The sequence below is a fragment of the Anopheles coustani genome, chromosome 2 (assembly GCF_943734705.1).
Source record: "Anopheles coustani chromosome 2, idAnoCousDA_361_x.2, whole genome shotgun sequence".
Classification (NCBI taxonomy): Eukaryota; Metazoa; Arthropoda; class Insecta; order Diptera; family Culicidae; genus Anopheles; species Anopheles coustani.
In genome coordinates, this window is record NC_071289.1 from 64,416,766 (window position 1) to 64,641,306 (window position 224,541).

The window sequence follows — 224,541 nt, forward strand, 5'->3', positions numbered from 1 at the left end:
ATGGCAATGCCTTGGCTTCAACGAATCGATAGATGGATAGGATCCCGAAAAGGAAGATGCTCTTGAATGGGTCACATTTTAACTGAACATAGCACTCGAATTTTCCACCAGTGAAAGCAAACTGAACGCATGGCTCGGGCAAGCCATGATTGCGGTATCGGAAAAACAGAGCGACATACTGACAATTCGCTTCCACTCGGTTGGTATTGGTTCCGTGCAATCGCGTCTAGTGGGGTTCCTTCGCACACTTGTGAAAAACTTCGCGGAAAACTACTGGAAATGTTTTACCGGCATGGCCGGTTTCCACACACGACCAGGGCTGCGATTGTCGGCGGCTCTCTGTTTGAATCTGCCAGGCTCTCTTGACACTCGGCATTATTGCTCTCCCCCACTTGGCGGGCGACGACTACTCGCAATACTCCCACAGGACATCAAGGATACCGGAGAGCGCTTGCGGTTAAACATGAGCAAACCGACCAACACAACGATAGACAGGGAGAAAAAGAAAGTAACCGGAATACCAAAGGGATAAGTGAATTTGGAGCGATTTTTACAACCAACACGAAAGAGAACCGTAGCTAAGCTACGGGGACTACTAAGGATCTCCACCCTTACACCCAGTTCGGGTCGTAGTTGTGTTAGTTTTGCTTTCATAGCTGCACACTCGCAGGATTTCGGGTGTGTTTTGATAACAACACCACTCTCGCAGAGAGAAGCAACGTCGGAAGGGTTCATCACAACAACAAGTGAAGCTTTCCGTGCGTTCTGTCTTGGTTCTGATGCATTGGAAAATCCGTATGGAATTGCTGACTTCAAATGACATGAACCATGTGGCCAAACAAATGGCAAACGAATGCAATTGTAGAGAAGAATTGCATGAAATTATTCGTGAATGTGCCGAATAGGGGAATAGTTGTAACAATGGTTATATCTGAACGTTTTTGGTACTCGATTGGTTTTGTCCATCGACTAAATTGAAATGTTGCGTAAAATTTTCGAAGCCGTGATGAATCATACACTTACTTCAATTGCGAAATAGAATTTCGACGCGGTTAGTTGAATACAACAGTTCATCATTTACCTGCAACGAGAAAACAAAGAAAGATTTGTTAACATTTCAGCTTGAGATTTAACTGTAAATATGTTTTCAATACTATTTTAGAACACTCGTCTTCATAACCCAGCGTTTGATAACAGTGCCTTTCGTGTCTTTTTAGTTTTTTAAATCTAAGACATCACTATCTCTTGATATCTACCGACGAACAAGTTAATACTTTGACCGTTTCGTAGTCGATATGTTTGCACGACCGCTTTCCTAGCCACTCCTTGACTCCAAAGAAGTGCAAGGAAAATGGAACTATGCAGGAAAAATGTAGCCTCTCGCTTTACGATCGAACCCAACATGACGCTCCACAGCAAGACACAAATGGAAAAAGCAGCGACTTTTTGAATTATAGACATCTAATTGACACAACCCATTGTCACTGCACTTTGTCTTGTATGCGCTTCTGCGTGCCTTGTCCGCCCTCGTCCCCACCTCCCACTCGTCGAATGGAATGGAGTTTTCTTTATTTTTTGGTGTGAATCTTTCATACCGCGCGTTGGCGATGGTGGTGAGAGGATGATGACGGGAAGATGCTGAATGTGGCTGAAAATGCAACTACGACGAGTCGCCGCACGAGGCACGCGGAGTGGAAGGAATAGAAAACTGGAAACAATCTTTTATTTTTATTTATATTTCATCTTTCTTTCCCGAGAAATTCCATCCGATCCGGCAGACGCATTCCAGCGACAAGAGGAGCGTCGTTGCATGTGCAGTGGAGTTTCAGGTCGTCAACGTTTTCTTTGGTTTGCCAGCGTTGGGACTCCAGCGAAGTAACGGAGAGAAACAGAGAGAAAGAGAGAGAGAGAAGTCTTGCGTGCGTTTTCTCACTCAGCCGGCTGCGTTTTCCCGCTCCTAGCCTAGATTGCAGCCGGGGCGGACACCGACCACACCGTGTCTTCGGCGAGAGGACCACAGCGAAGCGATGAACTTCCTTCTTCGGTGTTCTATTTGATCGCCACAACACCATTCTCCATTCTTCGCTTCCTTCTCCGTCCGCCACGATCGTACGTTTGAAATCCACTGCACCCAAAGCAGGATAGATCAGGGTGAAGGGACTAGCCACTGGAATGCCTTGATGCCCGACAGAAAGGGTGAGATAGAGAGGATTGTTCTAGCTGATGGCGGGATGTCTGCGGGGAAAACGCATACACACACACACACCGGAAGACAACATGCATCGCAGCAGGTCCCTCTTCTAAGGGTAAAGGGTGGTGAAAGTTTACCGAAAAGAAGGAAAAAAGAGCTCACAGCCGAAGATCAGTAGCGTACTAAGCGCCACCATGCAAGTGGCTACCTCCGAAGGAACATCCGTCAAAGGAGGTAGTTGGTGGTTGGTAAGTCAAAGTTTAGAAATACCAAACGCAAGGAAAAAGTCAATATCCAAGCCAACGCAGGGCGGTGTCATCCGGCAGGCTGCGTCCGGAGGGTTTGGCTTGGCTTTCTTCAGCAGAACATGCTCTGAATTTTGATCCACCGCATTCCGGTTCGTGCCGGTGCAGTGCCTAGAGGGTTCGGTTCAGCGTCGGAGGAGATCGATGGAGAGGTGGTCGGCGATTGGAATGCGTTTCAGTGTACGCAAGAGTGGTGGTGTTCAAGTGCAAGGTGCTGCAAAGTTCGCGTGCGATGGAGTGGTGCATAATCTTTCATGAACAAGTTAATCGGCCTACAAACGCTGGTGTAGTTAGGTTACAACTGCTGGTTACTATTCAAAACGCTTCAGAATTGTGTTTTAGGTAGGCACAAGCCACAATCAAGTGTTAAACGGATTAAAAATGAAAATAAGTATCTCCAAAGTACACATTATCCGTTTCTTCATTGAAACAACGAAACGATCGTATATGTTGGCACGGAAAAGGCAAAATTAAGTAGAGGAACAAAATAAGCATAGCATTATCAAAAGTCGTACTTTGAAAAGAACACATTGAAAACAAAAACAAAGCCACGATTGCGAGTTTGCTTTTGCTGATAGAATTACCCTTTTGCTTGCCTATTTTCGACTAATAGGTTTTTTTGTCATTGCTCTGATGTACATCTCAGTAAATGAAGATACAAGCAGAAAATCGAAGTTACAGGATAATATCAAGTGTTTAATGAAATGTATCGAAAGTGCTTAACAATCCAGATAATGAGAATCGACTGTTATCGATGGCATTTCAAACATGCAACAAAAATCAAGTGAAAACAATATTTTGGATAAAAATATCATAAGAACGCTCAAGATGGGGCTGAAAGTCTTAACAATTGTGAATGACAAACTGAGTATGCCGTAAAAGATAGTAAATACAATTTTGCTACAGATTCTAGAATCACACTCTAAAATTTATAGATTAGAATTTTAAATATCAAATTATACTTTTTTGCAATTTCAAGACAACATATAACATATTTAAAACAAAAATATATGATTATTGAAGCAGAACAAATCCATGAAAGATAGATGATGCGTTGCAACAAAATAGGCACCTCAAAAGAAGTAATCAAACAATTGCCTCCGCAGGGTAGCGGAATGCGTTCAATTTATTATGAAATCAAAAATGACACAATCTTCGTTCGATTAGATTTATTTTAATTGTTCCTTTTCCAGGAATTACGGTTGAACTTTAGCTACGTGTGATGAAGGAATGGGCTCGCCAAAGGGACAAAACGTTCCGCTGTAGATGATTCTTCTGGGAAGTTTGATAGTTTCGCGGAAGCTGCTTTCGTGTCCTTCGTGACAGCTTAAGAAGCTGTCCGATGCGGGGAAAATACAAACAGGACATGCGCTGTGCGGTACTGTGTTTGAAGATCCCGCCGTTTGCTACCTGCGTCCGGTGGCATTCTAGAGAACTCGTTTCTCACTCGTTCAGGATGCTTTCCTTGGAAGCTTTGAAGAAGAGTGTGGACTAGGAATTCGGGAAAAGGAAATGGAAGGATAAGACTGCATAGTGGGACATTGGACACCAGGTAATGCCTCGGAAAGCTGTGTCTAAAAAGGTTTCTGCTGCCAACGCATGGAATTTTGCATTTTTATAGCAATCTCATTCGGGTGGCCGTTGCTTCTGCAGACGCTTATCACGCATCTAGGAAATACAATGCGCCGGAGGTTGGCATCGAAAAAGGCCTGATTATCAACCACCTCAAGTCAAGGCCCGGTCGCCGGCAGCGTGCCCGCCTCAGCTTCATTGTCGCGGGTCGCAGAAATGGCGTCGTTGGAAGATGCCCGCCCGGCCGCGCAAAAGGCTGTGAAAAGATTAGACGACGAAGACGGTACACACACACGCAGTGGCGGAAGAAAAAGAAGCGGCTCGGAATAGGAGGAGGGGGAGGAAAATAGCACCCGTTCGCGAAACATCCCCCAAACGCTACACCCATACACTGGCGCAGGGACCGGTGTGTGGCGCTCTTTTTTGTCTATCTCGCAAAGTCGGAGAATTCGCTTCTCGCGAGAAGCCGCGCGGCACTACGCCGTTTTCGGTTCGGTTCTCCACCGTTTGAGGATTCTCTTGGGGCGTTTTTCCTCCCTTCATTTTTTGCTTCTACCACCCCCCTATCCCACCCAGGGTGTCTTGGTTGTCCCAGGCGTATACAACTTTTATCAATGTCACTGTTACGCGCTACTAGTAGTGAGCCTCACCACTTTGCTGTCGGCAATGATGTGCCTACAACTACTACTACTACTACTACTACTACTACCATCCAACCACCGTAGAATCAGAACCATCCCTATGTCACCCTCCTCACCCCGCTAGGGAGGCCTTTTCGCCCCACGACGACGACAACGATGGCGACACTATGGCCAAAACAGATCGATACTACTAGAGAGTAGTAGCTGCACACATGAAAATAACATGGTGGATCCCGCTGCAATGAAGAACCAACATAAAAAAACGAAGAAACAAACCCACACACACACACACACACCCATATACCAGTGAATGGGTGCTGGAATGGGGTCGGCTGATGATAAGACGGTCGTCGGGTGTCCGAACGATGACACACAAATTGTGAGCTTCTTCGGCGCATTCGAGCAATCGTGGGGTTCGAGTGAGAAAGAAGTGTTAAAATTTTTAAGATTAACACGCCACACACATTTCGGCATGTGCTTCGAATTAGATTTTCGAAGAAGACAAAATTACACTAAGTCTTTGAGCCCGATTTTTAGCACCTTTTATCACTATGGATCCCTACATGTTTGGGTTAAAATATAATTCTTCAAAACGAACGAAGGTGGTGTTCGCGAATTCTTATTCACCGAAAATTCCATCACATGATGATGAATTAAACCTTCCCGCTTCCTCTACCGTCGCCTCCGCAACATATCCATATCTACTCCTGCAATTCATTTTTTCTCTTCCCGTATACTACATTGTACTAACACACACACATGCGTGTCCATTTGCTTGGTGTCGCGTCTAGAAAGGGTGTCGCAGTTTTTCTTGCAAAAACCAAAGAAAAAACCAACATTACCATTATCGATAACACTTGCGCATGGTCCACGTACGGGCTATAATTTCTTCGCCTCCCAAAAAGATCTCCCGAATGGCGGGTTTCCTTCTTTTTTTTGTTTGTTTGTTGGATGTTCCCTACTATCATCCGGGAGCCGTCGCTTCACCGTTACGCTACATCTTTGCACAATGTCGCGCGGGATCCGCGAGTGTCGCGATTCGCAAAATTTCGTTGCGTATCAAAGCCACCCTTTTTTCTTTCGACTTCGAACGCGAATATCTCGCGAGAGTCTACCCTCGCGGACAACGTGTGTGTATGTGTGTATTTCGCTCGAAACGTTGTTCCCAACCGATCTGATCAGGATTGCAAATGGCGGGGTTGGCGGGGGTGAAGTGAGGCATGAAATCCTGAAGCACACGCTGGTGATCAACGTGAGCGTACACGCCAATAATATGCACAAAACACAAAACAAAATGAAAGCCAAAGGCACACGCACGCGGCGATCCACCGGTCGGATACGGATGTTGGCGCTTGGGAGCCGTTGGTGATATGGGTACCAAAAGCGATTCCCCGGGATCCAATGCTCCTTCGTCTCATATTAAACATCCATCTCCACCGGACCCGCCACCCTCAAGCCTCCTCCACTGATTTTTCGGTAGGTATTTGCAAACAGTTGTGAATACCTTGTGGTATGCGTAGGCAATCTTCTCTTTTTCGCTCTGCTCATCCCCACCCTGGTCTCTCCCCTGCTCATTCCACGCATCCAATCACTTGATGATAAGCAGCGCCGGCCAACGCACGAAACAGCGCAAGAAAGATAGCGGGCGCGAACGCGACAGAATGAAACAGAGAGGTACCAACAGTGAGTACACGACTACGCGTGCACGAAGGAAAAAGAGAGAGCGCATGGTCCCCCCCTCAATGGTAGAATGATTCGTGTGTGTTTCTTTTCTGCAAGCTACGTACGTAGACGAAGAAGACGACGCACCGCGGCAAATGGCGCACGCGTTGATGGCGAAAACAAAATGGGAGCCGCCGGTCGCCATCGTGTATATATGGAGCTTGCAGTGCTGGTGGAGCTTTTTTGCGTCGCTTCAAGGCTGCCCAGGATCGTGACCACATCCGGGTGGGAAACGAAAGTGCGGCGGGCTCGATTGCTAACTGTTGAGCGTATCCTTGCGAAAACAATTTGCCAGAGCATTGAAAAAAAATTCTGAGCAACAAACCAATAAAACTTTTACAATGTTTTAGTTTTAAATTGGTACAATGAAACTATTGCGTTAGTTATACGTTTTGATTTTTATCACTTTAAAAACATAAGGTGCAAATCAAGCGAAAATTATCTTAATTATACGATTAGAGGGATTTAAAATGCAATTCATATCAATGCAATGAAGTCATTTTCATACTAATCAATGCATACTTGAAAGGAGAATTCACTATTTGAATATCAGTGTAGTGCTGCTTTTTGTTGGCGTAGCGATCGCCTTTGGTTATGCCTGCCCGTTTGAGGGCTTACTACGTCAGACGTCTCGTACAGGGTCTCGGTTGAGATTCGAACCCACGCCCCCGAGTTGGTGAGCCTCAGCACTTATGGACCGATTTTCTAAATAGCAGTTGCAGATCAGTTTAGTAGCAGTTGCAAATGAAATTGAACAGACAAATGTAGAATGATATTTTAATTTCGGCAGTGACTGAAAACGAATTGGCCTCATTTACGTTTATGTTTGTTAATCGAAATGTTTCATATGTTATCAAGATGAAAAGTAAGCCTCTTTAATAATGTCGATTTAAATATTCAAAATGATGCAATATGCATCGATAATAAGACAACCTACTTTTGAAAGCACTACTAAACACTAAATACTTTACTAAATATTTAAAACTCAAAATAACCTAGACAAACAATTAACCGATGTACGATGTTGTATTTAGAATCTAATGCAACATTTTCTTCTCTAAAAACGTTGTAAAATAATTGGGTGTTGGAAATGGACAAAAGTCAATTACAAATGAGACGAAATTGAAAAGTTGGTAGTATCGCCATTGTACGGTTTGTGAGTGTTTAAGAAATTCAACACCGAATCTTTCCCTTCTGACTTGCGGAACTATGCGGAAATGAAAGATTGTTAGCGTCCAATAACGTTTGGTATCGTTTTCCCGTGCCTGGCAGGTCGACAGGAGGGTCTTTTCGTTTTCCACAAGTTTGTCAGCCAGGCAAATGGAGGGAGAAGGAGTTGAATTCCAATAAACTTCAAAGTTGAAAAGTAATCTCCTTGAGAAAGGAAAAACGGGAATGCCGGCAGCGATTGCAATATAAAAGGGCTAGCTGACTGGACAGCTGGATAGCAGGAAGATGCGTTCCGCAACAAAATGGCTGAGTACGAGTTGATAAATTACCAGAAGGGAAAGACTATGGATAATTCTGAGCTTTACTGCGATAGACGAGTAGGAACGATATGAAATGCCGATAAGAAGATACGTTAATACAATAAGAACACTCAGCGCAGGTTAATTGTGAAGCAATGGAAATCGAAAATTGAAATGAAAATTGGAAACACAAATTATCACAGATATAAAGGAGTAGTTTCATGAAATGAAAGAACTTACGTAGAGCTTAATTAAGGGGAAACGTAGAAAAAAGTTGAGGAATATGATTGGTTGAATTAAAGTGAATTGAGCTAATTATATAAACAAATCATATAAAGTATGTAACTACAAATCAAATCAAAGAACAAATTATAATAGGATAATTTGCTTAATTCCTACAAAAAAAAAAAAAAAAAATAAAGAATGTTAAACGTTGATCGACAAATCGTGCAATAAAATATGCGATTCCTTGTATATGCAAGAAAATGTGACAAAAGGCTTAGCAACTGATCCAATATGAACTGTTTTACGTGAACAATTTGCGATGGAATTTTCCGGGATCATCATTTTCTTGATCGTGGATGTCATTGACCTCTTCCGCCATGGGTTGGGGAATTGTATTATTTAGCTTGAGCAAAATGAAAGAAATACAAGAAACGTTTTCCCAACCCACGACTGGAGTCTCCAGAGGGTTTAAGAAGGGAAAATAAAAGATAGATTGTCTTAATGTTGTTGCATCCAAACGCTACCATCTATATTGCATCCATCCAGTTTTCCCCCGATTGACGAGATGATCAGCCGGGGTTTTCCCCCATCGCTCAAGCCGGCGTGTCACAGACGAATTGCACGCTATTAGTTGAACGTTGCGAGCTACGCAAGATTAAGCGATGAGGCGGGAAAATGCATATCTGGCCGGGCCGGAAACCCCGCGAGAAAAGTGCGGCAATGCACATCTCCAACGAATGCAATCAGTATTCTTTCGACTAATCGCGTTCCTGCGGCACGCATATTGCCTCTCCCTGATCGCCGATCGTAGCCCGAGGGGTGAAAATGAGTGTTTATTTCGTACGTGTTATTTTGGTGGACTGCTTTTCCATTGGGCGCCCCAGTGCCTTAGATGCGATCGCGCTCGCTGGCGACCCCAAACGAAAGGTTTCCCTTCCTTTCCCGGAGCTGGGGAGGACAGATCGGTGCGAAGGAAGTGAAACCGTTAACACGAGTCGTCGTTGAAACGAGGGGAAGAAACTTTATCCATCGTAAGAAAATTCGAGAAAAATATTAGGAATACCACCAGCAGAATGACAGCCAGAATTCGAGGGGGATCCTTTTCTCGGTCTTTTCTATTTTCCATTTGTCACCCCACCGCTTTTCGGCTCGCTTTCCATCCCGGACACGGTGGCGTTTTGTCGCGGGGATCTATTTTTGTCGCCATCAGTTTCCTGCCAGCGATTCCCGAAGAAGTTTTCCCCCTATCGGTACACAAAGCGGATCGGGTGTTGGGCCGTGCCATGGCGGCGTCGTGCTGCGTTTTCCGAGCGTTTCCGCTGCTCGCTCGGAGACCACCCGACGACGGTGCGGTGGAAGGCGCGGTGATGGTGCATCGGAATGTCTTGTTTCCGCCGAGTCGTGCGTGCGTGCGTGCAAGCGTGCCTTGCCCCACTGCTGTAGTCCATGTGGGGTGCCCGCGTTTGGAAATGCCGAAATGAAGAGACCGCGAGCAGAGGACGCTTGGGGTAGGGGGAGGAAACGCAACCAAAAGACGATTGACTTTTCCTCCCGCTAGCACAAGGGCGATGGAAGAAAAATTCCATCCGGAGAGGTGTGTGTGTGCATGTGTGCTGGAGCGTTGGGAAGACGGAGGACGGAAACTGCAGCGGCTGTGGCAAAGCCCTCGGAAGCTGTGCACGTCGCGGCGAGGTGATGATGAGTTGAAGCCAGACCCGAAGACGAATGGGAAAATGAAAATGTGACTCTCGGCCGAAAAGGGGAGAACCGGCATCGAGCACGGAACGTTTATGGTGATCTGCGGTTTTGGGGGGCAGCACGTTGGAAAATCCCTCGTCGACGGGACGTGCTTCCGTTGCCGCGGCAGGCTGAGGGAGGTTTTCCCATCGGGGGCCGCGGGGCAGGAGGGAAGAACAGCGAAAGGGAGCGGTTAAGCCTTCGGGAAATATTTCACCCACATGGCGCGCGGCGGGTTGTGATGCAACGAGCTTCCCTCCAGCGAACAAGAAAGATCAAACACAACATTGTCTTAGGGAGCGAAGATGCGGTGAATTTTTTCTCGGGTTTGTCGAAAATAGGTTCCGGCGACGACAATAAACGCAACAACAGCTGCAGTTACCACTTTTCACAAGTTTTTTTTTTCCGAAACGAAATTGGAAGTCCGATACAAGTTATTTGATAGCTAAGAAGCACTACAGACGTATTTGGGCGATCCCCTTTTTCCATAAAGTTTAAACGTATCATGTTTTGTGTATGTGTCTTAATGAATTTATCATTTAGCATAATAAAACTTTTTATTTATGCTAAATTCTGAAAATTTACACATGATAGATTAATACAAAGATGTGCAAGTTATAATCATATTCCCCAATTTAAGTTATTTTTATGGAATTTGTTCCGAAACGAAAATACGATGATAATGCCCATAAAAAATAGAAATTCAAACTGAGTCATATTAATGGAGTGAATTCGATCTTCCAAATGAGTGAGAAATGAATCAATTCTCCAAGATTTTTAAATTGTTTCACTATTTATTATTAACAAACTACTTTGATTAATGTGCGATTTAACTCAATCAGAAGAATTTAACTTGTTTGTGTGTTGAAAATTCTTCAAAAATTTTTACGATTCTTTGACGTGCGAGAATTAAGTAACCATAAAAGAAGAAGGCCTTCTCTTGGAGGTCTAGCTAAATCATTTGACCCATTAGTATTCTACCTGGGATTGAACCTGAACCAAATCATTTATAGTGAATTGAATAATTGCCTTTTGATTCCAACTCTGAATTGACCCATGTTACTAAATCGTTATTATCGTCATTTATACAAACTCAACATGAAATCGAGATGCCTTACTACAATTGCTAAATAAACAAACATGGTACGATAAAAATGAAAATTGTTCATAAATATTGGGAAAATTAATTTGATATTATCCAAACTTTGATTTTAGTTAAAGCCAAATCGATTTTGTTATGAACCGATACTGAAAATCCACCAGAATATTCGAAATATCTGGAAGTAACCAGAGTTCGTTATGCCATTCGAAACTACTACAAAAAAAAATTATTAAACGAGAAAAAATTGAATAGAAAATAAAATTTGAATAGTGAAACTGTTCAAAGTTGGTTAAGAAACGTACACGGGTCACAATAACTACAAATTTCGAAAGTAAAAGTGTTAATTTAAGTAAGTGTAATCGATCGATGATTGGGATCGATCATTGTTTTTCGGACCAAACGTAATCTGGATGTCAATTGACAATTTAAAACTGGACGCCTTTCCTTTCGGGTGTTTTTTTAACCAAAATTGGATAAAGTATGAAGTATTTTTCTGTAGCTACGGTTATTATTTCGTTGTTCATTGTTGAACATATTCAAAGTACGCTAAATAACCACAGAATTTCAAACCATATTTGATAATGGCATGATCGTATGAAGTACTGTTTCGTTTGTTTGAAGATTACACATGCCATTACAGGATATGAAAGCCAAAATTGGTTTTGACAGATCGAGTACCGTAATACGTGATTACACAAGCGCATACTCTTCATTATCTCACAAGCGCCGTATAAGTTTACCTCATATAAAAAAATGTAAATTTTGTGTATTTTAGTATGACGTTCACTTTGAGTATTAAAGTATTCAGTTAAGTTCAGTTTGCAAACACTAATTATATATTTAAATGTTGTTTTTTTGCTTTGGTATGTTGGTAATATTTTTAAGGCTGAAAAGCGGAAATATTTATAATGTTATGCTTGAAAAAAATTAATGTTAAATCGCATGTTGAAACATTGTGCAAGAACTCATCAACTAATGTACAATGATTATTCTTTGCAGATGCTTAGCTAAACATTAGTTGTTTGCTTTAAGTTTTAAGAATTTTAAGGAGATTGCAATCATAGCTGTATTCGATAACAAGGCAAAAGTAAAAGAAACCTAAAAGTACCATCGTCCGAACAGCATTGCTACCCCGGGTAGCATTATCACAAGATGGCCGAATTCAATTTAATTCAAGAACAACCTTGGAGCGGCACAACCGGGGTGGCCAGGCGAGTAAATTGCGCATTTAGCCCGGTTGCTTCGCGTCCGTCGCAGCGCAGGTCCGTTTTTCGCGCGTCCGTCGTGTCGCGACGTCACCGCGACGAACGCACGCAGCGTGTAGCGGCGCGATGTCACACCGTTACAGAACCCCCCCTCCCCTCAAACCCGCGGGGGGATGGCACGCATACATCCTCGGGCCAACCCCGCGAAACACACCATAATCTCGCGAGCGAGTGGTCGCGTGGTCGATAAGCGAAGCGACGAAGCCGAATAAAGCTCCACACGCTTTTTCGCGCGATCGTGCACAACATCTCCGCCAAAACCAGCGTGAATCTGCCAGGAAGGGAAAGATTTTGCGGTGATAGCGAGCGTCGCGCGGTACGCTATATGTATTGACAATACCAGCGCGCTCGCCAACTCGACCACCGAGAGCATGTGGTAGATAGCGGAAAAATAAATAATCCAAACGGCGGTTTCCGGAGCGCCCCAATTCTATCTCTCGCGGAGAGTGAAGCTGTGCTATTGAGATTGATCAAAGGTGGAAAAGCGGAAGGGAGGTGGGTCGGAGGGGGGGGGGGGGGGGGGGCAATGTTGTAGGGATGAAATTTTAGTTCGAAGTTTTAACTGGGTACTCGATGGATGAGTCTGAACTTTGATCAAGTTTTGAATACGTTAAATTTTAAGCAAACAAAAGAAAACAAGACTGGACTAAAGAAACTTCCTACAGCGGCTTACGGTGAGAAGCAGTTTTATTTGAAAAATAAAAAAAAGGCAAAAGATTTCATCAAAAGATTCACAAAATCAACATGTGCAAACATTTAGGGATGGGAGGGGCGGAAATGCGCATCGAAGTGATATTTGGCGAGTTACAACCACGGTCACCACGCGACGGTTTGGTGGGATCAGTGTGGTGGTCAAACAGAGTACCGAAGAGCGGCGAGACTCTGTTGACCTAGCAGAGCGCTGTTTTTTGGGAAGTGAATAAAAATATAAGTAATACAATCCACACAATTATATCTTACCACAACGGTGGGCAGGGGAGTGAAGAAGAGTACTAAATAAAGAAACTCCGAAATCGAGACAAGCGTTCGTTCGGAGCACATGCGTCGCGTGAGGTGCAAAGGATCAGGTAGATGACCAAAATCGTCTCCGGCGAGTGGTCAAGAACAACGGTTAAAATGAGTTACTACGCAGCTTCTAATTTTTCGACCTCGATTTAACGCCCAATGCCATCGCCTGTGCCACACACCGTTAGCACATCCAGCCACTTGCCTCTCATAGCTTTATTTGCACCCCTAGCACCTTCCACCCCCTCCACCGTAGAGCTGCACTCTTGTGGGAGGGGAGGAACGTGAAGGAGTGCGGAGTCGGCTCTGACCTTGCAGTTTGTTCCACAATTTTGGTTTCGGTTCCGTTCGGCTAGTTCCGTCCCCCTACTACCGCTTTTCCTTCTCACCCTTAGGTTCTAACCCTAATCCTACGACCTAAAACAAACTGAGGCAAAGTATTATTCATTTTCCTTTTTAAACTTACTTGGTTCTACTACCCGAACACAAATACTACTTACTAGATTTAATAGTTTATAGCATGCCTGCCATTAATGACAAGTTCATATGGAATTATAATGTTTTTGGAACATTTTGAGGCAAATAAATTAAAAAAAAAATCAACAGGGCTCTTTTCCGGGCGTCACTGTAAAAACGGCCCCCTGTACGCAGACACGAAGACATCTAACGCGCGCTACCTCCCTTGAATCGTGGGGGGGTTGGTTGAGTTCAAAGTGAAATGAAATCGAAAGTTACCCCCTCCCTCCCGTTGGCGACCCGTTCCTTCCGCACCGTCCTCGACCCAACGGGGGCACGCACATGCGCCCACCGAGATGCCCTAAGCGCACTACCACCACCGTCAGTGCGATGTGGAGTTCTTCTCTCTGCTCTGCATGGCGACGGAGTCTCTCGCTCTCCCTTATAGTGCCTCTATTTATTATTTAACCGTTGTAGCATCATAGCGCATCAATATTGCATCGAGATGCTTACTACAATCGAGGCCCAATCAGTTGACCAGAGTGGTTATGAGGCGGAGGAAAAACGACCCCAGTCCTTTCAAGCGCCACAAATCGCATGCACAACGGTAATGAAAGCTCCAACAAACACGTCTGGGAGTAGAGCCTCAACCTTTGCAGCAGGCGTAAGTTGAGGGCAACGAGAAGCATAGAGAGACAGGATATAAAGGGGACAGGAAGGAGATGCTCCTCGTGGTTTGAAAGGGAGTTTCACTTTCATATCACTCATGCTCACGAAAGTCGGCCCTCGAGAGCGAGCACAAATTTCCGCACAAACACGCAAACTCGCCCAAAGTAAGGTCGAGCTTGTGGCGTGTTTTTCCGCCGCCGGTCAATATGTGCCGTTCGAGTGTGTTTATGGGCGCCTGGGAGATGGAAAGCTGCGGGACTAAATGGGACACTTGATGAGATTGTCGGGTCTCGCCCTATGTTTGCAGAACAAACCAATTACAGAAATCAAAAACCGGGAGAGAGAGCGCCGCTGAACTTGATCTTGAATTTCAAGAACTGTGCTTTCATTTATGGCTCGTATGTTTTGGCCTACGGTATGTAACAACACACACAGCCCTGGTGCTGAGCCACAGTGGTTTGTAATTTTATTTCCAACCCTTTAATTCATGAGGTCATGATTCACCGACGAAATGTCCTAGAGTTACAACTTACCTCGACTGGTTGCATCGAATTGACCAACGTCACCTTTACCAACGTGGTGACGAACCTTGCTAATTGTTTATTGTTTATTCTACTCCACAAACAACCCATTTTCCTCCTTCCAGCAAATGGCATTCGGTCCGGTTGCCAATACGTTGGGTGAGTCACACAAAACGATCGTAAATGTAAAACAGATTCCTGTGAGTCATGGATTAACTGTACTCAAGAAACTTACATTAGCACCTGTTGTAATGACCCTTTGGGAGCGGAGCGTTGGGCATTTTTCTGACTCACGAAATACAACGAACGAAATGTGTGAGTAATACAATTGATCAAGCAATTGCTAACTATAAAGTGCTTTAGAAGGCTTCAGTATTTTATTTCGATTATGTTTAAAATCTTGGAACTGAATTAATTCTAATTATGCACATATTGAAAATATCACTAATCAAATAAAAGGAGGCATAAAACCATTCAAAGATTGCAATCCTGTCCATGAAGGAGCATGGAAAAACATTTAAATAAAAGAAATTCAAGATATGTTTCGTCAAATTTAGTTCGGGTTAGTTCCTCTTATAAATTCTGGCCCAAAAATAGTCCGAGATGCTAAAGTTCTCCAAGTCGAAAACTCGAACCGTACTGTTACCACAAAGGCCTAAAGTCCTCGACAAGAGTACGGCCTGTAACTCAACTCAGAACGATAGTTTGCATAATAATTCCTATTCGTCGGACCGAAAATCCTCGACTGTTTCGCCAAATCGTATCGGTCCCACCGGAGAAGGCTGGTGCTCCCAGCGAACCAACAACTTGTCTTTTCATCTGCAAATAGAACTCCGTTTTTCCGCCACCCCAACATTCCCACACCGGGGAAAAAGGGCCAAACTCGCGGCGACACGACTCGTACAACTACACAGCGACGAGCAAGGAGAGGATGGCCAAGATGGGACTAATATGATTAGTTCTACTATCATAACTCCCATTTTCACCATAAACGCGCGCAAGTGTGCGCGATTCTAATGAATAAATTACGATTCTGTGGCCTCGCAAAGAGAACGGAGAAGGGGACGAAAGGGCACATTTGAGGGAGGCCTCACTCGAGAAACCCCGGGCAGCCTGTGGATGCAGTGCGAACCCGAAACAGACTTGTTAGAATTCGTGATGCGTTTTCACCGCCACCGCGATGATGATGCCCATAAATTTCCATCAGCAAAAGCTTCGTGGTGAACAATTTCATCAAAATTTTGCCAGAGTTCATACGGAAAAAAGGAAGGGGGAAAAATTTGCTAGATGGAAGTAGGTCTCGGTACGGTTGCAAAAATTCTTTTACAGAGCTAGGATTTTGCATTCCGCTGCTTTTAAGGAGCTGTAAATGGGAGAACATTTTTCTTAATAATTTCCTCGCATACGTTGGCCTAGCAACATTAATTTTGTTTACTACCTTCCCGGCGGGCTCACATGCAAATCTCGCTATCTAATGAACTATAGCAAGGGCAACATTATATTGCACACTTTAAAAAAGACAATTCTTCATACAAAAACCTGACTCGGTCTCGCTCTCCCGTGCAGCAGACAAAAATGGTGCGGAATGCTACTCCGGAGAAAATCAGCACGCACCACACGCTGGACGTATACACATTTTATTCGACACTAAAGATATAAAAAAGCCTCATTCAAAGGGATGTGTGAAAAGAATGCACACGCGAAACCGGGCAGCGAAGGCGGATGGTAGGTGAGTGAGCGGGCGCTTGTGTCTGCATTGGAAGATTGCAGGTTACAATCTCGGCACGATAGAATGCAGTAAAATTTCAAAAAACAAAAAATGCACACGCACACACACCAAATGATCAATCTTGCAACCAACAAGGAGCAAAGCCGAGGAAAACTGATCGCCAGCGCCGGACGATCGTTGAACCTTGCTCAGGGACAACCCGCTGATGATGATGATGATGATGACGTTGAGGATGGTGGCAGTGTTTACCGAATGCAGCATAACTGCAACCGCATCCGACAACTGACGGTGCCAAAAAGAAAAAAATACGAAATGGAAATGAAAAGACCGACCAAAAGACGCACAACACGAATGAAGTAACTTGTTGTGACTGTTTTTTCTAAAGCCTCGTTTCGGCCGCTAGCGGCACACAAACATACGTACATCGTGAATTCTCGGAAGTTGGATATCGAAAACCAAATTTCCCAAATAACCAGTCTGCGTTTCGCTCGGAGTTGCATCTCGATCAAGACAGTGTGTCGGAGGTTTCGTTACAGAAAAAAATTATATGAGATGAGAGAGATGAGATAAAAGAGATTAAAAGGAACACTCTAAAATCTTCTGTTCGAGATAGTTTCGTATTAGCGATTTTTTTTAATATCGTTACTAAACATACTGAAAAGAACATTACCAATAACCAAATTAACTAGTCGCATCGACAATTAATGCACACTATAAAAAACCAAAAAACCGTAGAATTTTGATACGAAAGCAAAACAGCAAATGGCTTGTAACAAACGATCGGTAAAAATTAACAATCTTAGACAGTTTTCAAATGTGGTTGGGGAAACAACCAAAACTTTAGTTTTCAAACAAACAGATTCCGATTTGTTTGTAACTGGAAAAGAGCGTGTTCTATTTTCCACACTAATTTATAAATTTTTCTATCTGATTGTTCCATTTTCCTCTGACAGGTGCTTGTTAGAGCAAATCCGTCCTGTCTCTAACAGGTAAATATCTTTTATCTTTATCTTTAAGGAATGTAACTTGCTGAACTGCAATAGTGAATTTACTACGGTTCATCGAAAATTAATCCATCCTGATGAAAATCAAAAAGTCTATCTTCATTTTACGTATTTTCAAAACTTTTCCATAAAAATATTGATTTGCCTCCATAAGCATTTCATTATATTTCTTGACAACATAATTCGATAAATCCGTTAACGAAAAAGGACATGCTGAAATTGATCTTATTCCATCTAAGTCTGGCTGACACGAACTTGCTGTTCGGCCACAAATTACACACCAGAAACTGCAGACGGGTGGGACGACCAGGGGACGTCGGGCCACGGGGGAAAGCTGCAAACCACCCGCGCGCCATCAATCATAAGCTCGATCACAATGGAAATGGGCCTCCCGGCAATGCAGCTTGCATTCAAAAATGCAACCGCACATGTTGACCGGCCAGAGGGTGGTGGGATCCCGGGCTGTCGCCCTCAATTTCTTCATGTCACAGTCAACCAATGCACCCGAAAACGGGTGCACGAAAGGGGAAAGGGGGTGGAGGGAAAAACCCACCCAAGGGAAGACACACGAAGAGGAAAAGAAAAACAATCAACACAAATAATGCCAGACTGAAAGGAATGCGGCATTTGTGGCGGGAATCAAAAACCCCCGCTGGCCACACTCAATTCCCACCCGGAACCCGCCCGGCCGCTCCCGCGTCCTCACACACACCCGGCGGGACGCAGACACATTCCTTGGCGGAATCACCTTACGCTTACGGGCTTGGCTGACTCGTTAAAGCCACGGGTCTTTTGAGGCGAGAGTGGCGTATTTCGCTCGAGAGATCGGCCCTCGGTTCCAGGAAAAGCCAACTGAGCAGAAGCCAACATCAAGAACGAATAAGAAAAAAGTTCATCCCCTCCCTCCCTCTCACTCTCACACACCGGCCATCCCGGGCAGCGATCCCGTGGTGTTTCCACGCTAAGCCACCGACAACAAGCCGCGGTCAAAGGCATTTGGCGGGAAAAGGCACAAAGCGAACGACGCAGAACCCGTGAATGGAGTTGGGCCGGCAGGACGAGAACAGACACGGAAGCAGAAATCCAAAACTGCACTCACCGCCCCCCTGCCGATGGCCGGTTGGATCGCCGTTGCTGTTGCCGGTGCAACGATGCAGTGTTCCAAAAAACGGGCGTCCGAAAGGAAAACGAAAACTGGCCAAACCAATTCGCCGCCGGCAGTAGAAGAAGCCGCCGTAGCTCGACGGTTATTTTTCTCACCGTGCACCAATGTGTAGTGTAGTAAAAAAATTACAACCCATCCAGCGAAAGGCACAACGAAATCGTAACAAATCGTAAAACTAATGGCCAGCGCCAACCGGAAGAGCAAACGAAGAAGCCGAAGGTAAGGAGTTGTGGGGAAAGCGACACAATAATTCGGTCGCTGCATTTCAGGCTAACAATGCACGAGAAGGTGCCATGCAAAACGGCCAAACCACCGTGAGACTTTAAATGCCAAACTTTTGCGAACGTGACAGTCTTCTTTTGGTGGATTTTCTAGATGTATTGGAAACTTTTACGAAAAGCGCAACGAGCCAGGCAATGCTAAACAAAACTCTTTAAAACCACGTCTAATATTCTGAATAGCGAATACATTTGCTGTTTTCTAGTATTTGACATTAGTTAACATATCACGCAAAAGCCTTCTGGTAAACTTTTTTTCAACTAATTGATTTTTTTAAATTGCAAAAATTCATTAAAAAGAAAATTTCCTACAGATTTTATCAAATTCGGAAACAATAAAACCACAAAGCAAGACTTACTTCTTACTATTTTCGAAACATTCTATTAGAGTTGAATTTTATATGGAATGCAACAATATTTTCCGATTGCCCCCACCGTAACGAAGCAAGATTCTTGCTCAATTCCGATGCATCGTTGGTCGTGGATTTCGCGCCGCATGCATTTCATTTACTGTTCAATGAACTGCGCGCGTCTCCAGAAAGCGCGACTCGCTGTAGCGTTCCGGAGGAATGCACCCCGAAGAGCCCAACAAGTTGCTCCTTCCGAGGAACCTGCCGATCGCAACAAACGGCACCGAAGGGATGATGCAGGCGGGCGACTGGACGAAAAGAAGGCCCAAAAGCGAAAAAAGACCGTGCGCGAACGTGATTGCAGCTTGTCTGGAATCCGAGAAGGCCATCTCGGCCATGCTGCCGAATCCTCCTCGTCGTCGGCGAACTTGTTGTTCGCAACAAAACAAACCACCCAAAAATTGATCTCAAAAACAAAAGGTGGAGAGTCGTAATAAAAAAAAGGATACGCGCTCGTCGTTACGAAGCATGGTGTTTGTTTGTTGTTCCGTTCTATGCTTTGTTGTTTTTTTCGCGGCCCCGATTACTGACCTTCCGCTTTCTTCCTTCCCGCTTCGGGGTGACTTGAGTCTCGCCCCGCTTGGAGCTGAGTTGTTGCTCGCGAAGAGGACGCATTATTACGCAGCGAGTATTGATAAATCTTCAACAAAGTCGTAAATATTGGCCCACCGTGGATCAACAGCAGTAGTAAGGTGAAAAAAGGTGGTGAAAAATATATTTTATTATTTGAATTGGGAGCCACGAAACAACGACTGACGTTCATGATGAAACAAGAAGTTTTTCAAACCAATTTATTTGGAAAAACTAAACTAATACTTATAATAGGGTTCGGAAGGTTAAGTGTCAACATAAAAAAAAGAAGGAAAACTTTTAATTCTTGGTTGGGAAATATGGGATACAAAAAATTAAGAAAATGCCTTTTTTAAATAAATCCTTCTGCCTTAATACAAAATCCCTTTAAAGAAATCAGGAGTAACGTCCGCGTGGATTGTGACGGTTTATGACTCTTGCGGACACTTCTGCATCGCACCAGAGATGGAAGTCTACAGAGCAAGCCACATTCTTAAAAGCAATTGTCAATTCACACCACAAAATGCAGCTTGAAAAAGAACATTCGTAACGTCGAAGCGTAGTCCGGGTTAGAGGAGTTTCTCGAGACGACCAAAGGTTCGGTGGAAGACGTTCGTGGCCACCGCAACTAGAACCCCCCCTTACACCCCAAACTCCGCGTGGACATTATTCATAAAGCGAATGGGCATGAGGAGCCGCAAATGCACTCAACAATATCACAGACTCACAACGAGACAGGAAAAAACAAGAGACGGAAAAAATAAAAACAAACCCAAATGCGACCACACAAACACGGTCAACCGGTGTTCGTAGACCTGCATCGTACGTGCTCTACTGCATCATGCAGCTAGCACACATGCACACGCAGTAGGGGGGAAACAAGAACATAGCGACTGGTGTGTGTTGGTGTGAGCGTGGATGAAGACATGCACGAGATTTATGAATGAAAATCCGCGTCATATTTGAACTAATCTTTTATGATCACGTCGACGTCAACGACGACGACGGCAACGATGGTGACGACGATGATGATGATGATGATGTTTACTACACGAGAACATCCGCCCGTTCGTTCCGCCTTGCGTTGCGCCTCTCTCGTCGCACACAAAGCAAATGCATCACTGCAGTGGCATCATCAGCGTCGTCAGCGTTGCTGGGGCTTGCTTTTAAACTCTGTTGGGCGACTCCGCCGATGCGCTTGTTTGCGCACCAAACGACCCTAATAATACGAAAAAAAAAAAATAAATAAAGCGTCTTTTGGCAGAGTGCTGGGCGAGGGGAGGGTGAGACAACCGGGACACTTCCGAGGGGCATTTCCGGCGATCATCCTGCCGATGAACCGCATGGGTACAATATTTTCGTATGGCGTGGAACAACGGCGGTGTGATTGACCTGCGGAAAAAAGGCGATAGTGAGGGTTGCCCTGGTTAACCCTTCGGTGATTAACGGAGCTCAAAAACAATAAAAATGTATATTAATGGAAAATGCGGCTTAGCGCTAGGATGGATTTTGGAGTGGGGTGCATTAAATCGACGGATTTACTGATATTAAATCGCGTCATCTGAAAAAGAACTCAACAGGATTGTTTGCACACAAGGGAGATGGTGGTGGGCAGTGAGTCCAGCGAAACGTTGCCCTGCCGTCTCCATATTGCGAACCTTTTTTCGGATTTGGACAAATAAAAAGCGGTCCGAAATTGTACACTTTGCCGATAGGAGTGCACTCGCCAAAAATAGAATGCAGGCTCGTGATTCATATGCGTTTCGTCAAAAGTGCAGCGATATGAGAGATGACGGCACCGACGATAATCGATCCACGGTCGGAGGAGTTGGGGCATCCTCTTATCGATATTGTTTTTTTTTTTTTGCTGGTTTTGCATGTGCACGTTGCGGTGATGCATGTTTGTGAAGTTAAGCTCACGTAATGAGTCCATATTTTTGATTAAAAAACGAAACACAAAACTAGTTGATCGATGGGCAACGGGATGCGCTTATTGCTTATATTTTACGAAAGTATGAAGTCTTTGAAAAAACCAAACAATATCATAAAGAAGTCGAAAAAGCTAAAAATTGTAAATGAACAATACAACTAAATGAAAAAAAAAGAAGCTATCGTTGATGTTAACTTTAAAACTGCGAAAACAGTGACAATAAAAATAAATTGTATTCTATCATTACGTGTCCCACATTGAGACAAAGAAGTGGAAAGTTCTTATGCACATACGTTTTGGAATATTGAAGATGTTAATTTCAGGATCAGTTCACAAATAATCATCATTAGTGCTATAAATCAATGTATTTAAAACTTGGCTTTTGATTTGTATTAAGAGAAATAGTTCAATACGTATTCGCTCAATTATTAATAGATTTTTTAAACAATATTTAGCAACTGAGGTTAGATACATAGAAATACAATTACTTAACACTGGCATACATTAAATAATTTTGATAAATTTACAAGAAAAGAAGAATTTGGAAAACAGTTTGTTTTCTACCTGATCGTGAGCCAGTTTTTTGACGAACGCGACATGTGACAGTTAACTAGTTAGATTAAAAAAATCGCTAATGACCGAGCCAAAGGCGATTTTCTGTTGGAAAATTGTTAGAAAGGGGAATCATTTTTGTTAGAAAAGATACTGCAATGCCGGGTGTTACTTAAATGCATGGAATAAAACATTTCCAACATCTATTCGTTAGTTTGAAGCACTTAAAAAAAGTATATTTAGCGATTTCAACGTAAAAGTATATTTAGCAAATACACCATTGTCCAGGCATTGGCTGGAGTTCACTGGAGTCTGTACATTGTAGACTGTACGACAAGCCAAGGATTCAATCAAGACGAAACACATTTTAAACATCTTGAAATGAAAAGTAATACGATTAGGCTGTTCTAGATGAGAATATGAAATAAACTGCACACTGACAGGTATTTAAAAAAAATGTACACACATATTTTCACAAATATTCTAAAGAGACTTTGGATGTTAAAGATCAATATGTTAACTGAATCGTTGGTTATTCTAATGATTTGTCTCGTTCGCTGTGGTACGATCACATTCCGATGGTTTCATTGTCAGGTCGGTTTACTACCGGAAACGGTGCACCACCCACTCGTCGCGGGCCATATGCCCACCTTTGCCGCGCCGCACGCAACCGTTGCGCCATACAAGTGACTAACGTACGGATTAGTATGATTCTACCGACCGTGGGACGACGGTTCGATCGTGCGGCCGAGTATGAGGCGAGGTAGTAGTAGCTCTAGCCAGCCAACCGACCAAGCATTCGACACACGGCATACCACTAGGCCTGACCGAAATATGCACAGGCCGAGGGCGGCAGCGGATAGCAGAGGTTGTAATAGTAGCAGCGACGATGACAACGGATGTATCGTATGCTCGGCCGTACTACTGCAACGCTGCCGCCACTCGGTGGCTGCTCTTAAGGGCCCTGGGGGAGGGAAAAGGTGTGCTGCTGTAAGGGAGGGAGGGAAAAAGTATGAATGAAATTGCTTCATTCATGTGTAGTTCTCGCCTTCGTTCATCCGGGGGATTGAGCGCGCTGGCTGGCTGGCGGTGTTTCCCATTCAGAAAAAAGGGATTCCCCACCAGCTCACTCCGCTCCTTCTCCGGGCGGGGGCCCTTGGGCCACTGATGGGCGGTATGCCTCCCATCACACACCCTTCACGCTCCTTCGCTTGGGGGGGGGAGGAAAACGGGTTGACCTCAATAACGGGACAGGCCTTTGGCCGCGCGCAACTCAACCACCAACACTGCCGCGTCCGAACTACGGCGGAAGGTGTAGAGGCGGAAGGGTGCACGAATTTATCTGTATGTGTGTGAGTGTGTAAATGGCTGTGTAAAGAGCTCGACCAACAATCATATATTACACTGCTCTTTGCTAGTGAATATGATTGCTTTTCGTCAACATTAATTTGTTCTCTGGTCGGTCGCCGAGAAGATCGGAGATGTTGCGACAACGGGGGGGTGGGTTTGGTGGGGCGACTGTACAAATAAAGTAAACAACCCGCAGCGCAATAAACACACATACACACGCACACAAACCGGGTGCTAGCTACAACGAACGGTAAGAAGGTTTCGCAAATAGTGAATGATTTGTAGTTTTATTTTATTTTTCCAACTCTTGCTCTTTCATGAACGGGACATCACTTCCTCATTCAAGAAGTTTGTGGCAGCGCTGCTCATACTTCATCCTTGTAACGCCTCCCCCCCAACCTTACCGAGGTAGTGGAAGGGGTAACATGTGTGCCCAAAGAAATGTCCTATAAGCAGCAAATGTCTCCGTACCTGCACCGAGACGCGTTAAAGAAAGGGTTTGTTTGTTTGTTCTCCAACTGGAAAAATGAGGGAAAAACCCCAAGCAAACGCTTCCGAGAGAAAGCACGAGGCTTCGTCGAGGGAAGGAGAGGGGGAGGAGGGGGGGAGGACACACAACAACATCCCGAGCCCACGGAACGAAATGTGAATGGCCGTAAAGGGTTTTATCATACCTCCTCTTTCCACGATCACCACCCATATCTCGACACCTTCTTATTTCTTATTCCTTTTCAAAGCGGATGTTTGGTAAATAATCGATTTCGGGAATCGTCTCTTCCGGCCGGCGGAAGTGTGATAAGCTGCAGGAAATGTGTTTCGTAACGGCGGCCTGATGCCGCTGTCTAACAAGAAGCTAGAAATAAACTTCTATTCGATAGATTAGAGTTTTCCTGTGCCTGAAAACCGAAGGCAATGGCTTGACAAACACTGCTATTTGTTTTGAGCGGAGGGGCCTTGTCTGCTGAAGTCTTCGTAAAAAGAAAGGTGTATCGTTACACGCGCATCCACAATCCAGACTGCAAGTGCATTCTTACAGGAAAGATAAAGTCATCGAAAGTGTTGAGAAATACGACTAATGCACACACAAATACCAAAGTTCATTTTGGAAGAGTATTAAGCCTCTCCGAAGCAAGAAAAACATAAAATAGTCAAAATCAGACATAAACGTCAGTACGTGATATAAGTTGGAACACATTTTATCTTTCTTTAGGAATTCATGCATGCTGCCAAACGAAACAGAATACATTATACAGAGAAAGTTAACATAACTTACGAACTTCGTGTTGCTTCAAAAGCAACGATGAAACCTTTTCTAACTCACCATAGGAAATACATTTTAGTGACGTTCGTTGCTACAAACATTTGAATCCTTAATGATTCTAATCATTAATGAGTCTATGAGTAAATGCATGCTTGAGATTATCTCGTCGTGGAGACTAGGAGCCTTTTTGTTTCCTAATTTGATCATATACGTTTTTGAAATCACCAGCAGTTCGGAAAGAAGCTTTATTCTGATTCAAATCCCACCAAGAGATTATTATTATTGAAATGAATGAAATGGTTCTGCATCGTTTAATCATTTTTCAATTCAAAGTCTTTATGTAATACCAAATACAGTCTGGATGTTTGGAAAGCTTGATTTGCTTTCCAGAGAATGTTTGTTTTTAGTTTGCACTTCCTAACTAGTGTCAGAGTCGAACCATCGCGGCGTACTTAGCGCCATTGGAGGTCAGTGCATTCCGATGGTAGTGGAAAGCGGTCTGCCATCGACGGACGGTACCAGTGGCAGAATGTTTATCATACGGCGCCCCGGGAGTAAAAGGCTTCCCGCCTTCTGCCACGTAGTTCAGGGTGAAGACCTCCAGCGGCAAAGAAGCAACTGTCTGCTCTAGGGGAGTGGAGAAAGGAGACGCGGGAAAACGCAGCATGTATCGCTGCGTTGATGGAAAACCTGCGTCCCTGCGTAAACACATCGGATGATAATGAACCATCGGTCACGATTGGCATATGCCGACGAGCGGGCGCTCCACCGAAACCCCTGAAAAGCCGCTCCCCAGTCCAGAGTGCGGCGGTGTTCCCGGGAACGGGATGATGGGCGAGAAACGGGTCGACGAAATTCCAGCGCATCCCAAGCCAGACGGGGAGAAACGATGCCCATTTACCATATACATTGTAGGCACGGTCGGGAAAGGGGACATACACACGGCGGCGCTCATAACGGCAGGTTCCCTCCTTCTGGCTGGAACGCCAACCGGATCAACCGAGTCCAACCAACTCCCGGAATAGAGACTGGACGCGGTTGTGCTGTGTGGCGGGGGCAAAGCACGCCGAAGTGCAGCAAAACTAGGTTACTTGTCGAAGACGGCGTCGCCGACGACGACGACGATGGATGGATGGATAGATGGATGGATCGTCTGATCGTCCGACGCTTGCGTGAAGGTATGCACGCGGTCGGTGAATTCGGTTCCGTGCGACGACTTGGACGACGACTCCTTCGAGACGGTGCCTTTGGTATGATGCGTCCCATCCCCAAAAGGTAATTTCACATTTCTCTGACCCACTGCCAAGCTTTCCTAGCCGTTCTGAGCTGAGCCGTTACGCCAAAACAATTGAACTTGTTATCTAAGTAACGATTTTTATGTCAGCACTTATAACATTCGCTAAATAGCTATTCTTGATACCTTAAAATTGTAATCAAATACCTGAACTTTCATGGAATATATAAGAAAGATTTATTGACATCTTTTTCGTTATCCAACAGTGAATTTAATCTCGCAATCATATTCAGAAGGCTCATGAAAATCCAATTCCATGCGCACAAAGAGAAACAATATCAACCTTGTATAGCCACCTTGGCTTCGAACAAGTTTGGAATAACCAAAACACGCAAACGCACGGCTGAACATGGACAACAACCTAAACAAGTTTTGTTTGATTTTTGGCGGCTATTTTACATTTACAACCCAACGAATGGAATGTTAGGAATGTTCCGTACATTTCCTGTTCAGCCCCGGGAGGGGGCAGCCGAGCTGGTGGCGGGAAAATAGGGCGTTCATTTTGTTTACCTTTCTGACGGAGAGAAGCTCGTCGCCTTCCCGGAGGTCCAGGCGTAGTCGAGGTTGGAACGTGGACGTTGTGGCCAAATGGAACGAGTATGCTGAGAGAAAACAAGAAGTCCTAAGCAGGGCGCGATTCATAAAGCCAAGACAGTACCATGAACAGTACAGGAGACTCCTGACGTGCTCGCCGCTGCTCACGCACCATCACGCGCTGCAGGCATATTGATGTACTCGGCTGTACAGCTCCACGTTGGGGATAACAAAATAAAAAGAAACTAGACCCGCTCCGCTTGTGACACTCGCGGTGTAGACCCGGACACGGATAGAGTACCACCATTGGTACTAGGCACACGCATGTCTCCCGCCACCCCAAAACGCTGGAGGAGCCATCAGCGCCGCTATGTTTGCTTTCTCCTTCACCGTTTTATGGCCCTCGACGATCGTCTGCGCCATAAGGCCCCAACAACAACACAGCAGCGGAGGCGCGACCGCTGGTGCTCCTCTCCATTCACAAACAAAAAAGAAAGACACATCATAGTGTCAATCCACGGCGGCTGAGTGTGCGGCTGTGGAATGTTGTGAATGAAATCCGTCTCGACATCGACCTCGACGACGACGACGCCGGGCGGGAAAAGTGGTGCCATCTAACCTAAATATCTTGCCATAGACAAACACTGGCGTCGGAGGCCACTGGAGAGTCGATGTCCGTGCACAACAGCGGGCGCACGTACATTACAGGATTTGCACAGAGCTAGAAAGCTGGACTTCAAAGCCACAGGAACAGGTCGGTCGGGCAGCTTCCGATTGATAAGCCTCTAACCAAAGTACGCCAAAGGCCGGGTCTCGCGCACAACAACAACGAAGCATCCCAACATGCATGCACGTGTGTGATGGCGCGGAGCTGTGTTTGACGCACTTTGGACTTACTACCTTACCCGCGGACCAACAACTCCACCGCGAGTCGTCCATCACCCAACGAGCTCCACGGAGCTGATACTAGCCGCTGATAGCCTTTGACTAGGGTAACCTAGGAAGTGGCAGGTCATCACCATCCTCCATTCAAAAACTCCGCAACAGCTGGCCGTCGGGTGGCTGACGCATTCCTCGTTCGCAGGCAGCAGGTCATCATCATCGGCAGCAGCAGCACCAGCAGTAGGGTGCTCTCCACTATCCCCCCCTCACAAACACCAGCAAGGAGCTGCTACTTTCAATCGCTGATACCGTGTGCTGCTCGAGAGCCTGGTCATCGGGCCACGAGGTCGGAATGTAGAACGCTTCCGCCGGCGTCCGTGCGTCAATCATTCCTGGCGTCACTGCCGCCGGATCGAAAGATGACGCCTCGATTCGAAGTCACCGAAGTCTAATCCATTCGAGGAATAGACACAAAATAAGCGCTACTTGCGGTTGTTTTTCTGCGATTTGGAGTATTTATTACCGACACGAGCGAAATATGCGTCACTCGTTCAGTCTTGCAGGCCCGTTGTATTTGTTCTAGGCTGTCAAACCTTTTCCGGATGCAGCCGACTGTCCGGGGGGTTTGCATATGGTAGTTTTATCCAGAACTTACTGGTTATACCACGACAATAGCTAATCCAGAACGTCACAAAAAAGACGTCACTTGTTCATGGTGGCATCACCATCTACGTCGGTTGCTTGTATCTAGGCGCCAAAGCTGTATGACACAACGCTACAACACCAATGACTAATAGACGAATGAATTCCACTTGATGACGAGTGTACGAAAATGGTTTTATGAAACATTCATCCCTCCCATCGTCGGGATTAAGTCATAACATGCATTCCTCGCATACTCTACGAAACGCCACACCGTAAGTGCTCAGTACCTCTGACTGCGAGCACGACCGGTGACTCATTCTAGAGATTCACCGTATAAGTAGACGATGCATAGTTGAGGTTTCAATCTTTTCCGAGAATCGAATGCGATCATTCCGATGGCCAAGGAAGCACGTGATGTGTGATCAAATATATGCCAAATCGGTTGATCTTGTAAAGCCAGGATCGGCTCAAACAAGATTTAATTAAAATTCCTACGCGTGCATAATGATTCGAATGGGGCGCGCGATCTTCGGTGAAGAAAGACGAAGCAAAGAGAACTATCGCAAAGCAGACAGGATGATTCTGGTCGAACACGAGCCCAAGTGTGTAACCGAGCGAGCAGTGGACGCCCCCGTGTCCTCGGAAGGTGCCCCCATTGGCGCTTCTGGGCGCACCATCAACACGTTGCGGCCCAAATGAGAGCACCAACGAATGGAGCCCACAACGTGCGCAGCGGAGGGAAAGAAAATTCGACGAAAAATGTCGGCAACGCAGACGATTCTGAAAGAGATTGCTTCACCCCTCCGCTTGCGCTCAATAGGCGCTCTGCAGCCTCCAGCAGGCTCCGCTGGTAGGAGGCAGTGAATACGTTGGTGGATCGAACATAAAACCTTCCTCCCGAACGACCTCCGTATACGTATCTGATTTTGAGAGCATCTTTCAGGCTGCGGCGTTGCGGCGTCTTTAAAGCCGTCTCCAAAAGTGGCGTTGCAGCGATGGCAAGCCAGGCCGGGGTCCGTCCGTCTGCATGTGCCCTTGTTATCATCGACGTTATTAATGTTCTCACTCTCCCGGGGTGTCGGGCTGCGGTCACCGCCGGAACAGGGTGCCCCAAGCCATCCGTCCACACTTTTAACGAGGTGGAACAACAACACGAAGCGCCGAGCTCGAAAAGGAATGCATCGTAAGGCGGCGTTCGTTGTAAGCGGTCTCTCTGTTCGGGATCTCCGGGACGTACCATTCGCATCTCGGTGTCGTGCAGGGTAAGGAACCCGATCAGAAGCCCGACCAAACTTAACACCCATTCGCTACGGTGAGCTGAAAGTTTTTAGCAACATGTTAGAGAACCTCCATTTGGATCCAGATATTCACATGATCAACTTCCTAAATGCAAAAGAGTCACAGGTTTTTAAAAACCTGTGTAGGTAACACATTTATAGGTATTTCTCACACTGCCCGCTGAGATGATTCCAGCATCTTCTCAGACGAAAAGACTAGTGTTGTGCTTAATGAATCTTTTGGCGAGAATCATTCATATGAATCTTTCACCTAAGATTCATTCAGGTAGATTCATGAATCTTTATGGATTCGAATCTTCAAACCTTAATAAATCTTTCTTAATGAATCTTCATGAATCTTTCATGGATCTTTCACGGATCTCCACGAGTCTCCCGCGATCAAAAAATAAAAAAGGGGTCTCTATACACATACTTTGATCATCACTTTTCATCAGTTGATTAATGTTTGAGATTCAAGAATCTCTCATTTAAAGATTCATGAATCTCTGAAACAGGAAGAATCAGTTTGACTCATGAATCTGAATCTGAATTACACAACTCTAGAAAACATGCAACCCACTGTATATTAGCTTCCGATCGGTGGGAACCAAACGAAACGAGACGAGATCGATTACTTGCGAGCAAAGAATGTTCTCACTTGTGAAAGGCAGTGTGCACGCACCACTGGTTCCAGGCTCGATCGACGCATCGTTCCCGTTGCGGCCTTCCACAGCCGAAATGCAACAGGAAGAATCGAGAAAAGACACGAGAGAAAGATAAGATGCGGGATCGGAAACGAAATTCAAAATAAAAATGAAATATCCACAGGAGACTTCAACTCGACAGTTACGAGAGAAAATTACTATCTTTCTTCTTTCGCTGTATTTTATGTGTTGGTTGGTTGCTTCTATTCTTACTGCCTTGCCTGAAAGGCAATTCCGGGCGCCCACTTTTCTTTATCAAAGCAAATGGAATTGAAGGCGCCCAGAAGGGAAACAAAAATCCCTGCACCAACTTGTTGCTGGCAGTCTCACGAGAACAAGGAGATAGAAGCCCGATGATCACATACAGGCATCCCCTTTCCCATCCCCCCGGGGTGGACATATGCAGCTCCTCGGGCATGCAGCAACCGGACAGAACCGTCCCAAAACAGTGAACGAAGAGAAAAGGAGATAGTGGTAGCAGAACTAAAAAAAAAAACACAAAAAACGCCGAGAGGAAACCGAGAAAGAATCCCAAGCGGACCCGGTAAAGAGATCTCTTCGGGCTGGAATGCAACGCTGGTGCTTTGGTGGCGCCAACATTAACACGAAAACCATGGGAAAAAATGGGGAGCACGCGGATCGGCCGACGTGGCCCGCACTCCTTTACCTCCGCCGCCCCATCGTGGGTTCCATTCAAGCATCAGCATTGAAAAAAAATACAACCAAAGGCAAAATCAAAGACGGCAGGAAAATTAGTACCGTCGTCGGCGTGGCTTGATTTGAATTTCGCAGGAAACAAGACAAATGCCGTCTTTAACGAGAATCTCGTCTCGGGCCACGCTGGGGCAATATTTTTCGCCTAATGGAGGTGTTGAGACCTGAGTGTGGCGAGTGGCCGAAACAACACCACCACCACCACCAACACCGCTACACACCGCCAGTGTTGCTGGGGCGTGAGACAACACGTGAGAAGGGCGAACCCGATCCCGGGCGATAAGCGGACATGGCGGGGAATAGGAGGATGTGAGACAGGGAACACGGCAGACCTCATCATCGGTCGGACGTTTTATGGTGCGTTTGATGTCAATCCTTTTGTTTAACAAATGACACAGCAAAACGAAGGCGAAGGAAGACCTTTAAGAGAAACGTTTCCCTCGTTTGTTTAGCGATCAGATTTTTGGGGTCGATCATGATGGTAGCGCAAAAAATTTGGAAAAAGAAGGAAAAGAAGGAAAAAAAGGAGAAAAAGAAAGGCAGGAAAGGACCAAGCCAAGCTCATTTGCGGCAAACGATTATGGATGGACATGAGATAACCGAACTGGGAAGAGATGATTTCAGAATAAAGACACATAACATTCTATTGCTACAAAATATAAACTAAAACAAGAATAAAACACAGCTCCGTGTTTGATCTCTAAAGAAATTAAATTAAAAAAGAGTATTGAAAGGGACTTTTATTTTTGTAATTGTCAAGGAGTGAAACAATAAAATCTTTCACTCCAATCAAGTGCAATTTGAAGGAAATGTTTTCCATTTTCCAACCGATGGAACCCGATCGACCAATGAGAAACAACCGAAGGGACAGCAAAAAATCGGGCCAACCATGTGTAACATAAAGTGTCAGTTAATCAATTTGGCAATGGACACTTTATCGAACCAAGCTTTACCCTAATTAATTTCTATCCCATTTTCGCAAAACATGTTGTGCGAAAAAAAAATCGTAACTATTTTTTGTCAGCCATCTGTTTAAAATTAAAAACCTCGCCAGCGGGAAGAAACGCCTAAGGGGGTTGTCGCGTCTAAAAAGGATCACAGTTTGTGCGAAAATGACAACAACAAAAACAAAAACGATACAAGAAGGGGCAAGTACCAAGTAGAAGGAGAAAAAGTGGGCACTTCCGCAAAAATATCCTTCCGGATGTTGTCCTTCAATTAGCCGGCCTTTGTGTATTGACGGGATAAGACGGTTTTTGACGGTTGAGGCAAACGGTATCACAACTAGTGTTGGGTAAAGCACCAAAATTTAGTGTGCTGTGCGCACGCGCACTTTAACCAAGGTGTGCTGTGCGCACAGTGCGTACTTCTCGCACATTGCGCACTTCTCGCACAGTGCGCACTTCTCGCACAGTGCGCACTTCTCGCACAGTGCGCACTTCTCGCACAGTGCGCACTTCTCGCACAGTGCGCACTTCGCGCATAGTACGTACTTCAAGCAGAGTGCGCACGGTGCGCACTTTAGGCGCACTTTAAGCACTGGGCTATTACAGTTTTTTTGGAATAAGTAAAACAGTAGAGATGGACCAACATGATGTTGTGCAGGGTTGTTGCAGCGGCGAGCCTGGTGACGCAGAGAGTGATAGCAAGCAAGAGAGAGAAAGAGAAATATAGCCAGTAAAATAATTACGCAGTATTTCATACATAACACTATGCAGCGAACAACCCTGCACAACATCATGTTGGTCCATCTCCTCTACTGTTTTACTTATTCTAAAAAAAACTATAATAGCTCAGAGCTTAAAGTGCGCCTCAAGTGCGAGAAGTGCGCACTATGCGAGAAGTGCGCACTATGCGAAAAGTGCGCACTGTGCGAAAAGTGCGCACTGTGCGAAAAGTGCGCACTGTGCGAAAAGTGCGCACTGTGCGAAAAGTGCGCACTGTGCGAAAAGTGCGCACTGTGCGAAAAGTGCGCACTGTGCGAAAAGTGCGCACTGTGCGAAAAGTGCGCACTGTGCGAGAAGTGCGCGCACTTCAAGCACTGTGCTGTGCGGTGCGCACAGTAAGGTGTGCGGTGCGCACTGTGCGCACAATCGCACTTTACCCAACACTAATCACAACGACTCAACTAGAGAAGAGAAAAACCTTTCGAAAAACCCCTTTTTAAGACCGATCCCGGCTCTGCGGCAGACAGCTTCCCCATCCATACCGTATGAAGATTACCCGGCATATGGTTTGGGAAATGGTGTAATATGGCGAGGGGAAAAACCAAATACTAGACGTAAAAACTTATCGCCTCCATTATCGCCGTGCTTAGATCTGGTCCTTTGCCCAGTTCCTTCGGGTCGCCCGTAGCCAGGAAGAAAAGTTCCCACGGGTCGCGTCGTCTCGACACTCCAGCGGCAAGAAAACCGCCGACACCAGAAATCTTAACGCATGTGCGACAAAAAAGTAAGCCGCTGCGACGGAGGACGACGGAACGGAAACGAGCGGAGTGTAAAGCACACAGCCTAAGACAAGCTCCGTAGGCAACAGTAGAGTACAAAACACAAGATATGCCATCGACGTGGTATTGATGGTGTTTCCGTCTGTTCGCTCGCACTCGCAAGATACGATGGAAGAGATACCTTCCACAGGATCAAACCCGTGTTCCGCAGCCACAGGAAGGGACGGCGGTACTCGAGGAGCATAAAGCAGAAAAACAAAACACTCTGCTGATGAAGTTCATTCATGGATGAAGTATGCGAAAGTGCGAAAAATTACGGCGGCCAGGAAAACGAAACCCGGATTGTGCCGCGAAACCATAAGCAGAGGAGTCGTGCTTGTTGCCGGCTCCGACAGGATTGCTTGCAGATCATGAGAAAGTCGCATGATCCTAGAAGCATTCCCGATCGCCTAATACGATGAGAAGATATGAGAAAGAGAGATAAATCTGTGGCACTTTTTGTTTGTAAACACATTTCGCCCGTTCGGTGGCGGTGCTAGGACAGTCCCGTACAATTGACTATCACTTTCGATCTTTCTTCTCAAGTACTCCGTAGCCCTTCGTTTTCAAACCATGTAAGAGTTTTCGGTGGCTTAGAAGAGGTTACGTTCGGGGAAGCTGCTGGCAAGAATATCAGAATACAATTCACATCCGCACAGTGAGTGATGCGGCTACTTTGGTGACATCCGGTCATTCACGACCTGAGCGGTGGGTAAAGATATGCCAGATATTCCAGCATTTAGTTCTACGGTTGACAATTCCCCCGGAAAATTGGCGTAATTGAAGGGATCATTTCGCATCGAGTATCATCTTCTTGAAATTGGGAAGAAATTAGCAGACGGCGCCGTGGGACTTTTCTTACCCATGCGGGATGCATGATGGGATATTCCTCTCCCTTGGGATACTAGATGATCGGCAAACAGTAGATTCGAGAACGAGGAGCGCTTACCTGCGGAATGAAAAACAGATCGGAACAGATATTGAAACATCATTAGTTTGTATTGTTGCAACGATGGATTGATAATGTAGCTATGAATATTCCTGGGAAACTATGCTAGAGACAGTACGAAAGAAGCAGCCGATGCTGCTAAATTTTATCTCAAAAACAGGTGATGATGTCTCTAAGGCACAATGTTTTAAAATAGCTCGTTTCTAGCTCTAACCCAGTTTGTCTCTTATTCATCAGCTTTTGTCTCTTGTCGAACACATGAAAATAACAAGAATAATTGTGGATTTCCAGCATAATTATACTGTAAATACGATAAACATTAATCAATTTGTGGTCTAAAACTAGCTTGTGTCCATTAGCATAATTTTTAGCGATTTTTCTTATTTTGACTGCGCATTTTGAAATCGGTACAGAGGCGGTAAATTTGGGATATCAACTTCTAATCATACCTTCTAAACATCACTTGTTTTGTTTGTTCACAATGGCTGTTGCATGTTTCTTTACATTTTGGTCAGTCCAACTTTTTAATTTGCTAAAAATTTGGGTATTTTTCTTTTTGTAAGCAGCTTTAAAAAAAAAAATTGTTAGTACAACCAATAATCTTCATATTTACATTTATTCTAAATAACCACATTTTTTAGAAGAGACAAAATTTAAATCCGGAGACAAGATGAACAAGAGACAAATGCTGATGAATTAGAGACAAGCCAAGATGCGTTAGAGACAGAAGTTGATGCGTTATTTCTATCATAGAGGATAGGTGCCTATAACTATAAGCATATTCGTGTCGAATTCTGTCAATGACCACCGACCTCACTGGCTTAGACAATTCAAAATTAATCAATAAAGCAGAAGATTTTTAAATACAATTTAACATTTATCAGCCCAGAGTAAACCGGAGTAGAGTAAATTTAGGACAAACAAAATATCAAACAACGGTTCCGATTTACATAACATTCTATTGTTTGCACCATACGAAGGACCGACAAATCAATCTCGATGTTGCGCGCTTGTATGGTGAAATTTTGACTGACAGTTCGATCGTTGAACCTAAATCAATGCGACAAAACACTTCCATTTCGAAACCCCAAAACGGAACCCTCCACCGGAGGTTTAATGTGGTTCTTGTTTTAACCAAACACGAATGAAACACAAAAACTGTCACCCAGAAGCCGACAATCTGTCAAACATTCGGCCTACGATTGATGTGTGTGTGTGTTTGGCTCAAAACTCAAACGTCTACCCTGTGTGTGATTGCTGTTGACAACAATTGGACCAATCGAAGTGTCGAAGGCAAAGGTACAGAGGCTGGGATTGGAAGGCGGTTAATGATTTGCGTTTGCGGAAAATGGACGATTTTGGCACACCATTCCCCTCCTCCTTCTCACCCTCCGAGCGAAGAGTGACATTTGAGAAGACATCCGGTAGCGAAACGTTGGGCGGGAACCGACACCGAAACACACATTAACGCGGCAATGTGTGTAATCGGATATCGATACTTTTACGCCCAACGCCGGAGGCGGAAGTGCATATGCAAGAGTTGTGGCGTATGGGGAGGAGTGCGAGGACGAGACGAAGGACGATAGACCTTCCATCCAACACGCAACACTTTGTGATGGCACTTTGATGAGTCTGACAGACAATCGAACATGGCGCTGGTGCACACACACTCTGTCAGTCTTTGTTGGGTAAATGAACAACAAAGAAATCGTTCCTTCCGCTACGTGCTATTTCTTATTTACCATTTTTGGTATCCCTTCGATCGGTTTGCTACAGGAAGCCCTCTATTCACCAATTGCCTTCCGTGGGTCTTTTGCAGAAACCCACATGTATGTAGCTCACCATTTCCTTCCGGTTCCGGTTGTTTCCTACTTTTGTACATCGCTTGTTTATTCTCATGGAAATATTTTAATTGCGGGTGTATAGAATAAGATTTATTTTTGTAAAATCCTTAATTTACCAAAGATCTGTCAGCTTTAACCTTTCTTTGATTATTGTAGCACAAAGAGCATATATATAATTTAAAATTTTACTTCATTTAGCCCATCTGTCTAATGAAACCAAATGCCCGGAAACCCATTTGCACAACTAAATTGATATCAATGCTCATGATCCAATTTCGGGTCACTTTACTCGCCGTACCGCGCAAGAAAGGGAAAGGCATGAAAAATTGCAGTGCTCTTCCACTCGGCTACAATTAATGTTGCAATAATACATCTTAAAATGGGGCCTGGCATTCTATTTTCTCTAATTTCCACTTTCCACAACCAAGGGTAAATACTTCTTTTGGTTTCGATTTTTTTATTTTTGCGTCCAAGGTAGTAAGTATTGTCGCCCATAAATCTCGCCATGCTTTCGTCCATCGATCGGATGCTCGTACCCATTGTTGTTACCTCGCCAAACGCGGGCACGAAAAGAAAACCCCGTCTCGGGTGTGCTGGGAAATCACTCCCCTCGTAAATCACATTACCGTTCGATTCTTGTGCATTAGGAAATTTATCTTCATAATCGAATCACCGTGACACATTCGCGAGCACACACATACAGAGAGAGAAAGAGCAGCCACTACTTGCCACCGGGTAACCGCATGCACCCTCGTGCCTCCACAGGACCCACCCGGAATGACCGAAAGGAGGCCAAAAAAAGGGACCATGTGTTCCTTCATTTCGGTAGGAAGTAATTTATCTTAACTCCTAGCGTTGCGAAAACGCAAAATGCAGCACACTTTCACGTCACCTCGAAGAAGGAGCGCGGGGCAAAGAAAGTTTGGCAAAAACGGTACATGTAGAAAACACGCCGCCAGTGGCACGTAACACCTTTTTCCGAGCAGTTGCTACGCTTCATCGGTCTTCCCGGGGTTGCAAGGGACGACTCGCACCTTCAGCCAGCGAAGAAGAGCCACTAAGACATGGGTAATGTTTGCAGCAGCAATCTGCATTGCACGACGGAGAAAATCGATCCGAATCGCATCCTGGGGGTCCGAAAGGAAGATCGAAACGATGCTAACAGCTTTCCATGCAGCCGCCCGGTGCAGGACTGATGGACGCAGGTGAGAAAATTCGGAACACCGAATTCAATACAAGCGGTCCCAAATCGAGGAGCGAAGGATATGCGCAAGTAACGCACGGAGGATGGATTGCGAAAATTTTTCGCAAAAGAAAGGAGAGTGAACAAGCATCAGCAAACCATCTTTGAGTCGTACAAGGGATTAGGAGAATGAGGTAAAAAAAGGTTACTTGAATGAGTGTAATGAAAAGGAGATGAATATAACGAGGAATACCTTTATAAATCGTATTCCATGCATTAACAAAACGTTGCCACATGGAAAATTAATAGAACGTTACAAGACAATCAGTAAAATGTTTATGTAATCTGTAATTAAACATTGCTAAACTGTAAAATGTAAGGTGGAAAATTTGTAGAAAGAAATTAATTTCGTATGTTTTCATTTAGTGCCATAAACAGGAGTTTTGAATCAAAACATGTTCCATGTATTTCCCACACACTTTTAACGTGCTTTTCATCTACTTAACAATCAATTATATTAAGGTTTTGCCTAAAAGGAACTAATTTGTTGTGTAGTGTTCATCAATTTAATCTTTCAGGCACCAAATTATGTTTCTTAAGCAACCTATTTACCGATTACACATCAATTCTATCCCGAAGAAACCAAGTTTAGCCTCTAAAGAAACATGCTTGCCCTGTAGACAACGCTTTTTTGGCTAAAAGTTACGAATATTCGGACCAGTTTGATCCGTTATGTACATTTTTTCATTTAGAGTGTAAGAAAAATTACAAAAATAATTAACATAAATTGAAAAAAATAAACGAAATAAAGAAGATTTAATACAATACAAAATTTAACAATATACGTCCGAGATATCAACAAACGACTCAAGTAACGCTAGGTAGCTCAAAAATGTGATTACAGCCCGAATTGACCGATATTATGAAGATAAGTTAAAACTTAAATACTTTAGGTTAATAATTTGTCCATTTATTACTCTTACCTAAAATAGGCAAACATTTATGGTAAGTTGACACAATTATAGACACAACACAAAAACAACGCAATAGACACAATTATAGTGGAAACATTCATGCCTGAAAAGACTAAAACTTTGTGCCATTGTTGAAAACCCCAACTACAAAGGCTGTTAGCATCAGTTACAACCTAGTACCTACAATACAATTTTTATAACACAATTCTTGTGTCCTACAACTGCTTCGAGGGCAGGAGAAACGTCACTAACTTCTGGTTAACGTCCACCGAATATCAAACCACAAAGCTATACACCCTTACTGGGGGAGCATTTTTCCACATACGATTGGTACGATTTATCCTTGATCTTGACCGAGGCTCCAGCCTCAGACAAACACGACAGCGATGACACGTTGCCACCATGTGCTGGCCGTGAAGCTCGTACAACAGCGAAACAAAATTAAAAAAAAAACGCTGAACCGAAAGAAAAACGACCAAATCGTCTAACCACCTTGACGAGGGCTGAAAGGCTGGTTTTTCTTTCGTATTTCTTACGAGACGCCACGCCAAACACCTGGCGCTCACAATTTTTATTGAATTTCAATGTCAAGGCGGATGCGCGCAGGGCAATGCTTTTTGCCGGAGGTTTTCGGGATTCCCACACCCGGCCGCCACCGCCACTTTTCTTTTGCGAGCTAGGTTTGGGATTTTCGAGAACAGAGAACCGAGACCGGCCGAGTCCTGCGGCGTGGAAAGAAAAGCAAACGGAAAGGATGCAATGCCAAACGGCCGGCTGCAAACGTTCGTGTCGAGAAGGCGACAAGGCGAGGGCCACGTGCGCACGAGCCATGTCGTTTGCGAGGGTTCGGGCTCTTTCCTCGAGCCTTGACGCAGGAGGCGGGGTGTTTTCTTGAGCATACCTCCTCCACATACACACCACACACACACACCCGCACTCGCACGTCAGACCGAGGATCTCTCGATCCGGAGGATATTCGTTCCGGCATCACCTGGCGTTTTTTACATTTCCCGGGATTTTTTTCCCCCGCATTCGTCTCTGCTCTTCGTTTTCGCCAGCCTCCCCCCCGTCCACCCTGCAGCAACCTCAACCGTGCTTTGTTGTTGCATATGCAGCGGCAACCGACCGGTGGTGTTTGGTTTTTGCTGATTACATTATGAAGCTGACGACGAGGCCTTAAGCAGGGGAATTTAATGCTATTGTTTGGCGCCTTTGGCAGGCCCTCGGAAAGGAAACGTCTTCCGAGAAATGAACGCGCGAAGCTCACTCCTCCAACCAACCGGAGGGACGTCAATCATCACTTACTATCGTGCCTTTCAGGCGAAGAAACCATACACCAATTCCACAGCAATGTCACCAACCGGCAGAGACAAATTCGTCCAAGGACAGGCCAGAAGGCACGGGAAAGTCGGGCACGCGCGCACCAACAACTCCGCTCGCAGATGCGACTTCACACGCCAGCTGCATTCGACAATCTCCAGAAAACACTCACAACCGTCTTGCACACCTCGCGCCTTCCCCTTTCCATGCAGTTTGCACCCAGGGGGAATGCTGCGGGGAAAAAGGACCACCGTTTTCCAAGTTCTCGATCCCGAAAGGAGCACTTTTGGAGGAAAGGATCTTCATATTCGAGGTGCTATCAATCAGCGCACCAGTCGTTTTCAAGGTGAGATTTAGTGCACGATGCGGAAGGCACACACATTTAACAAGCTACATTGAATGCTTGGTGGTAAGATTGCTCCCGGTATGCGTTAACAGATTTATCATTGTCAGTTGACAACAAGCATTAAATTAAAAATAAAAGTTGAAAAACGTAACATTAATGTTTGTCATTGTTTTAACGAGAACGCATTCGCTTCGGAAGATATCTTTGGGTAGAAAGTAATAGTTATTGATGCTGATTGCACCTTTTTCTCTCCACTATTTTACTGTCAACGAATGCAAATGGGTCTTTAGAATGAAAGAGAGAACCGGGAATGGGCGGAGGACCCACGGACGGTGAAAATCACGAGCTCGCAGTGTGCGCAATAAATACATCCGCACCGGAAATGCATGCGTTGTCCCGCGGCGAGGAGGTGGAGAAGGGGCCCACGCCGGGCGCGGTGGTGCTACGTCGGGGGCCGGGCGTCAATGATGTTTCCGGTGTGTAAACGGTGCGTGCTTCGGTACGCCTCCACGGCGGACACCCCCGCGGGACCGCTCGATTGGTTCCAGCTGTTCGCGGCCCATTTCCGACGGCGAGGGAGAAGGTGGAACAAGCCGCTAGGGAGGGTGGGGTCGAGCGGGAGTGGTGTGGGGGAAGGAATGCACATTTACCATGCGTGGCACACGCTTGCGTCTGCACGATGTACCGTTAATTGCAGCGGCGGGCGAATGTACCGACGAAGAGACAGCAACATCTCCGCGGCGCATTGCAACGCAGCGCACGCACTTACGGTGTTGGAGCGAAGGGAGTGTGGAATTTTTGGCGCGAGCCAACGGCAACCATAAACCCCCTACGGTGGTGGGAAGCGATAGTAGCAGTAGTGGGCTCGTAAAACCACTTACGAACGAACAAGCCGGGGTAGGAACGGACCGCTGCAACAAGTTTTATGGCGCTAAAGGGAATCCACCGAAGGCTGCCGATGGATGGGATGCGTTCTGTCACATCCGATTGTGCCCCGGATTACAGGGATGTGACACACCGATACGGGGAAGAACCAAAACTCACCCGGGACACGCCGGCTGTGCGCTTGTTGCTCGATGTTTTATGGTAATGACGACCCATCGATCGTTGAAGGGTAATCTCGAGCTACATATCGTACAGCAAGCAAACAGGGTCGGGTTTTAAAACGTGCCTTAGAATAGGCATACAGTTGTCTTCCAGGAAGAAGAAACTTGAATTGGCCTTCGATATTAGCGCGTTTAAAAAATACAACAATCATAATGCAATAAAATAGATTATTTCGTAGTTTTTCTTAGTTTAAAGCTATGCATTAGTTGCCATCCAAATCATCACAATTTGAACAAAGAAATCTCAACTCATCAAAAATACATAAGCAAACAGAATAAAAGTAAACAGAAGATCTCAAAACATTGAAAATCTTAGTAGAATAAACCTCAAAACAAATTAAATTAATAAAATTAAATGAAAAAGATAAGCATAGGAAAGCTTAAAAAAATCTCTAAATTTTCATCAATGACAGAAACATAGAGAGCCTATCAGTCAGCAGTCCAAGTGTATATAGAAAAAAATGTTTCATGTTCTAAGTTCGAACCCTTAATAAAAAAAAAATAAAATAAAAACATAAAGAAACTAAGTAATTGAAATAAGAAATTATAACTAACAACAAGAATTATACAAATAAATAAATATAGGAACATATAAGGAAAAAGAACATCAAGCCTACCACGAAAGGAATGAGAAAACAGAAGGTATAAAAATATGCTGTATGATAACTGCAGATAACCAAAATGAATCAAAACCATTGCAATAATAACACAAAAATTTAAACATTAATCTGGAAAAATTAATCAACATTGTTTGACAGCCTTTGACAAAAGTAAATCTGGGGCTAGTTATAGCCATTGAAAGTGGTCCGTATGGGTTATATCGATAAAAAATAAAGGAAACAAACACATTACAACTAAAGGGATAAGGAATAAGAAAAGTAATAAAGTATGATAAATTATGATAAAATATATTCAATCAAAAGAAACGTGAAAAACAGTTAATGCAAATTGAAACCAACTGGATGATAAAATCATCGCAGATGAGAAAACAAATAACAACCGAAAATCGACGCCAATGGTTCGCAAATTGGACGTTATTAAATGGCTGACCCGGCAAGAGTTCTGCACCTGTCCTTTCGATTCATTAAACGAATTGATCTCGACGGACGGTGGTGGACACTCGGCGCGCGTGTGAGGCAGCCTGTTGCGCGATTTTTCCCTCATTTCCGAGGATTTTACACCGGTCCCGAGCAGATGGTCGGATCCGCGGAACAGTTTCCGTCCTCTCCGTCTGCGGTCCCCCGGTGGAATGAAAACGGCAAAAAGCACAACACGCAAAACAAAACAGAGCTGCAGCGAGGAGCGAAAAAAAGGAACAAACAAGACAACATCCGCACGTGCTGCGATGGCACACTTTCGACCATCATTTCCGCTCCGATCGATGATGGCACGAGCCGATATCAATGTTGTGTACATACAGATGCGCTGCTGCTCTGGGCGACAACGTCGTGGCCAGGACACAGACTCGAGCTCCAGAGAGAGGGAGAGAGTGAGAGATGGAAGGAAACGCTCTGTTCGGCGGCCCCAACACCCGGTTGCACAGAACGGGGAGACCGCGGGGGACACACGAGCCGTGCAAGAAGAACGTTGTTTTGAAGATGCCGGTGAAATCGAGAAGATGAGTTCCAGATACCTGCCCTATAGGTTTTGCCCCGTGCGCCCGGTGGAGTGAAGTTTTTTGGGATTTCGTAAAAACATCTGCTTCCAGCTCGGAAGCGGCTCGATGCCACTTCCTTCGGATGGTAAACAACGAACGCATTCAAGCAGCACACGTGCTCTCGATATACTGTGACTGCTCATCATGATTCTATTTGGTTTGTTGAACGTGTTTAAACGGTTCGAAAATTATCATTTTACTGTTTATCAATGTAAAATAGAGTCACATAATAATTATTAAATTAAATTGAATAATTTAAAACAGTAAAATATATTCACGATGTAAATAAAACATACCAGTTGGTAAAGGTTAAATTTTATAATCGCAACAATATATAAAGCAAATTACAAAATGACACAGGCCAATCCAGACAGGCAGTTTCAATAGATGACGACGATGAACAGAATCGCGATAGGAACAAGCAAGCAAAACATAAAGTAAAAGAAGAAGGAAAATCCGTAAGAACTGCAATAAATGAATAATTTCGGCAGGATTCTATAAAGATTATAATTTATTTCTTCGAACCAAAAGAAACGGTCGGGAAAAGGTGCGGGTATCCTTAGCGCACACACACACACACGCTGGCTGCACACGGCCTAAGGCTTACACCACGTGCCAAAGGGCGCCCCGAATGGCATCATGTGTGTTTCGAACGCCACGAGTTGCAGCTGCCGACCGGACTTTCGGCGTTCTAGAGGCTGCTCCTCGCACCACAGAGCTTACCACAAAAGGAGTGAAAAGAAATTGTGAAGTATAATGCTTCAAGTTGAAGAAGAAGGCATCGCAAACGAAAAATTTCGATTGCTCGTATTTAATGGCAAATAATGTTGATGGTTTGTAAAACCGAACAAAGTGAAGAAATTATATTTGAAAATTTATTTCTCATTCGTACTTATTCGATGATACTCTACTTTGGTTCGAAAGTTCGAACGAACCGATATCATCCTTCATGCGTCTTAAGCAATTTTCTAAATGCAAATTCAAGACTTTCTATCGGACAAGAGTGTACCTACCAGCCTGAAAAGCGATACCCCTTTTTCCTATCTAGAATTCAGTCAGCACCAGCCAGAAGATGCATCATAGTACACCGTCTTGACGGTGTTCCTCGTTCTTCTTCTTTTGCTTTGTTTTGCAGCTTTCGCCTTTCCCTCCCCCCCTGAACGAGATTTCGGGGCGAGCTGCACGAGCTGCGAATGGCAGCTGCTGCAAGTGAAATGTGGACTGTGTGTGTGTGTGTGTTTTCTTTTGCCTCCTGTTCCAGCAAAAGACGGCTGCAATCAAACGACGCCGGGGTGGAATCTTGCCGTGCGATCGTCATCCTCCGTTTGCATCCTCACTTGCGAAAAACAGCGAAAAAAAAACAAAAAAGCCGGACAAGCAAAATGCAATAATAAAAGCTCTTTATTCGGGATCAATTTTCATCCCTCGAGTGCATTGTTTGCACGCGCGTTCCAAATTTCGAGCGGACGGAGCGCGGGGAAACATTTAAATAGAGCTGTCTCGTGCCGACGCTACACCCGGGGCCTCCTCCCTCGATGGGTGCGCGCTAAGATGAAACACGGATCCTGACCTTAAGGAAAGCGTGCCCGAGACGGTCAGCACAGCTTTAGCAAAAAAAGGGGGGAAAAAGCAAGATCCACCATCGGGTCTCGGTTGGGTGTCCAAAATTGGGATCCCTGCGAGGAGTTTTTGAATATTGTTTGACAGTCTCGGTTGCTTCGAGATTGCAGTTGCCTTTTACAACCGAAACCAGACGGATGATTAAAAGCAATTATTCTCTTCCAGCATCGGACAGAAGCAGCAGCCAAACCCTTTGTGTTTAAGTCGACCATCGTGTCGTGATTGCAATTTGTTTGCGCAATATTGCTTTCGATTAAAGGCAGCATGAAAGACGACGAATTGTGGCTCGTAAAACAATACCAGGTGCCACCACCAGCAGCAACTTGGGGCATTGTTTTGTGCTGGTTTGAAAATTACTGATAAATAATTTTGATTAAAAAAAAAACACCATCGCAAAATTGCAGAAAATTTAACACCCATACTCGATACAACCACTTAATAAATTTAGGAAAATTTTGAACGTTAAAAAGATATGAAACATTTTAGTTGGATTCATCTACGGTCACAAGTAGAACCCTAGCTTGGCTGAGGATAACATAACTGAGCAAACTATGCCGTGCATGAAGTATGCAAAATTATGTTGCAAAATATTTCCCTTTCATCCAATTATGAAGAACTATCCACCCCCCTTTCCTCCCCTGGGGTTCGTCATGGAATATTCGTGCGGCATTTAGTGAAACACAGCACAGCACGGTCCCGGTATGTTTTCACCCTCAAGGCAGGACCCACACACTGATCCCACACACACACACACACACACACACGCACACAAGCGCAAGAAAGGGAAGAAGCGTCTTGGAATAGCTATAAATTATACTTCAGCGCTTAAACGGCACCCCGGCGGTAGATAAATTTTATTTAATAATTTCATAATGTATGCAAATTTGTCCCGGTTCGCACACGATGATGCCGCGTGGAAAGGGGAGGATGTGAGTGTGTGTTGTACCGCTAGTTCCGCCGGAAGAACGCACCGGTTTTCCGGAGGGCGAGGGTACGCACATGTGATGTTGTGATATATATTTTTGTTTTCCTCCGCAACCGTGGTGTTTTTGCAAAAGCGTTTTGCGGAACGCTGGAAAAGGAGATGGCTTTTACGGGTGGGATGTATGTGTGTGTGTGTGTGTTGTGAAATCTATTTCTAATTTATGCAACGCAAACACACATCCGGGCGATAGTAGTGCCACTTTCACCAATCATTCGCTTAGGGATCACCCCTTCCCTTCCCGGGGGGGTTGAAAAGTATGACATTAAATTAAAAGAAGGATATCAAATTGAAACCCACCATAGTCGACGAACCCAATCGTACTGTCATTTGTTCCTTCGGCGAAGCGATCCTAAAACGGTCGACCTTTATTAATGCGATTATTATCGATCGCTCTCAGCTGCTAATTTATGCAATGCATTTATAAAACACACACACACAAGCGCGCACACCTATAGTACCTCGTATTTAATAACCGATTAATTGGATATAAATGAAATCGAATAAACGACCAACCCGAAACCGATAAATAATGACTAATGCTGCACTGCAAATTGGAAAACGCAATATAGATTGTTCGTACCGGGTTTTGTTTGCTTTTTAATAATTAGCCATGAAAAATGCACCGGAAGTGTAAACATAAAACCGAAATATTTGAGGATGATTTTGTACTTCGATACAATAAAATACGAAAGTAGTTTTTTGTAATGTATGTAAGTCTCGTTTCTAGAACGGTTGAAAATCGGAAACAAAAATGGCATCCTGCAGCAGGCGAAAGCAAACGCTTCCGAAATTACAACGACGCTAATCGGCCGCTTCGTAAAAGCCTCATTTTGGTTAATCGCAACAGTTTTGCTGCAAAACTGGGCGCGCAATTAAATGGCATCCCGCAAGGTGTGCCGATAAGAGGCAACATAAAGCATAAAACATAAAACAGAAGTAGAACGGTGGCGAAAAGCAATGCTACACCTTCATCATTGCTGCCAACACCGCGCCACACCACCGTTTATCCCTTTAAATCGGCCGCAAGTGGCCGCGGGAAGAGGCGGGGTGGCAAAACCCGAGAGGGCAAGCCTCACATTTGCATTGACAATAAATGAGCCATCATTACCGGGTGTGGAGCGCAAATATGCGTGTGCGCCTCTCAATTACGCCTTGTCGGAGTCCTTTTACGGCGCGAAAAACGGGAGGACATGAAGAAAAACCCACCGTTTATTAAAAAAAGGAAAGGAAATAAAAGTGTACGACTAAATTTGAAGAAGATTTGAAACAAGTTAGACTCCAACTAAATGTTGTCCGAAAGTGCACAAGTCCACACGGCCAGAATGCATCGCGACTGCACCGGAATCGAGCGGCAGCTGGATCGGAACGGGATCGAGCAGAGAGCGATGGAGGGGCAATGGCGGGAACGAGGGCATCCAATAAAAACACGAAACGATGTGTTGTAATCCATCCATCCATCCATCCATCCATCCATCCGTCCGTCCGTCCGTCCGTCCGTCCGCACAACAACATCTGCGTGCCGGCTTGTTTCGGCGTCCCTTTGCACGTCGTCCTTCGTCGGTTCCAGCAGGATTCCTCTGTCTTCCCCTTACCTCACCAGTCTGCACTACGCCACTATGCCTCGAACCCGACCCCGTGTCCTCACCACCATCACCACTGCGAGTCTCTACCCCCTCCTCCTAGGACTCGACGACGAGCAAGCTGTTTTAAAACCTCAAGTAAATATCTCCAGAGTAGAGGGGTGCAGAGTGAAAGGGATCGAGGAAGAAGTCGTACAACGTTCAATCTCCATGCTCGAATCCCAACTTCGCCCAAAGTACATATATCAACAAGCCGACTGGATTGGTTACCAAAAGGAAATAGACTTTTGCACAACTTATCAACAAAACTGGACAGCAGAACAATTTACAAACCTTATTCAACAAACAGCAAATAGATTCATTCCCCAAAGTTCCAACAAACCAAGAAAACGACGCAACCCCTGGTGGAACGCGGACGTAGCCCAAGCCATAAAATCCCGTAGAAAAGCCCTAAGGATGCTCCGCCGAGCAACCAAAAACAACCCTCCAACAACCCCTCAAATCCTTGCTTTAGCAGAAACATATCGGACAGCCAACAAACATGCAAAAATAATCACAGAAAAGGCAAAAGAAGACTCTAGAGGACGTTTCGTTGAAGAAATAAACCCAGACATGACCTGTCAAGAAATGTGGCAACGGGTTTCTCTCCTCAACGGAACTTACAAAAAACCCAAACCAATCCTTTACCTGAATAACACGTACACCACAGACCCAGCAGTAATAGCAGAAACTTTCAACGAACATTTTTACAATACCTCGTCTACCCAACAATACTCAATCCCATTCCAAAGGACCAAACAGACAGCAGAACTCCACGAAATCAATTTTCCTACCCAAACGAACGCTCCCTACAACAAACCTTTCGACGCTGCAGAACTTACCTGGGCACTCTACAAGTGCAAAGGGAAGTCTGCAGGACCGGATGACATCGGCTACCCACTGCTTCAAAATCTACCCCATTCAGGAAAACTGACCCTCTTATCCATATACAACGACATCTGGCACACTGGCAATATACCCTCGAACTGGAAAAATAGCTTAATAGTCCCCATACCCAAACCAGACAAAAACCCACACGAAGCAACAAACTATCGCCCCATATCACTCTTAAACTGCGTAGGAAAAGTGCTAGAGAGAATGGTAAATCGTCGTTTGGTTTACATTCTCGAAAGCCAAAACCTGCTCAGCGACGCTCAGCACGCTTATCGTGCAGGGCGCGGTACAGAATCCTATTTCGCCTCATTAGAAACAATAATCCAGAAATCTTTTTCTAAAAACGAACAAATCTCCTGTGCAACAATAGACATCTCCAAGGCTTTTGATCGAGCATGGAGATACCCGATCTTAGATCAGTTATCGCGCTGGGGCATCGGAGGAAACCTTGCTTCCTTCATCTCCAGCTTTCTCTCAGACCGAACCTTTCAGACAATAATAGGAAACACCCGATCATCAGTAAGACAGTTAGAAAATGGTGTCCCTCAAGGCGCCATTCTCTCCCCTACACTATTCAACATCACAACACAGACACTTATAAACTCACTCCCAGAAAACATCACGCCACTCATATACGCCGATGATATCCTTCTGATAGCTACCGGCTCAACACCGAAACAAACACAACAATCTCTTCAGAAAGGACTCGACAAATTACAACAGTGGTCCCGCTTCACGGGCTACGACATTTCCCCTGAGAAAAGCAAAATCATCTGTTTTTCCCAATTTTCTGCCCGCCGCTCAAAACCACTATACATCAATAACTCCAGAATTCCTAACGTAACAAAAACCAAAATTCTAGGAGTAGTCATTGACTCAACTCTTAGCTTCATACCACACACTCAATATCTCCAATCTTCCACCAAAAACAAACTACAGCTGTTCAAGTATCTTGGCTGCGGTAAAAAGCGAGCTTCTCGCGAAACCCTGCTGAAGGTCATGAACGGCTGGCTTGTTCCGAAAATACTATTTGGCGCCGAACTCTACTCTAGAGGCGGCCCTAACATCCAAACCAAAGTAGAGAAAATTTACAACCAGGCCCTGAGACAAATCTCAGGAGCTTTCCGCACCAGTCCCATATCTTCATTAATCTGCGAATCCGGACAGCTCCCTTTCAGTCACACCTTACTCAATAGACTAGTATCAGCACAAGCACGACTCAACGAGAAAAATTTCCCAGCTCATCCCCTCACCAACAGAACCAAAACCCTCTTCAAACAAATTACCACCAAAGAACTCTTAGAAATAGAAAAACTAAACAGACTCAAAGACAGACCCTGGAACGCAACAAAACCCAACATAGACTGGACAATGAAAGACATTAAAAAGGACAACTACAACCCCACCATTGCTCAACAACTCTTCCAGCAGCTCATCAATGGCAAGTACAAAACACATCACCACATCTACACAGACGGTTCCGTTCAAGCGAATGAAACCGGATGTGGAATATACTCGGAAACCACATCCAGCAGTCTTAAACTCAATAATAATCTATCAATTTTTTCCGCAGAAGCTTTAGCCCTCCTAATAGCGGCCGATGAGGCCACAATAGACAACAAACCTAACGTTATATTTACAGATTCCGCAAGCGCACTTCAAGCAATAGAAAAAGGAACATCAAGACATCCCTACATACAATCCATTGACGAACACCTAGACACTCGGAACATCACCCTTTGCTGGATACCGAGTCACATGGGAATCGCTGGAAACGAAGCCGCCGACCGATTGGCGAACGAAGGTCGAGCGAAACCGGTCACCATCGAGACACCCTTCCCAAAGAGAGACCTCCTTCGCTGGGCCCAAGACGAAGTACGCTCATCTTGGGAACGCAAATGGAGATCGCTCATCGACGCCAAACTTCACAGCATCAAACCAACCACACTACCATGGAATGACACACCGAAACCACGCGACCAACGGATCCTCACCCGCATCAGAATAGGACACACCCGACTGACTCATAGCTACCTTTTCACGAAGAACAGCCCACCACCAATGTGCATCACCTGTGGATGCCAGCTCACCGTCAATCATATCATAGTTGAATGCAGAGCCCATACTACAGCCAGACAGCAATTCAACATCCCACTAAACCTAGAATCCGCTCTCAGCAACGACCCCACAAGCGAAGACAACATCATAAAATTTTTGAAAGAAATTAAAATATATAAAGAAATTTAACAGAAAGGAAAGAATAAATAAAAATGAAAAACAAACCTAGTCTTAAATTTAAATTAAGGCAATATTGTTCCCCTCCCCACCCATTCCTTTCCTTAAACTATCCCATGATTCCAAACATTTCCCTAATATGTAACTTTAATTTAAGATAGAGATGAATGTCGCCGTTAAGGCGCAAAATCTCTTAAATAAAAAAAAAAAAAAAAAAAAAAAAAAAAAAAAATCTCCATGCTATATACGTGTGTGTGTGTGTGTGTATGCGTGCGAGGTTTCTAGAATGACTGTATGCGTGCCCGTGTCCTGGCGAGCCTTGGTGAGATCCTTCCAGCCGGTTCAAAACCGCAGTTTGCTTTTCCGATCGAGCCTCGAGCTCTGGAAAGCTCATCAATCGGCTCATTGGCTTGGCTTGGGCTTGGTTTTGTTCCCCTTTCCCCTAGCCCTCACACTCTAGGCCATATTGCCGGGTAGTTGTACGCGAGTTCGAACTGGTTTGAAAAACGTGTTCCTTTTTCCATCGAAACGTTACGAGTTCACAGAAGAAAAAAAAGGTGACACACGCATTTTATCCCGCGACATTGCCCAGGATGCCACCATCCGGTTGGTGAGTGGCTCTGACACTCTGCCCCGTTCTTAACAGAGCTACGGCGGGACACTTCCATCGGCCTTTACTGGGACAGATGGTTGGTGGAGGTGACATTTTACGGAAACAAATCGACATCCGGAAGCGCGATGACACACGGAATAGATTAGCAGTGGCTGACAACTGACGCACACGTCACACAAACACTCAGCTACAGGTTCTGTCGCACTGTATCACTCTGTTTTAAAACAGAAGACGCGAGTATGACACCGGTGGTTGGTACATTTTTAAACATGTACAACACAAGGATCAGTAGACTATTTTAATTGAAACTTCAGTGGATAGTTTCAGGGAAAAAAGAACAAATCAAAAACAAAAACAATAGGAAATCCAATGTATCAAACAAGCACGAACGAAGATCATTTGGAGAAAATAATAGCGATAACCAAAGTACAAAACATCACATCGTAAATCAAAAAACCTTTTTTTTGCCGTCCGGAGACTCCATACTGGGTCAAAAGCCGTATCGGTTTTCATCCGATCACATCATTTTGGTGTGCTGTCAACGCTGTCACCCACCACATTATACGGGATGTAAACAAACATCAAATTTAATTTAATAAATTTCACAGGGCGTTTTGCTGTACGTAAATTCTAATATAGAAAAAAAGAGAGAGCATAAACAGGGCGGCCAGATAAAGGGGTAAAGCGTTATGACACCAAGAATTGTGCGGACGTCAATGTGTTAATCAGAAACCTACATGGACACCTTTAGTTTCAATTGTATTACTACTTATAAGAAAAACAAAAAATAGCGAAAGAAAATATTGCAAATTAAGCAAAAAGAAGAAAGACAAATGTAAGCAAACGAAAAAGAAAAATTAGTTCAAACAGAAATTCAAGATAAAGCAAAGTTTACGCGAAGCGACTACCTGAAAAATGAGGGAAGTCTATGCAATAAAATGCATCCACATAATTAAAAGAAAAAAGAAAACACTGTCAGTGTGTAACTACAGAGTAATCGAAAAATTGCTTCTCCAAGAGCTAAAAAATTCTTCTTACATGCTTTTCTCTGCGAATGTGGAGCGTCTAAAGGATTCAATCCTAAATTCAATCATATTCTCTAATAAGGGGTACCATTAACCGGGAGGTAAGGGAAGGGAGAAAATTGACATCTTGGAAAACACACCACCCCCAAACTACCATCAATTTCTCCGAGGGGGAAATTCCCCGGTACCCGACAGGAAAGCGCTTTTCAATTGAGGCTAATTTTTTATCCAATTACGTCGGTATCAAGATATTTAACCGATGAAACACAGGGAGGATGGTGGGGTAATTTAAAAATATCAATCTTGCAACACGCTCGTCCATGGGATAGACATACGGGATGAGCTTCTCGGGTGGCTTTCGTAATCAACACGTACACGCTTCGTTGTCCTTGGCGTATGAAGCCATGGGGAGCCGGCTGGGTAGCAGGGAAGCTCATCAAAATAGCAGCTGATGGAATTGATACCCTATATGAGGTCCTTATTTCCAGGGATAACGTTAACTTGGCTGGCCAGGTAAATTGTACATGGCATAAGACATTTTCGATTTGCATAGAAAGCTGCTTGCAAGTCGCCAAAGTAGCATTTCGGTCGATTCTTCTCTATCCTGGATGCTACTAGTCTTTACTTTGAAGAATAGATTATATGTAAAAGTCGAATTTTATATCAGTTTCATGAATGATATTTGAAATTGTATTATTTAAAAAATGGCTCTACTTCCTTCTCGCAGGGAAAAGGCGCTGCGTGGCCTCTGATTATTCTAGCATTCAGGGAAAATTAATGAGCCCGTGTCGTGCATCTTGAGACGCGCGTATGTATCAACAAGAACGTTCGAGGCCCTTTGCGGTGCAGCAGCAATTTGCAAGCCATCCCAACGCGCTCTCCTCCGCCACGCTCCACGTTCCAACCATCACATCCGAGCGACATCGGAAGCGTGTTGGATGTGCAGTTTTCATCGAGAAGGACGAGCCTTTTTCCCCCTACAGTACGGACGGTGACAAAGGACCAACCCTCAACCCCTGTCACCCCTTCTGAGACATGCGCGCGCCCCACCAGCAACACCATCCAGACCGATGATGCACCTATGCAACCCCGCATGTGTGCGTGTTTGTGCCTGCATCCAGCGCACATCTGTTACCCATGAAAAGATGATCAATTTCTCATTTTTGCCGGCTGATTGGTGGTTGAAAGTGGCTCTCTCTCTCCCCATGCTAGGCTGAAGTGAATCAAGAAAAAAAGGGAAGAAAAATCACCGAAGCAGGGACAACGGTGGGGTGTCAATGTGGGCGTGGGACGTGGTGCATACGACGTGGTGTGGTGTGCAAAAAGGGGAAAAAAGACAGCAGGGAAAATGGGAAACGACCACCGACAGGAGAAAATCTGTTCAGCAACGACACTACCAGCATATCACACACCGTCCTTTTGCTGGCCGAGACGAGGCACGTCCTCCGGCTGATGGATGATGGATGAGCCTTTCGATGCACCGTATTTTCCTACACCCGGGTTTGCGGCCGGCTCCTTCCACCAAAAGGACGAATCCTGCGCGAGCGTCCGATGGCTTGCTTCCGGGCCGGCGCGGTGTGGTTGCGGTGGGCATCATTAATTTTCGTTTTCAACCATTAATTGGCAGAAACGGCCCATTTGCCGTGAAATACGTTGACATTACTCATGTCGTAAGGCTCAAGGTTGTGCAGCCATTGCAAATAGTAGTGTGGTGTTTGCGATAAAAGGATAGTTTTGACCGGATGGCTTAATTTAATGTTTTGTTTGTGAAAGCTATTGCGCTAAGTAGTACAAAACACACCACATTCGTTCCTGCTTAATCGTGACACAAGAAGTCCAAAGAAATATTAAAATTAGTGTTGTGCCTAATGAACCTTTAGGCGAGATTCATTCGTATGAATCTTTCACTTTTAATCTTGGGATTCGAATCTTTAAATGTTGATTAATCTTACGAAACCTTAATACATCTTCATGAATTTTTCATGGATCTTACACGAATTTTGATGATTTTTTGGGATTCTTGAATCTTCCATTTAAATATTTATGGATCTCTAAAATGATGTAAAGAATCTTTCAGATTCATAACTCTGAGTCAGAATTACACATCTCTAACTATCAATTAAATAATAAGGTATTCCGAAAATTAAAACTGTAACACCCAACAATGACATGCGAAACTCGAAAAAATAGATAAACAACACATTAGTAATCAAAAAGCAGGCATGTTTAGTAGTATCTATTTACAAACATAATTACACCCTAAGAAAGTGCCCAATTATTGTTATTATAAAATTGAAACAGCTGTAAAACTTTGATGAACAAAATTAGGCTAGCAAGATACCAAAAAAACCCTTGGAAACTGCAAAAAAAAATATCCCATACTAAAAACCATAAAATGGAAACAACATACGAAGAAGTTATTAACAACCAATCAAAAGATCGAGTTAATGACATTTCGAATAGCAAGTGAACACAGTGAAGAAAAACAAATGAAAGGGTGAGATAAAAAAAAACAGTACAATGAGTTTATCGATGAAACGAACGAGTTCAATTACCACCCATTTTCATATGCCATAAACAACATTTTGATGATAAGAAACCAACCACAAGTGGTGCTACCGTATTAAAACCTACTTAAAGGATAAAAACTGTTGATTTGACTTAAAGGATGTTTTCAATTGATAAGCATCGAGCAGTGCAAATAAACAAGACACGCGAACCAAGTCGATCGATTAATGTTGCATCGACAGACGCACGCAGGAAAGCCATGCCATGTCAAACCATCGTACGGCAGCAGGTGGCTGCGTACCGAACCGAGGCAAAGTTATCAGGTACGGCTGGCAGCTGTGAAGATATGTGCTGCCTTGGAATCTTTTGATTAATTAAAAGCCACCCTTTGGCCTGCTCGAGGAGCCTCTGGTTGCAAGAGGATTCGCTCTCGAAATTCGAAAAGTTTGAACAAGTGAAAGCATTCACCTCAATTGGTGCACGGGAGGGGGAGGGGGGCACGTGCTCATCATGGCCATCTGTGGACCGTAAATCGAAAGGAACCGCACATTTTTACCGATCAAGGATAACGCCATTCGTCCTGGCCGTCTGCTGCTGACAGGCTCGAAATGATCGCGATATCGATCTAACACCCGGTTGGAGGGGGGGAGAGGGAAGAGAGCTGGATTGGCCGAAAAGGTTATTCCAACCCGACACAAACGACTTTGAAGACCAGAACCAGGGGTGAACTGAACGTATGTCTGGGGCGCGAAACATTCCGAGTGTGTTTCGGGGCTTGTTGCATCGTCTAATCGATCCCCATTTTCTTCGCCGTTGACATTTCTTTCTCTAATTGTTTGCTTCTACCGGCTTCCATCCGCCTTCCGTCGAGGGGGCCTGCTTGCTTCGCCGGCCGGGACAGTTGTCTCCATCGTTCATCCAATTTAACTCCCAAAACTACGGCTAATGACCGTTACAATTTGTTAAACTTGACAACTGTCAGCACCACAACGGGCTCCCTCTCTGCGGCGCTGCGTTTGGAAACGCGAATGGATATGCCTGGATGTGCATTTCAAACGCCATCAAACACAGTGTGGCTTAGTGTAATGAAGACACCGAAAAGCAGGGCGGAAGGCATCGTTCGAGGACACACCTTTTCGGCCATTCGCGATCAACAGATCGCGTTCGACGGCGGCGGCAGTAAAGAGCAAATAAACAACACATAAAAATGAAAATGCCCCTCCCGTACATCCGCGGGGAAAAAGCCCGATCCGTCCCGGGCCACATATGCCCGGAACCCGATTGGGAAAGGGGGGTTGACGGTCGGACAGTTCCTTCGAACTCTGGCGCACCTTCAAAATGCACGCGTCGGAATGCACCCATTAGAAAGGGAAACAACAGCGGATCCATCGCTCCCGAGCGGTGGTGGTGGAGGGGGGAGGATAAAATTCCACTTTTATGATGCCTTTTTATGCTTGTAATGCCACAATTATACACACATAATTTTCGACCAATTTCTCTCCACCCCAGTCCTTTGGATGTTCAGGGTTTGACTCGCTGATAAACACACACAAAAACGGGTCGCTAGCTCTCGATCGTTCCGAGTGCGGTTTACAACTTCGAATGTTGTGTTTTATTTTATGTTATTCCATTTCGTCCCCCAACCCGCGTACCAAGTCCGCCTCGTCCTTTCGCCCTGCACAACACACACACACACACAGTTGGCGCAAATGCATTTCCACCGATCGTTTGCGTCCGTTAACGGTGAGAGCAAGAGCCCCGGGGACAGCATTTTTAATTTTATTATTCAAAATAAATTAAACCCAATAATTGGGTATCGGCTCGGTTGGGTGGGAGAACGGGCGCGGGAAATGGGCGAGGTACCTGCACTGTCACTGCGAACCGCCTGCCGATTCCCGTTTGAGTTGCATCGGCACGAACGAAACACAGATCATCCAAATGGCTCCGAAAGTCACACACCATCGTTTTCGGTTGGTTTTGCTGCAAAACAACCACTCTTTTTTGTCGGAAAAGTTACACTTAATGTCGCTTAACCTTTCAGCGAAACGTGCTTCAAAAGTGGGTGAAAGTAATTCGTGTATCGTTCGCACTATGTTTGGTGATTTAAAAAAAATGTCAAACTGTTGCCCTTAAAAAATAACGGTTACTGATTATTGTTTACTGACAAAACGATATTTTCCAAAAGTGATACAAACCAAAACCCTATCTTTGTCAAATAAGAAATGTCCATTTCAACCATTTACACCACCAATTTAATGTTTCATTTGAAGTTTCATAACTTCTTCGATCACGATAGAAAATTCCAGTTTTAGAGCTAAGGATTGAAACAAACGCATTTATTAAATACCGCATTGGCGCGTTCATAACTCCGTCTTTGCAAAAACTAAAGCTATACCCAACCATAAGCATTAAAACAATTGTTTAAATTGTACTTTTTAGATACTGTTTTTAATGCGTGTATATAACAGGTGGGTAGATATGCTATTGTCCTTATGTATAGAACGCCAAAAATTAAATTTAAAATTTCTACCAGTTTTGTCCGGCCTTGAAAACATGTATTTCAAAGTTTGACAGCTATCAGATGATTAGATTACGAGATATATCGTTTTGCGTGGAGCCATATCCGCTATATTGCAAAACATGGATAATAACGGATTTCGTGTGCTGATCTGATCCCCGCTTTTTGTTGGGAAAAACACTGTTAAAACCAAAAAATGGCTTGATAAGTGTTACCCGGATTCTTCTTCATTACCTTCAACAATAAAGTATTGGTTTTGTTCAACAATTAAGTATTGGTTGTTTCGCAAGAAAATGTTAAAAAGGTCCTTAAAATGGTTTTAGATAACCGTTTGATCGAGATAGCAGATGCTCTTGTGATATTTAAGGAAAGTGTGCATCATATGATTCATGAAATTTTGCACATGCGAAAACTGTGTGCAAAGTGCCGCGTGAGCTCACATTCGATCAGCAGCACTATGTCACAAATCATTGAAAACGATGGCGAAACGCCACGAATTGGGATTCGAATTGCTACCCCATCCACTGTATTCGCCAGATCTGGCCCCCAGAGACTATTTTCTGTTTGCAGACCTGAAAAGAATGCTTGCTGCGAAGAAATTTTTCTCCAATCGCTCAAACAGAGGCTTATTTTGAAGCTAAAAAAAAATATTTTTAAAATGACCGTTAACCCTTTCACAACCGTAAGCTATTCAAGCCTAAAATTGGCAATACAACACAATATTTTGGCTATTTGGGGTGTAAAATAAGATAATATCACCAGAAAACCCTAGCAGTATGTGTAGGTTTTTTATAATTTCATGGAAAATATTTTACCCTATAAACCATAAAAGTAAATAAATGACCAGTATGATATCGGAATTTCTTTTATTTGCTTTCCGCTACAAATTACATGATAAAAATTCTGAAAAACAGATCTTAGCCGTTTCTATGAAAAAAATAATAAATTCATCAACTTGCCAAATCTAAGTTTTTGTTGTTGGTTGAACGCACGAATGGTTTGGTTTTTGGGTAATTAATTTTAATAGTTCTTTTTTGTTTATTCGTTCAGAAAGTCATTTGAGCCCTTTTGACATAATGTTTTCTTTGATGTTTCGTTTCAAAAGTATCGTTTTGATAATAGTTGAACAAACAGTAACGAGTTTTGTAGATGGGAAAAATATTTCCCTCAAAAGAGACAAAAAAAATGTGTTCATGGTTAGGACAACAATCTATGTACCCACCTGTTACTCAACAAGACAAATTAAAAAAATAGTTTGATCTAACAAAACGGATACGTCTGTTCCCTCACGCAAATAATATGATGTTAGCTTTATTATTATTATTTTTTTAAATCTAATAGCATCTTACAACTTTTCAATAGTGTTTCGTTTTTATAATGCTTTTCGTCAACTCAATTATTGTAATCCAAACTAAAGCATAATATTAGTAACTGTTTGTAATTGCATTTCGTAAAAATTGAACGACACAATCGTTCCGTGCAATTCAGATTGTGTTTTAAAACATAATCAAACATGTTCTTAGACACAAAATAAGTCGAGAATTGCTGTTCTTAGTCGAAAAACAAATACAGTTTAAAATCAAATATAATTGTACGTTATTCAATAACCTACAGATATATCTAAAATTTCTCTAACGTGACATGAAATCGATCAGTTATTCTTGTTTTGTATAGTTTAAATGAGACTAATTACTGAAATGGAACAAACATTTCTCTAGATACCATAGTCATTCGCTAGAAAATGGAAATTACCACAAGCCTTTTGCCTCGCGTTACGATGCGGTGCGCATAAGTGCAGCGACCCTCAATATTTAATTGCCAAAGTCCACTGACCGAGGCCGGCGGGAAAAAATGCCACCGCGTGCCGTGATAGGAAAGGAATGAGCGATCAGCATCAGCAAAACCTTTTCCCGACCAGTTTCCAACCCTTCCAGGATCGGCGGGATCAGCAGTAACACGTAAACATTAACGTAGCCGTCTGGCCGCAAGGACTCGTCGTCTCGCCGCCTATCAACGCAAAAAAAGGGGTTAAGGACAAAAACACACACACACGCATGCACGCACGGGCGAAGGTTGACGGTGCAGCAGCAAATTAAAAAACAGGCCCGAGGAAAAACCCGTAGGTAGGCTTTACAATTTTCCCGCCGACATGCAAAACGAGGTGAGAGCGACCGGGCAGGGAACAGGGGACGCGGAGGGCGCACTGCTAAGCCCAAATAAATTTGATTATAATTGTGCTCGACCCCAGACGACACACACCCTTCTACAGCCGGTCGAAGCCACCTCTCTCGCTCTCTCTCTCTTTCTCCCCACACCCCGCGCAGCAGCAGGGCAGCACATTTTGTTACACTCGAAATCCCAACCTAGTGCCCGTCGTAGGGGATAAGGTGATGCACACACACACACACCCTTGCTTCCATTTTCCGGATGGATGCGCCCGGAAGTGGTGTTCCCCCAGTGGCGAGAAGGTCTATCGGTATCAGCTGGATTTGCCGGAATAGAAATGAAACCAGCATTCCCGCTTTCCAACGATTTCTCCAGCCTTTAGAAGCAGGTTTGATGCTCTCCTCTTCGGGTGGATGCAGAAAAATGACATCTCCGACGATGCAATATTAAGGTACCCCTTTAGCCTTTGGCAGCCGGAAGAAGGAGGGGGGGACAAAGGCAGGGAGCATTCCCACTCCGGCTTTCCTACCCTTCCCCCTACAAGTGTCCTTTGCGAACGGTCTGCGGAACGGGAAGTACAATAGTGCCATTTTTGCAAATATTCATTCGTCCCCTTCCAAACCTCAATACGTGCTTCTTTTACGCGGGAATTTCCACCGCTGGCGAGGCCAAGGAAAAACGAGTTTACCACCAGGGCCAGGCCGCCGGGAGAGCGAATGGAAAAATAGGAAACATCTTTAGCCGGCGTTCCCTGCAATCGGACGTTTGGGAACTCCCGTGTTCTCACATTTGCAATTTTAGCGGTTTCCAATATGTCGCCCGCTTTTCCAACGCTTGTGTTGGTGCGCCGTGGTGCCGCCGGTGCCTGTGCATAAATGTGCGCTCATTAGGGCGAGCAGGAGGCACACGGCTCGAGAAAAAAAAAACGCGGCCGAAGCCGTCATTGTCATTGTGTGTTGTGACATCCCCCCGTCCTGGTCTCGCGTTTAGGGCAAGAGTTGTGGGAAACGGGAAAATGCGTGCCCTTCCCAGTAGCTGCATGCATGTGTGAGTACGTGTGTTTGTGTGTGTGTGTGTATGAATGCGGGTGAAGCCGAGCCAATTTAGCAACCCGGAGGAGACGGCGTGCGGCAGTTTAGGGGAGGCTGGCGAAAAAAAAACCGGGAATTGCCAGACACATTGAAGTAGGTCGGGAGCGCGTCGTCGAAAGCGGCCATCGTCCGTCGACCTCGTCTGGTTTCCTTTCGTCCTGCCTTTCCCTCCCTTCCCTCTTTGTAACCATTTTTCACTCTCGTTCTCTCTCTCTCTCTCTTGTTCTATCTAGCGAAATCATCCGTCGCCGTTTTGGTCGTTCGCCATCACCGACTGTCGCGGGGCAGCACCCGTGTATGAACATTTTCCATGGTTTTTCCTTCCGACACTGCACTGGACCACTATCTTCCCGAGCAAAACGTCCAAGGAACTGAACACAGGATTGCCACCTTTCATTGAGTCGTCCAAAGGTAAGTGTTCTAGAGCACGACCTTCTCCTTTTCATTTGCCTTTCGTTTTGTATGTCAAAATTCGCATGACATTGTTTGCGACCCGGAAAACTGTCGCTAAATAAAACTGACATCATGACGGGTGACTGACGATGCATGGTTTTTGTTTCATCCAAATTTCATACTGCTGCAACTTTGTAACGTTGTTCAATACAACAACAGCTCATGATCATACTGCTAGTATAACAACTCCGGTATGCAGAAGAGTTTATAAAACCAAGACGGTTGCGACACGCTTACCAAGAAACAAAAAAGAGAACCAAACTATTACAACAAAAGAATGAACAAAAGCATAAAACAGTACAAAAAGAAACCATATAATGTTACAGTTAGGCCGCAAAAGTCATTCGAAGGAAAAGGACAAAAACCTAAAGCCAAGTTGATTTTGGAAGTTTAAATGAAATCTAATTGCCTGGCAAAATGTATAAGCTTACAATTTAACGAAAAATGCACCCTACGAGGCCGAATAATGCAACAAATGAAAAAACAAACCTACTATCGTAAATGAATTTGAGATTCACTCATTTCAACAAAGTAACAAAACTAACTAACAAAACGATCAGCTCTTTCTCTGCTTTGGTGACATTTTACTCGATCGTGGCAGGCTCTCCACCTCTTTCTAAATAATTTGTTCCCATCTCGCAAAACCTCGACCCCCATGCTTCACCCTCCCCCCACCTCTACGGTTCGTCACTTCGTCCTTTGCAGCAGACGCGAGACGCCGCGCACCGCGCATACCGAAAATAGACTGCAAAACAAATGCGAAAAATGAACGTTCGTCTAGACAGTGTGCTAAAATTATATTCGAATTTGTGCCTATATATATATATATATATGTATGTATGTGCGGTGAGGTTGTATCGAGGCTGGCGGATGCTGCTACCCCCCTAACCTTCTTCTCTGGAGGAAGGGGCGCGCGGCAAGAGCAGATCGCGTACAAAATCGAAAGTTAAAACCAAACAAAAACCACCAAACGTCTGAGCATTCATACACACACACACACACGCCACGAGCGAGCAGCCATTGCACTCGATCGCATAACCAGAATTTGTATCCATCCTCACCGAGGGCCAGGGAGGGGTTTAAGGGGAGGAGGGGGAACACCTCGATGCGCAAGGCGAGTCCTCGCCGGACGCATCCGTTGGTGATTTGAGATGAAATGCGCAAACTGTAGACCGAACCCCGCACACCTCCGGACCGGATCGGAACAGACCAGACCAGACCAGATTCGTCGTAAACATTCGCATCCCCCCTCCTCCCCCCTCCCTCAGACGAACGAACGGACGGGTTGGTTTTTTGTTATCAAATAAGCGAACCGCGAGCGCGCGCTCGCACACGATTTTGGTGGTATTCGCGGCCATCGGCTCTGTGCATGTGCGATGAATAATGCGTCCGTGCGATTTTACGATGCGGCCACTTAAGGGTCCCTGCGTTCAGCCGCCACGAACGCTGGACAGGAGCAGAAGTCGGAGGGACGCATACCAGACCAAACGCCGACCAAACCTTCGCTCCGGCACCGTTCTTCCATCGAGCAACCAAAGATTTTCATTCTCCTTCTTCTTGGATGCAACGCGATACTCGAACGAGCGCCAGCGATTGGAAACATACTGAGCTTTGATGTCTAAGATTATTGAAAGGTTGATTTATTCAATTTTATTTAGTTAAATTCATAGCAAAAATAAGAAAATATAAAAGATCCAAGTGCGTTGCATTCCGCTAGCACAGTGTGCACATATGCGCACACTTCAAGTCTAGACGTCGAGAAGATTGTCTCCTCCGGTCGCGGTAAATTGGGAATCGCTTCCGGTCTGGCAACGTCTCGTCCGCCCGCCCGCCATGCCACCCAGTGTCCTCCACCAACCCGAGAGATACATTCAAATAAAGTCGCAGAAGGCCTGCTTCTCGCCTGGAGCCGGTGCAACGGCGCTTCAGCGTATATGTCTCACTTGGGCATGCACCAGCTAATATATCTCTATCTCGGTCTCTTCACGCGACTCCACTCGGCGGGCTGCCAAGATAAACACGTGCCGTGCAGAAATGGAGACGCACGGCGAACGTGGAAGAGATGCGATGCGCGAATCGAGACGCTGGACCCATATGCAACCGTAGCTGCTTTAATTGAACGCCGTAGCGGAGGCTGGTCGACGACGGTGGCCGTATCTTCTTGTGAGTGAGCTTCTTCACTCGAGCGCATTATCTGACGGCGACAAACTCTGGTCCATCTTTAAAATGCTCCTTGTTGTGGGGCAGTCCTGTTTCGCCGCGCACGACGTGGGCAGGGGGTGGGTTTTTGGAAGTAATACGACAGTACGACTATTCGAAACTATACGACATTGTTGCACCGTGGAGGGTCAAGCCTAGTTCGCAGCTGACAATGCTAAAACTTATTTTCGTAACATCCCAGGAATGGTGTTGTCGAGACTGATGACTTCGTATTAGAATTTTATGTCCCTCAATTGGATGTAACGAAACTGACATATGTTGTTTGAAGATTCGTCATTTACATTTGCTTTAAATTGAAAGCTGTTCAATGAAAATCAAAACTAAAAACTCACCTTGCATGCTTTTCCTTGGCAGTGGCGATCTTCTTCAGCGAATTGACAGGATCATTCTCGTTGAACAATTCTCCGAAATTAGGAGCTGTGGATCGATATACAAACGTACAATGTTATGTGTTGGTCCAGAATAGGCTAGGAAAGGCATAGAAAATAAAATCAGCTATGTGCTAGTACTGAAATGATTAATGAATTTCCTTGAAGACCCTACGATATTAAAAAAATTCGAACTGATAAATTCTGAAAACATGTTCAGGCTGTGCAAAACTGTGGTAGAAAACCACACTAAAGTACGCAGCCATCGGCTGTGTCTTGGCTAGACACAGCAACACTAGCGCCACTATGCGGTAATTTGCGATGAACTTCTAGAAGATAGTACTTGAGCTAACTGACAGGTGGCGCTGTGCGTGTCCTAGAAATTAGTACAAATAATCAAAAGATAATGCAAAATGTAAATACTCAAACTTATTTAGCACCTTGTGTGCACGATCCCCAGCGAACCAGATTTCTGCAACGCAACAAAGCCATACCATCACTCTTTCCGATAACTTGTACGATAACACCCACATTCGAACAACGCTTACGCGAATTTCGGTTTGGGGAAACGGTACCACCCGCGCACCGTCGATAATGTAAGATTGGTGCGTCACGTACTGTTTTCTCTTATCAACCTCCACCTTTCTAGCTAATAAACTCCAGCATACAGCCGTCAACTAAACTAAACGCCTCCCCCATAAACATCGGAGGATTGAACCCATGCCCACGCATTGAGTCTCGGCGACCTGGGGAGATGAACGTCCTTGCGTCTTCTCTAAATCAACCGTTTCATATTTCTACAAACAACTTGGGCAAATCCTAGCTGCCTCCGTTAGTTGGAGCTAGGTAGAAATATTTGGCGAATAACTTAAAGCTGCGGCTTCTGTTATGTACGCGAAATATGCGCAGTGTTAAATGCTGGTCCTATCTCTCGTTATCATTTTCCTCTACCACCTTCTTGGCCTATCGCCCGACGAACCGACGGGTGAACTTTATCAAGCATCTTTTCTCCTTCTCCCTCATTCGCTCCGTGTAAGACCGACCAACCATTTGGATCGTTTTCTTGTCCATCAAAACATCTAACACCCAAGAGGTTCTTCACAAACGCGAACTAAAATACAGAAAAGAAATTGTTAAATTTAAATTAGGAAATTTAACCAAGCACCAAAATCAAACCATTATTTCCAATAGCGGGTTCTGGCAGAGGTATGCTTCATCACAAAATACTCTCAACTTGTAAGTCTCATAGCCTGCTTTAAAACACGTCAACTGTGCATCGCCAAACATTGCCTACTGATGGGGGGACAGATTTGCAAATTTACGACGATTGACTTACCGAAAAACATGTTTCCAAACTTGATGTTACGGAAGTTTTCCGCCGTTTGCCTTCGACAATTGATAGATTGCTAGCGTACGAGAAACCGTTAGTAAACCACCGTTGGTGCATTCAGGTGACGGATACGCTGTTCACTGCGCCAACGACCCAAGCGGGGACCGCACGAACCTTTTTCTTCCGGTTAGCCTAGGGGTTGCCTTTTTCTTTAGCCGGATAGATTGAACGATTGTTTGACCGGGTGTTCTTCGGATGTTTCGATTACACACAATGGGAACACTATTTTTCACGAACACTCATCCACACAGACACAAAAAAAAACACTAACCGATCCTGCGGCAACTACAGTAATACTTGTCAAAGGAAAGGAACGGTACCCAACTGTTTAGACCTAGAATGGCGCGACGCTAGCGACCGATGTACTCGTCGAATGTATCCAGAGTCGACACCCACTGGGTTCAAGCGCTGTTGGCACTAAAACGGCAAGTGCCTAAAATAACAATGAAAGAACAAATTAGAAGCAATCTGCAAAAGACAAAAATTGGTAAGGAAGTTGCAAATGCAATCAAATGGTTGCGTTTTCTCAAGGTGAACTAAGATGGCCGAAAAGGATATGTTCCTTTGTAAGATTTCTTCCAAACCCCGGTAACGCACAAGGTTTTCGTTGTTTGGGCGGTATACGGGGAGCACACACATAAAAAACGCAGAAAGAGCGAAGGCCATTAGGGCTGCACGGAAGGAAGGGAAAATTAGAGATAGCGCAACAAATCTAAGCTCGCTCAAGAAATAGATAAGATCGCGACTAGAAGAAAGTGTACGAGCCGTATTTTTCTGCTTCTTCACGTTATCGGACGCGACAGAAACGGGTACTGCCTCAGGGTTTTTCTTTGTCCCTCGCGAGTCGGTTTTTCACCACCACCAGGTTTCCCGTGTCCCCGTGAAACCCGAGGGAAAGTCCATCTAGGACAACGGACGACAGGATGTTGTTCACCGGAGCACTGATTTATTCTGAAGTATATCCTGTCACTTCGCTTGTGCGTGTTTGTGCGTGGCCTACAGTGACGTAGTGTGTATGTTTGTTCACGATCGTTTTGTTGCTTGTTTGTTCCCTCGTCGCGGCCCCGCTCTCCTCGCTTTGACGAGGTGCGTAGAGCGTCAACGACGGTAGCGTGAGAAAGAAAGAAAGAAACCTTCGAAGATAGTGGGAATAATGACAGAAAGCAAAATGGCTATCATGCTGATCAGCAGCAGCGTCAACGAGGGCCCCGAAATTCACACCATTCCTTAGTACCAACGGGTAGATTTGCTCACACACACGCTACACGCACACGGGTTAGTCGATTGTGGATTGGGAAAAACGCATGCTACATTCGACCACGGTGGTAGAAACACAACACGAAACAGTGCAAATTCATACAGCCCACGACAACGCATCAAGGTACGGGGGAAACAGTCTCTCGAGGCAACAACCGCACTATTCGACTGCAGCACTCCGCAAAGCCCTGGTAGGCGAAACAGTGGACGCGAGATGGCGACACGGATGCACGATTACGTACGGAACAGCCATCGTCGATGGCGGATCAGTTTGCGCGAGCTCTGGGGTTGTTTGTTTGTTTGTTTGCCTTCTACCCTACCGTTTCACCGTGGGTCGTGAACGAGCACATGCACGATCGAACCAGGAAGTGCAAGGACAATAATATAGCGCGTAATTTTACCTCTCTTGAAACGAGGAGCGATGCAGATGCGTATCTTTTCTTCTCGTTTGTCAAACGCAAGACGGTATACAGTGGCAGGTAGGTGGGTCGACATCGGGTTGACGTTTCATTCGATGACAGATTTGACAAGTCTATCGAACATCCGAGCGAAACCGTATGAAATATTTCGTTTGCTTTTTAAAAATGCTGCGTTTAATTCGTGAAATTCTAATGAAAATATAGGCGGAAAAAGTAAGTGCTTGGAACTAGAATCATCTGTTTGTTCAGTTCATACTTTTTCAGTTCAAATGTTTGTTGTTTTCTATAGATCTTGGAATTCAAAAATGCCAAACTGTCAAAACGTCACTCCTTCCTACGCTGCCTCACCTCGCATTGCGCTCCATCATCTTTGGCACATTGATTTTCCAAAACGCACATCAATGGCGGCGCTGCGCTTGGACGATTCAGTGATTGTTGCTAGATAAATGCGAACGGAAATAAACCATCTTCGGTGTTCTTTGCAATGTTCTAAGACTGTGAAAACGGACGTGAGTGAAAGTGTGAAACAACGAGTGTAGTTAAACCCTGAACAGAGCGGTAAAAACCGGTCACCATGACGCAGTATTTACCACCGAATTTGCTGGCCCTGTTCGCCCCACGCGATCCCATTCCGTACCTACCACCTCCGGACAAGCTGCCGCACGAGAAGAAATCTCAAGGGTACTTGGGAGTGGGAGCCTTTCTCGATTGTTTCGAGGTGAGTAACACGATCAAAATTTCGGTATCGACAGTTTGTCTGAAGTTGGTGTTTCAACTTTACAGGATCCGAAGGATACGCCTCCACCTACTCGTGTGGAAACGCGTGAAGAACGATTGGAACGGCGCCGTCGGGAGCGCGCCGAACAAGTGGCCTACAAGCTAGAACGTGAAATAGCTACATGGGATCCGAACCAGCTCCTAGAAGCGACGGAGGATCCGTTCAAAACTTTGTTTATCGCACGAATTGTAAGTAGCACCACAAAAACTTCCAGCTAGAAAAGATCATCACTAACTTGCTTTCAATTGTTTTTCTTTTTTGTTTGCAGAACTATGACACATCGGAATCGAAGCTTCGGCGAGAGTTCGAAATTTTTGGTAATATTAAGAAGATTGTTATGATCAACGATAAGGAAACGGGCAAACCGCGCGGTTACGCGTTTATTGAGTATGAACATGAACGGGACATGCATGGTGAGTATTGATGATGGAGATAATCAAAGTGTAAGCCGTGAAACTACCCTTCACAATCGTACTCGCGTTTCCATCCGTCCAAACGACCTCCCCTATTCTAGGATGTACGCATTATTAGTTAACACTTAACAAAAACTTCGCCGAAAGAGAAATCAATGCCAACTATGTTTGCCTGTCCCGCAAGTTGGTCGATTTCACGTTTGAAACAAACATCCTTCGGAATGTTTCTGTTCCTCTGCTTGATGTAAAGACTTTCGTTACGATTGGGGATAAGCGTTAAGCGCCAGGTAAAAGTCGGTCTCGCCGGATCGCCCTTTAAGCTGCCTGAGGAAGAAGGGTTCGGCCAGGTAAATGTGAATTTGGTAAAGTAAGGTGGGAAAACGCGAAGCGAACGTTCCAGGACCACTGAGGGGACAGCACTGGCGTGTGTAAGAGGTTTCTTTATCATATGAGTAATCCGTTTTTTCAATTGTAGATTTCGCTGTGCGGAACTTACAACTTAAGATTCAATCACATTCTGTTTGAGATGAGAAGCAAACGCTTGCGTAGGTTTGTATGTTTAGTTTAGCTGTGGTGCCACCCAGCGCGCTACTCGGTAAGCGATAACGGGACAAACACATATTCAATTCATTTCACAAAGCCTTCTATGTTTCCTTCCAAAAGTTTCCTCCCAACAGCAGCAGAAGACGGAAAGAGCATGAATATTCCTGCGTGTTGCGTGTGCGCGTTTGTAGCGTTTGCTTGGAATGTTGGAGAGTTTTGGAAGTTGTTTTTTCTGGTAACTTTCTTACACTTTTTAGAAAGATGTTTCGGAAATTATTAATCCGCAATGTCCATTATTTTACACAATCCTATTGCTCTAGGAAGTTAAGTGAATTAGTTCACCCTAATTATTTCAAAATGTATTTAACCAAAAAGCTAATGCTGGAGTATTCAGGTGTACATCTTTTGCTAATTACTTACGAACGTGATCGTACCATACTGTTTTACACGTTTGACTCTGGATGTCTTGTACTTGCTTTTCCTTGGGTATTCGTAAAATCAAATAAACCATGAAAAGATTCAGAATAGATGGCACTTTACATCTGTGTCTGAATGTCATTCATAAATATAAGCCATCTCGCCAGTCTCTTGGTGTATGAAGATTTTTGTTATTTTCATGTTTTATTTACGTTTCATTGGTAAAGCAATGTTATTTTTTTAATCCTTCCTCCCCTACTGCTAGAACTTATTTTTGGAGATAATCAAAATAATGGGATTCAAACTGTGTCACTTCGAAAACCAATTTGAAGATACTTTGAATCATTTTGAAAAAACCTCACCAAACGCTACAACGCTGCGACACATATCCTTATCCAATACGAAACGGAAGCGCTACTTTGTCAAACCGGGCGTGTGTGAGTGTGTATGTCTGTGTAAGTGACTCACCAAATTGTATGTGGGTAAGCATGCAATGCGGTGGCAATTTTTGGGTTTAAAACTGTCCCACATATGTAAGTGAACGAAACGAAAGTAAGTCCTTCATATTTCGAAATATCTTTTGATCGTGGTAAAGCTCGCTGCTAGGGAGTGTCCTGTCGATGCCAAACTCTAAGGCGCTGCTGCTGTTGTCACAGTTGGGGTTTGGTATACCGAGGATCTCAAACGGAAGCCGCCACGCTAACGACTCTATCACGTGCTTTTCCACGTCTCGGTGGTCAGTAGGTACACCAGCGTGGTGTGTTATGCTGGAATGACCTTCGTATGTGTTGCACGGTGAACACAAAATAACCAGCTTCGAAAACTCGGTAGAACACTTGAAGAGAAAGTGTGGTGTAATTAGGGAGATTGGTTGAGTTCTTCCGAGCTTCACCAGGTTTGTGTTATCAAATACATTTTTTTTAAATCCATCCATTACGTAAGTATGGTGCTCAACGGGAGATGAGAACGTCTCATGCCGTCAAGTGTTCGACCAGCAGTATATTTATCGAATCAACGGAAAACCCAATCCTCTTTGAAACCAACACCATCGGTGGTTCGAGGAGTTTAAAAAGGAACGCGACTCGTGAAGGAGGTTCGAAGCAATTTAACCAAGTGCTATTTACCAACGTCTGGTGCACATTTTGCTTTTGTTTCTACGCCCTCCCGATCGTTTCTTTTGAGTTGTACTGTAAGTAACTGTTCCAGGCTCCACAGACACATTCTATCGTCGTGGTAGGTATCAGGTAAAATGGTACGGAATGAAAATTGGTAATATTTCGATCAAGTAGTCAACCTCTCAAAGGATACAGCGTGGTTTGTTTACCGGATAGAACAAGCGGAGTCTAGTTAAACTCAGTAGGTCGTGCAGGGATAGCTTTCTTTTGTGTCACTGATAATTGCTTCCTTACTATCCTTCTCTACTGAAATTTAAACGTTTTTCAGTGTAGAAATATCGTTTAGTTCGTTCAAAATTTACTTTCTCCTAAAGAAAGTTGTGTGCCTCTCTACGTGGAATATTTTGCTATCGTTCGGAAAATGCAACGCACACGCAAGTGTGTACACCTTCCATGGTCTCCATGCAGCATCTTTTACTCTCTCCTCTTTCTCTTGATCTCATCCAACGTGGTCACGACACAATGTGCCCACCGGCCGATGCTTTCCGATGCTGTGGCGCACAAGCCGTCCAGCGAGCCGTCATCTTCGTTCGGCCCGATTTGTACTATTTTCTTCTTTCTCTCGACTCTTTTTTTCCCACCATGGCGCAATGTTTGTGTATCCCCTTCTTTCGTGTATGATCTCATGATGATGATGATGATGGTGTGATGTGAATTTGGTGTCGACAACAATGGGGGCATCCACTATGCAGCGGCCTACAAGCATGCGGATGGTAAGAAAATTGACGGTAAGCGCGTACTGGTGGACGTCGAGCGGGCCCGCACGGTCAAGGGATGGCTGCCCCGACGGCTTGGTGGTGGACTGGGTGGAACGCGTCGCGGTGGCCCGGACGTAAACATCAAGCATTCGGGTCGCGAGGACAACGAGCGCGAACGGGAGCGCTATCGACTCGAGCGCGAGCGTGAGGATCGCGATCGTCGGGAGCGGGATCGGCCGGAGAATCGTAAGTGAACTGAAATTTCGTATGAATTTTCAAGTTTCAAACTAACTCCACCTTTCTTATTTCAGGGTTCGAACGTCGTAGATCTCGTTCCCGTGATCGCGAGCGGCGCCACCGAAGCCGATCGAAGGATCGTAGCAGGCGACGTCGTAGCCGCGACCGTGACGTGGAGGAGCGGGAACGATGGGACAAGGATCGGGAACGTGATCGCGATCGTAGTCGTGATCGCGACAAGGAACGCAAGCGGAAGCGGAGTCGCTCGCGTGATCGTGATCGTAGCGAGAAAAGCCGACGGGACAAGCGTAGCGATCGGGGTGGTGATCGAGGCGATCGAGGCGACCGTGGAGAGCGCGGTGGTCCACCCGGCGGAAGCGTTGGCGATCGGAAGGAACGGAAGCCAGACTTCCGCGAAGGCGAGATCAAGATCAAGGAGGAACCGATCGATGGTAAGTGAATATGATGGGGATGTGTTTGGAAGGGTTTGCAACAGAGGATCTGTGGTGGTTCTGCGTTCGATGAAGTTCCCCTGCGTTGATCCCTAGAAACGTTGCTAAAGCAAGTTTAACTTAATCGAAGTTCCAGGGCTATCAGTTGTGAAGCTGTTAACTGTTTGGTAGTATCTAAATTTCGTACAGACTGTATTTTTAAGGTTTTTTGTTGTATCAAATGTTGTTTACGTTTTTCTTAAGATTACATTTAACTTCAATATTCTTTCTCTTCTCCATCTCTTCCCAGACTATCCCGATTACAGCACCCAGTACGCACAGTACCAGACGCAGGTTAAGTATGAGGACGGCGAGGAGGAAAAGTACCGTCCGCACGATCACGAAGAACATCTTCTCCGCGGGGACAACGGACGAACCGGCTACGGTGGTAATAATGGCGACGACGATGGTGAATATGACGACGGACAGGGCTATTAGGTTGGGTGCGGAATTGATGATATTGATGCTGGTGTGGCGATCGTGGGACAGAAAGCCAATCACGGTACGGTCGCCATCATGATGCCTTCCAACTGCATTCATTCTTCCGGTGTGTAGTGTTTAAATAATTCTGTAACGTAGCTTCAATACTCTTACACAATCATGGTTTACTCCACCGGATTCCGCTGTGCTAATGTAACGCAAATCATAATCTAACCATGTTCTCAACGAAACCATACACTTTGATTGAACCGACACACTGGTGGGGATAAAGAGCGAAATCGATTGCTTTTATTTGAGGTAAGAAATGAACATTTATCCTCCTTCTGTTTGTGTCGGTGGTTGGACTTATCATTCGTTCGTAAGATCACCTGAAGGTAAAGGTGAAAATCTTTGAAAATTATGCGACGATTTCTTTTTCTTCGCACCGAAACAGTCCGTGTGAGACAGCATAAATCGGTAAGACTTATAGCGACAAAAAGTAATGTTTTAAAAAATACTAAAAATTCACAGTGCAACAATTAAATTAATAGCTAAACAACACAAACCACCACTGGTTGACCGTTGAGTTAAATTATGATTTTTACCTCCCCTCCAACTATCACCTCTTGTAATTCTAATTAATGCAATTAGCAGCAGCGTCCAAACGGCAGGTGGAGGAGAAACCTCGGTAACATTCTCAATTTTTTCCTTCGACATTTTGTAGCGCAGTGTAGTAGGTGAATAAGATAAATAAATGAGATTTGAAGTTACTAAAATTATCTTCCGTGGCCAAGGGTTTTCTCATGTATCTGTTACATTTCCGAATAATCTGGTGGAATATCCTATCGTAAACACTCTTTTTTTGTCGTTTTAATTAAATTTATTCTCTTTCTAAAGGATAAGAAGATGTTACGTACAGTTAAACTTGTGGTGTGTGAATTCCCTAGGAATGGCGACACGTTTAGTAATGCTATGCGCGAAGCGTTTACGTGGAGCAAATTTTTCGTGAGACTGGTGCGTTACACAAACACATAATACTGACTATATGCACAGCGGGCTTTCGGGCAAGTGTTTATTTTTTTTCATTTTCTCGATTGCAAGCAGTGGCCATCATTATCATCATTCGATGAGATTCTCCTTCGAAAGGAACTTTAGTAGCGTGGAATGTTCGTTGTGCTGCTCTTGGCGTTGGTCGCCCTTAGTCGTGTCGCTTGACAAGGACACCTTTTCGTTGTTTGCTGCAAGTTTGCTGTCCTGAACGGTGGAAGCGGATGGTTCGTCTGGTTTCAGCAAGGGTTTGTTTTCCTCATCGGAGGTCGTCGTTGTTTCGCTCGGTTTAACGGCATTTTCCTCCGGCTTGGTGTTCAATTTTTCTGCACTACTATGCTTCGATGTGCTGTTAACCAAGACCAGGTGTGGTTTGTTCAGCACCTTCATAAGCAGCGCATCGGAACTGTTGCGGTGCTCCAGCACCTTCCGTTTGGCTTGTTGCGGTGAAATGACTATACAACCGGCCACCGGAGGCACACCATCGGTGGCGGTGTCCTTGTGTTGCTCCTGAAGTTTGGTAATGTCCTCGAACATTTCTGCCGACTGCGATTCGGAGCGGTTCCGAGCCTGCCCGAAAGGATACTGTCGGTGCTGGTCATACCCGAGGAAGCTATCGGAACCACGTCGCAGACGACGACTAGGTTCCTCGAACTCTTCCCCAAACGACGGCCTTAGGATGTTGTGGTTGGAGAACCACTGCCCGACGTCCTCGATGCTTTCCCTCCGCCCACCGTTTGGAGGATGACGAGGAGGATGAGGATGAGCAGGAGGGCCCTTTCGGCTTACCGCTTCGTGGATTCTTCCGCTGCTACCCCGATCCTCACCGGCAACCGAAAGCATCGAGTTCGACCCGTCAGAATCGCCACCGAACCAATCGCTCATGTATTCGATACTGTCCCGCCTTCGGCCGGCGTAACCGGCGTGCTTCGGGTTGTGATTATCGATCTTTGGCAGCTCGCCAACGATCTCCGACTTTTCGATCTTCTCGAACTCCGGATCGAAGCAGTCGTCCACATCGGATGACTTACCCTGCGACGATGTGGACCCGTCACTCAGCGAACTACCGACCAGCTCGATCTTCACATTTTCCAGTGTCTCATCTTCGATTTCCTTTCCGTTCGATGCCGGAGTGTTGTCCGCGCGGGACAGTTTTTCCAGCAGCTTGGCGATGTTCGGGTTAGCCGGGTTCGGTTCGTCCAACTCGGCGTTTAGCTGATCCTCCAGGTACGCCTGGAACTGTTCAACGATGTTCTCCTTGTTGTCTGACGCCGTGTAGACGCGATCGAGCACGTTCACCACATCGTGGTGTTGCAGCACATTGCTCGACTCAATGAATGACCCGAGGCAGAACTTCCGCAAGCTATTGTCCTCCGGTTTGCTGTGTAGCTGCTGGTACAGTTTTGCCTGGGACATCTTCCTCGTCGCCGTACCTTCCTCCGTGGGTTCCACCTCACGCTCCCGCTCACCGATCGAGCCCATCTCGGTCGAAGTGTCGGAGCGTTTTCTTCTCGGCGGTTCCGGTGGGCAGAGTGTGTTACCGTCCACCGTGGTGACCACTTCCGATCCACCGATGGTAAAGCTGGGATTCGTGGGACGTTCTTGGGTCGGTGTAGGGGTGCGACAGCTGGGTGGTTCGGTCGACTTCCAGGAAATCTTGCGTGTGGTCAGCTTCGACTTGGGCTTTACCAGCTCGTCCACTCCGGTGTGATGGGCGTAGTCTTCCGGGGTGAACCGCTCGACGCTGATGCGCGTCCGGTGCAGATCGACGGCCGCAAACGAACCCGAGCTGGAGCTCTTGGTAAGCGGTGGTCGCTGGGGAGTGTCCGGCCGGGCGGACGGCTCCTTACCGAGGTGCTCCGTGGCGGGCATCGAGATGATGCGCTTCAGCATACGCGGTGTGTGCGCTTTCGGTGGGGAATCTTCACCGTCCACGGGTGGGGGTTTCAACGGAGAAGCGGTGCTCGTGGCATCGCTTGTCGATAACTGTCGATCGAATTGCGACTCGGAGCGACTCTTCTGGAACTTCGGCGGAGCAGGTGGTGCGGGAAGTTCTTCACGTTGCTTCCCGGGCGATGCCTTCTGCTTCATACGGATGGGTGGAGCGATCGGTGGTTCATCTTCCGAATCAAACAACCCATCCGGTTCTGGCTCGATCGGTTTGTATTTGGAAAAATCACGGCTCGGTTTACGCGGTGCCAGCTCGATCGAGGCTTCGGTGCGAATAACGTTCAGGTTGTTCGGTGCTGGTGCCCCACCGGATGCCTCCTTTTCGTGCTCGTGCAGTTTAGCGTGCAGGTGATCGTGATCGTCACAAATGTGGCGACTCTTGCGCCGCTTCGGTACGATCAGTGGCTCCTCGACCGGCTGCATACCATCGTACCGGACGCTGTCGTTGTAGTCCTCGAGCATGGCCATCAGAAACTCTGCCCGGCGACCAATCTGATTATCAGCGGACACCGTACGATCGATGTACTTCATTAGATCTTCCTCCACGTCATTCGTCGGTGAACCTTCTTTCGGCGCTTCTTGAGGCCCCAGGCTACTGGCCTCTTTCGAAGGTTCCGGGAGCACTGCTTTCCGACTTTCGCTCGCTTGCTTTCTCCGTTCCACCACCACCGGGGTGCTGTCCTGTACCGTTTCGACAAACTTCTCGATCTTATCCACATCGTCCACGGTCGGTTCGACCTTCTTGCCTCTCATGGGCTTCTCATCGCCCTTCGTCTCACCCACCTTCACCACCGTCTCGCTCGAAGCTGGCGAGGAAAGCGAATCCGCCAGTCGCTCGCCGAAGAACTTATCCGACTTACGGTTACCGACGCGCGGAATCTGTGACATGGCTGCGGGCGACTTCTCCAGCTCGGCCGTAGTCGGCACCTTCGAGAAATCGCTGAACGCATCGTTACTGGCGTCGATTTCGAAGCACGACGTTTGGCGTGCCGGTAGCGCCGGCACTTCCGGTCGCGGTGGAGGCACACTGGCCGGTCGTGTGATATCATGGCATGAGTGCCGCCGACTTTCGCGCCCGAAAACATCCTGGAATCCGTTTTTCACCTGCAGCGAATCGTCGGACCGGTACCGGCCGTCGAGTGTCGCGCCACGTTTCTTGCGTGGCGGAGCGACCGGTGGCGTATCGATCACCTTCGGGCTAGCGGACGGTACGTGCAGGCCAACACTTTGCCACCCGGTAGCCGATGTGGTCTTCTTTGATGCATCCACCCTGTTTTGGGGATAATTGGGGAATGTTATATTGGGCCAAAACATTCACTTGCCAGCAATACTTACGCGCTTCGGGTGAAGTACGTCTTGCGCATGGGATGTGTTTTGCCTTTACCCAACCCATTCGGGCAGATGACGCTGCTCAGGTTGCTGAAGGTGTTTCCCGTGCTATGAGACGCGTTCGTGTTCGGTTCCTTACATAATACGTTCCCCATCTGTAATGAAAGTGAATTGAAACGGAGGGGGTTTAAATTTTGGGGTCTTTTGAAAGAGCGCCTTTTTATCCGGTCAATCAAAATGTTGTTCAAATTGGAACTCAGGCCTTCCGTCTTACACCATGACATGCGGTACTCTAGTGAAGAGTTGAAAAGCAAACAATATGCGCCCGTTGTGAGCTCGCGGTCGACGGCCAAGTGCCCTTGTATGGAAACTGGTTATTAGTCACCTCGACATCCCCCATATTGTTCGTGTCTCGAATGACACACGATTGTTTTTCACTCGTTCGCACGTTTTTATTGTTGAATTCTGTGGTACAAACTAGTTGCAAGTGCAGAATGGCTATTTTCAGTTCATCGTTTCAACCGTTTTATCGTTTTCGCATTTGTTGATTTTTATGCAAAGTTTAATTTAATTCTGTTTAGTTCTACAATTTAAATGTGTTTTGTTCACCACGGTGGGCCAAACCTTGTATTTATTACTCTAACTGATTAAAAAATGCAGCTATTCTTTTAATCACTGAATCGTTTTGGAAGAGAAATTGGTCTTTCCTAAAACGGGTTTGAATATTTCTCAGCCAACTTGGATACTCGATGCCAACGTTATTCGGGCATTAGAGGCGTACGATCGAATAAACTAACAATGCAAACAAATGCTTTCTGGAGAACACCTTTAGTATGAAACCGTCTTCATACACGTCTCAGAATAGCCCATGGTTTCCAAATCTATTTCAAAATCTATCATTTTCGTTCTATTTCGCAAGAGTTTCTAATGTTATCGAAATAGTAAATTATTATCGAAGCCACTGCCCTCGATTTGTGCTCAACCATGCCCCATGCAGAGGCACGTCCAGTAGCAGGTTTACCGCCGTAAATCTACCTCTACGTCAGCCGTGCGGAGTCGGAGATTTGTTTACGTCTCATATTCACGCCAAAGCACTTCACCACGGAACGATGGGCATGTTAATTACCGGGGCCTGGCTCACAATGTAGGTCCGGTGAAGGAAAAAACGGAATCGACAGAGGACGTTTGGACGAGACGTGGTGTCACAAGGCATTCGCTTTGCAGTTGACTGATGCTGTATCAATTAGCTTCTGGTCGAAAATGTGCTACCATAGCAGATTCCCGTTCCGATGCCCCCTTCCGATGGGGAGTTGATCTTTCACACCGGAGGCCAGCGGGGCGGGGTTCGGTCGATCGAATCAGTTGGACCGATCGAAGTTAAACGATCGTCCAAATGGAAATGGCACCGACGAAGGATGTCAAATGATTCGTTTAGTACAAACGCAAACAGCGTACCGCGTCCGCTGATGTTGGTGCAGGTTGTATTTGCAAACCGGTGATAATTGTACGATCAAATGTTTCGCGCGGAATCGAGACGAAAAACTTCTCGTACAGTGAAGATGTTTTTTTCCTCCGCTGGCCGGGGTTAGTGAACACGGAAAGTGCAATTTGATGGAGAGATAAAAATCACTATCAATAGTTTGCCATCAACAGCTTTTTCCATTTCTCATGGCTTTTCTTACACGAGCCCTTTTTCTTGCTTAACCATTAGCAGGTTTGCCAAGGTTTGGTTAACCGGAAATTTAAAAAAATCTGAAGGAACATTTTTTAGTCATAAATTTGATAGTATCATATAATGCAAATGCCTACGTTTCGATGCTTCAACAGCACAAACCGGCACACTAGAGGGTAGACTGACTGATAAACGTCGGAAGTAGATGTTGTGACCAGATAAGGTGCTGTTTTTGCGATGACAACTTCATGTGTTATCTGCGTTGTAGTGTCTTCGTTAGTAGTCAACTTTACATGATGCCCAACACGTGGAACAGCTGCCGCGACAAAACGATACAATCAGTACTTGTATGATATCATCGCACGGCGAGTGATTGGAGCTAGTTTTACAAACGCGACCCGATGTCAGCGTCAGGGAAATAAATTATGAAATGAAATTGACCTTCGCATTGAGGTGGTGGTCGATGGGTTATGCAATAAAATGTGGTTTCAAAATGACGTGCTCATTCAGCTCGTATTGGAGAAAATTATAAGCTTTTAGTATGCTTATATCAAAATAGATTGACGCCTTACAATAACTTACGGCAGGTCATCAAAAGACAAAACCATTGAAAAGCAATCACGATAATAGTAAAAAGAAAAGCGAAACTCAACAATTACAGACAGGATTACAAAAATCAAAATATAAAAGCTATGCTTTAAACTTTTTGGCACATTAAGTAAGATATATCATACAATTGACTTCAGTTTCAGTTTGTTTATATTATTTTTGCAAAAATCAGTGTGTTTGGTTGATGAGTATTGTCTAACAGTATTGCTAAGCCGTTAAGATATTTAACTTGTAATGAAATATCAGTATTGTAGAACCAGTTTCAGAAAAACTGTTGGTAAACGACAGTTGAAATGCTCATGAAAAGCATATTATAATTCGGTATCTTCAGTACTTTCGTTCATTCTAGTTCGAAAGGCCTAGTATAATTCCCATCTAACCCGCACGAACTGATGTCTCCCAAGTTCTCCATATCGCATCACCAAATGCGGCCCTGACCAGTGCCGGTAGCCGAAGCGTGAAACGTGATTACGTGATCGGTCACATGACATCAAATAAAGCAGTAGTAGGAAGCCATTTCTCTTGGCTCTCGGAGGGCGATCTATCCGCCACCGGTTTGTGGAACTGTTCTGCTACAGAACTGCACCGCCGATCTTCGTTCTGGAGTGAACATCTCGCTGCGGCATTGCTGTACGTGTGCGGCGGCTAATTGTCCGCCAATCGGTCGGTCCATTTGCACTGTTTACATTCCTACGACATACGCAGGTGGCGCTTGTTTGCGAAACGGCGTGGCACGTTCGGCGATGCTGTGCCAACGAACGAACAAACGAACGATCGAGGCGCAATGTTTATCGGCCGAAGCGCTTTTGCATTCCGTTTGGGTCAAGACCGCGACCGGAATGTGTTAAAGTGGGGATTAAAACGAAATAAAGTTACAAAACAAAAACGGGTCTTAGTTGTTGGGTCCTCCCTTGTTCCCGCTTGGAGGTCACAAAACGAGTCGCGTTGAGCGCGCAGTTTCCAAAAAAACGGCACTCTGGTGTTTGTGCCTCCGAACACTTCCTCGTGCTGTCGGCGGATATGCGCCTGCAAGAAAGCCCACTCAGCCCCACCGAGGTGGACGGCGAAGCGTGATGACATCATGACCGACGACACACCGACCGACTCATCTCACACGACGAGGGCGATGGCGCAGCGATTCTATCTTGTTTCCTCGATTTGCGTTTCATCCGTGGAAAGACGAACGCGAAAGATTGTGAAAAATAAAATAAAAGTATTGCGGCAACAGGTAACAGAGACAGCACGTTGAAAAGCTCGCATTGTCGACGACCGGAGATGCGATGATCGCCATTTTGCCGACTTCATCTGTTTCTGCATTCTAACGCCAGATCTCGCCTTGTGTCACCCGTGATGTTATCCATCAACTCGCTGCTTTGGGGGAAGATATTTAAACGGCTCATTACCGAACGGGATTCTGTCAAACAGAATGGGTGACACCGACGTGACACCGGCGATCGTGTTGCGGATCGTGATCGATTCCTTCCAATTCCACATCGGAAAGGGCAAAGTCCATTGCAAATGAACGTTGCTAATTGACAACCGAAACAGGGCATGCATTGATCTCAAACTATTCACTTTGGCGCGCTTCAAAAAAAATGGAACCATGCATCATTGAAACCTGGTGGAGGTCGAATTGAAGATCATCGTTTTTTGAAGCTTATTTTTCTCATTTTGTTTTTGTTTTTTTTAAGCTCACTCAACAACAATGTGGACACCCGGGAGGCTTAACGTTTGTTTTGGTTTAGATAACAAACCGTCGCGGACGCGGCTGACAGTTTGTGGAGGGACAAATTCCGCTCCCCTACACCCCTACATTAGCGATTCCCCTTGCATCGAAACACGTGCAGAACGAGTTTTCTGCCTCGATATCATCGGTTTAGTTTTTCGTTTCATTTTTGTTTTATTTTTTTTTGTTTTCGGGCCAATCATTTCACCTTTTAACGCTGCTGTCGTTTATAAAGTCGTCGCGTCACCGTCGGCCGCCCGCTAATGACGGCGCAGTGTGCCACTAATTCCCTCGTGCACCCTGCGTTTCTGTTAGGGCAAGCTAGAACCACACAGACACAAACACTCGATTGATTAGGGCTAGTAGCAGCAACAAAGGTACACGTTAGTGCCACACAAGGTAGTATACACAGGTGGGGTGGTTTTATTACAACAACGACGATTCGGCAACGAGAACACACCGACCGAGCTGATCGTGAACAGCGCTGGGAGAATACTAAATCGGGTTTGTATCTCGCACACGAGTCGGTGCTCGCGATCGTGCCTTATGTGGACGGTTTTGTTGCTGGTCTGGAGGGGGTTTAAGCTCAGTGGAAGCTCGCGCAATTTAAAGGGGGTTGAAAAGGGATTGGATTGGTATTGTTTGCACGGGCACTTGGCATCATCCCCTATTGCCGGCAAAGTCTCGGTGCTCTAGGGGGTAACTCGGATGGTGTTGGAGCGTGAGAGAGGAATATCATTAACGATCATCACCGTACTGTTAATCGCTGTCGCCAATTCGTTTTGTTCAGTTTTTATTTTTTAAACTGTATTGTGCTCAAATAATGTTGGACCTGTTGGAGATACAACTTATTTTTCTTTTATCCCTGGAAGAGAGACTTCAGAATGATCGTGCCTTTGTGGTTCAATTATTCAAATTTTAGGCTCTCACTCTTTGGGTTGTAGGGACACATATTACAGTCAAAATTAAGACACCCTCTGATCTTTGCGGTCCAAGAACTGTGATGGAATTACATAACTTAGCAACGAGTATAACTGATATAAGCTCTTTTTCTGGTAGCATGATTTTGAATTTGATCTCAAGTGGTAGAATACACCCTTTTCGTCGTGTTACCAACGGACCGGTTTTTGCGGCATGACCAACACATGACGTCACGATCGGTATTCGAACTAAAATTCATCGATCTCGAAGCGCAATGTTCTCTTTAAACAACGATTCGAGAGAAAACAACAAACACAAAAATAACCATATAGTTTATCTCACTTCACGAGCGGAAACGAGCGGGAGAGAGCCCTTTTACTTAGCACTAATTTGCATTCGACCCACCGGCGTGTTTGTGTGTTGTGCCAGGCCACCCCATCATCACCCGGTTTACTATTTATGGTCTGGGCAAACATTGACCGCTACCGTGCGGCTGGTATGTTTGTGGTTTCTCCAGCCCACGTGAGGGTGTCTCTTCTCTCTCTCTATTTACCACGGCCATGCTATTGTTTTTATTGTTCAAGTGAAACTACTCAAACAACCACCACCCTTTGTCGAGGGGGTGAAGGTGGTTTAATTGTCGAACAGACGCCATGACACGTGGTCAATTTTGTGGAATGCATCTTTGGGTGGGTGGCTTCCAGGTAAATTGAAAGTACCAACACAAACGTAAAACTGAACGTGGGTCAAAGGTGATGATGCCACAGCCCGAGGTCAGTGGGTACATGCCAACGTGAGTCATATGATGCACACGCTCTTGGATGACGCTCTTCCCATCGAACGCACCAGAGAATGATAAAACGCTCCCATCTGTCCACGTGTGCGGCACGGTATGCTGAACATTATTTATATGCTCGTATATCGGTGGGCCCCATCTCAGAAACGGCGGCTCTACGCGATTGAGCGGTCGAGAAATGAGCGATCTTTGTCAGAACGGCATCGTGCATCGATTTCGTATAAATACATTCATGTGTCCGCAGAGTGCGCGACGCGAAGGTCAGGGTAATTCGATGCTCCCTCCAATTTATATATAGGGAATATATAATACAGGGTAAGGACATTCGTGTGTAGCTACCAAAATATATACGTAGTTTGGTTTTATGTTTTAAAATCCTTCGATTGGCTAACTTTTGATTTCGTTTTGGAGTTGGAAAAATTATATAACGAAATTTGAGTTTTTTGTTAAAAAAAAAAATAGATTACTTTTACTATTATACAGAAATTTTTTATATTGAGACATTGAGAATGCAAAACTAGCACGCCGAACTAATCTGTTTAAACAAACTTGATTATTTATGACGGGTTAAAAGTCTTCAACATGCAGCCTTTTGAAATAAATAAGCTGTCAGAAATATATCGATAAACACAATAAGATCATAAAAAGTAATAAATTTAAATGTTTTGATTGTAATATTTGCATTCAAAACGAAAGAAACCAATGCTTATAGCATTGAAATAAATCAAAGCAATGCCTGCTTTGACGGTCCCAACAATTCGGGAAGCGTACAAGGACTCAAAATGATTGTCCATTGCCACACATCAAGTCGAAGGTATTAGGTTTGATTTTCGCGCCAAACTGGCAGAAAGTAATCCGGCAGAGCGGCGTGCGGCAGATTGCCGGGAGAGAATGGGTCGCATAAACCGGGGAGAGAATCCGGAACGGAATACCGTACACTCCGCTCTGGTTCGATCTGCGTAACATCGGTCGGGATTCCCGGTGGTGCGCCACGCTCTGCGTATAAACGGTGCAACGGTTTTCAGTTTTTCCACATTTTCCGCCCGACCGTTGGCGCGAACGGTGGTGCCGTGGTCCGAGTGTCGAGTTGTCCAAGTGCCATAGGAGTGGTGCCATCGGTTTGAAAACGCTGTTCCTTCACGTTCGGCGTTCGGTGCGGAAGTGGAAAAAGGTGTTGTGAGTTTCCCAAACCCAGTTTCCCCCCGATCCTCGGCAATCTGGTTATCGGTCAAAGTTTTGAGTGGCTTCCGCGCTTTTCCTCGAGTGCCAAAAACGATTAGAGGGAGAACGTAGAAGCACGGTTCGTGAAACAAATCGAAAAGATGTGCCATCTATCAGCAACGCCGGCGTTCTTCGTAACCGGCGTCCGGAGTTGAAGCATTTGGCCGCCCAAAAACGTCAGTCTTGTCGCGTTCGGCACCGTTTGCGCCGTTTTTTTTTCGACCCGGGAGTGTTTGGTGCCTCGCCTGACACCCGTCAGTGTCACGCCACCGGCGAAAACGGAAACCCGGCCGCATGCAAAACTCTGGCGAAGGGACGGAACAGAAGCACCGAAAAACGGATTCACCGATCCAGAGGATTTTTTTTTGTACACCAGAGACGAGTGCGTTTGTGGTAGAAAAATGGAGAAACTCAAAAAATCTCCGTGGTGAACCGAGTGAAGTTGAGAAACCCTGTGCTCAATTGAAGAGTGCACTGTAGAAATGTGATACAATTAACGACACAAAAGAGAGGTCGTTTCCGAACTACGTTCTTAATGTGTCTATTGTGAAAACGTACGAACCATCGTTAACAAGTCATGTCTTTTTGGAAAACTGACGCATTCCATGTGATGTGCCTATTTCGTTGTGAAGGTTATGTGCGTGCAGCATGTTCCATTAACCTAGACTGCGTCACAATTTTCGCAAAATATACGATCCTAAATTGAACGGTTGCTCAAATCGGCGTGCGTCGATAAAATAAATTATCACCGGTAAAAAAAAATCACCGACACACCTAAAAAACAAGGTAAATCGCTCTTTAAACGCCTGCAGATGTTTTTCGCCGTCTGTCTTAGTTTCATTTACGTTTCGTGTTTATGTTCGTTCCCAAAAATTGCGCCAAATGGCCTTTACGCGAAGAAAATGTGATCATCAGCACCATTTTTATTTCATTGTTTCGCTCGTTAAGGCTCGATCGGAAAATGTCCCGAACCACGCACATCGTCGTCCTTTCTGGGTGGGTCGCTTATGTGGTCTTCTGTTCGTTTCCGTCATCAACGCGTCATTATCGTCAATCTGCATCCACTGTCCGATGTGGACAATTTTGTCGACGCTAGAAAAAAAGTACATAAATATGAGTATATATTTACTACTTAGTGTCAAGGTTATTATTAGCCCAACAGCGCGCATCCTTCGGCGGACGGCGTCGTACACCGGGTTTAGTCGACACCGAAATAAACGCGTCCATTTATCTTCCGGACGATCCCTGATGTTGACCTCGGGGTGGAACATGATGGGCGGAAAAATAAACCCACCCACCACCTCCCCAACCACACGCGGAGAAGGGAAACGAAAAAGGTTAATTCATAGCTCATTAGGCTCGACCGACTGCCGCCGGTTCCCGAACGGCTGGCCATTCGAGTCGATGGCAAATAGAAAAGTACAGGCAAAATTTTTCTACGGCCGGAAAACTAATCGCAGCTGGGAAAAAACACGGTGCTGGGGTTGGGCCCCATCATATTTACCTTTTGCGGGAATGGAACTGCTGGGTGGGAAGAATGTGTTCGAAAATAGCTCAATCTTCGCCACATGCGTACGGGAATGGGTTGGGTTTGAGTGGCGGGGAAAACATGCGGACGGACAGAACGTCTTGCTTGGGAGGGAGTGAGCGAAAGATTTGACCTCGCACGATAGTAAACAAGAAGATGAGACGAACGCCGTGAAGACAGAATCGTGCCAGCTGATTTTTGTGTTTACATTTGCGAAAGTGTACATAACATGAAGCAACATAAAATCATCGAGCACATTGAAAGTACACTGAGTGGATAGTTATATTGGTAAACATTACTATTCCCATAATTATTTCTAATAATTCTCTTTTAAGTTTTGAGAAACCTATCTATGAACGTCATCGTTACAAAATTCCGCGTTGTCCGCATACAATTACAACGCTGAAAGTAACTTCTGCATGATAAATGTTCAAATTTGGTGCAAAGAAAAACAAACAGAAAAAAGGTCAAAATTTATCTACTACCTGCAAATCCCAACTCACAACAAATTTGCTGTCACATGTTTGCCAGAGCATTGCAGAACAGGACGCTCAGGATTCCGCGGGTCGTACGATCGGGATTTATTTTTAATTTGGGTCATGTTTGCCATTTTTTTTTTGGTTCACTCCTCTTGTCTCCATATTTTAACGACGTGTATCTTTACTATGTGCCGCGCGAAAATAGAAGAGAAAACAAGCATTGCTAATTTTTTTTCGAACGGTCAACAGAATGCTTCCTATTTTTGTATCGCTCACCCACGTTTTTTTACGTGACGCAGGAAGGTATATTTACTTTGGGATTAAGTAAAAGTTTTCTACCCCTGCAACAACCGTTAGTAGAATGGGAATGAAGTGAAAGAAGTGAAAAAAGGGCACGTTAAAAATGCACACAGTACACGCGGACAACGCGAAAAGTGAGCGTGGTTGTCGTAAGGGAAATCGATTAAATTTGTTATAAAGAAATCTTCCTCACGACCCAAGAAGAAAGTGCTCGAGAATGGACTTATTTCGATCAAAAAAAGCACTCAAGCAAGGTAATTTGTGCACTTCACAGTTGTTTTCGAGGTCATTCGAGGTAGGGACTAGAGTGTGTGAGAAAGCTATGCTCGTTATGTTCAAGAGGCGCTTTTCCTTGTCAGGAAATTCGGGGCACGGAGCACGTGACCCAGACAAGAAACCATTAGTACGCTTCGTCCGCTTACAGCTATGCCAAGCACCAACAGGATAACCACCTTGAATTGTTGGAAAACTGGAATTATCGGCTGCACTATTTTTCTCACCCCGGCGAAAAAACAACCGTTAAAGGGCACACTTTCCCGGCCGTTCACATGGGCTCACGTGCACGAGTGTGACCTGCTTTGGGCGGCTGGGGATTTGCTCGAACCACCGAACCATCACCCATGGGCCACGGATTTTCCCGGTGCAGGAAGGGAACGACCTACCCTTTGGTTCGGTCATCTCACTCTTCACTGCGGGGGAAACGATTGCCTAGGGAAAGGGAGTGGGAGCACATGTTTTGTCGGCCTGCTTTTTTTTCACCCCATCCACCACCCGCGTTTCCGATAGTTTGCTTCCCCCGGCCAACCATTGCCTATCTCAACACGCCAGGGAACCCCGTCTTGGGTGTTGATCACGCGATACTTAACGCCAGAACTATGCTCGGTTCACGCTTTTGAGTGAAACCTTTGCTTCTAACGGTCGTTTCGTTTTTTTTCCTTCGACACGAGAACGCCATAAATTACGGAGGATTTAATTTCTCTGTCAACGTGCCGCTTTTCGGCGGCACTGGCGTTTGTTGTCCCACGAAGAAGCGTTGAGCGAATGTCATATAAAATAGTACGATAAGAATAATTTTCTACCAAATGGCACGATCTTTAAACGCCAAAGAAAGACACCTTTGATCGTAAATGGGTCATTTGGTGGCTGAAAATTCGAAGGCCACATTGCTTGCTCATCATGAGTAGTTGTAGCTTCTTTTAAATGCACCATTTCAGACGATTGTGATCATGGCGTGAAAGGCACGGTATCATAAATTATTTTCCAGGTCACAACCAGCCCAATGCACAATGGAGCCACTTTTCACATCCTTTCGCCGGATTGTCACGATGATGCAAATGTGCCTCTAACCTTTAGCGAACAACAGAACTGATATAAACTCCTAACTCCTTATTTCATTCGCACCAAAGCCCAGAAGTAAAACGAAACGGTAGGCAAAGGTGCGGAGCTAATGCGAACAAAGTGTAGCGAATTCGATTACAACTCGCTTCGGTCACGCGATGGAATGGTCGCGTGGCGAATCCCCGGGAGGTGCCAAACGTGGGCCAGGCTTAGCGTTCGTGTAAGTAGACGAGTGAAAAGAACGTGAGGCGACGTTTTCAAGGTGTTTTACACCATGTAGGTGCGATGGTTTCACCTTCAAGCACCCGATCAAGGTAAGCCACTGGGCGCATCCTTTGATTGGTTTGATTTAAAAGTGCTTCATTTGAAAACAACGGTACAAAACAGGGAAAAATAAATTACCTCACTGCACACACCTTGAGAGAGTAATTGTTTCAGAAATAAAAACGAACTAATAATGCGAAATAATCGATTTTAATGAGTGTTTTTATTACCTTTTTTTTGCTGCCAACTGACACCTCGATGGAGGCGCATGGTCGCGTTCGTGTTGGAGGGGGATGAAAAACACGCCATAGTAATGCCTATACAAACTACTCGTCAAAAAAAAAACAACACGAAATCGCAATTCACACCCTTCGCTACGCTGCAGTTCAATGACTTGGCTAATATTTTGAAAGGAAAAAAAACATATCGGAATAAAAATGATAGCGTGTTCGTTAATCGTTGCCACGAAACCTTGCCTTCTCGCGAACGCCCATAGCATTGGAAATGGTGTGTCGGAGTAGAACACCAAATTTATGCCGCCCGAAATGCCTTACAAAGGGCAATCGGGAAACTAGCGGGGGGTGTCTGAAATGTTTTAAAATTCTTTTTCTTTTCGACAAACCAACAATCGATACTGAAAACTGTCGAAACCTGGATGGTGAAAAGGAATGCTCAAAAACAAGCCCAAGCATAGAACTCCTAGGATGTGCCATTGAAAGATTGCACCAAACAAACACCTCGAATTTTCGATGTCTGTAGATGTATGAGTGTGTATGTGTGTGTGTATGCAAAAATTGCTCACTAGTTCCTTAACGTAAAGCTGGTATTTTTTTGTTTGTGTTGTGGCATGAACTTGGCAGCGTATTTATCTTAACTCCGACGAAAGAGCTCCGGTTAAGATGGATCTCTGAATTTACTTCTTTTTGTTTCCATCGCTTCCAGCTGGCAACGGAATGGTTGCCCCGTTTTCCCCGGGATTGTAAACCGACCACTAAGGGGAGCGTTTTTTTTTTTCTTTCATTAAGAAAGATCCCAAGTGCGCGTCGGTGTTCCAATCAAAAATTCCACCAGCACGCTACATGCGTCATTCCGCGGACGCGGGCGGACGTCATCCGGTTTCATCCGGGACCTGCAAAATCCAAACCCCGATCAACGCGAATCCGATCAACACCCGCTCGAACTCACTAGAAGTCCGAAGTCGAACGAAGGCGACCGAAATGGACTGAACTGGAATGGGGAACATTCCGGGGGTTTGATCGCGTTTTCCGAGAAGGAATTTTTGCCTTTCCCAGATCCGGCAGGCGAGTTCGATAGTGTCGGTGCAATTTCCGATATATGATGCCCTCCCCCCCGATGATACTCGTAAAATTATTGACACACTATCGCAGGGGGTCTGTATTTCCGACGCGTCGGCGAATGAAGGCGATGACAGGAGCGTGTGGGCACACGTTTTGAATGGGCCCGGTTTTGGTTTGACTGCCTACGATTGCCTTTCGTGTGGGCTTTTGACACTTTGGTGATAAGCGTGTTTTGGAGTATTCTATCAAACAAGTTTTATTTATTTTTTGTCATTTGTAATCGATACAAAGTAGGTTAGTAAAGCATAAAAAACAGAAAATGTGTTAGCGAACTATTACGTTTGATAGCTATATTGTTTATTCACATTAATTTCGTGAGATTTTGTTTATTTGTTTAAAATACACATATTTCTAAAATCAACCACTAACATACATTATGCTTCTCTTGGCTCGTTTTATATACCAAACACAACCATTCATTCATCCGATATATTTGAAAACAAGCAACAAAAAGAACACAAACCTACATCCTGCTTACGACTTACGAGCTGTTGAGATACAGCTTTATGATGATGATGAGAATACGGCCGATAAAATCAGCACTAATGACTCAACCTTGTAAAAACACAGTTATCACACCGGCAGCAGTTTTAACCGCTCATTTTGGCAAATAAATACGAGGCGGAAAATGCACCAACCTTCGCGCCTGGCATGGGTGGTGTCTTTTGATTTTTTCACGCTTTCCCATCTTTTCTCCAACGTTCGGGGGAAAATTTTCTTCGCCGTACCTTTATTATTATTATTATTATTATTTTTATTTTCGTCTGACCGACCAAAAATCAGACACGCTCGCCGGGGAATTTTATAACCTTAATTCCCCTGTGATGCTGAACAGCTGGTAAGCAACGTTCTCGTTGGTTGCTTTTTGTTTTTCTGTTACTTTTTCCTGCTTTGTCGTTCGAAGGGAGTTTCTCTCGTTTGGTTAAAAGGAGTATTAGCCCACACAGCTATAGTCCCGGGTGGTTCTTAATCCAGCACATATGGTAATTTGCGTGTGCGTTTTTTTTTTTTTTTGGTACATTTAAACCATCGGACATGAGTTTTGATTTATTGCAATTTAAGACAGTTCGTTAGAGATGAGAAAGAAACTACGCGTGTGGCCATTTTGTTTCGTCGAGAATACAAACAGAAGGACCGTGACAGTCTTAAGATTGTTTATTTGAAACATTCGAAAAACATTTTTGATAGATCGCATAAAATATACTAGTAAGTACAAGGATAATGAACAAGTAAAATCGTTAATTCTTTTACGTTAATAATTTTTATATTGGAATGAAAGCAAAATAAAGATATCTTGAATTATTTAGCAATCAATCTATTTCATATAACATTTCACGAAAATTAGTTGCCTAATAAATTGGAATTTGCTCAATTGCAACTGCAAATTTGTTTTGATTATTTTTTCAGTTCATCATGGATGGATCACCCCCGAAGACTAACCGAAAGGTACGTTTCTCGCTTCCCGAGCCCACCGTACCGGCCGTTCCCTCGACAGCACCGACCCAGAAGCAACGGATGGCCCACGGTACGGTACAGTACGTCAACGGTACCCTCATCAGTCATCAGTCGCAGCAAACACACCCTCCAGCGGCATCCCACGGCGGCGTCGGTCAGTCCCGTGCCCACCAAGCACTCCAGGTAACGCCCACTCCAACGTCCCTGTCGTCGTCGGGCCCGGGAGGTTGCAGCTTCAAGCCGAAGGAACTGAACAACAAAATCGTTCTGCATCTGAGACCATCCGTCAGCTCTCTCGATAGCAGTGGAAGCGATCAGGGATCATCTCCCAAGGCCGGCCAATCACCGGGCGCCTCCATCGACGGCGGAAAGGGCGGCCCATCGACGAACCGGCAGAAATCGTTCTCCCAAAAATCCACCCACGGAACCAACGGAACCACCGGATCGGGTGGAGCCCGTTCGCTAAAGTCACTGCCACAGATAAACCAGAAGTTCCCCAGCTCGGAGGACGTCAATAATAATGTTGGCACGGGGGGCCCACCGACGATCGGGGGTGTGGGTTCGGCGAGCAGGCAAAAATCGAGTGACGATCTCAGCTCGCTCGGCATGTGGAACCACCCGGTGAAGAAGCCGACGATTATTTTGCGCACGATTTCGGCCAGCGGAACCCAGCAGAAGAGCCTCACGGGGCGCACCTCGAGGGGGAAGGGTGGCCTGGGGAAGCTGCCGGCATCCGGTGCGTCGTTCGGTGTGTCGCGCTCCACGAAGACGCTCATCTCGCCGCATCTGCAACCGATGGAGGGTGGCGGTGGTGTGTTGATAAGGGTGCAGGAAAATTGCACCGCGGTCAAGTGTACGAACGAGGCAAACGGGGCGAGGATCGACGAAATCAACGTGTCCAGTATTATCCGTGCCACCAACCCTGGCTCAACCTCCACGACACCAACGACGACGACGACAACAGCGTCACGTCCGTACGGAAAATCGAGCCAATTTCTGGCCGTCCCGGAGTACAGCGATCGGTACGAAGGCATGGAGACGGTCGTGTCGGCCACGCTGCCCGACGAGGAGGAGGACGATGACCTCGAGGACAGCGAACAAGACGCGGCCGAAGAGTCCGGTAACGGACGAAACGGGGCGAGAAATGGTCACGCGGCGGAAGAAAACGGTGGCGGCGATTCGAAAGCGAACCACAACCACAACCACAACAACCATGTCAATGAAGAGGACGACACGAGCTTCCGGTGCAGCCGGGACACGAAGCTTAGCCGGGACAAGAATACCGCGCAGTTCTGGGACTTTGTCGAGCGATGGCGCACCAATCGGGCGTTGAAAAAGCTCGAAAGCGCCACCTACCATCATCGGTCGCCATCTTCCTCGTCCGATCCCCACCACCAGCAGCAGCAGCCGGCCCACCACCATCAACATCAGCACCGGCTCGAGGCGACCGGCGGCAGCAACGCGTCCATCACGCCAGTTTCCATCGGTGGTTCGATCAAGTCGGACGCGAAAAGGTCAGTAGCACTCCGACGACGGTGTAGAGGCCGCGCGCTCCGTTCGTGCCGCAATTGGTGGTCGTTATTTGGCCGGAAGTGATTGTTTAGTTTGATTTGTTGCGTCTACGGTTTGAAGTTGCCGAAATTCCAGTCAGTAAAGAAGAAGGGAAATTGCCCGTGGGCCGTGATTGTGGAAGGTTGAGACATTTCTCTGAGCAAAAGATCTCTGCGGCTGAGATCATCCTGAGTGGCTTAAACCGAGCGTAGTGCAAACACTTTACAGGAAGAAAATATATTACTCACAACCATACCCTTTGGTGGGAAATTTGTGCCATTTTCCCAAACCTCCCACCCCACCCAGTGGAGCAGTTCCGAAGGCCTACATTCGATAGTTTCGGACCGGAACAAGCGCGGGGGGCTCCGGGGGCTGATCGACAATCGGAACGCGTGCATCGAAAGGCCAGCAGAAAAATCGTGAGTTTTATTTATAAACTGGCTTCCGCAAAATCGGTGCAGTTGGCATGATTCGAATTAATTGCACTAGCGAGCAGTGAGTGGCTCGTAGTGCGTGAGGGATTGATTTTTGGAGGTATGTTTGGTTAATTTTGGAACAGCACTTCAAAGTGTTCACCGAACAGTTGGGCGATCGATTGAAATGGTTACTTAAAACATTTGTTTGACACATTCAAGCAGTATATTTTATTTTTATTTTTTTAACTATGTGTATGAACTATATTACGATAACTTAAAAATAACGTAAAATATTGTTGAATACATTATTTTGAAGTTAGAAATAATGAAAATGTTATCCAACCAGCAATATCTTAAAGAAAACATGCAGATTAAGCAAATGATCGCAATACGATCTCAAAAAAAGGTAACGAAAAGTCCTCAAAAATCAAAACAAGACAGTAAATAACATTGAAGGCGCTTGGAAAACCTCCTTCTTGAAACGTGACCGGGTTCGAATCTAACCCTTCATACCAACCATGTGCCATTATTCGTGCCCATTAAAAAACCAATAAACCGTGCGTTATAAATAAGTTTCGTTTCCCTACAACCTTGCGGACGACTTTCGAAAAACTAGTTGTTGATTTGTTATTCGAACCGTTTCGGCGCACATCTCACTGATATAGTTCGCCATCCTGGCTCGTGGTGGCCTATTTAATCGAAATCGTACCGCGTATTTATTTATTTTAATTGACCTCGTTGGCTCCGAACCCGGCAGGACGAGATCTTTTATCCTAGTGACCCTTTTTGGTGGACCCTCTTGTTCGTCTGATAATCCGATTATGGTCCGGGGGCATAATCCAGGCCACCAGATGGGTGACTTTTCTGGGAAAGGGGTTTTGATCTTTCGATTTTAAATAATTGCACATCCACCGCTCGTGTGCTCGATTGCTTCGGTCAATTGAGTTAATTGTGGGAAAAATTGGGAAAACGAAAAGGACACACACGTTTAATTATTTACCCACGTTTACGTTTTGGGAATCGATGACGAGTGAGAATTGAGGGAATGGAAGCGTAGAAGCAATGAAGTGAAACCCGCATTAAGGGATTAAGCGTTTTCCACCGTTACAAATGGGCCGCGAGAAGGGTAGGAGGAGGCGGAGAAGGCAGGCGATTTTCTGTCCGACACCGGTGAGTGTGAAGCGGAATCGAACACATACATTTAACACATACCAACCAGGCCAGTGTTGGTGGGCAGTTGTTTTGTCCTTTTTTTCTGAATCGTTCGAAAAATTGGACCATCCCTCGCAGGCGGTTTGTTTTTTTGCGCATCACATTTTCACCTCACCAATTTTCCGGCTCCCGGCGTTCGAGTCACGCAGATGGAAAGTGTCATCGTGTGAATTATCGTTAAAAAATGATATCGAAATGAAATAACGTGGAGGGAAAACAACACGACTGCGAGGAAAATAAAGCACAAATCAAGCTACGACCACCACGGTATGTTCCCATGGCTTTCCCCCAACCGTTCAACCGTTCGATTTAAAGTGCATGCAACGGTGTCTGCAACCATGCGGCTCAACTCCCGGCTCACCGGGAGTCATTTTCCGATACGCCAAACATAGGCATACGGGCGGGATTTTGGCAAAAACCTTGGCGATCCGATGACAGCTAAACAACAATTAAAATAAATCAAACATTGCCCCGCCAAACCACGCCGGCCCGATTGGAGCCATTTATTATAGGTCGCAACCGTGATGCAACACAACTGGCCCGCGGGCCACCCTGGCGATGTGTTCGTGCATGCCGGTGGTCGGTTTGTAAAATGTGGTCATATTCGTAAAAAATAATCGGAACATTTTTCCCCTCCGGAAACGCCACATCCTGCAGTTGTAGCCGATGGTTGGGGGATTAGAATGATTTGCTAGTGTTTTCGAAAACACGGCCATTCGCGAGACTTTTCACGAACGCGGATGACGCAAAACATTCCCTAATGTCAACCTTCAACAATGAAAGATTTAGCAGTCGGGAAAAATCTACCATCGAGTGTACCATTGTTTCGCACAAATCTTTTCCGACACGATCGCGCCTACCGATCGAACTGACTCTAAATGATAATTACAGCCCGGGCAAACGGTGGGATGGGTGCGGCAACGATTGCAATCTAAAATTGACTCCGTATCAGGAGGGGAGTTAAATCTCTCCAAACGCGAACACGTGCAGTGCTGCTAAATCGATGCCTTAATTGGAAGGTGGTAATTCGCAGTCACGCCGATCTAAAGCGATCGGAACTAGCGATAGACATCGGTTTATCGCAAAACGCTGCCACCATCGGCGGGTACTCATTGCAAAACCCACACGAGCGGGCCATCTGAATTCACTTTCACAAATGCAGCAGGTAGCATTCGCTTGGAATGCCAAATGGCCCCATTACTCAAGCATCGCATAAACCGCCAAAAATGGATCCACCCTTCCACACCGAGTCGCGGAGTGAAACAGAACACTTGGCGCTCGGCGCGGCGGGAGGGACCGTACAATTATCGCACATCATTTCTCAGGAGATATATTTATTTAGAAGATTACTTTCAAAACCTCCCCAAAGCTTGGCACTCCATGCGGGAAAGGGGAAGCGTGTGTGGCGGGATTTGCGCACCGGTTAAGTGCTCTAGTAGCCCGGCAGTTTGCAGGAGGAAGTACGTAATTTGCATGCGGGTGGGTTTTCCTGGGGCGCGAACGCTGTAGGCAACCTTTTTCGCGTAAAATTAACGTTTTGTTTGATTCACTCGGAACGTATAAAACAACCGAATTAAAAAATAAACAACTCGCTTCACTTGTGCGCTTCTTCCATCGACGGAATATTGATGTTTCAAGTGGTTTCAAGTTTGTAGAACAAACCGACCCGGTTTCCCCCACTCCACTTTACCACGCGAAAGGAACCACGTTTCGGTTTCCGACGCCTTAAGGACAATATAATTGACACAATGTTTCTCTCTTTTAACCACACCCGAGTAGATATGAACCCATTCATTGCACCAAGGTGAATCCGATCGAGCTCCCCGTGTTCTTCCTGCCACCAGCTGGATGGCGTAAATTAAATCTCTCCAATTGACCTGCACAAACCTCGGAGCGTGTGCTCCTGCCAGTTCCGGGGTTGCGGCGTTTACGACAAGACTAACCCTCGTTTGCCATATGGTCCAATCGATCATAGATCATCGATCGACGTCAGTAGATGAATCGGACGATCGTAGTAGCCCGAAATGGTGAGAAATAAAATGTACTAACGCTAGGTTACACCTTCCGTTGCAACGAACGCATCAGGATCATCAACTTACGGTCCTGAATAGAGTCCGTGCAGTAAACCACAACCAGCGTGATGATTTTTCATGTTTGCAAAACTCGGTCCGCCTCGCGACTGGGCAAATATTCGCGCGGTTGCAGTAACATAGATTTCCCCGCGTTGGTAAATGGAAAAGACGGTTGGAAACCCATTTTTACTTCCCCTGCTCTTGGGCATGGAGCGAACCCGGCTGGATGCGACTAGGCATCCCACTTGATACACAGGTCCTGTAGGGTAAATATTTATCCACCGAAGAGATGAATGTATCGCGTGCACGTCGCCATCTTCGTGCCTCGCTCTTGGCCGCGCCCGGGTGCCGCACGATGGGGGCACGTCAAGTGATCGCCATTTACGCCGCCGTGCTGACGTGTTTTGTGAATTTTATATTTTTTCTTTTTAATTTTATTTTGTTCCTTTTGGGAATGCTTACCCTGCCTTCCTGCTAGTGGTTCGGCGGTGTCTATTTGTTCGGGATCGGTACTGAATCCGTTGATGCTGGCGTAAAGTTAAACGGAAAATTAAGATGAAAAATGATGCGCTTACGAGGTTCGTTCGTAGCTTACTTCGGTACGTAAATCTTTGCTTTCATTAATCGTCCAATGGAGTACTTTTTTAGCAGCACAACCTGTTTTGATTATTAAAATTAATATTTGCGTTGAATGCTTTCCGTTTGGTGCTAGTTCGCAGTATGAAGTGTTAAACATTTTTTCCTAACAAAATTACTTCCCAATCGATGAAATCACCAGCTTACATTGCCGTCTCGCCTTTGCAACGTTTAACTTACTTGCGTCTAGGCTCTAGAGTACTTCATCACTATCGCCTATGAGGTAACAAACAACAGCATGGTTTATTTGAAAAGTTGATAACGTGCCGTTACGCTGCTGTTACGTATTTGCGTCTTTGCGAGCGTTATCATGACCCGGTGGGTCAAATCGTCAACTTTCACTACCGACCAATATAATCTTGAAGAAGAAACAATCTAAACCAAATGTAAGCAATTCGAACGGTTGTCGCTTTCGGTTTGGTTGTCATTTCTGATTATTCTCTTTTTTGGTAGCTTTGCAAATGGAAAACCTACCCGTAAAGCTATGAAATAAACCAGATCGGACTGGATCGCGTTTTTTTTCTATCAAATTTAAACCACATAGATAACAGCTCAATCATATTGCGCCTTTAGTGAGTTGGTGAATTTTTTTGTGTCCATCTGGTTTGCACCAGTTGTCACGACAAATTTGATGTTAAAAACCCGGCTCGGTTTACTGACAAGAAATAGGCATGATTTAATCCGCCGCGCCTTAAACGAACATGTGCCAACCATTCATAATTCGTAGAATCACTTCCAAGACGAACGTATCAGCCGACACTTGAAAGATCAACAAAGCCGGAACGATCAGGCGAGACCTGGGATGCTCAAGGCGGCCCAGAAGGGAATTCCGCTACTCGGACGTCAGAAGTACCTTTTTTCCGAGTCCGTGTTTCATCATTCTTTTCATCCAACTCCAACTGTATCGATCATCGGCCCGACGATCGGGCAACCGCCGATGGATTGATTTCGATATTTCGCATTTTAATTAGAGCATTTCTCCGGCATTGATCTGTTGGCACGTTCTTGTTGCGCAGCATCATCATTACAGCGTGCAGCTTTTGCAGGGGCGAACAAAATCCAAACAATTGAAATAATTTACACAATGTATCGAAATGGAAATGGAACGTAAACTGTGCACCGCGAACGTCAAGATGAGGAAGATGGCAATGGTTGAGAAATATTTCTAACAAATTTGTGCTCGACACCTACCATTTTATTCTCGTCTCGCCCTTTTCGGCAACCTTTTGATGCTAGCATGTTGATCACAGTTCCCAAATGTGGTAGTGTGCCTTTCATGTGCCTTCATATGACGGTAGAAATACTCTACCGGCTTGTTTGCCGAAATTACCATTTGCGGCATGGTGTTTTGCGCTTCAGGCGAAGGTTTAAAAATAATTTCCCATTTCTTTGAACTCGGAACAAGCGCACGCACAAACGGCTCCCGGCTAGTACTAGCACTATTCGGGTTGTATTTTTCCTCTTTCCATTCGAGCAGATGGATGCTTCCGAGCAGATGTTCGCTCACAACCGTAGTAGGCGCGGATTAGTGGTTGAAGAGAAGGATACCTAAGTGGCGTAAAACTGTACCTACTTCAATCAAACGTCGCGGGGTGAGTACGCACAAAAACACTTTCGAGGCTTCGGGGACCGGTTATCTGTCTCTGTGCAAATCGATGCAGCTGTACTATCGCAAAATAATAAAAATCGTGTAAACAAAACGCAGTGTGACCGCAGCACGTGTTATTTTTTGTAATTCCACTACTGTCAACGGATAATTGATATTTACTACCGTCGATTCCATTGAACGTCAAGGTAAATCAATGGCCACTGGTCGATCACCGGTATCGTACGATCGGTCGCGTCGTTTTATAATTTAGCCTTTACTGAAGCTTCGGCGACTCATTAGTATGCCACAGGAGCCGCCGATTCGAAATAAACGTCTTTACGTACAAGTCTGGTCAAGTTTGATGTCTCATCGTACCTTCACCCGGAACGATTAATGAGCCTATTAAACCGCAGACAATGTCCCGGAGATGTCGCTGTTTAGAAGTCGCTTGACGAATGCCCGGAACGGGAAGTTTAATTGTGATTGCGACTTTCTTCGGAAGTAAAGCGTGTACGGCAGGGTAGTAGCAAAGGGCAATGTAATGTCACCGAGTGTCAAACTACTTGCTGTGGTATTACGTCACCAAAGCATGCATGTTTCCGGCGGGCACGGTTCCCTTCTCGAGTGGAAGGGTTTCCCACGGGGGTAGCGGCAAGTCGACAGAACCACATGGGATGCGACATGCGACCGTGATTGACCCCGCAGTGGGGGATCCAACTCCGGATTGGATGCTGGCAACCGTTGCACGCTGCCTTGGTGTCATTCGACGGTCGTTGCTGTTGCTCTATTTATACATCGTCAGAGCTCTGAGAAGCACCCGAACGCAGCACGCCCTTCCTTCAATCGTAGGTAAAGGGTCCCATGTGGGAAATGTTGTACTACTTTACTACCCGACAGCATAAACATCAGCATGCGGTGCAGGCCCCACCCTACCAGAGGCCCTTCTGGTTCCTTCCGTCTCCAGGTTACCTTTAGTTCGATCACACTGTGGCCGTCTTTGAGGATAGGGTGGTGGAAAAGGCAACGCAAGCTGAACATTCCACCCATCGGTCATCGGCCGTTGGCGGAGTGTGAAATCGTTCAAACCTGCAGAATGCGTAGAAACACGATGGTTTGTGCAACCGGACTAGCAAAGAGTCCTACACATTTTCCCTCGTGAATCTGATGCAACTTTCGCTCGTCTCGCAGTCGGAGAACTCGCCGACTACTACAGGTTCTTGAGCCAGAAGTCGAGAAAAATGTGCTCGACCGAAGTCGGTGAAGACCTTCGGGACGAGCCGTAGATTAATTAGTGCTGTAGTAGCAAAGGGTAGTCAGCGCAGAATCGTCATCATAGCTCACTGCGATACAGATTTCCATCTGCCAAGCCTCTGTGGTGTGGCAATCGGTTCACCGTCACACTCAGCACCATCCAGTCCCAGTGACGTCAACGATCGGTAGGATGCCGGTTACGGCTTGCTACTTTCGGCCGCTTGCTTGCGAAACAGTGCTGCCCGAGTGTTGTTCCCGAACGTCATAATTTATGTTGTTAACAGTGATTTTCGTTTTTAATGATAAACATTCGTTTGCTTCTTCTTTTCACAATCTAGTCCCACGTTAAGTTCACGTATTCGTGCCCTCAGAATGAGCCTGGAGCAGGTACCGACGGTGACGACGCTACTACGGGCGTCCCGCGACGCCAACGAGTACCTGCTGAAGGAGGTCTTCCGAGACATTCTGGAGAATGGCATCTCGAAGGAGAACCTCAACTCCACCGATCGCAGCGGCAGGGTAAGTTAATTAAGAACTTGAAATTAGAATCTGCTCTACCTCCGTTCTACGTTCTATTTGAGCTTACATTTGTTGAAATCTAATATTTCAATTTTTAAACAAAAGTATTCCTTAAGCTCTTTTAAGATTTCATAAATAAAAAGCCACAATCTTTATGAAAATGTCCTCGAAAAATATATTCCCACTGTGCCATTCGATTCGATTGCATAAGCTTCATTTTCCTGCCCAACAGTTGGTGCTAGTTTATTTTGCAATGACTAGACCACTCAAAAGAACCGCCCATGCCGGTTATGGTATCGATTTGAGCCATGCCCTGGACTGATTGGAAAACATGAAAACTATAGCTGGGCAGTTAATCAGAGCGTGTCATCGGGTGGAAACTGTCGACTGCCGACAAAAGGCTCGTCAGTGTCAGTATTGACATTTTTTACTCAATCAGATAAACAAATATTCGTTTAATGGGATCAGTTTCTCGAATGGTTCGATGAAGCCTTGAAATTTAGGGATGATTTAAGTAGGGTTGTGGGTAAATTATATAATTGTTAGAACAAAAATGAGAACGCATCTGTGGTGAACATTCCTTTGCTGATTTTAAAAATACTTTAATCTAATTTTTTGACTAATTATTGAAATTGTGTTGCATACATCCAGTGTCGAATCACGAATATTTGCAAGCTCATTGGAGTATTTATTTGTGTGCTTCATCATTTATTAGCCTTGAATCATCTTCATCATTTTTGGATCTCGTTTTTAATAGCAGTGTTGTTTTTGTTCCTTGCCACGCGCCAACCTGCGTAGGTGAAGCTACATCGGTACACAAATTGTAAATAGCAAATGATTGTGGCCTGGAAGATGGAATTTCCGGGCACGTCCCGGCTCTGCCGTAGGAAGTAAATAATATTAATTTACCGACAACCAACCTCGCCAGCCATCGACGGATCGCGATCGTGTCGACGTTGCAGTACCTTCCGGGAAAAAACCTTGGCCGTTAAAGTAAACCAGTTCTGGTCGAAGGAAAAACAACAATAAAAAATTGGGCCCCTGTGGAAACCCGGACGGATCATTACAGCCGCCCAAGCGCAGGATTTGAACAATGAAAATTGCTCCGTTAAGCTTGTTTTTCCGGTTCTGCCATTGCGAACGATTTGTAAACTATTCGCACCCAACCCCCTCGCACGAGGAGACTTCATTGCACAACGCAACAACGCGTGGGGAGAACAAGCCGTGGGGCGGGGAAAAAATGGGAAATCTGAACAGAACAAATGGTAGTGATGGTGGTGTTGGTGACAGTGAGTGGGTTCGGAAAATGGCCCACGACGGATATACGGCGCAATTTGTTTACCGGCGCCACTGTCTCTGGCGATTGTGTTTCGGTTCGCGTTCCGCGAAGAATGAAATAGGGAAGTTTGTACCTTCCATTTCTTTTCCTTTTTTCGCAATCCCATAAGCACCTTCACAATCTTGTGGTGCCAAACCGATCGGAGTGAATTTAAAATGTGTATTTTTACCACGTTACCTCAACACCTTCCATCGGTTGGCAACTGTGTATGGCGTGTGGAATGTGTGTTGTTGGATTTTCTCCCCCCGGAAAGCTGTTCCTCTTCGTGCATGGAAAAACGAGTGCGAAAATGGATGCACATGTTTGATTGATTGTCATAAAACAAGGATATGGTCACGCACGGGGGATTGTACACTTTCACTATCGATTTGCATTATTCAGTTAAAGTGATTTTCCTTGTACCGGCACCGGAGCCGTTGGTTTACGATGGTTTGAGTGTGCAGTTGTATTTATTTAATCAATTTGAACTCGCTGTCCAAATGTACAAGGAAATAGTAGTTTCTAGGAAATACCAAAATAGCGATGCCCTTGGAGTTTATTTCCTGCTAGAACATTTTTGCTACCATTAACGTTAAAGGACCAACGTATATCTCCGTTCAAACTCCATTCACCTTGACGCTGCTAACTCTTGCCTATTGATATGCTATTTCAGTTTGCATTCAACCCTCACACGCAGCATTCGTGGATGCAATTTGCGTGTGAAGGCGTGATCGCGGGTGAATTACGTGACAGCTTACAACTTCCTACTTCCGATAAGCCACCAAATAAGTTCGTGGCTTTGCAGTTGTCCAGTCTAGGTGACACTAATAACGGACAGAGTATATTTTTAAACACTACACGTCGCTAAAACGCGCGCGATGCCAACACGATGGCATTATGATACGAATGATCATAAATTCATATCCATACGCCGCACACAATACAAGTTGGCCTCGGAATAGTGCATTGAAATATTTATGTGTGTATGTTTTTTCTTCTTTTTTGTTCTTCTTCAACGCCCTCCCTATTTGCAGACGGCCATATCGTACATATGCTCGACGAATTTAACCAACTTTTTGGAGCTATTTCTGCAACTGCCCGGCATTGATGTCAACAAACCCGACAACGAGGGCAATACGCCGCTGCACTTTGCAGCCCAAGCCGGTAAGTGCCAAATCCCCTACCACCTATTGCACACCAATAGATCGTTAAACAGACGTGGTCGTAAAGCATATTTAGGCTATTATTGTGTTTTGTTTTACGATTTGATAGCACCTTTATTAACCAGAGCCGTTTAGAAAGCATACAGATACGCGAAAACTACACTTTTTTAATATTATAAATTTTGAAATTATTAAGCTAAAGAGAACTAATAGTTTGTCTCCATGTTAAAGTTTTTTAGTCCAAGTGAACTGTTTTTAAATAATTTGTTAAATGGAACAAAAATATCACTGATCATGTCGATGAGCAAAGAATAATTTGGATTGGTTTTACTATTCCAAACATTCAATTCACAAAACAGGACTTTCGGATGTGGTGAACATGCTCATCACCAAGTGCCGCAGTTTGATCATCGACCCGAAGAACAACCTGGGCTTCACACCGCTGATGAAGGCTGCCCTCCAGGGACGGACGCGCTGCGCCAAGCTGTTGCTGTTCGCTGGTAAGTGTCCACCAGCTGGCACCGGTGTTTCCGTGAAGATATTTTCCATTTACCTATTTCCTGCCATGTGGTGTCTGTCTTCTGTTTTCCGTTCTCCTCCCTCGGACAGGGGCATCGCCAGTCGAAACCGATGCCGGACGAGGATTTAGGGCGGAACAGTGGGCGCGCTTCTGTGGAAGGTGAGTAGCCCTCCAGGCCGAGGTCAGTTTGAGTTGCGTACACGCGGAGTCACTGATATTATGGTTTATTTTCGCCGCTTGACCAGGCACACCTGTGCGGAAACGATAGAGCAGTGCGCCCGAGCCCGGTTGCTGGACAAATCGACACCCTGTGGCAGATGGTCGCACGATATCAATCTACCGGTGGACAAGAATGCCCTCAAGGCACGTAGCTGCAGCATCACGCCACAGCCAACGCAAAATGGTACCTATAGTCACTGTTTCTCAAACCGTTGAAGTTGTTACACAACAACGTCTATTTTGTTCTCGTGCAGGATTTCGCTCCAAGTTCCGCAAAGTATTCCCATTCAATTTCAACTCCTCGAAGGAAAAACCGGCCAGCAAGGAGGGCGAGGAAAACTACACGAAGGACCTGGTGAACTATCTGAAGTCGGCCACGCTGTGCGTGAGCGGTCCCGCCCTGTCCGCCAACCGGAAAATCATCCAGAGCCTAATCCGACCGTTGGAAGTGCCAAAGTAAGCTCGCGATGGTCGGGGTGTAGGTGTGCGAACCGTAGGTGTGCGGTGTGGACGATATACTAACCCCATTCTATTGCAAAATAAAAGAAAACGAAAGCGTGTTTTAAACACCCGCCAGCCATCCGTTCCATTGCAAGCTAACCCAACCAACCGGAGACTTGCTCTCTCGTTACAAATCGGCGCTTCACAAACGATCCTGCATGCTTGAAAAATTAGGCTTTCTAACCGTCCCCATCAAACATGGTCCATCCGTAAGGTGCAGGGCGCTGGAGTGTAGTGCACGCTGGAATTTGTTGGCGAACCCCGGGTTGGAACTCACGATTTATTTCTCACCTTTCTCGTTCAGACTGGAGGTAACGTACGCGAACAACAATGCGCTCATCAAAAAGTATGAGGCAACGATCGAGAACGGTGCCACGGATGCCGGGCGCCGCGACTCGGTGGAAGGAACCACCGACAGCCGGAATGGGACACCGGCTCACTCGCCAGTACCGACCAGGGCGAAAGTACGAAATTAGATCGGTTCTTTCCCGCTGCTGCAAAAACGGCTGTAGATCCTGGAAGGGCACCAATCGGATCTACGAAACGATAGAACGATCGTGAATGATCTTTAATGAATCCACTCCAAATCTCGTATAGAAACATACAAAAAAATATACCTTAAGTTTACAAAACACACCGACACAAGTCCCCCTATTGTGTACTATCGAATTGCTACTCCAACAAACATATCCTTTTTTCGCCGTAGTATAATAGAGTAAGAGCAAATAGCAAAACCAAATCATTTTGATGAGGATTTCATATCGGCATTTTCAAGTTTTCAATGTTATCTCATGTAAAATATGAAAATCGTTGGAAAATAGGACGGTAAGGAGGGAATTGTAGCATCTCATTGCATAATGTGAGGTTTGTACTTTCACGCATCAAATTAGACTAAACTACGTATAAGTTATGAAAGCTCTATTACTCACTTTGCATCGTAAAACCAAGCGAATGAAAAAGTCAACCATTGTATAAATATTTAACATAATTTAGTTATTACGAGCATAAAATAAAGGAATCAATTTTCTGTGTACCAACGTGAATTTTGTATGACTATGATTCTTCATCTAATGGGAATTCGATCCAACAGGATTTTAAATACAAGCGATTAGTTTTTCGAAAAATGTTTCAAAAAACAATATTCCAACCATCATTTTGAAAAATGGCTTGATGCTGTCATCTTGGCACTGACAGCTTCTGGCTGTCAGACGTACAAAATAAAAGCCGGCGGACTTTCGAACACAACAACGTTTTTCTCGTGAAGATTCCAGGGTCGGTCGTAAAACTAGCTGAGAAGGTACGCCCTAAACGTTCATCTTATTACGCTGTCGTCTTTGGAGAAGATTAGTTGTGGTGTGCCAAAAAACTCGCGTTTTTAGCTGTTTGGCTACAACTGAGGACGTTTTTGAAAGATCCCTGGTAAAATTTATGATGTATTTAAGTTAAAAGAGTTGCGCAAAACTCTCGTGCGCGTCGTGATAATTCCTCTGAGATGTAAAAAATATTCAACCGGTCTAGTTGGAATGTTATGTGAAAGTGCTTACTTTAATTTGTTACTTGTTATTCATTTATTGATTATTCAGAAGGAAACGTTGCTTGTTGAAAGCACACAGTGGAGCCTGGGCTATAAATTGATTGGCCATACAACTCCTTGGATATCGTTTGACGACAACGAAATGTACGTAAAACTGTGGGATTTGTGCCGGCTTTGTGCGAAGTACAAGGAAGACCGTGTGGCCATCTTTTCAAAGGAGGGTCGCGCTTTGGAAATTCAAGGAAAAATTCACGAAGCGTTCGGCTTACATGTAAGTATCCATGGGGGGATCCGAACTACCACACTGTTACGCTGGTTTTGATACGGACCACGAACGCAAGGGGGACCGTCGCGGTGGCGCCTGCTCGCTACTCGGGACCAGTCGTTATGGTTATACAGAAGAATATGTTGCATGTGGACATTTATGATGGCCTTGAAGATTCCATGCGTGGTTCTACGCCTTTTTCGCAGATTGCACAAACGGATCGCTTTCCACAATGTGTTTGCAAGGAGTGTCTCCAAAAGGTCGATAAACATGTAAAAATTCGCAAGCATTTCTTGAAAATACATAGGAAGCTGGTTAAATGGTCCAAAACCAAAGATAACAAAATGTTCATTCGCATAAGCAGAGTAAAAGAACCAGAAATGGTCAACGGACCCGGTTCAAGTGTCAACTTGCAAGAACAATCTTCGCCGGCAGCACGGCTAGAGAATTATATCAGTAGTATTCCGATAACTATCATCCAAAAGACCAACGGCAACGTGACCGTTCAAAGTACCAATGAGGACCTTCTAAGTAGCATGGCGCATGACGTCGGTATTCAAACAGACGGTGGGACTAAATCTCCGGTGGACGAACAACCGGAACAGACACCGAAACAACAACCAATTATAATCAGTCAACCCCAGCTGGTCCATGCAAATCTGCTGTCGAATGAGCAATCAAAGGAACAACAACCACAACAATCACAACTTACGCCATGCTTGGGAATGCAGCCACCGATCAACACGAAAAATGTCACGGATTCGTTGGAAAACGGTTCACTTTTCTTACCAAAAACTCCCGAGGGTGAAACACATTCGTAAGTTGGCCTTTAAAATTGCAAAACAGCATTTAACGAGCTTATGCCTTTTTTCCATTTAATTTTCTATAAGGACCTTCAATAAAGTGGATGAGTTCATTAAAGTCATACCGGCAAAAAAGCAGAGGATCGTCGAAATGCTCGATTCTTCCGAAAACCAAAGTTCTTCCGAATCCGAGTCGGGAGCAGACACAACGATTGAGGAGGATTCTCCAGCAGTTTTTCGTTTCAGTCCGATGTACGTTTACGACGACGACTCGTACGATGATGAAGACGACGCTACCTCCAGAGGTGTTTACACCAGCACGCCAATGATCGTGGAGCAGACGGTAATATCTTTGCAATCGTTCAAGCTTATGATTTTTTCTTAAATTATGGTTTGGGTTTTTAATAATAATATTCTGTTTCTTGCTTTAATTTTACTTTTGAATTATTTATCTAAAAATTATTTACAGTTTTAGGAAAAGATGAAAGAAAATTTTAGCGCTTTACTGTATATGTGATAAGAATTTTTTTTGTATTATGTTTAAACAAGGTAGTGTTTTAGCAATGAAATATACCATTTCGGGCAATTTACTTCCTCTGTTGGCAAATCAAATTGATTTATTTCGTCTAGATATAACTCTTATTGCTGCTTTTTGTTCCTTTGGTAGCCAAAAGAAAATCAACCGAGAGATGGACCTGCCATCGGCGAAGCAGCATACGGAAGCCATGGAAATAATAACGGTGTTGTTATCAGGAAGGTGGATATCGCTCCACCTCCTCGTTTTTTCAATACTTTGCAACCGTCTGTACCATCCCTCATGTCGGACATAACCGAGGCGCCCAAAGATCGGCTCCAGCAGCAGCAGGAACAACCAGCGGTCGTCCAATCAATACCAATAGCTATGACGAACGTCTCTACCGGTACCACACCAATACATTTTCCAACGTACATCTATCAGCACCAATCGGTGGACTTCATCAACCAGCAGCAGAACGTTTCAGTTCCGGCGCAGCAGCAGCATCAGCAGGTGCCAATAATAATAGTAGAGAAAGAACCGGATCAACCACCAGACGAGCAAATTTTTACCTTAGCGACCGACAAAGGATATCTACGGCTTACAATTCCGACGAGCGCACAAAGTCTACCGGATCTGAATGCCAACATCCAGACTCTAACGTCGTCCATCGAAGCAAATACGGCCAATGTTGGCGGGGGGCAAACCACCATAAACGTCCAGGATGATGAGGACATGAACATTGATTTGAAGTTGCAGAATCTTATGGCAGCGGGATTATCCGTGAAAGTAGTGGAACTAACTGTGGACCCATACGCGCATACTGCGGAGAGAAGTAATAATACGTTGCAGATGAACCAAGAGAGGTCCGGGGTACCCGTGCGTATTATGGAACATGACTTACAAATGATGGACCAACCTCCTGGTGGCTTGCACTCGGAAGTCGAGCACGATCTGGACTCCATCACCTGTATCGAACCATTTTACGTCATTCTGTGAGCTAACATTCGGTAACACAGTAGCTAATATACTAAAGCATTATTTTACAGATATATTTTAAAATCATTTTCTCTTATGACCAGTATTTCTTGTACTTATTTTGGCATAAGACAAGTGCCTAATAATTTGTAAGCTTAAGCAAAACAAAAGTTGAAGTGCAGGGGACTTATACTTTGTAAGCTTTTGAAAAACAAAAATTTAATTGTAGGATACAATTTCATTATTATTTACAATTTGTTAGAAAATTGGCCCGAGTGCGTTGGGGCTCACCACTTCGACAGCTAGGGTTCGAATCCTAACCGAGACACCAAAACGTACGATTCAACAAGTTCTAACGGCCTTACGGTTACTCAGAGTTTATTGCCAATATGCGGTTTTAGGGGCAGAAATACATTTGACTACTCTATACTACAGAACAAACTAACTACATGCTACAGTACAACTATTTCCATTCTCTTCTTGCATCTTACCAAAGAGATAAAATAGATTTTGAAAACTTATGCTTCTTAGAGTAGACAGTGGAAGGGGCCAAGGAATTGATAGTTGTAAGGTTTGCCATCTAATTTAGTGAGTACAAAAATTACGAAACAGAATCATATTGAATTTTTTAAATTTTCGGATACCCTCATAAAATATGATAGGTAGTTTATGTACCAATTTCGACGAAATTCTGTTTAATAAAGACATAATGAAGCAATACAAAATTTCCATGCTTTCAAACATAGCTACCAAACATCTCTTCCAGGTGGGGGAGCGTATTGGCTTGGTCGATCGATAATCATCCAGAATCAGTGAAAAGAAGTATTCTACAATGCAATCCATTGCATTTTAAAATATTTTCGTACGAATGGGAAAATGTTTGCATCAATTTTATTCAAACCGCCATTTTAAAAACGCACTTTTAGTTTTTATTCTGAAAATGACACTTACCAGCTGTCAAACGAAAAAGATGATAGGAGCGTCAGTTGTGCGCGTGAGCTCGCGCACCGTTCTACAAGGCAGGGAATTAAAAACAAAAAAATCTGATTAAAAGGTAGAACACAACAGCGTCTTTCTCGTGAAGATTCCATATCGTCCCCGGAAAGGTGAACAGAAACCTATATACAAATTGTGCTTTTCGAACGGTGGAATGGCAAGGGTAGCTTCCGAAACGGGAAGGGTCATTGTGTGTCGAAAAAGTAGCGTTTTTTCCCTGTTCAGCTACGATTGAGAACGTACTTGGAGGGTTCTTCATGAAGCTGATTAGACGCTGCCTCCCGGAGAGTTTGTTGTCGTGCGTAAAATGCAGTAGTGACGTGTGAACGCCGATGTCCTTTCCGAAATGTTGTGAAAATGTGTGACCAGTGTAGTTGCAGCGTGTTTTGTGAAGTGTAATTTCTTGCTTTTCGTGAATTTATTCCCAGCGCGAAACAATTGGCTCGCATAGAACAGGGAGCTTCTGTCATCCGGGTTGGTAGTGTGGTTGAATGTCGTTGTGGCGTCTGGTGTTGTGGCGCAAAAATTGTGAAGAAAATAAACAACAAACCGCAATGATGTCGTTAGGCGGTGGAATTGACGCGTGAAAAGCGTGAGCTCGTTGTGGAAAGCACACCGGTGGCGCCTGGATAGAACTGAACTGATTGGCCACACAGACGACGCCGAACCGGGGATGACGATGACGGGATATAAGTCCGTAAACTTTGCGGACCTGTGCCGCCTTTGTGCGAACAGCGCGGGAGCGCGCGTGGGCATCTTTACCGAGGAGGGTCGCATTAGGAAAATACAAAGTAAAATCAGTGAATCGTTAGGAATAAATGTAAGTATGCACAGTAGGAACACTGTGAAGCAATTGAAGATTACATTCGTCGTTCGACGCCTTTTCCACAGGTACAAGAGACGGATCGCCTTCCGAAATCCGTGTGCACGCTGTGCCTCAAACAGGTCGAAGCGCACATCGAATTCCGCGAGCTGGTTGGAGAAAAGCAAGGCATGCTGGAAAGTTGCCTCAACTCGTCGGCAAAGAATGGTGGCAAGGTGTACATTCGCGTTGAAAAAGCGAAGGAACCACAAATAGTCAGTCGACCCGCTTCAAGTTTTGCCCAGATCGTAACGTCAGTGCCAGCCAACGCTGTGTCCAAGTCGACACAGGTTAAGCTGGTACCTACCACAACAACACAGCAACAACAACAACTACAACAACAACTACAACAACAGCAACAGCAACAGCAACAGCAACAGCAAGTGCAACAACAGCAACAGCAGCAACAACAACAGCAACAGCAACAGCAACAGCAACAGCAACAGCAACAGCATCAGCAACAGCAACAGCAACAGCAACAGCAGCAGCAGCAGCAGCAGCAGCAGCAGCAGCAACAGCAACAGCAGCAACAGCAACAAGCGCAGCAACCGATTTCTATCAGTGGCATTCCAAAAAATATCATCCAAGTCACCAATGGCAACGTGACTGTACGGAGTACCGCTGAGGACCAGCTCAGCAACATCATACAGGCGGTCGGTATTCAGTCGGATAGTGAAACTAAATGGCCAGTGGTGCAACAACAGCAACAGCAAATGATAACAAACCAACCACAGTTGGTCACCATCCGCACACACCCATTCTCGAATCAACAACCAAGGCAACAACAACAACAACAGCAGCAACAACAGCAACAGCAACAGCAACCGCAGTTTACACTCACCCTCGAAAGGCAACCACCGGTCAAGACTAGCAATCTTCAGTACCGGCTGCATAACGGTGCGCTTATACCGATCCCACCAAAATCTCCCGAGGGCGAACCACAAACGTAAGTTGTCCTTAACTGTCGAATAAAAACATGTAATCCGTCAAGAACACTGTTCCATTTCATTTGCTTTTAGAACCTTCACACAAGTAGATGAGTTTATCAAAATAAAATCAACACCAACCAAGGCACTGAAACGAGACTCTTCGCAGAGCACGATGGTGAGTCAATGGAATCTTATAGGATATGCTAAACATTTCGTCGCGAAAACCATATTAATGGAAATGTTTTCTTTTTTTTTATAGCTCGAAACCACGCCGGTAAAGAAGCCAAGAATTATTCAACTGGTACAATCTCCTCAGAATCTAAGCCCACAAAAGACCACACCGGTTTCGCAAGCGGTCACAACGGAGGCCACATACATTCTTGGTGGTAGTCCGACGTACGTTGGTTCGAGCTCCACCCCCGGTGGTATTTACACCAGCACACCGATAAATGCGGGCCAGAGGATGATCACTTTGCAGGATCTCAAACTCATCAGCAGCGGTGCAGGAAGTAACAACACCAACACAAGCTCTAGTAACATAGGAAACAATAATAGTGCTAATACTGTCAATAATAACGGAGGCCAGCGGTTGATGTCGATCGTGACAAAGCCCGACCCGGATGGGATGGAAAGCAGTGGGATGGTGAATAGCATATCCGTCACGCCAATGGCGGCCCAAAATGCCGTACCCCAGAACGCGGTGCAGTATGTGCAGATGAAGGTCGAGACGGGACCGGGCGGAATGATTCGGCTTACGCCGACCCAACCGCTTCCCCCCAATCAGCAGCTCACGATTAGCCCACAGATGTTGCAGCAGTTTGGTATCCAGACGCTGGCAAACATGCAGACAACAACAGCGTCCGGTGGCCAAACGTTGATGGCACCGATGACGATCCTAAACTCGGTAAGCCAACCGACAACGACACTGATGCAACCACAAACCATGTCCGCCGGTCAAACGGTGGAAGGAAATTTTGTTACACTGGTGGGAAAGGCTTCCGTCCCGCCACAGTCCCAGGTTGTCCCCAACGTAAATGGTCAGGTGACGACGGTTGTTATGTCTCCCCCACCGCTGCACCACCAGCAACCCGTTCCACCGCCTCAACAGCAACAACAGCCGGAAGTTGTCCAACAGCCGCAACAACAACAACAACAACAAGCGCAGGAGCACAAACAAGCAATTAAGCAAACACAAACTCCACCACGACCCTTGCCGACGGCAAGTGCACTTACGAAATCGGTGAAAATGGTGACCCGGCCACTTGTTAGTCAGCGCAAGTCGGTACCAACTCAAACGAGTCTACCGAAGCAAACACGACCCAACGCTCCCGGTACGCGTCCAGCTGTTGTAAGTGGCACCACCTCAAACGTTGCCGGCGGTAGTAATGGGCCACGTATCAAGAGCACTGGAAATCCCGGCGTAAGATCGTCTTCGGTGTCCACCGGAAGTCGATCAGGTGGTAACGCGAACGCAACCGGAACTTCCGCCAACTTAAATACGTCCCACGAGGACGGTAGTGGGAGTGGATCGGATACCGAATCAAACCGCAGTGCCCAGTCGCTGCTGGCGTCGCAGCAGATGAGTGCCATATCGGCCCTGTCTGGCAAGCAGGACTTGCAGGCGGGTGACCATCAATCGAGCGCCAACGATTCCGAGCGATCTGGCAGTGCCTCCGGTACGAGCGAGGTAAGCATAACGACGTGCAACGTCTGTCAGAAGGTGTTTGGTCGGAAGGAGCATCTGGTGCAGCACCTAAAGTCGCACATCGGGCTGCGACCATTCAAGTGCGACGAACCGGACTGCCTCAAGAGCTTCAGCCGGAAGGAGCACCTGCTGCGACACACGCTGTCGCACACCGGTAAGAAGATGTTTAGCTGTGACCTGTGCCATAAGCTGTTCTCGCGAAAGGATAATCTCAACAAGCACAAGAAGTTAGTATGAAGAGTTTCTTGCGTTGCGTTGCGGTTTTTTTTATTAAAATCTGTTGTTTCTTTCTAGGACACATGAAGAGATTCCTGACCCCGCCCCGTTCAGCTGTTCCATTTGTAATAAAGATTTCTACAATAAGCATCCGTTTATGAAACACAAAGCGTTACATGACAATGTGGATTTAGATTCGACAAAGAAAAAGGTAGTATGTTACCCATGCATGGATTATATAAAAATATTAAAAAGTCATTCCAAAATAGAGCTTTCTGAGACTCACATTGCATGTTCTATCTTTGGCAGCCGCAAGAAAATCAACCGATCTATAAACCTGCGCTCGGTAAACCGGCAACGAAGCGTCCGGCGAATAAAAGCGGTCCCGTTATCACGCACGTAGAGTCGATGGCGTCAAAAATTTCACAACCGCCTCCTCTGTCACACCCGTCAGTCGTAATCGAGGCGTCAGAAAGTCAACCCCAGCAGCAACAGCAGCAACAGCAGCAACAGCAGCAACAGCAGCAGCAACAACCGACGACGGTCGTACAATCGATGCCACTGACCATAACGCACATCCCCACGAGCACCGCAACGATACAGCTGCCAACGCAGCACTATCAGGGTCAACAGATGCACTCCATCATCCAGCAGCAGCAGCAGCAGCAGCACGTCCCGGTTCAGCAACAGCAGCAGCAGCAGGTTGGAACAACGATAGTGCAAACCCAACCGCAGCAGCAACAGCACGAACAGCAGATCTTCACCATTCCGCAACTTACGAATGGTACCGCCGGATATATTCAGATAGCGATTCCGAGTAGCGTTCAAAATCAGGCGGCAGGCGGGGTGGCCAACGTGCAGACGATAACAACGGCCAACGGAACAACGTTAGCTAATCTGGCTGGGGGCAGAGCCACCATCATCAACTCGGTTGATGGGAATACGATGGTGACCCTGCCTCAACGGTTCATCATCGATTCGTCGCAGCTGATAGCGAGCAGCCGTCCATCGTAGATTGGTTGAACACACACAACATCGCTTCTCCCCGCCATACGGTACCATAAGTCTACGTAGGATGTACGTTTCAAACGTTCCGCCCAACAAATCCCACCCTTTGCCGCTCTCCTTTTATTTAAACGTAAGTGCATACACACACACACATTGATTTGATTGGGTCCCAACCAAAACCAGGATCCCTAGATCGGTGGAAAGGCATTTTCAACTTCCTCGCATTTCTTCACCTTGTTGCCATGTTTTGTTTTCCTTTAAGGTATATTTTAAAACCTGTTCGAATCTATCATCTAATCCGTATTTCCTTTAACACATCCCCCACGTGACTAACAACGTGCCTTGTGTTTTGTTCGAAATGTTTTCAAACGAAAATTTACTTGCAGAATCGATATACACGGTGTCCAATATATTGAACACATACACTTTTTTCGTTGGGGTCGTGGTGCTCACGCCACTCCTCATTCTACATATTTTTTCTAATGTCCAGTTTTTGTTTGCTTGTTTAATGTGATTCATGAATTCCCATGGGAACATATTTATTGTAAGATGTTAGTCCCAGGAAGGGATGAAAAATGCTTCCGTAGCTTTTCCGATGAAAATTATTTATTCTGTTGTATCTCAGACTGTTTGTAAAATTACAGAATGTGGATTCATAAGTCCAAAAATGGCCTTAACTTAGTATTATAATTTATATTTCAATGTGGATGAGCATATTTTGGACACCGTGTAGGTATTTGCGAAAAGTATTTTCAAACACATATAAACAATTCTCCTACCCAGTCATTTCATTGTCACGTTCACCACAACCACAATCCATCAAAAGTGCAATCATATTACATCTATCGAGGTATTTTTATTAGTTTGTTCGGACACATTTCGTTCAACACCATGTTTTAAGCATAGTAACCGCGCTCCAACAAATAATTGTATATGCAAGTGGCAGACGTTCGGTTGCGGTTAAATTGTACATAATTTATATCGGCGTTTGTCGCTTCAGTTGAACCAGTGTTATTACTGACAAGCCGTATGAATCAAACTAGTTTTAAAGCTGGTGTACAAGCGTGCATGGTGTAATGATAGAAAACATAACCAAATACCAAAAAGATTCTTTTAAACATTAACCGTACTGCAATCGTATTGACATCTTTGAGTAAGTGCTTGTACATGCTTTATGCTAAAGTTAGTGTGCTAGAGGTGATCGTAACGTTCGACTTCACCTCCTGTACAATGTGTGTGAATGATGAAAATCCTAGACAAGTTAGAGACGGTTAGCGAAGGGTTGTCTTACTGTTTAAGCTTTCTTTTTACGTCCCGGGTATGAGTATAGTAATTTATTTTAGTTTCTACCCATCCTGTGTCGTCCTTTTCTTGATTCGGATGTGTAAATACTAAACCAGTAACAAGAGGCAACCCTACAGGACAGCTTCTTAATTAGTATATATTTTGCCAGAAAATGCATGATTTCATATTTTAATCTTAGATTAGAGAAGAATAAAAGCGGAACAGACAAAAGTACGCGTCCGGGTCGCGTGACTGTAAGGCTGTACATGTAAGAAATAAAACCAAATATATGTATAAAATGTGTCAAGCGTTTATGCAGCAAATTAACCATACGGTGATTTATTACTTTATTGATTCCTCCATTTTCTCCCTTGCGACAGCATGTTTGATAGCGAGCCTGAGTTTCGTCTGCTCTTAGAAGCCCAATTTTTTGTCAAAGAAAAAATTGCACGAGTTGAACGCCCGCACAAGCGCGTGGCACTTGTCATCCCATGCAGTCCGGTACTTATCAGGGCAGTCCTGCGGGGGAAAGTGAAAAGGATCACGCGTTGAGAGAGGTCTATTTTGTCATGCTTCTGTTGAGGCTGCTCACCCGGTAGGCCATGCCAAATGTGCACTCTAAAAAATGGATCGAAGACGGAAGACACTGGCTAGATATGCGGTTCAGTGCCACATCCTGAAGGTGGAAAGCGTTCAGCTGAAAGAGGAACAAACACCACGGGTGGCTGGGTGAATCGCGCACTTTGCTCGGGGACCGTCAAAGCCGTACCACTGTCATACGGTAGCATTTGTCGATAGCAACACCGATAGTTTTCGCCCAGTCGGGATCGTTAGCGGTCCGCGCCAGTAGCACCTTTCGGGCCTGCTCCACCCGGAACTGGTAGTCTATAAGCACTCGTGTAACGTTGAGTGCACACTCGGCTATACACTGTGGGTGTTTACGGTGAATATCATCTACCTAAATCATTTGTTTCGAAGCAGGGTATCTTACATTCTCCGGAATAGGCATAGGAACGTCCGGTCGAACGGGAGGCAAGGGACGTTTGCGACACAACTCGATGACGCTGTCCGGCAGAAATTGCGGAACTTTACAGCACTGACGGTAGGAGATGGTGCTGAGCGTATTCTTACAGTACTGGTCTAGAGTCTGCAACAGGTTGATGAAGAGTGTTAGTTTAATCTTACTTGGGAAAAACCTAGTCCTTTTTCGATGATGTAATATAGTAATGGTGGTTTTCATTTACTTCAGACATGCAACGTGGCACAGCACACCCGAGTGTCACCAAAAATATCCCCCAGAGGTAAACCATCGTTTGGATTGGAGCCCTTCGAGAACGCCACTAGCGTACAAACTCGATCCAGCATATCAACGTGACCCCAAAATACGCCATATCATTAATATCTAATCAACAGAGGGAGGGTGTCTTTTTCGCATGCGATTGACTTTTATTAGACCGTTTCCGTTTGCAAACGATCCCCCCCTAATGTCACGCCTCCGTGGCGTTGGGTGTCTAGAGTGCGTACACTCGCACGTAGTCCACCGTAAGCTCCGGTTCCGTCCACGTGCGGTACCAGGTGTTGCGCGTCTGATAGAAGAAGTACTCCGCCTTCGGGCTCGTGTTGTTCCAGGGTTTCGGCAGTTTCGACGGTCCCGTCAGACAGCCGTCGGGGAAATCTTTCACGCCCCCGACCCCGACACCGAGTGAGAGATAAAACTGTAAGTGTACCAAGGCAAATTTAAGTGGTAAGTTTTCTGGTAGGAAGTAGTAGCTGGCAAGGTCCCTTACCTCACGATCGAACGGTGCCAGCGCAACGTTGACATTCCAAAGGTTCGCCTGCGTTAGATTGCGCTGGTGACCGTGATGCCGGAAGTTCGTCCTCAGCGTACCGTACTGGAACCCGTCGATGGTGAGCGAAATGGCGTCCGGTGTCCACACCAAGCCGTACACGTGGAACTGATCGCCAAAGTGGTCATCGTTTAGGTTCGAGCGCAGGAAGTCCCCCCGGAGCGACGCGATGTTGCTGATCAGCACTCCGCCGCGCAACCGATGGCCATCGATCTGCTTTCCGTCGCCCGATACCAGCATCCGGTTGGCGAGAATGTGTGCGATCCACATCTGGCCGGAAGCGTAGTCCGCGTAACCGTAGAAGTTTTCGAACGGCTGCAGCAATAGTTCTGGGAAGTTGCAAACAGGGTGGGTAGACGTTTTTGTCGACTAAAGCATAAAACAAACAATTCTGTTCCCCGAACGCCTCCGTTCTTCCCGCCCTTGAGGGGGATATGAATAATACACCCACACACGTCCAAAAGGACACACGCTACCGAAAACCGGCACCCTCATGAAGGGGGGGATGCGCAACTTACGTGGAAAAATCCAATCTCCCTTCGGTAGTTTCGCACGGATCTCGACGCGCCCGTACCGGAAGCGGAAATAATTTTTGGTGTTCAATTTAGCCGACACCACGGGCGGCAGAATCATCGAGCGGGCCGCCTTGCGCTGGCATTCGTAGGGATTGTCCGTCGGGGAGGTGCAGCTGTGCGGTGATGCCGGAAACGAACCCGGTACCGTGGGCAGATTGGGTTTTGTCCGGGATGTCCAATTCGCCGAGTGTTGGGCGTATCCGGTAGAATGTGACACCATTAGGCGCGAAATGAGGCGCCACGAAGTTTGAGGGGGTAAACGAGAAAGTAAAAATATTACTATCGGACATCACTGGAAGCCCCAAAGCACAATCTATTATGACTCTGTTAACCCACGGTGGAACGATGTCGCATAAAATACCAATTTGTTTATTAAATCATGAAAACATATTTTTTCAAGAATTTACGACATAGCTTTTAACAGTTTTCTAAAGGACTGTGGATTCGAAATTAGAACTTTGGAAAATTTATTGATATCAAGTCGGACAGGTTAATTTTCGATGGCAAAGTAGCATGAGTTGATGATCAAATGTAAAAATTAAACTGAGACAGGGTATGAACCGACTGGGCTATGGAGTATATGCTGTTTATAATAGAAAGGAAAATTCAGTAGTGTTAATTCCTCTACAATATGAATTCATCTTTAAACACATGACAAGTGAAGGTTTTATCCTAGCTTAATTTTTAATATGATAAATGAGACTCATAAAAACCAGATACCATGGGTGGTCATAAACAAGGTCTTCATTTTTGAAACGCCAAAATTGGACTAAATTGTTTAACCTTCTATTATACGAAAACCATTATGAAAATAATCACACTTTCATTTGGTGACGTACAGAAAAAAACTATAGTAAATGTGTTATGAAAGCAAGTAAAATTAATTATTTATACTATTGAATTTTTTTGTAAAAAGTATAAATGATGTAACAACTAAAATACTTTGAAAACAAATTTTTTGCGTTTCGAAACAAACGTAGTAAACCAACAAGAAAAGCATAGATTTGAGAGTCATGCACTTAAGGGTTAGTTTTCAGTTCGTTTGAGCAGTCCATGATGCTCTAATCCGGGGTATGCACGAAAACAAACCACCAGATTTCTGATAACGCCAAAAAGCATGCCGCCGGTTTCTACTTCGGGCAAATATTCTGTTCCATCGTTCCTACACTTACCCGTCGAGCTTGAGCTCCCCGGTGCGGATGCGCTCGTCGGTGTAATCTGCGCTCATCGTGACGAGCGTTGGCACGATGACCAGGCGGCCCCCCGCAATGTAGCTGTTCTCCGGGAGGTTCTGGTAGGACAGAAATTCCGCTGACTTTTTGCCGCGTCGCAGCCGGAGGCGGAAGGAAATGAATTCATTAGTTTTGATGGAGCCGTTTGAGATTCTGGTTCTGGTGGGCCATTTCCCCGGTGGGGTCTTACCTCCGTGTCGAGCGGAATGCGCACCTCATGCTGCCACTTGGGGGCGAAAGTGCTCCGCTCGAACGTGTCCTCGAAGATCAACTGGCCGGCACAGGTCGACCGGCCCCCGTTGAGTGTGGTAAGTGATGCACCGCACGGGGTGGCCGTCGTCGTCGTAGTCGTTGTCGTCGTTGTCGTTGTCGTCGTTGTGGTTGGTGTGGTGACCTTTGCGGTGGTGGTTTTCGGTGGCGCGGTCGCTTTCGGCCTGTTGACCGTGTGCTTCCGGTCCGCCAGCCAGTAGCCGGCGTTGTCGAACTGCACGTACACCCAGTAGTAGATGATGAGACCGTTAGGCAGCAGCGGTTTGTTGGTCTCGAACGCCCACCGACCGTCGGCACCGACCATCGAGATGTCGCCGCTGTAGTCGCCCTCCTCGAACCGCTCGAACGGTTTGCCCAGTCGGGCGTGGAAGGCGAACATCTGCAGACCCTCGGTATCTACGGGACATTGGAAAGCGATGTAGGGTCGAGTCGAGTGCATTCTGCAACACGCTCCGTTGGGTACGCGTTTAACGAGACTCACCAGGAATGCTGGCACGGAAGCCCCTGTTGGTCGGAAATTCGAAGCGAACCTCCGGTATGGTATAAGCGATGGCCTGCAGTCCCAGCAAGGGAACTAGCACACATTGTACCAATTTCTTCATGCTGCTCCGTCGTGAAGCAATTGCAACGGCCCAGCTGGAAGGGGAACCACCGGAGCACACGGATGAACTTCTGAATTCTGACAGCGAGGACGTACCGAGCTTAAAAGTAAAAAAACAAGACACAATAACTGTGAAGTCCCTCCTGCTTCGACTGACGCCGCAAACAAACTGATTACCGGTTTCCAACGTCTTGGGGCGAAATACTGGTTTCGACGATCGCGCAATCTCGTGAAACGATCGTAGATTTCTTCAATGTGGTCGTTCCGCGAAAGTCCCGAAGATGCATCGCATCGTCTCCGCTGGTTTCTTTCGTTGTGCTGGTGCCAGATGTTTGCGGTGCTGTTTGGAGAGGCGAACATATTCGGTGAGATTGACCATGTGTTGAACAGCAATTGTTCAAGTAGCTTCTTTCGATATTTGATTCTTGAAGAAGTTTGTCAATTTATTTTTTTGACTTGGATCTTGGGGATTCCCTCCAGCTTGTGCGACTGAAGAGTAAATGCTATGAATGGTCAGCAAAGAGAATTTATGTACATCGAAATGGAAGATGAAACTTAAAAACAATGCATTCCACCTTACTAAACATCAATATCGTAAATAACCTAAAGGATATAAAAGGATTTTAATTAACTTTTATTTTGTAAATGAAAGTTATCAAAATTTGGATTAACATCCATAATTATGCCAATGCTCGGAATGATATAAAAATTTGAATTTTATCACATTACTTTTAACCACTGTATAACAGACAGAAATTTAAATTAAATGAAGGAAACTGAAAGGTCTTCGGTCTCTTTTACTGTTAACAAAGAAAAATATCTGCTTTTCTGAAGTAAGGACATGAAAAAAAAGTAATTACTTTTGAAAAACATGCCTTTCATTGGCACAAACTCACATAAAATAAGAGCTAATTATTTCACTTAATCATATTCACTACAGTGTTCAGTATATGTATTTATTAACATATGTTTTTTCAATGTTAACATTTAAAACATTTTATTCATTATTGAGCACCTGCAATCTAGATATATCAGAGACTTAAATCTACTTTTTCAAAATGAGCCAGCAACAAATGGGAATTCTGTGTAGAGCCGATCAAAAATGTCAAATGCTGCTTGGCTTCGAGAGTAAAGGGAATAAATTTCAAAGATTAACCTTTCGATAAGCCATGCTTAATTGGCCTCACGATAAGATCAAAAAGTGTATTTTCTAGGAAATGGAACTCGTTATTACTATGGCGATTACTACACCCCGCGCTACATTACTGCTTCACCTTCGCCTCCTGCAAGTTCGTGGCACCGACCATATCCATAACCTACAGCTGGAAAATGGCAATGGTATAATTCATTGCTGCCGCCGTCCATCCATACACACTGCTTTTCCGGAATTAAGTAATAAATTCATTACCCACCAAATATAGCCGCCGGTGAAGCTAAAAAAAACGAAAACAGAACAAAACAAATCAAAACTAAGCACAACCAAAAGGACGCACGGGGCCGGGTGTTAAAAAGGAAGTCGTCCACAACCACAATTTGTGTATCATATGCAAGGTAATGGCTGTTTTTCCGTCGTTTGGCTGATGACCACATTCCGGGGGCCCGGACGGTCGAATGTTTGGGCACAAAAAGCCAATCTCCACGGTGTTGGTGCTCGGTGTGGCAGCTTCGGGAGTGTTTCAGAGGCTTTTCCAAATCCTTCATAGTGGGTGTGTGTATGGATGTGTGTGTGTACAGAATAAAGTGAAAACGTCCGGACGGGCAGAATGAAGACAAAAATAACAGGGAAAACAAACAAACCAAACCAAACAAAATGGCCCCGGTTTGGGGCGGGCGCCGCCGGCAGTAATGCTGAAATACGGCCACCATTCCCTCATCTCCGCCCCCCCCCCCCCTCCCGTCTCTCCTTTTTCCCCTCTCACCCCAGTTACCATGCGTCCTCGACGCGCTCGGAAGCGGAAGAGTAATTTTCCTCCCCCTTCCCGGTGCCACCATGAAAGAGAACGCCAATGCCACGCTGGCCGTCGTTGAATAAACAAGATGTTAATTAGTCGAAGTCGAATGGGCAACAAGCAAGGGAAGGGACACCAGAGGGCTGACTGGTATCGTTGGGCTGAACCACCACGATGTTTGATCCGTGGAGTTTCCGGAAAATGGGAAGGCATTGCCACCGCGAGCCAAACCGTGGATCGCTTCCGACCCGACCGGATTCCCGGAGAAGCCGAAAAGGTAAATTAAAAGTTTATTAAGTTCAATTATTTTTCGTCTTTCTCTTCCCTCGTCAGGAGCAGGATCGAGCAGATGTAATGTGGTTCCGCTTGCGAACACCTTTCACGGGCCACAACTCATCGTCGGCCTCGGCGCCAAGCGTATGCCGGTGTTTAACCGAAAAGATGTTGGAGCTCTTGGAACTGGTTCGTAGGGAAAACTGTTCGCTTTCCGGGAACTAAAATCGAAGCTAATGAGTTTGGAAAATAATTTCTTCGTTCAACTACGTCATCAGTAAATCTTTTAATAGTATTGCATTAAACCTTAAATCGCAATGATCCCGACATAGTTTAGGTAAAGCATTGGTTCCAGTTCGGTTCCTTTTCAATATTGGAATAGCTTTTTTGTAATCCATCGTTCACTTATCAATCCGTGCATGAAACGCTCGGACCCTCTTCCCAGCAAGAGTTCAACCCTCCGAAAAATATGTCGTCCGCCAGCCGCCAAACCATCTGTCGCCCTGTCGATGGCAATCACCTTCCACCAATCCCCGTCACCAAAAGGGGGCGAAGGTCAAAGGACAACGGCTTCCGGCTTCGTTTCGCCATTTGATGGCAATTTTCCCCCAACTTCACCAGCCTCCTCAGTCGCTCCCGAGTGGAAATGCTAATTTTCCTCTCACACAGCACAATGTGTTCACTATCACCACCACCACCACCAGCAGCAGCCGTTCGAATGACGTCATAGCAGCGCACGGAAAGGATGGCACCCGAAGCAGCCATTCCATCGGCTTGGCGTGGTTTGTTGTTTTGTCCCTCCGTAACCCCCCTTCGGTATGTGTGAAAGTGTATGGAAAAATCGATACCACCCAACTGGGGGCAAGGGGGCGAAGGTGGGCTGTGAGATAAATGTCGGCCGGAGGCCGGGAGAAAACGCCAGCAAACTAGCTGGAAAGGGCACAGGAATGGTGGTCGGAGCGATAAATAAGCGAATCGTAGAATTGGATAGTCATTAGAGGTAGCCCTCACGGGGGGTAGCGTGGCATTGTGTGCGCCGATGGCAGCGATCCGACGGTGACCCTACGGGTCGCGCCCGCACCAGAAGTGTCGACAGATGGACACTTTTTAGGACACCTCCAAGTAGTTCCCCCCCACCTCTTCGGGAGTCGTCGAAATCACGCGCTGTATCGTTTCGCGTAGCAATGAAAAATAAAAGCAAAATCCTTAGAAATCCACGACGGTGGAATGGGAAGATTTTCCAATTATCACAACAACCGTGATGGCTGCGATATTGCGGAGGGAGGGTTGGGGCAAATACTACAGCACCTCCCAGTCGACACCAGCCAGTGGTAGTAGTGGTAGCAGTGAGTTTGATTGCTTACCACTCCGATGGGTATTGCTAATGACCGGCGTCGGGCCATAGCGTCGTCCTCGGTGTCAAAAGTGATTCCGATGCCCGGAGAGAGGGTAGGATGGGGATGATCGTTTGAAGGACGGTTTGCCAGCGTCCGGATGGTCCATGCACGCCACTAACCAGCAGGGCAGTAATTATGTTTACTCATTTACTGTACCCTCGACTGGCTCTCAGATTGAAGAAACAGTTGTGCCAGGAACGGAGAGGGGAAATGGCTCCAAAAATTCGTTTAACTATCAAGGACTCGTGACTGATAAGTTGGCATATTGCAAGCTTGTAGGTAAAACATATTGAAATTTTATGTGTAACAACTTTGTAGACATGAATTAAAAACATTATTTTTCCCCGATGCAAAATTGCTTGCTGTTATTGCTTCTCTTTAAAAAAGATAATTAGATGTTCTTTTCCTTTTCAAAGGGAATAAATTAAGTAACGAGTTATCCTTTTTCTAAATTACTGGAAGTCTATCAAATCTACGCATCATTAATAAATCCTTTTGAAAAAAATAATCCCCACAAGCCGTATCTTATAAAATATTTCAAATAGCGATCCACGGAGCTGCTCGTGGCAAAATCAGATGACGACTACTACTACCGGGTATGTCTTGCCTTCCCGTGTACTACTGCGCTCATCGCCACCGGCACATGCACGATGACGCCAATGGAGGCGCCACGTCAACCATAATCGGAACAACCCGATTGGACGGAATGGCGGCGACAGGTGGCGATGGTTGGGTGGGAGGGGGAAGGGTGCGAAATTTATTGCGCCATCAGTTGTGTGACGGTGGTGGCAGTTGTCGGTGTACGGCAGGCGTTATGGAATGTCCTGACGCTCCTTAAAAGCGGCCCCACACAGCCGAGAATCGTATCGGCTTATGGTGGAGAAGTGGGCTTCCGTTCGAACGAATCGCTGCTGGCGGGAAACGAGACAGCGGATAGCGGACAGCGGGACAGGGTGTAACACTCTAGCTATGACGTCATCAAGGATGCAGATAGCAGGGAGCAGGGAGCGCCAACGAGGACGGACACGCTCGTAAATACCACCACCGGAAGTGAATGGTGTTACTTGATTTAGCTTTTGTTTTCTCTCCGCTACTTCCTCGCTTTGCGGAGTGCAGGTCGTCCGCTTTGGCTGTCGAAACGGCGAATTGTCCCATAAAATCCAAATGGCACAAAGCGCGATGGAGTTGTCAGCCGTAGTGAATCGATTATGGTCGTGGATCTGGTTTCCGGTGGAACGATCGCCGCTTGGTATAGATCTGCGAATGAAAGACGAACGGGAAGAGAAGCTACCGATCGAAGGCACTCGGGAGATATTTTTCTTTTATTTATGCACACCATAAAGTAAGGTTTGATTTGGTCAAGTTTATGTGATATTGGATGATTGCAATAGAGATTTTTCATTAACATAAAGTGGGACATGAAAAAGCGTCTTGGCGAACGATGATTACTCTACGATCAATAACTGCTCAGCTTCGAGGAACCAAATGTTTCTCCAACTTTGGGGCTAGATCCTGCTTGTGGTACTGCGATCAAAGTTAAGCTATTGAATTCGTTATATTAAGCTTATAAGATAATTCAAGAAATAATTTACAAAGTTTTTAAATGTTCTCAATTAACCCTATTAGAGGACGTTGCAAACGTCAAAGTGAACCTAGCCGCACCATGCCTCGGATGAGCCGCAGGGAAGACAAAGTTGCTGCTATTTGCAGATTAAAAGATAACTTCTCTAGCTTTCACACCAACTTTACATACGCTTACCTACGGGCTCCTCTAGGGACGCGCAGGGTGTGACGTACCCGAAGGAAGGTCTCATATCGCAGAGCAACATATCACTGATAAGCGAGACTATAGAGAGGGGTTATTTGTCTGGCATTGGCTCGCTGTGAAAAGTGAGATACCCCTGTGAGCCCGCTTCGCATTCGAGCTAAACGATATGTTTCCCTCAAAGAAACATATGAAACTACAAGCCTCACGTTGTCAAAGTCATGGGGTTGTGAAATGTTAATCCAATTTAAAGGGCCTGTTGCTGTAAGGAAAGATTGGACAAGGTTCATGTATTAATCATGTTATGGATATCGATCGATAGTTATTTCGTTCAATAACTGTGAATATCATGTGATCGTGACTTACACCATACCAGGCGTCTCCATTATGTTTAATTCATTTTTTTTTGTACCATTACAAAAAGGGTTTATATTGCTGTTTCAATATTTTTTTAATACACTTCTGTTGTTTTTAGAACCAATGAGTGAAAATTTCACTCCGCTATTTTGCTCCGTGTTGTCCATAGTGCAGTGGTGAGATTAGGACAAGTGAGCAGTGACCTATTGTGAGGTCAGTTCGCGAAGCCCTCGTGAGTCGGCTGCCGTCGGTTGTTGGCGTCACGTTCCCTATCGTGCTCAAGCTGAACGATCTGTGTATGTGTGTGTATGCATAGCATGATCGCGTGGAGGCGCTAACTGTGACACACGGAGATAGTACGTTGGATACCGCTTCCTTTTCCGATGCACGCCTCGCAGCACGTGAAGGAAGTAAATCTCAAAGGAGTGGAAAGTTGCCGCGGTATGTGTGTGCGCGCGCATCCGGACACGCGTTCCCGAAGATGGATGGATATATGCTTTCGGGACAAACAAAACAGACGCCATTCTGTGGCCTTTCAACGGCCGAAGTCCAAAATCCCATCGTAGGAGAATATACACACACAGGCACACACAAACCTACGCAGGACTCGCGGTTGCTAACGGTAAACAAACTCTCGCACCATCCCACCATCCACCTCCACCGGTGCACCGTTCACCATTGTGTTGGAGCACCGATAGAAGGGAACGCATGGTACCTCGTGGAAATCACAAAGCTCCCAGTAGATTTTCGTGTACCGGAATACACAGTTCTATTTTCGACATGTGCCTTTCTCTCGCCTGCTTTCACTTCGCTCTTTCTCTTGGAGCAGCGCCCGTCATGGTGGTGACGCGAGCGAAGGAAGCATTCGAGCAGTGGGTACACATTCGAGCAGTCGCTCGAATATACTGCACAGTATACACTAGCTACGCGGCAGTCTACTACGGATGGTCGTCGCGTTCGGTTGCGTTTTCTGCAGCGAGTCTCGTAACGCCTGCTGCGTGTGCTCGTCGAACGGTTCCACCACCTCGTCCAGCCGTGGCCCGGAGTCTCTCGGTGTGGTTTGGGGCAGTGTGAGTGTGTGGAGGACGAGTTTACGCGTTCGGAAGGAAAGAAGATAACGAGCAATAAGGGGGGAGAAAAAAAAGAAACAGTGTCACACATATCGCCGGATTCGCCAGGTTTGTTGAACTGAACCGTCCCCGTCGTGTGGCGTGCGTGGTTTTATTACAAGGCCTACTCCGATAACCGTGTGCGCGTTGGTTCGGTGTTCGTCCCGCCGCGAAATTGCATTCCCGTTGACATAAAGGGGCACGCGCTTTGATAGTGATTGGTGGCGCCCGTTTCGAGTGTCGGACAAACAAGCAAACCAAAAAAGATCTCAACTAACTGGTCCGTGGTGCGCTTTAAGAAAAAAGTGAAGAAGCTCCACTTGGCGAAGAGAGCAATCGATGCAATCGAAGGAAAAAAGAAGTATGGGCCGGATAAAAATAAACTCTATTGGCCCCGAGTAAGGTGAACAACAAAACACTCCCGAGGAGGAAAATCATACGAGGTTTATGTTCAATATAAATGGCGCTCGAATTGTGCCCGACGATTCGCTATATGCGGGATACAATTGGACCTCCGTTCCTCCGCATTTTCCCCCCCGACCTACCAAAACGCCCACGAAACATCTCTGGTTGGCATTCCTGGTCAGCGCATTAGAAATATTGTCACGTAGCGAGCGAAAATTGCTCGGTTGTGCGCTTGGGAGTGTGATTCGCGCGCGTGTTGGACTCGCTCCGGTTGCGTCGAGTGTTGTTTTTTTTCGGTGTTTTGCTTTGCGGTTCCGGCTCCTATGTGGAAACATCTGTAACCGATTCGCCCTCCAAACGATCGGATTCGGAGCCGTCCGTCTTTGCGCGCAGTTGTTGCACTTCAAACGCGACCAATGTGTTCCATCGGGTCGGGACCGGATCACTACCATATGGACCGCCAGGTCCCACGCAGTAAGCAGTATTGGTGTTGGACTGCGCTAGGTCTCGAGCACGCGATATGAGCATACGACGATCGCGTTGATGTTAGCCTACACCACCGCATTTGGAGCCGGGTTTGGTGCCCTTCTTTTGTGGTTTCCTATACGTGGACGATCTTTCGCTTGCTCTTCTGGCCAGTTGCACATCCATCGGAACAACACCGAGAGCCAACCACGGTAATCCATCTTGGCAATCTTCGCTCGACAGTTCACTAGCGTGTAGCTCAGGTGTTTCGTTTCAGCCGTTCACCATTTTGTAACGGGCGTGTTTGAGTATGATTTTTGGCCCATCCGCTCGGTCAATCTTTCACGCTGCCTGCCACTTTATCTTTTTTTTCTCCCATCCGCTGCATCAATTTGGTGTTGTTTGTGTAAACTACTTGCGCACTCTCGAAAATTACTGAGATAACAAACCTGGTAGCCTCGAAAAAGGGAGTTTGAAAGAGGAAAAAACAACTGACGCTCAAAGCGTACCGAAAACTCGCGCGCACAGTGGATGCTGCGACCAGCAAAGGGCGGACGATCGTGGGTTTTGATCTTGTTTTCCGATTGATCTCGTTTCCGGCTGGGAAGAGTAGCTCTGATTTGAATGTCGGTTTGGGGAGTTTACTCTTGTCATTTTTTATTGCTGACTTGAACCGAAATTGCGTCGAATAGCCATGGTTTGAAAGTCCTTGCCTTTGCTATAATAGTATTTCTTGGATGCTTTGTTTTTTTTCTTGCTGTTTCAATTTCTCCGCCAACTTTGTCGCAACATTTGATGAATGTTTCCCGGTCAAAGAAGTTTGGTCTCGAAAAACACAAACGGTGTCCAGTTTCGGAATGGTTTCATGGAAGTAAAGTAAAAAAAAACTTGTAAACGAATTTTCTCGTCATCATCCCGGCCTGGGGAGGAAAGAGCGAAGAGGAGACGGATTGGACCGCGGAATGGTCGTGTTAAGTGCTCTCAAAATTTCCCGATCCTTTAGAAAAAAAGAGTAGTAAACAAAAAAGGCAAAATCATCCAAGGAAGCCAAAACGAAGGCGGAAAAACGTCATGGACAGTCACTTTGTTCACTGGTGTCGTGTTTTCTTCCGCCCTCTCGCCACCGTTGACCGTGCCAACAAGCAGCAAGAGATGGTCAATCTTTGAGAAGGAAAACAACCCCCGAACGGTCTCGAAGCGCATGTAAGAAAACTACAAGGGAAATACGAGATTTTTCGACGCGATTCAACCGCTCCGTTTGGTGTGTCGGTGTGTCTGTGTGAGCGTGTGTTTATGCTGTTGGCATCATCTAGCACAGCTAAGACGCACCACATCAATCCATATTCTAGGAAGCGCCCGGGAAAACTCGATGAACCGTAATTCGATGCCGGAACACGCGAAACCGCCACCGCACGCCGTGGGGTTTTTAGTGTGAGCCAGCGCGACTGAAAGTGGAGAAAGCCAAGTGCTTGGAAGAAAGGTTTGCTGGTTTGCCAACGAGAGTGAGCGCTGGCGAAGGTGGCCGCGCAAAACCATGAGCACGGTATTCCGGTGGAAGTGTTCCAGTGCGCTTTGCAGCCGATGCCAGCAACACGATCAAAAGACACGATCCAGCAGTAGTGAAGAGAATTAGAAAAAGCATACAAAAAATTTGCAATTGGGAACATCGTGGAATTCTTCGACTGGACTCGAGAGGCAGGCAACGTAGGAAGCAGTTCCGTATCGAAGTATCATCAGATTGTCAAGGTAAAATTATCTTACTTTAATAACTTAATGCGCCACAAAAAAGATCTTTTTCTATTTTTATGTATTGTTTATATACTGATTTTTTACGAGCTATCACATTTAATTGTTTTACTCATTTTTTAAAAGATGTATCTTGTTAAACAAATGTTGACCATTTCATTTTTTGCCCTTGGTTTCACTTGTTTCACTAGTACTGTTTCCACAAGTCTTCCACCGGTCTGTCACCTTAGAATCGGGGCACAAACTTTAAGTTTTTGGACTCACTTATGGAAGGGCCATTGCAAATGACTGTAATTTTTGTTTTTCTCACTCGATCGTGATGAACTTCACAAATTGCCTGATCAAATTTTCAAGGGCTATATTTTAGCGTAAGCATGTCTTAATTTAATCTTTATGTTGGAAATGTGTTTATTCTCCTGTATTTTAAAATTTTCTCTAACCGTTATTATGCTTAAAAATATGATGCAATTATGAACCGGTTGACGACTTGCATATATGTAAAAAAATCGCTTGATCGTTGAATATTTCAATTAATTGAATCAAATAGGTTTCACCGTTAAATAAGCCTGAGTAGAATGAAAAATCATGCAGGAGAAATGGAAAACATATTCGGCAAAGTTCTATTTATTGCGCAACGTACGTAAAATGGGCACTCAGTGTGTTTATGCGATGCGAAGGGCTGAGAAAAACGCCATCAGGTCCACGTTAAAATAACACCCAAATAACATGCTGGACGGCCGGCTGGGCCGGGCTGCTGGTTTACTACACTGCAGACATTGTTTATTGTTTACCCATTGGCCGGAACGAGCTGATAACCCGAGGCCACGAGGGCAAGTCGCCGAGGCGCATCCTGATCGCGCTACACCCCCCACTTTTCCCGGCTCGGCCGTGATGGAGCAAGCGTCAGATAAAGTTTAGGCTTATCTTAAGTACGCAACCGGATACCGTGCGATCGTTTCTCCGGGACGCACGTTCCGAAGTTCGCCCCCAGGGCTGTGAAGCTGTGGATTTTGGGGCCTGCTGTTTGATTTTGGTCCCATTTCACGATGTATTGGCAGGGGTTTCAGCCAGTCTACTTCGGCATTGCTTGTGAGTGCTGTCAGCCGGTTCTGTTGTCCTTTCTGCTTTTGACTGGAAGTATATATTTGTCGGCGATGGGCACAAAGCAACATAAAGAAAAGCATACCATGTCTGGTAAATTTCTCCTGGTTTCCACCCCTGGGGACGTACAGGTTCCGTCTGACAGCACGATTCGTTTCCGGTTCATTGCCATGATGGTTCGATTAGCAACAGGGGAATAGCAAACTTCACATTTCAATGTTATTAAATTTCCGCGTCGCCGTCGGCGACGTTTTTTCAATTTTTTATTTCTTCCTTCCCTAGAATCGTTTTCGATGTGAGTTCTACGGGAGGAAAGCCAAACGGAAAAAAATTAAAACAAAATGTGAAGGCAATAAACAGAAAGCGAGGGAAAGTAGCAGCTACCGGTGGAGTCATTCAATACATGTCGCTCCAAATGCTATCATGAGGCGAACGAATATAGTACACTCTTTGACGATGGTGGTCGGATTGGATTGGCTTGGATGGTTTTCCGATTGGTTGGCAAACAGTATGTTTTTTTTCGGCATGAAATTGGCAACGTAGTAAATAGAAATTGGACGTTGATTTTTGTCGAACATTTGCCACTGGCTTGTGAACAGAGGTTGGCAGGAAAGTTTCGGGTTTATCTGGAATGTTCAAGCGTTCGTTGAAAATTGATGAAACGGTGAAACATTTACAAGAAAAATATTTCTACTCGAAATCAATTTGTCAAATGTTACGATAAAAAGTGAAACGAATCGTTCAAATCACTTCGCCAAAATACCACTTCGTTGGATACTAATCGCTTCAACATTTTCTAAGAATGTTTGGAATCACAAATGTTACTTGATGATGAGCTTCCGGACTATCTTTATGCTTTAAATTGATTCATTTTGATTGTCGAATGCATTCGCAGGTGTGTGAATGTGCCTATGTTTGGCTCCATGCTGCTTGTGACTACCGCAAGGTTGTTTACTTATGGAACTTCATTTGCAATCATTGTTCTTTTACCATCGGAAATATGTACGTATGCCTTCGGCACGGGATACCGATAACGGATCGGGATGGTCGGACTGCCCCCGAAACACAGGATGCACTCGCTTGCAGCTGTTTACTCTCCCCTTCGCAGAACCAACAGCTTGCACACGGATCGGTGCGGCATGTAAATGTAATGAAAAATGGCCATGAGAAAACGCTGGCAAATAATAGTATGCATATCTCGTTCATTTGGCCTCAGTTTTCGGGACGACCTCTGGCGTGGAAGGAAGGGTGGAAAAGGGTGTCACCCACAACGACCAAGTTCGTCGTCAGCCAGATTGGGTTGATTTGGGAGTTCTTTGTTTGTGCAAGCTTGCAATGATATTGCATAGTATTGTTTGCCTTGGTAGCTTCCGATCCAACCGCACACAGAGGCACACTAAGAAAACAAACCGAGTGAAACGGGCACAAGCTGCGCCATGCAAAATGGACAAAAGGAAAAAGTCACTGATGGTGAAGGTTGTAACCTGCGATAGGGCAGCAAGTTTCCCAAAGTGACTGTTAAGGGCAGCACAGTTGTAATACTTGGCCAGGCACGAGTCGGTGGTGGTGTTGCTCCTGTGACAAGAAAATCCGATTCCCATGGAACAACTTTATTCCGCTTGAACTCTCCCGAAGCGTATGTTTCGAAGGGCCGGGGTAGACGGGAAACTTTGCCTTCGCTTTATTCCGAATTGAACACGTTATAAACTAGATTTTTTCTAAATTTGTATATCGATTTGTTGACAATTTCAAACGGTTTCAAAGTTTTCCGATGGACGTGCTTTTAGTAGTTCTCAATTATTCACGATAAATAACATACCCACTGTTCGTATGGTGATTAAAATAAAAATTTTATCTGTCGCTACCAAGGGCATTGCTGTATTCCGCACGGTTCAGTTCTTTTTCGGTTAACTTTGGTGCCATTCTTGCCAGCCCTTACGGGCCGTTAGCAGCGAAGACATTATTGCCACTTCTTCCATCTCGCCCGATCATGCTCTACGTCATTATAAAGGCCAAGATCGGCTACGATGGCTGCCGTTCTTTCATGCTGCTTTTATCGCTTTCCACACCTTCTAGCTCCTCCCGGACAAACGCTCCAGTTTCTCGTGCCCCAAATAAATGGAACGATGCCACTAGCGACCAACCAGCTCCCGAACTATCCTTCCCGCTTTCTGCCCGTCCTTGCCGCGGTCATGTTCAATTTACGTCAACTCGTCCTAGTCCACTCTCGCCACGCTGTGAACACTCGGCACGGGCGTGACTTGGCCATTCGCGGCAACGACAGGGAAAGGGCAAGTGCAGAACGTGGCACTGCCGGATGGACAAAAGGATGGTCCCGTGAACGAAAACTCATTCGACGGCCTCGTCGCGCTAGATTGCTCGAGAAAACTCCATAAACGTCATCGTCGGCGAGGAGCAACGTAAGAGATTCCACGGCGGGACACGCCCGAGGCAGGCTGGCCGTGCTGGAAATAATGGTTTAAGAATTTATACGCGCCCCGCATCCAGCGTTGTTTTTCTCGCTAGATTTTTGTCTAGAGATAGAACTGTGGTCGTGCGCAGAGTATGTCCGATTGCGAGGCGCATCACTCACATTGGCACATCGAGGACTATTTTGGGCGGCAGAAGGAAGGGTCCTATTCGCAATCTTCATTGTATATTGTTATCCTTTTGAGCGTGTTATAAAATTTCCAACAGCTTTCCACACGAACACCAGCTCGTTGTCGGCTGGTTCGAGTCGTTTTCCAACGCCTCGGAGCAATGTGACATTGGGTTAGTTGTGTCCCACGACCAACCGAACGCCCCAAGGCCCCTAATCCTGATACTGACTTTGCGGACGAACATTCCACTAACGTGCAGCAAAGCCGGTCGTTGCATCGCCCTTGCAAGTGAAAGCGAACTCGGTCTCCATTATTCCTTCCACTGACTCCTCGCAGCCATTGTATCGTTATTTGCGGTCATGATTTCGTTTGAATCGGTTTAGCCTCTTCAGGACTCCGTGGGTGGGGGACTGTGCGATTCGCAATGCTCGTCTCCGCCAAAGCGCACGTTGAGATAAGAGGCGAACATTTCGGAAAAAATTCAAAGTATTTGTATGTTAATGGTAGGTTGAGCTTAAATGATACTAAGATAGATAACTAAGAAAAAGTCTTAATACCAATTTAATACCCAGTTAAATATTGTAGCTGTGCTATGCCAAAATGGAAAAAGAGAAAAAGTGTCAGTTTTGAAAAGTATTTTTTATGTATTTTAAGGAAAGATACTACCACCTCGCGCATTATGGAGTATTTCGTCACCAAAATGCTGTGCCGTAAGAGACATAGCTTTTTGACTGCATACATTTATAGTACCAAGCCATTTTCATACTACGGTGCTGCCATTGTTCTTTTAACATCGGAAATATGTACGTATGCCTTCGGCATAGGATACCGATATCGAATCGGGATGGTCTGGTTTTTCCAATGGATAAATTGACCTTGGTCATGCATTTGCTTCAGTTTCGGTCGACGAAAAACAATCGTTGAGAAATTCATATAAACTTTGAAATGTCCACGGGATTTCTCTACTGTATTCCACTGTGCGGCGGTTCTCTATTGTTCGCTCCTCAAAGCGTTCATCAGTAAATCAACGAGCTGTGCCCGCCGGGCGACTCTGGTTTGCTGTGAACTTTTGGCACAATTTAATTGCATTTAGCCACTTCTTTTATGTGCAGATCTGTCTTTTAGATGGCATCCAGTTAAAGTGGATGTTTAAAGGGTTTATTTGATGCAGTTTGACGAACTATGTTGTATTTTTTTTTTTTAATAAACTAAATTTTGTCTTGCTTATTGAAATGGAGCCGCCTGGTGGTTTTCACGTTTCTTGTAATAGCATTTGCACGAAGCCTTATTTTGACGATACATACATCAATATATTTGTCTTATCATCTACTTGCACTTACTCCAAAAGTGATTTGCAGCCCTTGCGATTATCAGTTAAACTAATAATAAATATAATGGAGCCTCCCGGTGGTATTTGTTCCGCTGTTGACCAATTTTATGTTTCTTAAGACCTTCGCCTTGTAACATGTTCTTGCCTGTAATGATGAGATGTTTTGCAGAGAATCCCGAATGTTTCTATTTATTTTGCTGAATTCATTTTTTCAGTAATGATGGAGCCGCCTGGTGGTTTTTGATTTCTAATCGCTTAGTTTTATTCTTAAACTCTTTCAACTATATGCGAATGATGCTATTAGCTCTATCGTAACGAAGTTATTGTATTTCTTATTGCTTTGTGTAATTATTATATGCATATATATGGTAATGGGCCCGCCGGGTGGATGTTATTCACCTGTACCCTATTTTGTTTCATGCAATAAGATGATCTACATTTCGGTTTCCTTTGGGTCGAACCGCATAACAGGAACGCTGCTTCGGATGGTATAGCTTTCCATTCAAATGTGCTGATCCATGTGACAATCGTTGTTTCCGGCGTCCGGCGTGAGTTGCGGAAACATTATCTCTAGCTATCGATTCGTAAACGCTTCCTAAATGCCTTCGACATCCACAATTTCACACCGGAACAACTATTCGGGGGCTTTAATCAATTGGCGAACCAACTTGCAGCATGGTAACGGCAGAACACACGAAACAACAAGGTGCTGGTTGGGGTCGTGTTCGCACCGGTTTATGATCATTGGAATTGATGTCTTGTAGATTGGAAGATCTCGCGGGAGGAGGACTCTCCCGACCGCACCTTCAACCCCGGGGCGTATACGTAATCAAATAAACATTTGCGCGTAACGAGATGAGCTGCGAGCTGTGTTCATGTGTATGTTTGTATGTTGGTGTGTGCACATTAGAGGTGTTTAGTGGGTATGTATGTATACATGTTTGGCCGACCGGGAGTGCCTTCGCTGGTGATGAGCAGTAAATTTTAGCTCCCCCCCCCTCCCCTCCCCATCGTCCCATTAAACACCTGGCGTAAATTAACAGCGCGAACGCTCAGCGTTGTCGGCGCTGGGCCAATAAATTTAGCAATGGCAGCCTAAATGATGGATGGCGTAGGGAACTGTATTTCGTCTCGGCGGGCAGCACAAGGCGTTACTGGATGGTGCCACTCGAAGTGCCTTTCCGACGGACACGACTCGGGCAACATTAATTCACCATTAAAATTAAACACGGTTTTGTTACGGTATTGTGTTGGCGGTAATAAAACACCAGCGGTGGGATGTAATGAATGTAGAATGCTGCTGTAATGGGGTAGGTTTTTTTTGTTGCTTTTTTGTGTTATTGTTATTGTGTATATCACAATATACATGATGGTTAAAAATAACGCCCCTCAGGCAGTGGTTTAAGCAAAGAAAACAAGATTTTCCAACAGCGCAAGAGAGCAACTCCCAGGAAATCTCTATATCAATTACATAAACTGGAATCCCACGGCGCTCATTTGCTCCGGCGGTGTACAGTTAACCTACTGAGAAATCTCGATCGAATTGGTGATTGTTGGTGATGTAAAACAAAACCGAATCATGATGCCATCTGCCCAGCGCACGACCGAAGTACTCCGATTACGGCGAGGACCGAAACCGAAACCGAAAAAGCAAAACGTCGTTAGCTTCATCTTCTCCCAGGCGACGCACGCCTGTCTCGTGACGCACGGATGATAAATTATATTTCACTTCAGCATCCTTTCTCCGGCTCCCCCCTCCCTTGTCCTTGGGGCTTTCGGCTCGATTTGCGTGCGGGCCGGTTCGCGGGGGTCGGGAGGGGGTCGGGAGGGGGTCGGGAAAACCACGAGCAATTGCGTCGAGGAACCGGATTATTCAGCAAAAAACTTTATTTTGCTTTGCTTTTTCATTTCTCTGGTATATATACTCACCACACACCAACAAACCCTTTCCAGCTCGCAAGGGAGACGTTCTAGGAGATGTTGCAGGAAGGCTGAGGTCGTCGTAATCGTGAATGTCCTTGAAAAGGCGAAGGGCGCCATACGTGTGTATGTGCTATCCGATTTGCTATCACTTGATTGCCGTGTAATCATTTTTCCTACCGTAGGGACTGTGTACACTCCGTCCCACCGTGTAACGATGGTGCTGGGAAAAAGCGTTACCTTCTGGTATACGCAGCTGATTTACATGATTTTCAGTTCGTGATCTTCGAGTATCGGTACATTTGGTTACGTTTACGTATTTTACGTCGTTCTTAACGTAAAACCTGCCTCAGAGCAACAAAATCGGTATGCAAAGAAGCAAAAGCATCGACCGCGAAAGCTAATATCAATTGGTCCAAAGAAAAGAAAAACCCTCCCCAAAACAAAACACTTTCTTTTTTCCACCCCTCAATATAGGACGAAGACTAAACGATGCTTTTTCACTGATATTGCGCTTCCGATAATTTCATTTACTTGGAGCCGTAATGAACATTTCGCTGCCTCTTTCCGGAAAATGCCAACCAAAAGACCACCGTTCTGCTGAAAGCGAACAAAATTATCTTCCGATCCCCCGCGCGCGAAACCCGCCCTCCGATGATTGCTGCCCGAGTGCCGGGGCACTTTCGGCTTGGGTCGGACCCCTGGTGCATTATCGTCCGCGTTCACAAGTGGCCGTCCCGTTTTAATGCTTTCCGACAACTTCAAATTAGATTCCGGCGGCGGGGTGCGTTTATTCGCATCGCATGAAAAATGGCTTCTTGGCGACCTCGTCGTCAACGTCGGCACAACGCGTTTGCGGTTCCTGTTGGCCGTGGCCAGATGGCGCTGGGCGATACCACGTACCGCGGCAACGAGTGGGGCATGAGAAAAGTAATTTATAATTTACAAAAAGTCAAACCACATCAGGATACGCAGCTCCGTGATGTGCGAAAATAACTGGGCATTCGGTTGGTTGCAGCCAGCTGGAGGAAATGTGCACTGGATGAAGCAATCGTCCAGATGCGGAAAGGTGGCGTCTCACCACCCGTCCTTCTCGTCCCACCGGCAACGGCGCGGGCACTCGTCGTGAGGAAAAATATTTGGAATTAACCCAATTAATTATTTTATGCTCCGTTTGTTTTTCCTCACCGTACCGATGAGGCTCGCGCAAGGACGCGACCACCGCGGGAAGGGTTCTCGCACGGAACGCCGGAGTGTGTATCTTTGCGCACCGTAACGCCCACGATGAGGTTATGTTTGAGGTCACGGCATACCGGCATATCGGTTGACTGCGTTGAAGTTGGTTTCGTTGTTTGTTCTGCTACACACCTTCCACATGCTTTCGAGTATCGTCGAGGTTTTCTTACCAGTGGGGTTTGCGTGTTTGCCGAGCGAGAAAGACAAAGCTTGTCACCGTTCATGCCAAGATCAGGAATCTTAGGTTCGCTTTTAACATCAAATATAATTATTGTATCGTCAGACGGGTTCGCTAGATACAGGTCGTATGCAATATGCAAGTAGACTTTTTGCCATAATTAAGAAATTTATCGGAACATAATTTTATAAATGAGAGAAATATTGCATTCCATCGTTAAACTCTGATAGAGATCGTTCAATACTATGCTATTACGTTGATTTCATAGTTCTCGAAATTTCTTGTGGAAATTTTAGAAAAATCTGAAATTCCTTTTGTATTGTTAAACATAAAACGTAAAGTAATAGGAAAACTTGGTAGAAACATGCGTATTAAAAAAACGGGATATTATTTGTAGAAAAACTCAGATTTATATAAAGTTCATGGAGATTTTTTAATACTAAATTATTAAGTCACTTGCACAGTTCTTCTTCACAGTCTCTTTTAGAGATTTTTTTATAATCTAAAATACCTCGTGGCATATTGAACATATAACATAAATGAATAAGAAAAGCTTAGTAAAAAATTTGAATATTACAAAACTGACAACATAGATTGGTTATTAGTAACTCTTCAGACGTAACGACTCTGAATGAAAGTTGAAAAAAACTTTGCAAAACAGTAGTTTCGTACAATAGAGACATAGAAAACAAGGAAAACATAACGAAAAAGGTAGATTAGTAAAAACATGTATCGGCCATCAAATGCCAAATATTTAAAACGCTGTACTATTTTACTTTAAGGTTAGATTAAGAGAAATTCCATATTGTTCATTGCATAATGCACCGACCGAAAACTTAAACACCATCCTAGGGTAACTTATCAAGCCGCGGTTTGATGTCGAGCTCGCAGCGTGTGGATCGTAAAAACCTGAAGGTGATCTTGTTTTTTCTCCTCTTTTCCCCTAGCCGGTGGTTATGGAGTTGTTTACGGCACACGGTTAATGTATATATGTGTGTCTGTGTAAGTATGTGTGCGTTTAGTTTAGCAGCAACCGTTTGACGTCATTAACCGGCTGCAAGTATTTTGTGTTTCTTTTTCTGCTTAGTTTAGCTGCGAGATAATTTTCCGGCGAGCTCAGCGAAAGGAGGCCGGGAGTTTCATTTCACTTCCTTGCTCCCTTCCTTCCTGCCTGCTGGCGGTTTTCGAATCCTTCGAACGATCGTAAGGTTTTCACCTTCTCGGCGGACAAATCCGACGGCTAGCGTAAAGTCGTCTCGTGAGGGTTACCTTCATCCTGGTGGGATTTTGTGTATCGCTTAAGAATGGGCGAGGAATACTGGTAGAAAGGGGCGGTGAGGTGTTGCAAGCCACAATATACGTCGGGTCGGGGATGTGGTCGCGATCCGCCTGGTTCGATGTGGTGTGTTTGATGTTTGCAATAATTTTCCGACATGAAATTATTGTTCGTGGCCTTCTTGGCCGCTGCGAGATTGGGTTTTGCTTTTTCTCAAACCACGTTTCATCATTTGCCTCCAAGCTATCGCACCTCACCGCTTCTTGCTCATTAATCTTACCATTTTGCAAGGCCTATGCCCAGCAACCATCTTCTCCACCCCTCGGTTCTGTTTGTGCTGTTTTCATTAAAATTTCCCCCACCTTCAACGACCACAGGGATAAACCAGCTTCGCGTGTTTCAGTCACCAAGAAAGCCGGGTGTGAAAACTCGATTTACCATTCAACTTCCCGCGCCCTTCCGCGTCCACCCTCGTGTACGGACGTTCGTCTTCTTCCGTTTACACGCTTTCAGTATTAGCTTCCGTGGAGGTAGCGAGTTGCGGGAGGGAAAAGCCAAAACAAAAATTCGTACACAAATTTATAATTACCTTCCCTTGTGGACCTTCGTTTCCATTGCTCCTGACGGGAGGCTGGTCGTAATATTTAGCCCCCAAGGGAAAGGTAAAAGATCGTAATTCGGAAATCGCAATAAATTGCCCTGCCGTTCCCTCGGGGTGGGCCTCCCGCGGGTGAAAAGTTTGCTTTCGAGTTCGGTTCGGTTTGGTTGTGGTGGTCTTTTGATCTTAGTCGCACCCCATTTTTCCGCCACAGAAATGTGTGCCGCACATGAGGGATGCTCGTATACCGTCGTGGTGTGCACAGTAAACACCGACCGTTGTTTCCTCGCTTTTCGCTCTGGATCGTCCCGCGGGGCTGAGAGGGTAAAAAACAACCAGATGAAGCTCAATGATACCATCGGTGAAAATTAGGTTACGCTTGTAGTAAGCTCGCGCATATCCACCGCCTACACGTGTGTGTTGGTCGGGTTTGGAGCACCAAAAATAAACCATAAAAAACCGTACACACACACCCGCTGGGTGGATTAATTTGATTATTTTATGTTTGTAAATTCATTACGTTTCCACCATTAAATATTAAGTATCGTTGAAGGTTAGCGCTTCATAAGCGAACGTACACTTAACGTCACCAGCCCGAGACCTTGGTTGGGAAAAAGTTTCAAAATTACCTTTCGCCGCTTACTCCAAACGTTCTGTTTTGAATAAAGGGGCATCTAATGTTACTCTACTTTTTTGTTCATTTTTATCCATGACCGTGTTTTTGATGCCTTGCAGAACACGGTATTATTTGACAACGTTTCGAACACGCTCATTGAATTATGCAATTTTCGCATATGTCGTTTCGCAAACTCCCCACTTCCTGCAAGCTCGCCAATGTCGTGCCATTGTTTGTCCAACAATAATGGCCAAAGTTGGTTAGTTCGGTGGCGTTGCGGTGGTGGGTTTCGCTTGACAAGAACCGAAGCCGGACCGAACATTTTTAGGGTATAATTTATGCACCACGCTGTCAGCAGCTGTCCTCCCTGCTCACGTGCAAGAGGTGCACCACTGGGAGGGAAAATTGGGACCGAGCAGGGAGGGGGAGAAGGTCCCCAAAAACATTTATCTCCAGTAACCGCCGAGTTAAACTTGTCAGGAACTCTCCATCAAAACATGGGATCACTTCGGGATCCTTGGTTAGTAGAAAGTGGAGTGGGCGGGTGATGATAAAAGGGATCTAGCATCGAGCACGAACACGTCGACACGTGCCTCGCAGTGCATTGCAATCTTTGACACAATGGTACGGAAGTGGTGCGGAAAACTAAAGCCGAAGAACCGCAAACATACAAGAAAAGGCAGCAAACTAAGGGACGGTCGGTGGCATGGTTTCCTCCCACAGGCCTTCGCCCCGCCCGGAATGATCGGCCATCGAGTGGGGTGGAAGTTCAAGCAATCGAATCCACCCATCTGCATCTCCGACCGACACACGAGAGATCGTGCCCGTTGCTGCACGGTGCGGGATTTTACTCGTTCCGTCCGGGAAGCTTTCATCCGTAGCCGATGGAGTCGGCGTTCGAGTCCAGGAGGCACCAAATGTGCATCGATAATAGCGCACCGTCTCATCGCATCCGCCCGATGCTAGAGCGTGGTATGGAAACGAGAACACACGACCGCGACGTCGCCCTGCACTTGATGATTGCCGGCCTGAAATATGGATACGGAGCTGCGACGTGTGCATGTGTTATCATTTTTCATTTCCATCTCCCGATGCATCGGCGGTAACTGATCCCTGGGGCAGCGAGTTTTTGATGCAGGAGGAAAAAAAAACGGGGGAACAAAGAGTACACGGCGCAGTACGACGTTGGAAAATTTTGAGGCGAGCGAGGGAAAATACAGCAGGAAACGAAATAACATGTCCCCGTCCTCCCTTGCGGGATCAGGAGACTCTGAGCGGTTTGTAGGTTGTGCATGATTGCTAGTGCAGGAACGAGGAGCGTAATGTGTGTGGGCTGTTGTTTGTGTGCTCATGACTGAATGTGTGTGGGTGTGTGTGTGTGTGTGTGCGAATATGCAGTATTCAATTTGTACGTTTTCAGTCGTTCGCCTGCCTGGCAACATGTTTTCCCCTTTCATCTTTCGATCGTGTTTGGAAAGCTGCAAAATTTTGTCTATTTGTGAGCGAATGCAAAAGAGTGAGTATTTATTTATCCTTCTTCACTGGTGATACCAATTTGTACTGTCGATGATTGAGGTAGCGGAACGTGGAGGAGGCTTTTGCAACTACCTCAACCGATGGAGTGACCGGTTTTACCTTAGTAAGCCTTCGATTAAAATGGTTCCCTGGTCCGAAACCCATTTATGCCACCTGTAGTGATATTGGTTTTTGGTACATCCTAATATGGATATGCTCAGCTTCTACTTTTTACCCTCCCATTCTCTTTATCGCACTGCACTTCATTCAAGTGAACCTTCAACGAAGGTAAAAGAATCTTCTTCGAAAATTGGTAGTCGAATATTTCATAAGCATGGTTGATGCATGAAAGATGATGCTTACATTTTTTATATTAATGCCCCACTTTTGGCCGGTACGAGTCAAAATAAAATCCACCCTTGGATGGATGCTCGGTCTACTGCATTGAAAACGAGTTTTAATTTTCAACGGCAGTGCTAAATTGGGCAAAACTTTTAAAACTGTCCACCCGCAGCTAGTTAAAGCATCAAATGACCGAAATTGGAGCTCGTAGGTTTTATTTTCCGAACCGCCAACACGGCCATAAACCCCATCGTGAGAACCCTTTTTACCGATAAATAATTGAAATTTTCAACACCAAATCCACCGTTTTGTGTGTTTCTCAAGGGATGGTTGGCGTGCAATTTAAGTTGAAATAAAATACCAAAGACCCACCGGTTGTGGCCGTTACGCTATATAGAGCTGGGCGGAGATTTTCCCAGTACACACACACATACGCCCATTCGTACGTATGATATTATAAAGCATGGCTCATGTATCACCCGTGGGACCCTTCGCACTCGGTTTCCATCCCTGTTTATTATTCCTACCATCATCATCATCATCACCAGCATGATCATCATCGTATGCCGCGGGGCTAAAGCAAACGGTCAAAACTCAACGGGTGGACAGCGAAATGGGTAGTAGTAATATTTTATATCCTTTCGGTATCACACCGATCGGGTTGGAGCCCCTTTTCCTTGATAGCCCCTAGGATAAAGTAGACCCTAACACATTTCATGCGTGCCGGGTGAAGGATTTGCAGTGCACAGCGCGATGTTTCATGCCGTTTTGCCATCACGTGTTTGCAGGGTACGCATTTTTCTTCAATCAATCATAGCTACAACCCTAAAAACAGATATATTTGGCTCGGAAAACACTTTTGATGGAAAACGATCCTTGAAAGATATTTCTTGGGCCGGTTCCTTCCCATTTATGCCCGAAACGAAAATAAGTAGAAATGTTTTTAAAAAATATCTCAAGATCTTTCGAGCTGCTCCAAAATTCGAGTCCAATGCAATGCACACGGAATTGCTTAAAGCTACGAAGGATATCTTAAGGTGCGGCTTTTTACGAGTATTCTCACACCTTCGTGTTTGTGAGGATATTAGTCGATAGAGAGAAAAAAACCCAACCGACGTGAAAAACGCTAAACCAATTGCCCAACCACTATCTTATTCTGTTTACGAAGCATGAGACGTGCAGAAAGTCGGTCCATACTTGTGTAGGTGAAATGAAGTTGATATCCATAGCGTTTGTTCGCCATTGTGTGTGTTGTTTTTATGTAATGACGTCGTTGTGTTTAGTCTCCCCTGGTCCAGTCGTCTCCACTATAAAAGCTGCAGAAAAGCTCGAGCGAAAAGCAATTCGGAAAATGGATATTGCAGGTGGCGTTTTTTTTCATTCCCCTCTTCGTTCTCCAACGTTACCACCGTGGGGGGGAGTGGTTGAGGCAGGTTAAACGAGCTTGCTTAACGACGTCTTCCCGCACGGCACTACCGTCTTAACCCTTCGGTGATGTTTCTAGTCGGAACCGGTGGTTTTGTCAATTTATCACAAAGCAAATGTTCCATGTTTGCTGTTTGGGGATGAAATTTGTGTTTTAAATTCTAATGAATACATTTTATCGCTTACATTATCAGCAGTTTAAGCAGCAACCAAGGGTTTATTTTTAATCAATTGTCTTGCGGGGGTAATGCTGAGAACTAGGAAACTACATGCACATCCACACACACACATGCTTACAGCACCATGCATTGGAGAAAATGAAAGCCAAAGAACGCGACGTATCGCGACGCCGAAGACGAAAGCGAAAACGAAGACGAACCCTAACGATGTTCAAACATCCTCCGTACGCCATTTGTCTTGGTCCTTTCACTCCCAGCGCTGACGTACGCGTATTCGGTCGCGACGGAAATGGTGATCGAGATGGGGGGTGTGTGTTGGATCGGCAAACGAGCCCCATGCTCCCGTACGTGCACCCTTCGCCCTTGCCGTTGGCAACCGCGTTGATCGATTGGTTGGAAAAAAAATGCCACCACTACATCACCGGAGCCGGTACCGGAAGCGAACGGATTGACCTTTACCGATTTAAGCAGGAAAATGGTTAGTAATCGATAGTAGTCAAATTTACCCTAGTTTTCCCTTATTGGAACAAATATGTGAATGTTTAAAATAACACTTTACACTAGTGTTGTTCATTATCATTACATTTTTGTAGAGTTTTATTTCTGGAGTGAAGTAAACATTTTTACATAAATCAATATCATATTTTAAAAAGTTAATGAACTAAAGCTGTATCGTTAAATTCGTCCTTATCCAATACTTGTTAAAAAGATGATTGTGTACGCCTCTATTAGATTCCGTTCGGTTTTACATCCTCGCTAACTAATCGATACCTGCCAGCGCCGATGAGAAGGGATGTTTTGAAAAGTTCTTATCGCTCCAGCGTGCGCTTTCTCGCTTTCCTTCCGGGGAAAAGGCCTACGATCAGCCCGGGAAAGCGTGTGGAAACTTTGAATGGGTGGAAAATCGGTTCCACTCCTTCGCAGAACCTTTCCCTCCTTGACACCAAGAAGCGTCCGATGAACCGGATTCTTCGGTTAATGCTTCCAACACACGATTCCGGGTGGGCGCTGACCGGAAACAGTCGGACGGCCGGAAGCGGACCTAGAAATGCATATTTCAGTAAATATCCTGCAACAACAATACCAACAACAACAACAACACGGGCACGCCAACAGCAGGCACCGAATGGATTTTCGTTCGGTTTTCGGTTCGGAGCGAACGCCGAACGAGAGCGGCTTTTGTTCGCCACCGGATGCTTTACATTAGCGACCCTCCGTGCCGGGGTTAGCACTCACGATCAGCGCGAAACTGGCAAAATTTACTGCTTCCGGAAACGCCGAACGGAATCACGGGCGGAGGTCGCCCATTTGGATTTGGAGCCGCGATGGGTCGAGGCAGATAATTATCGTTAGAATTTTTCGGACCAAATGGAGCAAGTAATGGGCGTTCTAGAACGGTTTCGATTGGGTGCCCTATTTTTCCGGCCCGCCCCGAAGGGTGCTTTCCGCTCGGGTCGAGAATATATTGCTCCATATTTATCGAATAAAACGCATTCAATCCCAACGTTCAACCGAAACTTGGTAAACAAAACCGAGCGGCCGTACGACCGATCGAATGGGACGGGACGCCGTACAAGATTGGGCCTGAAATCGCAGAAAATAATCACATTACCAAGCGGCGGTTTATTCTTCTTATTCTGCTTCTTCCCCCATGCACCGGTAATACCATCCACCTCCATAACCCATAAACTCCGTGCTCAAGGATTCACGGTAGTAATAAACTTTATTGCCATCGTCTCATAATCGTCGCAAGGTGCCATGAACGGGGAAGCAGGGGTGCCTGGAGGCTGCGGGGTAATGTGGTAGGGGAAGAAGGGATGAGGGATTGTGGGCCACCGCAAGGGTACAAGTTGCTCAATGAGGCACATCCTGCCCCCAGGGGGGAGCATCCTTTTGCCTTTGACCTTCGTCCCTTACGGAACTCGAGAATGTGAGGAGGATGAGCTCGTGGGTATGTGTGTGTAGAGTGCAAGGATACACTGCGCTCATCGGAAACGATACCATCGTTCTCAGCCTCATCATCATGATCATCATTATCATCAACATTATTGTCGGCATCATTACGTTTGTCGTCGTGCGGAATAAAATGCGTACATATGTTGCCACGGCGCCGGGGCCATAAATTGTTCCACCAGAGCGTACAATTTAGATAACTAATTAATTGCATTCGTACTGCCAGCGGGAAGCATAACCCCATCCGTACAGTGGATGTCTTGCCATGAGCGTGCCGAAACACATTGCATACGGTGGTAAATAAATTGTACGGATAAATAAAACAAGCGAGCTATGTTTCGAATTGAATTATAACATCATTTCAAAAACATAATGTACTGTTCATTCTGTTTTTAAGCAATGAAATATTTGCTAAATAAGAAAAACTCTTTCGAAAAATTAATTTCGTACACTGTACAACAATGATGCATGGAAAAACAACGCTTGCAATAGATCTACCATGAGTTCACTATAGAGGAAGTTTTAATTGCACACACAAAAACCCAAAACGACGCCATTGATTTGGAAAATATTTTGGCAACATACGCATTTTACACTGTTGCAAGGTTTACGCCAACGTCCCACCGACAGTGGAATACATTTTGCCGTTTCGGTGAACGTTTTTTCCACGTGTAGCGGGTGCACATATTTTTTGTGTTGCCTTTTCTACATCGCGATCGATGTAGACCAATAACGCTTTACCGTACATACGCAGATGCGTAAATAACGAAGTGGTTGACGAGGCGGAAATAATAAAATTATCACTAATTTTTTAACTTAATCGCCCTGTACCACATTTGCGTGGCTGAATCGAAACTGACTTAGTCATTTTTGAACCATTTTTGATGGCTTCCTTTATATATTTAGTCAGAGGTGTTGCTATAGATAAATTACAATGTTGTACTCTAGATATGTATCCTTAGAATGTACGATTTTGTAAGTCAATTGTTTGTGGTAAAGTCGTTTGAACCATTACTGAATATTTTGAAAGTGAAAAAGAAACCGAACCCATATGAATATCTATATATATAAAATTTTTGTGTCATGGTGTTAGTCTTTAAACTCCTTCTAAACGGCTGAACAATTTTGAATTAAACTTTGCACAAAAGTTTCTTAGACATGATAATAGGATTTTAACTATATCTCATGCCTGGAAACTACATACTTTTTTACGATTTCTAATTTAAATAATTTTTTAATACGAATTCTATCGTCATATTTTTTTGTTTGTTTACATACGGGATTAACATATAAAGTGTAATCTCAACTTGCAAATATAAACGGTCGCATGGCTTTTCACAGAGCGTAGTGAGTTGATTTCCAACGAACCGTTTCTTTTCAATTGTAAGAAACATAATTCGTCGGTAAAAATGACCGTCATAAAAAGTTTTTGTATTTATGACATATAAGTGAAAGCAAATATTGAAGCAAAAACATGCAAACGTCAATACGTCAAAGAGTTAAATTTTAAAATATAAAACTTGGGCTAGATTTGATATCATTCATTTTCATCAATCCAGTTTCCAACTCCTACGAAGCTGTAAGTTTTTGAACTTTTTGTTTTTTACGGAGCATAGCACCTATAGAATGCTCAATCAAAATGTGTAGGTAAAACCAATTATTTTCAACACTTGTATGTCGTTCACAAAATGTTTAACCGAGCCAGCTAGTTTGATAATAAATTTAAATTCGCTTTCAGTCAAATTTTTTTAGCTAAACAACCGTTGTGTCGTATGATATACTAAGCTAATAGATGATGGCACGTTTTAAAATATCCGCAAGATTTAAAAAAAATTATGATTCTTTTCTGAGTTCCGCAAAGGAAAAATGAGCTTCTATGCCAGAGCCAACAGACACATGAGCTCGAAAGCTCATCCATCAATTCTGTTACTACCTTGCGGTTACCAGTGGCACGGGCCAGGAAAACGTTTGTTTCCTTTCTAGGAGAAGTAAGAAAAATTCCTGTAAACAACGATGGAACCCACACACACAGACACACAAAAAGACACACTATGCATTATGCAGTAGGTGATGATGATGTTGAAATTGATTTCGGTCCACGCGATGCGGCAGATGCACCCGTAATGGTGTCGGGGTAATAAAGTTGGCAGCCGCTGCGCATCCAAGCTTCAGCTTCGCCCCGGAACCCTCCAGCGGTTTTTATGAAGAAACTCGATACACTTTATGCTGACTGCAGTGACAGAATTACACCGTTCGCTGGGGGAGAGGGAAAACAATACTTGCCAACTGTGTACCCGGTTCCGGTGAGTGGCAGCAGCGATGGCAACCGATCAACTCGACGCGGCTGGGAATGCAGTGGCATGCAACAACCGGCTGATGCAGTCATGAAATTCAACACCTTCCGTTCCGTCCGGTAAGGTAGTGCGTGGTCGGACAGTTGGTTCGATTTCGTTTCTGTTGGATCGATGGGGAGACTTTTTTTCCATTCTGCTCCGCTCTTCCGCACATTCCATTTTATCAGTAAACAGTGCGAATCGAAATGCAAATGCAACCGATTCCAGCACGGGCGCGTATCATAGTATCGGCCGGTTCGACCGGTTCGTGCCCGGATCGAGAGTGGGTTTTATATTTATTCATAACGCCAAAGCAAACAAACCGGAAGGAAGCGCCCGATGCAAGCCACCAGGCTGGTGGGGATGGTGGCGCTGCCAACGGATGCTATATCGCTTTTCCATTTAAGCGGCGCGTTGTTGCAATTCATTTTCTCTGTTGGATTTGGTTTTGATGTTTTTTAATTAAAATTTTATGGAGTCCACGTTGGTTGGAAGCGATCGGAAACGATTGATGATATGCAACAGGTTGTTTTAATTTATTTATATTATCTGCCGTCCGTTTGCCAAGCCAGCAACGCAAGGAAACAATTGAAACAATGTGAAAGAACGGTAGAAATGGTATGACGCTATTTTGTAATGAGGAATAATTCCACGGATTTGTACGCTGTTGTCATCAATCGAAAACTTATCATAAACAATTAACTCTGCCTTCGGGAGAGTCAGCCACGCTTCGGTTTGGTGGCAAAGTTTTCTCAGCTGCCGTTGAAGGTGCGATGAAAGAAAACCGTTCCCTCGACGTGACGGCAGCGTAGTCGTCCTGGTTGATTAAAAACCGCCCGCTCGCAGCGAAATAACGACATCACCGTTGACATCTAGCCGGTGTTTTTCATTGTTTCATGCTCCATTTTATGGCAATTGTTTCGTCCTCTCGTCCGACGGTGGGCCGGCACTGTTTGTTGATGTTTCGCTTGAAGCCCCAAACCACCGCTTGTCTTCCACCGTAAGGATTTATGCACCAAAATAATTTAACTTAGCTCTAGCTTCCTCGCCAGCACCCGCAAGGCGAGCGCCATTGGCAACACTTTGTGTCACTTCAGCGCCTCATCGGGCTCATCTTGACGTCCTTTTATTTACACCAGCCCCCCCATCACGAGTACGACCATCCGTTGTCGCCCGGTGTCGCTTTCATTCCGACTCATAACGGCAGCGGCAGCATCACCATTTGCGTCGACTCGAGTTCAACTCGACGTGATTTTGTTTGAGAGCTACCGCCCGCCTCCGCTTCAACCGACCGTTTGTCCTGCTTTCTTTGACGTTCAATTTAAAATCTCCTTGCAACGGGAAGGAAAACGAAGCGTGGGAGCGTTTGATGGTAATGCTGCGTTTATGCTTCACGCTTATCACGAGCCGTTGGCCCGCTCTCGTCGCTTGCCGGGCGTGTGGACACGTAATGGCACTCGTAACTCACTCAACGAAACCATCTCGCTACTGAATGACTCGAAATGTGAGCGTGTGTATGTGTGTATTTGTGCGTCAGTGAAGGTTGTTGAAGAAGGAAAGTAGGAGGAGGGAAGGGGTAGGGAGAAAAAAAACGATAATGCCAAAGGACCAAACGTGAGGCACTCGACGTCGAGCGCGGACAGTTCTTACTTCTCCAGCGGCCCGAACGAGACCAAGCTTAGCGGATAATCTACGTGACCAGCTATTTGGTGAATGGTGGACGCGTTTCCCCCCCCCCCCCCCATCCGAAACTCTGCTTCCCCCTTTTTGTGCCGCATCCACCCGTTTGCGATCCTTTCTTCGACCGGCCAGTGGATGGTTGTTCGTTCTTGACGCGATTTTTCCAACCCCTTGGATTTTAGCTTTTTTCTTCGCCCTCCCTCTCTTTCTCTCTCGCTCTCTCTCTCGCTCTCTCTCTTTCTCCCTCTCTCTCGCTCCCCCCCCCCCCCCGCTTTCGTATTGCGAAGGAAAAAGTTTCACCACGAAGGCGGCCGGACCGCGCGGAAATACACAAACGAGAAATTATTGTTTCGCGTGTCCTATGGGTGAGCGGTGGAAACTCCGGCCCTGTCCGATGCTTGAAGTGTCCTCCCGCACCCCCGGGGGAAAACGGGTAGGCGAAGCGGGTGTGCCGGGAGGTCAGCTGATTGGATGGCGACCCGAGCGGTCGTGCTTGTCGCCGTGGGGCGTGATAAATGAATTTCACGGATGCTGACACAGGAACAATCTGCTCCTTGCTGCTACTTCAAGGAAAATTCAAAAACTGAACCAAACTGCAAACTAAAGAGGGGAAGCGGAGCTGAAGCGGGGGAAAATTTCGTTTTTTCTTATCACTTGATACTTTGCATGGGAAGGATGGAGGAGTCTTTTTTCTACCCTTTAGCTGAAATGTTATTTAAATTCTTCAAAAACGAAAGAGGGGCGTCAAACGTCACATCAACACAGTTGGGTGAACGACGGTGAAATAAAATGGTACATTAAGTGATGATTGAAAATTGACGCGTTCTGGTGGTGGTCATGTCGAATGTATTTCTCATCTCTTTTAAAACTCGTATCAGAGGAAAAATAAATGCAATCCAATTTGTCATTAATTCAATGTTGCTTCAAATTGGTGAAGAGTTTCGTCACATGATAAATTAAATTGTGATGTGTGGCCGACTGAGAGCCAATTTGATTCCGCCCACTAAATACATTACGATAATGTTGCATGAGGTAGAAACATTGATAAACGAAACATGAAAAATCGTACCATTTGATTTTCGAATATTCATAAATATTTAATTGTACGTCAAATTTTTCGTAAAGAAAAGTAAAACTCCTAAAACGTGATTAAAATGGTATTTTTCTTGACAAAATATTCGACGGTTATTCCATAATATTGTGTATTAATTCTTTAACACCCCCAGCAAGTACTTCTTATTTTAATCCCACTAAAAGAGACAACATTTGCGAACACCGAATGTCCCGTTCCACAGTTTTCACTTCCTCAATTTTCCACTTTTACTTCAATGGTCCCCTGTGGGCAATTTTCCCAAAGACTTCTGAAAACCCCTGTTAGTGTACACCACCTTTCCAGTGATGACGATCACCAGTTGCGCCTTGCCTGTTATCATCTCGTTAGAACGAAACTCACAAGCACGTGCTTCTGCTGAGCGGGATGTTCAATTTTCGGGAGTGACTTTCTTAGATGGGACAAGCAAATAAAAAAAAAAGCGAAGGAAGCCACCATCCGTTTTGCTGTAGGTGATTCAGGTGTTCGGAGTGGGTCTGGTACGGGCGGGAAAAGTAAGTTCAAAAATATACACAGACTTAATGGAGGAGAATAATCGCATTGCCTGATAAGCGTTGGCGGTGCTATACCTTTCGTTGGTTTTTTTCCTAGCCTTGGGTAAATCGCTATGAACCTACGGAAGCTCCCTTAAGGAAGGTCAAACATGGCCGCGAGGTTCGTAGTAATTGGACCGAAATAAAAAGCCACTCCAAGGCTCCCCAAGGCCTTTTCGCGCACAAGTGGAGGGTGGTTTAAACAACAACAACAAAAAAACGCCCTAAACAAAGGTACGTTAAACATATTTTCCAGCGCCGATAAACCGATGGAGACGCCCGGTCGCCCGTGACCGTTGGGCTGTTTTGAGCGCCGAGTGCATCGATTAAATTAAAACGGACACCGTGGACGTTAAAACGGGCAATCGTTCCTACCGTTCGGCCTAGGATGGTTCAGGGCTTTGATTGCGGAACGCCACCGTGACGCGCATTCGGGCTCTTTTATTTTGCCTGCTATCGTTTTCGATTCGCCAATGCTACCACAATCCCGAAGGTTTGGCTCTCCACTTTATGGGAGTCGTAATGCTTCCACTCGACCATCCCTAATCTAGATCATCCTTGCATAATGCTGGCGCTACCGTCCGTGCCGGAGCGAGTCCTGAAACTGATGGAGGACGTCGATGGGGTGGCGATCCTGGCGGCCATCCTGAAGAGAAGAACGGCACGCAAACAGCAAAACGCAGGGAACCAAAGAACAAAACGAAAAAGGTGCGATAGTTGTGCCAAAGAGGGTGAGAGCAATCCCTCCCCCGTCCCAAAGGAGGGTGTCCTGCTTTTGACAGCAAATTGTCGTCACCGCCGACGTGCGTCGATGTCAACGTCCACGAAAGCGAAGCGCCCGCGACGTCGGAAAGCGAAACAAAAAAAAATACACCAAAACGAACGAACAAAAAGGCTCTCCCAACACATCCTGCCCGGGCGGAAGGACTTCAGTCGACCGGAAAGGCGATGTGTCATGGGAAATAGCCTGCAGACGAGTGCGCATCGGGATCGTGTTTCAGTAAAGGGCGATGTTGAAATTTAATTTTCAATGAAATGTTTTGTCCCACACGATGGCGTTGTAAAAACCAAATTGCCAAACGGAAGCTTACTGTTGTCGAGCGCTAAATCAATAATGATTTTTTATTTTATTTTATGCTCACTCATATGCGCTGTTGTATCTTTCAATAGGTTTTAAGAGTTGAATTCGAATTCCTTTTAACGTATTATAATACGATTTAACCAGCTAGAATATTGATTTATTAGAATGGATGGCAAAATAACAGATTTCCACATTTTGTTTTTAATTTTTCATTTAACCCTTTCACGACCGTAAGCTATTCAAGACTAAAATTGGCAAAACAACACAATATTTTGGCTATTTGGGGTGTATAATAAGAGAATATCACCAGAAAACCCTAGCATTATGTGTAGATTTTTTATAATTTCATGGGAAATATTTTTTTTATGAACCGTAACAGTCAATAAATGACCAGTATAGTTGTGATATCGGAATTTATATTATTTGCTTTCCACTAGAAATTACATAATAAAAATTCTAAAAAAAAGAGTTTATCCATTTCTATGAGAAAAACAGTGAATTCATCAACTTGCCAAATACTAAGTTTTTGTTGTTGGTTGCACGCACAAATGGTTTGGTTTTGTAGCAATTAATTTTGATAGTTCTTTTTTGTTTATTCGTTCAGAAAGACATTTTCCGTCTTTGACATAATATTTTCTTTGATGTTTCGTTTCAAAAGTATCGTTTTGATAATAGTTGAACAAACAGTAACGAGTTTTGTAGATGGGAAAAATGTTTCCCTTGGTCGTGAAAGGGTTAAGCACATTCTAAGCGAACCCAATATAACAACAGCGACATGTTTGCGACTATTGCGTACTTTGAGGGATAAACGAAAGGCAACGGGCATTCGTTTTTGCTAGTGTTGTGCCTTATGAATCTTTTGGCGGGATTCATTCATATGAATCTTTACCCTAAGATTCATTCAGATGAATTTATGAATCTTTTGGGATTCTTATCTTCAAACGTTTATGAATATTTCCAAACCAAAATGAATTTTCATTAATCTTCCATGAATCTTTCAGGAATATTCACCAAAAAACAGGTCCCATTACCCATTTTTGCTCATCACTTTTCATCCGTGGATGACGCTTTAGGAATCATGATGGTCCTATTCAAAGAATCATGAATCTCTAAAAGGCAAAGAGTCAATCAGAATCTGAATTTCACAACTCTAGTTTTTCCCGTTTGAAACATGTTCATTATGGAATATAGCGTTTCGATGCAGTAAGGAGATAATGTAAGAAATCGAATGTGTAGACTAGATAAAAGCTTATGGCATGTTAACAGTGAGGTGAGGGTTTGGCACTAATCACTGCGAAATACTGCCAGTTGTTTCTAATGCGCAATTATTTACAACATTAGAAATCGGTCTTATACATTGTATGTTAGCTTTCATTCCAGTTCAGTCCCCCGGAGACCCTCCTCTGCCTATGCCAATAAACGTTGGTCAAACGAAAAAGATCGATAATCTCCCGTCGATTACCCGCTACCGTGCCTGCTGTCATGCCTTTCCCCTCGTTGGCCATTGTGGTTGCATCTGGTCCAGCCGGTCGCCGGTTTGTCCATCGGTCCGTATCCGTGGCGCTACTGTTGCTCCTGCTGCGGTGCTTCTGGGGGGTGGTCAATGCGTTCACCGTCCACCGGCGCCTGCCATTGACAGCTTCAGTCAATCAATGCTAGGGGTGCAGCTCCCCGCGTCCGCCTGTCATTCGTCGTCGGCCCCCCGAAATCGCCACCATTTTCCGTCGAGCATTTCGACTGACGTCAATCGGCAGCGGGGCCGCTTCCAAAACGTTCCATCCGCCCCGCGCCACAAATGGCGATGATGATTGTCTGAGGTCGTAAAAACATTTTATGGCCCAACTCCCGAGCTGTCTCTCGTTTTTGCTCGACCCCGGTTTCCCAACCGCCGCCATCTTCCCTCTCACCGTGTGTGGATATATTTTTTTTCCGCGACCGCTCATAGGCTGGTCGGCCGATCGGTTCGGTCTGATGTACGCATTTCCATAATATCTAAATTATCTAAATTCCGACTCGATCTGGGACCGGGACCGCTGCCGTTTCGGCATCATCAGCGAAACCAGCGAGGGACGCACAGAAGAAATGCAAAGGATCGTCAGTAAGATGGTCGCTCCATGATATGCGGACGGTGATACATTTTCCTCTGGCCACGTTTCCCGATGGCCCTGATCCACCGGGCCGCAATCAGATGTGACGTTACAGTTGACAAAGTGTGCAATAAATTTGGCCGTCGGCCGTGGATCTGAGGGCATTCTGGGGCTGGCAAGTAAAAGTGGCAAATTTAAGAGATCCGCGAGATAATTCTCCGTGGCTTCACATTTATCGAGCGATGATGTTCGCTCCACAGTAGTAACGTCCAAATGAGACTGTGTGTGTTTGTGTTTTTATTTCGGAATTGCTAATTTGGAAATTCCTCGTTCGTGCACCGAAAACATTAAATGGATTCCACCGGGGTTGTTTGGACATTTTTACCAAACATCGCTCCATGCAACCCGCGTACCTGCATCCGCACCGGGGTGTGTTGTTAATTCTGGAATGTTTCCACCTTCTCCACACACTTCTTTGCTTGCGTCACGAAAGAAAAAGGCCAACATGTTCGTTACGTAACGGACAGAATAAAAGTTTGTGTTGTTGTTCAGCCAAGCCTCTCCCCCTTCCGTAAGTCTGTGGCAGCTCGCATGTCATATTCGATGGTAGCAATTAATGTGACCTAACAGACGCGAAGCATAATGCAGGCTTTGCATAAAGTTTAACCCTTTTTTACCGCCCTTCGCTCTCTCACCGGCACGAAGTTGTTGTTATCGAATTCATTTGCAAACAAAAAAGTCATGAAGATACATAATAAACGTAAAATAAAATAAAACCCCCTCATGTTAATGACTGGCAGTAACCTGCGTCAGGTTTATCCCTTTTTGCCGTGGGACGTAGCAAATCGCGTGACTTGAGGTGGGTTTCCTTGTGGCTGCAAACTCGGGTCAAACTTTTCGTGAACCACCACCTACCTCCCCCCACCACCCAATCAGCGGGTTTCACTTCCTGGTACTCTGGTTTCCTGGCGAGACAGTTGACGTAAGTTTTCTTTCGGACTGTTCGGTTTCCCCATCCTTCTTCTTCTCCACATGTCCTGCTCCATGTGTATCGCTTTGCCCGCAAAATCCGCATTCATGTCGGGAATGGCGTGCAACTGGCCGCAGTACACAGGTCATCCCAGGGGTGGGAGGAACGTCTACCATCGGTCATCATGGTCCTGCAGCAGTGCGACTCATCCACTGGCGCCCCTTTCCGGCGGCGCAACTGACTGCAGTGAAGGAAACGATTTCCGGTAGCTAATGACTTGTTGAATAATATTATCATCAAACAGTTTACGGTCGGACGAGAGACCGAAGCTACCGGTTGGGAAGCGCACAGCAACGGAACACGGATCATTAGGCTTGCTAGCACCAGCTTTGTGTAACAGAAGCCCCACTCTCCCACCCCATTTTTCATCCATTTTCAATGACACTCGTTTTACCCGTACTACTTCCCGTACGTGTTTTATTTTTTACTTTTTTTTGGCATTCCCTACCGCAACCTAGCGTCTTCCCGTGTGACGCCAGTATCGGTAAATTACATGCAAATTAAATGCTGCACGTTCATTGAGTACTGCCAACACACGACGGCAGGCGACTCAATTCAATCAGAACCCGAACCCGCAAGCATTACTTTCTTCTCCGGTGTTCCTCCGTGAAGGCATGGGTAAAAGGGAAGGAGTTGGAGCTGACAGTGCCCATTACAGTACGATTTTTATGGATTCCGTCTGGAAGGGAGGATGATCGGTGGGAGATAATGGCGCTCGGTTGAGTGTGTATGTGTGTGCGCTTCGTGTGCAAATCCGATGTGCACGATAAAACGTTCTTGGGCAACCGACATTTCGCATGGGATTACGGCAAGCGACATGCCGGCTACGGATGTTGGCACAATTCCAATACAATCCGGTAAGATTCAGTAGGAAGCGCTGAGGGAAATTGTACCACAAGATTTGAATATTTATGGAAACCGAAACAAACTTGAGCATAAAATACATGTACGGCAGCAAATCATGTTAAATTTCAAATAGTCAACAACAAATCTGTTCGGGTGTTTGCGGTACAAAAGTATAATAAAATGTTTAAGTACTGCTTTTCAATAACCAAAATGCTCCACGTTATGAGACAGCCTGTTTGATTTAAGCTTCTTTTTCTATTGAGAAAACAGTGTGACTTTTACACGATTGGAAAAGTTGAAGAATTGCTACCGAACGTATATATCTTGCAGTGCTTTGATGAGCGTGAACCAGTGTCCACTACCAATCCCGAACGGAACGGAAGTGTCCGTTCCGAACGGAGCTCATACATCCGGGCTGGCTAGATGAAGATATATATCGACCCCGGAAGGGGAACTCCATCTCACAGGAAAAGGAAAGCATTGTACGAATATTCTGGCTCGGTTGAGGGATTGCAGAAGAATTTCCGTTTCACTTTCTTTAGTCCTCGCCCTCGTCCTGTGAGATCTGCCCCGGCTCTATCTCTCTCCATCTCTCGTGTTCTCCCCATTGTTGCTACCTCAAGAAGACAACTCGAAACGACAACGGCAAGTCATGAATAAAGCAACTGTACGACTCATTAGGGAAGTTACGATAAAAAATGGACCTCATTCGGGTCAATGTTTTCCGTCCCACCCCAAGTGGCGAAACGGGCACGGACAAAAAGTGGCAAGCAATCGGACGGAGAGCGGTGGATGTGATGAGATGAACCTTGAATGGGGACAAATTAAAAATGACCGCCGCCTGGATGAGGATTAACGCGCCCGAAGTATTTTGGGGGTGCGAAGCGTGGACACGCATTTAATCGTTTGGATGCCGAGATAATTTACCTTCGGTGGACAGGCGAGTCTGTTTCGTGGAAAAGAGAGGGAGAAAGAGCGAAGGGTGGAGAGAAGGGGGGAGGGGGGGAGGGTTCATGAGTCTTTTGGCCACGCCTCGGGTGAAGACAGTTAATGGAAACTTATTGCAGTGACTTTGAGCTGGGTGAGATTACGCCAACTCGGTAACGGCTCATTTAGTGGAAGATTTATTTATAAATGCGGTTTGTAGGTCAGCGGTTCGGCAAATTATAAGCGGACTCTATGAACATTTTATCTGTGTTGCAATAACATTTTTAAGTCGGTATGTAAGCTGTCCTATTGTACATTTGAAGAGAGCATTAATGCTTGAGTTGATAAAATAACGTTGGCGTTTAAACTAAAAACCATTAAGCTGGTACTTTTTTAATTTAAAGTTTAACATTGTGTTGCAAAACATTGAACAGTTTAGCTACTGTATCAAAAGTGCATACTTTACATAAAATAAATCTATCTTGTATCAGAATCATTATATACCTTTGAAAAGAGTAATACTCACAATATCTCATCAAATCTTCACGGATTCATAATGAATGCTACAAGTAATCAGTGCTCGAACGTATGGATGCTGGGTAATGAATACAAATAGCAAATTTTCCTACCCACTAACACCCCAACCGTCTCCCAGAAGTAACCGTCCTGCTGGCGAGATGTAATCACACGTAATCTACAGGTCGGGAAACTCGCTCCGAGTGAGTAATCCTTTTATTGGGTAACCAGAATTCATCCCTACACGCCCTAACTGCGAAACCCGGGCGGAATGTCAGGCATATGGCCGACATTTGGCTAATTTGTTGCCACTAGTAACTGTGCACCCGCACCGTGAACCCCCGGTTCTACCTCCTCCAACATCCACCCGGCAAAGGGACTTGAGGCAAATCCCACTGCGGCTTACGTGATAATTATCGTGTATAATTGAACAAAAACCTATCCTGATCCGAGGATGACACCGCAGCCGGCAATTATGCCACCGGTCATCGTATCGACCCCCCGCACCACCGCCAGTCCTTGCTTGGTTCCTTCCTTTCCTGTTCCGGACGGCCACATAACTCATGTATCATTAATTAATGTTCCACCGAGCGACGGCTGTCGCCTACCAGGTCCGGAACCGAGCCGGTTGTGCGTTTTAGTACGTCGAGTACTACTACTGCTACTACTACTACTATCACTACCAGTGTCAGTGCGCCTGCTCGATCATTATTATTATTACTATTATCATCATAGCTGCCATTAAAATTGTTATTATCCGTGTGATTATTATAACCAGCATACCCTGGTAACCGTACCCAAGTGGGCCCCGGAAAACCCCTTTTCATCTCCTTTTGCTAGTATCACGGTTTTGGATTATTCCTTCCTCCTTCGTTCCAGCATCGCATTCCACTCTCCTCGGAGTTCCTCACCCCTCGTAACTCCTCTTAATTTAGGCTGTGGTTGCTGGCATCCGCTCAAAAATAGTTGAACTTGGCATGGAAATTTACTAATTCCCTCAGTGTGGCTTCGGAGTGTTTTCCGTCTGGCGTCGAGCGTTTTTCAAACCCTCAAATGCATGTCGGACTAGGTGTTGAATTTTAATTCCATGGGAGTTATAACAACTGGTGAAGGTTTTTGTCGTCAACTATTTTCTTCCACTCCAACAAGGAGCACTCTTTGAACATGGTTTAAAGTGTGTGTGTTTTTTTGTTGTGTCTTCTAAAATTTCCGTTCCATTGGATACACGGTAGTATCTATTGGTGAATTATGTATCAGCTTGTAAAATATTACAAGGTTGCTATTGATCGGAACAGAATATGAAACGAGCCGTGTTTAATGATTGAGGTTGGGAACGGAAGAACGGTGTAGTTTCGCAATTTAATGCAAAATGCATCATTAGGCAACAGGTGCTGAAGCAAGGTCTGCCAAACACAGTCTGCGTCGTTAATGGAAACTGTTTTTTTTTGCATTTCCTTTTACTACCGGTATGAGAGTGTTCTGTGCTTGCTTTGTACATTACCTTTTGCGCCAGTTCGTTTTCCCCGCCGAGGCATGCAATTTTTCACATCCTTTTATGCACCGTCAATGACGTACGGAGTGTGGGTGCAGTTTACCCTGCAGCAACCGTTCAAACAACGTTATCATCGCAAGCCAACATTTGCATGCACAGAACTGGCGTACCATTTTCTTGCGTCGAATCACCTTCGCACACAATGGGGCAACATCATTAACAATCATTCGTTGCGGAACAATGTGAGATGGTGGCCGTAAGGCAAGCGTATCCCATCTCGTAACGGGACCGGAGGGAAACAATTCTGGAAGTCTTGAAGAAAAGAGATATTAATAGATTCTTTCCTGCCCGCGGCTAGAAACGTTGTAGGTAGTGGCGACGGGAAAAGCATTGCAGCAGATTGTTTCGGCTAACACAGGATCTTTCCCGAGTAACAACCTTCTTGGTTGTGCGGAAAGAAAACAATCTTTCACACAGGGCGACCAAAAAAGGATGACGCTTTTCCAGAGTAGCAAAAGCAATCCCCTTCTCTCTGGCACTCACATACCGTTTCCTTTTCCCGTGTGCCGTTTGTGTTTCCTCGCCCGCGGTCACGTAAAGCCACATCCGGACTCGACTTTTTCACGTCGGTGACGTCAATTAAATAACAATGGTTAATTTCTTCACTCTCGACCGTGCCCTTCCTGCTTGGTGGCCCTAAGGACATTTGGCCCACTCAATCGTGCTTCCTAGGAGAAATCGGTGAACGGTACGGTGGCACCCGCAGACGGCTGAATAACATTGTAGTCGACTGGGGCTTGCACATTCTTTCCTCGTTGTTATGTGGCCTCGCAGCTTCTTTTTCCTGACCCGCACATGCTTGGTCCCCCCGTTTTATTGACTGTCAACAACAACAACAAAAGGGGCTCGAAAAAAGGGAAGGCATGCAGTTTGCGGAACCCTTCCACCCGAAAAGGTTGCACGGTTATGGGCAGAGTAAACATTTCGAGCAAAATTGTGTGATACTTTGAAGCATGTTTTCATGTGTTTCTTTTTCTTCTTTTGCGACACTCCAACACATACGTTCGTTGAAGGGCGGTGTCACTTCTTTTTGTGGCTTTACGCGAATCCCTTCTGCTTCCCACGGGACGTCCATCCTGAGTGCGAGAGAGTGTCGTCGTTCATAAATATTCACACGCAAGCAACAGCATCATCAACAACGGCCCCGTCGAACTTATGTGTGTTTCTGCTTGCAAAACCCGCCGTTTCAGTGACCGAGAGTCTGTTCCTCGGTGTATCCTCGTATGCAAATTGCGCTACAATTGACTGGAAACCCAACACCCTTCGAAAGGCGAAGACCTAACCGGAACGCGAGAGCTGATTTGCATGCGGTCGCGTTGAGATGATTTACTTCTTCGATCGACGATTGCACGCTGCGTCTCGGAGACGATTGTCGGCGGACTTTGCTGCGCTGCGCCTCTCACCCGAACCAGATTCATTATTCATTCGAAGCTGGTTGGAGTCGGTCGAATATAGTGTATGCAACGAGACCGAGCGACGGAAACGGATTCTTGTAACGGAGCGTTTGGGTGGCATCGTAGTGAATAATTGATGCGGACTAAAGTAGGCCGAAGGGTTCAGAATAAGTTGACATTCAGTCAGGTTGAATGCGCAAAGAACTGAATAAAAATACTGAGACCTGGAACAATTGACTGGTGCTTACGAAGGTTATTTGCAAGACGTCAAAGTAACTACCTGATAGTAAACTTCTCGCATCGGAGTCATTGCGTTCAATCATTTTGAAGCTGAACTAAAAGTTAAGTAGTTGTCCTAAAACAAAATGACTCCATCAACAGTAAAAAACCCACCCTGAAAATAGTATCAATACACCACCAGCTCAACCATCGGTTATCGAACATGCGGTGATTCTCCGTGGTAACAACGTCATTTGGCGCTAAATCGACCAAAGCCACCGAGATAAGGCTGGCCGTGCAGCAACAACTGTCGTAAAACTAGGGCAAACGATGCTGAGGCTCCTCTTCATCCTCGCACGATCATAACCCATTTCATGAAGCTCAACAAAGAAGCGAGCATTCAAGCAACAACTTTACGAGGATGTTGAAGGATTGGCACCATGGCTCGCTCATGGTCGTGGAAACGGACCTGGTTTGATGCTACATACATTTCTCAAACCGGCTGAAAGTGAGAGAAAAATATACCGGACAGAAACGAGAAAGGGAAAAATTGAAAACGAAAGCAAACAGTCGTGTTCCAGAAGGATGAATTGGGGTTTTGTCCGAAGGCGGCGGCAGCACGTCCGAGCGAGAAACCCGATGGTGAACTTGTCAATTTACGGGCCCCTTGAAATATGACCCGAAGGGGACACTCCTCGCCCCGGTTCGAAACGAACGGGCACCGGCGCGCCAGCGTTGAACCGATTACCGGAAAATGAATATTGCCCTATCGGGGCTCGGTCTTTCGGTCCTGTTGCGGTCGTTTCGCTTTCGCCGATGGAGGCGCCTGGTCGCTGTTGGGCGAAAACTTTTCACCGCTCATTTACATTCCGACCGCAGAGCAATTTTCTGCCATGCCTCGTGAAGCTCTGCCCTATCTCTTAACGGCACTCCAACGGCTTGGCCCACGATCCGTTTTGGGTTGTTGATGAATGTCTTGCACGGAGCCTGCTTTCACCGCGGCGATTAATTCATCCCGACTGCTATACCATTGTGACCACTTTCTTCACCACCAATGGCAGTGTGTGCGTACCGCGTGTGTCACGTGGCATGATTTATTTACAATAATTGATACCCATCGTTCGGGCTGATTAAAAAGTTCATTAACAACAACGTCTCACGGTGTGCGAAGGGGGTGGGGCGGCCCTCACTCGATCAGACCAATTTGCGCAAATGAAGTGCGCCTTCAGCTGTCAAACGGATAGCCACTCTTGCCACAGACTTACATCTGTGCTGTTCGGCGGCGTGTCCCTATTCGAACGAACCGTTTCTCGCATGCAGGTCACGTTTGATGTTTCGTGCCATTTGTTAGGCGGAATGCGAGCGAGCATCGCTGTCACTTTATGCTAATGCGAAACTGGCGCGGGGACACTTTGTGAGTGGAATGCAGAGTATTTCCTTTCATGTTGCCTAATAAGTAGTATTTGTGCTGACAATGACCTGAGCATGGAAAAGCTATGGAATATATGTATCACCGGCACCGCAGTTTCCTCAAACGATGGCCTGTTTTCTAATGGTTAAAAAATCAATTTGCTGTGGGAAACAAATAATTAGCTTAACGAACGGATCTTTAATGTAACGCACGTACGGCTGGTTGCGTCGGAAACATAATAATTTTGCCCTCGTGCAGCTCGGAATTGCCACAAAACCGCGTCAACGAAAGTGCCACCGACTTTTCCACTAAGAACCGCTAGGACTCGGGCAGTTTCATTGTTACCAGCAAATAACAGACTACCCGCTCTGATGGGATCCCGTCATTTGCGAGGGTTTATGCTCGTTAGTAGCTTGCGCTCGACGAAACCGAAACGGATTCAATCATCATCATTCGAGCGAACTGCTCAATCGCTCCGGTAGATATTTGTTCCATCCCTTCGGCAACAAACGACGAAGCCACCAAATGGAGGCACTCGAAGGAGGCGGAAATTGAAAAATCGGTGGAAAATGGTTTTCATCCGTCCGTCAGCTGAAGCCGTAAACACTGCCGGAGGTAGGAACACATGATTCCTGGCCTTTGAATGCCTTTTGGTGGAAACGCATTTTTGTGTCTTGTGAATGTGGAGAGGTGTATTCTATACTTTTGAAGTGCAGCATCTCATCAGCGAAATAAAACTCGACGAAATGTTCCTCTATACTTGTTAATCAAACCCCAAGCCAATACGATGATTGTTTTTCTCCGAAAATAATATTCACCACCCACAAACACACATGTCGGTTTTTCTATAACCCTCGTAAAGAAATCGATTAAGTACCCCAAACCAGCAACTGAGGAACGAAAGTTAGATCTGGCCATTTTACGAAATTGAATTATCTTCTTCTGAAACGAAGCAAAATGGAAATCATGATGAGTCATTGCTTTTCCTCTCATCAGCGTGTGTACACTTTGCTCCCTTCGTGCTCCTCGAAACCGGGTTTCCTAGTCAACTTCCGCCACTGCCACCGTGCACAAGGAAGATGAATGGAAATGTTTTCCCAAAATAGACGGGCACGAAAGATTAGCAAAAACCCCCCCCGCCGCCTGGCCTCCCGGTCCCACGATAAGCCGGTCGGTTTCTGCTCTGTGGCGGCGTAATGGCTAGGCTTTTCATTTCTAGCACTTGAAACGGAGGGGGTATGCTGGTAGAAGGGTTGGAACGAGATGATCTGACGGGTGCTATAAATAGCATGACTTTCGAGGAAGTTTGCTCCTCCACGCTTGGCCCTGCCAACTGATGGAAGGGGAAAAGGTGGCCGTTGACGTTACGTTTGAGTATTGATCGTGGCCGCTTAGCTTTTGCCACCTGGTACTGATTTGCTTCACTCGTCACCGTCGCGGCGTGGAAGTATTTGAGCTCCTCCTGTGTTGCGGCGTAACCTGGAAGCACAGTCAAGTTTGTAACTTACACGAACGATTTGAACTAGATTCAAGTTTAACAAGTTAAAGTGATACTCATCAAAAATACAATTGTCACCTCTCTATTGCTCATTTGAAAATGGCAGCAGGACAGTGGAATAGTGTGATGAGCTTTATTTATTTGAAAAGAGAAGTCATGACACCAAAAACTTCCCCCAACACATGCCAACATTTTGAATTCTCCCCATACTAAGCCATGGAAAGGATTTTATCTCCGGAAGGTACGCTTCACTTGCTTCATGTTATGATTACGAGAGTTGCGTATGGGATTATCGCAATGGTATTCCATAGAAAAGGGCGCAATTCGTTGGAAAAGCTCGTGCCCGAAAGTTGCTGATTGGGAGAGTGACATGTAATCCCTGGCGCAGGCTACCATTTCTGCGAACTCAGCCAACCTCCAACCATCGAATCGGCCCTAAATGGCCCTGGACAGTGGAAGCGCCCGCTAATGTTAGCCTCGTGATACCATATTTTACAGCAAACCCCCCGGATAAGAGCGGCCCGACGACGTACGGGCAATCAATCACAGTGTAAATATAAATCGATTCGAACCTGCACGAGCATAGTTGGTAGCTATTCCACCCAAACACCCTCGTCTGATGGAACAGGTGGTGGTGGTGGTGGTGGTGATAGTGGAGCGAGATGAACGTACGGAGGGGAAATAGGAAATTACAGATAAGTGCATCCACCGGGTACACAAAGCGTTCCGAATCCTGCCCTGCCACGGCCAAGCGCTTCTGCTCGGTGCGACCACGAAATTGGAAACTCCTTCTTACATTGCACTTTGTCAGTGATATCATCGCAACGATTCGCTGCACTTACGGCATCCATTGGAATCCGTTTGCATCCGCTGATTGCGATCAAATTCATTCCATTCCGACGCGAAAATTGCAAAAGCGCAGATTAGATGACTTGACAAATATTTATCACATCATCGCTCGACTTTTGGTTGATGCTTTCTCGATCCGATCGAATCGAGCGAATGGTAAGAAATTTTCCTTCAACTACTTTCTAATTTTCATCGTACCGATGGATAACTTCTATTTGATGACTTTGGAAAAACGGATTGTTTACTCAAAACAAGAAGTATAATGGAAGGTACAAATTTTGAATTTTTGATTAATGTAAGTTCTTGTTCCTTGAAAGCATTCACAACTTTGTGAAAATCTATTAATCTTTAAGAAAATCACAAAAACCCAATGCAACTAACGTTTGCATTAAAAAAATAGACATATTTTAACGACTTTTCATGCAAAAACGGAAAACCATAGCAAGTTTCTGTTGAAAGAAAAATAAAAAGTAGCATTTCTTTAAAATTCAGAACAAGTTTGACAGTGTATCGTGGAACGAACTTGTTTGATGTTGTGAGATATTTCCTGTGGCTGAACTCAGCTGATTTGGATTTTTGACTATTTGGTCACTTATGGAGAAAGGTTAAAAAAATCATTTATAAGCCAACAGATGCCGTAACGACTGGCAGAAAAAAGAAAAAAAGGCACTCACCCATTCCGTTCTTTGGGCCAGAAGGCCGCATCAACTGGGCTTATAGTTAATAAAAACTTCGAAAAAAAATGGACATTGTTATGTATCATAGATGTGTCGATCGAGGCCAGTTACTCAAACAAAACGGCTCTAAGTTTCTGTCAAACATGTTTTTGTAAAATCACAACAACGTTAACGGATGTTGTAGCTTATTTGAGAGTAGCAGCGACAAAATATAAAACAAACCTGGTTCTTTATGTTGAAGCATGTTACAGTATATTTCAAATGTTTTGAAGACTCTTAACTCCCATATATCGGGGCTGAAAATCAGTGAGAAGGCTATGCTCAAAGCCGCTGTTCTTGCTGTCAAGAATTCCGACATATGGAGAAATGTATAGTATGAAATGCCTTCCGGAATTTAGTAACTTTATCGGAAAATATCATAAAGAGTACAATCCATAGTTTTAAATATACCTCACCATAGAAGATCTTCGGAGAAGTTGAATCGGTCAAATGTAATTAATACACCCAACACTGCTAGCCACATCCATACATGACTGGTTTTGTCGGCAATGGCTAATGTTTCGGCCAAGGACCGTCAGGCCGCTTTACTGACCATCGGAGTATTTTTTGAAAGCATTAAAAAATTTAACTTTACAATAAAATTTACTTCATTCAATTATCTTGGTTAATTTATTTCTTATCATTGTCTATTTTTTTAAATGCAAATGTCAATAAAATTTGTTATAGTCAGCCACTTTTTCCAAACACTTTCCCTTTGAACACGCTGTAACCGAGTTTCGTTTTCCTTCTTCCTTTCTGTCCAGGGCACCGCAGACCAAAACATTCACAACCATCCGGCGAGCCACAAGCAGCGACAAACAGCAGCGAAACCCCCATCAACAATGGCTTCCAACATACACAAATGGGAAAAGCTATCGCCCAGCGAGTTCCAGCAGCTGCAAGATTTGGCCTCATGTAAGTTCACAACATCTCGGCAAACATCCATCGGCAGGGGGAAAGAAAACAGCTCGCTTACGGTTCGCATCGACTTTTGCTTCTCTCTCCCTTTGAAGACTCAACGAAAAAGCTCCAGACCGTGCTGCAGGAGTTCTGCTCGCCGTCCACACCGTCCGCCTCACGGTTCCATCCGGATGGGGTGAGTATCGATGGCCACTGGGATACACTGGGTGGTTTTTGGTCTTTTCAAATTTCTTCCCGCCCAACCCAAACGCAACCAAACCACCTCCGCCACCAGCATCAGCAGCACCATCTGGCTGGTAAATCTTCTCGAGGAAAACAAATTTTATTTCCGGCTTATTTCCGTCCACGGGGCGGCCACCAGGTGGCCACCACGTTTATCGTCCAAGCTAACGATATCACTTCGGCGCTCTTGGTTGCGAGAACGTGACGAGCATCGGGGGGGATGGGCATCGTAATTGAATTGGGCCAAATCAGATGGAAATTATGAGCACCTGGCAGCCGCCATTGGTGCGAGGTGTGAGAATATTTTCGATGCTCAAATCATTCTCAGTGGCGGCAAAATGGCTGTAGTTGTCGCTGTGTTTTGTCAGTGATGGCAAACCGTTACTCAACGGTTGGAAATAATGATACAAGATTTTCTTGCAAAATTAATGTTTTTGAACTCTGTCTTGTCTTTTCTGAATTATTTCCTGAGAGGATTTTCCTATTTTATCAAAATAGGAATTTTTAAACACAGTTCGTCATCCCTGCCGGAAGATGCTCGTCACCGAGTGGTATTAAAATTGATTGGGATATTCGAGATCGCTTTCAATTCACTCGCTACGACGACGTAAATCTCTTCGCCCCACGCGGATAGGATTAAAGTCGGTGCTCGAAACGAACGCGCACGATTGTTCAGTTTCAATCGCTACGTCGATTGCTGCCCGCCGGGTCGGATTAGGAGGAAATGCCGGGGACATCGGAGGAAATGCCGAATGGTCGCCCATAAATCTGCCATCGCGTGCCTGCCAATGAATCTTGTCGTTTAAAGTTTCAGCCCCCAACCGTTCCCCGTCGGACGAGGAACCGTGCCCGGGGAGTCAAATCTTTGGGCAGAGGATAATAATGGCCAATCATGGTCGGGTGATAAAGGTGCGGACCAAGGGTGAAGCGGGAAGGGAGCGATGAAGGATGGAACGGTCCCGGGATCCTCCTTTATCAATGGCGCTGGCAAGAATGTCCCAACCGGGTTGGCCAACCCGTCGTTTTACTCGTTTACGGTTTGATTATCCCGTCCACCATACCGCGGGACTCCGAATATGGAATTAAGGATGGGCGTTGCTTTGACCTTTCGCGCAATTAGAATCCGCCCGTTTGCCGACGCGCCCTCCGCCGAGCGAGGGTCCTTGGGATCAAATAGCTTCAAGGTTCTCCGGTATCGCCGGCCCGGAAGGCTGACAAATGGGACAACTATTAATCCCAAATGAGGTTGTTGGTTCAATCCTATTTTAATAAATATCGATCTCTTGTTTTTCCACAATCTTAAATTTATTATAAAAAACTATTTATATTTTGATCAAATCAAATCAAATATTCATTGAACCCTTTAACAAAACCTAGATGGTTGTCTGAAATACTTTTAAAAAAAGTAGCATTTCAAGTTTGCCAGTAAGAATTCAAACTGTTCGAAAAGAGTTATAAAAACTTCACCTATAATGTAACCTTTTTGTATAAACCATCAAAGCCTCTTCTAGCAACAAATCTTATCTTTGTTATTCTTGTCCTCGTGCCATAACCCAGTTATTTCTCCAAACTTTTTCCCGCTTCCATCCCTAAAGAGCCTTTCTTGCCTACACAATTCATTAGAAGGCGTAAAATTAGCCAATCGACAACACGGCGCTATTCATCAAAACCGGCAAAAGCTCGCTGAAGCTAAGACGAACGACTGTTCAAAGCGCCGGTTTGCCGGTCGTATCCTTCATTCGCACGGTTCCCAAAAGCGCAAAGGTGTAAACCTTTCACAGACGGGCGGCAGCAAGGAGGGCCAGACACGAGTGGCACGGAATGGGTAATTTTTTCCGTCGTCGCCAGCAGAAATAAACGAGGTGTCGAAAGTGGATGCCCTAGCTCTCCGGCATTATTTGCCCGGTTCCTCGGCAAGGTGGGAAGAGGCTCACCAGGTGTAGGGAAGAACCTTATCTACTTTGGCTCGCTTCGTGCAGCTTAAAATTGTACACTAGAACAGGCTTACCAGCACCGGATGTGACGGATGTGCCGGGAAAAGCTGGCGGCGGTGGGCGTGTTTGCCGATATGAAAGAAAATCCCTACGCGACCGAAGAACATAGCGCGTCGGAAGAACGACGGAAACGATCGTCAAGAATCACTGTCTGCGCCATGACGGGGAAGCTTTTTCATCTTAGCATCACTTTGTCGGTTGACGGATTGAAACGAAGAACTGGTGAGGGTTTGGCCCACGGATGTCTGCAAAGTGACGTGAGGTTATCAATTTAACCTTCACATCACAAATGCTCCGAGCTTGGGCTCAAGCACAAACTTACAATTGCATACGATTGATGCCAGAGTGTTATATGTTAAAAGTTCAAAATACTCTCACCGTGAGTGATTTAATATGTTATGAATATAGAACAACCTAGTTTCTGTTTTGAATACGCTAACGACAATGGTGTCCATTTTGTCAAAAGGGTTCTTTTAATGACAATTTACGTTCATGCGAGCTAAATCTCACATGAAGGAAAAAAGAAAATTTAACAGAAGAGAAAGGGTAAAAAATGGGTATGTTTGAGATGTGGCAATTTTTTTCTTCAAATATGAACATGTGTAGTAATTCCCCAAAGAACCTTAGGGTACACTAAATTATGCTTTGGTCGGTTCATTAATAAGCCTCATAAAAATGATGTTGAAAATGTTTGCCTCAAATCCACAATTCTTACCGTACCAGTTAATGCGGCAAACTCGGTCCAAGCTAACTTTTTTAAGTACACAATTTTTGAGCCCCGCCTGTGAACTTCTGATAAATTACTGTTATCACCCTGGTCACTTGCTATGCTAACAAACTCAACTTTTTCCTAGGTATTTTTCGCCTCACCGAATCGGAAAGAGTCTGTGAAAGTTGAACATAACATAAATTTCTCTTTTGCACCATTCAAAAAGACGACTCGAGACAGGTCCAGCAAGTAATTATTCATGTTGCCATTTCGTTTCCAATCCACAGCGTTATAGTGCCACGAACGGTTGGGATTGAGGCAACTTGTTGTGCATGCTCTTCAAACGATCTCACTAACCTCCGGTACCGTTGCCCGAAAATCGGAATGATTTTGCCTCACCCTCGCATACGAATCGTCATCAAATGCAAACAACAAAAGCAGGCACAAAATCAATTCGATACCGTTCGTTGCGCTCAGTTTCTGTTCGATCGAATGCAAATTCTTACAAATTGGCACCATCGCATACTCTTTTTTTATATATTCTTCGCTTTTGTTTCCTATTCATTCACGCTTTCCCTGTTTTTTCTTCCGATATCTGCTATTTTTTATCAATCATTTCACCCTAAACTGATCAACACCCGGTGAAAATCCTCGCCAACGAACCGGAGCAGTACGTGCAAAAGTGTTTCAAAACATGGAATGCCCTTTTTTGTGCTCTCCAGAGTTTTGCTGCAGCAAAAGAAAAGGACCAGATAACTTCAACAACTTTTACCGAATCGTTTTGGAGTTTCAAACTATGTACGATTCAAACTATCTTCGATCGTAAACAAACCCTGTTTTTATGAAAACGCGTGTTCTATTTTGTGATCTGTTTTACATAACTTAAAGATAAGAGATCAGGTAAACATAAATTCCAGTATAAGTTAAGCCAAGCTAAATTCACTCAACTTCCACAACTTCTATCGAATAAATTGCTAAAGTCTGTATTAAAATGTTTTTCTTTCCTTTAGGTTCGATTCAAACTGTTCCCGATCAACAAACTCTAGTTGTAATGCTTTCCAACAAACCCTGCAAATTAAATATAATTTAATTTAAAGTTAAAAGGTTATGAGAAAATTTATTCCGGTTTTAGTAGGCCTTTTAAATAAATTGCTTCCAAGTTTGGTCACGCAAGGTACGGTAAACTTGTTGAAGCATGCAGTATTCATGTTCTGTTGTTGACTTTCACTTTGATCTGAGCAGTCTGTCAACAGACAGACCGCAGAAGATTGTTTTCCGTGTAGGCAGTTTAAAGTTCCAGTTCGATCATAAATTAATTTTAACTTCGTCCTTACTTGACTAAGTACCACTCGTTCATCCACCAGGTTTATGTGTTCAATTTTGTTTTTTTGTCTCTTTTCCCGCCGAAAAGTATTGTCGTCCGCGACCTTCGAGGGGGTGGGAATCATTTGTGCGCATAATAGAACGCCATCAAATTCAATCAACACTTCGGCTGCGGCAGAATGATCGTAAATTGAATATCTTAATTTATTAAAACCAAAGGTAGCATTGCGAACCCCGCTTGCTTAGCCGACAACTCTGTAGCGCCCTATTAGAAATCGCTAGGGGGAGGGGGGGAGGACACCCCGAGGAGTGGCAAAAGGGATTAGGAAGATCACTGTTCGGGCAAATGGAAAACTTCTTGCGTACCTTCCCCGAGCGGTTTGGTTGGTGGCTTTCCTTGACTGGTGCCCGCCGTGGCCATGAATATTGATGAGCAAAGAAACTGGTGGGCGTAAGCTTTTCTGGACAACTTCCGGCTAGCTAGCGGAAGCCCCTTTGGGAGTGCTTTGTAACTCGTGCGCATTGTGTAAGTGCCCGGCGCCCATTGTCTCCCAAGCCCCAGCCTCGGAGGGAAATGGATCACTATGGAAAATATTATGAATAAGCATAAAATCAAAACTTATCCAAACGGTGGTTTTACGGTTCGGTGAAGTTTTTCTCGGACACATACCCGGCCCAAAACCTGCAAAGTTCCTCCGTTTTCTTTCTGCCATGGGGAGGAAGGAAATTGGAAAGTTCTCTCTCTTTCTCGGTTGCTTCACTAACACCTATTACCGAGTTTTTGGAATACTTTGGAAGGCTGCTGTTGTTTTTCTGCTTCGGGTTTTTTCAGAAAACTTTCGAAAACTATAGACATTTTGTGAAAAACACACCAAACAGACTCCTTCGTCTGGCTTCTTGTGGAAAACAATTTAAATAAACCGTGGACCATGGCACGTCATAGGCACGTGGGGCAAAACATTTCCTCCCAAGTGCGGTCCCTCTAGGCGTATTAGTTTGCCGCAACGATCAATAGAATTCATTTGGGGAAAAGTTTTGCTTCCTTTCCCCCCCCCCCCCTCTCTCTCCGTAGCAGATTGAATGAGCGCCTTAGCTGGCATGCTGCCCGAGGACTGCACTATACAAACCAGCCGGGGCCATCCGTAATTGCGAGCGATGATTTTACGCGTCTTGAGTCGTCCTCATCTTACGGCGAAGTAATCATTTCCACCAGGTGTGTGTGTGTGTAAGTTTGTCTGTTGTATTTACACCTCACTTGAGCGGTTGTGAATATTTTATTCAAATTAGCGAGCAAATCGAAAACTTCCCCTCACACACCGATCGAACCGCCCGAGCCGCTGAGGCGTTTATCCTTCGCGCGCCGAACGTGTCACGATATTTTAGCACCTAATTAATTCACCACGACATTTCCAATGCCGGCTGTCGCGCTGTGTTCCTTTGTACCGCGTGCCACGTGGTGGGCTATTTTTCGTACGTTTTTCCTCCCTACGATGGAAGGAGGGAAGGTGGGGCGTACACGCGACGATGTCGTGACGCGAATGATTTCCGTCGTTGATTTCCGTGGAAGAGAGCAAAACTTTGCGCCCCATGATTCGTTTCCCTTTCGGGAAATGTTATCTTACCTTATTACAATGAAACAATTTTTACGGATCGTGAAAAAAGAGGTATAAACAATAGATTAAACATACTTTGCGTTAGCTTTTCTGATTTTTTTTCTCATTAGAAGGAATTTGAAAAGATCAAATTTAAAACGTTGAGTTGTTTATCGTCGTTCGTTGGAATCCTCTTCCCGAGCCACTTTTGTGAAGGATCTCCTATTCTTTTTGTCCACCTTTGAGCACCACTTCGGAGTCTATTATGTGCAGCATAATGATTGTGGGTTTACATTTAACTATAGACAATTTCCTTACAACTGCCAACGTTGTACCGGCGCACACGGTATCCATTCTTTGCACAAAAGACCCACTCGCCCCCCCCCCCCCCCCCCCCCCCCTGGGGTCGGGTGTGTTTCCTGCCCTGCAAGCACAATACCACTTCAGAGATGCTTGCGATTATGACGCAGTGCAGCAGACGGAATGAATGCCGGGGTCGAGATTTTGCACGAATTTCCCAAGACATGCTTGCCACGCTCGTTCCACTTGGTTGCCCTTTTCCCCCCGAGGGTTGAGTTGTTCTTTGGAAAGTTCGACATTCTCCTCCTCCTTTGCCTGGTATTCCTAACCACCCGCACATCCCCCCCTGTTTGCATGTAAAGCGGTCCAAGCCAGCGAGCTGAACTCACACTCGACCTACCATTTCAGCTTCTGGGAACGCAACCATGCCACGTGCTTGTGCAATTCCTACATTGCAGAATGCAGAACATCTGACACAAAATTCTACGCGAAATATTTTCTCTGCGGCGTGTAAAATGGGACCGCGCTCGGTGGTCGGAGCCGAAAAATTCGATGTGGTAGCAAGCCGTCAAAACTACGTCACCTTTAATGCACTGTACATTTTCCGCTCGATAATCTGCACTTAAGAGCAAATTTAAACTGACAAAATTCAGTAAATTATGGGTAATTTTATTTTTTATTTTTAATCCTTTATTATTTCATACATAATTTTCATATTTGTGTTCTATTATGTAAAACACCACAGCTTTAATACATGCGTTATAGAATGTCTTTTCACCGTGGCTTACAAAGGAGCTTAAACATTTCATAAGAACTGCTGCATTATCAAATTCCAAGTCGTCCAAATCACGGAACTTTTGTATAATTCGGCAAGTAATGTTTGTACCATTTAGTTCCTGTCAGGAATCCCTCCACCCCCTCCTCTCCTGGTCCACCGCCTCCAGAATCCCTTGGCAAGGGAACGTCGTGGACGATTTTGTGTCGTACCGCTTACCGATGGATGATTTTTCAGAATCTCCGCTCTACCCTCTGAACCGCTCTGAAAAAAACATCCTAATGAGGTTCCGTAACATTCTTCGAGTTCATTTCCCGGGGCCAAGTTTAAGTTTCGGGCCTCACTCACTCTTGCCCCGCCGGAAGCTGCCAATATGCCGGTGGTTCTGAGAAATTGTGCTGATATTCATTTAGGCGAAATTGTTGGTTCGTTAGGCAGAAGAAAATCCTCCGCCAAGGCGAGCTGTGGGGTTTGGTTGGCGGTTCCGGGAGATGACGAGCGGCTTTTTTCACGCGCACTTGTTAGCAGCACAAAAGTTCCGGCACTTGTTTACGTTGTGATTTACGGAAGGCGGATGAGAAATTACCGTCCCATCAGCACGCGATGGTTTGATCCTGTTTCTCCGCTGGTTTTCCTGGAAATGCAAAACTGTGTTTTCCCGAAAGAATCCATTTGAATCTCCATTACGCTGTTCAGTGGAAGTTGTACGATTTTGTTACGATTTCGTCGCTGATTGGTGTAAACAAGAGTACAATATGTATCATTTTAATTATTTTTTCCTTCATTCGCTGTAACGAGCCGGCACGTTCTTAAGAATCAGTCGATTCTCTATAAAAGAAATGACATGAAAATCAATCTGACCACCACGATATTATACCGTAATTGCATCCTCCAGCACCTTCCTCCCCTTTCAGTGGATACCTGGTTCAATGGTATGTAATTATCACCACATAGTCTTTGGTTTGGACGAGGCTTTGATTCAATTTGGATCCGATCCAACCAGAATCCGTTCCGGTCGCGCGCGTGCTTTGGGTATGGTATCCACCCATGCTGATGGTGAAAAAAGGTGTAAAAATGCTCACACTCTTGTACATCCTTGGTACCGTCTCTCAAGGGAAGGGCCTCAATTTAATCCAATCACCTGAAATCACCATTTCCATCACCGGCCGGGCGACCCATTTGCTTACGTTTTTCCTCCGCACACGAAGCACAAGGAAAATTCGATGAAAGCAATCGAGAGCAACACGTTCTCGTGAGCCGGCTTATATTTTTTTCAAGGATTTTTCGATTGATGGCAAGGACCGACATGATACCGGTTGCCGCCGGTTCAAAGGAAATACGACCTCATCTCATTTCGTTGGAACGGGATAACACGTGTCAGCGTCTCAGTCAGAGCTGGAATTCTTTGACTCCATATTTCCAGGTTAGTTAGGAATGAGAATATTTGATGCAGCACACACATTCAACCGTTAGGAATGCCGTGTGGCTATAGTTTGAATCGATTTGAGTAATTATATCTAAAATTGTACTTCATAGAGCAATCCTCAGATTAACTCTTCACAGACCTTTGTGGTGTACAGTTGATCTTTTTTTTTTTTTGTTTCTAGAAAATATTCCATATCCGAGTGCTCAAGCTTGATTTGAACCAAAGGATATCCATTAGCAATTATTAAAATCTACCAATGGGAAGCTTTGTTTCACTGTGGCATGGAGTTTTCCTGCAACCGCACGTTAACTATTTACAGCATCCAACCGCAAACATAGCTCGACCGGTGGGTTTGGCAAATATTTTCCAACCCGGAAGCAATCAACGGAAATGCACAACTAATACCGGTGCTTTGCAATTATTATGATTCGTACGAAAAACACCGCAGACCTCACCCCCCTTCCTCCTACCCAATGGAAAGCAACAATCGTTAACTAGCTAACATACTAACTAACTAACTTCCTAACTAACCTACTGGTCCGTAACGTTCGTAGCATGAAAAACGTGCCGACAAAGCGCCCCATACAGCTGTCCGATTTCCCGGAGCATGCATTCATGCTGCTGCAAACAAGGGAATTCTGGTGCGGTGTTTGTATCGGTTGGAGTAAAGAAAAAGGGTAAAGGATCTCGCTCGAAGCTCTCCACATGCAACATTGCAGATAATATAGAAATACTTTCTGCCAATGGAAACCAATGAAAGCATAACGATAGTTCCTGGTTCACTCGGGGAGCGAAGCACTCTAATGTATTTAATACGATTTATCATCTAAGCTGCTTTAACAGATTGAGTAATTCCGTGCAATTAGTTAGGTTTTTCCGTTTCCACTCGAGAGGAGACTGTTGGAAAGGTTTTTAAAGTCATCCATTGGGAGTACATTTAAGTAAAACGACCAGGCATAGAATAACCAATGAATTGTCCTACGAGAAGTTGAGCTTAACACAAGAACAAAAGAAACATAAAGAAATGGGTTTAACAGGATGTGGTTTTACAAAAGCTATCTGAAGGAAACAAATAATAAATTATCGACATGGAATGCTGTTGATACTTGTCGGGTACCTATTCCAAGTTTTCACAGAACGATTCATTTTCTCCGTATCTTGTGATGCGTAATAAAATCCTCATAAAAAAAGTAAAATCCACGCTCTCGTGTTGATAACCTGTCAAACGATGCGACCAACATAAACCCGTATTAATGTGTTCCGTCGCCGATGTAAAGCTTCCTTGCGGCACAAACGAACCACAATGCATATTGGAATAATATCCTCTTGAAAAATCAATCGATTTTGTAATATAATAAAAATGTATATGGATATTCACATAAAAATTGATAAGGATAGAAAGCCTGACATGGGATCTGGTGGGTTCTTTGTTCTATAAATTAATCTCAAAGAATTAAGAGCACTTCAGTTCATAAAAGTTCCACCATTGCATGCGATGTGATACGAAAACATTTGCCACTGCTGTATTCTTCCCCCACTACACTCCACAACCTCAACAACCCGTCCGGGTGTTCGTGTTTGATGCTGGCTTTAACGAGTCGTGCAATGGCTGTCGATGCTGGCGGGCATCGCGCGAAGCATAAAGCAGCAAACGTGTGTGAATGGTGGCACGTAAAAATTATATTATTTTATTATTGCACTCGCGGATGAGAGTGCGCATTTGCTTCCGGTGCGGCATCCTTTTTTTTTTATTCCGGTGCGACGGTTCAAAAGGTGTCACCGCGTGGAACATGCCTCATGTATGCAAAAGCACAACCGGGCCGGGTAGACATTCTTTTTATGTGCCATTTCATTTTTGTGCGTTTCTCCGGGTTCCGGTTTTGCAGGCGAAGCAGTACTCGAGGAGGGGTGGGGGTGTGAGGGGGGAGGGAGGGTTAATAAACGTACGCGTCCCGCGTTTCGGGTGAGGTTTATTTCGCTATGGCTATCGACAGTATTAACATTGCACTTTGATTTCACGTTCCCAACCGGTCGGTCGGGAGGACCTTTTGAGTGTGCGAATGAAAATGGGATTTATTTGTCGCCATGGCGAGGTAAAACTCATAATTTTCATATTTATATTCGACATTCCATTCGCTTCCAATTTCATTCTTCCCCGGTTGATAATTTCAAGGATTGCAAATTGCGGTAAAACTCGTATCTGCTTACCAGCCCCCCGAAGCTGAAATCTCGCACCCTTCAATAAGAAAGCAAAACCATTACCTAGGAAAATATAAATTGAAAATGGCAGACCAGCTGCTACCGAACCTCGTAACGGGCTGCTTTTCCATTGAATGCTCAAACGCGTACTGTCTTGGTTGGTTAAAAGTTGGCGCGTTCAAAACAGTGGAAAAGATCCATAGTATCATTTTCCATTTTCACCCCTTTATTGGTATAGCATTACTTGGGCATCATGGTACGAGAACAAAAAGAAATAAAAAAAGCCCACACAATACACTCACGTGGGGGGGTAAAACATGTACGCACAGCACAATTTCACCACCGCCTGTCGGTTGGAAAAATGATACCGTTTGTGTGTTTTCCTCGGTTCACGCACGGGGAGAAAACTTCGTCGATGTCGCCTCGCAAATATGTATCGCCATTCGCTCAAGATGGGTGCCAACGTGGTGCTTGCGAGACAGTTTTCGCCATCCCCCAGCTCGCTGGCTCAGAGAATGGATGCAAAACCAACCGCAACCCCGCTATGCGAAACGGTCAACAAAGTAAAGACGAAGAAAAAAAAGAAAAAATACGAAATTGTCATGACATTCCGCCCCCGGGAGTTGGATTATTATTGCTCAGGGAGTAAGGAAGTTTTCTTCGCTCCGCCTTTGCAGGCAAATACGGCAATGGTCTTTGGCGGATGACGCGGTTGTGGAGAAGCTCAAAGCGCAAGGGCTTTTTTACTGATGAGATTTTAATATCAAACGTTACCTCTTGTAGCATGCTTTGTCGTAAATATAGACTTTAGCAGAGTCTTACAAAATTTGAAGACAACAAAACAACAATTATTCATCCAGAATTAGGATTGACAAAAATATCATAAAAGTCAAAACAACGTTCCAAAAATTTGACACGGATATTTAAAACAACTTTTCGTTCGATTCGGTCAGCTAGACAGGGAAACTATTCGCCCACCGATTGCCGAGAGCGTCGAAAAACTATATTTTTCAGGACGTCAGCAATATGCCAACCTTCATCCCATTGGTAACCAGAAAGGGCAAATGGTCGTTGCAGTTTCGAGAAACTTTTTCTCACTTTTCACTGTTTTCCGCGCCGGCATGCAATGTGTTCTGTCGGCGCGGGGTGCAATTTTTTGGAGCGTAGCCAAAACAATGACGTCACCGTTGGCCTTATGACGTCAGTGAATGGAAGGAACAAAAATCTGGACCAACCCCGTTTGCTTACGCGCGAGCAAAACCACATCGGTCAATGTGTTCAAGTTTGCGACAAAAACAGCTTTGATTGCATGGTTTTATTACCGTTTCGCACTCGGTTCGGTTCAAATGCTTCAAATTCACGCTGTGGGAGGAGTAACTTATTGTGAGCATCATTTTTCCCCTAAGGCACGCCATTAAAAAGCTAAACCTTAAGAAGGTTGTGAAATCTTTCTGACGGGAGTCCTCGTAAGGGTGACAGATATTGGTTTACCCTCAAACCGAAGTCAACATTTTTCGTTAAAAGGCTGTCACGCTGACATCAAACGTTACCAATTCATATCACCAACAATACTTCACCCCTTTTCCGGTTAGCAAAACGAGCTTCCGGAGTTATAGTCGGAGAATTTCGCCTAAAGAGACCATAAATTGGAAGAAAGATGCTTTCTCGCCACTTCCGCCATTCGATGGGTAACCGCTGTACCCTCGGCATGGCGACCACTTCTGAGGGAATTTTTTTTTTCGAAACTTTCACCGGAAATACGCCAGCAAGTGATTGGCGAGTGCGTTGCCATGGTTATGGGGGGGGGGGGGGGGGGGATGGGAATTTCATTTGCTCTTCGATTTCGCACAATCCCGTTTCCTGTACTTTGCGTGATCCCCGGCTTTGCTATCAGAAGAGGCGAAGGTCAACAGTGAGGCAAACCGAATCGGATGAAGAAGAAGGTGGGGAAAAAAACGTTTGAATGGGCCTTTTATTATTGTGTGGTGATTTGGCTGGAACGGGTGTTGCTGGTGGTCGCCATATTTGTGTGTGTGTATACTTTTTTTTCGTTTTGATGCCCTTTCAGATAAATGCGTACCCATGACAAGGTCCACAAGCTGGTTGCGTTTGTGGCGTAACGTGTCTTCGTATCCTTTAGCTTCTTGCCGTCTGTCCGTTGCCAAGGTACTCGGAGTCGAAAAATTTCCCGGAGCCTGGCGGCTGTTCATTTTTCCTCGCCGAAGATTGCGGATTTTTCTTGGAACAATATCGGCCACTCGTCGCCTTTTGCGCGCTGTTTACTTTACCTTCCCCTTCCTGCATCCACCCACTTCGTGTGGGAGCGTGTTTTATCTCCAGAGCATTCCGCCGGCGGCTTTCAGCCTTCGATGGCGACTATTTGCTACTTCCGTTTGCGTGCGCAACCCTCGGGAAGTTGCTTCATTTCGGTTTCGGGAGCAATTTACCGGACAATCAGGCTGACGATTGTGTTTGCTTACCGCCACGCCACGGGCCCACAGGGGCGATTGAAGCATGGTCAGGACCCGGACCGCAAATCGGTCGGTGGTCGAAATGCGAAATACAAACCGACGCAAGCCGCTGACTTTCCATGCCCCCGAGTGAGCTCTAGCTTTCCGCACCAGTCAGCACAGTGGCGCGGTACACAGTGAAGCCGTTTGACGGGTGAGGGACCGGATAAAACTTGACGCCATAATACCCGGTTACAGGATGTTATGATGAGCGTTCGACGATTCCCCCCGGGACGGACCGTCGCCGCCGCTGCAATCCGTTCCCGGGCGCTCTCGCAGGGTCGCGGTGTTTGCCGCCGACAAACAACAAACGCGGCGCTCTCAGCGGCCCAGCAATTATCTCGCTACGAGCAAACAATCAAATCTGAAGTATTTTGATTGCAATCCCCGGAGTGAGCCCTCGAGAGTTGTTGAGTTGATAAATTAATAACTTTAACGTAGCTTCCCGGCGAACGCTGCGAACGGCGTGGAAGTTGGGTTGATGAGTTCGCATGGCCCGTTCCTGGCGCTTTTTCCGTAAAAACATTTTCTGCTGGGTAGTTCAATCCTGAATCTTGTAGCAAATAAGCTTGAAAAACATCAATAAACCGATGGCGACAGCTTACATAATGATACCACAAATGCAACATATTTCGCAAGAGATAATTTTGGCTCCAAAAATAATTTCATTCAAAACACTCGAATCTTTTGCGTTCAAATTCGTTCACGAAACGCTATTTTTGCCAGGTATTACGTCAGTTCCGGTGCGTCACGCGTCGAATCGGATCGCTCGAACTGGAAATATCTTTCATTGCTTTACAATTTCCTTTTTGCACCAAAATTCCCGGAACACTGCCGCTCAGTTCCTCTTCGGTCGGTAAAAAGGGCAACATCCTTATGTCATCACGGTTTGTAGGGCACGACTTTCTCCGCACGTTTTGGCGGCTATGGTTTGTTCCGGTGTACCGAAACCACCCACGGTGCCACCCAGCTTAGACATCCGGAGTGTGGCGGCCAGTTTGCCGGTTGTTTTATAATTATAACTTCGAACTAATTAACTCTTCTGCTGAAACCCGACCAGCGACACCCGAGTGCAAGGTGGAAGGAGTTCGATTCGTTCGGGTTTTCTCGCTCGCTATAATTTTCCACTTCCCGGTACGGTGCTCGTACCCGGCGATAACGTTCAAGTTTCATCGTTCACATCCTCGCTTTTCCCGGTGCCATGTTCGATACCGTTCTCCCGGTGTTGGGTTGAAATGTCAATGTCCCAGAAATTTGTTGGTGATCGAATTGCCGCACGTCCCCCGATTCGTGCGACGACAGCGTTGGAAAAATTATGGTAAGCAATTTTCCATCAATGTCACCATACGGTCCTAGAGTTTCCCCCCGAAATTCTTGCTTGAAACCAGGGATGTGCAACTTATGGGCATATATGGTACGCTCGTGGTTTCAAGTTGTCACCACAGGAACAATTTTTCCTCTTTTAGTTTAGCTTGCGATTTATTTGACAATACCGTATTTTTCCGTGTATAACGGAACTCCGTGGAGACCCTCTTTTAAAAATCATCAAAGTCAGATTACGGGGGTAGTAACTTTTCGAATCTAGCTTTATGGATTACTGGATTAACATTTGGACGTTTCGAGACTACTTTGTGTATGACAAATTTATTGACAACTGATTGATTTTTTTTATTGATTTTTGGTATTCGTCTTCAAAATCGCGCAATTTAATCAACGTGCCTCCAAGAAAGAGAATGGCTTACATAATCCAGTTTCAAGCTAAAAGTGATGGAATACGCAAAAGTGAATAAAAAAGCAGATCAACGATCATAAAGTGAAGGTAAAAACTTGTGAAAATTAGAAAAAAGTGTTTTTTACAAACATGAAATAAAACGCGATAATTGAAAATATGACAAAATATCCCAAAAAGAAATTATTCCTTGTCTCTGATAAAATACTACGTGAAAGATATTTTTCACGCAAGACTCTGTTTTACCAGCAACATATGCCATTGTTATATTGTTTAATGACAACATTTGCCCTTGCCAAAAATACACATCAGCCACGTGCAGACCCCAACGATTGCGCACGCCTGCACTGTGAAGGCTCGCTTCGCCAAAACCGTATGCCAGCATCGGCTCGACGATCGGCTGATATGACAGGATGGTAATAAATTTTGATTATAGCCTTAACAAGGAGGCTTAAGATTTCACTCCTCCACTCTTTACACCCTTTTTCGTTACCCCCCACCCTCCACGGTGCCAACCATGGCGCACCATGGGCTCCCCCAACGTTCGACGAATACTAATCATGCCATGAGTGGTCCGGAGATTATAGCTTAAAAAGCCCGCTCCAAAACCTCTGGCTGGCGCCTGGTTGTTCCGAAAAAAAGGCGAAAACCGGCTGCCACGTGCCCTGATTGATGGCGCCGCCTTGCGTGGGCCATGTGGCGGGGAAGTTCACACATACACGGAAGGAGAATTTAATGAGAATACCACGATTTAAGGCATCGCTTGCATAGAAAAACACATACAATCGCAGGCGGGATGCGGATGGAATCGGCATTCGGATGTGCCATTGGTTCGTTCCGGGGATTGAACGTTACTTCCGGCGCGAATCGACAACCACGCCAGTTTCCGGCGGACGATAAGCTGTCGTACTGACGAAGCAGGATTTTCCACGGATGGTGGCCCAAATCGGTTTTATATTGCAGTTTCAATCCGCTTAGAATATAGTGCGGAATTTGCGAACTTCCGGCCTCGAGTTGCAATTTCGTATGCTTCCTGCTCAACTCCCGTAAATGTTAAGTTATTTGTTTTACATCCATCTCATCCAATACCACACAGGCTGAAAATGGTGGAAAATGTTTCTTGAATTATTTTTCACTAAGCGGAAAACATTTCTTTTCATTTAGTTTTACCCAACGGGGTGGGTTTTCGGAGTTACCGATGGTTGTGGTTATCTCACTAATGTCATAGCATTCCAGCACGTTCGCTTTATCGTTCCTACCCATCGCCCAAACGGACATAAGTTTTTCAATTTAATTATAAGAGATGTTATCGTTTGTTTTTGCCATCCCCGCCATCCTTCATCGCAGCTGGGTGGAGCGGAAAAACAAAGTGAAACCATCCAAAGAAAGAAAGCATCTTCTGCAGATTGCCAGTACGAAACTCGTTAATCTTCGCTCGGAACAAACGGCGCTCGCGGAGAACGACCGGAGGTCCACTTAATCGGAATGATTCGGAGGAAAAATTGTTGTACACGCCACAAGTAGCAAACGGAAGCGTTTTTGTTTCGCGAAAGAGAATCACGGAAAAGCCTCCCGAATTAGGCAAATTGCTTCAAAACGATATCCTTCGTCAGAAATGGGTGTCATATTTCTACTTGATTGCCGCGCCCCGAACCAATTTTGCGCGTGTATGGTGGGATGTATTTAATCTAACATGGAATCGTAATATATTTTAACGTTGTGAAGTATTTGCTGCCGAGTATTTCATGTTTCGATCGTTCAGAATTCAGCCAGAAAACCACTTTCCCCCGACACTAACAAGCCCACATAATTTCCGTCTACAGTAGGCGCGTAGGCTTTTGAAACTCATTACTTTTCCTTGTTTGCATTGCAGGACATCGATTACGAAGGTTTCCGAAAGTTTCTCGACTCGTTCCTGGACTGCGAAACGCCCGAGGACCTCTCGAAGCATCTGTTCATATCATTCGTCAAGCCGGCGCTGTGCCAGGCCCAGGCCCAGCACAGCCATGGGAAGGCCCTGTGCCAGATGGCGGCCATCAGCAGCAATGCGGCCTGCGCCCCGGTTACATCGCACAATCGAGGTAGGATCACCGTTTTGCCTCACTGAGGATCGTGTAAACTGTCACTGCTTGTTTGCATGGCGGCACAATTCGCATTCGCAATGAAAGTTTCCAGGAACGCTGCCTTGAGGTTCTGCGATGCAGATCCGAAATTAATGCGGCTCGTCAGTGACGACCACCTCCCGATGCATATGACCCCCGGCGGCGCCGTCACGGATATGGTTCGCCTGTCATGTACCGATCGATTAACGTGCCTTTCTTTGCCCTCCCTTCCCCAACCGCTCCCGCAGGCTCGATACCGAACCTCAACAGCATCGTGGACATTCCGACCCCGCAGCCATCGCAGGAGTCGCAGCGGAACAGCTTCGTCGAGCGGATACACGGGCTCACCGATAAGCTGCAGTCGCTGGGCCACCTCGGACTCGACGGAGGCAACGACGGTGGCAAGGGCAAAAGTGGTGCGTATCCGCTGAGGGGTGAGTGGGGAGAGGGTATTAGTGTGTGTGTGTGTGCTTGTGAGCTAGCGAAAGGGTCTCGAAACGAAGGGATAGGTCCCTTCTTTTAAGGAGCTAGCGGTAGAGGGAACAGAAAAGAGAGAAGAAAACTGAAACAGAGCAGAAAGAGCCATGATGTGTGATTTTTTTCCAACCAACACCTTTTTCCAACCGTTTTCGGTCTCCGGCCGGTCCAGGGACCGTTCATCCGATGCTGACGGTGACGCCGAGCCCGATGGGATGTACGCCGCCAGTCCTGCAGCCCCCGTTTCGGCGCTCGGCCGACTCCAGCCCCTCGCACTCGCACAGCCACTCGCACTCGCAGATCTCCCGGAACTCGTCTCGCAAGAGCAACAACTCCGTCAACTGTCGGATCGAAGGTAAAGCAATGCGTCCCTCCAACGTTCCTCCATTTTTACGGAACACTCCTCCTACACCCCCTTCCGTCGCCCACTCTTTTACCCGACTAAAAGCTTCCTACACACTTCTCGGTCGATGGAAGGAACGATAAGATTAGCCTTACTTCAACTTCTTTCGGGCACCAACGATGTGTTACACATTTTGAAACACCTTTCCACATGTATCTGTTTCGGTTATTCAACCCGTAGAGTAGAGAGAGAGTAAAACAAAGCAGTAGAAAAGCTTGTTTGCATCAAACCATCCGTTATTTGTTTTTCTTCGGCGAACGAACCTGTCTGCTTTCAGCCGATGGAACGAAAACAGAAGCCATTTCCAATCCAATGGAGGGGCCCTCAATGAGACTATCGGTGTTTTCTGTTTTGAATGACTCTGAAGGAGAATAGGGTGAGATTAGGAGCTACCTGTTGCATGCCCTCGTTGGTATCGCGATACTTGCTAGCTCGAGAAAATCGATTTGCGAGAAATCACTGCCGGATTATAGGCCCCGTTCCCTTCTTCATCCCGTCGTCTATACGTGAGATACCAAGGTTGAATAGGCTCCAAGCGTTGGAAAACAAGTTCCAGCTTCCTTCACCGCGGTCGGCGTTCAATCGGGTGCAGAACCGATTTATTGGATGCCTTTCTGAATTTTCAATTTCCTAGAAATACAAGCATTTTGTTGAAAAAAAAAACGACTTTTCCTTCCCCTACATGAATTCGGCTTAGAAGAGTGTTGTTTGAGCATAAGCACCCCCCCATTACGCGACGAGAATGTAACACTTCTCCCAAGCTACGTTCGGTTTACGGATCGATTGCTCGATTCACGTCGCGTATCCATCCCTTGACTCCCGAGGCGCTTACCCAAAATTCTAACACGGCCCTTCTCGGTCCACTTTCACCGTTCTCTTTGCAGACATTAGACTGATTCCGAGAAAGCAGTCCTTTCTGGATCCACTGCTGCTGAAGGTTCCACTCAAGGATGTCGTGTGCTACCTCTCGCTACTGGAAGCCGGTCGGCCGGAGGATAAGCTGGAATGTAAGTACCGCCGTTTGAGTGTTGGAGTGCAGTTTGTTGGTTGGCGTTTGACAGACCCTGGTGATGCTTGTCATGGAGTGGGTGGTGCCTTTCCAGGTGCCGAGCCAGGAACAGTCGAGGGGCAAGCACTTCAAGCGTTCTGTCAATTCCACCCGGAAACCAATGGGAATCTTAGATTTCGAACGACAGGAAAATCTATCTTCCTTTTCCCTATCATAACCAAGTTTAATGTTTCTTTCCCACCTTCCTGGCGGAATCTGTCAATCACCTCGACCGGTGTACCTTCCCGTTGAGACGTAACTGCTTGGTGTGCAAAGGAAGCAGGGGCGGGGCATGGATGTTAGAGCCTGCTCATAAAATCGAATCGTAAGCGAGATCGACAAATGGGAACAGCTTTGATCTTCCGATTGACGTCATAACTTTCTCATTAATCAATCTAAGCACGAGATATATATATATATATTGAACCGGAACGGGCACTCTGCGATGACTCAGGGCGAAAGATGTCTAGAATGCGGTTTTAGAAGGAAATTTTGAATTGCAATCTTAATTAACTGGCAATAATTTTATGCCATCTATTTGAAAATGAAAGTATGTTTATCGTAGACATTAGTTACTTTTTTTCGAAGCTCATTCATATGAATCTTTCACGTAAGATTCATATAAGATTCATTCAGATGGATTCATGAATCTTTGGGGACTCGAATCTTCAAACCTTAATGAATCTTTCTGAATCTTTGGATCTGTCACAAATCTCCACGATTCTTTCATTGGCGTGGATCATGCGATCAAAAAACAAAAGAAACGGAGGCCCTCAACCATCACTTTGCATCACTTGATGTATGCATCACAAAAGATTCATGAATCTCTAAAACGCAAAGAATCATTCAGATTAATAAATCTGAATCTAAATTACACAACTCTAGTAGTTGCAGTATAGAATTAGTTGCCTCAGGAGTTGAAATTCAAATCTACCAATCCAAATACTAAATCACTTCCAAACACAACTTACTCCTTCTGTTGTGTTTTATGACTAAAGTTTGCATTAAGATTTTTTTTTATTATTAAAGCAAAGTGGAAAAGTTATTTTGTTATTCTAGTACTGCCCATGTGTGTCCCCCTCCCCCCCTTCTCCCCCTCCTTGTGGAGTGGGCTTTCGCTTCAATCAACCGATGCCGGGCGAATGTCCTCACATCGAAGCCGATGAAATCCCCCCGTGATCGAGCTCCGAAATCCACTTCAAACTCTGTGGCCACACGGCTCGCATTCAGTGGATCATCATAAGCAAATAAGTGGCTTCCCCGCTCACTTCCCCGTAATCCTTTGATTCGCGCAAAACGCGCGTTTGTCTAAGCGGGATCTTGGTCGCTATTATCATACAAATGGCAATCATTCGCCGGTTTGCGTCCAGCAGGAGTGCTTTGGCTGCGAAGATTTCAGACCGACCGAGACGGCGCACGAACGGCAGTGAAACAGAAAGTTCTCGCCAAAACAACGACGCACGAGCTATGCATTAGAATAGCTTTATTTATGTGAACGCAACACTTTCCTTCCGTCGTTTTGTCGTGGCGTTTTTCCTTCCTTCTAGTGCTTGTGCATTCGTTTTCCGTACATGTGGGCGTGCTTGTGTATAGTCAGAGCTGCTTGCGAAGAGTTATAAGCGCTCCTTACGAGCGCCAAAGAAAAGTTGGTCGCCAAGGGCAATGCTCTTCACTTTACCGTTGTAGTGCATTTTCGAAAAGTTTTCCGGAGCGGTGCTCGTTTTTCGTTTTTTTTCCACTTCCCGCCCAGTCCCGAAAACATCTCCCACATAGTTGTGCATGCAAGTCGAGGTGATGTCAAGGAATTTCGACAGCGAGTCCGAACCGTGGCCCGCATAACTTTCCCATGTCGCCACGTCCGACTGCCGATGATGAGAATGTATGTCCAAAGTTTTTTTCTCCCCCTCGTTCCCCGGCACGGACGTTTATTGGCATTGTTCCAAGCCAGGCGGGGGGGAGTGTCAGTAAGAAAGATTTTAACTTCGGTTTGGAATTGTTGGACAACTTCCACACCCCAGGGCGCCGGAAGACGCGAGTGGAATGGGCACAAAAATCAAATACTGAGGCGCCCTGTTATTGGATACCTATTTAGGATGCTTTCACTGAACATCACACGTTCGATTTGGGTAACATCCAGCGTCGATGTTTGGCAGAGTTTATCGGAAAAGAATCACAACTTTTTCTAATGCGTTCTGCCATCCATCAATTCATTGCGAGGACATAAATTGCGCAAACAAATTCATATATCTATTTGTGTGTGTGTGTGTTCGAACACACCACAGGCGTTCTTTTGATCTTCACTGACAGTCCATTTCCGTCGGGAGCGTGTGTTTGATCTGTGCATTCTGCTGAATGGCTGTGGCCTTTTCCCAATACCGTTCCATTTCGGCTTCCTTTGGTCCTTCATTTCCGCTTTTATTGCAGCGAAACCTCACACCGACCACACGTTCATTACGATGGAAATGAATTATAGACCAGTTTTGCTAAAAGCCTACATGGCCTCCGGGATCGTTTCCGATGCGTTCCAGGTTATTGCCGCAAAATGTATGGGAGCCCTAACGACGACGACGACGACGTTATTGAGTTGTCATTTTTATGCTACATCCGACCGGTCGTATGCTCACTTGGGTAGGGCCATTTTTCGAGCCTCGCAAGCGATCAGCAGATGAGGTCTTTTGGTCGTTGTCGCCGAAATGACAGCGGCCGGCTCCCGGGGCCTGTCCACCTCGAAGGCATGGGTCCGATGGTAGCGCCGGTGCCGACCGAAGGAATAAATGATTACGGCTCTCGTCAAAAGCATCTCTTCATCCTGCTCATCATCTAAAGGACGTCATTATCGTCTCCATGCCGTGCGCCCAGTCCCTGTAGGTGGGTGTGTGTGTGTATGTGCTTTTGTTGTTCCGATTCTCATCCGAAAAAGCGTCTCTTTTTTGTGCCTCGCAAAAGTCTCGAGCAAAGACTAATTTTAGCCGATATGTTATACACCACTCCCACGGCCATCCCTTCGTGCCCCCCATCGCAACAGGGGTGGTGTGAAGTGTCGTTTCGATTGGATGATGAAGGAAAATGAAACTTTTCCTTCCATCGTCACCCGTCAGATATTGCTCGTCGGACGATCAGTTTTCCACATTTCGCCTTTTTTGGTAGAAGCCTGCCCCGCGTCTTCGCTCGGATGAAATATCGTTGACAGGGCCAAACCGGGGATCAGCCCGGAAGATGGGCCCCGCCCCGAAAGGAACGCAGCCCAGCGGAACCGGAAGGAAAAGGCGTATAAATCGTGTACGTTTCGTTACAAGCTTCCGTCAAGAAGCTGAAGCCGGCCGGGCCTGGCAAAAGCCTTTCTCATAATATTTATTTATAGATTTATTTCCGATTCATATCAAACGGTGGTCCGGTGGCCGGATCCGCACGAACGCACGAGGCGACACGCGCCTTAACGTTGGCACAATCGATGGTGAAAAGAGGAAAAATCCTTTCACCCAGTTCCGGTCGAGATCTTGCAGTACTACTCCAAACAATTGAACCGCTTGGAGACTTTGTGGATTGGACCAACCGGGTTGGGTCAGCACGATTTTCCCTGCGGACATTACACGTTTCGCAGTGCCGTGACTCACCGAGACAACCGCCCGCTGTGGCCCTTTGCTGCCGTTGCAAATTGTATCAGATATTGCGACAACAAATCGCCCTCACGATGGGAGATCAGTTTTTCCACAGGAAAAATGGCTTCCCATATAAATTACGTAAGTTTTGTTGTTTTTCTAGCTTTCCTTGCTTTGATGGGACAATTTCGTCCTACCGAGCGGTGAAAACGAAGGCTCAAACAATTTTTCTCATTTTATCCTTGGTAAGAAAAATGGCTTTCGAGAAATAGTTAAATGGTCTGATGGGTTATAATGATAGGCATATCATTTGAATAGATAAATATTCAGTTATTATACCCTGCGTCCTATTCGAGAATAAATCGAGTGATGGATTATTGTTCAAGAAGCTTAGGACATAGAATGGTGGATTGTGACTAAGTAAAACAATTTGGTAGTAAAGTAATTTATTTAGTTTAGTTTAGTATGAAGATGTTAGGCATCATTCGTTAGAACGGTAAAGAACATCCTTATCTTGAACAAATCTCACGTCAGCATTTTGTCAGTAATCCTTTTTTACTTTCTTGTCGACTACTGACCAACATATCGACTCGCTCAACCCTTATCGATTCGATCGTTTCGATGACCGGAAAAACAAATGCACGCCCCGGCCACAACCGGAGACTTTTATGATCCGTCCAAGTGCTGCCAGGAGAAGTTCACGGGGTCACATCGTACCGGGTTGTCTCTCCTGGGAGGCTACATTAGCGACATGTTCGATTCGCATACCCTGCATTCCCAATCGCTTGTCCTGTCCGAACCGATAATAGACCGGGAGGGAGATTATTGCGCTTTTCCAAACTTTCATTTCCATTCCATACTTGTCCACCCACTCCGCCACACCTTCCTTGGTGTCCATACTTTCTTACACGTTTTGTTCCTGTTTTTTATACTCTTTTCTCCTTACAGTCATGTTCCGGTTGTACGACACCGACGGAAACGGCGTCCTCGATACGACCGAAACGGATGCAATCGTCAACCAGATGATGTCGGTCGCCGAGTACCTTGGCTGGGACGTGTCCGAGCTGCGTCCGGTGAGTAAACGAGATCGTCTTCTCTCTCTCTCTCTCTCTCTCCATCTCCGCGATATCGTTATTATTATATCTCTTAGTTATTCACTTTCGGATCTCAAGGACTTGACCGTAACACGTGGTGACAATTCTCGAATGAACTCCTTTATTTCCTCCGCTGTCAAAACTGACATAAACAAGGGTGTAGTTTGTATATACCCCGTTCACATATCTATAGCAATTCTCCCCCTTGTTGAAGAAGAAGTTCCAGTAGTAGCATTTCCTTATAAGTTCAACCTTTGAGGAGGTTTCTTCGTCCGACTGGAGCGTCGTACGTTCAGCTCTCCGCTGAAGTCATCTGATCGGTCAGGCTCCGGCTCCGGGCTGTTCCCTCCGTCCGAACCCTTGATCTGCTCCGAAGCGATGTCGGTTTCCCGCTCGGACACAGGCAATGTACCAACATCCGTCTTTTCGGCATCACTCGTCGTATTCGTCGTGGCAGTAGCAGTTTTCGAAGAAGCAGATGGAAACACCTCTTCCGGGTTAGTTATGATGTCACCTCTCTGATGATCGCTCTTTGCACCAGTATCCTTCGCTGTACCTTGCAGATCAGCACTCACCTTTGAAATATGGTCGATGTGCCGCTCCCAGATACGTCCATCGTCTAGGTGCACATTGTACCTTAACTTCCCCACTCTCTCAGCAATTCTTCCGAATTTCCATTTGTCATGAGATAGGAAATCTCGTACACGCACCCGATCTCCGACCTGAAATTGTCGCACTTCCAAACCCTCCTTATTGGACTTATCCGATGTAGGTAGCATTAGGTCCAATCGCGATCGAATCTGCCTTCCGAATACTAGCATGGATGGCGATTTTCCCGTCGCCGGGTGTATGGTTTTGCGGTAAGTCAGCAATATATTGCACAGTTCCAGGTGGATCTGTGATTTGGAACACTTCACAGCTTTTAACTTGTTTTTAATAGTCTGCACATATCGCTCCGCTTGACCATTTGTAGCTGGATGATACGGTGCACCCATTTTATGTACCACGCCGTTCATCTTGAGGAATTCTTTGAACAGTACTGAAGTAAACTGAACGCCATGATCGCTCACTATAACTGATGAAATTCCAAATGTACTGAACAGCTCACGACACATGTTTACAGTATGTTCAGCCGTGATTGATTTGCAAATCTTAACCTCCGGCCATTTGCTGAAAGCATCAACGTAAATGAAGAAATATTTGTCCATAAATGGACCTGCGAAATCCACATGAACCCGTTGGAATGGCGCACTTGGTGTCTCCCAGCAATGAAGATTCGCCTTAGCCGGTTCAGGTTTGACCGACTGGCAGTCCGTACAGTTTGCTACCATTCGTTCTATCTCCTGGTCCATCCCAGGCCACCAGCAGTAACCCCGAGCAAGCGATTTAGTGCGAGTCGTTCCGAAATGCGCTGAATGTAGCTCTTCCAGCACTTTCCTGCGCAGCGATGGTGGTATGTAAACCCGAATTCCACGTAGTAAGCACCCTTTTTGAATTGTAAATTCTTGTTGGTCTATGCCGAACCGATCTTGCGCATCTACTGCTCGGCTGTGTCGAATTCCTTGAAGCAACTTTTGTATTTGTTTGTCCTTCGCCACCGCGTTCTCTAGCTCCATTGCGGTCAAAGGCAATGTTTCTATTTGGTTCAACTCTATTGCATCTGACTCTTCCATTTCATCTTCCGGATCAATAGTATTTAATGGCATGCGGGACATGGCATCAGCATTCGCGTGGTCTGCAGATTTCCGGAATCGAATGTTATACTCAAAACTTTGTAAGAATGTCGCGTAATGCTGCATCCGTAATGCTGACATTACTGGCAACCCTTTATGTTCCGCGAAAATCTTGGTAATCGCTTGGTTGTCAGTGAGTAAGGTAAACTTCCGGCCGTATAGGTATTGAAAGAATTTCCTTACGCCAAATACGATAGCATAAGCTTCTTTGTCTACCTGCATATACTTTTGTTGAACTCGATTCAATGTTTGCGACGCAAACTGTATCGGCCGCTCCGAGCCATCCGGGTAAACGTGACTTAATACCGCTCCAACTCCGTATGGTGACGCATCTGTCGCCAGTAACACAGGTAACTCGGGTGTGTAATGTACCAAGCATTTCTCTGATTGGACCTGTTCTTTCACCCTCTTGAAGGAGTCGTTGCATTGCTTATTCCATTGGAAGGGAACATCCTGTTTGAGTAGGTTGTTCAACGGGTACAGAATGGTGCTCAAATTTTGTAGAAACCGTCCGTAGTAGTTGATTAATCCGACAAACGAGCGTACCTCTTCTCTGTTCTTTGGTGTCGGCATTTGCTGTATTGCTTCTACTTTCTTTTGGATCTTGTGGATACCATTTGCATCAATCAAGTATCCACAGTACTCGATTTTATCCGCAAAGAATTGGCACTTTTCCCTGTTAACCCGTATGCCACGTTCGTTCAGTCGAGACAATACTTCCTCTAGTCGGCGCAGATGTTTTTGCTCCGTGTCTCCTGTGATCTTAATATCATCGAGGAAAACACTGACTCCCTCGATTCCTTGGAGAATTACTTCGATCTGTCTTTGCCAGATCGCGGGAGCTGATGCAATGCCGTACATCAGTCTGTTGGGTCTGTACAAGCCACGGTGAGTAGAAAGTGTTAGTATTTCCCGATCTTCTGGCGCCACTTCTAGCTGTAGGTATGCTTGGACCAGATCAATTTTGCTGAATTTCTTCCCTCCAGCAAGCGATGCGAACAGTTCATCAATTGTCGGTAATGGATGTCTGTCCACAACCAGATTCGGGTTAACTGTTTGTTTATAATCTCCGCAAATTCTCACCCGATTGTGTGCTTTCCTGATCGGTACTATTGGTGTTGCCCAGCTACTTGAATCTACCTTTGAGAGCACTCCTTCCTGCACCAACTTTTCCAACTCGTCTTCTACCATTTTTATCATATTAAATGGTAGCTTCCGCGCTTTGAGAAATACTGGTCGAGTGTTTTCTCTTAGCCGTAAGTGGGCCTGCATGTTGGAAATGCGCCCTATTGACGCTTCGAACACCTTAGGGTACCGCTCCAGCACTGCCTTGCAATCCGTTGCATGGTGATTCACGTCAGGCTCGACAGTATTCACGGATTCTGCCACAAGTCGTTGCCAGTCTATCTCCATCTGTACTAGCCATTCCCGGCCGACTAGGGGATGTTTGTTGGACTTGGTTACATACAGTGGTAGTAGCATTGTCTTGTCAGCTAGCTGCACTTCCACATCGAGTATGCCACGTACAACGATTGGAGTGTTGCAATAGCTCACAAGACTAGTTCCAGATTCCCGCAACTGCGCGTTTGGAAACAGTCTTCTTTGGTGTTCCTCACTCATGATGCTAACTGGTGACCCCGTGTCTACTTCAAACTTAATGATCTTTTGGTTTAGTGTCACATTTAACCAGAGTTTTTTGTAATGGGACGGTGCGCAAACTGTAAACACCTCCCGAATTTTGACACTTTCAACATGATGGGTTTGCGTAGTATCCCGTGATTCCATTTTCTTCTTTTTAAGGCACACTTTCGCTAAGTGGCCTTTAGTCTTACAGCACGAGCAGACGGTATTTTTGTGCTTGCATGTATTAGCCAAATGTGACTTATCCCCGCATCGATAACAACTAGGCTTCTCCGAGCTAGTATTGGGCCTTTCCGCACGGTTCGGTTTCTTCGCACCTTTACCAGGGGGATGGTACACCGCATGCATGTCTTGTTTTGGTGCACATCCTTCGATCTCTGTTCGGCCTTTTCGAGACAACTGCTATGTCTCGAGCTTCCTGGAGTGTTAGTGTCCGCCGTTCCAGCAATCGATCTCGGATGTCACTACGTTTAATGCCAAACACAAGCTGGTTGCGCAGCGCCTTTTCTAAGTAATCCCCGAAGTTGCACGATGCCGCCATCCTCCGCAACGCCACCAAGTACTCGTCGACTGACTCCTCAGCCGAAGTAGCATCCTTGTCACCTTGTCGGCGACTATTGAACTTGTAGTTTTCAGCAATTTCTAGTGGCTGCGGACTGTAAAACTCATTCAGAGTTGTCACGATCTGGTCGTACGTCCGATCCCGAGGAGCATCCGGAGCAACCTTGTCGCAAATGACATCGTAGGTTTCCGTCCCCATGTAATGCAATAAGTAGTTCCTTTTTACTCTCTCCGCCGTCACTCCGTAAATCTCGAATGCGGTTTCGAGTCGATCCACCCACCGCAGCCATTTCGACTTGCGTCGGTCGAATGGTTCCATACCAAAATTTGGTGGTGGAGCAGTACCGGCAACTGTTTCTGCCGATGTATTGGAACTTGTATTCGGCGCACTGCCGGCATTATTGGTTCGATCAACCATCTCGTCGCCAGAACTATTATATCTCTTAGTTATTCACTTTCGGATCTCAAGGACTTGACCGTAACACGTGGTGACAATTCTCGAATGAACTCCTTTATTTCCTCCGCTGTCAAAACTGACATAAACAAGGGTGTAGTTTGTATATACCCCGTTCACATATCTATAGCAGTTATGCCGTTATCAAACGGCCACTATCCGTGCTCCTCGTGTACGTCGATGTTGACCGTTCGTGGCGCACGTGGCAGTTTCTCGGTCCGACGGTTTAGCAAGCGGCTCAAAAATAGTCTGTAATGTAAAAATAAGGCACACAACATCGACATCGGCTAGCGAGGAGCTTGGAGAGAGATCCCGTCGGGCCGTAGTTTCCAGAACTAGTTCGATGTTAATGCTGCTTAGTTATTCGATTGAGTAATCATTCTTTGCTTTTTCATTCTCTGCTTCACTCTATTTCACCCTCTTCTCCAACTTTTCTTTACGCACTTATCGACATCGTGACCGTTGACGGATGCGCCCTCGAAATGGTAATCTCTCACGACCACCCACCACCCGCTGGACCCCGTTTCGCTCGATTTTCCCGCCTGGCATCATCGCGACCGACCGGGATCACTTGGAAAAATACAACAACAACAACAACACCAACAGATCCTCCAGGACATGATGACCGAGATTGACTACGACGGCGATGGGTGCGTTTCGCTGGAGGAGTGGCAGCGCGGTGGCCTGACAACGATCCCGTTGCTAGTACTTCTTGGTAAGTCTCTCAAACATGTTAGAAAGCGCTGTATTACGGAGGAATCGCAGAAAAAGCCGTGATTTTTTTTCGCTTGTTCGCGGGAAACGAGCAAAATAAAAGTGTAATCCAATATCCAAGCGGGAAATAGCGTCTGCGAGGGGAATCCATAGTAGGAAAATCGACGCGTGCCAAACTTCACCGACCGGTTGTTTCACCGAGGAGCTCTGCTAGGCTGAATTAAAATGTTTATGGCAAGACGGCCGAAGAGCGCATGATGAAATAATGATGAGCGACTGAAGCGGGTATCATAAATGTGCGCTTAACGATTCCTCTTCGTTCGTACTGAGCATTCAACACGTTGTTGGCTTAATCAATCTTTGATTAGATAATTGCTTTGCTAATAATTTAAGAATATTTTGATACACTGCCTAATTCGATGAATAGATTACCTTATATCAACAGAACGCAATGAAATGTTCACGACATCTAACACGACATTTAGACTGGTCGGTACCGTAATAAAACATAAACCAGCTCTACAAATATTTCCTCGAAACAATCACTAGCCATTGTAATAAAAATGTTTGTCTTTATGGGGATTATGGAAAACTAAGTTGACTTCAACTGTACTGTTTCAAGGCACCTAATTTGCGGTGCAAAAATCAAACTATATGTGCAGATGTCCATTGCCGGCAGCGCAAAACCTCACCCATGGGAAGGATAAAAGCGCCTTGGTAATGACGCACTTATGCCGTTGCCGGTCAGTCCCTCTTCTAGACAACGTGTGCGCTATCGAACGTGCACTCTTATAAATACGGTGCAGTAAATCGTTACCGGGAGGAGAGGATAATTCAATCAATTACCGTAACACACCATTCACCGGGGAACACCTCGGAGAAAGATTGTGTCGGTGCAGGCGAGATACTAATCTACACTTAACTTAATTGCATCGTCCCCTGAAGGCGGGCACTTGGGCACACATTGGACCATCTCGTTAGGTGCCGGTTTTCCCACTCGTATGTGCGCGGCACGTCCCGGAGGTCGATCCTCCAGAGAGTAATTTCTCGTGCAACGCCGGTGTACACGACCCTTCCCTGCGGCAGTGCATTTCTTGAGGGAACACAAAGTACGGACGGTACAAGAACGGTGTACCGTGGCTCATCGATACAAATCGATTTGTCCTTTTTTCTTTGCCCCTCGGAACGGATGGTTCCTTAGAGGCCGCACGTCTATCGTCGTCCATTATTTTACTAACCTCAGTACCACGACCATAAAAGAACTCCTGCCACTCTCACCCTGCCTTTCTGGTCTTGCGTTCAAAATGCCATCAATCAGTTTGCAAAACGCAAACAGTGTCCCACTCGAAACGGCCACCGAAATCGAGAGCTTATCCTCGTGGCTGCGAACCCGATTAATACGATTGTGGTTTCGATTGCGGCACCGAAAGCTTGGGACGGCGAGAAATCGGATCGATTATTTATGCCACCGGCAGCGAACCTTTCCGTAAACACCATTCACGGGGTGGGTCGGTTTGTAAAAGCGGCTCCGAAAAATAGCACCGACAACCGAAAACAAAGCCGGGTCAATGAACATCTCCAACCGAAACGCATCCATCATCCACCGAGAGAAGCCGTTTCAGCCACCAGAGGCAGTGTGTCATCTTAAACCATCCGGCGGTGGTCGGAAGACAACCGGGCTCCACAAAGTGACAGAGACTGATGTGGATCTATTTTTGTGCCACTCTCCGATGTCGTCGGTAGCGATGGGTACACTATCTAAATTAATTTCTGGTCTACGGTGTTGGTCCCTTGCACTGGAATTTGGTCACACGATTTGTAGGAGCGTCACGTTTCATCGGTCCTCCTAGTGGACGGTAACCCTTCTCGGGTTCGGGTTGTGGTTCGATTCAGAGGCACGGCATCGACAGCTCTATTTTTGCGGATTATAATAAATGCCAAACAGTTGACCCAAATCAAACCAACTGCATAACAGGCATGCCAAACAGCTATTCAATCTTGATTATTGTAGCTCCACTGAATCGCTGACGCAATAAAGCAAAACACAAAATTTGCAAAGCACAAATGTTATTCCCCGTACCACCGTAGTTTATTGCGTGGATAGTCATCCAACTTTTGTTCTTAAATCGATTTTCCTCCACATGCACCATTAACTCTGTTGAAGGGCTTATAATTGGTACAACGATATGTGGTTTCATTGGTTTTGTAAATACATGCGTTAAATATGCATTAACATTTGTGCACAACATGATGACGTGAAAAAGTGGGCATATTGATAAACAAACCGCCGTTTTGTTATCTTGGTCAAATATCCTAATTGCGGATTATGAAACGGTATTATTTTTTACCCCTTACATGTCTCGCAAACGTGCTTATCTCGAATGCTTCCGTTTGCCATTAGAGCGTTAATCGGAGATAGATTATCGTTAGGAGATTACTTTTCATTACCCTCACAGCGGACGCTATTATCACTCATGGTTTTAATTTTAATTCTTCACAAGTGTTTATGTTTCGGTTAATTTTTCGTTAATCTTCGTAGATCGTAAAATGCACGTGACACGCAACAGCATGTTTTTAACGATCACCGCCAGAACACGCACGCCACTCAAAGTGACAGCGCGCGATCAGTTGACAACCTGGTTTGACGTTTATCGTACCGTCGAACGCGAGTGGCGCATTGTATCGTTGACAGGCACACGATCAGCTGTTATCAGCAAAGACGGTAGACTTGTTCGCGAGCAGTTTATCTGTTCTGCGCGTTGTGCGCGTACCACCCTTTGCTTCGCTAATTCGCGATAGTATTGCAGTGTAATTTAAGCAGTGACGCGTGCTTAACCATTTTTCAACGACCGCAAAGTGTGTTTCGTACGCCGCCGACTGTGTTTATCGCACGACGAAAAGTTGCTCCGATCGGTTCCCGGTAGCGCCGAATCGGAAGCGAATATTGTGACCTGGAGGATCAAAGTATGCGTCGGTCTAGGCCGGAAGCTGTGACAAAATGTGCGACAGTGAGTAATACTATGGCATTGAAATGATGCTGCTTAATTCGAGCGAATGGCAAATGAAGCCAAGCGCTAATTGTGAGCGAACGAAAAGCTACATCGTAGCAGTAGGTCGTGCTTCGGTAGCCACAGCGCGCTCGGTGACTTGTAGAATCTGTGAATCATTTGCATAACAGGTGTACGAAGGTGCCAAGCAACCGCGGGCTGTGATGTCAGCACACACAAGTAAGGTTCTCGACAAACCGCCTCCAGGATGACGACAGCCCACACACTTGTTTACCAACGGTCTCCGGCGCGTGACGAAACAGATGGCCGAAGTGAATGCAACTGCAGTCGACCTTCACGGAGCGTATAAACTGAACGCTAAAAATTGTTTTTCTCATAAAAGCACATGCGAATCGCCATAACAGTGGCCGGGCGCCAGTGGTCATCGGTCGGTGGGCACGTTGTAAAACTACCGCTTGCTGCTTGACCAGTACGTCCGTCCGTGACCCCTAGGAAACCCGGAACCATGCACGAACTCCAGCCCTTGTTTACGTGTTTGTTTTATTTTGATTTTCTACCTCATTTGTTTGCATTTGTAATTATATTTTACGACCTTTCGGATAGAGTCGAAAAAGCCAACCGTGACCGCTTCGCAGAATGTAGATCTGGTCCCGCGAAAAGAGGGCAGAGAATGCACGAGCGCAGATGGCCAATGGCGTCGGAAAAACCCCCACAGGAAATGTGTGATTTTCCGATAGCTAATTCTCCCTAATTGATGCCATTCGCCGGTCTTCCAGGCTCTCGGTGGACATATAAATCTTTCCCAGTCCCGGTTTGCCCATTTCGGTGTCACCAACGACCCATTAAGCTTTGGCTCGTATGGCATCCATCCATTCGTCGTACCGTGCCGTTTCGATATTTGCGTTGCGGACAAATCCCGCTGGACACGACGAACCGCTGACGCACGAATGAATGCACCAACCACCCCTCGGTAATGGCGCGCCAACTTTTGCCAACGCTACTGGCTGCTTTTACGTTGATCACAGCCGACATATCCCAATGGGAACCGATGGGAGCTTCGTGCGATGCTCGTAGCGCACAGAATATCGGAGCCGGGAGATTGGGAAAATCCTACCCACAAAACCATCACGATTTGGGCCGGCGATTATAGCTTACTGTCCGCTCTTGTTTTCCCTTCTACCATCCAGGTGTCGACAATACGCTGAAGGAGGACGGCTACCACGTGTGGCGATTGAAACATTTCAGCAAACCAGCCTACTGTAATATGTGCCTCAATATGCTCGTCGGTCTTGGCAAGAAGGGTCTGTGCTGTGTGCGTAAGTATCTTTTCTATTTCTAGGGAAAATGTTGCGATGTGGAATAGACCTTATATCGAGTCGAAATGTCGTTGGTATTTAGACAGAGAAATATTCATCCAAAAACCAGAACGCTCTAGTTCCCCCCAGCATCCAGTAAATAGATCTAAAACTCAGACATCCTCCCACGGATGGGTTTCTCTGTTCTTTCTCGCCGTCCCTCGGTTCATTCAGTCTGCAAATACACCGTACACGAGCGCTGCGTTCAGCGTGCCCCGGCGTCCTGTATCGCAACTTACGTAAAGTCGAAAAAATCAAAAGCCACCGCCACGTTCCAGCATCACTGGGTCGAAGGAAACTGCTACGGACGCTGCTCGAAATGTCGCAAAAGGATCAAAGCGTACAACGGTATAACCGGGCTGACCTGCCGGTGGTGTCACATGATGGTAAGTTAATTCCCGATTCACTGTCCTCTGAATCCATCGAAAGCCGTTGCTTTCGACTCCTACAGGGAGGCTATTGCGCTAGAATAATCTCTTTCGGGATTGGATAGGCTATTTTCAAAACATCCCTATCGCCCTAACGATTTTTGGTGACCAAAAATGTAACCTTACTTGTACTAAATTATCCCATGGGTTATCGTAAAAATGCCATTCATCATACCATCCGGAGCTACATGAACATGGGTTCACGGAGATGCGAAGAAAAAGGTTAATTAACTAGCAACCGCAACATTCCGAATACTTCATTAGCATTCGGTGGACAATCGCCCGTGACGAGGGCGAAATTAATTTCTTCGTGAGACTCTTTTATTAAAAACGTTCCACGCTTCATCGAGTTCCACCTTCCCCTCCCAAAGTCAACCAGTGCAAACTTTGGCTTCCTGGGCGAACCGCCCGCCTGAAACTCCCCACCCGATACAGTGATGTGAGGTCGGGGCATAGGTTTGTAGGTCGTCCCGGTGAATGGATGGCAAATCTTGTTGCTCTTTTCTTCACCCCGCGCTTGTTGTTTTTGTCATTTTGCGTGCTTCAATCCATCTTTCGATCGATCCGTCCGTCCATCCATTCCCATCAATCAACCTTCCTGGCACCGGGCACTGGTGGCCACCGGATCTCATCCCGCTCGCCAACGGCGGGTCCCCTGCTGACTGACACGAGATCAGAGGTCATTAAACATTTTAATCTATTGCCCTGCCCGGGTCTAGCGAGCGGTGTGTGGTGGTCGACGGCGCCGAAAACTGCTTTACGGTCACGTAAATTGTTTATTCTCGGGATAAACCGTTTTATTGAAAAATCCAAACCCATCCATCCGCAGGTCGGATCCGGTGGACGGAGGAGCGCTGGAAGATTCCTAGGATGGAGTGGGAAAATGAATCGACGAAACGGAACCAGTACCGGTTCCGGTAATGAGAAATGAGTTTTCTCTCACTTCATCAGTTGATGTCTGTTTGTCATTTTGTTGCTCTCCGGTTTTCCCAACACCCATGGCGTACCACCCCGCCTCCGTGTCTCACCGTTTAATGCCCCACAATACTCACACTGCTCCCATCTTTCCTTACCTTTCATCGCCAGCTCCACAACAAGTGCGCCACACTCGTGAAGGCAGAGTGTACGCTGGGAGAGTTCGCCAATCTCGTCCTGCCACCGACCGCCATCTGCCCTGCCGTGCTCGATCGGCAGAAATCGATCAATTTCACCACCAACAAGGGAAAGGTAAGGCCCCATTTGTATCGGTTTGCCGTATCGGATGGGTTTCTGCTGTGGATGCAGGGGGGAAACAGCGGGTGGTAGTAGCTTTCATAAAAGTTTGTCTGAATCTGGGGCGAAATCAAACCACCACACCGTTATTGGCAATCATTTCGTGCGTGAACATTTATCGAATATCCTCCAACACCATCCGTCGACAAATGGCCCGCTATTTATATTGTTTATCGCTTTTATTCGCGTGCTCACATTTAAATCTATTCTTTTTTTGTGTTTATGATATATTGCGCTTTTATTATTGGTCAGTTGAGTTTGCTCCAAGGTTATTTAATTGAATTGTTTCCATCATTCGTACTTTAGTAAACCTAGCTCTGTTGTTATGATCTGCTTATTCAAGCATAGTTCAAATCTTTTTCTGATCAAAAATAGTTTCTAATGGTTTCTCGATCCACCAACTTGCTGTCTGTACTGTTTTGACAACAGTAATGGAAATCTGTGGATTTGTTGTTGGGACACTTTTTCTCCGTTTTTAGAAAAAAGGCATTTGTTTCTGTTTTGGCCTACTGTGTACTGACTTTTGTGGTGTAGTGTAAATGCTTCGCCGTCAAAGAATCGTATCAACGGAAATTACCCACATTCCCCCATTCCTTTCTTCGTACATTTTTACAATTTTCTTACCAACAGCTTTTTAACACAAACTTCCCCATTTCTTTCCCCATTCGATAGAGCGTTCCATCGACAATACACTTTCAAATCACCAGCGATCCGAGCTGGTGCCCGCTGCTAGTATTCATCAATCCAAAGAGTGGCGGCCGACAGGGTGACCGCATCCTGCGGAAGTTCCAGTACCTGCTAAACCCGCGCCAGGTGTACGACCTCTCGAAGGGTGGCCCGCTCGAGGGGCTAACGATGTTTAAGGACGTGCCGAACTTTAACGTTATCTGCTGCGGCGGTGATGGCACGGTCGGCTGGGTACTGGAGGCGATGGACCGTATCGAGCTGCAGTCGCAACCGTCGATCGGTGTGATCCCGCTCGGTACGGGCAACGATCTGGCACGGTGTCTACGCTGGGGCGGTGGCTACGAGGGTGAAAGCATTCCGAAGATCCTGGACAAAATCAACCGTGCCTCGGTCGTCATGCTCGACCGGTGGAGCATCGAGGTGAAGAACAATCCGGCGGTGGCCGAGGAAACTCCCACCACCGCCACGATGCCCGGTCACAAGGTACTACAGGTCGTGTAACGCTCACCCGTCATCGCATCGCGTCCACGGGCTAACGTTGATGTTAATTTTGGTATATTTTATCGTCCCTCTCTGTCTCACCCTTTCTTTTCCAACACCTTGCCCAACCCAACAGGTGACACTGTCGGAGAACGTGCAGAAGGTGATAGAGATCTCGCATAGGATAATTGCTGAAAAATCTGTGATCCAAACCTACGATGAGGTTACCAAAAGTACAAACGCAACCGAGATATCAACGGACAGCACGAAACGTGTCGTACTGAGTGACAATAATGGCACAACGGAGGAGAGCGAGCAGATCGCCACGACGGGCGGTGAGGATGACGAAGAGGGCGGACGAGCGGAGAAGAAGCCACTGCCGGCAAGTGTTACCTCCACACCGCCACCGACACCGACCACGGCCACCACGATAGGGCCACCGATGACGATAGACGATTCGGAAAGCATCACTGATGTCGCTGCTGACGGTGCACCCATCGCATCGGAAGTCATCGCGGTGGCACTTGATAGTGCCGCCCCGGTAGCAAACGGTTTCGCTGGCAATGGCAGCACGACGGTAGTACCGTTTTCCAACGGTTCCATGATGATGTCCGATGAGGCTGCACCCAACACCAACGCTAGCAGCAGCATGGCTAACAGTAGGGATAATGTCGGCTGCGGATCTAGTTGCTTTCCGTTCGACGGTGACACGACGGCGGATGACAAACCACGAGCGGGGATGGCGGGACCTGGTGCCATCAATAGTTCCTACCATCAGCAGCAACAGCAACACCCCCATCATCACATCAACGGTGGCACCACGGACAAACCGAGACCGAAGGAGAAAATTATCGACCTACCGAAGTTGATAAAACCGCAGGTCGGATCGGAATTCACCGTGCCGTACAACATTGTCAATAACTACTTCTCCGTGGGTGTGGTAAGTGGACACCGTCAGGGCACTAGCTCAAACTGAACCAGAACCTTCACACACACACACACACACACACACACACACACACACACACACACACACACACACGGACACACGTAAAAGCTCTGCCGTGACAGGACGAGAGGGAGGGAAACTGTCTGTGACCGATATAGGTCGTGTGCTGTGAGTAAGTGTGTATGTGTCGGTTGCCGGCCAGCATCGTTATTATCTATTGATTGTAGTTTTGCCCGGAACCAACCGGGGGACGCCCTAAAAAGAACCGCTCTTTTGAAGTGTACGATTAAAACCGACCACGAAAAATTGTGGGGCCATTTAGAAAGCACTTAACGAGATGGGATGGCCGGCCCTCTCCCATCGGTGAAGTAAAACTTTTCCCTTCCATACTGGTGAAGGAAGCGAGTCGGAAAATCAGCCACATTATGACCATCGGGCGACCAGCGAAGAGACATTTTTCTTCCCACCGGCAATCACGTATTGCTTTTGTACCCAGATTCACTCCATTGTACCAAAGCGAGACCAACTTGAATTTTTATTTTCGCTTCCACTCCGCCCCCTTTCCCCTCTCTCCATTGCAAAAGATGTTATTCCTATTACAGAGTAGAAGATGGTGGGACGACCTTGGCTACATTTATCGAATTAGCTAATTTGTTTCGTCCTTACAGCGGTCTCTGGTAAGCAGCATGAAAAGACCCTCTTACACTAGGGTTTATTTTGTTTCTTTATTTTGCTGTTTTCCACCTCTCCGGTTTAGCTCCAGGACTTAAGTCAGGGGTTAGCGCATTTCAATGACAGTTACATTTCCCGGTTATCCGGGTAAGCTGGTTGCGGTCCGGTAACTGGCGCGGTGTAAAGTTTTCATCGCGAATATTTCCAAAGTTAAACAGTAATTAGAAGAGCACCACCAGTTATTTTTTTTGTTTTCGAACTTCAGCTGAAAAACAATGGAGCTGGTTTGTTGTGCGCGCGGACGTCGACAGCCATTTTACTTTCATTGTGACACTCCACAGGATTGCCCTTTGGTACCCCCTGGCACAGTAGCACAGAGTGTCACCGTGTATCTCGTCTGTATTCTTAGCTGCTTAATTATTCAACCTCGCGGCCATTTGCATTGCCTCCGCCGCCGTTTGCTTCCTTTCGGACTCGTGGAAGCTAGTGCAATGTGCAGCAAAATGCAACGAAAACCAAGGAGAAGTTGCTGCTTCATATGCAAAGCGTGGAGACCTAAAGTTTGAAAACATACCGGAGCTTAACCAACTGTATTTTTGTCTGTGTTGGGGTGTTGGATGGAAAGCGGCTCTCCTCCCAAGTGGTACCAGTGAGAACAGCAACCGGAGCGACTGGAAAAGGGCACTTTGCATTTGAAGTGTTTGTTTGCTTTGTACTTATTTGCCACACACATACACATATTGTTGTGGATGAAAAGTAGCTGTAGTAGGTGTAGTGTTCTTTACGGTGAGAATTCTACTGCATATTGGATGATGGGAACCGTAAAAGGCGGTGCCGCCGTGTAAACAGAAACAACATTAATATTAGGTTGGTGAAAGGAAAGGGGTACGTTTTTCTTTCGTCTACTGCTTGAAAAATTTTACTTTTCAGATAAATTTTATTGTTTAATTATATGTGATGATTCGAGACAAAAAACGAACGGTGTAGAACAAACATATTGGACTGGCTTTTCCACTGACAAAGAATTTGTTTAAATATATGTTGGGATTTTTCGGTAGTGCTAGCACATATTTAAATTGTTGTACACATTTTGCGAATGCTTTTTCTAGCGGGACCTATGTATGCAAAACAAAAAGAAAAAAGGCTTTTTTTTTTTAATGTGGCACGACATCCCCTAGTGGGACAAGGCCTCTCTCCGAAGAGAGTTTGTGTGACCGAAAGACGGTATATTATAGATCGGTGGTCAGCCGTTCGTAATACCGGAGGGTGCCAGACTCGAGATTCGATCCCACACCTGTGGTGTGGTGTTTCCTCGCGCTACCGCTGCGCCATGGGCACCCCCATGGCTTTCCAAAAAAGGCTTTGGGATAAATTAATTATTTCCAGTTCCGTAACGGTCGCTGTCCGAAACGGACGGCCGTAGCCGACGAACTATTTGCGGACTGTAAAGTTTATTAAAATATTCACCAAAAGTGTTGAACCGTGCGGACATAAATAACGGCGTGTTGCATGCCGGTTGGGCATAAATTCTCCACGCTCTTCATGCGACTCGCTCCGAATCGTCCCGATCGGTGGGTCTATCCATAGGCGTCCCGGATCAGACAACATCAAAGCATACTTTCCCCAAACATTCACACACACGCACGCACGCACACACACAGACACACAAAGTAGAATCCAATCAAAGTTGCATAAGCGACCGCTAATGCCGGCAGTAGTAAATTCCGGTGCACCGGCCACGTACCCTTTGTTCATAAATAACTAGCTCACAACACACAACGGCTTGGTAAAGTTTTCGGCCTGCGCGTATTTTATCTGCGGAACCGAAATCTTTCCCCGTTTCCGTGTAAAGGAAATTAACATAAAAGCGATGTCTTGGCTCATTGGGAAAGCAGTTTTTGCGGGCTAATTTCTTAACGGTTGCCGCAAACGAAACGACCGTGCTGGTGTGAATGGTTTGCATTTTCAGTTAAAAGAATCCTCAACAAAAAAAACACAAATGACCGGTTACGAAACGAACGAAAAGAAAAACGGTTACAAAACAACCGTAGCGCAACATTTTTGGAAAAGCAATTACAAGCGGTAGTGGATTAAAATTTTTCTCAAATTAACCACATCGTTCCGTACACCTAATTGTGTAATACCCTCTGATGCAACAACCACAAACGGCGAGGACGAGCCAAGCATTGACAAGGTGGCTTAAATAACCGGGCGCCTCCATTTGCTATCTGAACGGTCAAACCAAATCTCTACCGTGTAACCTACTTGGATGTGAAGTTGAATCTACTTAGGTGGATGTTTTCTTCGTTGTCCGGGAAACAACAGTCAGATAAATCCATGAAAACCACAACCGTGTAAATCCACCAACCTACAATCGGGGAATACGAATCGGCCTAAGTAAGATGAGCAATCAGCTAGGAACCAACCGACATTCCACGGGTTATCTTTATTCTATCATAACACGCCGAAATACGTGGAGAGCTGAAGTACAAAGTTAAGTAAGCGGCAAATTAAAAGATTTCCACCACCAAGCCTTCACTCCAGTGCCCAGTGAGTGAAGCAGACGAAGATACAGCAAAGGAAAGCAGCAAAGCGAACATGCCGGTGGTATGTTTTTATCCTTACCGGTACGCTGTTTCATGGTTACTTTTTTAAACCGCTTCATGTCCCATGTTCATGCCATCGGAACGTAAAATGTAATTTAATTAATTTACCGATTAAAATCCAGTTCGTTTGGTCGAACAGCAGCAGCGTTTCCTATAACAGCATTAATCCGGCTACCGAATGAACTTAAAGCTTTTAATGATGCTGCTTTATTTCTACTTTCCAAACCAGGGTCAGGGATGAATTGGATAATATCGGGTACGGCTATCAGCTAATTACCCCCTCACCGTTTTGCCCAGTTGTTGTTTCCGTACCATTGTTGAATCGTTTTGCACTCGCCCATTTGATTCTATTATGGTGCCGTTTTAACCGAGCGACGATGTTATCTATTTTTATTTAATTTGCCTCCGTTTCCCATTACAGGATGCCGCCATCTGTGTCAAGTTTCACCTGGAGCGCGAGAAAAATCCGCACAAATTCAACAGCCGCATGAAAAACAAACTCTGGTACTTTGAGTACGCCACCTCGGAGACGTTTGCCGCGTCCTGTAAAAACCTGCACGAAAACCTAGAGATTATGGTAAGACCCAAAGACCGTTTCCTTAAAGTCCATGAATACAAATAGAGAAAATAAAAACCATCCACAACAGTGTGACGGTGTTTCGCTGGAGCTTGCCAACGGTCCACAGCTGCAGGGAATCGCACTTCTCAACATCCCATACACGCACGGTGGCTCGAATCTCTGGGGGGAGCATCTTTCCCAGAAGCGCATGCGGAAAGGTCCGTTTCGAAAGAAACTGAAAAACTCCGACAAAGAGCTGTCGGCCAACAGCTTCAACTCGGTTGATCTGTCCATTGCCATACAAGGTAGGGTATTGGTTATGGTGTTTTATTGGTAGGAGATTAACATACCAACTTTACTTTTTGCCTTTTGTCATTTTGTCAGACATTGGAGATCGCAAGATAGAAGTTATTGGACTCGAAAATTGCCTGCACATGGGACAGGTTCGAACTGGACTACGAGCGTCCGGACGACGGTTGGCACAGTGTAGCGAGGTCATGATCACCACCAAAAAAACCTTCCCCATGCAAATCGACGGTGAACCATGGATGCAAGGCCCGTGCACGGTAAAATCGAAAGGATCAATTCATCGAATGCCCCAATAGCCGATTAATGTTTACACATTTTCTTTTAGATAAAACTTACACACAAAAATCAAGTGCCAATGCTGATGGCGCCCCGTTCCGAGAAAGGGAGCGGATTCTTTAGCTTCCTGAAAAGATGACTCACGAGAAAGCAGAGCACCGATATCGTGCTCCCAAGTGAAGCCTAATAATAAAGCTTCAAACCTAAGACATGGCGTGAGTGTGCCTCTCAACGAGTAAATTTTTCAATCGGTCCAATTTTCCATCCCAACTACACCACCACCACCACCCGTACCGTACCGCTAACGAAGAGGAATGCACTGGTAGAACAAGGCGCGACCCGGACGGCAACTAACTGATAGCTTTAATCAAACGAAACTTAACCAAAATGCACCCATTCCCGCGTCACAATGCATGCATCGCACTAAATCACCCAGTCACTCAAGGCGCCATGAAACAGTAATCTCTGAAATCGCATCGTCAAACGTCAATTTATATTTTTCGTAGATTTTCTACTCCTCGCTCACATACGTAGGTTATTAAACTATTGTTTAGTAGCCGCTGTTACTATCAATCTTCAATCCCGGAGGGTTTGCCCATTGTTAACTGTCCATGTTTATCAATGAGAACTGCTGGCAAGTTTTAAGTTAAAAAATAAAACATTATTTGTCGTCGAGATGTAATCAAACCAACCAAGTAGAAACCATAAATTATACACCCTTTCCGTTTAGGGCGTGTATGCCCTTCCTTTAGAATTTAAGCTTAAACCACCTACCCGTATAGGATATATTTCACTAGAAAAAGGAAAACAATGTCTTGTCTCTGTTATCTCCCTATCGTAAGTTCGTCGATCGAACGTTGATCTGTTGTTAAAAGCGCCTATTATACGTTTATCGTTCGCTGTAACCCGTTTCGAGAGCGCTCTAAGAGATGGTTGAATTTCGATGGTGCGTTTAATATAAAAAAATATATATACTATCATATTTATACATAGCTTACATAGATAAACCATCGTACCGTATTATATCCGTATTCATGGGCATGTAAGAAACATCGTAATCTCATTGATGGAACTCTGTGGATCTGTGGCAATAGCTGTATCTGTTACCGCGCTATCCCTTTGCTGTATTAACGTGCTGCATTAGTTCGAGCATATTGCCATATATACAACATTATTACGGTATATATTTACTCCTGTGGTTAGCTCATTATAAAGATGGTACACAACACAACAAACACATACGCTCGACCGGGAAAAACCCGGTTGGACAATACACGGTACAAAGAATACAAAATGCGATCAAACTAACACAAAACAAACACAGTTCATTGCAGCTATGTGCGACTGGTTCATGTGCTTTAAAGACAAGGAAATCTTTTACGGTTCCGTTTCGTCCACGGGGTTGCGATTTCGAGGGGAATTGCGAAGCGGGCGGTTCGGTCAAGGGCAATGCAGCATCAACTATACAAGACACATTTTATCACCCCTAATGAAAAAAAACAAAACCACAGACATATCTCAAGAAGGAAACACATGATTTTTTACCTTTCCTCCTTTCATCCTAGTTCCTAGCGAATCTATCTTTTAGCAAATAACCGAGGAAAGTGTTCCGTGCTTTGTGCTTCCGCTCAAATCGTGCACCCAAAGTGGACAAACTGGCGAAAGTATTTCTTATAAGTGTTGAAACATATGCATAACGTTACTACGTCCTATTGCGGCCCGGTAGGAAGAAACCTGTTTCTCGAGAAAAATGCACATATTTATTTAACAAACAAGAAGATAGACTACAGTAGTGAGAATACGATGAAAGTTACAGCTCACTGAAAAGAAGTGGCATCATGAGGTAAGGCATGACTTCCGACAGCCTTATGTGGTGTGTGTGTGTGTGTATATAAAAGAAGGGGAATGAAATGATAATAAAAGCGATAGCACAGCTAACGAAACATTATCCCTGTTTGGCGCCCCTAATGCTGATACGGAACGGCCGAAAACGCGATCATTAAGTAGAAGATTAAAAGGAACTGTAGAATCTCTCTCCCTCTCTCTCTCTCTCTCTTGCTGCATCGAACATATAGTGTAAAACAGGCGATGCAGGATGATATACAAATATCTATATATACATCGTAATGGAGCTATATTTCTTTACAGCCCTTCTTGGGGGCCAGACTAGACGAAAAGTATTAGGATGCTACTTTAGTTCGGTTAGGAAATGCTTTTGTTTTTGCTTCGGTAAGAGAAACGAAACAAACACCACAGTAGCAGTTAACAATTACTATTACAAACTAATAAAAAATGAGGCCGGTTTGGTGGATCGCCACCTTCCCCGCTTTGACCCCGTTGTTTCCGAGCGATGATGGACAGGCCCAAAACCCACCCAAAGGAGACCCACAGACCAAAGTAATTGAGAGCAGGGATCTAATGTGAGGTGAGAGGAAAAAAACACGATGGCTGCTGCCAGGTCAGGTCTGTAAGACGTGTGACTTTAAAAACAAAATAGCTATACAGATCCCTTACACCTAACAATTGTAGATCAAGCGAGAATCGAAAAACTAATGATAAATGATAATAAACAACTCAAATTCTAAAGTAGATTAAGATGAATGAAGATATAGAGTCTATTGTGGGAGGGATATAAAAGTAAAGGACACATACAATTATTTAGACACCAAGAGTGCTGTAGACAAATGCGTTGGACATTTCTCGGGATTTAGTTAGCAGAATAAGCAAAGGTTATAGTAATCGTTCGGCAGTTAGTAAGTAGCGAACCATCGAATCTGAATCTTAACGTGTTTCTTAGCCTGTGACTTTGGGAACGATCGGACGATCGTTTCGTTTCCCCTAAACTTTACCTCTTTCTTTTGTCCCGAGCACATTGCATACTTCTAACATTCTCATATATCTTACATATTTCTTTCGCACTCGTCACTTAATTAAAACACTACTCGACACGATACTCCTGCGGATATGGGATCGGGGCGGGAATCAAAAAACCGTACTTTTAAACAACTCGTCTCGGTGGCATCGGCAAACCTGTGCAGTCAGTCTGCCCGTATGCGCTAACCACACCGGCGAAAACAGTAGTTTGAGGCCTAAAGCTGTTTTTTATACAACTCGCAGATCCTATCGGACGCGCCAAAAAGAGGAGAATGCAAAGGATGTAGAAAAAAAGAAACATTAAAACATTGAGCGCACTCGGATCTCGGCTGTATATATAGGGAAGTAGGAGACATTTTAAAACCTATCTAAGCGTATCAAATGCGTATATGATCGTAATCGAACGTTAAGTACATTTAATGTACAGCTCGAAAGTATTTATTAATAAAGAAAAAAGAAAAAGTCATAGGTAATCGTAAACCAAGTAAGATTAAGTTTCTATTAAGCGGAATATTCGGTATTAGCTGGGCTAAGCAACAAGTCGTCTAACGTATTATCGAAAAACAGAGCCCCCCACACTCACTGCTGCGATTTGAAATTATTGATCAACGAGGAAGAGCAGTGGGGTTTATTCACACACTTACAATAAGTCGTTATTTTTAACTGTAACAATCTCTATCACCTATCATGTCAGCTGTCTTGTGTGACCTTGCGTGTGGACTAGTGTATATTCTTCTAGCTAAAACATCAACAAAAAACTATCTATCTAACTGGAATTAATGTACATGCATTAAGAGATCTACAATAATTTTTCTTCTACCAAGATAATCCTACGAATCTCAGTATTTCTGTTGGAAAAAGTTAAATTTCTGATGTAACATAAACTAACTGTTAGCAAACAAAAAAAATAACACAAAAACCAGAAGAGTCGCTTAGGTGAGCGAAGGGAAAAGACTTGTAATTAATGGTACTAAGCCTACAAAGAAACACAAACATTCGGACCAAACGGGGCACTAGTAAGAGTTTAAAGCAAAACCAAACGAGAAACCTATGGAATTGTTCTCAAACCAGAAGCACATCTACTCTATATTCAAAAACCCAAAAACAAACCCTCAAAAAAACTGCACCAAAAGCACCACAACCGTTATAAGAAATTATTTATCAACCGACCGGCACTCAACTATGCATAGCCTAATCACCCGAAGAGTAGGAACGGTCTCGGAGCAAACCTCGGATACCTTCATTATACATTATTGCGGTGAATATCTACAATCCTTCTGTGTGCTTTACTCGTACCCTTTAGATAGAAATTATTGTCTATGACCAAGTTTTAAACGAACCTTTCTCTGGAATGTCGAAACACTCTTTACAAGTTCATTTCTTAACCAAAACCCAGTCAACAGATGAACATATGTGGGCCAAAGAACTCCTTTCCTAATTTCTCTGCCAGAACGACCCACATTGTCGAATCCATCAATATTGCAGCGAGTTACAGAACTATTTGTACGATACTTTTTAATGAAAGACACTACTGATCTATACAATCTGAAACCCTACTAGCATCTTTTACAAGCTCGTACCAAAATGTCCTTGTCGGTGTCCAACGTGTTCTGTTTGGTATCTTTTTTGTACATAGAACGTCCCAACCCCAATGCAAATCGTTGTCCAATATACGTCCGAGTCTCGACGAGCCAGAGCTTCGTGTATTGGACAACGGTTTTCCCCGATTCGGCCTTGCGTTTTCCCAACCCGATCTTGTACATACTTGCTGCCCATCGTAAAACCAAAGAATCTCGAGGAAACACACATATGGCACGCTCGTTTGGTGGATAAAAGCGATCATCTGTTGCGGTGGAGTTGCTCCTCACTAACGATAGATTATTTATGTGTGTACATACACACCCGCACACCTCCCCTAGAAAGTAAAAATGTGATCGAGTTTCGAAGAATTCTCCATCGGTAGACTATTCGACCCGTCTGGGTTTATCTATTGCCACTCCTTACTATATTACCACTAGCTCCAAACTCAGCTGTTTCAGTATTCGATGAGATGTACTATAAAGCAGATACAAAGCTATACAGACACTAAAAAGAAAGAAGGAAAGTAACTTAATAAACCTGTATAATTTATTGATTAATGTACCTATAAATAAAACTAACAGAAATAAACCAAATCTACACGACAACGTCTTCTTATTCTTCTTGTTGGCGTAACGACCTCTTTGGTCATGCCTGCCCGTTAAGGACTTCCGTCTTCTGTGCTGTTATTTCGCATCGCAGCTAATCTCCTCATACTGCCACTTCCTGTTCTTGCGGCAGACCGGACCACACTTCTGGCTGCGGCAGTTTTCGCAGGGGAAATGGCAACCGGCGCACGTTTCATCCAAGCAGTCGCACAAATCCTTACCGCCACTACGTGCCGCACCTTTTTCGTTTTGCGAAGTCGCATTGTTTTGCTCGAAACTGTTCCACACTCGCTGGTTCTTCCGCCGCTCGCGCCTGGACTTTTCCGGGTCAAAGTTTTCCATAAATTTGGAGTTCTCGTCGAACAGCTTGTCCCGGCTCTGGCGCCCTCGTCGTGGTGGCTGCTTTCTCAAAGCCATCGGTGCGTTGTCCTCCTGTTTCTCGCCCTCCGATTTGTTGTTGTTCGCTGACCGCGCCCGCTTGGGCCTGGAGATCGTCATCGGTTCCGTATCATCGGACGAACTTGATATGTCCACACAGTTGTCCATTTCGTCGGTTGGATACAGATTTCTGCGGAATTTGTAATTCACAGCTTTTCACTTTATGAAGACCGTTTAGTTTGTTTGGCAACAATAAGATTAAGAAACAAAAAATGACTTTTGATTTGAATGCTGTCAAACTAGAGCGTTCCCAGTCTCTGCAATGGGACTTTTACCTATTTAAATTTATACTAAAAAAATCATCGCACTGAAGTAAATAAAATATGTTAAAAAAAAACACCAACATATTTTAGCTACACGATGCGCTTGATTTTACCACATTTTTATTGAAACTTTTTTAACAAATGTTTCTACACTAATCATGGCAACACTGCCACATGTACCCAAAACAAAAAACATAAACAAACGATGGCGAATCGCTTCAGTGCCCAGCAGCCTTTCGATTATAACGATTATTTTTCGCGTGCTGTTACTTTTCTATACAAGTACAAATGGATATTTTATTCCAACAACACCAAGTTCATCAGAAACGGCGTCCTAGACGCGATGCCTCCGGACTGGGTGAACGATTTACACGGTGCATCGATCGACGAATTCAACCGCATTCCGCTTGGATTTGTTAAGGTATTATGTGCAATGACCACGATCCATAAACCACAATTAAATCCATTCTTCCGTAGGACAGTTGGTCACCCTCATTCCTTGAGTTTCTTACCGAGCTGAAACGGCTATCCGTGGAGTACGATCAGCATGACGGCGTGGTGCCAAAAGCGCGAAAAGGAATCAGCATTAAAAAGTGTTATGAAATAGAAAACCTCACAAGTTTCATAGACACTGTGCGGCCAGCGCAAGAATCGGAATTGCTGATTGATTTTGGTTGTGGTGTGGTAAGAAGCAGTTTATAGAATAATACAATATGGTTCTATAACGGAATTTTCGGACGTTGTAGGGTCATTTAAGTCAGTTCATCAACGAAACATCTGGGAGAAGTGTTCTCGGAATAGAAGGAAATTTCCGGTACATGCAAACAGCACAAAACCGTCAAAATGAAAAGTTTCCTTCATCAAGCCAGAAAGTACAGTATTTGAACCATTTCATTACGGACGACTCGACCGATACCATCCGACGGGAAGTGGAAGAACGCTTCTCAAATTGCCAGCAGGTATCCATCACGGGGCTACACGCTTGTGCGGATCTCTCCGTATCGGCCATTCGGTGTTTTTTGTGCTCTCCCTGGGTGCAACATCTCATCATAATGCCCTGCTGTTACCACAAAATGTCAACCAAGGCCCAATCGGTCAATGAGGCCCGGTTTCAAAACATGCCCATGAGCGAGGAGCTAGCTGGATTGTTAGTGGATGGCAAAGAAGACATCATTTGCCGGGCATTTTTACGTCTGGGATGTCAGCAAACGGCAGCTCGATGGAAAGATCTAACAATCGAAGCGCATCTTCGGCACGGACGGATAATGTTTCGCCGCGGATTAATTGATGCTGTACTGCGCGCTGGTGAATCGGTTAAGGTTGGCAAGGTTCAGCAGATTCCCGATGAAACGACAGTAGAAAATATGCTGCAACAATTCACTCTCGAAAGCGAAACGGAAGCCGATGCCCGATGGACGGATGAACATCGGATGCAGTTAAATTCTCTTCTCCGGAAGTACCCCGATGGACATAGGTTGGCAGAATATTTAGAGTGCCTTCAATCCTGCTTGCAGGTAAAATATTTTTTAAAGATATTTTTTTTAAGTATAACTTACTGAACAATTCCATGTTATTTTTGGTTCGCAGGCTGTTTGTGAAAACATTATTTTACTTGATCGAATGTGCTACATGGAACAGGTAAGTAAACGATGTGGCATAAAGATGGTTCGGAATCTGGTGCGGCTAAAAAACGACGGACTGTCGCCGCGTTGTTTTATTTTCTATGCCTCAAAGGCATAGAAATATTGTAGCACGTTTCAAACTTGAGGATAACTTAACGGCAATAAAATACTACAATATTGTTCATGTTTTACAAGCACTAGTATTTATTTTTACAACATAATTTATTTTACAAGAACAGTGCCGGTCTAGATAACATGGTTCTGAATGTTATGTTTTTACTTTTATCCTTCTCGTTATCGATGTATATGCATTGGGGATACGAAATGGAAATGAAAAATAACAAATTGTCCATGAAACAATGTGCAATCTCTTCTTCAATGTCGAACGTTTTTCCTCCGGCCAAACGAATCGACACAATCAATATCAACCATCATCATCGCAGCAAGAAAATGAACTGAAGTAGGTGGAATCATAGACGATGGAAAGATTAACTACGTTTCTCAGGCTTTTCTCAATACGTATCTTTGCATTGTCCGCTATTCCGCGCCCGTTTTACGCTAGGGGTTTTTTCTTCTTTACCTAGATGGGGTTGTTTTATGTTTTAGATTAGATAATACTTTCGTTTAGTAGACATGATCGCCCGCCGAACCTCGCCCACCACCGGGCGCCGCGTAGAAGTGTCCCAGCCTTTTTGGTAGCGCAAACTAACTACTACTACCACAACAACCCCTACCCGGTGCCCGGCTGACGCGGTTCGCGCATTTGGTTACGCACTTACGGTAACTTTAACTGCTCCCATCCTGCCAACCCATCGCCACCGATCGCAAACCCCCAAATAGAACTGAAACCACTATGGATCCGTGGATGGCGTGATTGCGTGCCTTCCGCCCTCGTTCCGCATTGTCCTCTTTTTCCTAGCCCTTTTCTTCTCGTGACTGTGATTGTTTTACGTGTCCTTTGCGTCCTAGTTTATCTCTTAATTTTGTATGCTTGGGGGGTTAGATATTATTATTATTTGGTTTTTACATTGGCAAGAGTGGTAGTGTTTGATATTTCCCTTTTCCAGTTTTTAAAGTTCTGTGCTCAAGGATAAGAATGGGAAACTGGAGACCTGGGGAAGTTGTTAGTGACGGGGTAACATTTGCTCGAGAGTGTTCGATCGATTACTCCGATTACTTTTCCGCCAGCTCGGAGTTGTCGTTGTACTGATGCAGCTGCGTTTGCTGATCGTATTGTTCCGCTTCCTGCTGCTGTTCCGGACGTTGATGTAAGGCGGTGGTGGACGCATCACGGCTGGGAAAAAGGGTCATACATAAAATGGAAAAGAAATCGTTGAAAGAATATGCCCAGCTAAAGCACGTCCTGTTTGCCATGTTACCTATAGCACCGGTAAAGATTCGATACTCCCGTGTGCAGACAAGCGAGATAGGTCAGTTCCGCGCCGTTGTTGCTGTCGGATTCGATTTCCTTCGTCAGATCGGACCGCTTGCCGTATCGGGAGCCAAGGAAGAAGCGATCATTCCTGGGGACCACATTCACCTGCCGCAGGTCCTTCGCGCCGTACACATGCGATCGTCCGTATCGGCTACCGACGAAGAAGGGACGCTTGTCGCTGGCATCTGTTCGCAGTAGAAAAAAATCCATCGGATCAATTATCTTTGATGTGGTGGAAAATATCATTCGTCTTGTCTATGTAAACCTTGCAAAACTATCTCGTTTCTCGGACAGTCGGTAATGTTTGTTTGAAATTTCCCGTTCCATCCTAACATCCATCGGTTTGATGTTTTCATAACCTGACACTTTTTCCAATGGTATAGAGAAAAAAAGAATGGAAAATACCACAGGTCGTTTTTCCTTTTTCATACGATCGAGAAAAATCTGCAACCAATTTTATCCAATCGTTTGCGGTTGAAGGCGATAAACCGCTTATCGATTACCATATCGGTTAAATCAAACCCTCCAACGGGACGCGGGGGTGCGCTTCACTCTAGCGGAACGTTATATGATCCGTAAGCTAGCATACTTTTTTTCTTCTTTACCTTAGTATGCTACGACCTGGAAAGCTCATCATAGAGGAGGAAGATTTATGGACCGTAGATAAAACGATGTGTTTATAGAGATTTGATTTTTTTTTTTTGCACGCAAGATGGATTGAAACGTTGGAGAGAGGTCAAATAAGGGATAAAAATATGTTTTTACAAAATCAAATTAAAATCAATGCATTCCATGCTGTAGTGAAGACTGGTGCAGCAGTAGTACGATGAGTAGTTTTCAACTTACGTTTATTATCGGCATACAGACTGGTGCCGCTCTCCAGCATTGGATCGGCCTCGGCCACCGTCGTCAGCAGGAGCGCACCGAAGACGATCAACCCGATGGTGCACAGGGCGGAGGTGGTCTGCTCGCGCGCTAACTGTCTCATCTTTGGAAAAAACGTATGATATTGGTACGCGTGTATTTTCTATTTAAGGAAACAATTTAGTATTAAACAAAGATTAGTTAAATGTATAATAAAATTCAAATGAGATGCCAGGTAAAACTCTTGTTGAATAAACATGATTAAAAGCCTGTTTACACTCGTGGTCTTATCCCAGCCGTCTGAATCGTCCGTGCGGTGGAAACGATACTGTTTACAATCACTATTCTAGGTTTTGCTAGACTTTCTCGCCTAACGAGAAGAGAGAATCAATTATGTGATTCTTTTGTAAAAACATAACAAAAAAGCTCCACTCTTGAGCGTTATAGTTAGCATATGTTTTCCCGGTTAACATTCCTTAATCCCTCCCACCCACCGCGTTCGACGGTAAAATGGTTCGACGTCCTACAGGAAAAACCCAGCTTCCCTTTGGCGGTACCGGGCTACCGAAGGCATTTCTAATTACGATAACAGCTGCCGGAAAACAGCCTCATTGCCCGATGCGAATTGATCCCGGCGCTTGATACACCCCGCGACAGGGAAACCTTTTACCCAACAATTAACCACCTCTCCGAGCTTTCCTGGAACTCTTCGGCGATCCATCGGTCGCACCCGGGCGGGCTTTCGGAAGTAGTGTCATTTTTCTGACTCATTTAACAGGTTTCCATCGGTAATCACCGTCATGTGGGCTTCCTGGGCCACCGAGCGGATGGTGTGTAGTCTTAATTCCTATTTGAATGACTTTGATTGGGGAAAAAATGTCATTCCAGCAACTAGAATCGGCTCCATCGTTATATTGTGGCATGTATGTACATACGCTAAGTATTGCACGAACAAGGTTTCAACGCTTCTAGCATAAACGGTATCATTATTATCATAATAATCCAATTCTCTTTAATTTGCCATGCATTCATCTAGTCATTTGCGGTCACTGGTGTAAAGTTCCTATTAAAAATAAATAATATGCATTTGAAGGTGCAATAATTTGCCATCGTTTCCCTCAACAACACACATTGTTATAACTGTATTAAAATATTATCTTCAAACTTTCACTGAGAATAATTTATGTTCATTGTTTGCCTTAAAAATGATAAAGAGAAAATTATTCAATTTTCTTTCCATCTCTTACCGCAAAAAAGTAAAAATGTAAAATTACCCGTGTTCCATGCAAATGTGTACGTTGTCGTATTAATTACACGCTTGCACGTTCTACTTTAGCAAATTCTATGTTTTTCCATGATTATCTTGTTCTCCGCCTTGTTAACATGGCATGTAATAATGATTTTATTTATATGACTTTGAAGTATGCGAGGAATAAACGTCTTTAAGCATTTTCTAATGTGTTTTTACATCAAAAGAGTACCGCAACGAGGGAACTAATTGCCCCAAGGGAGCTGCGATAGCGGAAAGTTAGATAAAGATTGGCTTTACCGTCTTGTCCAAACGAAAGCTGTTTTCCTTCCGTTCCACGATCACAAATTGTTATTGTTTATTTTCTGTACGGGCCACTTCCCTTTTACTTGCCGCCTATCTAGGAAAGACTACAAAAGGTAATTCATCAGTTGATGAAAGAAATTTGAATTCAGCTCAAAGCTTTTCAATTCAATCAATTTTCTGCCGGTGTTATCATAATCTATGGTTGATACTCTTGTGGAAGAGAGAAATTAATTGAAGTGGTGAAAACACACAAAAAAAGGGAAATGGCTAATGTGCCCTGCGCTGCCATCGGGATATGGTGTATGCTTTTTCGTTTACCATCATTTTCAACATAAGTCTCCTTAATCATTTACTTCATGCACTCACCGTAGGTTGCTGGCAGATGCACAAATGCACTCATTTTTCCCGCACTCACAATAAAATGGCTTGAAAAACAGTTTCAAGCTTTTGCTCTTCACTTTCCACCATTTGGACAGGCACGTAAAACTGTGCTCTAGTTAACCCCAGCACCGGGAAGGATAACAGTGAAATTCGAGTCCTCAACCTGCATCCTGTTTTAAACACAAGCGAAATAAAAACCTCGTCTGTGTGTAAGCACGTGTGTCATCGTTGGCTTTTGTGGTTTAAACAACGGCACAAAAACAGAATAAAAGTCTAGCGATGACACAAACTGGCTGAAAGGTTACACAATTTATGTTTCAAAATACCCTCCCCGGTGTTCTACCATTTGTGTATGTAGATAGACTTACTATCCTCTCCCCTTGTCGCTTTTCCTCCAGGGGGAATACAGGCTTATAATCCATCCGCACCTTTGCCCCTATTTTCCGGACACCGAACAACCCATTTGACACCACTCGTCCTCCGGCTAATCACACTAATCGTAAAAGGGACGCTGGGAATGGATTTAATCCAACGTTTATCACCCTAAACTAAGACCCGCGCTAAAGGATGTCCTTGGTTTCGTTCATATTTTTGCGTAAAAAAAACCTCAAATTGCCGGGCTCGTTAAATTAACCGATTGGCTTTTATGCATTAACTGTTAAGACGAGTTGTGGCAAAAATATCATTTACTCATATGACGAACATATGACTCCAATTAATGAATGTGGGAGGAAAAGCTAACTCGTCCGGGGTGGAACGAAAGCCGTAATCAGACCGCCTGGAAACCGGCTCCCGGGAACTCTTCGATGCGAAAGGAAACGTTTATTTAGCTAATTTCGCACGTCACTACCTTGTTGTTTCGAATCGGTAAGCTCAGCATGGATAACCAAAGAGAATCAAATTTATCCACCTCCTTTGTTAGATTTCGTTCTTGAGAAGAATTCTAATGGTAGTTGCGTACGGTCTCAATTTTGAATTGGACAAAAACGGAGAGTCGAACTTCAATAAAGGCTTTGTATTATAGGTAGGGATACCGTACAATGTAACTTAGTTTATTGCAAAATTTTGATGAATACGATTAATGTTTCTTCTAAAATTAACACAAAGAAAAAGAATATCATTTCTTTCCTCCTCGGTTTCGACGCTTGCATATTGTTCTAATTTCAACAATTCAAAGTTCATCGAAACAAAGTCGAAAACTGTGTTCCAGAAGTTAAAGTGTCAATTTGAAAAACATTTTCTCATACGGGGTGGTGAAAAAGCGAAAGAACAGCCTGTTTCCAGGCCCGTTGTCGTGAACCGTGAACGTGTTGCCTCAGGCGATCGAGTGTGGCTTATGCGTACTTCTTTTTACTGCCACCGCAATACCATACTCTCCCCACACTTGTCATGAGGTTCCTTTTCCACGGTTTTTCTAACCTGATTCCGGTGACGCTGAGTCCGTCATCAGGTTCTGTCACACTCTGGCACCGAAGCCGGAAGTTCACTGTGTCGATCAAAGGCACACGGGAAAAAAACAGTTTCCGCCTTGCACTAGAACCACTCCAGACGGTCTAGGGCGAACGGGTTTGGCTGGAGTTTATTCGTCTAATGTGTGGTTGCAAAGTGTCATCGTGCCCAAGAGGAATAACAGACCACTCTTGGTGGGGTCGGATGTGGAGGTAGGGAAAATTGTACATCCACTATGGAGTGATCGGCAAAAAGAAATCCATCGACCGCTTGTTCACGATCGGCATGGTTGACATATGGAGGTGGCTTGCTTGGATTAAATTCACTTAAACGAGCAACAGCCTTTGAAAAATAAGTTTCACGTTGAAGTTCAAATCTATCGCTTTTAATTGTTTTCTTAAAGTTTCTTTGCTTTTTGTCCTACTTTTATTTGAAATCTGGTTTCAAACTTCCATTTGCAGAAATGAAAACGACGCTCTGTTGTGCTAAAATGAGCCACATTCGAGGTAGAATCTCCACCACCACAGGTTCATTGTGGAGGAAAAATCTCCACTTTTTCCCAAGCCAAACAATTTTTAGGTGTCCTTAATGCCGCTAGCATTGCGTAACATGTTCACGCTGAAGGAAAACCAACAACCAAGTCAAATTGGTATCGTAAGAATCAATTAAACCGTAACGAAAGTAGTGGTTTGTCTCGACTGTCGAAGCAGCCGGCACATTCCCGTTTACTTAATTTTCCCACCGGACTCATTGCATAGCGAGGAACCTTTTTCTTCATCGTTCCTCAATAAACGTGGTCACTGTTCAACCCAGCAAGCGATACCATTGGGCTCAACCATCTTTAGTAGGTCGTCGTAATTATACGTCCCACAAAAGGAGTTAATCAATTGCATCATTACCGGCATCAAGGTCGTTGCCGTCGGAGGTAAATTGCGTAACAAAAATGGAGGAAGAGATTGTTTTTTTTCTGCAAGTTCTAACCCAGTTCGTGATCAGTTGAGTTATTTCAAATTTTGAACGCTTCCAAAGAACAAAAATTACCAAACAGAAGAGTTATTGGAATGTGAAGATCAATTTTAATTAATCTTAATACGAAACACGAGGGATGCATGTAAGATATTTATGGTCGTATAAAAAGTCGCACTCTTCCGAGAAAGAATATTTGCACGCGGGCTGTAAAAGTCTTTCCGGTTGGAAAATTCTAAGGTGGGACCAACCGCGCATAGAAACCGGAAAATGTAGGCCCAGACCACCGGCATGTCCACTTTATGGCACTCCATTTTTTTTTGTCTATTTTACTTCCCTTCTTCCAGTATCATAAATCCCATAAATAGTTTTGTCTAAGGAACACCACGTGCCACAGTCTAACCATGCATTTCGTAAGGAAATTGATAAAAAGCGGAGAGAATCAAAGTGCAGTGGCCGGGAAAAGAAACACAAAAAAGCCAATCGAGAACATCCCTCTTACGGGCAGCCTAATGCACTACTCGGTAGGTAATATAATTTGTGGTCCGGTCGCAGGCGCTGCACCGGGGCACATTTTCCCCTCTCGAGGAAAAGTTTTCACTCGCCTATCGGGTTTCGGTCGTGGTCGCGGCCGCAAATACCGTTGACACGATGGCTTCAGGAGGATGTACGTACCGAGGTTAACTAATAATTAGTTCGTGTAAGCCTTTTTCGGTTGTATCCTGCTTAAACAGTTGGTGTCCAGTTTTAGAGCGACCCATTTCATAAAATTCTCCCTCAGCTTGAATCGAGACTCCCGCACGCGAAGGATGTATGATTGAAGGGGGACAATGGAAATTAAAATTCATTCATCATACCATAAATCTCTCAAACCGACAACCTGTTGCTTATTGCTCCACCCTAGTGTGGAAACCGTCAACAACGGGTGGGTTTAGTAATTTTTCACGTTAACTCGTGCTCGACGCGATCGTGCGTTATTTTTGCATCGAACAGGATTCGCAAGTAAGGCGACGGAGAGCGGTTTCCTATCGTAAATCATACACTTGGCGTGTCGTTGCGTGGAGTACCGAGATCAAACCCATTTGATGTGTTCCGTGTTCTGTTGTGTGTGTTGATTTAAATCAAAGCAACTTCGAACAGTCGATTCGTGGGACTGTGATCATGTTACTGGAATTTGATGATTTCACACTCACCACGCACCGAAGAATAATCAGGCCAATCGATTACGTTGGCTTTGCCGAATTTGAAATAAGCCGTTTATTTAATTTCCTCTGTGAAACTCTACCAGGCACTTCCATTTCAATGCTCCAAAAGACTCGTATTATAATCGAATTTGTGTGTTTAGCGTAAAACTCAACGTAAAGTACCTTCACTGAATGAATTTCGTTTTACCTTATATGTTTCAGGCTGTCTATGCTCTTCTTCCTCGTACGTGTTAAAGAAAATCGAAGCATGATTGATGAATAAAATATATTGAATTGCTTATTTACAATTATATGAATATATTATATCATACTATATCAATATTCTAAGATCCTATAAAAGTTTGAGTTTGTTGGTAAGAACAATCATTTGCACAAATTTTCAAAATCGTTGTCTTTTTTTAAATAAATGCGAAACCAAAATAAACATATAATTGAATGAATATTTAGCAAAACTCTCAGAGAAAAATGTATCAAATAATATTGTTCATTCCACTGATAAAATATATTTATCCTTTCCAACTGAACAAATTTTGGGAATCCAATGTAAATATAACGCAATTTTCTATCGAAATTATTATTATCTATTCACGGGATTCTGATACCGGATGTGATGCCTGTTAAGTACAATGTTGCATTTCAAGTCGACCAGTTGCAACCATCAAAGTTCCCTTTTTGCCCATTGGTAAACTCAACAAGCACTACAACTACTGTGTTGGTCATGGTGATTAATATTTTATCACATTACTTGACCCGTTGGCAACGCCTCTGATCTCTGACTACCGAAATGTCTCCATCATGTAAGTGCTTCGCCATCGAACCTCCATTCATCGTTGGAATTGAGTGAAATCTCTTCCCATTCTCTGAGAAGCAACCAGCGGCAGGAAGAGGGGAAAAAATCAAATCAATCACCCGAATCGACTCCTCGTCACAGAGATCGGACAAGAGTGTTCTTCAGCGTTCGCCAATCATTCCCCCCGGGGGGACGCATGGCATCGAAGATGCGTGTCAACAATAAATCAAATTCGCGCCCATGCCAAAATCACAGGCCAGGTTGGGTTCGTTGCTTTTGTTCGCCCCGTGTTGTACGACGAGGGCGAGCAAACAAAGTCTCCCCACGACTTGGTCGCAACACCGACGCACATTTTCGCAACAATTTTGGTGGATGTTTTCCGGGCCTCGGTCAATAGGTTGTACTTTGACGTAGTTCCCGGTCGGTTGACTCCTTTGCAAGGCGAACTCACCGTGCGGCGGATGCGATCGGAGTTTTTTTTCGCTTTCTCCTTACACAGAATAAAAGGTAGGCAAATAGTGTGATACTTCTTCGCACAATCTTTGCATGAAGTTTACTCCATCTTACACGCCATAAATTGTGCCAAAGGTGGTGGAGTGTAGATTGCGATGTATTCTTGTGCGTGTGATGCTGTTTTGCCGCTACACACTTGCAAACGGCTGAACAAATAACACTATAATCCAAGCAAATCGCGACAATCCCCCGAGGAAACGGTGCCTATGATCAGCGATAAATTTCCCACGGCAACGGACTGTGGATCGCATCAGGATGCGTCGAAGACGTTCTCGGAAAGTGCGTGGTCCGATGGCCACTAATATGGGTTGATTGGTCGCGAACGAATCGTTTCGATAATTCACACGTTTCCCCCCCAAAAAGCTGATGTTGCATTTTTGTGCTACCAAACTTGTCCTCTATGAGACACATTCACATTTTCATCAATAATGGTTTCATTTTCTCCCTCGAGAAAATATCAGATAATACGCAAGCAGCACGCAACAGGTCATAGTGACCGCCTGTCAAGGAGATGACTTTCCTTTCCGTTTCGTCCTTCGAGTTTCTTTCTGTTCGGGGGGAAAATAACTCCCCAACGCTCCGGGCCGTATAAGTGTGTGTTTAGGTAGGGGTTTCCATTTTTTTTTGTACTTACTCTCTTGCCGCCTCGCTTGGCCACAGCACCAACACGTTGCCGGCAACAGGTGGAAAATTACCAACTCTCGCCGCAGTCATTTGAATTTTTATGCTTATCGCACGCCACAACGGACGGGCGTAAACATAATGCATGCTCTCGGTCCCACCGCGTCCACCCCGGGACGGGTGTGGTCGAGCGTGTTCATGTGCAGACAGTCGTGAACCTCACAGTCCCATTAGTGCAGTGGGACGAACCTCACCGTTTTTCCCACATTCAAATCCATACGCCGGATGTATTAAATGCGGCACTGTCGTTCCTTTCAATTGAAAAGCAATATCGTTTTGGAAGGCGAAACAAATGTCCGCAAAGCGTTAGAATATTTCTTTGTAGGTTATTGATATATGCCACATTTTCTTTTATTTCGACACAAAATACTACTTCAATGGAGGCGACACATCTCAATGGAGGCGCCTGGTGGTTCACACGTTTTTTTAACTAAATTTAAATTCAACTAATAAATTATATAAAAAAAAATTGGCCTTATGATAGGAAACAGTAACGATCAGCCAACCTTTGTTTTCCGTAAAAACTCGAACGAACGCATTCTGAACAGAAGTATTCAACAGAAGTATTCCCTTCCCCTCACGCCGAGTGGTGTCCAATCGGAGCTAAATCAGCGGAAAGTCACCACTTGCAATCTTTGAAGAATGCTAAGGACTATCCCAAGCCACTGCCAACTCTCCCTCTACCGGACGTAGGTTGATCCGTGGCTTACCGGCGGCGTTCGCGACGCTAGTGATTTCTATACGCGAATTTATCTCCATGTTTGCCTTAGTCGCCGCGAACCATTTATGATTGGTATCTTGTGAAGCTCGTAAACAGTCAGATAAAGTCCGTCGTTCGAGGAAAAATCGTAAGGTACGTTGGCGGGAAGCATATCTTAACACGTTCGCTGTTGGAAGTGTATACTCGACATGGGATTCGTAAGAAAAGGGATTGCTAACACGTTCACTTGAGCAGCATGTGTTTGATAAAAAAGATTAAAAACACTAGCTAGTCTCTAGATTAATCATGCATTCAAACATGGGGGAAGTTACTTTCAACGTAATGAGCACAACGGGATTATAGAAACAGATTGAGTTAGTTTCAATGCAACATTTCGTGAAATCTGCTCATATTCGAAGCACGTTTCTTTTAATTTATGGTTATCGCTTAAGTGTCCTGTTCTACCGAAACATGGGGACCAATATGCACATGAGTAAATAATCATGTTTCATTTCTTAACACTTTGTCTTTAGAGCGAAAACTTCCACCATAATACAACCAACCCGCTTTCACTGAAAGGTTCATTTCAGAATTCATATTACGTTACCGTGAAAAGTCCCACCATGGAACAACGAGTCCTTGTATCAGGAACAGGAAAGTATCGAGGTGCACACCTTTGGGAAATGAAGAAAGCAAGCGAACTTCGAGCGGGCGCCAACAGGCATACGATTCACCGCCGTTCAAATGGCCGTGAAATCGTATAAAATATGGAAAATAGAGTAACAGCAATCCCACGTCAG

The 224,541-nt window shown here is 45.2% G+C and overlaps 11 protein-coding genes across 17 annotated transcripts; 6 read left to right on the forward strand and 5 right to left on the reverse strand.

Moving 5' to 3' along the window:
- The first annotated feature begins 66,838 nt into the window (after positions 1-66,838).
- Positions 66,839-72,375, forward strand: LOC131267005 (U1 small nuclear ribonucleoprotein 70 kDa). Its single transcript, XM_058269736.1, has 6 exons — positions 66,839-67,142; positions 67,208-67,390; positions 67,471-67,615; positions 70,443-70,694; positions 70,760-71,137; positions 71,427-72,375. Exons 1-6 carry the CDS (start codon positions 66,999-67,001, stop codon positions 71,612-71,614), a joined length of 1,290 nt encoding a protein of 429 aa, XP_058125719.1. The 5' UTR covers positions 66,839-66,998; the 3' UTR covers positions 71,615-72,375.
- Positions 72,376-72,464: 89 nt separating this feature from the next.
- LOC131264832 (uncharacterized) lies at positions 72,465-76,206 on the reverse strand. The gene is made up of 2 exons (XM_058267098.1): positions 75,929-76,206; positions 72,465-75,863 (listed from the first exon to the last, which is right to left on the reverse strand). Exons 1-2 carry the CDS (start codon positions 76,204-76,206, stop codon positions 72,716-72,718), a joined length of 3,426 nt encoding a protein of 1,141 aa, XP_058123081.1. The 3' UTR covers positions 72,465-72,715.
- A 13,341-nt stretch (positions 76,207-89,547) lies between these two features.
- On the forward strand, positions 89,548-103,527 carry LOC131265626 (uncharacterized). Its single transcript, XM_058267911.1, has 9 exons — positions 89,548-90,982; positions 91,034-91,103; positions 98,654-98,834; positions 101,187-101,316; positions 101,675-101,815; positions 101,925-101,994; positions 102,081-102,238; positions 102,309-102,510; positions 102,860-103,527. Exons 1-9 carry the CDS (start codon positions 89,548-89,550, stop codon positions 103,029-103,031), a joined length of 2,559 nt encoding a protein of 852 aa, XP_058123894.1. The 3' UTR covers positions 103,032-103,527.
- A 704-nt stretch (positions 103,528-104,231) lies between these two features.
- Positions 104,232-107,357, forward strand: LOC131264833 (uncharacterized). The gene is made up of 4 exons (XM_058267099.1): positions 104,232-104,360; positions 104,561-105,171; positions 105,245-105,500; positions 105,825-107,357. Exons 1-4 carry the CDS (start codon positions 104,232-104,234, stop codon positions 106,668-106,670), a joined length of 1,842 nt encoding a protein of 613 aa, XP_058123082.1. The 3' UTR covers positions 106,671-107,357.
- A 366-nt stretch (positions 107,358-107,723) lies between these two features.
- On the forward strand, positions 107,724-113,943 carry LOC131264834 (putative uncharacterized protein DDB_G0271606). The gene is made up of 7 exons (XM_058267101.1): positions 107,724-108,465; positions 108,537-108,779; positions 108,882-109,453; positions 109,527-109,611; positions 109,696-111,368; positions 111,436-111,568; positions 111,667-113,943. Exons 1-7 carry the CDS (start codon positions 108,319-108,321, stop codon positions 112,369-112,371), a joined length of 3,558 nt encoding a protein of 1,185 aa, XP_058123084.1. The 5' UTR covers positions 107,724-108,318; the 3' UTR covers positions 112,372-113,943.
- A 120-nt stretch (positions 113,944-114,063) lies between these two features.
- LOC131264835 (uncharacterized) lies at positions 114,064-114,902 on the reverse strand. Its single transcript, XM_058267102.1, has 5 exons — positions 114,894-114,902; positions 114,641-114,796; positions 114,419-114,577; positions 114,242-114,346; positions 114,064-114,168 (listed from the first exon to the last, which is right to left on the reverse strand). Exons 1-5 carry the CDS (start codon positions 114,900-114,902, stop codon positions 114,064-114,066), a joined length of 534 nt encoding a protein of 177 aa, XP_058123085.1.
- A 229-nt stretch (positions 114,903-115,131) lies between these two features.
- On the reverse strand, positions 115,132-121,161 carry LOC131264836 (beta-1,3-glucan-binding protein). The gene is made up of 8 exons (XM_058267103.1): positions 121,062-121,161; positions 118,352-118,514; positions 118,055-118,209; positions 117,494-117,969; positions 117,244-117,386; positions 116,015-116,184; positions 115,437-115,825; positions 115,132-115,364 (listed from the first exon to the last, which is right to left on the reverse strand). The coding sequence occupies exons 1-8, from the start codon at positions 121,159-121,161 to the stop codon at positions 115,161-115,163; spliced, it is 1,800 nt and encodes a 599-aa protein (XP_058123086.1). The 3' UTR covers positions 115,132-115,160.
- A 3,701-nt stretch (positions 121,162-124,862) lies between these two features.
- On the forward strand, positions 124,863-208,384 carry LOC131263845 (diacylglycerol kinase 1). Of its 6 annotated transcripts, none has more exons than XM_058266109.1 (19): positions 124,863-125,093; positions 127,244-127,640; positions 164,457-164,607; positions 164,706-164,788; positions 181,266-181,473; positions 181,743-181,928; positions 182,144-182,326; positions 183,259-183,381; positions 187,970-188,094; positions 193,111-193,219; positions 197,414-197,542; positions 197,756-197,967; positions 199,096-199,236; positions 199,954-200,460; positions 200,585-201,388; positions 205,097-205,252; positions 205,323-205,539; positions 205,619-205,800; positions 205,869-208,384. In XM_058266109.1, exons 3-19 carry the CDS (start codon positions 164,535-164,537, stop codon positions 205,956-205,958), a joined length of 3,528 nt encoding a protein of 1,175 aa, XP_058122092.1. In that variant the 5' UTR covers positions 124,863-125,093; positions 127,244-127,640; positions 164,457-164,534; the 3' UTR covers positions 205,959-208,384. The 6 variants fall into 6 exon arrangements, with proteins under 6 accessions (XP_058122092.1, XP_058122094.1, XP_058122095.1 ...); XM_058266111.1 differs by having other exon boundaries at positions 199,954-200,451; XM_058266112.1 differs by having other exon boundaries at positions 181,743-181,910.
- Positions 208,385-209,738: 1,354 nt separating this feature from the next.
- On the reverse strand, positions 209,739-211,491 carry LOC131263880 (ARL14 effector protein-like). Of its 2 annotated transcripts, XR_009178261.1 has the most exons (2): positions 210,854-211,491; positions 209,739-210,778 (listed from the first exon to the last, which is right to left on the reverse strand). XR_009178261.1 is itself a non-coding variant. In XM_058266158.1 (1 exon), exon 1 carries the CDS (start codon positions 211,423-211,425, stop codon positions 210,958-210,960), a length of 468 nt encoding a protein of 155 aa, XP_058122141.1. In that variant the 5' UTR covers positions 211,426-211,491; the 3' UTR covers positions 210,799-210,957. The 2 variants fall into 2 exon arrangements, 1 of the variants encoding a protein (XP_058122141.1); XM_058266158.1 differs by lacking the exon at positions 209,739-210,778 and having other exon boundaries at positions 210,799-211,491.
- Positions 211,492-211,785: 294 nt separating this feature from the next.
- LOC131264837 (methyltransferase-like protein 25B) lies at positions 211,786-213,586 on the forward strand. The gene is made up of 4 exons (XM_058267104.1): positions 211,786-212,001; positions 212,058-212,264; positions 212,327-213,094; positions 213,168-213,586. The coding sequence occupies exons 1-4, from the start codon at positions 211,786-211,788 to the stop codon at positions 213,318-213,320; spliced, it is 1,344 nt and encodes a 447-aa protein (XP_058123087.1). The 3' UTR covers positions 213,321-213,586.
- A 789-nt stretch (positions 213,587-214,375) lies between these two features.
- On the reverse strand, positions 214,376-215,625 carry LOC131263876 (uncharacterized). Its single transcript, XM_058266152.1, has 3 exons — positions 215,484-215,625; positions 214,582-214,822; positions 214,376-214,496 (listed from the first exon to the last, which is right to left on the reverse strand). The coding sequence occupies exons 1-3, from the start codon at positions 215,623-215,625 to the stop codon at positions 214,376-214,378; spliced, it is 504 nt and encodes a 167-aa protein (XP_058122135.1).
- Positions 215,626-224,541: the final 8,916 nt, after the last annotated feature.

Coding starts and splice junctions, on each gene's coding strand:
- LOC131264832 (XM_058267098.1), bottom strand. CDS start 76,206: ATGTCATGGTGTAAGACGGAAGGCCTGAGTTCCAATTTGAACAACATT. Junction 75,864..75,928: donor ACGTACTTCACCCGAAGCGC/GTAAGTATTGCT, acceptor TCCCCAAAACAG/GGTGGATGCATCAAAGAAGA.
- LOC131267005 (XM_058269736.1), top strand. CDS start 66,999: ATGACGCAGTATTTACCACCGAATTTGCTGGCCCTGTTCGCCCCACGC. Junction 67,391..67,470: donor CTTTGTTTATCGCACGAATT/GTAAGTAGCACC, acceptor TTTTGTTTGCAG/AACTATGACACATCGGAATC. Junction 67,616..70,442: donor ACATGAACGGGACATGCATG/GTGAGTATTGAT, acceptor TCCACTATGCAG/CGGCCTACAAGCATGCGGAT.
- LOC131265626 (XM_058267911.1), top strand. CDS start 89,548: ATGGATGGATCACCCCCGAAGACTAACCGAAAGGTACGTTTCTCGCTT. Junction 91,104..98,653: donor ATCAAGTCGGACGCGAAAAG/GTCAGTAGCACT, acceptor TTCACAATCTAG/TCCCACGTTAAGTTCACGTA. Junction 101,995..102,080: donor TGGGCGCGCTTCTGTGGAAG/GTGAGTAGCCCT, acceptor CCGCTTGACCAG/GCACACCTGTGCGGAAACGA.
- LOC131263876 (XM_058266152.1), bottom strand. CDS start 215,625: ATGAGACAGTTAGCGCGCGAGCAGACCACCTCCGCCCTGTGCACCATC. Junction 214,823..215,483: donor TCTGTATGCCGATAATAAAC/GTAAGTTGAAAA, acceptor TACTGCGAACAG/ATGCCAGCGACAAGCGTCCC. Junction 214,497..214,581: donor AATCTTTACCGGTGCTATAG/GTAACATGGCAA, acceptor CCTTTTTCCCAG/CCGTGATGCGTCCACCACCG.
- LOC131263880 (XM_058266158.1), bottom strand. CDS start 211,425: ATGGACAACTGTGTGGACATATCAAGTTCGTCCGATGATACGGAACCG.
- LOC131263845 (XM_058266109.1), top strand. CDS start 164,535: ATGGCTTCCAACATACACAAATGGGAAAAGCTATCGCCCAGCGAGTTC. Junction 164,608..164,705: donor GCTGCAAGATTTGGCCTCAT/GTAAGTTCACAA, acceptor CTCCCTTTGAAG/ACTCAACGAAAAAGCTCCAG. Junction 205,540..205,618: donor TCTGTCCATTGCCATACAAG/GTAGGGTATTGG, acceptor TCATTTTGTCAG/ACATTGGAGATCGCAAGATA.
- LOC131264836 (XM_058267103.1), bottom strand. CDS start 121,161: ATGGCTGCTTCGGGTGCCATCCTTTCCGTGCGCTGCTATGACGTCATT. Junction 116,185..117,243: donor GGGGAGCTCAAGCTCGACGG/GTAAGTGTAGGA, acceptor ATCACCGCACAG/CTGCACCTCCCCGACGGACA. Junction 115,365..115,436: donor TGGCACCGTTCGATCGTGAG/GTAAGGGACCTT, acceptor GTACACTTACAG/TTTTATCTCTCACTCGGTGT.
- LOC131264833 (XM_058267099.1), top strand. CDS start 104,232: ATGTACGTAAAACTGTGGGATTTGTGCCGGCTTTGTGCGAAGTACAAG. Junction 105,172..105,244: donor CCCGAGGGTGAAACACATTC/GTAAGTTGGCCT, acceptor ATTTTCTATAAG/GACCTTCAATAAAGTGGATG. Junction 105,501..105,824: donor CAATGATCGTGGAGCAGACG/GTAATATCTTTG, acceptor TTCCTTTGGTAG/CCAAAAGAAAATCAACCGAG.
- LOC131264835 (XM_058267102.1), bottom strand. Junction 114,347..114,418: donor AATGCTACCGTATGACAGTG/GTACGGCTTTGA, acceptor TTCCTCTTTCAG/CTGAACGCTTTCCACCTTCA. Junction 114,169..114,241: donor CATTTGGCATGGCCTACCGG/GTGAGCAGCCTC, acceptor TTTCCCCCGCAG/GACTGCCCTGATAAGTACCG.
- LOC131264834 (XM_058267101.1), top strand. CDS start 108,319: ATGACGATGACGGGATATAAGTCCGTAAACTTTGCGGACCTGTGCCGC. Junction 111,369..111,435: donor AATCTCAACAAGCACAAGAA/GTTAGTATGAAG, acceptor GTTTCTTTCTAG/GACACATGAAGAGATTCCTG. Junction 111,569..111,666: donor TAGATTCGACAAAGAAAAAG/GTAGTATGTTAC, acceptor TATCTTTGGCAG/CCGCAAGAAAATCAACCGAT.
- LOC131264837 (XM_058267104.1), top strand. CDS start 211,786: ATGGCGAATCGCTTCAGTGCCCAGCAGCCTTTCGATTATAACGATTAT. Junction 212,002..212,057: donor TTCCGCTTGGATTTGTTAAG/GTATTATGTGCA, acceptor ATTCTTCCGTAG/GACAGTTGGTCACCCTCATT. Junction 212,265..212,326: donor TTGATTTTGGTTGTGGTGTG/GTAAGAAGCAGT, acceptor CGGACGTTGTAG/GGTCATTTAAGTCAGTTCAT.